The sequence below is a fragment of the Haliotis asinina genome, chromosome 12, assembly GCF_037392515.1.
Source record: "Haliotis asinina isolate JCU_RB_2024 chromosome 12, JCU_Hal_asi_v2, whole genome shotgun sequence".
In the NCBI taxonomy this organism is placed as follows: Eukaryota; Metazoa; Mollusca; class Gastropoda; order Lepetellida; family Haliotidae; genus Haliotis; species Haliotis asinina.
This window is the reverse complement of record NC_090291.1, coordinates 50,069,926-50,358,283: the sequence shown is the minus strand read 5'-3', so window position 1 is coordinate 50,358,283 and position 288,358 is coordinate 50,069,926. Positions and strand designations below refer to the sequence as shown.

The window sequence follows — 288,358 nt, the reverse complement described above, 5'->3', positions numbered from 1 at the left end:
GCGTTTTCTTCAGATCATCCAGGAAGCTTCGTTGATCTCTAAAATGGCTGAAAATGTACCAGATGTGACAATATGTTTCTTTCCATCGGGTGCTTCTGTGCGATTAATATTCCCTTATAATAGTAACAACAGCACAGCTTCTGTTGGACTCAACACACTAACTATGTTACGTGTGACTCCTTAACAAACAATTCTACTCAACAAACATGGACAACACTATCACACAGGATCTGTCATCGCCAACACTCGAAGTGAGTACAAAGGCTACACTACAACTGGGTATACTTTAAATGCAAACAATAACATGATATTATGAACAAAAAGTTTTATAGGACAGGGACTCACTGGTCACGTTTTCCAACACTAGACAGGAGAGCAGGAAGTGCGCTTTCGATCACTGTTGGTGCAAGGGCTGGAAAAGAAGTCAAAAGTATACAGCTATTTTGTCCAATGATGTGACTGAAATGAAGGGTATTCTGCAGCCGTGGACTATTGACGAAGAAGAGTGCAGAGGATATTATCAATGAAAACTCGCCTTTCTCTACGGTCATCAAACGACTGTTAATACTGGTTTAAACACGCTAGTTATATACTCACTCTCAACTGCCTTAAGCGCTTCTGTAAAAACAAATTGAAAGAAATAAGCTCATTGGTTCACATCTCATCAAGAGTCACCTTCATCAGCTGATGAGATATTTACCTCACTTGAGGGACAAATATGACAGGCCAGCAGTGGAAATATGTATTTGTCAATACATTGAACATATACTAGTATTAAAGAACAGTTGAATCACATTACTTTCTATTTGCGTTACTATCCGAGAAGCATCGTTTCAATTAAGCACTTGAGTATCGAGCTTACGTTGACCAAGAGTCTCCAGCGTTTTCTTCAGATCATCCAGGAAGCTTCGTTGATCTCTAAAATGGCTGAAAATGTACCAGATGTGACAATATGTTTCTTTCCATCGGGTGCTTCTGTGCGATTAATATTCCCTTATAATAGTAACAACAGCACAGCTTCTGTTGGACTCAACACACTAACTATGTTACGTGTGACTCCTTAACAAACAATTCTACTCAACAAACATGGACAACACTATCACACAGGATCTGTCATCGCCAACACTCGAAGTGAGTACAAAGGCTACACTACAACTGGGTATACTTTAAATGCAAACAATAACATGATATTATGAACAAAAAGTTTTATAGGACAGGGACTCACTGGTCACGTTTTCCAACACTAGACAGGAGAGCAGGAAGTGCGCTTTCGATCACTGTTGGTGCAAGGGCTGGAAAAGAAGTCAAAAGTATACAGCTATTTTGTCCAATGATGTGACTGAAATGAAGGGTATTCTGCAGTCGTGGACTATTGACGAAGAAGAGTGCAGAGGATATTATCAATGAAAACTCGCCTTTCTCTACAGTCATCAAACGACTGTTAATACTGGTTTAAACACTCTAGTTATATACTCACTCTCAACTGCCTTAAGCGCTTCTGTAAAAACAAATTGAAAGAAATAAGCTCATTGGTTCACATCTCATCAAGTGTCACCTTCATCAGCTGATGAGATATTTACCTCACTTGAGGGACAAATATGACAGGCCAGCAGTGGAAATATGTATTTGTCAATACATTGAACATATACTAGTATTAAAGAACAGTTGAATCACATTACTTTCTATTTGCGTTACTATCCGAGAAGCATCGTTTCAATTAAGCACTTGAGTATCGAGCTTACGTTGACCAAGAGTCTCCAGCGTTTTCTTCAGATCATCCAGGAAGCTTCGTTGATCTCTAAAATGGCTGAAAATGTACCAGATGTGACAATATGTTTCTTTCCATCGGATGCCTCTGTATGGTTAATTTCTAGAGAATAACCAACGAGGTACGAGTGAGTACGGGAAATATTCCCCACTTGAAATAATGTTCACAGTGCCAAGCCTTGGTGGATATTCTATTTACTATCCATAATGTAAATGAAAAAAAAACCACAAATTAAATGCCACTCGGAGACAGGACCTGAGATCTCAAATAGCTGATTCGTATTCATGCGCGTGTTAAGCCTAACTTCTCCAGTGGTAATGACATAACTACGCTATGGCAAATAGTACTTCGTGAAATCACTTTAAAATGTAGCAAAAATATATTTATGGAAATATATTCTCTTTAACCTTATTAAATGTAAACTTTTAAATGTGAACTTAATAACAACCAAGACGATATTTGATCAAGTCAGTGCAAATGAACATCGTCCACTCACGACTACATGACGTGTTTCAAGTGACTGCTGACGGTGTAATGTTGAAACACACTTTAGTTTCAACCTATCAAATTTGGGGGAAGTCAGCGATTAAATGCTGGGAAATATAAAAGACAACCATCCCACGAATATGTCTACAAAAAGTTTTCTGTCAAGAACCTCAAAAAGTTGGAAGATTAACCAACATCTCATTCTGTGGAAGGCGTGGTGGGGTAAAAACATTCCAAGGAGAATAACTCAAGTCGGAATCCGAGTGATTGGGAAGAATACGCCTCATCGAAGCAGGAGGTCGACTGACAGAGTCGTTCGAGATGTTCATATGGAATACACCATCATAAATATTGGACCTGAGAATGCTGAATCTACAGAAAGAAGATTTGGGGCTTGCGGATGTGACTTCATGGTGACAGTCTGAGACAGAATATGAGAGTGCCGAGTTGTGGAGTTACAAGGGTTTGACTATGATTTATTGATGGATTGATGTTGTTTCTCATTTATTGAAGAACAACTGTTTATTGCTTTATGCCCGGAAGTGATTTGATGCGGTACACCACTGTCTGGATGAGACGTTTACGGGATCAGAGTTAGCCTAATGGCGGCCATGTTTGTTTACAAACAACATGCAAACGATTGTTTTCGGGTTTTTCCTGTCTGCACTCGTTCACATCGAGTAAGGGTGCAGCAGTGAAGTGTCATCAACTGACCGTTTCAGTTGGTTCTTACGGTAGCATCTGGAGCTGCTCATTTATGACGTCATTCTGACGTCACGTCACAATATAATTTGAATGACGTCACCACTGTGGATGACACAACAAAACAATTGTTTACGATGTTTCTACGTTTCAGTACGCAGGGGATAGACTCTCCTACCCAGAGTTCCATGTTATGCCTAGTCATCGCTGCGCCGGAGTGTGCAGGGAATAGTCTTGCAGTTTCAAGGAATCGAATACCATTTGATCATGTTTTTTCAACCAATCAAATTACAGAACACAGTAACTTTTGGTTTACAATTATCAATGAAACGGATAAAAATCGTCATTGAACCACTCTCCTAGTCAGAGTCCCATGCGGCCAGCCAACATAGTACCTCTGCCACAGGTCAGAAAGATCTGACGATTACTCACATCTTACACAGTCCATTCAATATAGTTCCATTCAATAGTTAACCCTTTTATTTTAGACGAGGCTACACATCTTATTTCACATCGTTGTTAAGATGGTTTAGTTTCAAAGAGAAAATATCGTAAAACGTGCAACAGTTTTTCGATTTGCGATTTTACTTTACATAGCTTGTACGACTCCACGTGCTGTCACCGAAGACTAATGGAGAGCACACGATGCAGCCGGTTTGAGATGTAAACATGTATTGTCATAAACCTTACTGACGCCTTATTGTAGAAGACTGTCTACGTAACAGTGCAAAACAATAAGAAAACCGCCCCGCAGTGTGTGCGTTATGCCAGACTCTGCTTATTCATGAATATGCGGGCTTGTATACAAACAGGAGGAACAAGGGGAAAGTCCGGTAACATGATATGTAAATTAGCCTGTGACAGTGATGTTATGGTAAATCATCGCTGCGCCGGAGCGTGTCAACGAACGTACTTCATGGAAAGTAGTTCCGTCAACAATCACATTATCTGCATAACTGACCAATCAACATCCAGAATCACTATTGTGCAGATATCAAGGAGATATTACACGGGATCTGCTCGCCCCTGTGGGTAATAACCCCTTATAATAATAACTACTACAGTACAGCTTCTAGAAATTGAGAAAGTTGTTTTGGCGCATATTTAATACATGTATAGTACGAAGTGTTACTTAAAGGAATATGTTGAAATGTGATTTTTTACAGCTTAAGTGTTTTCTCAGTAGTTTGTGAGACCTCCTTGCGCTGCAATACACGACTAAATACTGATCTAGGTTTGTTTGGGGTTTTTTTATTATTCTACCCTTGATTGGTCCAACACATTCTGTTGTAACTTGGACTTTCCTGCCACAGTGATTGAGAGTTAGACTGCATACACATCTACTGTGGGGATTGCAACCACACGGTTGGCGAAGGACGTCGCCATGTTAGTTCCATCATGCATTCCGCAATATTTCCGGGGATTAATGAGTATTTGTTTACGTTATGATAAGGGTTAAGACCTGGACAGTAGCTGGGACAGTCTAAATCTTGAACATTTTCGTCCTACAACCAATGTTTTGTGTAGCAGGGGGTGTCTTTTAAGTCTTTACCATGTTGGAAAACCCAGTTATCCTCATGCAGTTTTCAAGCAGTTGGAATTTGAAACGAGAAACAAACATGTATGTAGGAGGTTTACCAGTTTCGTGTGGCTCGTACACTGATTATTGAACAATAGTAGATTTAATATGTAGAATCTTTTCATTCATTCTTTCATTGTAGTTCGTTTTGAAGTACAAGAATCCCAGAGATTACGTTTAAAATCAATTCAACAAATCCCAAATATCCATCCTTGAGTGAATGCAAGCTCATCAAGCAAAAGAAACGTTTAAGACACATCCATGTCAATTAGGAAAATTACAGAACTAGGAAAAGTGAACTTGCATCCTTTCCACGCTTCATGTTTTACTTACACATCTCGCTTTCCAACGAGAGCAGTCAGTCCAGCACTGATTAGGCTTGGGGCAACCTCTGAAAGTAAGTACACATATATACAGAGCCGTAACTTAAATTCGTGGATAACTTTGATTCGTGGATCGCGGAAAATCTAATGCTAGCTCATAAATCAAGTCTCAACTGACGTCATGAAGTGTTATTGTCGATGTATATGCAATACCACTCCTCGCTGACAAAAATAGTGCCGAATCTCTACATAACACGCAAGTACACTAAATATTATTTAGATTGATAGATAGATTGGATATTTATATAGCGCACATATCCACGCACTAGTGCATGCTCAAGGCGCTGGTATTTTTCCCTCGATCAGCGGATGTCAATCTCAACAGCACATCGTATTTCAACTCCCTGGGGAGTATACAACTCTTGCTGCCACTAGGCGCACCGAGTTTATTGTGGCTCTCTCATCCTAACGAGGTACCCAGCTGACAGCTGGGTGGACCGGGACACATAGTCACAGCACTTTGTCCAAGTTTACTGCACGTTGTTGTACCCGCATCTAGGTGTTTGCACGGGTTTGTGTGGCCACCATCTGGTCATCTACCAACGGATTCGTGGGTTATTTTAAGTGCAGAGGGTTGTGTACTGTACACTAGGGGTTGTGACAACACTGAAAGAGTCAGCACACAAAGTTGACTCCAAGGTTTTTTCACCCGGTCACAGGTGGGCTCGACCCCGACACCTCAACCTCGCTGGATCACTAGCCTGGCCTTAGCCAGCTCGCCCACCGTGCCCCATGCCCCACCATTTTCCAACACTGTGATAAATGGCCTAAGATTACGGAAGCGCATTAGGGTCACGGTGAAAATTTGTTTTGGTGTCACTATCTCCTACGTAGGACTTAATATCTCCTACGTAGGACTTATTATCACCTATGTAGGACTTAATATCTCTTACTTAGGACTTATTATCACCTACGTGGGTCTTAGAATTTACTACAAAATTCCACCAGACCTCTCTTACATCCACGAATCAAGGTTACGCACGTGTAGTGCAGGCTAGTTGGTGGTGGTGTTAGTAGTAGGAGATGGAGGAGTAGTAGTGGTAGTAGTCGTAATAGTAGTAGAGGTGGTAGTGATAGTCGTAGTTGTAGTAGCAGTAACAGTAGTGGTGGTAGTTGTGGTAGTGGTGGTGGTGGTAGTGGTGGTGGTGGTGGTAGTAGTAGTAGTAGTAGTAGTAGTAGTAGTAGTAGTAGTAGTAGCATGGGACTCGCTTTCATTGTAGTAGCAGTAGGAGGAGATGGGGGAGTAGTAGAGGTGGTAGTGGTGGTGGTGGTGATGGTGATAGTGGCAGTGGTAGTGGTGATGGTGATAGTGATAGTGATAGTGACAGTGGTAGTGGTGATGGTGATAGTGACAGTGGTAGTGGTAGTAGCAGTAGCTGTAGTGGTGGTGGTGGTATGAAGGAACAGATGTTTGCTGGTTTGTGACGTGAGGCATATGTAGCTGTCTGTGTGGGGCGAAAAGTATCGCAATCCCAATGATTTCTCATATTCATATATATATTAATGTTCATAACTGCTCGTGTCAAGATGCATGATGAGCCTCCGGATGCATCATATGATTTTGTGAAGAAAGGCATACAAAATTATCACCACACGTATGTAGAAAACTCACTTTCAGCAACTGGTAGCACCTCTGAAATAAAAGTATGTAAGTTATGTTTAATCTAGTTCACTTTGAACATAGAGATGATATTCTAAATTTGTATCAATATCCTCAATAGAACAATGTCCCCAGTTAAAACAGTTTGATTATATATTTCTCTTTTCTTTAATATGTCTACAAAAAATGGTCGGTTTAGCAACATGATCACATCTAGAGTAGGTAGAACATGATCACATTTAGATTATGTGGAGCATAATCACATTTACTGTACTTTGAAGATGATCACATTTAGAATAGATGGAACATGATCACATTTAGAGTATGTGGAACATGGTCACATTTAGAGTAGGTAGAACATAATCACATTTAGAATAGGTGGAACATGATGATATGTGGTTGGAGTATAATCACATTTAGGGTAAGTAGAGTATGATAATATTTAGAGAGGGTGGAGCATGATCACATTTAGAGTGGGTGGAATATGATCACTTTTAGTGTAGGTAGAGTGGGTGAAATATGTACTTTATGTCGCATGTCGTTTGTATTTTAGTACCTGAAAAACATTCTCCCTCTTAAGGAAATATAAATACACTTACGTTTTCCAATCTCTTCCACGACCGGTAGAGCGGCTAGACAATGTAATATGCATTTTGTTAAAAATTGTATGGCAGTGTATGATATTAATCAATGAAAAAACATACGAACTTATATTTTATGCATCTATGTACAGCGCAGCGTTAATGTGTGTATATGCAAGAATCGGTCCGTGTAGTTGCGTTCACCCAACATGGAATGTCAGACACCATGAAATGTCAGACACCATGGAATGTCACACAGTATGAAATGTCACACAACATGAAATGTCAGACACCATGAAATGTCAGACACCATGGAATGTCACACAGTATGAAATGTCACACAACATGAAATGTCAGACCCCATGAAATGTCAGACACCATGAAATGTCACACAACATGAAATGTCACACAACATGGAATGTCACAGAGCATGAAATGTCAGACACCATGAAATGTCACACAACATGGAATGTCAGACACCATGAAATGTCAGACACCATGAAATGTCACACAGCATGGAATGTCAGACAACATGAAATGTCAGACCCCATGAAATGTCAGACACCATGAAATGTCACACAACATGAAATGTCACACAACATGGAATGTCACAGAGCATGAAATGTCAGACACCATGAAATGTCACACAACATGGAATGTCAGACACCATGAAATGTCACACAACATGAAATGTCACACAACATGGAATGTCACACAACATGGAATGTCACAAAACATGAAATGGATTCTTGAGGCAGCTGCTGGAACGTGTCTCTGAAGCATCTGACCAACGTACACATTTACAGAAGGAAGAAAATGTGTGTAGGTCTACACTGAATCCGTTCTCTAATACAGGAAGCCAAAATGGCGTTACTCTGAGTAGACAACATCTAACCTTTGGCAGCAGTGGTGATGGCATTACCCACTGTCTCCAGGCCTTTCTTGATATCATCAAAGATATTCCTCCTATGCCTGTGAGAAGGAAAGCCAAGAACTGTACGATCTGAAGTTGAATCTCTACAGTGGGTCATGTAAATGTCCCTCTCAATGATCTATGACAGCTTGTGCGCATATCATTATTAATTACTTTCTGACAATTAAGTTCGCTGGAGAATGCTGACAATATATCTCAAATTGCGAACAATAAATGAATCGTATTCATGTAGTCTCTACCATACCCAGAGCATGTGTAATGTGACTGAGCATGGCTTTAAGCCGTTTTAGCAATATTTCAGCAATATCACGTTGGGGCTATCCCACCGTCCTCCCAAGTATGCCCCAGTTCAAATGATATTCACAGTGCCAAACCTTGGTGGTTACTCTATTTATTACCCAAAATGTGATTTTTATAGAAAAAAACACAAAATAAAAACCCCTCGGAGACAGGACCTGAGATCCCAAATAGCTGATTCGTATTCATGCGCGTATTAAGCCTAACTTTTCCAGTGGTAATAACATAACCACGCTATGGCAAATAGTACTTCGTGAAATCACTTTAAAATGTAGCAAAAATATATTTAAGGAATACTTTATTAAGTTTTGTTATTATAATCTTTTAAATGCAATATCACTGAACTTAATAACAATCAAAACGATATTTGATCAAGTCAGTGCGAATGAACATCGTCCACTCACGACTACATGACGTGTTTCAAGTGACTGCTGACGGTGTAGTGTTGACACACACTTTAGTTTCAACCTATCTAATTTGGGGGAAGTCAGCGATTAAATGCTGGGAAATATAAAAGACAACCATCCCACGAATATGTCTACAAAAAGTTTTCTGTCAAGAACCTCAAAAAGTTAGAAGATTAACCAACATCTCATTCTGTGGAAGGCGTGGTGGGGTAAAAGCATTCCAAGAAGGATAACTCAAGTCGGAATCCGAGTGATTGGGAAGAATACGCCTCATCGAAGCAGGAGGTCGACTGACAGAGTCGTTCGAGATGTTCATGTGGAATACACCATCATAAATATTGGACCTGAGAATGCTGAATCTACAGAATGAAGATTTGGGGCTTGCGGTTGTGACGTCATGGTGACAGTCTGAGACAGAATATGAATGTGCCGAGTTGTGGAGTTACAGGGGTTTGACAATGATTTATTGATAGATTGATGTTGTTTCTCATTAACTGAAAAACAACTGTTTATTGCTTTATAACCGGAAATGATTTGATGCGGTACACCATTGTCTGGATGAGACGTTTACGGGTTCAGAGTTAGCCTAGTGCGGTTTGTTTACAAACACTATGCAAACGATTGTTTTGGGGTTTTACTGTCTGCACTCGTTTACATCGAGTACGGGTGCAGCAGTGAAGTGTCATCAGCTGGCTGTTTCAGCTTGTTCTTATGGTAGCATCTGGAGCTGCTCATTTGTGACGTCATTCTGACGTCACGTCACAATATGATTTGAATGACGTCACCACTGTGGATGACACAACAAAACAATTGTTTACGATGTTACTACCTTTCAGTACCCAGCGAATAGTCTTGCAGTTTCCGGAAATCGAACACCATTTGACCATGTTTTTCAACCAATCGGACGCCTACGTTTCCAAATGTATTCTCGTGCTTCAAATACTCAATAACACCAGGAAATTGGCAAACACATGATGTTTATCTCCTAATTCAACAATGATAGATTTTAAATGTACGATATTTTTCTTTTGTTGTTTTTATGGGTGTGATTAAGTATTGTAGTTCGTTTTGAAGTACAAGAATCCCAAAGAGTACGTTTAAAAACAATTCAACAAATCCCAAATATCCATCCTTGAGTGAATGCTTCCTCGTCAAGCAAAAGAAACGTTTAAGACACATCCATGTCAATTAGGAAAATTACAGAACTAGAAAAAGTGAACTTGCATCCTTTCCACGCTTCATGTTTTACTTACACATCTCGCTTTCCAACGAGAGCAGTCAGTCCAGCACTGATTAGGCTTGGGGCAACCTCTGAAAGTAAGTACACATATATACAGAGCCGTAACTTAAATTCGTGGATAACTTTGATTCGTGGATCGCGGAAATTCTTATGCTGGCTCATAAATCAAGTCTCAACTGATGTCATGAAGTGTTATTGTCGATGTATATGCAATGCCACTCCTCGCTGACGAAAAAGTTCCGAATCTCTACATTATGAACACGCAAGTACACTAAATATTATTTTCCAACACTGTGATAAATAGCCTCAGCTGACTAATACCGCTATTGCCAAATTTGATTTCCACAAAACGTCAAGTGAAAAAGTTACCGTTAGCTCCAACCTTCTCTCATTTTCCTTACTGGCTTCCATGGTGTCAATTTTACTGCAGTGGGATGTCTTACACAAAGATATAAAGTAACGGACTACGTAATGCACGAAATAAAGTGACGTCACATTTTTGGGGCACACGAATGGGTGATGATTGCAAATGACTTCCGTAAACAAACGTTTCATTTACGAGTGGTAAATTAGGCATTATGATCTTGCTGTAGCAGTGAATAAAATAATCAGTGTGTTTACAAAATGAAATAGTGCATTTAATATATACATTCCGCCGCACCTCTCTTACATCCACGAATCAAGGTTACGCACGTGTAGTGTAGGCTAGTTGGTGGTGGTGTTAGTAGTAGGAGATGGAGGAGTAGTAGAGGTGGTAGTGGTGGTAGTAGTCGTAATAGTAGTGGAGGTGGTAGTGATAGTCGTAGTTGTAGTAGCAGTAACAGTAGTGGTGGTAGTTGTGGTAGTGGTGGTGGTGGTAGTAGTGGTGGTGGTGGTGGTGGTGGTAGTAGTAGTAGTAGTAGTAGTAGTAGTAGTAGTAGTAATAGTAGCATGGGATTCGCTTTCATTGGTACTTTTGTCACGATATGCACGTTCATTTTCATTTTTACGAATGTCATATTTTTTTAGAAGCATTTGGTGGATATGTGAGAACACCCCGATGATGGTTGTAACTGCCCATTTGGATGCAAAAACATGTTAACAAACGGTGCAATCATAATACAAACGGTACCTTGTCAGAACCAAATTTTACATTTGGTTTTGAAAGGTGACGGGGCTTTTTTGGCGGCGGCTCAGTGGATAATGTGTGTTAAGAGGCAGTGTTATTCATAACGGAACAATGTCCCCAGTGTAACACCTTTGCACCTGTTGCCAATCAGTATGGTAACGTGGGAGAAACTGCAATATTATTTTGTATGTACTTACTTTCCAAAGTGGGCAGCAAATCTATAATAAAACAAAGGCGATACTGTTAAAAACTGGTTATTACACAAGAAAACTGCATTTTCAGACTCTTGCAGAGGCTCTTGTCGTTAATACCACAATGCAGACTGAGGATCTAAACCTTGTGTGTCGAGAAGTACAGACTCTTGGTAATACCATAATGAGTCTGTGTGTCCAGAGGTACAGGCTCTTGGTAATACCATAATGTGTCTGTGTGTCCAGAGGTACAGACACTTGGTAATACCATAATGTGTCTGTGTGTCCAGAGGTACAGGCTCTTGGTAATACCATAATGTGTCTGTGTGTCCAGAGGTACAGACACTTGGTAATACCATAATGTGTCTGTGTGTCCAGAGGTACAGACACTTGGTAATACCATAATGTGTCTGTGTGTCCAGAGGTACAGGCTCTTGGTAATACCATAATGTGTCTGTGTGTCCAGAGGTACAGGCTCTTGGTAATACCATAATGTGATTGTGTGTCCAGAGGTACAGACACTTGGTAATACCATAATGTGTCTGTGTGTCCAGAGGTACAGACACTTGGTAATACCATAATGTGTCTGTGTGTCCAGAGGTACAGACACTTGGTAATACCATAATGTGTCTGTGTGTCCAGAGGTACAGACACTTGGTAATACCATAATGTGTCTGTGTGTCCAGAGGTACAGACACTTGGTAATACCATAATGTGTCTGTGTGTCCAGAGGTACAGACACTTGGTAATACCATAATGTGTCTGTGTGTCCAGAGGTACAGACACTTGGTAATACCATAATGTTTCTGTGTGTCCAGAGGTACAGACACTTGGTAATACCATAATGTGTCTGTGTGTCCAGAGGTACAGACACTTGGTAATACCATAATGTGTCTGTGTGTCCAGAGGTACAGACACTTGGTAATACCATAATGTGTCTGTGTGTCCAGAGGTACAGACACTTGGTAATACCATAATGTGTCTGTGTGTCCAGAGGTACAGACACTTGGTAATACCATAATGTGTCTATGTGTCATCATGGACATTATCATCATCTAGATCTTTTGAAACCAAAACGTTGACGCTGAGATAAGAGACTGACCGTTAACTGAAAGTTAATAAACATTAGCTGTTTAACCTTCGAGCACAGCATCCCTGTTACACCAGTCAATATGCCTTGTAAGCCAAGCGTCATGACAGAGGATGCACCACCAATGTCTCCACTATGTACACATCATGACTGCTTGTTCTCCTTCACTAGGAAAGTGTTTGTTCAATACTCACCTTTCCCGACCTGCTCCACCACGGGAAGTGCCTCTGCAAGGGAAGTGGTACTGTTCGTGAGTTCTGCTATTGTGTGTCTTGAAGTATACAACTCACAGCTATCACCCGGTTCTAATTATATTGTATCAGAAATACATTATAGCCAGAGATAAGCCACACTCTCCTGTTCGGTTATTAGCATGCAGTTTATGTACCACGGGACAAGAGCAGGTTCAAAACATGGCTGCGTGTGCTACTGGAAGCCTTTTACAATTTCGTTTTACGATTTTGACTGTTGGCTATGACTGTTTCACATCAGATTGATATCATCGCTAGTTTTGACGTAATCATGTAACCTTGAGAATGAATTACAAAAGGAAGGTTTTAGTGTGCTTTGGGAAAGTCCTAGCTGAATACCTAAATTTTTGTTTGTTTGTTTGTTTGTTTGTTTCTTGTGTTTTTTATATAAAATGCCGAAATTCGTTATAATTTGTTGACTGGGTTGAATAGGATGCGGCGAATCGTCACCCGGAGCCGTGCCCGGTATGTTGCCCGGAAGGCACCCTGGGAGGGAGGGACACAAGGTCCGTGCTTCAATCAGTCACAGAGTGTCAACAATTAAAAAAAAAACGGTCCATGTCAAACTATTTTACTTTCATTTGCTTATCTATCATGAGCCAAAGTGACCACTCACTGCACAATATACTAGCATTCTATCAACTTCAGCAACAATACACAATAACGATCCTCATCCAACTGCTGGGCAGTTGATTTTCGAAAAGTCATATTATGAATTCGATCCAGTCACGCTTACATATGGCTGAACGTTGAATCCGATTCGAACGCCGACAAACAAGGACGAAGTCCTATTTGGCGCAAACACCGGAAGTCGTACCTTCATATACCTTTGTACATTCACATTTGGATAATTACCGGTTTAACCTCTATATAAACCGAATTATGTTAGGATAAACATTGTTCATGGCGAAACCGTTTCCTCTTTAAGCTTTGCATTGGTGTAAGGTTATAATGCGTGAGGCGCATTCTCGGATCTTACATGAATTTCTTATGGTGCTCGTAACAGTGGCGGACAAGAAAGAAATGACTTACTTTGGGCGATGTTTGCGACTTCTGAAATGAGAAATAGTAAAAACATGATTCAAGCTGGTTTGTTCTCCTGTATGGAAGTTCATCTATAATCTATACTCGACATTATGGCAAAACATAAGGTCAGTTGATTGGGTTGTGTTATAAGCATTCAGTAAAACCAGATGTCATGTTTCAGAATATGTTTGATGACCGTAGCTCTTTCTAGAAAAAAAATTTGTTTTTCTATTTTTCCGTACCCTGGCCGAACTTTTCAAATCCATTTTTCAGCGTGTCCAGGAAACTCCTCTTGTGGATAGATTTGGCGATGTCCTCGATGTGATCCGATGTGACTAAAAGCAGATTTACGCTATGAGTTAGTGAGTAAAAATGGTTTCACGTCGCTTTTGTCGATATTCTAGCAATGTCATCTCGGCGGACACCGGAAATGGGTTTCAAATATTGTACCAGCGTAAGAAATCGACCCCTGGCCTTCAACATTAAGCCATGTGAAATGTACATATGGCAAGTGCTTCAAGTGTTACACCTTGACACACACGTGTTATCATATGTCAGGTTACGGATGTTACCATATGTCAGATGCACAGGTGTTACCATATGTCAGATGCACAGGTGTTACCATATGTCAGATGCACAGGTGTTACCATATGTCAGATGTACAGGTGTTACCATATGTCAGATGCACAGGTGTTACCATATGTCAGATGCACAGGTGTTACCACATGTCAGATGTACGGATATTACCTTATGTCATTTCTACGGATTTACCCTGTGTTACACACCTGCATGCCTCTGGAGGATGTCATGCAAGTGGTCAGCTCGACTCACAGCCAGGATGCAGAGAACAAGGAACACCCTCATGATGCTGGATAAACAGACAGACAAAGCTCACAAGTGGCCTCGCAACCTGTCAGAATGGTGTTGTATATAACACGTAAACAGATTATACCTGTATACATAATATATATTAACTCCAGACTAAAGTCATAACTCTTTATCAACCCATGCAGATAATGCTTTGAACACGTAATCCTTACCTGAACCACGTATACGAATTGTTAAATACATCAGCTCGCCATTACAAACCCATTATATCGATTTCCTCTCGACTTTGGGCAGATACTAAGTATTTCCTGTTTGAGGAATACCAACGTACATTATAATACCATTACTCCTAAACGTCCAACTTGGAACAATCATATCAGAACAAAACACCTAAACGTCCAACCTGGAAACAATCATATCAGAACAAAACACCTAAACGTCCAGCCTGGGAACAATCATATCAGAACAACATACCTAAACGTCCAACCTGGAAACAATCATATCAGAACAACATACCTAAACGTCCAACCTGGGAACAATCATATCAGAACAACATACCTAAACGTCCAACCTGGGAACAATCATATCAGAACAAAACACCTAAACGTCCAACCTGGAAACAATCATATCAGAACAAAACACCTAAACGTCCAACCTGGAAACAATCATATCAGAACAACATACCTAAACGTCCAACCTGGGAACAATCATATCAGAACAACATACCTAAACGTCCAACCTGGGAACAATCATATCAGAACAAAACACCTAAACGTCCAACCTGGAAACAATCATATCAGAACAAAACACCTAAACGTCCAACCTGGGAACAATCATATCAGAACAACATACCTAAACGTCCAACCTGGAAACAATCATAGCAGAACAAAACACCTAAACGTCCAGCCTGGAAACAATCATATCAGAACAAAACACCTAAACGTCCAACCTGGGAACAACCATCAGAAAATATTATGTAAACGGCTACCCAGAACACAACCAATGGAATGCGCAATGCTTTAAATTCTGTCAATGAGCACAACAGTTCTAAATAAAACTGCAAAGAAGACACAATGTCAAGTGAAGATGACAATGCACCGGCTACATTAACTGCACATTCTGGTGCCAGGTGCTAATCTACGTACCTGGTGCGGTGTTTTCGGTCAGTGCAGCCACTGCATGCAGGTGGGTCAAACTTTATATAGCTTCTGCACAGGGTGTGGAGGGACATGTGTGATCTTCACAACTGTTGTATTCCCAGGGTTCCTTGCCTTGACGTCGTCCTATCAAGAAAGCACCCATGACACTGATACGCTTCTTATTGGACTCCAGTAATACACATAATAATGAAGGCATTAGTACCGTCTGTAATGTAGAACTGTCTACAGCTAGCAGTCAGTATAACAAGAAATGACGAACTGAGATCAACAAATCCAGAATGTGGTATCACCCTACACACTGGATACAATACCGAGGTACACTGTGAATGTAATGCCATCCTGTTCTGTGAATGCAATGTCATCCTGTACTGTGAATGTGATACCATTCTGTACCATTGTGTACTATGAATGTAATACCATCCTTACACTGTGAATGCAATACCATCCTGTACTGTGAATGCAATACCATCCTGTACTGTGAATGTAATACCATCCTTACACTGTGAATGTAATACCATCCTGTACTGTGAATGTAATACCATCCTTACACTGTGAATGCAATACCATCCTGTACTGTGAATGTAATACCATCCTTACACTATGAATGCAATACCACCCTGTACTGTGAATGTAATACCATCCTTACACTGTGAATGCAATACCATCCTGTACTGTGAATGTAATACCATCCTTCAGCTGGAGTTACATCAGTACCACGACGTCCCTTTGTCGAGTGAAGGAACATACTGTGTGATGCAATACAGATATCTTTTCAACGGGTGATTCCAGGATTGTTACTGTTACCAAGCTGGCTAGTGCCGAGACCTCGGAAGCGAAGGTTTACTTGTTTAGCTGCTTGCCAGTTTCTGACAATACTCATAGACATTTTACACGATACAATGTGAGTATAATGCTCCATTGCCTAACTCTTATAGATTAACAGTATCTCTGAGAGACTAAAACTGGTCTAACATGTCACGCATACATGTGTGTGTGTGTGTCTGTGTGTCTGTGTGTGTGCGTGCGTGTGTGTTACAGTCAATGTGAATTGTTTACATAAAGCATGGTATGTAGGTAGCAGGCATGTACTCTGCTCTACTTAACCAATTAACATTTGTATGCCACATACTAACTGATCTCCACCTGAGACTTCGACAACAAGGGACATGCTGACAATGGCCTTGTAAAGCAGGTTGTCTCCTTTAATCACGTGACGCACTTCTGTTTTAGGTACTCGTGCTTGCATGATTTTCTTGACGGAGTGATTACATGACATACATTGTGTCACTTTCGCTGTGTTGAGAGTTGAAACGACCTTGAGACAATTAACCACTTGTACCTCATTGGACGTGCAGAAACTTCTGCAAATACTTACCACGTAAGCCTCGAGCTGACGTCGAGGCCACACAATCGCTGAACAAAGGTTCTTACGGCCTCAACCACATTTAACCTGTTAAACTTAACCTGATTTTATTGCCATTACAATCTAAGCTTTAAACAGCTAGATTAATTTACGTAGAAGTTGTTGAAAATGTAGGCCATGCGCCTGAGAGATGTTTTGATGTTATATGGACCAGTCTTCAAGGTTCACCAGACGTCGAGTTGAGCTCGGTACTCATTAATGGGGACGGTAGGGTGGCCTCGTGTTCATGCGTTCGTTCGTCACGCCGAAAATTCGCATTCGATTCCCAAGATGGGTACAATGTATGAAGCCCATTTCTGGGGTCCACAACTGTGATATTGTTTGGATATTGCTAAAAGCGTCGTTAAACGGAACTCACTAACTCACTACCTTCTCATGTATTTCCTCCACTCCAACAGCGCATCTAAGTAACACGCATTCCACGGAATTGTGATGGTGTTGCAATATGTACCTGTTCGTGGTACAGTACTGAGATAAATAGGATTCGTTTTAAAATTTAACCTAGATAACATGGTGGAGTAAAATTCGACCTTAGGGGTGCAAACAAACAAGAGAGTGTCAGACCGATAACTAGTATTTATATTAATTTCGGTACTAACATCTTTCGTGCGATTCTGAGGTGTTTTGAAAATTAGTTTCACTGGACAAGATGGTTTTCATGGATATGTGCCGTAGAGCAACAAACAATCGATTCATAAATACTTTTGAAAAGACGTTTCTGTCTGCACATTGAAGAAACTAGGGGCAGTAAATCATGAAACAAAAGCTTCGCCGGCCTTTCCAGCAGACCACAAAAACAGCCGGCCTCTGGTGGACCTGGTTTATTGGAAGGAACACAGGGAGGATCTGGCTTGTCAAGGACACACCAGTAATTACTTGCTGTTTTATTTACTGCCACCAAAACATTGTCCAATACCAGCATTTAAACCCCCCTTACTTCCTTCTATCTTTTTCTTCCACCCATCCTTTCATTCACCATTCCTTCCTTATTTCCATCCATTCTTCCTTCCTTCCAACCATCAATCCTTCCATCCACCCCTCTATCCACCGACAACTCATCCTCCATCCATATATCCATCCACCCGTCCATTCGTCCATCCATCCATCCACCACCTTTGTCTGTTGCGCACATCTAGCTTGCAATACTCATACCAAGACGATGACAAATAATACTGATTTTTTTTTCGGTTTTCTGGAAATTATGGGGACTCTACTTACCATATTCATCTTCCTGTTGAGTGTGCGTAATGCAGTCATTAAACCAGTTTTCATCGTCAATAGCCGCGGGACACACGGTGACTGTGTAAACAACGTGTAAATTAACGCCGATCACATCCTCATAGCTAACGAAACAAGACTCTTTGTAGAAGCTCTCCTTGTCTGATTCTTTGAAGTACAAACAGGATTTCTAGTGTAATGGTTGAAAGGCTCGTCCTCCTACCAAGAAATGTTGAAATTTTCAGGTGTTCATGTGATGAGTGTACATCAATAAATATTATGTTTCTTTACTTCTTTGTTTGTTTTCAGCGGGTTTGACTGACTGAATATTGAAAACGCAACATGAAGCTGCAATGTAAAATTGCAGATGATTACAAAGGAACCCCATATGAAAGTCTGTCCAATCAACACATTGTTTACAGTTTGGACGTTCGTAGGTTAAGTCATTTCACAAATACGTAGAACATGGTTACCAATATGTATGTTTCAAGTAGACGCGCGTCACCGGAGTGCCAACACCAAACGCTCCCATTTACATGAACCACATTTGGATTCCAGGTTACGATCGGTCAGCAGTAATCTGTGAAAAAAAATGAATAAGCGTGTCCGGATTGGTGACATGCAGTTCAACAGCTTTCTCATAATATCGATCACTGCTTTTCTCATAATGTCGATCACTGGTTCGCCTGGAAACTCTTTCGAGATAGCTGGAACATGACTGCGGTAAATAGATACATCGTCCGTGGATAATAAATTTTGGGAGGTGCATTACTGAACAAATTTTATGGATAAGAATTGGTACGTGAGGGTGATATTTATATAAAAGCGTTTAAAAACGTTTATAACTCAAGAAATATAAGAAGCTGTTATCCCTGCTAAAGCCTGTTCAATGTTGTATTTCCTGTCCTCTAGAATGCCAATCAAAGAAGTTCATGGAGGTGGGATGAACATACAGTACAGAAAGTTATTTCGTCCTGGCTGATATGCTCATCGTCTGGGGTTCATCAGCAAATGCTCATTGCGGAAAACAATTCTCACATGACAGCGGGGAACGTTTGCTGGTTTTTTTTAAACATTTCACAACAATGCTATATTTTCTTATTTTGTGTCCACTTCAGTGACCATGTCTATTGTACTGGAAGAGGACTTCAAATATAATTTACCATACTGGGTCAAGTGGAGTAAAACTCTGGAAGATACTTCACACATGCCGCCTTAAGAATGGGCATATAGAAGGATACTGGTATTATTCAAGAATATCACGCAAACTGCAAATGTGACATCTTCTCCCTGGCACAGGAATATTATGCCATCTGCAAACTTCCTTTTGTACACGGTGACAAGAAACCCTCAAAAAGTAGATTATACGGTGAATTCAAAGATTATTTGTTTTCTATTTTAATCTATTTATGAGGACATAATCAGCATATCCTTTTGATGTACTAGTATTTGAAACTTGCTTCCCGGTGATGCAGATTATAACGTGAAGTCTTTGTGAAATAGTGTTCCCAAGCCAGGTCATGGAAATGATATTCTATGTTTGCCACACATAGGACAATAGGGAATGATGCAGGGTGTGTTGTATACAACGGCAACTTATTAGTGGTTGAGTTAAGAGCTGTGTCTCAGTATAGAATTGAAAAGATGATATATGACAGCCCGGTACGTTTTCCAGAGATACTTTTCCCCCAGAAACGTATCAGGCTGTACCAGATTCGCAATAGCATGAACAAAGAGGTGATTGTATTTCATAGGGAGTGGCCTTCTTAGAAAAGATAAATGAATATTTTCTATTGCTTTTAGGTCTTGAAAACATAAATTTGAAAAGCCTTGAAAAATGAAAATGATTTAACCATTGTATCAAAGACACTCAGATAACAGCAAAAGCCACTAGAATTAGTAGAGAGTCTTTAACTGGGTTCATTAAGATGCACTGACGATCCCATACTGATTGAGTCGTGACTGCAAGAGGCTGACTATTGCGACACAAACCTGGAGACTATCAACAAACACATTACGTAGCCGATGTCTCTTGGCTACCTCCTGCCCATTGATAAACCATCTGAGGAAAGGGGTAAGAAGTATCCCAGAAACGTCCGGTTGTAAATAATTACGAAAGTCACAAGTGTGCCTGTAATTACTGGGTAAATAGAACGCAGAGGGATTTTGATTTGATTTCACCGTTCTACATAAAGTACGAGTGTAGTGTAGGATCATCTGTTACACGGTTGTTTGTTGACTGTTGTTTAACGCCGCACTGAGCAATATTCCAATTATACTGAGGCGGTCTGAAAATAATAGAGTCTGGTCCAAATAATCCAGTGATCAACAGCATGAACATTGGTTTACGCCGTTGGGATACGATGTATCAACCGAGTCAACGAGCCTTAACACCCAATATCTTTACTCGCCTCTTACAAACATCGATTGCCGACGATAAATTTGCTAACCTTGGTCTTCACAGGTCAGGGGGTATGTTGGTAGAAAGGTCTACTACATCACTCATGCGACCTGTAAGTTTAGCGTCTTTACATTTGTAGACAATGCATGTAGGATGTCCCTTCTTTACCCAGTAATGCTAGTAGTTGCTGCTGGACTATGTTGTAAGAAACTGGGCCACTGGGCCACACAAGTATTCTGACTTTGACAGGATCATTTTGTCTTTTAACAGTTGCTCATGAGGTTGGTGGGATTTTATAGGGTTCAGTTTTTAATGCATATATTATATTATATTATATTATATTATATTATATTATATTATATTATATTATATTATATTATATTATATTATATTATATTTACATATATATTCTGGTTCATAATTATTGAGAATTTTTCTTCTTACTTTAAGCTATCCTAACACCTCAACTGATTCACTGATACTTAAAACTAAGTAATGGTATAAGGGAGGTAACTCATCTTGGCCTACTGAGTATAGTACAATTAGAGTTACCTCCCCTGAATTTGTAGCAGACGTCATTTTCCTCAGCACTGTCAACAATGTCTGCTGAAGATAAAAGAAGGTTGATTTTTGAGTTGTGTAATCAAGGAATTGATGATGTAAATACATTGGCAGAGAGAACAGGAACTCCTCTTTCTACTGTGTATAGGATTAGGAAGAATTTTAAAGAGGGAAAGGATTTTGGGCCCCATAAAGGAGCAGGGGGACCCAGAAAATTGGACTTCTCAGATCGCGTCCGGCTGGGAATTTTAGCGTCTAAAAAGCAAAGGGCAAGCATCTCCAACATCAAGTATGAAATGATAGAAAGGGGATCAACAGTTGTATCAAAATCTACAGTTAGAAGAAATTTGATTGATCTTGGATGGGAGAAAAAGACTGGAATTCCTTCTCCTCTCATGAAACAAGAACATAAAGACAGGCGTGTTGAGTGGTGTTTGGCACATGAAAACTTTGACTGGGAAAATGTGATTTTTACTGATGAAAGCTCAATATGGGTATATCCCAATAATGTGAAAATATGGACAAAGTCTGCGTCAGCACCGTTGTATTGACGACCTAAATACAGCCCAAAGTTTCATGTATGGGGAGGGATATCCTTATTAGGAACGACCCCGCTGTGTGTGTTTGAGGGAAATCTGACAAGTCAACGCTACACTAACATATTAGATAATTTTCTCCTTCCAAGTGCACATGTGTTTTATGGAAATGACTGGATTTTGCAGCAAGATAATGATCCTAAACCCACCGCAAAACATGCCAAGCAGTGGTTTCAGGAGAAAAATGTGACTGCATTACCATTTCCTGCATATAGTCCTGACTTAAATCCCATTGAGAACATTTGGGGGATGATGAAGGAATGTGTGAATCAAAAGGGGTTGACAAAAATTGAAGACATGGAGAGAGAAGTGGTCCGATACTGGGACAGCATAACTCACGAGACACTAACCTCTCTGATAGGAAGTATGCCTACCCGTCTTAGACTGTGCCGTGAAGCTCAAGGAGACTTGATAAAATATTAAATTGTTACCTACACAACATGAAAAGGTCAGTTCACTTTTACAATACATTCAATTTTATCTGATTTGTTCTCGTTTAATAATATGAAATGCTTTAGCTAGTCTCAATAATTTTGAACCATACTGTGTACTTTCTCTGTTACTGTGAGGTACATTGAGACTTTTCTTTTTCTTTCACACTCTTTAAATTTTAGCTCTGGGGTCTTTTTTATTTTTGTAAGTGGTGGCGCCTTCCAGGAATCTTTGTCTAGCGGTATCAGTTCATTCACAATGAACAGCAGCTTACCCTTTGTGGATGTCCGTAATGATGCTGGTCTCATCGTGCCTGGGGTCTGCTGTGGCTCTAGTCTCTCATCTTGTGCCTGGCAGGTTTCTTCAGTTGAAGGATGATCTGTTGTCTGGGGTGGTCTATGCTGCCATCCTGGGGGTGGGGCCTGTGGGTGTTCTTGTTTCCCCTTGGGTCTAGGTATTGCTGCTCACGATGACAACACTTGTGGACGTAATATGGTAGATGTTTTAAACAGACTTCTGTGAAATAGCTATATACGCAGACTATTTTCAGTGAAAACGTATCGGTGAATTTCACTTTAAACAATACTGTAAATCAAATCTCATTCGTATAATGTATAAACCAATAATAACGATTTAAATCTGTGATCATGTGTTAAACAAAAGTTGAATACAGTTCTGAGATTTCATTGTATATACTTTAAGCTCTTGGGTACTTATAATGTATATAGACTAATATTATTGTAGAGAAAACATTTGTGACAAAATCATTTTGCCTGTCCAACTCCTTCACGAATATCAAAGGATCCTGTTCCTTTATAAAGATACGTAATCTTAATTTCACTTTGTTCGGTTTACATTTTTGTTTAAAGTGAAGTTCATCAGTACATATTCACTGCAAACATACTATGACTGCAAATTCATTCGTCCCAGTGTAAATCCGGGTCAGGGGTAGCGTTCTTCAAACATGTTGCTGTAAGACGAGTCTCAGTGGACGGGGTGGTCGGGCTCACTGCCGTGTCCGGTATACACGTCACCGTATCCCAACCGTATCTCCCCCTTGGTCCACCCTTCATTATTTCCATACGGACTGACTATTGCCGAGTACGTCAATAAACAGAATATACGACAGGAAATGTGTATTGGATCAGAGATACACTGATAAGCAGTTGTCACGGAAGTCAAACGCGCAAAAGCTTCATTTCTAATATTTCTACACAGCATTGTTGAAATGCAGACCAATTAAGGTGTGTATAATAGACCATGATATAATAGGCCACTGTCGGGTGTTGGCCTTTCAACTGTGCACACGTCTCTTTCACACTTCTATGCTTTAGAGTAAACAGTAACCCGGCGTCCATCTGAAGGAAGCGAAGATGCGTAATACGAAGCCTCACTAGTGGGTACCATGGAAACACGTGACAACATTTCATTATTCGTCCTCCATTCGGCATTATCAAATTTATGTTTTGATCTCTGGATTATTCATCAAAATGCGAATTCATCTGAAAACGAAGGCATTAATACAAATCATAAATTAAAAAAAAGTAAAAGAAAATGAATATTCGCATTCTTATTTAAAGAACAAGAAGCCTCTATTATCTGCCTAAACAGAATCATTTACAGATGCAGATCAAGAACTATCAGACAGTTTGGCCTGACGGATTGGACTGGATGGCATTTGGGTATATTGGACATTATGCGCACAGGTGGAGGTTGTATTGTCCCTGACCTTTTAGATGTCAACAGGTAGCTTACCTGAGCGTATAAATTACAGGTAAAAAATTTGAAATATCAGGTCACTCAGTTCAAATTAGTCTACGTATCTGGGTATGTGGACTTGTAGCCATGTGAACTGTCGGAATGTTTGACAGGCCTCAGGAATGACAAGGACTGTTTTGCCACCTGCAGGTAAACTAGGCGATTGATGTATATCCATCAGGTATTGTGATGTGAGGGATGCTGCACTGTGTCCATTCACTAACTGATAGTCTGTTGACGTTTTAATATCTGGACAACACTATCTGATCATACACGCCCACCTCATCTTTTGAGGGCTGGTAGGGTAGCTTGATGGTTTATGCGTCACGCCGAAGATTTGTGAAGTGAATGAGTTTTTTAAGCAACGTTTAGCAATATTCCAGCAATATCATGGCGGATGGCACCAGAAATGGGCTTCACATATTGTACCCATGTGGGCATCCGAACACGGGACTTCGGCGTGACGAGCGAACCACGTGGCTACCCCACCGCCCTAATGAGTGAAGATCATTCATGGCGTCATCTGCCGTGATATTGTTTGTGTATTACTAAAGGCGGCATAAATATATTGGCTCACTCACCTCATCTAATCAAGAGTTTTCAATACCTCGCTATAAAATATACCACAACAATGACAAAATCAATGTGAAAACGTTTGAAGACTGAGTCTATTTTGAATATATAAGTCGATATCAAATCGGTGACAAAAATCTCCCAAAGTGTTTCGAACACCGACTGTTTCTGAATACGTAAGTGTATTACACCGTATCAATGGTACAAGTCACAAGAAGAGTTCAGCAGATCGAGTTTGTTTTGAATATATTAGTGCTAATACACCACATCCATGACAAATGTACTACCCGTCAAAAATTTAGACTCATTTAAAGCACTCAGAATATAGCATAGAGTATGAATTGTTCCACTAACCTGACGGAACAAACTGAAAACGTTATGCAGATAGGTTGCACGTGAATCGAATAGCTGTAAAACATGTGCAAAATTCATGCATGTGAACAACTGCGTTTTGTGTAAAGGTGTATTAAGAATTCGCAATTGTCACTGAATTGCCTCATTTATTGAACTCGTGACAATACCCTTTTCGTTTTACAATAGATCAGTTCATGTGTAAACAGTGTCTTTAAACAGTATTGAATATTTTGCAAAATCTAGTTTAGAACAGCTGACTGAAGTAAGTGACTGCATTTACACGAGTTAGTCTAAACTTTTGATGGGTGGTACTCAATGAGTTCAGAATAATAATGACTACTTATAAGCGAACGTTTACACTCTCTGGTGCATGCTGAAAGTGTTAAATACACTAACGTCATTTCATGACCGCGTCCCAGGACAATCACGGATGTTTTTAATATTCAGTGGCAATAACTCTATTAATGCAACAACCTGTTGGCTGTCTACGTTATTAATGTTATTAATTATGTAAATTTCATATTTTTAAATACAATACTTGAATCATACTGCTTGTGTCATAAGAGTCTTGTATAAATACATTGAATCTCGCATAACATACCCTCCTGTTTCCACAACCATTTGATACACGCTTACCAACCATCATCGAAACGACTCCGTTGTTCGAGCCGACGAGCGGATCCTGGCATGACAAGGGGATACCACTCTTTAAAATTTCTGGTGAAAACGTACATATCTGATACAATTTCACGAGGTTAGTGAAGCGTTTGAAGGGCGTTTTCTGGGTCGCTACTATGGGACTTGTAATGCGGTTCAGGTCATTTACGAGGGCGTTTGTGAAAGATTTATGCCACAATATATGCTGTATTCAATATGCTTGATCCCTGATGACTGTGATGCTGTGCTATTTGATAGATTCCTGGTGTTTTGGGAATCGGGGAGTTTCTTTATTCACTTCCCTAGTGTGGTAATCTACCTTGAGTTGTTGGCTACCTTTATACACAGTGTTGTCTTTTGCACTTAAAATGTTTAAATGTTTATATCTGTGACAAACGATCTGTTGTACTGTCCTTCCTCGAATTTTTTTAACAATTTGACTTTATTCATTATTAACCTACAACTTGATGTAGTCACGACGTGAGTGAAATACTGCCAATGTGATCTTACTTTTTTAACTCACTAAGTAATTCTGTAGCCAACGGCAGTGACAAACATGATGTTACTTGTAAAGTGGCACACCACCTGCCCAATCACTTGTCCTCGCTGACCATATACTACTGGCACACTCTATCAACAATACATGTAACATATTAAATCATAGCTCAGTCGAACAGTAATATAGATACCACACACTATATGGACATACAGAAAGGGCAAGGAAAGTACACATTGGGTTGACTGGGTGCCGTCGTAATTTATTCACATACCAGTCTATTCACGTGTCTCTCGTCAGAGGTAAACCTTCAATACCTAACGTTACAAGGACAATGCACATCTCGTTTGCCGGTTAAATAAGAGTCTCTGTCCAAGGACATCATCTTCTGTGAGCCCGTGATAGAGGCAGTATCCTCTGCCCTTTCCCGCCGCAGACGACAGATCCCTGGCCTAACACACGACACTCTCTATATCAGGTACCGGTGTGTTTATGAGGAGTTTGCACCTGTATGGATTCCAATCACGTAGCTCGATTTTAACGAATTCGGCGACAATGCTCGTTGATGATCACAAATGGATTCTGTGGAGGTCACGCAAGCGATGCTCGGGTCACTCTTGTTTGCACTGTGACACGGACCAGACAACATGGATAAGCTCAAAATACACTGACTGGGAATTGAATCTGTTTGAGGTCAACACTAGACTGTCTCTTGTATTGCGGTGTGAAAATTATACTACGTAATAGGGTATTGACACCGAATCCTGACTGTAACTGTCCAGACTGAAACGTATGACGTTTACAAGTTTAAATAGTCATAATCCAACTGTCACTGTACAGTTAAAGTAACTGTTTATGATGGCAGCATCTGAGCTTGTATAGAGTAGTAAAGCCTGTATAAAGATAGATAGATAGATAGATAGACAGACAGACAGACAGACAGACAGACAGACAGACAGACAGACAGACAGATAGATAGATAGATAGATAGATAGATAGATAGATCAAGAATCAAGAATGACATTCTGAACATCCTTGAGTGTTATTCCTTGAGCACAACAATCCAGACAAAGAGATGACAATATTGAGAGCTGAAAAATATTCCACCATCACTTTACGTTGAACATGAATGGTACGTTGAATAAGGGGAGCACCTTGTCTATCACCATCTACTGCCGTCCAAAATCCAGGTTGATGTCCACAACCTTCGTTACTCCAACATAAAGTCTGTGACTCTACTGGGATTTACGCCACTATGTATTGACGTTTTACAGATTAGAATAAACATTTGCGACAAGATGTGTGATGCTGGAACTGCCTGACTGGTAGGGAAACTTTCCACCAAAGTGCTGTCTTCTGTATTACCCAGTGATATTACTGTGTTCCGACGATCATTGTACTATTCCAATGTCGGCGGACTGAATGGGAGGCACTACACTTTTGAAATGACAATAATGAGGACTGCTACAACATGCCATCTGTATTTCTGCCTAGTGTTCCTCAATCTTGTCGATAGCAGTGCTGTACAGATAACAATCACCACCACTACTACTCACGATCAAGTAATAAAGTAGTAGTAGTAGTAGTAGTAGTAGTAGTAGTAGTAGTAGTAGTAGTAGTGGTAGTAGTAGTGTGGTGCTGATGGTTGTGGTGGTAGTCTCATTGCATTCTATTACGACAAGCGTGGACTCTTGGTTACCATGTCCTTTCGGAATCCTCACAATACCGATTACACACTATAGTGACTAATACTATGACTAATATGTCGATTAACCTAGGGTATGTGTGTGTACAACTCCACACCCATAACAATCAGGATACTGTGAGAGCGGCCTTACAATCGGAATTCAGAAACCATGACACCTTGAGACTTCGGTCCCCAACGCCGACATAATCGTATTAGGAAACAGCAAACGGGTGGTGCTGGATATAAACAGGTGCATTCCCATTTTCTAGCTGATATGTTTCCAAGTCAAGAGGCGACTTGAGGGATCAGCCCCAATGATCTTTTAAATGGGCGTTCGCGTATCTCGAGAGCCAAAGATGTCGCAACATATTTCAGTGAACTTTGTTTAAAACGATTACGTTTATAACGAACAAATGGATATGGCGAACGGTTCTGGTTTTCTTGTCTCTTCCTAATGCTGTATAATTTAGTCGAAATGTATATATGACCTTCGGTTGTCACTAACTAAAATTTGTCGCTCTTTTTAAGTGCGTATCTTAACAGTATGTAATCGAATTGCTGTCTGGTCCATGCTTTAGTATAGGGGGTTCACTCCCAAGCATCAGACATTCCAATTGTCAGACGGCTCAATCATTAGACAAATCAGTCAAGTGTGACCAGTGTAACTGCCTGGCCTTACCTACTAATTAATGAAATGCTCCAAACTCAGGGCTGGGTGAGGAGGCTGATCCCAGCAACTCAAGTTTGTTAACTGAAACAGATTAAACTCTTATATTTTTGTTGTTGCTGCCGCTGCTTTTGATCAGTATGTGGAGAGGCATGTGGTTTTGTAGTAGTTTGTTCAACTGTATGGAATACAGGAAGTATGTAGAATGCAGTAAACACTATTACATAAGCTTTAACTGTTTTGCATATACTTGAGTAAGTGGTTTAAAGTTCTCCACAACTCAAGTTGAATCTCACATGTGATATACAACATGATCTCTAAAATCAGTACGGTATCGCTGCTACAGCTGGCATACGCAGAGTGGAATTTATTCAGTCTCAGAGAGGAACCCAGCAAGTATTTCTTGATGGGTTCACATACTCCAAGAATAAGACCAGAGGCCAGACCACACACTGGAGATGTATCGTCAACAAAGTTCCACTGTTGGAGACTTCCTGAGAGATTTCTTAGACCACTGCCACCCACCAAGAGATCCGACTTCAGTCAAATTTGTCAGAAACTTGCGGAAACGGGTCAGAAGAAGCTACACCTGTCCAGGCGATCTACAATGCCGACGTTGGTCTCCAGGCTCCCGCATCTGCCTTCCTTCCCCAGTTTGAAGATTTCCCTCTACCGACAAGTACAGAGATGGATTCAAAGAGCGGCCGGACGTCCCCTACTTCCTCTTCTTGATGTGCAGGATGCCTGGTTGGAGACGATGGACGCAACACTGAAGTAGCACGGTAGCACCTGGGGTAGCCCAGTGGTTAAAGAGTTCGCTATTTACGCCAAAGATCCTGTTTCTATTCTCCTTATGGCTAAAATGTGTAAAGTCCATTCCTGGTGTCCTCCTTTTTTATATTGCTGGAATATTGCTAAAAGCGACGTAAAACTAAACTCACTCACTTATTGAGAGGGTTGAGAGGGTTCCTGTGTGATAGGTCGAAGCTCTGTGATAGCTCTTTAGAACAGGGGGCATGTAACCGTCATATAGCACGAACGCTATTACTTAACTACAAACAAACCAGACAACCATAAGCCGAAAAGATATAACTGGATTACGTAAATAGTTTAGAACTGCTCTTCATATTTTTTCCGTGACTGTCTATGTGAAAATATCCGTATACTTCGTCTGCTGAATATCTTTTGTTAAAACATGGGATTTTTGTTGCCTAAATGTTGCAATCAGTGTTTACTTTCGACCAGCGGATCGCGACAATGACGCGAGCGTGCGTGACACATGTTCAATGTATCCCTACGCCACTGCCAACAAGTCGTCATACAGGTAGCAGCTGTTGACATTATGAATAATAGATATACGCTTACAATGCTGTCTACTTGAATTACTTCGTGATTTCCCACTTTCTTATCCTGTGGAATTATTAGTTGCTCACGCTTGTAAGATTGTCATTGAACACCCCAAGAAAAGTAAACACTTGCTGCTGTATGCAGTATTAGGAATGCATTGTGCGGTATTTCATGGATTATAGTCTCGTCACGATCTACGTGTTTTCTCGCCAAATCACGTCCGTAAATGTGTGTTTAGCATTGGACACAATGCAATCATTTCAGGTTACAAAATTCCGTGTCGCTCGCTTCGCTGTCGCAGGAAGACATGAGCTGGAGACTGGACGTGGAGCTCTTGGTTACAGGCCTTAATATATTCATAATAGTATGAATATTGCGAAGATGCCATCTTGTCGTAACAACACATGATATGAACTTACAACTACTTTATTATTTACAACACGACGTTTCTGTAGCACATGCATATTTAGGATTACAATTTCTAAATAAAGTACATTTGCTGGGTTGAGTCTCATCCGGGATTCGAACCCACACCGGCCGAGTGGTTTGATCGCCAGCACAAAGTCAACCGCCCAACTCGCGAGGTCGCGGTGGCTGATAGCAGATTAAGTGATATGTTTTGCAAGAGAAGTACAATTTTCAAAGAGATTAAATGTTATGTTTATGCAACAGATTGGTAATCAGATATCATAGATTGGTATGTACAAGGGCTTATACAACGAAAAGGATATTTTGTTTTTAAAAAGTCCCAGTAGGGTATTGATGGTGGTCCCAGAGCTACAATAGTAACCAGAAAAGGCAAAATATTATTTATCTACTCTACTATAAATGAAATTATTTTGAGTGCCTCCATTTCCTAAACTGTTCTCGAAGCATCTTTCTATAAATGTGCAACGTTTCATGCTTTTATCATTAAAAGAACTTTTATCTGCTTAGCCGCTCCACTATATGCCTTCATTGGATATGTACATTGATTGGCAGCCACTTGTGAAAATGTTGAAAACCCATGCCACACACGTTGTTTTGTTACTTTCCAACATATCCGCGTCTCATCAAGCATAAGATGCCTTCTCAAATCTCACAGGGCGTCATATATTTATCCATAACATCATGGCCCAAAATGACCGAAAATAATATGGAGAGAGACTACACGATTTGATGTGAATATTATCTAATTCTGTCACAGTAGATCCAAGTTGTACCTGGTCTTTCCGTTTCCGTAAAAAGCGACTAACGGTATTTTGTCGTCAGATTTGCTGGTTGATAATTGCCATGATCTCCAATTCCGTTCCATGGTGTCGGTCATTGAATTACTGAAGGCCAGTTCAAACCAGATTTTCAATGCTTGTCTGTCTCACAACATTGATCCTTAAACTGTATTAGTGTTCCTGCGTAGCCCTCTCTGTATTGTATGAGACAAAATATTATGATTTCAATTTCTTCTATGTTGTTGTCTCAACGTTTCTGGGCTATTCCTTGCCCCTTCGTCAGGTGAATACTAATTGGTTATATACACTAGTAATCTACATGAAGGCGGAGTGGTGACTGTAAGTATGTTTTTATAAAACAAACCCCCAGCAGATTAAAGAGAATGAAATATACAACAGCATATATGGTATTGTTACAACGGATTAAGTGGATGAGCGATAGAAGCCAGTGAGTGATAGTCTTTTATATACAAAAGCTGGGATAACATACAAGAGGTAGGAATGAATATGTTACAGAGGATTTAGAGGTTCTTGGCATTGGGTAGGTAAACCCCTTGATATTTTTCATCTCTGTTGCTAATCTTTTGATGCCGATAGACTCTGAAATCTTAAGTCGTGGCCAGCCATGGATGTTCGACGCTATTGTTGCTTGCCAGTCAATGTGTAATGAATTGTTCAAAATGTGTTCAGAAAGAACTGACTTTAAACCTGATTTCTGTACCGATGTTTTGTGTTCTTTAGGCCTAATGTCTATGGGGCGGGATGTCTCTCCTACATAGCTGCTGCCACAGACACACATTAGCTTGTAGATGCAACCCCTGGCTTTGTGAGTGGTGTTGTTTGATGCATATCTGCCATTGCCTTCAGAATGGTCTGTAGTGTTTTGTCAGAGCTGAAGGTCACATCTATACCGGTGGTTGTCTTGAGCAGTCGATGATGTGGTGGCTGATCTGACCTTTGTAGGGAATGAGGATGAAGACTTTTATGGATGGACAGCTTCTTTCTTGAAGATGATGCGACGTTTCGGTGTAGATTGTAACACCGTTATCAAGCAAAGGATGCAAAACATTTGCCCATATCTTCACCATATCAACTTCTAAAATGCCACTTATAGAAGCTTGGTGGGGAATGTTTATCCTAATCAAGCATAAGATGGCCCTATGCTACTCTGTTTTGTAGACCCGTGAAGGTCCCGGGGTAGAATAGGCCTTCAGCAACCCATGCTTGCCATAAAAGGCGACTCAGCTTGTCGTAAGAGACGACTAACGGGATCGGGTGGTCAGACTCGCTGACTTGGTTGACACATGTCATCGGTTCCCAATTACGCAGATCGATGCTCATGTTGTTGATCACTGGGTTGTCTGGTCTAGACTCGATTATTTACAGACCGCCGCCATATAGCTGGAATATTGCTGAGTGCGGCGTAAAACTAAAACTCACTAACTCACTCTATTTTGTACCACCATTGCAATGCCTGGCTGGTGACTTCTAACCTTATTGCTAATTTCTCATCATTTGTTCCTTGGTACGTTTCACACATTGTCAGACAATATATGTTTAATCCAATAATGTTTATGCATTAAATATCTAAGCCTTAATGTCTGTTACTCGCTGATTCCCAAGATGAAACTATGCGTTGACGGTAGCATTGAGTATGTAAAAGAACTGTAAGATCTCACCTATAAACGTACTATATACTGAACAGCAAAAGAGAAGCAATTTTCGAAAAAAGGGGAAACCTCATAAAAAATGCGTCCATGTTTATATCTTGTATATAAAAACTTGAAAATAAGAGTTGCGTTTCTTTTTCTCTTCAGTATACATGCGTCAGAAACGGATAGAGAACAACCGTGTCTGTGACGAGAACAGTCACCCTGCAGGTGCTTGGCAACGAATGTTTGATACATTTCAAATATAATCCAATGACTAATGAATACTTACGTCTGTCAATATTCGTTTGGCGATACCAAATTCACAGTTACCCATAATAAATTGCGTGTGTTAATATGGACGATTGTTCGATTTTGTGAATAGTTAAAGCTGTCGAATCGTTATTCTGATGACAAATGACATGCATATGGATACTACACGTGACAAGTGACAATTTAATTTTGTAAGGCTGTCACATAGCCAAATTCATATTTGGAGTACAAAGATATTGTGGACGGAGGTACAAGATAAGATCATTTTATAGTACTGTGAAAAATCTACATTTTTATCTTGGTAATGACAAGTGGTAAGTGATGGCGGCCACGTGGCGACATTTGGAGTGCAAAGATAATGTGCACAGAGGTACAAGATAAGCTCATGTTATAGTACTGTGGAAAATCTATGTTTCATCTTGGTAGATTTCATTTTCGGATAAATACTTATGGATAGTATATGTTTCTGACTAGTTCATGATAACGTTTGATAATACTTGACAAGTGATGGTTGTACGTGATATCAAGATGGAATAATCTTCCAAGGACTTTCTGCATAATAAGGACAAATAAGTAGAGAACGATACTCATCTTCAACTGACTGTGGCTGACACTTGGAACAGACGAATGCATTTATATCAACATTCTTATTAAAATTTGTTTAAATATATATGTGAATAACAGCGAAACATAGTGTAAGCAAGTGAATATATGTACATTTCTTTGGTCAACAAAGAATTAAACTCCATATGCACTGAGGTAATAGGAATTATTAATTTTATAATGTCAACCCTGAACCTTGAAATATTTACATCGTTGAAATTGTTGAATAAATATGTCCACAGTCCTGGGAGACCCAGACATATAGAAAACCAGTGTAAAATAGCAATAATGTAACCTTTGACACTCAGTTTACTTTTCCGCTATCATCACAGATTGTGAACACGTGACAGCATGCCCTAGGGTATCTACAGGGTTCCAAACATATCAACAGACACATGTTCTGGATACAGCCAGAAATATATCTGACACACAGTGGCTATCTGCCTGTCTCACCAAGGATGACATTTGACTGCTCTATTGACACCTATACATCTCTTACAAACATTTCCATGTGCAATTTCTATGACAGACAGACAGACAGATTTGTTCAGTAATGTGGGAATAACGGCCTATATTGCAATTGACAGATACAATATTAATGTTTTGCAATACCAAGTATTGTTATCTTGTATAATGTTTAAGAATAGAGCGACTGGTTTAATAACATCTTAGAGTTCAATGCATTTATCATGCTTTGTTCACATTGAGGTATGCCATTCAGCTGTTGCAAGTACTTTTGCCGAATTTTAGTATTTTTATACTCATGCTATTCATCTTCTATCGCTCCAAAATTTCAACTAAAACAGAGACAACTAATTATACTATTGTCTTTATTTCCCCTAAGTAACAATTTTGAAAATAAGTCTATGTATTGTAAATTTACGAACTACTCTTAGAAAAGACTTATCATTCAGTTGTACAAAGTAAACATTCAGGATCCACAACTGCTTTCAGGTTACTGTAGTTCATTATACAGAGCGAGGTACAAATAAGATCACGACAAGTTTTATTATACATGTCATGTAATCTTCCTCTAAACTTTCCTATTACACCCCTTTCTATTTCCTTCAATAACCACGAGGCCCTAGATTTGAGACCCATACAACAACACTGGAACACTTTTGAATGAATGATTATTGTTACACTATTAAACTAAATAGCTGGATATGTTTTTCAAAAAGTGCAGTTCTGGGAAAAAGACTTTGGTAACTGATAGATAGTCAACATGTCTCTGTGAAATAACCTGTAGATATTCTGCGTGTCTCTGTGGTAAACTGTAGCTATTCTGTCTGATCTGTAATATAAACTGTAGTGTGTGCCTCTGTAATATAAACACCAGGTATTCTGTATGCCTCTGTGATATAAACTGTAGTGTGTGCCTCTGTAATATAAACACCAGATATTCTGTATGCCTCTGTAATATTAACTGTAGTGTGTGCCTCTGTAATATAAACACCAGATATTCTGTATGCCTCTGTGATATAAACTACAGATATTCTGTGTGTCTCTATAGTCAACTGTAGTTGTTCGGTGTGCCTCGATAGTTAACTGTAGAGTGTCTCTGTGTTCTGTGCATATTCTGCGTGCCGTAGGAAACTGTAGACAATGTGTTTGCCTATATAGCTAGCTAACTGTAGATATTCTGTGTGCCTCTATAATAAACTCTAGAAATGCTGTGTGCCTCCATAGTCTTCTGAAGATGTTATTTGTGTCTGTGCAGTGACCTTTACGTCATCGGTACGTATTCTGTATGCATCCACAGTCAGCTAAACACACTCTGTATGCCACCTTTACACATATCCAGGTCTGTATGTTCAGATGACTGTTGACAACACTACAGGGACATATGCAGTATTTAATCTCCGTTGTAGCAGTTCTACTGCAAACACAGCAGTATTTGCAAGGCTGTAGAGAACCCCAATTTTTCAATAGCCCTGGATCAAACTAATTGTCATCTGAAGACGTTGCGGGCAAACAGAAGCCAATGCAACATTTCTATACAGCATCCGAGCCACCCTGCCATTTCTCATCACACTCCGAGTCAGTGGGTACAATGTTTTGGGACACTATAGAGCTCGAGCTTAAAAGAAGGTGAAACTAGTTACAGGGCGCAGTCGATGCGGGACTAGAGATGCGGACCGGACCACTCTTTTGCGGCGTACTATGTGCCTGTGTACATCTCGTCCTCGGCAGGACTTTACGTGCACAGCAGCAACAAAGTCAGGCCAATCATAAGCGACAACTCGATTTAACTGGACGGAGTTTATATTATCCGAGCTGGTATCAGTTACTCTTTCCTGATCTCCGTTTTCAGTCCTGTGAATTCGTCCAATCACAGGTCTCTGTTTCATGGCGGTTCCAAGAAAGATTCATGTTAAACAGCGGTAAGTTGTGTTTTATTTTGACCGTTCGTGTTAATGACTACTCTTAAGGTGAAAAGCGTTTAATGGTGTTGGAAATTTTGTTATGATACAAAATCTATTTTTAAAGAATCATTAATAAGAAGATTAATTTACGTTACACTTGTACAAATGAAAACCTGATGTCACTTATGTCGGATTATTTGCCGCTTATCTGGCGTTAACGTTACATAACGCAAAACTAGAAGAACAACGTAAAGTACAATTTATGAAAACAGCTTTCCATAATGAGAAGTATATCTGCACGTGTGTGTCATGTGGAAGTGCACGTGTCCCTCTGAAATAGTTTGGGATGGCTTCAAAAACATCAGTATACATGTACCCGTAAAGATCTGTATTGAAGCTGGTCTTTAGCAACCCAAGCTTGTCATAAGAGGCGACTAAATAGAAGGATCGTGTGTTCAGACTCACTGGTTTAGTTGAAGTATGTCATGGCATTCAAATTTGGTAGATCGATACTCAATTCAGTCACTGGGTTATCATAAACGCATGTTTACGTATGCTGATTATATGCTGAAAGAAAACATAAGGGATCGCATGAAAGCACATGTATTCCCTTATTTTTTCCGGTTTCTTCTCAAGCCTTGCGATGAAAAGCTTGTGAAGAAACCTAGGAAAATGAAGGTACACGTGTCCTTTCATGTAATACCTTAGTTCTTTCCATCAGTATATCTTGACTATTTCGGGGCTTGACATTAAACAAATATACAAACACTGGAACTGAACAGAGTGACTGATATTTTATAACTCAATATTGAACAGTATTTCAGAAATATCAGGAATTATGGTCTTGAAATGCAAACTCCTACAGGTATACAGGTTTTGGAAACAAGTAGGGGTACTTAATTTTATAGAAATTCTTTAAAATACAATGGAAGCTGTCATAACCGGCATCTGTCCAATCCGGCAAGTTGTCAACACTGGCATATATTCCCAGTCCCATCCGTGGCTTGTGCATGTATCATCAACTCCATAATCCGACACATTGTCTAAACCGGATTATTCCTTCAGTCCCAGTGAGGGTCGGTTTAGACAGCTTTCACTGTAATAGGGAGATATATAGGAGTCATTCAATGTTAATGTGATAATAATGAATGTTTTTAGAGTAAGCTAGATTCCCATCTGTACTTCCTTGTGGCCACAGCTGTCTGTACAGTAATCGCTCTGAAACGATGACTGGTGAATGCCGTGAAATTTGCATTTGTGCGATTTTCATTTTTAAAACAATAAAGAGACGACTAGAAACAAACATTGATAACATGATTGTCATAATAAATGGTCTACGGTGATGTATCGCCCTTCGTAAAACCTACAATGTTAAGAATGACACCCCATACACATGCATGAGGTTACTGCGTTGTGCACGTGCAGCCAATGCGTTGTGTTTGGGGGTGTTGATGAACAGGAGTTGTTGTGCGTGCATAAAATGTCTGTCTTAGAAAAGTTTGTTAAGTTGTTAACAGTTTGTTTGCTGTGCATCTTATCCACATTCGAAGTTCAAGGCCCCCTGCGTTTTTGAGGGTATTTAATACTCCGAGTGAAATTGGGATTCGAACCCGGGATCAGCAGGTCGACATATGAGTACAGTAGCCTCAAACCAACGTGTTTGTTAGAAACAAGGGGATGCAACCATCACAATACGATTGTTATTTTTTCCAGGATTGTGTCAGTTCTGTTTGCACAGACGATGTTGTTTGTCACAATACATGTCTTAACATCAAACGCTTGAACAAATTGAACAATTGAACAAATAGCTTTGATATCTGTTTCCAGTGTCAGATATGTTGCGATGTAGAGGACAAGTAAACGGGAGGATTGTCGAGGAATGTGTAGTTATTGAAAAGACACCTGCTTAGTATTCATTGTTCATCACAGTCCCGTAAATCCGTTAAGAATTCTCTACTCAAGGCTCTGTAACCAAACACCTGGTGTTTATTGTACTAACTATGATATGTGACTGGAATTTGTTGATATACCTGCTACCTCGTAGAATCTACCTTTGATACAAAATACTGTCAATGTTCAAAATCCGGTCTCTTTGGTTTGAAAAACAATTACATTTCTATTTTAGTAATGGAGCGAAGTGTTACTTTTACTACGATGAGATCCCCAAAATATTTGTTATCGATAATGTTTCACATGGTATTGAACAACCCTCGATGTAATCAAATGCTTAACTGTAAACAGTCGTCAACAATATTCTATGCACATTTGTACGGGATTCACCTTGAATAGCTGGACTGGTGCGGCCTAAAGCAATATTCAATCATTTTAAGAGACGAAGATCACAATTATTTTATGTGCTTTGATAAAAACTTGATACATATTGCATAAAAACATTATGTATATGAAAATATTTTCTAAATTAAATACACAATGTTCAGTTTTTCCTGGTTCCCATCCTCTATTCAGTCCGATTAATATCTTTGGCTTATCCGACTTAAAGGAGTTCTGTTTGGGTGCAAAGATATCCCACGATTAACGAAACGATTTTGTCCCTTTTATTTTGCATGTCTGAACTACCTTCCTGAGGTTTTCCTTCCCCTGCAAGTTGACGACCGGAAGATAACCATAGTATGGTTGCGTTAAACACCATCTCACCCCTCAGTACCAGCACGTATATGTACGTACCTAGATATGTCAGTCGTACAGATAAAATAGATTTCAGATCTGGTACCTAGTCTACATCTAAACGTTGTATTTAACAGAAAGTTAGGTTACCATTCAGTGAAGTTAAGATTGTGTTTGCTAGATCTACAAGATAATATTTGACTTAGAACACAAATATTTCTTTAGGGACAACAATCAAATTAGCTGAAGCTGTCATTTCGCTTACGTCTAGTCTGCCGTTAGCGCCGTTATATTAATTAATTAACGTTTACACAACGCTAATATTAATATCTCAACACGCGGCGTTGAGACAAAGATAGTGACCTTCATATCTTTCGGGTCAAGGTCCCCACAGCAATTGCATAATTTCTCGTACTTGTTTACTGTTTTTTTTTATGTGAAGACACTTGTATCAGGGTGTTAAAACAAAAACACCAACATTGTCATAATCCAGTTGTATGCTAACAATTATCAATTATCAATTATCAATTACTTCCACTGTCCACAAAGTTTCGAATATCGAAGTGAGATTAATGACAGCTGTGGTAATTTAATGGACTTTCTTCAGGCTCACAGTTGATAGGGATGTCCTAAAATCCCCAGTGTCTAACCTCCCATTAATGTACAAGGTAAGTAGTGCCACCCTCTCCCTTGCATGTCATGTACAGATTCAATTTTCAATCCCCTTTACATATTTCTAAGCATATTATTTTTAATTCCACCCACACCCCACATCCCACACACCCCAAGCCATAAATTATGAACGGTGTCTCATACTGAAGCATAAGACAGGCTCAGCTGATGTGGAACTATGTACCATACAGCGGTCTCTTTATATCAGCACTGCTCTTAAGGAACATGTATTTCTTGGTGTTCATGCTCAAATCCCCATAAACAGAGACAAGTAGGAATCCGGTTCACTACATCCGGGTTCTGTGTAGATGCATGAATGGTTTACAAGATAACATTATCAGCACGGTGCAACGTGACGAGTGGTCACGTTTGAATGTCACGAACATCATAAAAGTTCTTCCTCCTATCTTCATCCGTTCTATAACCCATTATTGTCTATACTGATAAGGGTAGTTCCACCCATGCCACCTACATATGTCAGAGTACCCCTAGTGTGAGACACGCTTCGAGTACTGATTCACTGTCCCGCTTTACTGGCTTCAATGGCGTTATTATTGTGGCAAATGTGAAGGGCTTCGCCTCAATATGTAGGCGTTTTGTTATTTTGTCATATATTTATTTCCACGTTTGCATTAAGGGCGTAATGATGTAGTCTTTTCACGCGGAATGGTGTGCGCCTGAAAGATGCAACGCAATGAAAGCTAATTTCAAATATGATAGGTAAGTGCTGTAAGTATTGGATGTTGAAAGAAAACATATCTGTGGATGCGAACATCTGGCGAGGCTGTCCGTACATTCATGATGGTGATGCTTCACTGTGACTGAATAAGTTACGCCTAATAATAATAACAATAATGCTTAATCTAGATGTTTGTTTGATATGGAAAAAAAGCCCGGAGTAACGTTATCACTTTGGTGAAACCCATGAGGACGTGATGGTCAAACCTCTAAATTTATATTCAGAATTTTCATCACAGAAATACGGTGCAACTTCACATATGCTCTTTAGAATAATAATAATAATAATCCCCCTAGGCAAAAAATAAAAGTTTGGATTGAAAGAAAGAAAAAATGGAAAAAGAAGAACAAATTCATCAAGCAAAATAGCTTTATAGGAATAAGGAAAAGCATTTCTACTGGTAGCATAAGACAAGTGGTGATGGTGAGCATGATAAACGGCTTCCGATGTATTAAAATGAAAGGTTCCAGAAACAGTCGTGGTTTGTATCCGGCGACTGTAACCTGGAGGCACCATGGGTCAGTGATTATGACCACGCAATACATGAGAAAGTAACTGGACGTTTGTCTTCTACATTTCAGCAGATTTCCCGAAGAATATTATCAAACAGTCCAAATCCAACACAGCTCAGGGGGCCTGATGGCATTCAATACTGGTACTGGAAACTGCTCAGTTGTGTCCAAACGTCGTTACTTCACTGTTTTGATACTCTTGTGGACACAGGTGATGTTCCTCCATGGTTCTGCAAAGGTCGCACAACACTCCTTCCAAAAAAAGGAAACTTGACTGATCCCAAAATCTTCCGCCCTATCTCATGTCTAAACACACAATATAAATTATTCACAGTGTGTGACAAACCTCGTGTCATCTTACTGCTCGTCCAATGACATAATTTACAGAGACGAGAAGGGGCAGGGAAGGGATGTTGGGGGTGCAAGGATCAACTTCTTGTACGTGATTTTGGAAGAGGCTAAAACATACCACTACATTCTCTCTGTGTGCTGTATTGACCATAAAAAAGCAAATGACACTGTTCCTCACGAATGGATTCTCTTCATTGTATTGACCTCCCTGAGCAACTACTTGATTTACTCAAGTCTTTAATGAGCTGCTGCTCAACTCAGCTTGAGATGTATATGCAAGGGCAGGTGCAGACTTCAGAATCTATTCCAACCAGAAGGTGAATATGTCAGGGGGACTTCTTCAGTCCTTTGCTTTTTTGTCTGTCTTTAAATCCTTTGAGTTTTCTGATCAATATGGAGGAGGTTACCATCTCCGGACCTCCTCAGCACAGATCCCCAACACCTCTCATTCATCTCCTCTACATGGATGACATCTAGCTCTTTGCTAAAGAAAAGCCAATTTGAAAGAACAGGTTCTCCCTGTCGAGTCCTTTTCCAGTGATATTGGCATGACACTTGGGCTCTTCATTTGAAAGCTCCAGAATGCCCAGATTCAAGATAAACTTTGGGCCGAGTATAATTCTCGTATGAAGTAAATCTGGAGTTCAGAGCTAAATGCTCGAAACAAAGTCAAAGCCTCCAATACTTTTGTTGTGCCAGTCCTTTTCTATTCCTTTGGAGTAGTTGATTGAGCTAAACAAGACATCCAGAGTCTGGATCGCCTGACCAGAAGGATCACGTCTGATACCAGAGCACACCACGCTCGTTCCTCCCTTAATCGTTCGTATGTGCCAATCATTTCTTGGGGTCGGGGTTTGATTAATGTGGAGGCTCTTCATAATAGAAAGTTATTGAGTACGTTTGCATGTATTAATTTATCGGATGATCCGCTGGTGATGCATATCAAGACTTCCGATGAAAGCAAGGAATTCATCAGTTATTTTAAGCGTGCCAAGGTTGTTGGACACAATCTGAAATTTGAGGCTGATTTTGTTGATGTTGATGTACTGCTGGATGCTACAAAGAAAGGAGTAAACCAAGTAAAGTCCTTCACCAACTCTGCCCAGAGTCGGTCCTTTGTGCAGAAGCTTTCTGAGAAGCCATTGCATTGTGTGTACATGCAATCTGCCAGGAACAGAACAGCAATCCAACCGATTCCTTCGCCTGGATAAAGTCAGCTGGTCTCAGATGTGAAACTGAGGGATTACATTTTGCAGCTCAGGACCAGTCACTTCCCACTCGCAATCGCCAGAATGTGATTCTAAAAGAAAACATTTCCATGAAATGTCGATTTTTCAATGAATGTACAGAGACTACACCTTGTCAGTGGTTGTCCTTTCCTTGGCACAAACAGCATATCTTAAAAGACATGATGGCATGGCTCGCTGCAGTTACTATCGTCTCCGCCATGCCTGTGGTTTGACCCCGAGGTGCATCCATGGTACGACCCTGCACATGTCCAAGACGTCATGGAATATGATGATTTCAAACTTCTCTGGAACAGAACCATATACAGCTTGAGACGAATTCCAGACAACAAACCTGATCTTGTCTTTTTCGATAAAACAATGGAATCTATGTATATCATTTAATTTTCTGTCCCTTTTGACAGCCATGTGATTGGTGATTCAGGACAAGCATGATAAATATGCGGACCTCGCCTTTGAAATGTCTCACTTGCATCCCAAGTACACTGTCGTTTCGTACCTCCTGATCTCTTGGCGCAGATCAGGAGAGTGCCCGGGTTCTCCACCGGGAGCACAGCCCTTCTGACAATTTGGGTAATGCAGAGGCCTGCAGTGTTAGGGAGCCTCCATATTCTCCGGAAGGTTCTTGGTGGGTTCGACTAGGTAGCTCTTTCTGGGGAAAGTCCCATTATTATTCGCCCTGAGCTGATGATGAGCCTTACCGGCCTGACTGTGCCAGGATCACCCGAACCCTCTCTGCTCCATTTCTCTCTTAATCTGTAAAATACCAGTGACAATTTCCACACACTCGTGCATGTTGTAGCGCTAGCACCTTATCAGCGTTGAAGAACCAAGCTGTCTGTGAAGCGCTAGAAAGTTATTAGTCAAATGACGTCTCCCATCGGATACCCCTATTCTGCTGTGTGAACAGAGGCAAATTTGAACAAACGCTACGCTTTTGTAGAAAAGCTGTAATACTCTAAATACTCCAAGTATATTGGAGTATTTCAGATTGGCAAGCACACTAAATATGAAGTTAGCGTGGAATTTTTTTCTTATGGGAAGAAAAGGCACATTGTTGCTGCAATGTATGTCAAACGATTTCTGGGCACCACCTGGTGTTCTATGTACAACCCCGTTATTACGGACGCTCCGCATTCCGGACAGCAGCCTCCAAGGACGTTAACATTGCTAACTGAACAGTTCCCTCTAGACAACAGTCTGCAGGGGCTCAAAAATCCAATCGCCCGACGCTCGGGACAAGTCACTTTTCATCTGGGGCAATATAATCATGGTGTCTTACTTGTCCACGGGCTACTAGATAATTTCGGCTTACGGTTTCAAACAGCAAATAAATCAGGATAATCACTTTATTTCACATCTGCTCAATATGTACCTATTAAATTTCACAATGATCATGAAACAGAGTTATCTTTCTTTGCTATTTATCGCCTCTCAGTAAATAGTCCACTAAACATTAACCATATACCACATTGACTTATTCTTTCATAATTACGGCAACATGATTATGTCATAAAAATCAGGTCAATAAAAAGCTACTCTCTTAAACTCATGGCTACAATGTAGGAAGCCAATTTCAAAATATCAGAACGTTAGTGAACGAAAAGAAATGTTTCGTAGTTTAAGATGACAGAATCAGGTATCCTTGGGAATAAGAACGCCTAGTTGTAAGCATGGTTATAAGATAGACAAACATATGACCAGTTTATGCTAACAAACCCGCTGTTGTTGAGAGCACATCACTGCGTGGGAATGGTTACTGGAGACGGTTCACTGGTTGTATTTCGTACACAGTACACACGGAGAGCTTGAGTACTCAAGAGAAGTACAATGCCAGGGCATATGCATGTTGTATTGTCAATACAACATTGACAAGCGCTGTACAACATGTAGTGAGCGTGTGTTTGCCAACATGCACTGATAACTTTACGAACATTTAAACACTATAAAAACACCCATTGCTGCTCACATGTTTAATGACCTCAAAGATATGACACGTTTGAATAAATATTTGGGTTTGGGTCTATTCGCTAAAATCTTTGCTGGAAGATCTACTCCATGCCCCTAAAGTGTCATGGGTGTTTCGCTTGTGTTGATGTTATTTTCGGTTGCCTTCTTGTTTTCTTTCGAGTCAGCAAAATGTCCACGAAGTCCTGTAAACAAACCAATCGGTATCATATAAACTAGCCGCCGACAATTTAAGTAACCTCCAACTTTGTTAGGATGGGTGGGTGAGTTTAGTTTTACACTGTTTGTAGCAATGTTCCAGCAATGTCACGTCAGGGGACACCAGAAATGGGCTTCACACCTCATACCCATGTGGGGAATTGAATCCGAGTCTGCATAGCGACAAGCGAATGCATTAACTGCTAGGCTACTCAATATATATATATATATATATATACTACAGATGCTTGTATTGACAATATGTTCCGGGACAGTTTTAAGAAGTCATGTGCACAGCCTTCACTGTCAAAACAGATCCCCCAAAATATTCATGAACCCTGACTTTTGTCTTCAGAGTGACTCTATTCGCATAGAGACAATAATGTTTTCGTGATTTTTTTGTTACTTCTGTCAGTAAATACTTTTACATTTCTAATCACAATAAAACTCTTTTTTATTTTTCGACAGTTCTTTTCTGTTCATCTCAGCACGACTTTAACAGAAATTATGGAAAAAGGCGTCTGCGTGTTGAGGACACCAGAAATACACGAAGCCTCACAGTCTGTACTAAAGCAGAACCAGATTCGTAAAACAGTAACCTTGAAGTATTGTAGTGTGTCATGAAATTAATGTCATGCTCTGTATAGCTGTACCATATCCAGTCAATGTAAACTCCTTCCAGGAGAGGCCTATGGACGCTTTCACAATCGTCTAGTTTTATACTTACCTGTCGTGAAGTACAGATACATACTCAGCACAGCATGCCTCTTCCTGACCTTACTGTTTGATTAATACATTAGAGCATATAGACCTTCCCCATTACCGTGTAGGGAGCCGCGCCCTCAGCAAACTGTCTGATTACTCATGCGATCACAACACAGTCTCTTAAAGCACCACCGCCACAATGTACATCAACTACTGGGAGTAAAGTATGAGCTGAAATGGACTTCACACTCAGTACACATGTGGGGAATCAAACCCGGGTCTTCGGTGTGACGAGCGAACGCTTAATCCACTTGGCTACACTACCGTCACTGGTCTGTACATGATGATTTGAGCTATTTTCATTGACGCAATATCCTTTCAAAAGCAGTCAGGTATATTCCTTGTTGCAATATTGCGGGTGAAAAGGTTTTTTTTCCCGTTTCAAAAAACAGCATTATATTTAAATCATGACGCGACAGCTAGTAGGAAAGCTGAAATTGTTGGGATATTAAATAGTTCCCCAGGTACACTCAAATATCAATCAAATATCTCTCTCAAATGTCGTCCAAATATAACCCTCCAATATAGATCAAATATAGCCCTCTAATTTGATCAAATATAGTTCTCAAGTATCGATAGAATATACCCTTCAAATATCGATAACATATAACCCTCGAATATCGATCAAATATAACTGTCTGCCATTACAGATGTAGTACCGGGATACAGTGTATCAGTGCAGATACAAACGCATGCTGATACAAACGTATTGGAAATATATTAGTAAAGGGTGAGTGAGTGAGTTTAATTTTACGCCGCACTTAGCAATATTCCACCTATATGGCGGCGGTTTGTAGATAATTGAGTCTAGACCAGACAACCCAGTGATCAACAACATGAGCATCGATCTGCGTAATTGGGAACCGATGACATGTGTCAGCCAAGTCAGCGAGCCTGACCACCCCATCCCGATAGTCGCCTCTTACGACAAGCATAGTCGCCTTTTATGGCAAGCATGGGTTGCTGAAGGCCTATTCTACCCCGGGACCTTCACGGATCTATTTGTAAACGTACCAAGAGATGTTTAAACGAAACATGTCAGTGACAGACTGGTCAACACTACCTACAGGATGGTATCTAATTAGGAGCACTGTGTGGGGTTCATGTGTTGATAAAGACTACCAATATTACAGTATCTCTTTTGTTTCAGTGTGTCCGATCCTAGAGCAACACTTTTGCGATGACATAGTACGTGACCAAACCGTCCCCGAGTGCCAGATCAACATAGTGGCTAACGCCGTTCTGGGCATCTGCAACTGTGCATCGACGCCAGGTACGTGCATTCTCTGAGACTCTCCTGTCTCTCTCAACATTGGTGCTGAGGGGTTGGTGTTGAGTGACGGAGAGTACGGGATGACAGAGTGTGTGGGGTGACGGTGAGTATTGCCGGACGGACGGTGGGTGTTGGGTGGCAGTGGGTGGGGTGACAGTGGGTTAGGTGACAGTGGGTGTTGGGTGGCAGTGGGTGTGGGGTGACAGTGGGTGTTGGGTGACAGTGGGTGTTGGGTGGCAGTGGGTGTGGGGTGACAGTGGGTGTTGGGTGGCAGTGGGTGTGGGGTGACAGCGGGTGGGGTGGCAGTGGGTGTGAGCTGACGTGAATGTTGGATGATGGTGGGTGATGGATGACGGTGGGTGTCACTTTACAGTGTTGGGTAGCGGTAAGCGTGGGGTGACATCAGTGGTGGATGACGGTGGGTGTGGGGTGACCGTCGTGTATGAAGTGTATAGCGATGGATATCAATGAGTAAACATTGTCTGATATGCTGTTTTTCATGCTTTGCGTCAACAGCCATGCGTCATGCTTTGCTTCAGGTGTCAGGCTTTGCGTCAAGTGACATGCTTTGTGTTATGGGTCATACTGGGCGCCAAATGTCACGGGCTTGTTCCTCATGAGTACGTCACACTTGCGTCCAGCGTTGCGTTAAATCAAACACAAATGCACCTCCCAACTTTTCGCCACTGCCGTGCAGTCAATGGTCATTTCCGAGTATTGCATACATCAACTAAGGAGGGTCAAGATACCCGTTCAAATGCAAGTTCAAGATCACACACGAAGATAACATATTGTTCATTCTCATGACCTCATGTTTCACCTGAAAAGAGAACTATTTTCACAACCTGTTTTGTTCCTAAGTCGTTTTAGTCTCCCTGAAGACACCCGAAGAGACGTTATCTGTCAACATAAATGGACATAATACCTTTCCCAAGCCAAATCATGGAAATTATATTCTGTAATCCTGAACAAAACTGCGCGCAAAACAGCGGTTCAAAGTACAGATGGTGAACTGAATTAAAGTCATATCGTCAGCAGTTGAGGCACAGTATATCATCAGTTGTTTTGGTCAGCATTGCATATATTAACAGCGATAAACTACACCACTGTGCGCAACATTACATAACTGTAAATGTAAATAATGGTCATAAAAATGCAGAATGCATAGAGATTTTTGGCTTAATATGTTGGTAAAGAGCATAATTTACAGTCAGTATACAAGCACGGTAACCCCTTCTTCAATGATGAAATCCAAGTGAATAAAATCCTTTACAAAATGGTCGGAAAAACCATTTAGCCCCTAATTCACAATGTAGGGATTTGCAATAACATTGTAGCCTGAAGGGCGTCAGTAGCGCACCGCACATGTCGCAGAACGCCGTTTGATAGCATAAATACACAAGATTTAAACCATTAAAAACATGTTTGTTTTAAGCATGTAGTGAAATATACAAACTCAGGCCGAGTGTGACAACTCAAGGATTCGGATCATGTTACCCCGGCGCAGTGAAGAGCCCTATTTCTATCACTGTGCGTAAGTTGTGACTGTTTGGGTTTTCAGCGGTGGTTGTCAATGGCAACTGGGGTGAATGGTCGGATGTTGTGTGGTATCCGTGCACTGTGTCTTGTGGAGTCGGCACAGAGACTTACACCCGTTCAAGGCTGTGCAACAACCCTGCCCCCCAAAATGGGGGCGCTACTTGTAATGGAGACAACGCTATAGGCCCATTTACTCGCGCCTGCTCTAGACCAGCATGTTCAAGTAAGATATAGTGTATCACCGCATTTACAAGTGAGATATAGTGTATAACCCACCCTCCTGTAATCCTGCATTGACAAGTGAGATATAGTGTATAACCCACCCTCTTGTAATCCTGCATTGACAAGTGATATATAGTGTATAACCCACCCTCTTGTAATCCTGCATTGACAAGTGAGATATAGTGCATAACCCACCCTCTTGTAATCCTGCATTGAGAAGTGATATATAGTGTATTACCCACCCTCTTGTAATGATGCATTTACAAGTGATATATAGTGTATAACCCACCCTCTTGTAATGATGCATTTACAAGTAAGATTTAGTGTATAACCCACACTCTTGTAATCCTGCATTGACAAGTGATACATAGTGCATAACCCACCCTCTTGTAATCCTGCATTTACAAGTAAGATTTTGTGTATAACACACCCTGGGGATGAAGATTTTGTGGATATCAACTTCTTTATATGAGAACACAACGTTTCGGAGTTAATGCTTACTCCTTCACCTGATGACCTGATGAAGGAGTAAGAATTAACTCCGAAACGCTATGTTCTCATAATAAAGAAGTTGATATCCATAAAATCTTCATCCCTATGTATTTCACTTCTAAATGCCCTTCAAGGACTTATAACCCACCCTCTTGTAGTCCTGCATCTACAAGTAAGATATAGTGTATAACCCACCCTCTTGTAATCCTGCATTTACAAGTCACCCTCTTGTAATCCTGCATTTACAAGTGATATATAGTGCTTAACCCGCCCGCTTGCAATCATCTACAAGTAAGGTATAGTGTACGACCCATCCTCTAGTAATCCTGCACGTATACGTAAGATATAGTGTTATAACCCACAGCTTGTCATGCTATTCGCTGTCACTGGTTGTGTTGTATGCGAGTATGTGATAATGATGTTGTAATCTTCTGTACGCCCACGTTTAGGGTAGAAATGTTAACTGACACGTGTACAAGCTGGATATATATCATAGAATTATCTAGTTAACCAACACGTGCACAAGCTGGATCTGTATCTCCTGATCCTTTAGTTAACCAACACGTAGCTACACGGGTTGGATATATATCTCAAGATCATTTAGTTAACCAACACGTAGCTACACAGGTTGGATATATATCTCAAGATCATTTAGTTAACCAACACGTAGCTACACAGGTTGGATATATATCTCAAGATCATTTAGTTAACCAACACGTAGCTACACAGGTTGGATATATTAGACTTGATCCTTTAGTTCTGTTTATTTTCACACAATGCTCTGGCGTGCTGTGACATGCAATAAAAGAATGTATTCAGAGATAACGATATTGCCATTACATTACGGTTAAAGATTTAGTAAGAAGTGAGTGAATCATCGACGTCGAGGATATTGGTTGAGGGTATTGGTTGAGGGTATTGGTTGAGGGTATTGGTTATACCATGAGATACGACACATCCTGGTCGAGGACATCTGAAATCCAAGCTGATTTAACCTAGACATCATTCACAGCAACCTTTAACTCGATCTACTTCATCGTCTTAAACACAGATATATTGATAATCAACGGATAATCAATGGTTACATATGAATCTTGTTGTGGGAAAAATATATGTGTGTCTGCCAATAGCACATTGGATGTTTGGGGTCCAGATAGCTACCAGATCTGCCCATTTGATTATCTCTGTATGATGTATACTTCAAGGCGAGCCAGTTAATGGCGGATGGAGTGCATGGAGCGAGACGCTGATTTCCGGGTGTACCGCCACGTGTGGTGGGGGTACGGAGGTCTTCTCGTTGAGCCGGGAATGTAACAACCCGAGCCCTGCTAACGGAGGATTGACTTGCGAGGGACAGGCAACCGGAACGAGGACCGACATTTGCAATACTCAAGCTTGTATTAGTAAGTTTATACTTGTTTGTGTACAGCTACATGTAGCAGTCACGGCGACCAGTAAATAGTCAAGTGTGATGTGGTAAAATAACTATTTGTCATTGAGTTTCTGTTGTTTCCTAGGTTTTGTTTCACACCGCACCCAGCAATTCTCCAGTCATGTGATACGGTCTGTTAATAATCTTTGGGCAACACAATCCAGTCGATTTACACAACTGGGAAACAATGACATGTGCCAACTGAGACCCACATAAGTTACTTGTCACCAGATCCGTGAAAATCCGGGTTAGAATATTGGCCTTCAATAATCCATGAATATCGTATAGCTGACTTGGTTCACACGTTATCGGTTCCCAGTTGCGCAGATCGATGTTCATGCTGTTGATCACTGGACAGTCTGGTCCAGACGCGATTATTTACAGACTGCTGCCATATAGCTGGAATATTACTAAATGCGACGTAAAACTAAACTCACTCACTACTCATCTACAGAGCAGAGTAACAGATGTTTAATTCTTACTCGAACGTAAAGAGTCAGCGAGTGCTGCTTTGTAAATACACCATTTAGATTAGGGCGGTGAACTTCATGCCGGAGGTGATGCAGGTCTCAAATAAACTATGTCAAGAGAGAAACGCAACCCCTGTCCTCAGATATTAAAAATTCGTTTGAATAAAGTTATTGCCTCCAAACACAAAGTGTATTTTATAGCTTATTTTGTCTCAACGCATGAATCGGTGAAGGTCCCGGGGTAGAATATGCCTTTAGCAACCCATGCTTGCCATAAACGGCAACTATGCTTGTCGTAAGAGGCGACTAACGGGATCGGGTGGTCAGGCTCGCTGACTTGGTTCACACATGTCATGGGTTCCCAATTGTGCAGATCGATGCTCATGTTGTTGAGCACTGAATTGTCTGGTGTAGACTCAGTTATTTACAGACCGCCGCCACATAGCTGTAATATTGCTAAGTGCGCCGTAAAACTAAACTCACTCACTCACTCAATGAAATGACCTTAGTGACTTCGCACCAAAAACACAAATGCAAGTACTAATCATCAAAATGGCAGTTAATGTAAAGGTGTATAAAAGTCCATGTGCTCTCGTATTTTATTCATTCATTTGTCGCCACGACTGAGTGCTGCCGACCGAAATCTCCCCATTGGTCGTCTTCAAGCCGGAGAAAGTTTTGGAACTGTTACACGGCACCTAAATGTTCACAAAACAACGATATCCCGACTTTGAAGCCGCTGCAACAACTTGAATTCGAACAACGATCGCCATCAACGAGAAGTGTAAGGCCAAGAATCACGACAGGGGCTTCAAGATCAGTGCAGCCGTGTCCATCACCTGCGTAATCGACATGCCCTACCAACCGTGACTGCCACACAAATACCAGGTTTGAAGAGTGTGTCAGCTCAAACGATTAGGAACTTTCTGAAAGAACGAGTTTACGTGCCTGCAGACCAGTTTTTGGACCTGTACTACGCCCTCTACATCGACACCTACGACTCAGGTGGTGCAACAGCGTAAGGGTGTGGACTTTACAAAACTGGAGGCTCACCTGGTTTTCTGATGAATCACGTTTCTTTTGCAACGTCACGACGGAAGACTATAGGAGACGTTATGAACGTTTTGCGCCCATCTGCGTCCGACACGTGGACAGATTTGACAGCCCAACGTTACATCAACGACGTGTTATAGCCTCACCTCCCGATTATGTCAATGTCTTGCCACGGCCCTCTAAATCACCAGACATCAACCCTACTGAACACTTGTGGAATACTCTGGAACGATACGTACGTCAGCCGCCGCCACAAACGCTGCAACAGCTAACCGCTGCACTGCAGGAGTGGAGAGCCATTCCCCAGGAGAGAATCCGGCGTCGTATCCGTTCTTGTCCGTGGAAATTCCGTGCAATGAATGCAGCTCGTAGTGCTCATTTGCGATACTGCGAAAGGCGCCCCCTGGTGACAAAGTGGTGTCTGTGAGATGACCTTTGAAATGCCAGTTTTAAACATGTCCATCTTGGTTATTACTCTGCCAAATTTCTGACTTCTGCCTTAAATAATAAAAATGTTGTGTCGTCCTAAAACTAAAGATTAAAATCTCTAAAATACAGAATTTTTTGTGAGAGTTTATTTATCACTATGGTTCCGACAATCGTAGATACATGATAGAAGTAAACCGGGAGTCGAACATCGAACTGCGACGCCTTAGACTACTTAGCCACCCGAGTTTAGTTTTAGGCCGCTATTAGTCATATATTCCTGGAACATCACGGTAGGGAACACCAGAAATTGGCTTCACACATTGTACCCATGCAGAAGATCGACCCCGAATCTTCGGCGTGACGAGCGGACGCTTTAACCACTAGGCTACCCCATCACCCCGGAATGTAGCAGAAGATTAGCCTGAGTGTGCATGTGACATTCTGACACTGACTGTGCGTGTGTTCCAGATGATGGTAACTGGGGACCTTGGGGAGCCGAGGTTGCCGTGACGACCTGCAATGCTACATGTGGGGGCGGACAGATGCTATACCGTAGGACACGTTCATGCAACAACCCCGCCCCGTCACCTGGGGGACAGGACTGTGTTGGATCGTCGACACTTGATGTCAGCAGGGCCTGCAATGAACAAGGATGTCCAAGTAGGTACAGGTAGTCAGCGACGCTGATGGGTGGGTCTGTCGTTGTTGGGTTGGGGTTAAGGTTGGTGACAGCTGATAACAGAGATCAGTTTCATATCGTTTGATGGGCTCTTGTTGATGATGGAGTTCATGTCAGTGGGGAGGATTTGGTTGATCACGGGCTGCATTGTGTCTATAGTTAACTGACTATGACATTAGATTTATTATTCAATGATATGTATCGGGCTGAAATTGAGTAAGGGTCAATAATAAGGGTTTCCAAGGATGTCCAAGTACGTACATTGTGTGTTATTAGTGAGGGCTGATGTCGACTGGCGAGTTGTTGAATATCTAAGGCCAGTGTTGAATGAGTTGTGTTATTTAGGGCTAATGTTGAGTGGAAGATTTAAGAGGCTAAGGTCAATGCTGAATCAGCTGTGTTGTCTAGGAGTAATGCTGGGTGGAAGTTGTTGAGGAGCTAACGTCAATAGTAAATGATTTGTATTGTTGGTGAGCGCTGATGTTGAGTATCGAGGTGGTGAGGAGCTAAAGTCAGTGTTAAATGAGTGTTATTTAGGGCTAGTGTTGGGTGGAGGTTTATAAGGAGCTACAGTCAATACTGAATGATTTGTTGTTGGTGAGGACTAATGTTAGCTGGAAGTTGTTAACAGGCTAATGTCAATGCTGAATGATTTGTATTGTTGGTGAGAACTAATGTTAGATGGAAGTTGTTAAGAGGCTAAGGTCAATGTTGAATGATTTGTATTGTTGGTGAGGACTAATGTTAGATGGAAGTTGTTAAGAGGCTAAGGTCAATGCTGAATGATTTGTATTGTTGGTGAGGACTAATGTTAGATGGAAGTTGTTAAGGGGCTAAAGTCAATGCTGAATGATTTGTATTGTTGGTGAGGACTTATGTTAGATGGAAGTTGTAAAGAGGCTAAGGTCAATGTTGAATGATTTGTATTGTTGGTGAGGACTTATGTTAGATGGAAGTTGTTAAGAGGCTAAGGTCAATGCTGAATGGTTTGTATTGTTGGTGAGCACTAATGTTAGATGGAAGTTGTTAAGAGGCTAAAGTCAATGCTGAATGGTTTGTATTGTTGGTGAGGACTAATGTTAGATGGAAGTTGTTAACAGGCTAAGGTCAATGCTGAATGGTTTGTATTGTTGGTGAGGACTAATGTTAGATGGAAGTTGTTAAGAGGCTAAAGTCAATGTTGAATGATTTGTATTGTTGGTGAGGACTAATGTTAGATGGAAGTTGTTAACAGGCTAAGGTCAATGCTGAATGGTTTGTATTGTTGGTGAGGACTAATGTTAGATGGAAGTTGTTAAGAGGCTAAAGTCAATGTTGAATGATTTGTATTGTTGGTGAGGACTAATGTTAGATGGAAGTTGTTAAGAGACTAAAGTCAATGTTGAATGATTTGTATTGTTGGTGAGGACTAATGTTAGATGGAAGTTGTTAAGAGGCTAAAGTCAATGCTGAATGATTTGTATTGTTGGTGAGGACTAATGTTTGATGGAAGTTGTTAAGAGGTTAATGTCAATGTTGAATGATTTGTATTGTTGATGAGGACTAATGTTAGATGGAAGTTGTTAACAGGCTAATGTCAATGCTGAATGATTTGTATTGTTGGTGAGGACTAATGTTAGATGGAAGTTGTTAAGAGGCTAAGGTCAATGTTGAATAATTTGTATTGTTGGTGAGGACTAATGTTAGATGGAAGTTGTTAAGAGGCTAAGGACAATGTTGAATAATTTGTATTGTTGGTGAGGACTAATGTTAGATGGAAGTTGTTAAGAGGCTAAAGTCAATGCTGAGTGATTTGTATTGTTGGTGAGGACTAATGTTAGATGGAAGTTGTTAAGAGGCTAAGGTCAATGTTGAATGATTTGTATTGTTGGTGAAGACTAATGTTAGATGGAAGTTGTTAAGAGGCTAAGGTCAATGCTGAATGGTTTGTATTGTTGGTGAGGACTAATGTTAGATGGAAGTTGTAAAGAGGCTAAGGTCAATGTTGAATGATTTGTATTGTTGGTGAGGACTAATGTTAGATGGAAGTTGTTAAGAGGCTAAGGTCAATGTTGAATGGCTAGGGCTAATGTTGTGTGGAGTGGTTGATATCGGGCTGAGGTCAATGTTTGTGGTGCTGTTGCTGGCTTGGCCGTGGTGGATATACGTTGTTGTCGGGAGAGTATCTTGTTGTAGATTCGAGCGCTAAATTGTCAAAATAGCATTACTTAGCAACACAATCGTGACGTCGAGCTTCCTTGATCTGTCAGATCGTTGAATGGGCTGACGTGTAGTAACGTGTAACTGTGACTGTGTGTGTGTTCCAGATGACGGTAATTGGGGACCTTGGGGAGCCGAGGTTGCCGTGACGACCTGCAATGCTACATGTGGGGGCGGACAGATGCTATACCGTAGGACACGTTCATGCAACAACCCCGCCCCGTCACCTGGGGGACAGGACTGTGTTGGATCGTCGACACTTGACGTCATTAGGACCTGCAATGAACAAGGATGTCCAAGTAGGTACAGGTAGACAGCGACGCTAATGGGTGGGTCTGTCGTTGTTGGGTTGGGGTTAAGGTTGGTGACAGCTGATAACAGAGATCAGTTTCATATCGTTTGATGGGCTCTTGTTGATGATGGAGTTCATGTCAGTGGGGAGGATTTGGTTGATCACGGGCTGCATTGTGTCTATAGTTAACTGACTATGACATTAGATTTATTATTCAATGATATGTATCGGGCTGAAATTGCGTAAGGGTCAATAATAAAGGTTTTGTGTTGTTAGTTATGGCCATTGGGTGGGGTGTTGATAAGGTCGATGGTGAGAGTTTTGTGTTGTTAGTTATGGCTATTGGGTGGGAAGTTGATAGGGTCGATGTTGAGGGTTTTGTGTTGTTAGTTATGGCTATTGGGTGGGAAGTTGATAGGGTCGATGTTGAGGGTTTTGTGTTGTTAGTTATGGCTATACGGTGGGGTGTTAATAGAGTCGATGTTGAGGGTTTTGTGTTGTTAGTTATGGCTATTGGGTGGGAAGTTGATGGGGTCGATGTTGAGGGTTTTGTGTTGCTAGTTATGGCTATTGGGTGGGAAGTTGATAGAGTCGATGTTGAGGGTTTTGTGCTGTTAGGTATGGCTATACGGTGGGGTGTTGATAGAGCCGATGTTGAGGGTTTTGTGTTGTTAGTTATGGCTATACGGTGGGGTGTTGATAGAGTCGATGTTGAGGGTTTTGTGTTGTTAGTTATGGCTGTGCGGTGGGGTGTTGATAGGGTCGATGTTGAGGGTTTTGTGTTGTTAGTTATGGCAAATATTGGGTGGGGTGTTGATAAGGTCGATGGTGAGAGTTTTGTGTTGTTGGTTATGGCTATTGGGTGGGAAGTTGATAGGGTCGATGTTGAGGGTTTTGTGTTGTTAGTTATGGCAAATATTAGGTGGGGTGTTGATAGGGTGGATGGTGAGAGTTTTGTGTTGTTATTTATGGCTATTGGGTGGGAAGTTGATAGGGTCGATGTTGAGGGGTTTGTGCTGTTAGTTATGGCAAATATTGGGTGGGGTGTTGATAGGGTGGATGGTGAGAGTTTTGTTTTGTTAGTTATGGCTATAGGGTGGGAATTCGATATGGTCGATCTTGAGGGTTTTGTGTTGTTGGCCGGAGCATGGTTATGTGGAGAATTCCTGGTTAAGGATGAGTGTTTTCAAGTCAATACATCATTACACTTAATAAAATCTACCATATTAACTTTGAGCTCCTAAATGACTGCAAGAGTAGTATGATCCCCTGAGAACTGATAAAATTGATAAAACGATGCGCCACTGAGATTGACATCCAGTGATCGAGGGAAAACAAAGCGCCTTTTATTATCATCTGTTGGTTTTGTTGTTTGTGTCAGTTGATGGGATGTGGAGTGAATGGAGTACGTCATCGACTAGCACTTGCTCGGTGTCTTGTGGCGGTGGTACCCAAATCAGGACTGACCGTAGGTCGTGTAACAGTCCACCCCCGTCTAACAATGGCGCTCTTTGCGACGGTGATGCCGAACGGAATACAACCTTGATCTGTAACACAGCAGAATGTAGTCGTGAGTATAAACAATACTGTTACTTTTTCCCATGTCCGGTATAAAGGTCGTTGTTCGATATATTTCTGTGCAATATCTGAAACGTATTGTAGATCGGTAGAGTGATAATATGTTGACATCATGTGAGAAAGAATCAGTTTTTGCAGAGATAACTGCATGGCATTGTAATGCACCTTGTAACATCTTTCTGTTTTGGGGTGGGGGGAGGGGGGTGGTATGTTTTCGTTTTGTTTTGGTTTTTTTTTATTATTTTTTTTGTAATAAACTTCCAATATTCTAGCTGATTCAAATTGCTGACGTTCCAATGAGATATGAACAAACTAACGTTTTCTTCATTTTCCGACAACGATCGGATTATTGGAATAAGTTTGATCAATGGTCGAAATTCTCAATATCAGATCAGATACCACTGGACTAAAAATAATAAAATAGCCACGATGATTACGTGAATGCACCACTGAAGAGCAAGGACGGCTCGAAATGTTCACGAAAATAATTTCCCAAAATGAAAAGGTTTTGGGGTTATATTCAAATTTCATAAAACAGTTGAGCATAGCTTCAACTTGCCGGGGCGGTGGGGTAGCTTGGGGATTAAGGCGTTCTGTCGGCGACGCCGGCGTTCTGGGTTCGATTCCCCACGCGGGCAAAATGTGTGGAACCCATGTCTGGTGTTCCCCGCTGTGATATTCTTTACACCTTAGTACCAGTGCTTTATAATGGCCGTTTGCATAATTCAGCAAGCGAGGAAGGTGGCAACTACTGACGACATCGTGAATATTTGAACAAATTTCAGCAACGAAAACGTTGAAGGGACTAAATACTTTCGAATAATCCAATGTTCGACACAACACGCTGTTGTATTCAGTATTGCCAAAAGCGGCGTTAAACACTACTCACTCACTCGACACTGTCACAAGATGATGGCTAAATACGAATATGCAGAGTCCAAAACTTAACTTCGGGACAACTGTAAGCTCGATACATCAGATTCAGTACCTGAGTACATTGATGTGAATGTATTCTACATATACAGGATTGCACTGCAGAAACAGAGATGGAGGGTGGGGGGGAGTACCTGGATACCGATGTGATGCTAACGAAATGTGATTGAGAATAAATGATTTAACCATCTTCAGAGGTTCAGAACGGTGGATGGTCACCTTGGGTGGATGTCGCTGTAACTGAGTGCACGACACCTTGTGGAGGGGGACGACAAAACGTCACGAGGACACGCACGTGCACTGAACCGCCACCAATCAACGGACTGCCGTGCGAGGGATCTGGCACTGGAGCAACCTTTGAAAAGGCTTGCAACGCTGAAGACTCACAGATCTGCCCACGTAAGTGATGGACGAACTGTTGAAGGGGTTGGACGAGGGTGGGGCATATGGCCCCACAAAAAGTGAAATAGTGAAGAAATGTAGCTGTAGATTGTAGAGGTTTGTAGATGTTTTTCCTCACCTGTGAAAAACATCTCGACATGCTTAAACTAATGGTTAAAAAACATGAACAGTAAATTCATAAAAGAAGACTGGGGGAGGGTGTTGTAGATGAGGTAGGAGCAGCAGCAGTAGTAGTAGTAGTAGTAGTAGTAGCAGCAGCAGCAGTAGCAGTAGTGGGAGGAGAGGAGGGCGAGCAGTAGTAGTAGTAGTAGTGTGGTGGTAACAGTAGTAGTAGTAATAGTAGTAGTAGTAGTAGCAGTAGTAGTAGTAGCAGTAGCAGCAGCAGCAGTAGTAGTAGTAGTAGTAGTAGTAGCAGCAGCAGCAGCAGCAGTAGTAGTAGTAGTAGTAGTAGTAGCAGCAGAAGCAGAAGCAGCAGTAGCAGTAGTGGGAGGAGAGGAGGGCGAGCAGTAGTAGTAGTAGTAGTAGTAGTAGTAGTAGTAGTAGTAGTGTGGTGATAACAGTAGTAGTAGTAATAGCAGTAGCAGTAGTAGTAGCAGTAGTAGTAGTAGCAGTAGCAGCAGCAGCAGCAGCAGCAGCAGCAGCAGTAGTAGTAGTAGTAGTAGCAGCAGCAGTAGCAGTAGTACAGACAAATGTGTATTCGGTGATTATGTTTGTTGTTCCTGTTCCAGAGGAGGCCTGTTTGACCAGTCGCATTGTGGGTGGAACGGACGTGGACCCACCCTGCAAGTACCCCTTTATTGTAGGTGTGCGTCGGTTCGGATCCGCCTCCTGCGGGGGAACTCTGATTGGAGACAACAAAGTGATTACCGCGGCACACTGTGTGGTGTAAGTAGAGCTTTCACTGAGGGACTGTACCCGTGGAGATCCGGGTTAGAATCGGTCTTCAGCGTAACGTGCATGTCTTACTGTGGTCAAGCTCGGTAACTTGGTAGACACACGGTATCCCATGCTTACGCTGTTGATCACTGGATTGTCTGGTCCAGACTTGATTATTTACAGACCGCCGCCATTTAGCTGGAAGAGTGCTGAGTGTGGCGTCAAACAACCACGTGTTCTGGCATTCTGCTGATCAGGGCGTGCCTCGACAACCAGTCCACAGGCCCTCGTGTCACTGCCAGGATTGAAGATTCACGGTACAAAATGACCCCGACTTTAGATGCGTCACAGTACAATATGATACACTGTATCACAGTTCTATCATACATTGTACTGTGAAGCGTTTCAAGTCGGGGGTCATCTCAAAGCTTTTATAGTTTTTCCAAAACAAATTCTTTAGTCCTCACAATGACACGAGGGCATGTGAACCAGTCGAGGACTACCAGAACAGAAATGCTTCATACATGAAAATAATTATGTTCTCAAACCGGCGTTAAGCCCAGTTCAGTCATTTAGAGCTGCTTTGTTTCAGGGGCCTTCAAGCTAGTTCTGTGCAGGTAGAGGTAGGCAAGCACTGTTCTAGTACTGTGGGCAGTGCCAGCTACAACTCTCGTAATCCCAACATGGAGGTGATGGAGGTAGAGGAATTTGTTACACATCCCAACTTCGTCTCTGGATCCTTACTTTGTGAGTAACGTTGCTGTTTCGCCCTGGGTGTCGGGGGAAAATACGATATGTTGCTGCACGCCAATCCACAAAGGCTAAAAAAAACACCATATTATCGTGGATGTTGTTAAAATCGCTATTAGCTTGATTAGGAATCTGCTCTTCGAGTGAGTAAGTGAGTTCAGTTCGCTAACCAATATTCCAGCTAAAAGGCGGTGGTCTATAAATAATGTCTGAACCACACAATCCACTGATAAACAACCCGAGCATAGTAATACGCAACTGGGTTACGATAACAAGTGTCAGTCAAGTCTGCAAGATTGACCATTCGATCCCCTGGCATGGGTTACTGAAGATCAGTCCTAACATGGATTTTCACGGACCCCTTGCTCTTCGAGCAAACAGTATTTTTGTGCAAGGGCCGAGTAAAACACCGTGTGGTGCACTTTGGGTCGTTTTCATAAACATTTTACAGCTTTCCCAGACTACCTTATACTTGCTGAAACAAATCTTATCTGAGATTGAGGAAACTACATATAGAAATAGTTCTGTGAGTGTTAAGTGGTATTTCTGCGAATTTTCTCAGACATAGGATTTGGGAGGAACTCTTGATACCAGGGCCACGTTTCACAAAACTCTCGTAAGCCTAAAATTTCGTAACTTTTCTCGTGACATTCGTAATTACTATTCTGTAACATGGGAAATGTTATGAGAACAGATCTTGGGCTTGCGAGAGCTTTGTGAAACGAAGCGGCTTCGGGGTTCAAAAATCACATCGCCCGACGCCCAGGACAAGTCAGTTTTCATATCGGGCAATCAAATAATGGTATCTTACTTGTCCGTGGGCTACAAGGCTTACGGTTTCAAACTACATATACACTTGAATTTCATTTCATATCTGCTCAAAATGTCGCTATTAAATGTCACAATGATAATAAAGTAGAGTTATCTTTCTTATTTCTCAATAAATAGTCCACTAAACATTAACATCAAATATCATGTCGATGGTAATACATTTACGTCATAATTACGTCATCATGATTAGGTCATAACTCTGAGAGCAAGTGGAAAGTCAGGACAAATTTCTTTCTCAAAGTCACTTGCCCAGGGGCTCTTAAAATGGAAATTTAACCCCTTAATACGTTTATGAAACTGTTTCCCAAAAGAAATATACTTGGTGTTAAGAAAGAGATTATATTTTCAGTACGCGCCTCTAAATAAGTTTAAAGAGTACCCTCGCTAAGAGAAAGGGATGCGATCTTAATTAAGATATGCTATGTCTCTGTTGTAGTTTTCGATGTCGCCGTCTTGAAACTAAAGAAAAGTGTCATCACAACAAAATGTCGTCAACCTGTTCAAATGGCGCCCTCGTCCCAGGTGACGGTGACAGGGAGAACGTGCACTGTGATCGGATGGGGATCCCTTGTCTGTAAGTGTCCACGACGGCATTGTTGACATCGCCTTTCACATTGGTTCATCGGGAAGCCAGGGGTACATACCTCCAGTTGCATAGTACATATGTACCAGCTGAGGCCTTCATTGGAGGTGTCCATATCTGTATGTCTGTCTGAGCTAATATAGTTCAATTTATGACACAAAATAATACAGGATGAATGGTATATGACGTTTTTCATAAAATATGTTACGTACGCAAACGTACATCTCATTTGCATGCAATACTTTGTACCAGAAACGTACATTTTGACTTTGATAAATTTTCAAGGGGTAAACATCACAGGATTTACTCGCCAGTAAACTCGTCTATTTCGACATTTTCTTTTCACAGATGTTACGCAGAAGAATGCTCTTTCGGATCATTTTTCAAAAAGTGAAAAATGACAGTCACAGAATATTTAGCAATCACAGTATTCAAAACTACGAAATAAACGCCCCAAATCACTGTATTTCTATCTCCGTGAGCGCTAATTCCGTTAGCTTCATATTTGGTAGCAGTTGTGCAGAGAAACAGCACTGAAGTCGGCCGCAGAAAGCCAATTTCGAACCCGCACAACACGATGTCCCGTTTGAATGATAGAAATTGGACAAAATAATTTGACATCGAGCAACATTTACACATTGCCCAAACAAGATGACAGTCACGTGATGTGGAGGAACTAGAAAATCCAGTTTAATACCAATTCTGTTGGAGATTCCTTATTTCATGGCACATCAGTGACAAATGTCTGAAAAACCATGCAGGACATTGTCCTTTGACACTTACAAATCTAGAATTCGAACCGACGAATCTATGGCGCCTTAGAACAGATGATGGTGATACTAAAACATGTATGAATATATTTCTGATATTTTCCTGTTATATTTCATGTTATACCTACGGCGGCGTGTGTTTTGGTTTCATATATTGTCCTCTTTAGCCACGTGAGGAATATGTATGATGTTGCGTTGTATTGCAGACAATGGAGTTTCTGCCAGCGTTCTTCAGGAGGTAGACCTTGAGGTGTATGACTCTGAAGATTGTCGTAACACCTTTACCTCCACCGCATCAGCAGTTGACAACAACATCATTTGTGCTGCTAATGGCATTAGAGGCGGAGAGGATGCTTGTCGGGTAGGACAGATTGAACATAATGTTTCAGAGCAGGTTGTCTCTGTTGGCTACACTTTCAAAAGAACAATAGTGAAAACATACAGACAGGCAGTACAAGCACGCACGCACACACATACATATGAGAGAAAGGGAAACAGGATCAGAGGAAAATTCAAGTTTTCCTTTAATATTTTCCAGTTTTCATCACCAGCTATGAATAGCGCAAGTACAAATATATACAGAGAGGAAGGAATACAAGATCATAGGGACATTCAAGCTTTCCTTTCATATTTTCCACTTTTCATCACCAGCTATGAATAGCGCAAGCACACATATATACTGAGAGCAAGGAATGCAAGATAACAGGGACGTTCAAGCTTTCCTTTCATAGTTTCCACTTTTCATCACCAGCTATGAATAGCGCTGTGGTTATGAAACTGGACAGTGATAAAGGCACTCTGGCTTTTACCTCTGGTCCTTCATTTCTTTCTCTCAGTATATTTGATTAGTTTAGTATATACTGAGGAAAACACATGGTATCTCATTGAAGCACAAGTTTCTGTATTTTTGCAAGGTTTATTCACAAGCTGTGTAACGTGCGTGCTATCATGTGAAGCCTTATTTTTTTCCCTTAGTATATATCACAACCCTCTTGCAATGAGTAATAACCCGTGAAGATCCGGGTTACAATGGCCCCTGAATGCATGCCATAAGAGGCGACAAGGGACCGTTCAGAATTTATGTCTAAGGTGATGATGATTTTATGGAGAAGCATGTACAATGTGAATGACACCAACACCCCCGTTAAATAGTGAACGGTCCCTAGCGGTCACCGCCTCACTGACATTGGTTACATGCGCATCAATATTCCCCTAGTTCGTTGTTAAAATCGGTGCTCGCAACGTCAATCACTGGATTAACCGGTCAGGACTCGATTACCCTCTGGACGCCACCTTGCAACTAGAAATTGTTGAGTGTGGCAAAAGACAAAACAAACCTGCAAACATTCGGCAGTCGATTTCGTGTACATAGCACCTCCTCATAGCTTGTGCATCTTCCGTTGTTTCAGGGCGACTCCGGCAGCCCTTTAATCTGTCGGGACAACAACGAGTGGGTCGTGTACGGGATCGTCTCTAGTGGGTTTGAATGCGCCAGGCCCAATCAGGCTGGGCTCTACACAGAGGTGGCCGCCTTCCGGACGTGGATCGACAGCCAGTTTGTCTAGATTGCTTCTTTCGGAACACACTAGTCACACCATTTCAAATGAAAGCAGACGATGCGTTCCGATTGACAAGGAAGACATCGTTACTCCTGCCCAGCATCCGCTTACATGACATGGATATGAATCAGTAATACTGCACTAGACATTTGGTGTAAACCTTGTGTGGAGAACAAATATGAAGAAATAGTTACTATGATATGAATTTGAACATGTAAGTGATCTGTATAAATTCCACTTCGCAATATATCACACATCGAGACTTTCACTGATTAATGAAGTTTTTCAACGCTTCTCAACATCATTCGCGTCCTTCGTAACTACTCGTGTCACGGCAAGAGGCAAGTAGTTCCGAATGAATCCCGTTAGCATCACGACCATGCTCTCCGACATCTTTCTGTTTGTGAAGTTTCGACTGTCTCTCAAACGAATTTCGTCATGAGCACTTTCAAATCAGATAATATGCATCTATGTTTGAAATTCTCGTTTCGAGTGAGCAAAACATACCATCTTCACGCATCCCGAATGTGAATTTAAGCAGCCATAATCAATAAACAGTAATAATGTTTCCGTCATTATATTTTAGAATCAGGTCGTTTCTGAGCACCATCTGCACAGAAAACAAAACCACACATAAGCATCCTTTCATTTGGTTTGGGCTACCAAACTTCGCTCCCAGTCCTCCAGACATGACCTTTTATCTGGGGATTTGTTTCTGTTTGTACGTATCTCACTTATTGAGGTAAAAACGGAGTCCAGAAAAAGATGCGAATTTATTATTGTCTCAACACATAACTGGTTATCGCCAAATGTCTGTGCTCTAGAACCAAGTCTTTCAACATTTTTTGATTACTTCGTCGTCGGGAGAATTATTTTGTTAAAATGTTTATTTTTGTACAACGTAATATGTATACTTTGTCACATGATGTGATGACTTAGGTCACATGACATGCTTGCGCCTAATCAGTCATCAACATTTATGGATACAAATTAAAATACTGAACTGTAATGGGTGTCGCTTCTATGAGAAAGAACATGAGTATAGGTGACCGGCACTTGGGTGATTGGAACTGATTTTGTTGAGAAAGGCATTTTCAAGACGACTTATGTATATTATATTTTAAACGATAAATGCACTATACATGTGATCAGGTTTTTTTTAAAATAAATGTATTACCTAAAGGTGAATTATTGTGATTTAATCATTCTCACAGCTGACGAATTACTGTCTTCAACTCTAATAAATGTGGTAGTGTGCATGCATATACTCTCCTGTTGATTTTCGTAGCGATGAGAGAATTGAAAATAGGTCGTCGAGTACAGTTTGCGAACTGATTGACACAGTACATGAAGTTTCTTCGATTGGCAGGTCACAGATATGAGGACACACTTGGCAGTATTTTACGAATGCTTAACACACTTAAGGTGACTGCTATGAGGGGTTGTTGTCACAGGGGCCAAGCTAATTTGAAGTATAGGAGAAAACACGCCTCCGCGGTTTGGTAGACAATGTAAAACCATCGGGGTCGAGAAATCCGATCCCTTCGGTTTTACATTGTCTACCAAAACCGAGGAGGCGTGTTTTCTCTAACATGTATACTGTCAATGGTGGGTAATTACAATGTAGATGATCATTTAATGAAGCTACGTAACAATGACTGTTCATATAAAGCTAGGAAAAGTAAAACCTAGGAAGCGGTCTTACTAACGAAAAGTAAAACCTGTCCCTCCAAAACAAAAACCTCTAACGCGGTTGTTCTGGGAAAACAAGAGATGACTTAATATATAGTGAGAAAAACACTTTAGGTTTATATTTGTGATTCTACTGTTCGTCTTACACAGCATTCTGAGTCATGATACCATTCACAACTTATTAAAACATTCATCTTGATTAGATTACTAACTAATGTAATTGTCGCAAGTGACATAGTTAAAACCTCGTGTAATCATTAAATAAACAGTTGTATTGTTTAACTTATGTCATATTTGGGATAACACTTAGGAAAGTACAAAGCACTGTTGATTATGGGCATAAAATAAACACTTAATCACTCTGAGATGTTTAAATAAACAACACGGCGACTCTCTGTAATGTATGGGATTGGATCATGAGCTACTGCAAAAACATGCATTGTAAACACGAACAATATCGTTTAAATATTAACATTTCACGAATGCACATGTCCTAATGGTGATATATAGAAAGTTTCAAGTTTCTAGGTTAAACATGAAGAATGCAATCGTCGATTATCGGCAGATCATATCTTTTCAAGTAGACAAATACTGATTTTATGTCAAATATATTTCCATTTTTCCTATGTATGACAAACAGAGTTCATAGGTATCACCAGTAGTAGCCACTGTGAAAAGAGGAAGTCATTCAGATGAAAACTGAAGAAGTTGTACTAAAAGTAAACCTGATATTCAGTGAAGTGATCGCAGGAGTACAATGAACACATAATTCAGTGATCGGAAATTTGGAATATGCAGTGATCGGAAATTTCTGTACACTTATTCTCAAAAATTATAGAAAATATGAAATAACTAGGTTTTTCGATGTATATTTTCAGTCAGTTTCAGACCGAGCAACATGAATGACGGGGTTAGGTGTGGATATTGCCCTTCTATGGATGACCTTTCTGCAGTTGTCAATCACTGTGTGCAGAAACACGGAGATTTGAAAATAGAGACAATGACCATAACACTTAATAAAAACAAAGGCAGTAATTCATATTTACCAAGCGTACACGTATGACAATGTATATCAAGCCACCCCGAGGGTACTAAAAAGACATTACACATTTGCAAAAACAAAAAAATATCTAGGCATAGTACCTTAAGCCACAGCTAGTTCCCTAAGCAAGAAAGCGAAACAGAGACACATATCCAGGATGTATCGCCACAGTGTGAAAATCAATGATGTCATTTGGCGGAAATATGCTTCATACTCCGACTTTCCATTAACATACTCACAACTACTCACAGAGATTTGTTGTTGACCAACTGATCAGTGGTCACGACACAAACATGTAGACACAAAAGGTTTCCTCAATGTGGAATACATACAATCAATCCGTGTATCATGTGAGACGTAGAAAGAGAACAATTCGTAGTTTTTGTACTATTTTATATTCTCTGAATAATTTTCAAAAGACGTATTCAGGGATATTTGTAGTTCCAAATATATTAATGGAATTACAAGCCATTGCCGGTGTTGTGAATTTAGCAGTCTAAGTAAACTTAGTCTCCGTGTATTCCGTAACACTCAACAATACAGTAGGCGAAACTCCATTCGTATTACTGGCATATCAGAGTCCCCATACGAGGAAATCGACAAAGTGGTGATGGATGTGTTAAATACCATTGATGATAGTTTACCTATCTCAGCTATAGACAGATGCCACAGAGTTGGTGAAAAAAAAAAACAGGGAGAACACGACAGATCATAGTGAAATTCATGAGTCACTACAACAAGTACTACATGATCAAACACCGTCGACGCCTATCACAGAAATACAAGAACGTGTATATAAATGAGGACCTAACCAAGACTAGAAGTGTACTGTTCAGGAAGTCGAGAGATATGTGGAAGAACAAGTGTTTCTCTGGCACTTGGACAAAAGACGGTAGAATGTTTGTGGCAGAACAGCCAGAGGGTACGATCCGTGAGTTCCAAAGTGATTGTCACTTGGATAGGTATCGCAGATAAGTTTGTGATATTCGTTGACTTATCATACGGATTATTTGGGATTTCATGCACTGACTAAATAAGTATATATTTTGGACAATCCTGACATTTTATATAACCTCCACTATGTTCATTGAAGCTAAAGAGTATCAGTATTTAGTAGACTAAGCTGTATTTACCACCAGTCGGTTTTGATGATAAGGAACTATCGTTCTGTATAACCACCTCCCCGCTGCATAACCACTGTGAATTAGAGTATCCCACTTGTATTGTGAATATTCTTGTTGTATTGTATATATGTTGTAGATTAACTACATTGTATCATACCTTGTCATAGTTCCTCTCTTTTCGTTGCTTTACCAGCTGTGTATATCCATCTTCTGCATTGTTTGCTATTAAGAATTAATATCCTAATTGTCCTATATCTGACAGTTACATAGCCTATTATACCAAACGTACTACTCTTTTAATATTTGTACTACGAAGTGCTGCATTGCCTAATCCCATCACCTTCAGCCCAACCCCCAAACTAACCTATACATCAAGTTTAGTTAAGCTATTGCAACGTCAGTGAATAGTTACTAGTATCGTACAATGTTTCATTAGAATGGGTAATGATATAACCCAACATAGAATTGTTATCGGAATTTTTCATGGACTCATACAACGAGCCAGCCCAAAAGTTACAAATCACGTATTAAGCTATTATCTTATTGTACAAGCCTTTTCAGGTCATCATTGTGTATCTTTAGCCTAGAGTGTAAGGCGTGGGTTCTATTATGTGCTCTATGTTTTGTCACAGCGTCGTTAGGTAACATCAACGTGCTGGTTGTATTTCTATTGTTGCTTATGCTTTCTGGTGACATTGAGTTGAATCCTGGCCCTGTGCATGATGTAACTCAATCATTAGACAAGACTTTACAAATCGTTCACCTCAATACGAGAAGCGTGCGTCACAAGCTAGGTCACTTGAACGAATGCCTATCTGAAAACCAAATTGTTTGTTTCACTGAGACGCACTTAGATACCTCGATCATTAACACAAATTTAGCATGGGACAATTTTCACGAACCATTACGTAAAGACCGAAATGCTTTTGGTGGAGGCGTCATGATCTATGTGAAAACTCACCTGAGTTTTAAAAGACGTTTTGATTTGGAAAACAGCATTGATGAAACAATTTGGTTAGAAATACATTTACCACAGAAATCAATCATGCTCTGTGCAGTCTATAGACCCCCGGGCACGAACGCGACCTTTTGGGAGAGGCTAGAGAACTCAATAGAACGTTCATTTGACTTTACTTCAAAACTTGTAGTTATTGGTGATCTGAATGAAGACCTTTTATCGAACAAAGTTTCATATTTGAGAGATATTATGAACAGAAAGGCACTGTATAATGTTACTGAGGACCCTACTCGTGTGACAAGAAGAAGCAGAACTTTATTAGATCCCGTATTAATCAGTAACGATGTTGACGTGTTTGACAGTGGTGTGATAGATTTCAGTAGTGACATAAGCGATCATAGGGGCACATGGGTTGCCATCAACACTGCTACCTCTATGTCGTTATGTTATACCAGAGAGGTATGGTGTTATAACAAAGGTGACTATGAGTTATTGAATAGACGCATAACTAATACCGACTGGAATTGTGTGATAACAAACAATACAGATATAGATGAAGCAACATATGCATTTTATGATCATCTAGGAAAGTTTATTAAGGAACGTGTTCCGTCTAAAAAAGTGACGATTAGACCAAATGACAAACCCTGGTACAATTCGGAAATACGACGTGAGTCAAGAAAACGTAATAGGTTGAGGAAAAAAGCAAGAAGAACTGATAGATGCGAGGATAAATTGGCATACCGTAAACAACGAAATAAAGTTAACAACATGAAGTGTTACGCAAAGACACAGTATTTTTCGAACCTTGATGAATTCATATCTGAAATGAGTAGAGAAAACAATCCTTCATATTGGAAAGTATTAAGAAGGTTAATTAAAGAATCAGGATCTATCAGCCTTATTCCGCCATTACGATCTAATGATACCGACGAGAGTCCAGATATATTTTCAGACTTTGATAAAGCGGAAGCACTACACTCATACTTTGCATCTATTTGCAAATTCGATGAAAAAGACAAACCACTTCTCTTACTTGAATTGCGTACAACTAGTAGATTGGGTCATATTGTGGTAGATGAACGTGAAATTGCTGATATTATTAAATGCTTACGTGTTAACAAAGCGAGCGGACCTGATCGTATAAGTCATAAACTATTGAAATGTATTGCAGACTCTATTAGTAAACCATTGTGCCTTTTATTTAATAAATCGTTATGTTCTGGTACCTATCCCAGTAGATGGAAGGAAGCCCATGTCATGTCGCTTTATAAAAAGGGAGATAAATCTAGTTGTAGTAATTACAGACCCATTTCATTAATCAGTTGTTTAGGAAAAATCTTAGAAAGAATTGTCATGAAGCATATGTCTAATTATTTTCTGGACAACAGATTGTTATATAAATATCAATCAGGATTCCAAGTAGGCCATTCTACGACTCATCAGCTAATAGAACTATACAACAATATTTGCTCAGCTCTAGATAGACGTGAAGACTATTGCATGTTTTTTTGTGATGTTTCAAAGGCCTTTGACAGAGTATGGCACAGAGGATTACTGCATAAATTAATTAGCTACGGCATATGTGAAGAATTACTTAAGTGGATTCAGTGTTACATCAGTGGTAGAACTCAAAAGGTGTTTTTAAATGGTTCATTATCAAACCCCAAATCTCTTGCAGCGGGGGTACCCCAGGGATCAGTCCTCGGCCCCTTTCTGTTTATAGTATACGTTAATGATATTGCCGATGAACTAGACTGTGCTGCACGCTTGTTTGCCGATGATACATCAATGGGATTTTCATCTATCAATCACAGGCTTATGCAAGATACTCTCAATAGGAATCTAGAAATTGTATCGTGTTGGGCAAAACGTTGGCTTGTGACATACAATCCCAACAAAACAGAAGCTTTACTTTTCAGTCTTAAGAATAACAAAGCAGTTCTGAATTTTGAATTTCAAAATCAATGTGTTCGATTCGAAAACTCTCACAAACATCTCGGAGTAATACTTTCTTCTGATTGTAAATGGAATGCTCATATTGAAAATATTGTGAGGAAAACGTCCTTGATGGTTTCATCAATGAGAAAAATAGAGTTCACGTTAAACAGAGACACTCTTAATAAAAATTATGTTGTATTTATAAGACCACATCTTGAATATGCTTGTGAATTGTGGGATGGTTGTTCGGTAGATTTAACTGATAAAATTGAAAAAGTTCAGTTTGAGGCCGCGAGGATAGGTACTGGTTTACCAAAGGATGCCACTAGAGAATCTCTGTTACGTGAAACAGGTTGGCAATTGTTCAAAGAGAGAAGAACATTTCGAAAACTGTCTTTATTCTATAACATCTACAACAAGAAGGCTTCAGCCTACCTTTATGATCTTTTGCCTCAAACTGTTGAATCTAAGACAAATTATAATCTTAGAAACATTCGTGATCTTTCCCTGTCTTATTCCCGCACAAGTCTCTACAGTCAATCGTTTTTTCCATCATCTTCACAAACTTGGAATAATCTCCCCTTATATGTTAGAGAATCAGACTCACTTAAAAGTTTTAAATCGCATATAAGCTCACATATGTCAAAAGCACCAGGATATTTCTCATTTGGTAACAGGAAACTCAACGTAATTCAGACCCAGCTAAGATGCTCAAAAAGTAGATTAAATGATGATCTTTGCAGAAATGGTCTTACAAAGAGCTCTGAATGTAAGTGTAAATTTACCTGTGAAAACCCTCATCATTATTTTATGAAATGTACTTTATATTCTAATATCAGACAACAACTGTTTCAAAACATTAACAGAATTTGTAGCAATAGAGTACCAGCAAACCTACACTTATTATTAAATGGCAGTGCAGATCTTCCGTACCGTGATAGTATCCAGATTTTTAAAGTTCAAAAATATATATTAAAATCTAAAAGGTTCAGTGATTGGATATAATATTACTCATGAAAGGAAATGATGTATTCCCTATAATTATTTGTTTTATATGTTTATTCTCCTTTTGTATATATATCTATTCCTGTACATAGTTTGTTTCACTTCATGCATGTCAGCATTGTACAATGTATATAGGAGAGGGTTTCACTAAGTTGGGATAACTTGTACCCAATCCATTCTCTGGAATAAATATGTTTATAAGAAAAAACACTCCACCATTGAGTCTAACGAAACCTAGTAGAAGGTCGCGTCAGGTAACCTTTGAGCGACAAACGGCCGTCCTATCAAACGCGAGACGGTTAAACAGATTTAACCAATCAGACAATGGCTACTATTTAGGGATCGGTGGGACTTTCAAAATATTCAGGTCACTGACACAGATCTCTCCACAAACAAAAACCCGCATATAACACAGTTATTTGACTTGCAGTATGTACGCGTTGGGGTTTCTATTGGCATGGTTACCATTAGCTAATATTTCCGCAAGATAACATCCTTGAATACACTATTTTCAGCGACTGTTTACTCTCATTACTCTTACTTTTCATGGCTGTACGTACGTCGTGTGCATCACCCGGAAGAGAGAGTACGCGAAATAGCATTCGGAATCGTTCGGCTACAAACCATTTCGAGATAAAAAGTTCAAAAGGTATGTGCGAGTGTCCACTTTCGCGATTTGGTAAGCTGTGTTCTGATTGGTCAGTCTCAAAGGTTACCTGACGCGACCTCCCATAAGGTTTTGTTCGACTCAGTAGTGGAGTGTAACGAAAAGTACTGAGGGTAAGTTTACTCAGACTGGTGAGTTTAGTTTTACGCCGCCCTTAGCGATATTCCAGCAATTTCCTGTCGGGGGACACCAGAAATGGGCTTCACACCTTCTTCCCATATGGGAAATTGAACCCGGGTGCTCGGTGTGAAGAGCGAACGCTTTAACTTCTAGCATACCCAACCGCCACAGTTGGGTAAATTCACCCCTAAGCTATTAGTAACAACAATTTCTAAAAGTTGTAAAATCTTCGTTTTTATCTCCCCGGCATGCAATGCGGTGGGATATAGTCAACGCCTCGTCTCTGTCCGTAATCATTCTGTTTCCGGAGCATAACTCAAAAACCATTGAATATTTTGATACCACAACTGATAGATACAATAATCCCAACCTATACATGTGGTCTTTACTATTTACAGATTTTGGGCATTTTTATGTTTGTTGTTTTTTCCATAGAACGTTTTGGTCTTAGTCCAATGGTGGCGTGGGTTTGTTTCCGGATCATAACTCAAAAACCGTTGAATATTTTTCCTGCAAAACTTGGTAGATACATCAGTCAGGACCTAAAGTGTTTTTGTGATTTCTTATTTTCTCGGTTTCCCATGGAAACGTTTGGACTTTGTCTCAAAGGTAGAGGTGTGTTTCGTTTCAGGAGCACAACTCGAAAACGTCTTAATATCTTTCAGCAAAACTTGGTAGATATGTGTGGCAGACCCCAAAGTGGTGCCTTTTGCTATTTGCAGGTCTTTGTGATTTATCATTTTCTAGGTTTCCATGGAAACAATTCGGACTGCGTCTCAAAATAGAGGAAAGGACCTCGTTTTCCGGAGCACAACTCGAAAACTATTTAATATCTTTCAGCAAAACGTGGCAGATATTAGAGGCAGACCACAAAGTGGTGGCTTTTGCTATTTACAAGGTTTTGGCATTTTTATCTTTTCCGCATTCCATGGAAACAATTCGGACTTAGTCTCAACATGGAGGGATGGGCTTCATTTCCAGAGCACAATTCCAAAACCATTTGATATCTTTCAATAGATCTTGGCAGATATATGAGACAGGTCTTGAAGTGGTGCCTTTTGCTGTTTACAGATATATGGCATTTATTTTTTTCATGATTTCCATGGAAATAATTCAGATTTAGTCTAAAAGAACATAAAGTAACTGTCAGATGATTTGTCCTTTCAAATGTATGGGGGCCGGGTGGATACTAGTATGTCATCTTCTGATGACTCTTGTTGTTTCAAACAAATACAACTGGGTTTTTACAAATCTTCTTAACAGTATGGAAAAACACATTTAGTTTTTTAATGTGGGATGCATTCTGTTTCAAATGACTCACATTGTCGACATGGAAATCCATTTGTTGACACTTGTTGAAACGTGTCAGACCTAGACTAATGTTTAGATAATCATAATTTTGATAGCAATCAACAAACCTATCATAAATTGAAAAGGAGCCACGACGAGACCAGGGATTCTGAACCAGTGGAAATCTAGACTTGATTCATTTGGGACTTTAGCATTGCTGGGAGGCTGGGATGTATGGAAAATAATGTGGTTCAGGGACTGTGAGAGTGTCAGACCATAGGCCCGATCAAATTCAGCAGTAGGTTGCTATCCGCTTTTATGCGAATCAGGATGCTGTTGATAGACTGTGGTAGAGATTTTAAGAATTCAAACTAGTCCGCAGTCTTAGATGATAGGAACATGATTAACGCTGCGTTATTACACCGATTCCTTAACGCAACAGATCTTCCAACAAAACACTTCAATGTTAACAATGTAAGGATATCCAGGAGCACCGGTCGTCGACGTTTAAAGGCAGCCGGACTCTGCTGTAGGCGACATGCATTTCGTCCACCACTAACACCACTAACACCACGTCACAGGCAAGGGCATTTGAGATGGAGTAGACATCACGGCCAGTGGTCTCGTGTGCTCTTCAGGGATGAAAGCTGATTCAATTTGCTCGTCCATGGTGGTCGGCAGAGGACAGACTGACAAGGCCTTGACACTCTTAGTTCTATCATTTCTAAGAACCGTTTCTAGGCTATACATCGTTTGACTCTTTATTAATGACTACTATAATCCGTTTGGCAGTGTTTGTTACGAGGGAGGACTGCACAGAAACGGAAAGCCAGGTGTTCGTGAAGTACGTGTAATGTTTTCATTAACTTGTATTGCGCCGTTATTTTTTCATTAACTTGTGCTGTGCCGTCTGAATCCTTTCTCGCACAATAGCTGAGACTTTAATTTCTGATTCAATGCTAAGATCCAAACAATGTATTTCAGTCATCTTCACTTCTGCATGGTCCATGCGCATGTTTGAAAAGACTTTACGATACCGATCACTACAAGTAAAAAGTACGATCACTGCAAGCATGCACAGTGGGTGTACAGTCACTGGACCCCGATCACTTCACGATCACATTTAGATATATAAAATGAATATTATGCATTCAATAGGGCAAAGACATCACATATATGTGGACAAATGTATCATTAACAATATCGGCTCATAGAAATGCTGCAAAATCAAACCATTAGGAAATAAACTTAGTATTTGTCAACGTGAAAAGATATCTTCTGCCGATAATCGACAATTGCTTCTTTCATGTTTAACCTAGCAACTTGACACTTTCTATGTATAACCACCACATCCAGTGCATTCGTGAAATGTTAATATTTCAACCATACTGTTCATGTTTCACAAATGTTGACTACATCTTTAACACCGATCACACATTCACTACCAAAACAAACACGTGATCACTGCAAACGCAGGCGGACAGTCACCCCATCACTGCACTCTGCACGACAGTGGTTCCAGGGAGGCGTTTATGCAGCACACAGCATTATTCCAGCTGTATGGCGGTGGTCTGTAAATAATCGAGCCATGACCAGACAATCCAGTGATCAACAGCACGAGCATCGATCAGCGTAGTTGGGATGCAATCACACGTTAACCAAGTTGACGAGCCTGACCACCTAGTCCTGTTAGTCGTCCCACCAGCACTGAAGACCAATTCTAATCTTCATACGAACTCTCTGAAGTACAGTGAGTGTATATTACTTGGAGCCACAGCACGGGTTATTCAAGCTATATGACGACTGCCTGTAACTTATCTTATCTCGCTCACACAAACAAACCAGTTACGGTAGCTTGCGTTGAGCAAACCCACCTTCAAGCATATAACCTTAGTGAGTACCCATGTACGCAGCTTTTAACAATATTCGAGGAACATCTTGATAGGAGACACCAGAAATGGATTCACACACTGTACGATGTCGGAAATCAAATCAGACAGACGAGCGAACGCTTTAACGTCTGGGCTACCCCGCTTTAGCTCTGGGCTAACATTTGACATATGAGGTCACGGACCGAACCAGACATTGCTACATGTGCCAAGACTCGCAAGTTGTCATGTATCTTGAATGTCGTGAGGTACATCTTGAAACAAGCACACATTATACACATATAACCACAAAACCTAACGAATTCAGCTAAGGTGCAGTAAACTTACCAATCAATCTGGCCAACTACACCCTGGTTCCCTGGGTCTGATGCGCCTGCGCTCACTGTCGGGGCGTTAGCGCAGGCGCATCAGACCCACGGGAACCAGGCTGGGCCAACTACAGCGTGACTGTTCGTTTGCCGTCTGACTTCCTCAGGCATACTTGTAACAATGCCAGTCACTTTCCGTCTAGTTATGTTTTTTTTCGTGTACGAGGGACTGGTCACTTTTGAGAAACGTAGCCCAGTGTTAGGTGTCCTTACCTACTGAATATGACCCCCTAATGTATGACCCTACCCTAATACCTGTTAGGTATGACCCTCCACTTATGCCCGTCATAGTTTCATGTGACCCTCCCCTAATACCTGTCATGGTTTGGTATGACCCTCCCCTAATGCCTGTTTTGGTTTGGTATGACCCTCCCCTAATGCCTGTCATGGTTTGGTATGACTCTCCCCTAATGCCTGTCATGGTTAGGTATGACCCTCCCCTAATGCCTGTCATGGTTTGGTATGACTCTCCCCTAATGCCTGTCATGGTTCTGTATGACACTCCCCTAATGCCTTTCATAGTTTGGTATGACCCACCCCTAATGCCTGTCAAAGTTTCATATCACACTCCTTTTGTGTCCCTGCCTTTAGACCTATAGGAAGCCTTTGGAGTCTTCATCTCATGGTAAGACTTAAGGCTTTCCCTCAGTATCAAGACACTAAGAAGTATATCTGACTCCGACTCCTACATCTGACTGTCCTTATGTTATTGTGGGATTTGATGCTTTCCTTCAGTATCAAGACACTAAGAAGTATATCTGAGTATCTGGCTCATAGATCTGACGGCCCTTATATCATGGTAAGACTTGATGCTTTCCTTCGGTATCAAGATGACATGTAGAAGAATATCTGACTCTCCGACTCATAGATCTGACTGCCCTGGTCCTGACATGTAGAAATATATATGACTCTCCGACTCACTCCCTTTTGGCAATGTGCAAGAGTGTCTTCTAAGGCAGGGATGGGTACCCTACCTCCCACTACTCTCCCCTACCCTGAAACATGTTAATTCCTGACATCAAATTTGTGAGAATTGGCAACATATTCTTCAGCCCAGCAGCTAAATTTCACATTTTTCAATCAGTGTTTGTCCTGAAACAGAAAACCTGTGCATTTGCTGCACAAATTATCTCAAGTACATGGTGAATTTTTAACTATGCATCATTGTTGACCAATGCTATTTAGCCAACAGTGCAGATAATCTGAACTTCCACAACTAAATGTTTGCCAGTTAACTGCTGATTAAATACCTGACCTGACCTACTCTTGTTGCTTTTAAAATTATTAGACAATGTCTTGATGATCACAGTTGATGTCTTGATGAAAGTTGCAAACTGAAGTTGGCTCCCAAACGCATGTGCATGACTCCCTCTCATGACACCAGATTTCTACAAGGGCAAACGCTGTCAATATCTTAACCAGATACTATATCCAAAACAGGAGACCACAAATGGTGTCAAAATCTTCAAAGACAATACAACCGATTAATCATGAAAGATTGACACATCAAATTGTTTTTTTCTCACATGATCATAATGGGTCCAACTCGGGTCCAACTCACTACCCACCCATATCGGGTATCTGGGTTACCTGTCTCGGCCGTTGGATTGAATACACATAATGTCCCAACCTACATCATTGTTCAATTTGGAAAAAGAGAATTTATTTTATTGTGATTTTTGTTTTTCGCAAATATCAGTAGTGATTTCACCCTGCATTCAATGCAATAACATAAATTTAGAGCGAATTGGTGAATACTGCTGGACACACATCAGCAATTTTGCACCTTTTTGACAGCTCACCCTCAATACTAAACCTATTATCAGTGATATTCATGCAACCACTAAGCTGGAACAGTATTATGATGCATGCATGATCATATAAACATGAATAAGGAATTTTTCCTTCCTATTTCTGAGTTTTTACAGACATCTGTTTCAGACAAATGCTGGTCAGTATCCATGTCTTGATACATGCCTGGTTCTCTTGAAATTCTCTCTATGAAAATCATGGTGTGAATCATAAAAGAGATTTGGAACATTCTTTTGCTTCACTGTAGAAAAACTCAAACAATATCTCGGGTGTACATAAATCTGAGGACATCAGTTTCTTTAGATCAAGAAATATTCTTTTGAAAGGCTCATACATGTTAAAGCTGGTTGGTTGCGACAAATCCATCATTAATGTTGCTGATTCAGCAGTTATTTTGTTGTACCACATGATAGGCATCCTTAGCCTCCAGCGACCCGTCCTTGTTGTAGTGAGGTGAGGTGAAATGGGGTTTAATGTCGTACTTTTTAAGAATGTTTAACTCATATGAAAATATGCATGCATGTGTATGTGTGGCTGCTTGTCCTAGCCCAGACCACAGGCAAACTGTAGTGCAAACAGGTTGCACAGCATAGAGAAAACGTCCAGTCTTCTTACATGTGAGCGAACCGACAAAGTTTGGAACGTAGGCAGCGAGGGAAGTATGTTGCCAACCTTTACTTGCTTCGCTGGCACGTAAGAAGACTGGTCATTGTCTCTATGCTGCACAACCCATTTGCGCTACAATTTGCCTGTGCCCAGACTTAAGCTAGTTTTGTTGCGCAAGCTCTCTGACATACCATACAGCAGTAAAGCATGAATACCCCACTCAGACACTTTAACATTTCTCCAAGCCAATAAGTCCTTGTTCATGTTGTTGTACCCATTAATACTGACAGCCAATCTGGGACAAACGTGTATCATATTCTAATGGCTTTTGATATGACGCGACCAGGGATCAAAACCATGACTGACCTTCTGTTCTCCTTACCACTACACATGGAGGCTGTCTCCATGCTTGTTGTAAGAGGCAACAAACAGGATCGAGTGACCAGATATGCTAACATGGTTGTCAATGAAATCCCAATCATGTACATCAAGCATCATTTAAGTCAATCACTGGATTGTCTGATACAGATCTACAGATTTTTAAATCTCTGTTAACTGTAGAGAAATACTTTTTAAGAAGTGAGCTTCATCAACATATAAAAATGATATTTGCTATATTCAGGTGTTGCAATTTTAGACTAGCAGTTGAAAGGGGCAGATATTCTGATATTAACTATACTGAAAGATACTGTCTATAATGTAAATCTAATGGTATTTTACTAATTGAAGATCAATGGCATGTATTTCATGCATGTGATGCATACTCTAGTATCAGGAATATTTATATCTAGAAATATTTTAAGTTTTACTAACGTCCCCACAATTAAAAATTGTATATCTTTTCTACAGAGTGAAAATATGGATATGATGAGAAATGTATGTATATTCTTACAACACAAGAGACACAAACTGTACATACTGTAAAATGCGCTCATGTGTTACATATTGTCATGATTGTATTCTGGACAGAATAAAAAAGTCTGTCTGTCTGTCTGTCTGTCTGTCTGTCTGTCTGTCTGTCTTATTGTTTACGTATTCACATCATCTACCAGGAATATTACCGAGTGAAAACGAAAAAAATAGGACTTCAAATTTACATAGAAATCTGAAAATATATATTATTTACATAATACCTTCTACAATATCACTTGTATACATGACAGGGGACCATCTTGCATACACACTACATCCTCTTGTGTTTAGTCCCACCAGAAACTAACTGGTATGACGTGACCAGGGATCAAACCTACGACCTTCTGCAGCCACTCTAACCACTGCACCACGGAGGCAGTCTGAATACTTGTTGTAAAAGGCAACAAACAGGATCAAGTGACCAGATATGCACACATGGTTGTCGCTGAAATCCCAGTCATGTACATCAATCACTGGATCATCAAATACAGATCTAATTATTTACATACTTAAATCATCAGCCAGGAATATTACCAAGTCAAAATAGAACTTTAAATTTTCATACAAATCTGAGAATATATTCTTACTGTTAGTGAACACTTTCTCCGGTAGTCACTTGTATGCATAACTGGGGACCATTTTATTCCCACCAGAAACTAACAGAGAAGCTGACAGACAGTGACTTGACAAAATGCCAGTGTTTTGGAGGAATATACAACATTTCCCCCGGCCCCAACACACACTCCACATAGGGAGCCTTGGCAAACAATGGAAACTTGACATGATCAGGCTCCTCCAAATCTACCTGGGATGTATTCACCAGAAGTCGGTCGGGGTGAGGATACAGCTGGTCTGTCACCTTGTCCGAGTACAGCCTTATGTACTTATACCCTACTACTTGAGCCAGAAGGTTATGTTTTGGGTCGTAGTGCAAAGGTGACACAGTACCTGCAGGCCCAAACCATGCATTGGTATCAACTTCATCCTTGTGCCCCAGACAGCAGTAGGTTGGAACACTGATGTCTTTCTGCAACTCAGGAATCTGATCAAAGAGTTGATGCTGGGCTAGATAGCCCTTAGTCTCCTGTGTAGGGTTCTCAATGTAGTGCTCAATGAACTCTGTTATTGTCATTAAACTCTGTGACCAAGACTCTTCAGTGTATTTAGACCCTAGCTCAATAGGTACAGTTCTGTAGCCAGCCTTCTGTTTGATGTAGGCCAGATCCCACTTTCTGAAACTCAAAGCCGGCCAGAAATCCATTGCATCAGTAACGATCACAGCTTGCTGTTTGTCCATATAACTTTCTTTAAATGTTTGTAAGGATGGACAGGAACACTGAGACACACATCTATCTTTATTGATCCTCACATCTGCAATTTTCATCCTCTTAGGTTCAGGCACAGTATCTACACAGTGTTGTTTCCCTGGAGGGTTGAAGATGGACTGAATCAAGGAAGACACACGTGCCAGGATGTTGTCCAGCATAGGAGCTCCCATAAGCAAACCCATGTCACATGACTTCATGATATCAGCCAATGAAACATCTCCTTTTTGTTCATTTAGGAGTAAACACTGACAGTACACCTTCATCAGTGAGCTGACAGTATAGGCATACCTCCAGTTGACGTCCACATCCTTCCAATAGCCAGTGTTCAGCTTCTCCCAAGCCATGTCCAGCAACACCTCACAGTGCTGTAGGACACTGGCTCCATGTGGTCCATAAAAGCACTCACATGTCCTCTTCAGTAGGTCAACATAGTCTTCTCCCAGAATGGCAGTACTGTTTATCACACCAAGCAGCTCATCTGGTGTCGTTGGAAGCACTGACCTCAGAGGTGCAAGGTCAGGCATCCTGGAAAAAGACACATGAACACGGGTCAGTGAATAAATATTTTAGCTGTCCTCCAGTTTAGAACAGTCATTAAATATTTTTCTAGACAATGTGTTTGGCAATAATTGCATAGATATGTCACACCTTAATAATTACTCAACACATAAGACACTACATCACATGACAGGCAAGAAAATACATTACATCACACAACAGTCATGACATCTTAACATTGTATGTAATCAGAGACCATATAATAGCTATTATATGGTCTCTGATATAATTCAAGACTTCAGCTGATATCACGTGAAAGTCTAAGGCTATAAAATGTAACAGTGCCAGCAAATACTACACCACATGACAATCAGGACACCCACTCCTGCTGTACAGAGTACTTTCATTGTGTTCCCTACTATAAAAGACAGGCTGATGTAAGTAATTTGTTGGGAGGAGGCAGATGATGACTTTTCTGGAGATGAGAAATCATGCCCGCACCTTGACGAGTCTAATGACGGGCTTACCTGCGAAACGATGTACTTCTGATTAATAGGTAGTATCATCAATACTGGTAATGGTGAATAAATATTTGAACAAAAGTTTGCGTGTTTGTCATTAGATCTTGATGACTTAGTTCCGTTGTAAACAGGTTGGTGGTTTTGTGTACACAAAACATGTGCTTTCCCTGCTTCCTGTCAGGCGCATTAGAAATTCTGTTATTTTTAAACCAATGGGCTCATTTCTCTACAGGGTAAATGCGACTCCATTTATATTACATTGTAGGTTGGAGGACAGTGTCTAGAGTTCATCAGGAAAGACCCGGATGAGAATACTCCCCCGCCCATTTATGTAAGCATGTCAACAACTGTCAAGGCATAGACACTCTCAGTCATTTCAAAAGGTATGCAATCGGTTTTGATAATAATTTTGTAGTTATACCCAAGTCGCGAATTTCTAAGCATTGCTATTTTTTTTGCTCAAATGACGCGGATTCGCTGTATTGGTCCTAAAACTGCTGTTTACTGATCAATGGACGTGTGAAATAACATTTACGAGTATTCAGTATGAATCACGTGCTTGGGAACGTGCGGTCTGCATTCGGATACTTAAGTCATTGTCATCTGATAACCCTTACTGTCAGTGAGATTCATGACATCATTTGCGGAATTATTTTTATAACAATAAACTAGAGACAACTTGACGAAGTGCTAATGTATCGCGATATAATATCAAACGCACAAACCCGTGCAGTATGTCACATATTAGTACTTACCAGTTTATGATAATTATGAGCCTGCAGATATAACGCACGGGCGTTTATGTGTGTTTACACGAAAAGGTAAGGTACTCCCACCCAAATCAAAAAACAAAATTACAAAGTGACATGCATACCTCACCCTAAATATACATTCAGTTAACTAGAACATGTATGAAAAAAAACAGTCAGTAAATTTATGTCGATGTTGAAGTATTACATCGGGAAAGGAGCAAATTTACTGTCTAAAAATTCTGGGAGGGGTGGGCGGGTAGGGGGTGGGGGTTACGGGCAGAACTCTTTCCTATGAAAACACGTCAGTATAACGCATAATTGGATAACAACTAGTAGTGGGACATACCCGCTGTGTGAGGAGGTTCATGTATCTCCCACCCTGCTTGACTTAGCAATCCACACCTGTCTGTGACTGTAGGTAAGTTTATAAGCACCAGACCCCTACTAAATTGACCTAAAACGTATAGAACTTTCATTTATTTTTTTGTGTATGCAGCAAAATAGAAGGGGTATATATAACTACCTATATATGATAATATCTTACACCATGAATTTGAAGTAAACTTATTCACTATATTTCCAAAACAGACAACTATAATTTGTTATGTATGGTTGTAAAGAGTGACTATGTTATCGAGGCATGTCTGACAGTATATATGTATAATTTGTTTAGTGTATCACTAGTAGGCCTTGAGGTCAGTGTGAGGTCAGTGCATGGTCACAAGTGCTGAAAAGGTGTTATTTCAAAGTCATATGCGTCTGGGTCACATTATTAAACTGACCATAACAAAGTTATAAAGTTATGACTGGCCCAATATGTCATGAGCTGTTGATTCAAATCTGAGTGTGGGTGCACCCATGTGCCTGACCCACTTTAATAGAAGAAAGCTTACCTAAGTTTGTCATGTGAGTGAGGCCTCTATATGTCACAGTTACATAAGCCGATTCCATATATAAGAGGATTTGCAAACATGTTATCACATTAGTGGAGTGTACCCGACTTCTGACAGGTAAGTATGCTATTATTAACACCTGGCCTGTTCTGTTCTTCTGCCACCTGAAAGAGGAAAGTCATTACTTTTTGCATTTAGTTGTTTTGTCTGTTTGAAAACATTAATACAGTGTATGAAAATCATAGCACAGAAATCTCAGACCGGTGAAGATCGGGTTAGAATTGATCTTCAGTAACCCATGCTTCTCTTAAATTGCAACTAATGGGATCATATGGTCAGACTCGCTGACTTGGTTGACTGACGATTGTTGTCGTATCCCAGTTGGGTTGATCATTGGATTATCTGATGAGGATGCAATTATTCATAGACCCAATGCCATATTGTTGTAATATTGCTAAGTGCAGCCTTGTACAACCAACCAACCAACCAACCAACCAACCAAAGTACAGAAATCTAAACCATATTAAAAGTTTGGTTCAAACTAATAACATTGTTACTGTCAAACTCAACTCTGTATTCATGCTTGGAGAGACAATTGTTTGGTGACCCGTGATTTCAGTATTTAATCAGACCTTCATATTTCTGTGGTAGAATAATCAGGTGAAAATTGAATTGATTGATATCGCAACTGAGGCAATTTTCAATGATGTTATGAAACAGATATCTTAAAAGATTATTTGAGAGTTTAAAGGTAGGTACTGTGTATGCTGCACTGCTGTTCTTCAGTTTTTGTGGATGGGGCATGGAAATTAACCCTGATTTTGTAGCTTGCTGCAGGCTGACTGCATTATCATTATTATGAATGAAAGTGTTTTGCCATTTTCAGATTTGACATGCTGTGGATTTAGTGTAGGTGTTACAATGATTGAAAATTGATCAAAAAAAAAGGATTACAAATAATTTTATTGCTTATAAAAAACATATTTTTGATTAAAATTGGTGATTACTTTCATAACATATATATTTCTAATATAATCAATAATAGCTAACCACAAGTCCTTCGATAGTTGATAGTGGATTTGGTTTCCGATTCATTGTATGTACAGTTAGTGCGAACCAAACAATGGAAAACTTTAAAAATGAAAGAGTGGACAACAGAAGTAGTATTTTAACTTTTTGAATGTATCACTCTTGTTTGTTTTGATTATTTTAATGAAAGCCTTCTGATTTTTTTCAGGATTCACCAGGTTTTTAGAGAATGTGGATACTGGACGAGAACAACCTGGCAATATGTGCCATAGTTACTGTTGCTATGCAGTTCAGCTTCTTCCTCATCGCTTGTACATGTAAATTTGACAAAGTGACAGACTTTGCTGGTGGCACCAACTTTGTGGTTTTAGCAGTTCTGACATTTTTTCTTGCTGAGGTATGTGAAACACATAAAACATGTTGCATGAGACATCTTGACACAACGTTTTGGAGCATATTTTTGTTCCTTCATCACCTGATACGCTCCGAAAAGTCTTTCACAATAAAGAAGTTGACATCCAGAAATCTTGCTTGTCTTATACATTCCACTTCTAAGTGCCCTTCAAAGATTTCAAACAAGTTGCAGTGGCCCAAACTAAACTATTTTAATGTTCAGTGATTACTGGGATGAAATGGTCAAAGGGATTAGGATGAAAACTACACTGAGATGGACATGATAAAGTTGAGGAGAGTGAGTGAGTGAGATTTATGCTGCTTTAGCAATATTTCAGCAATATCATGGAGGGGGGCATCCAAAAGAGGAGTCATTTTAGAACTCTGTCAGATAAGGGAGCTACACATGATCATGTCGATAAAGGGATCTTATGTATTTGACAGAGTTTTCATCCCAAATGATCCAATATACTTATAATGTGTCACATTTTAAAGACAAGTCAAGACACAAGGTGCCACAAAACACGAGACTAAGCCAAGGTAATAGCAAGTGCTTGTCCCTCTGTGATGACATATTTTAACAAACGGAATGTTGCCTGACATCATTTTGTACTGTCAGTATCTTGCAGTCCCCTTTGAATCCACCTCCAAGTATCTTTAACAACAATACTGCTGTTTGGATCAGTGAGGATTAAAAGTATTTGTGTGTTAAACCCAGTACATAAAGATAGTGAGTGACTGGGTTTGCAACATGTCATCAACGATCCCAACAATAGCAGTATTAGAGTTATTCTTATGTAAATGAGGTGGTCATCTTAATTCCTAGGGGTGAAACGGTATGCTTTTTACACGGTATGGTTCCTATTGCAATACAAGACCTTCTGTTCGGTCTGTTTCATTTTTGTATATATTAAAACTTAATAAATAGAAAATAGTACTAGTCTAGCAAAGAAATGCATAGATTTTGACAAAATCATTTGATTCTAGACAATAAAAAGGTTAATGAAATGACAGTAGAGAACAAAAAATACCAAATTTTTTAAATTGCATTACGGTATGCCAAACCGAAGGCTAAATACTGCAGTTCTACTAATCCTGGAGTGTGTCGTTTCACACCTATTAATTCCTAATCAGTCATAAGCAAAAATATTTGCTTGCATTTTAAGTATCCCTATATGCTGTTTTCTCCTATGTTGTAATCATTTTGTCTTCTTTGACAAAGAATAAATACTTGACAACTAGTTCATGTCTCCATTCCAGCCTGAATCACAACCTAATGCTGTAGTCATAGCAGTGATCCTGTCAAAACTCTTGCTGATGTCTTGCCTGTTTTTCGTGTTTCAGACGTACAGTACTCGGCAGATTATCATCACTGTGTTTGTAGTAGTTTGGGGTCTTCGGCTCTCAGGATATTTGCTGTATCGTATCATCAAGATTGGAGAAGACAATCGCTTTGATGACAAGAGAGAAAACTGTCTGAAATTTGCTGGATTCTGGGTATTTCAGGTAAACATTAATCATCAAATCTAAAAAAAATATTCGGTAAATGCGTGTTTTGTTAAACGGATTTGGTGTGATACATTTGTTAATTTTTGAAATTTTTCTGAGGATATGAAAACAGATTTGTTGATTTTCTTAAATGTTGCCTTACTAAGGGATTGCAGAAAGAAATACCTTCTTGTTTTGTCAGTGAATATGTATATCAATATTTCTGTTGAGTTATTTGCATTTTATGCCTATGTCAGTATGATGTAGGCCTTGAGATATCCAGCACATTTTTTAACAAGGTGATTGTAATGTATGGTGTTCACATTACCCAGGTGATAGGTAGGGTAGAATAATTGTTAAAGATTTTTTTTGTGTGATTTCCCACGTAGGTGCAATGTGTGAACACCGTTTCTGGTGTTCCCCGCGTGATATTTCTGGAAAGTTGCTAAAGTGCCATCAAATTAAGCTCACTCACTCACTCAACATTTCCTCCTAATTATTATGTTTTTCTATTGCTCCAGGCTGTGTGGGTGTTTACCGTGAGCCTACCTGTGATATTTATAAATGCACCAGCCAGTGCAGTCAAGAGCATCTACCTCACCCCTCAGGATATTGTCGGCATTGTGTTCTTTGCAATAGGACTTCTCTCAGAAACATTTGCCGATTTCCAGAAATTTGGTTTCAGGAATGACCCCATCAACAAAGGAAAATGGTGTGATAAGGGTATGTGTTGTCGCTCTGTTTCTGTTGTTATGTTGTTTAGTTAAGATGCTGACTGCCTAAAATGAGTATACTTGTATCAAGTCTGACCTAATTTGACACTACAAGTTACCTTTTAGCCATATCAGTGGTATTTTAAAACAAGTTTCACATGTCAGCAAACAGGCACAAGAAACAATTGTCTTCAAGGGGTTACATGCCAGGAGGCATTTTTTTTTTATCTGTCCACATGCTGAAAGATGACATTTTATCTGTAGCTGCCCTGTTAATGAATTAATATTGAGAAATATCAATTATCATGATGTTTGAGCATAGCAGGCAAATGTCCTCTAAAACAAATGTATAAGGGGAGACAATTCTTGTAATGTATCGGGATGATCCTGTGGCTTGATGTGGTACTGTATGACACCATGATGTTAAATGATTTTTCTTCCAGGATTATGGAAAGTGTCACGACACCCAAACTATTTTGGTGAGATCACCCTATGGATCGGAGTGTTCCTCATCAGTACAAGTATTCTGGTAGATGGTCAGTGGGTGGCCGTCCTCAGTCCTGTGTTCACCATGGCCATTCTACTCTTCCTCAGTGGGATACCTCTCCTGGAACAGAAGTCTGATGAGAGATATCGGAAGTAAGACACTACAGGGTCACCTGGTACAGACTCCTAACATACTCACTATCTGTCCATGTATAGAGTGGAGGAGTAGCTGAGTGGTAAAGCACTCACTCGTCATGCCATGTCGCTTTCATTATCCATATGGGTACAATGTGTGAAGCCCATTTCTGGTGTCCTCCATTGGTAATATTGCTGGAATATTGCAAGTGGTGACATAAAACCTACCTCACTCACTTACTCACTCACTCACTCACTCACTCACTGATTCTGATTAAAGTTCAAACCTCAGTTAAACTCCAGTGTCTCTTAATAATTTTTTTTCCATACTACAAGATATCTCTTTATAGTTATTGAGACGAATCATTTTAACTACTACTCTGAAATCGGCAGGTAAATCATCCTGATATGGTTAGCCCAAGTTACTTGGTTAGTACGTTGTCTCATACCACAAGCAGCAATGTTCCAGCTGTATGGCCAGGGGTCCTTCCCCCCGTTCTGACGCCTTCAGTATATACTATATAACAGTCATTATCACAGTTTGGGGAGTAGTTGAATGTAGGACTCTTGGAAAATCACTGTTATGCTCATTAAAACATTGGTTTTCAAACATTGTTTGATCATGACTGTTTAAATGTTTTCTATTTTAGGCTATAGTGTCAAACTTTACCAGTCTATCATGTTCCTTTGAATGCTTTTGTTTTGTCCCATTATATAGCAGCAGCCTGTAAATAATCAAGTCTGGACCAGATAATCCAGTGAGCAACATCATGAGCATACATCCTTCACATCTGTCATTGCAAACAAGATCTATGTTTTATTATGATTGTGCGAATTACTTTTTCAGGAATGAAGACTATAAAATCTACAAGAAGCGGACAAGCCCCCTGATACCCTTCCCTCCGCCAGTGTATGGCGTGTTCCCAACCTTCCTCAAGTGTCTGTGTTGCTGTGAGTTCCCCCTCTATAACCATCTCAACGAGGAGGAGGAGGTCATCAGGACAGACCACCCTCAGACTCTGGCTTGATCGATCACCTCCTTGTGACCTGACTGTGTTTGTCTCTGCTTCTTCTCATCCATGTCAGACCATTCTGGTTTTTTCTTGATTTTATGGAAGTGATGGTCATGAGAATCTATCACCCAGAGACACTGGCTTGACCACATCGCAGCCCTATTGTTGCCCCAATCCAGATCAGTCTCACCTTAACTAGGCGAAATCAGTTCAGACCAGAAATGATCAGCCTTATTGTGACGTGACTACATCACCTCATCAAACAGCCTGTTTTTATGAAGGGAGCCAGATCAATTTATTTTCTTATTTTATTTTTCTATGTGAGGGGAGTCAAACAATCCCTCACGGGGTAGCTCCTCTCGACAAGCCTTGATCAATGTGTATTTAAATGAACCACCATACAAAGTGGCATTTACCCCACTCTCTCATATTGTATTTAATAATGTTATCATCTTTCCATACAAAGCAATAGCAGGAAGCATATCTTCAAAATGAATGACTCTTAACTTGATATCTGAATTACCACTGACATGAATAGGTGGATGTTTTGCCTGTGGCACTTCTGCCCAAACCACACTACCTCCACAAATGTTCCTTCAGATGATGTCTTCAGTGTGAAGTCATTCGTTAGTGTGCCTGAAATTTGTTTCATTTTCTACCTCAGCCAAATAACAAAAAGAGGCTTGGTGAGGTAAATGTAATGATTGTGATTGTAATGTTAAGGGCACACTTTTTCTGATCTCTCGTATACTTTTACTACAAATTTGAGAAGAGATTAGACCAACCATAGCCACTCAGTCTTAAGGAACAACCTGTCCGCTATTCGGCTGGAGCAGTCTTTAAAGACGAACTACAACGCTTTTGATGCTTGAGGCACCAGTTAGTCAGCAGCTGGGGCAGGGTTGTTGCAGCCAGTTGTCGAAACTGGCTGAGATTGTATTCATGCTTTCAAACAAAATGTAATCTTACTGCCCAGTCTTAGTAAACTTAGTCCCAGTACTATTCGTTACACTCCTACACTGAGTCTAGCAAGACCTAGTGGGAGGTCACGTCAGGTAACCTTTGAGCAACCTATGACAGTCCAATCAAACATGAGATAGTTTTAACCAATCTGACAACAGCTACTGTTCAGGATTTAGGGACTTATGAAATTCCCCAGTCACTGACACTGATCCCTCAACAAATGAAAATCTGCATAAAACACAGATATTTGACCTGCAGTATATGCTTAGGGCTTCCTGATGGCATGGTTACCATTGGCTACCATTCACCAATATTTCCACAAACTGACATCCTTTAATATTGACAACGCTATTTTCAATGACTGTCTACTCACTGTTGTCCCATGCTCTATGTGCATCAACTGAAAGCATCAGGTGGAAAAAATCATTCAGAATCATTCGGGTACTAAACCTTTTTAGTGAATAGTTCAAAAGGTATGTGCAAATGTCCACTTCAGCGATTTGGTAAGCTGTGTTCTGATTGGTCAGTCTCAAATCTGACACAACCTCCTACTAGGGTTTGCTAGTCTTAGTTGAGGAGTGTAACAGATAATACTCAGGCTCTTTACCTAGACTGTATTACTGCCAAAACATTCCCTTGATGCATACATATGCAGAAGAAGTCCATGATCTTGTAATCTCTCTTGCTGAGTGGATATGATGGAAACTTGGATTATGATTATTGTCTGGTGTGCTGGTGGTGGGTCACTTAAAGGGGAACTGTTCTTAATGTGGTCAGCTGTTTGTGGGATGCCTGTTTTTCTCCCAAACTAAGTCCCCCTTTAGGTGATCTTCTTCACCACCCTCTGCCATGAGTTGTAGTTTGAATTCTGCTGGAAGCAGATCAAATGTCACTCGAGTGATTATGTATTCACAGTTTTATGAATGTGTGGGTGACACATTGTACACTCCAGAATTATAGTTTGAAGATGTCACTGATTTGACAAAAATTTGATGGAAAGAGCACTAAACAAAGGCTGATTTAACCAAGTTAGATCTAGTAGAGATGTGTGGTGTCATCAGCTTGAAAGTGCATATATTCTAGACGTTGCTGTAAATATTGGTTTTAATGCACTAAAGAAACAATATATGATTTGAACCACATGTTGCTTTACATATTGATGGAGAAATGTCATTCAATGAAACCACAAGAAATGTCTTGAAATAGAGAATTTTCTGTCTTGTGTAGTGATGGGTTGTTTGCCTTGAGAGTGTAATTAGGTGAGTTGAATGGAACAGTGACTTGGAATCTGTTGTCAGAATCTTTTACTCGACTCATTGCTTGTCATCTGGCCACCATCATATGGAACCCATCTTGTGCTCTCAGCCATTAATTCTCTATTCAAGAATCTATTTACAGGCATCCATTGTATACTGAATAGCAAAAGAAACACAATTTTAGATCAAAATAAAATCTCATAAAAGTAAACGTTCATGTACATGTCTTCTATTTTATAAACCTGACAAAAAGCCAGAGTTGCGTTTCTTTTGCTGTTCAGTATAAAACTGGAATATTGCTGACTTTGTTGTGGATAGGCAATAAACAAAGTGCCTCATGCTTGTACAAACTGCAGATTGTCTAGCCATTGTGGCTTGGATGATATCTTGTCATCATTTCCCAACAGCAGGGAGACTGACTCAGTTTTGCAGCCAGAGGTTTAGCTGGAATAGTGGAACACTATTTACTCACTCACTGCATGTAGGTGTGATTCCACTTATTGTCAAAGATGATATATGCTTCTCTCAGGAAAGTTTTGTTAGATTTACAGATAACCACTTTTCAGGTCAGACCTTCATTCTTACTAGAAGCAGATCTGAACGAAGATTAGCATGACTTGTAGTTATTGATCTTTTTACAGTATGAAATATTACAGATTTTATTTATGTGTGTTTAGTGTTGTGAGCCTTTAACATTCCTTCAGCTGGAGAACCTGTTACTTCTTGTAAGCAGTACAGACAAAATCTATTATCTCTGTTTGGTGCTTGAAGTCATGTATATTAAAGATTCAGCAACTAGCATGTAACTCAGATGGGGGAAGTATTAGTGGCAAGTTCTGAGGCCACAAATAATCAGTGTTTTGGACTTCCACCCTTCTTCAAATCTCATTTGTTGTTATCTATAGAAAGATGAGGAAGCACAGGAAAGGTATTTTCAATGTTGATTATCAGGCTATATACACTGATGAAAGTGAGGGGAGAGTTCTACATAATTGTACATTATTTACTTGAATCTTTTTTGGTTTGATATAGATACTTATGTTTAAGACAAATTATGGAAAATTGATAGAAATCCATCGAACATATATTTTGAGAATTCATAAGAAAAAATTGGTACTAGTTAACAAGTTTCTTTTGTGTTTGTGGCCTCATCTTGATTGCTAGATTTAATTATATCATCCAATTTGAATTGCCAGATGAAATAACGTCCTGTTTACATGAGCAAGGCGCCGTAAGACACATCATTTTGTCTTGATCTAGGTTAAGCATAGATTTGCTTGTGTAGGTAGGCAAGTCTTCTAGTAGAGTACTTAAATCCTAGTATACAACTTACAGTTTAGAATTATCAAAGACTGTTCAGAATCAAGAATGAATTCCTGGGTTATCTTCTGACATTGGTTGAAGATCTTGAGGGTTCTCTGGATTCAAATAGAAAAGGAGCACACCACAAGAGTAACAGGTCCTTTCTTGTGTATGGCTTCTGTCTATCTACCTTGCCAGTTGTTTGTTGATATGAACAGACTGAAAACATGTCCAAATATTGTTAGAAGATTTTATTGTTGAATATTATTCATATTGTTTCATAATAAATATATTTCAAACCAGACATGTTCTGTGTTTACTGTGACTTACCATATGCTCTAAATCAGTCTAGTATGACCTGCAAACTGAGATCACTTATACATGCAGTTACCCAATATCAGACAAATGTCATAAATGAAGACTATCAATGTATAGACTTTTAGAGTGCTTCAGGAAAGAGATTGGGGACAAAATCGTTTGCATCCTACATGTGGAGTAATACGTAAATGATCACACCCTTTAGGCAACTCACTTTTGTACCACAACAAGCAGAATAGGATTTGCCAAGTGAACCAAATCCGACTGGCACAAGAGGGGAAGGTTAGAAGACGTCACTCTGCCTCTAACACTCCAAACAATCCTGATCGACCTTGAGTACATGTCACAACCGCCTCCCGTTACTACTAACGCGTTAGGAACTATACTACCTATACTTGTAAGAGACGAGTAAAAATAATGTATGGCCAACCTGTCAGGCGTGATTCTCAATGTCAGACCGTATCCCAATCACAGGATCGTCTTGTCCAGTCAATCACTGACCGCTGTTATATAGAAGTGAATAATACGGTGTTAAACTACAACAAATGCCAGTACCGTAAAAAACTGAAATTCATACTGAAATGTGTTTGGTTAGCGAGTTAAGACGTATCCCCCATTTAGCTGCAGGCAAGAGATAACAACAGTGCTTATCGAAAGAGGCGCCCAGTGGTAATTAAGACTCGCTGACTTGGATGACACGTCATAGTATCCAATCTGATCTGAAGATCGGTGCTCATGCTGTTGATCACTCAACTGTCTGGTCCAGAGTCGATTATTTACGGACCGATGTCATACAGCTGGAATATTGTTGAGTGCGGTGTCAACGACGAACAAACAAATCGAAAGATAACGACTGACCTTGGACAAGTCTCATACTGGATCGTCTTGTTCCGTCTTGCTTTTATCACACGCGCATGTACTTGAGAGAGTATTGTTCATAGATGTGGCTGTTATCTGCACTATGCCTATAGATGCTATACAGTTCAGATCCGATAACTGATGTCCCGTGTACATCTTACACCAAGACGGCGTTACGAGGGCTACAGAATCAGCATGCCACTAAACACTCAACGTAAGTATTATTCTTCGTAACTCCGCCTCTTAGGGAATGCCTGTTAAGAAATGGACCTCAACAGCCAATGCCTGTAACAAAGATCGTAACCAGATTCGATTATATACGATATGGTTGAAAAAACAATATGAGTGCGACAACAAACAAATGTTCTGCACAGTTTACTAGACCAGCACGGTATTACCGGTAAAATAATTTTCTGAGAACTGGTTTATTAAATAATGAACATATTTTGTGTTATGATGATGTTTTGTGGGGTTTTTTTTGTATTCTGTTTTATGTTGTTTTGTTTTTCTTTTCTTTTTTTTTTTTTTTTTTTGGTGTGTTGTGTTTGTCTTTGCTTATTTGTTTGATTTTTATCATTATAGTGGTTTAAATTGCAAGCTACACATACTGTCATTCTAAGCAAATTTTCCTTCGTTTTTCAATGACAAAACGGCATACTGTAATATGACTGCATTCTAATTATCTGAACCAAAACATAAACGTGTATGTCTAGGGACTTATGATGTGAAAAAGCAGCATTGATGTATACACTTAGTGCCACCAAATTATAGTTGTATCGCAATACCGATACCCGAATAATGTATTTATTTGCCAATACAACCCCCACAATTTACTTTATACATAAGGGGCTGTGGGGTAGCCTAGTAATTAAAGCGCTTGCTCCTCAAGTCAAAGATCCGGGTTCATTTCCCTACATGGGTAAAATGTGTGAAGCCCATTTCTGGTGTCCCCCGCCGTGATATTGCTGGAATACTGCTAAAGTGACGTAAAGCTAAACTAACTCACTCATTCTGCAGTACCAGAAACTTGCTGTTTCGTCGTCATTACTATCTTGACAGTATATATTGCAATGACATATAACTGTGTCAGTTCGTTATGTTTCCTTAACGTCGTGAAATTTACAATATGTTGTTGACGGCAGCGCTAAATACACTTACTTGTGTCTTTCGTTATAGACCTCATCTGCGTGATTGTATTAATAACTGCAAACGAGGGCCTCAATCGCACTGTTTCCACTGGTAAGTATAGTAAGTGATTGAAGTTAGTTTTACGCCGCACCCAGCAATATTCCAGCTATACGGCGGCGTTCTGTAAATAATCAGGTCTGACCAGAAAATCCAGTGATCAACAGCATGAGCATCGATCTACGCAAATGGAATACGATGACGTGTGTTAAGCAAGTCAGCGTTCCCGATCACCACACCCCGTTAGTCACCTCTTACGATGATGGTAAGTATAGACGTATATACGTACATGACGCCAGGTACGTACTATGAAAGGAATATGTTGACTGGTGTTTTTCATGTGCTAATGCTTCACATGCATAATTAAGTCATTAAGTATCTTAAGTTTATTTTACATCCAACACGTATCAACAGATTAGACGTTTCCAGACGTATCCAAAGCCCTACATTAATCATATCAAGAGTGTTGCACTCCAGCTAAAATTTTAATATATATGCGACGGAATAGTTGAGACTGGTAAAACAATATTCCAGCTATATGACGGCGGTCTGTAAATAATCGAGTCTGGACCAGACAATCCAGTGCTCAGCAACACGAGCATCGACATGTGCAGTTGGGAACTGATGACATGTGTCAACCAAGTCAGTTAGCCTAACCACCCGATCCCGTTAGTCGCCTGTTAAGGCATGCATGGGTTGCTGAAGATCTGTTCTACCCCGGATCTTCACGGGTCGGTACAATAGTGACTACGTTATGAGTGAGTGAATTAACTTTTACTCCGCTCACACGTGACTCGTTCACTTACTTAATTTCATTGGCAGCAGCAAGATAGTTGTACTACCTTCAAGACGCAAGTATTGTCATGTGCTTAATCCATTTGCAGGAGTCACACCATGTCTGCGAAGAAATTACTACATAGGAAGTGAGACTAAGCGTATTGATGTGCAGGAAGTGACGTCAACGGAAAGCACGTTCTGTGTCCTAGAATTAAACTCTGACCCTGGAACGCAGATTTCTTTAAATATTCTTTACGTGCCACGCGTTGATAAGACACCAAATAGTGGCCATGACTACGTACACATTGGAAACGACTACAAAAGAATCAACGTGGCGTCGATGACGTCATACCGGTTTTCTGATGGGTCTTTCGAGGAGGAAATAGTGTCTCGCCAGAATTATTTGTGGATTGTTTTCAAAATGTCATCTCTACCTCAAGTCTTCAATATCACTGTTTCCTCTAGTGTTGGAGGTAAGAAAGTTTTGTTGACAATTCGGAGTGTGTCAGGACTGTGAAATGTAGAATGGTGAGAATCCCAGAAGGTGTCAGAAATAATGAACTGGTTGGCAAGAGCCTCTTTTCCTGATGGATTGATCTGAACTTTAGGTCTTGTTTTAACTCTCCAGAGACAAATGAGACGTTTGTGAAGAATAAAATTTGTTTTAGAAAATACTTCAGAATTATTTTTGCAATTTCGCTAAAAGCAATTTATCAGTAGAATATTTTTGTGCTGAAGTTTTACTCGAGTTCCCCGAAAAATTATCTGTCTCTTCCGTCGAACGAAAGAAATTGTTAAGCATTCCAAATGTGTTCATTTCAGTGTCGTGTAACAGCAGCATGTTCGAGTGCTCTCCCTTGCAGTGTGTCAGCAAACACGTCATCTGTGACGGCAAACCTGACTGTGCTAACGATAGAGACGAGTATTGTCACAAAAGTATGCTACATCATTTTTTCTTTTCGTATTTGTATGTTCGTTGTTGGTTGGTTGGTTGACACCGCATTCAGCAGTATTCCAGCTATATGGCGAACATGTTCGTTCTAATGTTTGTTGCGAGATGATATCTAATTTGAAGGAGTAGGTTAACGCAAACGGTGTAAATCTGAACGTTTAAGAGAAATATACATAATGTTATGAAATAATTGCATGGTAAAGCACCGTTCATAATTTATGACTAAGGAGGAGGGTATAACTTGAATGACCCCTACACCTCACCCCCTTCCCCCAAACAAAAAAAACACACCAACAAACAAACAAAAAAATAACAACAAAAACAACACACATGTGTAAAGTGACACTCCCCACCCCATGCCATATACAAAATCAAATTCAGGTTAATCATGTGGTCTAGATATTCGGGGCTGTGGGGTAGCGCGGTGGTAAAAACGTGCGCTCGTCACGCCGATCACACGGGTTCGATTCCCCACATGGATACATTGAGTCCATTTCTGGTGTCACACGCCGTGATATTACAGGGATATTGCTAAAAGCGGTGTAAATGCTCACTCACCACGTTTTCTTTTACAGTACCCCCTCGGGACTCGCCATGCTTCTTGTGCTCGGATGGGGTGTGCATCAGACCACAAATCCCCCGGTACAGTCTGGACTACGGCAAGATACTGTGGTATCTCTGTGACGGCGTCCGACACTGCTCAGACGGCACCGACGAGAGGAAGGGTAAATCTGATTCTTTACTTCATTGGGTGTTGTTTAAAGTCACCAACTCCCTTACCCCTACCCCCACCAACACCAGTTTAGAATTCATCAAACATGGTGTCTTCCTTTTAAAGGACAATCAATCTAAACCTACATCAGTAAAAGTATTCTTCGTATACATACATCGGCCGATCACAGTATTTTACTGTTATGACATTTTTATATCTTCAGATATTTGCTACCGTATAAGAGGAAAAAAACTGGGTACAATTTCATGTATACCCAATGACGTCACATATCACCATAGCAACGCTGTGCTGATGTGGAACAACGTCGTGTGTAATGGCGAACGGAACTGCTACCATGGTGAAGACGAGGCTGAGGACTTATGTCCAACTAGTAATCGATCATTCTATTCTGTTCTATTCTATTCTGTTGCATTGTATAATATTGTATTGTATTGCATATCGTTTAACGAATAGTGGATGAATAGTCGAGATATAGTCGAGACTGTACCTGACTATCCGGTGATTGACATCAAGAACATTTATAAATGCAGTTGGGAGACGAAGATACGGGCCAGTTAGGCCCGTGAGCCATGCGTGATATTCTTAATTGGGGCGCTGTTTGGAAGGAAGGCTAGGCCAACAGAATGGATCTCTACGGTTTTTAAAAGCACAGATCCTTCCTTGACTATATTATTCGTTGAACTGTTAAAATGCTTCTGAGGCCTTTATACACCACATGGTATTTCCTACCCGTCCGTTTTATTTTAGGTTCAAAATGTAAAGCCCATTTCTGGTGTCCCCTGCCGTGATATTGTTGGAATATTGCTAAAACCGGCGTAAAACTAAATTCACTCACTTCATTTGTCTTTAATGTCACCTTGACCGGCACAGTTGTCGTGTTTGCCTCGGGAACTGAAACTCCTACCCCTCACTGTCTCAGATGAGATCCTCTTATGAAACTAAAACAGAATTCGAAGCAGGGTTATCTGTTACCATAATCATCAAGATGCATCGTTCTTGTGTTTACATGTTTGTTCATTTAGGCTAACTCTTTCTTCAGATGTTGACGATGATGATTTCCAAATCAACGCTGGCGCCGTCGTCTTTGCTACAGTCTTCTTAGTTGTGGTGGCAGTCGCAATGTTCCTCTGTAAGGCATGTTTTTCTTTGAACTAATCTGCTCCTCGAGATCGTCTCTTTTTAAAATATCCCAACATTAAATGTTTTGAAGTGTGTGTGGTGGTGGTGGTGTGTGTGTGAGTTTTACCCAGTTTTTACGCCTTTCCAACGAAATAGCGACTATGTTCTTATTACACGTCTCAAAAGCCTTGTCTGCACATTATGTTTGTGTTCTTTTATCATAACCTTCAAATGACGCTACAAATATTACAGAACCCTATTTATGCTCTATTTGACTACCAAGCTTTGACGTATCATGGGCATTATGGGGATATTGTTTTACTAAACAATGTCTTCCAAAACTATCTATTTCAGTACACAAACTATTTCGTAGTATTTTGTATACATTTCACTTTTTTAAATGTTAAAATGATATCAGGTATAATGTTTAATGTATACAAAAATCTTACGTAATTTTACAGACGGACGACGGAACGGAACACGCGGTGACCTTGACCCTTCTGAAGTTTATCCGAAGTTGAACCCAGATTCCAGCCAATCAGAACCGGAGGAGATGGTCCCCGACCAAAGTGAAATCGCGACAATGGCGTTTGCTACTGTTGGCTTACGTCAGACGACCTTGTGATGATAAACCAGAACTCCATGGACTCTATACAAGTGTTACCGTCACTTTCCTAGAATGCGAATATATATATATTAGGGATGGTACCTTTCTATTGGTCGCGACATACGATGTTCTTCTCAGGCGGAAAGGATGAGAAATTGGTTACTCTCATTGAGATAGTGTGTCTCACCATGTTACGTGGCCTTGAACTCGATTCGTGATAACCCCAGGCAATTGCTGATAGGCAGATTCAAGCAATCTCACGGACTGCCACACTAGAATCTACTTGGAAGTCGAACTCGATGTGACCATCGAAAACTTCCGCGCCACCCAGTCGCCCTATTCGGTCTAAGTAAAGAAAATGGAATATCCATTTCTTGGTGAAATATACTAGGCACATAAAAACTGTGCATACAAAAACTGTGTAGACACATAAGGATTTAAACTCAGAGATTAGTGACATGTATCCACCATGCATGCACGTACCGCGTTCCGTCAGTGGTTTCGTCCTTGAGACGTGCAATACGTTGTTGCACGTGCTTTCCGGGAAAGAGAAACAGCAAATGAATTCCAGACAATACTGTCACTTTGGAAAGCTCAACCCCTACCCTTGCGAAATAAATAAATAAATAAATAAATAAATAAATAAATAAATAAATAAATAAATAAATAAATAAATAAATAAATAAATAAATAAATAAATAACGTTTGCACAACGTCATGAGGCCATTGGGATTGTCCGTGGGGGAATATCTCAACGACAAGCACATTTCCACTGCGAAGGGAACACCATTTCTGAACTGGTGAGACGCTACCAGAACACAAATGACGTCGTCTATCGGCCACGTTCTGGATGTCCACGTGTAACTACGCCAAAACAGGACAGATGGATAAAGGTGGAGCATCTTCGCCACAGGTTGCAGACTGCAGTGATGACTGCCCCAAATATCCGAAGACTTCGCAGTATTCACCACAACACAGTTCAACAACGTTTACGTCATCGCTGGATCAGACCACGACGTCCCACCATACGACCTATTCTGACACAACGTCATCAACCAGCTCACCGAATGTGGTGCCGAAATCATGTCCACAGACCCTTGCTTTGGTGGAGAAATGTTGTTTTAACAGATGATTCCAGGTTTAACATTTCCAGTAGTGATGGACGTCAACGTGTCTATAGACGCGCCGGAGAACGTGGCACAGGTCTGTGTCTCGGAGAGGAATCACTTTGGTGCTGGTTCCGTGCTGATTTGGTGGGAAGTAACGGCAGCCAAAGAACTCCTTTGGTGATTGTTCAGGCAACTTGACTGGTGTGGGATACAGGGATCAGATTCTTCAACCTTTGGCAATTCCTTTTCTGCAAAGTCATGGCCCTGGATTAAGATTCCAACAGGACAATGCCCGCCCTCATACGACAAGGTTTCGCCATGGATTTCTTGCAACACCACACCATCGACATACTGCCTTGGCCTGCAAACTCACCGGATATCCCCCCGATAAGGCATGATTGGGACGAGATGTATCGACGTCTACACCGTCTTCCTCATCCGCCAGATAGCGTCCTTGACCTTGCAACAGAACTTGAGAGAATCTGGCGTGACACCCCACAAGCCTCTCATGCATTTTTGATAGGCTGTATGCGTCGTCGATGCACTGCCGTTTTCAGTGCCGATGGTGGGCATACCGGTTATTGAGGTTGTGACATGGTCGTTTGACCCCGGTCCCGTTTGTGGACCCTGGACGCCATTATGATTGACGTTTCAGTTGAACTTCTTCCGACTTGTTATGGTCTCATGATCCCTACATTAAAGTTTATATGTACCTTTGACATTGTTTTCGTACTTATCAACTGGGATAGTATTTTAACAATGCACGTTTTGCACGCGTGGCTAGTATACATATACTGCCCAACAACGTTGTGACGATGTTGAAGTGACCTACGTAAATACTTCGAGTTATGCGAGGTTCGACTAAACTGTAAAATTACCCCTTGAATATACTCATGGTCCATGGATTTTACTTCAAGAGAACTAAATTTATAAGTTACCTGACTGAAACAGCCTTGAACAGTGTTTCAAAATAAAACATGTTCACAAATATGTGATTACTGTTTTACTTTAAGCCTAGCCTGAAAATACTTTCCAAATAACGCTCCTTTGTAAAGACCGTCTTTTCCCCCATCATTTTACAACTCCTTACACTGTCATCGACGACCACGTTAACGCTGGGTTCGTTACAGAGTAGCAACACCCACAGGAGTAGGTCAACTAACTCCTAGCCTCTGCGATGAACATATTTTTACAACAGAAAAATGTTCCGAAGTTATGATTATTCAAATATGCACAGGGATGACATTCCACACTTAAATGGTCTTTCTGTGATATGTGTTTCAGGGTCTCTATGACCCTAGGTATCGTTCAGGGTTTCTTCCCCATTTAATCAGACCCACTGCACGTTACGTAACTACAATGGATTGTGTTTACCTGCAGCTTGCCACATTAAACAATGCTATACTGACAGCAAAAGAAACGCAATTCTGGCTTGTAGTCAAGCTTTAAATAGAATAAAGACATAAACGACATTACTTTTACGTGATTCCATTTCTTCGAAACTTGCGGTTTTTGCTGTACATTTTCACCTATTGCTATTTTATGACTATTTCATATACAGATTCGATTGAATGCTTTATCCTGTACACCTGTCCTGTTCATGGTTGTGTTTAAAGTTACACCACATACACACGTTGACCCTGTATTTAAAGACGGCATCTTTTCACGATGGCGATAAGCCACATCCCTTGCGTCCCGGTGAGAGTACGAGGGCTTGATCACACAGCTGGTCGAGTTTTACATATTTGATTATTATTTTAAAGACAAAAACGTCCTGTGAAACTCTCATTGTTTTTTTTTCTATCTATGATACTTTCAAGCAGCAAACACTCACAGCGCAGGCTCTTGCCAGCGTGTTGTACAGTTTGAAGTTCGACATGTCCGGGTCCACAACAGCGGTCTACAGTAACTAACGTTTCACCATAGCGACAGCAAGGATTAACGCAAAGGCGTGACGCTCTAGCTACGATAATCTTACAACGCATAACACCGTCGATGAAGTTGGAGTGATGGTCGCAGACAATGTCTCCCCTTGTCAGATTGTTTGGGTCCCTGATTCTGTCCTTGTACGATTTTGCCTCACATTATGGTCAAGGGAATTTCCACACACTCACCAGGACGGGAGATATGAGCCGTCTCTCAGACTTGTAAGTGGGAGATTTTCATTTGTAAACAACACGTAAACAAATATGTGTATACATTTCTAAATTCACTAGTCTCACTGATATGTCCTTCAAGACTATTGAAGCTAATCTTGTAGATGAATTGTCGATATCACTTTCATTTACATATTGTTACATGAAGCTTGTGTTATTGATATATATATATAAACAAATATGATACATTCTATTGTTCTTAATCAAAGGTTTCTGAGAAACGTGCACAGTATAACGCTTGATTTGTACCTGCAGCATATACTTATATAAACATGACTGCATTTTGTCAAACCAATCGGCGAGTATTTAAAGTATGTTTGTGGCGTAAATATTAGGATCCTTCTTGTATTTCGATCAAACACACGATTAATATAAACATTTTGACGTTGACATTGGTCATTTGAATCAAGGAATACATTGCCATGAGTAAAACGGATATGTTGCTGCACAACAATTTCTATTGATAATAGTTATGCCATGCTAAGGTGTGTCAGTTTACCATACTGATCATAGCATTAGGTTGTAAACGTCAGTTTTATGGCAAGGCATATGCAGGTTCCTATCCGACATCGGCCTTATTGTTGAGGGCGATGGGGGTAGCCTAGTGGCTCGTCACGCCCTGTGTTTTTCACTCTTCTCGTAGCGGCAGAATTCTGAACGGCGAGTACAGTGATAAGTGGATAGTGACAACTGCAAACGCTGCTCCCAACGACAACGTCAAGTTTCTTGCCCAGATACCGGGGTGGAAGGTCGTAGTCGTCGGCGACAGAAAGTCTCCGTCTCAGTGGTCGTAAGTATATGTTGTGTAGTCGCCATTTTGTGTACCGGTGTACACAGCTGAATTTTACGCTTTTGTACATGCACTTAACACAGAATGGAAATACATATGCCATACTTTGGATACTCCAGGATCAGTTGTTTTTCAGGATCGCGTGTTTCACGTGGGACTTGCAATCGCTAGGACTTGCAAACTCACCCTAGTCACGATTCCTCCTGCTGTGTCAGCACAATATCGTGCTCATCAATGTGGTGAACACATAACCCGTACACTGCTTCTTCTTCTGAAACATGGTGCACGAGTTGTTTGACATGACAAAAATACTCTAACATACTCTACACTCACTGAAGCCAACTCAACTAGTTCGGTGTGCTTACTATACATTGCACTAAATTATAGACCTGTCCCGTCATTCTCGGAACGTTCGTAGCCCCAAAAATTCCAAACTTTGATCGTAGACAATGTGTTAACTATGGGCTAAATATGTTCATATGGGTAAGAACGTTTCGAGAATAGCTAGCCTGACTGATAAGTGTATGTTCCAGACACAAGGGCTGTGTTTACCTGGGTCCCAAGGACCAGACCCTCCTCGGTTTCAGCACGGCACCACATCTGCCCAGGGACAGCTACGCCAGGAAGAACATCGGCTATCTGTACGCCATCGCTCACGGTGCCAAGGTCATTTACGAGACAGACGACAACCACCGGCCAACCGGCAATCTGACTGAGTTTATCCTCCAGCCAAACACGACCGGCTTGCGTTATGCTGGCATTAACATGTTCAACCCTTACAATCACTTTGGACAGCCTACTGTTTGGCCCCGTGGGTACCCCCTCAGTTCGGTCGGGGACAACGCCTCTCTTAACTACGTCCTCGACGACTGGAAGACTCCATCTATACAGCAAGGGCTCGTTAAGGGGAGTCCGGAGGTTGACGCCATCGTCCAGCTCACGAGAACAAGGAAGCATTTAGCGCCGAACATAACATTCGATGCCGTAGCGCCACCTGCGTTTGTTCAAAGTGGTGTGTTTTCAACGCTCAATTCCTATAACACTCTATTTACCTATGACGCTTTCTGGGCTCTTCTGATACCCACAACCATTCCGAGCTTCGTCGGTGACATCTGGCGGGGATATTGGGCACAGAGACTCCTTTGGGAGATGGGAGGCAGCACTGGCTTTTTTCCACCGAACAGCTTCCAGAAACACAACAACGAAACGAACTTCGCCGATGCTAACTTGGAGCATGGGATGTACTTCAAATCTGAGAAACTGCTGGAATTTCTCGGAAATTGGAACTGTAATCCCCGTAACTCTTTCTTCGACTGTGTGATAGCGTTGTCTGACGACATGGCAAGACAGAAATTCTGGAGAAAGGCAGATGCAGAAATCATTCGTCATTGGCTGCAAGATCTGAGAACAATGGGTTATGAGGAGCCTAAGCGGGTCCCATATTCCAGACGAAAGCACCACACACATACACGGCATAGGAAACGGCGAAAGTCTTCCCCGACCAATGTCCAGTTTGTGCCGGAAGTCCAAGTCCCTCCCGGAGTGGACGTCACCGCGTCCAGTGAGCTGCTGCATCACCACTTGGCAAATGTTAACCAAATATGCCCCAGACTGGACATCAGACCACCCCGTGGAACCCATAAAACATTCAGTAGCATCGTACTGATTATCGTCCTAAAACCACCGGGCCACTATAGCAATATCAGAACATACGAAGCTCTGTACGGGTACCAGTTCACGCACATTGCATACTGTGGCGCCCAGTTTAATAAGATCTCCCAAACAACGATGGAAAAGGTCACGATTGTAGAAGTTGACGTCCACAAAGGAACATTTGCCCAAAATTGTTTAATCAAAACGATGGAGATGAACTACGGAGCCGACGGGTACCTGCTGGTATCCGAGGACACTCTACTCCACGTGTGGACGCTCGGTGTACTGCCTCAAGACAGGATCTGGTTCATTCAAACGGTGTCTCAAAATACAAGCAGACCACGGTACAAGTATCAGTCTAGGTATGTATTGTTGCTTCTTGTGTAAACCCGAAATCCGTACGTGGTTAGTGACTATTGATTTAAATCACCTTAAGCAGTACTACAGCTGTGTCGCAAACGGCACATAAATGGTTAGACCTTTGGTAAGGTCAAACTCCGCCGGAAGTTAATGGCACACATTCGCCCAATTCAGGTTTGGCAACCACCTGACCAGAAATATTTTTCATTTAAACTGACAAGAGAACGATACACTGGAACAGCTATTCAGCTATGTTGGTTAACGTGGTTAGTCAGTCTAAGTAAACTTATTCTCAGTGTATTTCATTACAGTCCACCAATGAGTCTAACAAAACCTAGAAGAAGGTCGCGTCAGGTAACCTTTGAGCGACCAATGACCATCCAATCAAACGCGAGAGGGTTAAATAGATTTAACCAACCAAACAACGGCTATTATTTAGGGATCGGAGGGACTTCCAAAATGTTCAGGTCACCTACACAGATCTCTCCACAAACAAATCTGCATGTAACACAACTATTTCGACTGCAGTATACACGCTTCGGGATTTCTGTTGACATGGTTACCATTAGCTAATATTTCCGCAAGATGACATTGTTGAATATTGCCAAAAACACAATTTTCAGCGACTGTTTACGCACCGTTGTCATGGCAGTAGGTAAGCCGTGTGCATCACCTGGAAGCGAGCGTAAGCTAAATAGCATTCGGAATCGTTCGGGTATGAACCTTTTCGAGATAAAAAGTTCAAACGGTATGTGCAAATGTCCACTTTCGGTATTTGGTAAGCTGTGTCCTGATTGGTCAAACTCAAAGTTACCTGACGCGACCTCCCATAAGGTTTTGGTAGGCTCAGTGGAGGAGTGTAACAAAAAGTACTGAGACTAAGTTTACTTAGACTGCGTTGTTGGTCCACCTGACATCCTAAAGTTGTCCCATTATATTGTAACACTGAACTGACCAATCAAACAGTAACATATTGCATGGTGTTGTTTTAATATTCGGATAAAAATGTGATTATGGTGAATCACTCCAATACATTTCGTTCCTGTGCGTGTTACAGGATTAACGCAAGGTCATTCATGAAGGCCATGATAGAACTAGAACAGGCCAACAAGACGATGTACACCACTTTCAACAGAAGACTCGGTGACAACCGCAACCACGCCCGGGAGGACAGCTACATCTCCCAAGTATCCGACATCGTCTACGTGCCACAGAAATACAAACACGAGTTCCTGTTCCTTGCGGATCTTCTGACAAGAAACGGCCTGCCTGTCGAGATAACGATCCCAACGGTCATCAACGGGATTGAGGACCAGCGGAACGTTTACCACCTAGACGGTCGCCATGTGACCCGTTCTGAAGGCAGTGCGCTACAACAACAGTTCCACAAGAACTTTAATTACATTCATCCAGTTCAAATTGGTCAGGTCCTGAAAACAGCCCAGGGGGTTGAGTTCTTTTGTAAGACGTTCATCCCCTTGGCTCTTGGGAGTTGAGTTGTTGGTTGTGTAACAGGATATTTGTAGTAGGAAGTGGTTGGCATAAACTTGGACATGTATCAGATACAACGTATTGCATGGACGGAAGATAACGTCCACCCTGGTGGCTTTATGTGATTAAGTTGTTGCAAATGGCTGCCCACTAGTTCATGAAACGATGTGTTTAGTCATGTGAATCTGAATTTACCAGATAAAATTTGGAAGCAAAATTTTGCATAAATACATAATCCCGTTTACAAAGTGGTCAAATGCAACATATATTTGGGGTTGCACTTTCTCCATGAAGAACCGATTCAAGAACTTTTGTTAGGTTAAGCATCATCTGGGATTCGAGCATGCCAACATTATTAGATTTAGGCACCTTAGGCACCAGAAGTCAAAGTCAGCCACCTAACCCAATCATCCACCATGAACAACTGGCATATATAATTATTCTGCAGTGGGTCTGCAACATACGCATTTCTAAACAATATTCTTTTTCTTATTATTTTCAATCTGTCCTCCTCTGAAGTAGGATCAGAATAGTTGATATGGAAATGGATAGAATCATTCTCATAATGTAATTACGATACAGCGTACATATACTCATGGAAACAAATACAGGGACATATGTAAGTGCAAATGTACCTGTATTTATTTCTAAAGTTTCACCAACAGAGCAATACATGCCTTGTGAAGAAATGAATGAAGGAACTAGGGCTATGTATTGGCAAATAAATTGTATTGCAATAATAGTATATAGCGATTCAGGCACCCGTATTGCGATATGTATTGCTATATATACTGCGATATATCGGGAGCTTGACAGTAAGTACCACTAATTGTACATGTCAATCCTATTTTCTACATTAATCCCTAAAAACATATCTAATGGTTCTGATAACAGCAATCTCAGAATTTTGTTGCATAGTCAGGAATTCTACTTTCCATTTTTAATACACTTGATAGCATTATACTAAGCCATCTTGCCATTGAATAACAAAGGCAAAAAGTTGTGAATGAAATTATAATTCCAAACATCACAAAAAAAATGTTGTATGTTCTCTACCCAATATACTGGTTCTCAGAAATAATATTACAATACCTAGTGTTATATACCAGTAATACAGTGCAGGCCTAAAAGAACACTTGTTATTTCATAGGTTCCCTTACTTGTTTCCATGAGTGTATTTCATTACCACTTGTTAGTTCACATCAGTTTCACCAATTGTTTCTTCAGATTTCTATGCATAATTATGAAATGCTGCAGGCCTAATAAGGAAACACATACCAGAGTATTATCACATTTGACACATCATATGACCTCAAGTCCAGAGTGGCTGTCAAGAGGAGCACGAGCAGACATGTATATTTTACTGTGTAAAAAGGAATATACCTATTGTTTACAGACACAGCACATATTCTTCTTTTACTGTGTTTACCATCTACTTTCCTGGTCTGGTATATTAGGGTGACCTACAGAAAAACTAGGAGATAGGTTTATTCATTTCCATTTTTTAATACTGGCGTTACTTTTCTGGAATGTGATCCTCTATTGGTGTTTGACTTTACTGACAGAAATACACTGACACTTTTCACTTATCCATTGTTGGGTTCAAACACCATGTAATTATGTTCAAGATTAGTGAATGAATGAAATCAGATAACACCTGACCTCTGACTGCATGGGGTTGCTTGCAGTAATCAGGTCATGTTGGACTGGATATAAATGCGGGAGTTTAACATGAATATGTAAGCCTATATATTCTTAAACTTAGACCTAAATATATATAATTTCCTTCTTGGAGATCCCAAGAACAATATCTTTAGAAACCATCTGTTTATAATAGTCAAATGTTATATAAAAAATTGTGATTACACGAAGACCATTCCCATATTTTCACAATTATTACCTCTAATGAAACAATCACAACATAGAAAAATTCATTTCAGGAGACAATACCAAATTTGCAGAACATTCACCATGTTTCTATGTATTACAGTGCTTTAGATTTTCCCCACTTATCCACTAAATGTTCTTCACAGACATTTTAACCAGCTTAGTGGTGCAAGATGTTCAAGACTTCATTCTCATGTGTTGACATTACCATGATGCACGGTCTGGTGGTCAGTGTCTGATGAGTTTGACACATGTCATCATATCACACATGTGTAAACTGATGCTCATGATATCAACCACTAGACTGTGCATCCAGATTTGATTATTTGCAAATGGCAGCATCAAAGCAGGAAAATCGCTAGATCCGCTGCATCCGATGGTCAGAACAAAATAACTAACATCACAAAACAACAAAATATTGTTTGAGTCAGATATTAATTATTTACAAAAATGTGACAGACATTTATGATACAGTGTCAAGTCTCCCAGCCAAGTGATGTGACTGTGGTACTAACATGTTCCCGGACAGCAGTGTTGATCACCTGGTAGATGTCTTTACAACCCTTCATGGCCTGGTCAAGGACTTTGTTCAGGTTGTCCTCATGTAGCCTAGAGTTCATCTCCAAAAACACAATCTGTTCTGACTGAGGCAAGGTGGCTACAATCAGTTCCGGCCCACCTGAAGACTCTTCCAGGTAACAGATATCCACCAGAGGAGAGTCGTTAACAAAACCTGCTGAGCAAGCACAAACATAGTCCTTCATTGGAATGCCAGCGTCTATTAGTGCAAGCGTTGATGCATTCACGCTAGCACAGTAGTTTCCCCCGTCAGACTGAAGAACCTGCCAACAGTGTAGAACAATTGTGATGTCACATGTTTAACAAGACTTGTGTTAATTGCTCTTGAGTAGGTGGTAATAATAAACAGGAAAATGCACATAATAGTTCTATTTTGTTCTTTGAAAAGCATTATCAGTCTCTGCTGTGATAGTTACGAATGTCCTGTAACTACCCAGCTGTAACCTCTTTGATTGGGTTTTCAAAATTGTCATTTCTTTTTCACATATGTTGGATTCTCTGCACACAATTTCTTTTGAAAAGTCTCAAAGGAAGTCTTTCAGTCTGTCGCCATGACACTCTCGGAATGTTATTAAGTACCAGTCTGAAAAATACCCCACATCATTAATGCTTTCTACACGGAAGGTCATAGGTCATTAAATTTGTAACAGTACACTTTCATGTTTTTAGCAAACTAAGATTGTTTTTACCAGATTTTGTGGCTTATTCTGCCTGTAGATGACAAATGTAAACTGCATTATGTGACTGTAAACTGTGACAGGTTACTCAAACCAAAGAACAGTGTTGTCTTACCTCCACAAATATATCAATCTGTGATCGAGGATAGAGGCTGGTCATAATGGCTGCATCAAAAGTCTGTCTGAGATGCATGGTCATCTCTTGGGACTTACGGTCACCGCGAGGACGTGTCTTCCTCTCCCCTGTGCTGAATGTTGCCATGCTGTACTGACAGTTAACCAGAACCTTGTCATGTAAGGCTCGTCCCCTGCTACCTCTAATCTGCAATAAAACATGATACCGTTTCTGTTTCTTGTTATAATCACATCATACATAGGCGGGTCCAGAGGAGGGGTTGCAGGGATGGGCACCCCTCTCCCATAGTCCTGAAAGTTTATGAAATGACTTATGAAACTCGTGTAAAGTAAGGTGTTCTCAATAAAGTTGTATCTGCCTCTGTCATACAAATTACAAGACTACATTATTCATGCACATTTTAAGACTTCTGCTTATATGTGCAATCTAACATAAATTTCTCACATCTCATTGTAACTATTTACAAAAGTATTCAAGTGGAATTTGAAAAAAGGCATTCGTTGGACAACTAAATGCCACTATTTCATAGCACTGTGAAATGGGTGATGTATAGATTGTAGGGTTAACACGGATTGGGAATGGCAGGATCCATTTGCAATTTTGCACATTAGAATATAAAATGGTCCATTCTAAATGGTAAAGTATGGGTATGCAAGCAAGACTTGACAACACTTCACCTATCTCAACATTGTTTGTGTAAGAACTGCAATAACGACTGGCCCGCTGAGAAAAGAAGCTTTGCGATGTTAATGTACGAGTCTACGACGGCATGTTTGTCACAGTGTTCGTTGATTCTGAACTTGCGTATACCTCATGTGGTCCGTATACTGTAGCAAGAACCTTCGTGTTTCCCTGCTCAATATACGCAGAACCATCCGCTTGCTTGAAAACCCCTAGCCGACACTGGATCTTCCGCAGTTCATGGGGTCTACGCCCATCAATTCGAAATCCTTGGTCTGACAAAAGTTCTAAGCCCGCCATGTTGTTATGAACATGTGCGAGTTCATTCGTTTAGAGTGACCTCCCCTTCATTAGATTAATGATTGTAGATGCGCTTCAGTTACTTTTTAGGGAAGTGTGCACGAGAAACTTACGTTTTTTCTTATGTGAACCAAAATGGAAGTTGTAAATTACTAACATCTACTTTTGAAAAAAACACTCATTCTTCTTCATTGACTGTACATGACCCGCACTACAGGTGTTGAAATGTTATGTCATCATGAGACCTGTGTTTTCCGAGCTAAACAGGTCAGAGTTACCGCCCTTCGATTATGACGTATTTAGTCAAATACTGATTTGGTCTCCTGTCTAGTCACAAAGTCAAAATTCTGACATTAATCACGTGATGACACATGTAAAAACACGAAAGAAGCAACAGAACAGGTGGCCAAGAGGCAGGCGGATTTTAACAGTAGCCTGCACACCGAGACACAATTAAAGAACCACACCAATACCTACGCCACGCGAATGGGTTTAATAAGATGTAACGACGTCATTCGTTTATTATTTGGGCGCCAATGGCGTCGTTTCCAAAGGGCGTGAACCATGGTGTTTTAACTGTGGGCACAGAACTCTCGGTTAATGTGGAAACTTTGAATCGATATGACACCAAAAAAATAAATAAATTAGTTAGTTCTGACATCTGTATTGTTTTGGCTGAGAAACTACTTGACAAACATTTCTTCTGATGAAAAATGTTAATCTGCGTGTAAATCATCCTTTTCCCACAGTGGTTACTTGTCACATCTTCCTCGTAGGAAGATATGACAAGTAACCTCGGTGGGAAAAGAATGCGTGTAAATGTGCCCATTAGCATATTCCGATATCCATTCTCACATTCGAACCATGTCTCACGCCTGTCCGTACATATGCCTGGTCAATGCTTCATTTGGGAGATTTTCAATATAATTCAGTTCCAGGTCCGTTTCAGTCGAGTCCTAAGATTTCTTTTCGATATTCTGATTGGTTATCTTTAAAATATGAATGCTATTAACATGTCATCCTCGATATCTCCAGGGTATACGTTCCGATAAGTCTCCACTATATATACCCTGGATGCATCTATAATTTTATTACCCCACTTTGCTGGCTCAGCATTCTCACAGTATCCAATCAGCTAAACCGACGCTACAACCGTGCTTGCCAGTGTCAACAAAGATAGCGGTCGGAGCTGCGAAGGTATGTTCGCAGCGCGATTCAGATTTTGGCTAAATCATACAGACAAATTGATAGGCCCGAATTATAAACAAGAACACCTTCTGCCTCCTTAAGAGAAACGCTGCATGTTTTGTGTTGTCAAGTTTAATCGCTTCAATGATTTAAAAGGCGACAGTGAGTTGTGATTGGTCCGCTCAACTTCCTAGTGCAGACACCTGACTGGATATTGAGCCGTAGATGCATCCAGGTATAGTGGAGATTCATCGTACCCAGGAGATATCGCGGGTGGCAACATGTCAGTCAAGTTGGTAATTACCGAAAACAACTTAGGCTGCATAAAAATTAAATGCACGTGTTATTGAGTTGTAGATCCAGTCACACTAGTTCTTACAGACACTCATTCTTATAGTGGACAAATGGATGATCGGGACGCAGCCGATTCAAAATTATTTTTACAATGGCAATAACAACTGTTACCTGCACAAATAAAAGTGACCCGCCGATACACGAGAACCATTTTACTTTTTTGTTTAGCCTTAGTATTAAACAGAAGGTATCGAAGATATGCTTTCGTCTTCCTTACTGTAGTGGGAATATTCGGGTGATAAAAACACAAATAACTATCATGAATATGAAAAAAGAGTTGCATTCAAGATATATAAGGGGCACTTATCTTTTCGGCCAAGGAAAATATCCGTGTAAATTCAGAGTACATCCTTTCGTTTGTGTGATGTTCACTATATACAAATGTTTAAAGACAAGAACATTTTAGAAGATAACACTTAAACTTTAATCTACGAAGTTATTTCAAAATGAAGCATTCAAATGTGTTCGTTTCTTAAAGGGATTCCACGAACAAAAATACATGAAATGTAACGTACATTACTGCCTTTTATCACAGTTCTGAAATTATGAGTTCTCAGACAAGTATTACATTTTTCACTTCAACAGACAGAAGAAATTTAGATGATGTTAAGGCGACATAAATCGTTCCAAACAACTTTAATAATATTTTCAGATCGGTGAATTCGTAGGCCTACTTCTCTCACATCCAACTTTGACACTACATTGTCCTACCATATGACTCTATTTCCCACCGGGCATTTTAAAATATGACTATGGCTTTATGAACTGTTATACTCTATACGATCGGTAAGGTTTGACTGAAAAACAACCAAACACTCTTTCGGTTATTTAAAATATGTAACTACAAACAAACCTAACACTTTCTGCTATTAAATGCATGGACACATCTGCTTAATCCAATCGACATATATATTACTTAAACGTCAAAAGCATTTCATAGTAATACAGATAATGGAAATGACTTTTTCTTGAAACGTCCACGAATAACTGGACGATCCAGTTGATTGTCAATTTAAGTAAATTAACAATCAGCTGGATACATTTTATTTATACCCGACATGTGTCAGACATCTGATGTTTAAATACTTAGTAGGGGTGGTGACATGTTGGAAAATGTAGAAGAATCCACTAAAAAGGAAAGGGGAGTGATCATCCTCTAGAATGCCAGTCAAACAATGACATGTATATCCCTTATCCCTTTCCTAAATGTTATATACATTCACACAAGACACAAGCACGCACGCACGCGCCACGCTTTATTTTGTAATGGATACTGCATGTGAGCACAATATTTGTGCAGTCATTATTGTTATTTGCCTCTCACATTATATTACGCCTTACTTACAAGTGTTGAACATAATTCATCAGACGACTTTGGCGACTAAAACGCATATTTGAACGCGTGACTTGTGTTTCAATATCAACTACGTGCACCTGATGTGAATCAGGGGAGATAACTGCAACATACCTGACAAAATGGCTGACAAAGTGTCAATGTTGTCACGGTTCCAATTTGCCATCGATCGTGGGGGCACCTTCACCGACGTCTGGGCTCGATGTCCGAATAATGAGATTCGGGTGTTGAAGTTGCTGTCGGAGGACCCCGCCAATTACGATGACGCACCCAGGGAAGGCATCAGGCGCATTCTGGAAGAGGTGACTATCCTGCAAAAACTTGTTGAGGCACGATTAGGGATATATCACGGAATGTTAAATTATCTCGATATAAGCGTTAAGCCCATTTGGTTAAGAGAAATTAGCGTATGGTATTTGTATGGATGACTTGAAAGGTTGGAGGACATCGCGTAATGTCCAAATGTAAGAGCTGTCTTCTTTGAGCTTGAGTCTGAATGCGTTGCTGAAAGTGCATGAAGCTTCAGGGGCCCATTTAAGGTTTTAATGTTGTCTTTGAATAATATATGTTCTTTATTTTCAGTCGAGACACAAAACGTCAACTTTGTAAGTCCACGAACTGTGACAAAAAACCACAGTTGTTAAGCTTAACAGGAAAGACATATCTGTTTTTCCTCCTCTATTTATACTTTATTGTATTTACACAGTTATTTTATTTTAATAAACCAGCTGTCACTTCCACAATTCCCAAACTAGCAGTGACTTATGTGATGGAATGTGAAACATTGTTAAGTTAATTTACAATGTAATTGGATGCATAAATGCAGGGTCTACAACTGTCCGGTGTTGTGATGTGGAAGTATCGATAATATTGTCATATCATTTTGCAACATCTGGTCAGAGACCAAACCTTGCGGTGTTTGTTTTGTATGAAAATTTGCAGGAATAGATGGAAGGAAATTGTAGCACTCATTCCAAATGATTTCATTAAGAAAATGTGTTTTATGTAAATCCAGACATATATTCAGATAAATTTATGATTTTGGAAAGTATTGAATATAAATTAGAAAATATGCTAAAAATGGATTTAGAAATTTTCATTTTAAAGGAGGACTATAGTGTTAGGACCATAAATGTCCAGGAGTTTTTAAGATAAATTTTATCATGGCTTGGAACAGGTTTCCAGTGCTTATGATATGTAAAAGACAAGCCCAGCCTTGTGAAAAATGTTCTTCATGCATACAAGTGTTCCAAAATTGTTTCCTTTATGAGAAAATATTATCATCTGCTTGGTCGTTTAGTCATTGCAACCAGTTTTCAAATATTTCAATTATTCGGTCAGCCACAATCTGATTCCAGAGCAGAGCTCCTACTTCACTGAATGTTTCTCTTGAAACTTGCTACACGAATGGTGAAGTTGTGCCTCTTTATATAATTAGAGGTGATAATTTTTTGGAAGTTGTTTGCTTTAATGATGACAAGTGGAAGTTAATGAAACTGAGGTTTGAGGTCTTATTTTGAACCAAAATTTTGAAACCATTGCTGCAGGTATCTAAAATCAGAGATAAATACCTTTACATATGCGTGTCTACATACTTCAGAGGCTGGTACCTAAAAATCAGAGATAAATCGCTTCATTATCTCGGAGGGTGAACATGTCAGGTTCATATTTTTCATAAAATGCCCTAGGGCAAAATATCACTTTGTCATGGTAACATGATGTCATGAAATGTGCCATGACGTCACAGTTCTTCTATAACATTGCATTCTACATGCGGGTAGCCATCCCATGTTTGAAAGTAGATTTGGGTTTATTTTCCTCAAGTTAAAGACTTCAGTAATAAAAGGGATATTATGTTCTATGTTTATGAGATTCATGCCTAAATAATGGTATATCCTTCGCTCTCGCTTGTGAAATACCGACATCTGGGTACTCATGTGGTAAGCATAGTATGACATGGGTGATCATATTATGTCCTCTATTTAGATACAGGTGTCTACATATTTCAGCGAAGGTGTCTAAAATCAGAAACAATTACCTTTAGATATGCATGTCTTCATACTTTTGCTGCAGGTGTTTTAAGCCAGAGATGAATACCTTTGAATGCAGGAGTCTTCATACTTTTGCTGCAGGTGTCTTAAGCCAGAGATGAATACCTTTGAATGCAGGTGTCTTTATACTTTTGCTGCAGGTGTCTTAAGCCAGAGATGAATACCTTTGAATGCAGGTGTCTTTATACTTTTGCTGCAGGTGTCTTAAGCCAGAGATGAATACCTTTGAATGCAGGTGTCTTTATACTTTTGCTGCAGGTGTCATAAGCCAGAGATAAATACCTGTAAATGCAGGTGTCTTTATACTTTTGCTGCAGGTGTCTTAAGCCAGAGATGAATACCTTTAAATGCAGGTGTCTTTTGTGTCTTAAGCCAGAGATGAATACCTTTAAATGCAGGTATCTTTATACTTTTGCTGCAGGTGTTTTAAGCTGGAGATAAATACTTTTAAATGCTAGCATCTACATACTTCAGCTGCAGGTGTCTAAATCAGAGATTAATACCTCCAGCTGAAGGTGTCTTCCTACTTTAGTTCCAGGTGCCCAAAGTCAGATAAATACTCACAACAGCCAGTGCAGGATGAAAACTGCAGTGTAGTATTACAGATTTCTTTTCACTAAAAAGTAGCGATATTGTTTACCATTATAAACATATGTTCCAGTATACAGGAAAGCCATGCCAAGCAGATTCCCTGATAGACACATCTCTGATAGACTGGATACGGATGGGCACAACAGTGGCCACCAATGCCCTGCTGGAGAGGAAGGGAGAGAGGATGGCCCTCGTCATCACCAAGGGTTTCAGGGATCTACTCCATATCGGCAACCAGTCCAGGCCACACATATTTGATCTGGTAAATAATAATATATTACCCAGCAGATAAATGATCAAATTGTGCACATAGTGCTATGAGCATGAAATTTGGCACAATTGTAGCTTTTGCCCTTCTTATTAAAAAAAGAAGATAAAAAAATTTAATGCTTGTAACACAAAGAGCTCAATTCAGTGAAAAAACTGCCCTTATCCTCAGGACTATATTGCCTGTGGTTATGTGTAAAAGTTGAAGTAATATCTGCAGAATATAATATACAGTTCAGTCTCGAATTAATGAATCAAAATTATCTGTCATTCAGCGTATAGAATAGTTTAAACACCCCCTTAACTTGTAAATATAGGTAAACACAATCTCAAGTGGACATGTGTTTTTTGTAGTATTCAATTTTGTTTCCTATGAAAGCATAGAAAAATAATAATATGTGCATTTATACTGAGCCAAACTCCATTCACGAGTGAATGCTCATAGCGCTAACAGTCAAAGCAGGCATTTTATTACCCCAGATAACCCAAGCTGCCTTTTGGGCGCTAGAAGGTTATAGTCACATGACTTATCCTACCGGGTACCCATTTTCTGCAGGGTGAACAGAGGCAGTTTTGAACAAACTCACTTGCCTAAGGTGAGATGACATGTGTCATGTGTTTCATAGTGGGGCAGGACTGAAGTCCTAGTAACCCTCAGGAGTCAAGCTTTGTGTCACCCATCTGAGCACTGTCTGTACCGGTCACTGTCTGTACCGGTCAGCATTTTGTGTATCAGAACCATTTTAAACTGTGCTGTGTGTTTTTTAACTCTGCAGAGCAGTGAAGTATGGTTGATGAATATGATGATATAGTCATTTTAGTGATACAGTCTAATGCATGTATTTGACAAGACAAAACAAAAAGTATCATGTCATGACAAACAAATTTGATAGATCTTCCAAATGACTCCATTTATTGAGTACTTTCTTTTCTTTCCTAACTGAGTAATGTGTACCAGAAAATGGGTAAATTGTGAATTTCTCAGGTGGCCATCTTTGTCAAGATAGTGGGACATCATTTGATGTGTCCTGTCATTTCACTAAATTGCATATCATTCATATGGTTACCTATATGTAATGCATGCTTTCTAACAATTCCGGTAAAATTATAAACTGAATGTTTCCAAACATGGATAAGTTTCAACAGGTGGTTAAATCAATTTATGAAGCCCTTGCATGTAACGCCACCAATCTCACAGTCTCATGTGGAAGTCCGGCTAGATCTCGCACTGTAGAGATCATTCTTTCTCCAACTTGTCCCGAGGCTTGTCCCTCTGTATATAGTCTGTGTTTCATAGGTAACTCATGTGACAACAGACTTTTTGTCGGTGTATGCAAAATTGTAATCTTGGATTTTTAATTTGAAGATGACTATGGACAAGGGTATTTGATCGGCTTTTTGCTTGTTTTCCGGAATCATCATACACTGAAGTCAGTGAAAGTTGAAAGTTTGGTTGTGGTGATAAGTTACTTTGATGTCAAGAGTGAAGGTGAGATGGATTTGTCTTCAGAAAATCGTGATGCCTGACAAGCTGTACGAGGAGGTGGTTGAGGTGGAAGAAAGGCTGGTTCTGCAGCAGGACATGTGTCAGATCAACAAGTCATGTCAGAAGGTCATGGGAACAACAGGTGAACAGGTCAGTAGAGAGTAGTTAAGTTGAAATAACTGAATTTTGTCTATCATTTCCTAAGCTGACATAGATATTAATATTACTTTCTGCTATGTTGTTTTGCTGTTTACTCCATGGTGGTGAGGAAGGCAAGTGGATGAAATTTTTTCTCTTCTGATCAAAACCTGTGTCCAATTTCATACATGGGCATCAAGATGGAACATGTACCTTATTGTAATGTAGACTAATAGTATTAATAAAATGTGTCCATGTATTTAGGGCTAAGCTCCACACTAGGTATGCTCATAGCACTAACAATCAACAGCACAGCACATTATTACCCCATATAACCCAAGCTGCCTCTTGGGTGCTAGAAGGTTACAGTCAAATGACTGATCCCAGTGGGTACCCATTTTTCTGCTGGGTGAACAGAGACAGTTTTGAACAAACTCACATGCCTGAGGTGGGACCTGACATGACTGAAGTCCTAGAAACTCATAGGAGTCAAGCTGCCAAACACGGTCACCCATCCAAGGTCTCTCTGTGCTTGATGTTTCTTAACTTCAGCTGATTTGTGACTTGTGCTCTCTTTGTTTGTTACATACAGATTTTGAACTGATTTCAAATGGTCAAACAAAGATAATATCATTGTCACTTGCCCTTGACTTAGCTGGAGGTCTGGCAGGAGGTGAATGTGGACAAACTTAAGGCTGATCTCCAGGAACTCCAGAGGAAGGGTATCAACAGTTTGGCTGTTGTGTTCATGCATTCCTACACGTGAGTAGTTGCAGTGGATCAGTGAGTGGATGGATGGATGTGTGATTCAGTGGGCAAGAAAATAAATTGATATTTATTAATACTTATTTATTGATATAATCAACCTTGTCAACAAAATATGACCATGAAATGAAAGCATGTGTCTATTGTGTCTAATTGTCAACATTTCCATGGGTGCTTCTGTTTGACATGTAGTTTGTTATCCTCATAATTTGTTATACCCATGAAGATCAGTGTTAAAATTGGTCTTCAGCAGGTCATGTTTTCGTAAGAGGCGACTACTGTGATCAGGTGTTCAGGCTTACTGACTTGGTTGACACACATCGTATCCCAGTTGCATAGATCAGTGCTCATGCTGTTGATCACTGGATAGTCTGATTATTTACAGACAACCACCATAGAGCTGGAATATTGATGAGTGCAGTATTAAACAACAAACCAGCCACCCAAATCCTAATTAGAGCCAGTTGGGACATATATTTCCCAGTTGTTCAGGTTGCCACTATTTGCTGTACATTATTGCCTCTAGATCTAGGTTCTAGAACTTTGATCCTGCCCCAAAACACAGCAAATGTGACCTAAACAAATGAGTTTGGTCAAATTGCCTCTGTTCACCCAGCAGAATGGGGGTAACCAGTGGGACAAGTCATGTGACTAATAACCTTCTAGCAGCTTGGGTTGTCCAGAGTAATAATGTGTTAGGGCTTTGAGCATGCATGAGTGTGTGGAAAAGGCTCAGTGTACATGGCCACTATTTTGTCAGGAACATGATTGAGCCACAGCAGCTTTACCTCAGACTCTCAAACATGTTTCTCTCAAGTCCATGTCTTTGGGACACTTACATTATTACTTGCATTGTGTGTATTTTTCAGCTGTGACATCCATGAGAGACGGGTCGGTCAGCTGGCCAAAGAAATGGGTTTCACCCATGTGTCTCTCTCCTCGGATGTCATGCCAATGGTTAGGATGGTGCCACGGGGATTTACCGGTAAATATATTAATCCATCTCAGACAGAACAACATTAAAAAGTCAGGGAATAGCAAGCTGCACAATATTGCACATTATAACATTCAGATAATAGTGAGGAGTCAGGGCTATAAATGTCTATAACTGCCAGTGGAGGTGACCAGATTGGTTGGTTCACAGCAGGCTACTGATTCTGATAGAGAGGTGTGAAGTATTCCTTGTGTACTCAGATTGAATTATTATGACATCATATTGGTAGAGTACATAGTTAAACAACAAACAAATGTGGCTCAATCTTGAACATAAACTTATGGTGGATTATGATCATGGATTTTTAACCTTGGCTGTTTCACCCCTGGCTGTTCATCTCAGTGTATGTATCACGTACAGTGGTTCCAGGGAACTATACTTAGTGATGATCCCTAGGACTTTGTTTAACTGAGTGGCAGTGGGATGGCATGGCGGTTATAGCATTTGAGGGTCATGCCGAGACACAGGTTCGATTCCCGACATGGGTACAATGTGTGAAGCCCATTCTTGGTGTTCTCTGATGTGATATTCCTGGAATATTGCTAAAAGCAGCATAAAACTGTAGTCACTCATTCAATTATTGTAAGTGTTCTTATCTGTACTTCCTGGTGGGATATGTTTTACTGGTATTTCCTTAGACCCTCTTAACACATGTTTATGCATGATACAGAACTATAGTAAAAACCAATGTTTCAAGGATAAGTTGCTGACTTACCAATAAAAGTTTTTGGCAGCAGTGACCTGACCAGTAAAATCTCCAGGCAGCAGTGACCTGCCCAATGAAACATGAAGTCAGCTTTAACCTGACCTGTAAAACCTTCAGGCAGCAGTGACCTGCCCAGTGAAACATGAAGTCAGCTTTAACCTGACCTGTAAAACCTTCAGGCAGCAGTGGCCTGACCAGTAAAATGTTCAGACAGGAGTGACTTGACCAGTAAAACATTGAGACAGCAGTGACGTGACCAGTAAAACATTGAGACAGCAATGACCTGACTTGTAAGACTTCAAGGTAAAACTTCCAGCTTTACAAACTTGATCACTGCTTCACTCAGGCTTTACCCAAATGTTTTATCCATAGTAAAATATCCATAATATGTTCGTAGGTAAGGAATACACCTGAAAGTTCACAAACCATAAGCTTGTTCTGATTATGTGACCAATAAATATTTTGCTGCTAATGCCATATCACACAGCAGCAATCTGATATCACATAAGCTAGCACCATTTATTGTCTGGGGAAAGATGATCTGTAGTTGCCCGTAGTTAGACCCTCCAGATGTACAGCTGTGAGCAGTATCGGATGTCACATTGTGTAGACTTGATGCGGAATCTGGATGCTGCTTATGTCTCTCTACAGCCTGTGCCGATGCCTACCTAACACCCTGCATCATGAGATATGTTGCTGGATTCTCATCAGGTTTCACTGGGGGCTGTCAGGTAGGATATATTCATGATCACCTGATACGTCATATTCATGTCATATTTATACTCCTTATGCTTTCTGGTAAAGAACTGTTTGTGGTTTTATGGCATTGTTAGCAATTTTCTCTCTTTATAACAGCAGAGTACATCAGAGTGGATGTGAACATTCACTATTGGCTTGGGATATTAAAATTATAATGAATTAATCTTGTAAGGTTTTATCTTGTATAATCCAAATTATTTATATATTGCTATTTATATATTGTGTTGGGATCTACACTGAATGTCACATCCATTGCAATAAAGAAGTTGTCTATCCTTATATATCCATACTATCCATGGTATATAGCTACAAACCAACCACTAGAGCAGACAGTGTGTAAGGTTTATGACAGGAATATACAATGGAGGTTGTTTTGGGAGTTTGTTATTCTTCCATAAACCACAGTTGATTCCAGTCCCCCAAAACATTTTGCAACATCAACAACTAAACAAAAACTCTGACGTGCAAACAAGCCACTATAGATACTTGATTTTAAAATGATCAACTACTTTTTATGAATTGACAATGTATATTTTAATTTTGTTTCAGAACACCAAAGTCCTTTTCATGCAGTCTGATGGAGGTTTAACACCAGTTCAAAAGTATTTTAAAAGTGTTGTTTGTTCTTTTCCCTGTAACAGCAAAAATATTCAAGTACTGTCTATGATAATGTTATTAACACTGCAAGATATGTCCTGTTGAAGTCTCATCATTTTGAAGGCACAAACACACTTTCACACACTTTCAACAATGTTTTGGCCTCTATGCATGGTGATGTTGTCAGTGTTTGCCGAACAGATTTCAATCACAAGTTTCACTCATGTGTATATAAGTTATTTGTAAAGAACACGCCAAGGGACATAATTCGATGGAGATTTTGTGAATCTTTTTTCCTCTGGAAGAGGGTGCAAGGGTTGATTTAATGCAATGTTGCATTAATTCATTTGAAGATATTGCTTTAATATTGTAATCTAAATACTAAATAATTTTTTAATATATGATATGATAACTTCCCCGGGTGCTAATAGTTAACAGCATTGAGAGAAATGCATAATATATATTTAGAGAAGTATGGTTTGAAATAATGCCTTTAAGCTTGTATCTCTTCTAAATATTGTTGTCAAACTTAAAATTGACACCTTGCTTAATGCATGAATTTGTTTCATTATATTTTGTATAACTTGTATTAGACTTTGACCTCAAACAGAAAGGTTTCTGGTCAGTCCGTCTATACACCTGTGTTTGTGATACATTGTGTCAGGTTTAACGGGTCTCGTGCCATCTTGTCGGGTCCAGCTGGAGGAGTGGTAGGCTACGCTGTCACCTCCTACAGTGCAGAGACAGGCAGGGCCATCATAGGATTTGACATGGGAGGTAACACTGTCATACAAACTATAATCGAATGGAGTTTATCATGATATCAATACCGGTTCGTGTACTGGTCAGCCTGCTGTCTGTATATTACAAGATGATGTTAATGGGGATTTGATGTTATGATGATTGCTTGATATGAATAAATCTCTAATAGTAGTATAGGGAATAGGGGTTTTGGCTCACTTTCAAGAAATGTCTCTACAAAGCCTTATTTAATAAATAAGGCTTTGGTTGGGACCTTAGATCTTGCTACTATTACCCCTACTACAAAAAGGTTGGGTGTCTATGAAACAGTTTACCGTGTATTGGTTGGAGGTAACACTGTGCCGTACGGTACGATCAATAATTCTTCCCTTACAAACCCCCTACCCGGCCCACCCCTCAAGTAGTACAAGTTAGGTTCGTCGGCTTTCATATCCACTTTATCTATGTTGTAAGTTTTGACTGACCATATAGGATCGGTGGCCCGCTTACGGCTATCACCCTCGTGTTCCCCCGGCTGGTATAGATACCTCACTAGGGCCCTATCTGGTATCTGTTTCTCCTTCCCACGCAATGGAGCGGCCGACTCTGCAACTATTGATTTTAGTTTGATAGCGTCTGCCGGTTTCTTACCGGTGAGACGGGTGACTTCATGGTTGATTGCCGACACCACCTTGGGTAACCTCGTGACCCATTCAGTCGATCGTTTTCCAGGGGTGGTCATCTCCCTAGCATACTGATAGCCGAACAAGCGCTCAGCCAAAGTCCTATTAAATCTCTCAACTATGGCTTGGCTGCGATGGGCTCCGGCCGTGCCACGCCTGACCTTTGTATCGTGTTTGGCTAGCAGTTGTGACACGGCACCCATGAACTCCCGTCCGGGGTCAACTTGCAGCTCTGTTGGCCACGTCAGTGGGCTGCGTTTGTATATACGTTCAAATCCTGTGGCTACCTGGGCCGAATCTTTCGTGGTCAAGGGTTCGGCTTCCTTGTAACGACTGGCTACATCCACTACGGTTAAGGCATACTTGTACCTCTTATCGTGGGGTAGGAACAGTAGGTCTGCCTGGTGAATGCTATTAGGTATGTTAATACCGAACCTCCTTCTAGGCACGTAGCGTGGTGCCGGTAAATAGATCTGCCACAGGGCTTGTTTTTCAAGCCACGCTTTGGCTTCCTCCGGGGGTACTCGCGCTAGTTTAGCTAGCTTATCTACTGCGTTAGCTCCTTTCCAGTACCCACGCGGGCTGTAGTAAATAGCCTCAAATTTTTTCATGTCCATACGCGTATGTGTTTATCCCATCAATAGCTATCCAACGTTTCGTGTCCATAGGCGACAGGGACGTCTTGTTTATAGTCAGTCCGTATATCTTATGTCCATCACTTCTAAGTGTGTTCATTTTATGTCTAAAGGTACGGGTCTTGAACAGGGCTTCCTTGAATCTGGCGTGTTTGATGTGTTGTTTCACCACATACTTCTTAACCCCCTTAGCCTTCCGGATCTCACTATTGTCGGCTTTCAGTATGGAGTACATCTTAGGTCTCAAACCTATGTACTCGGCTATGGGCGTGCCAGCACACTCGTCCTTCATCTTACCTAGGACCTTTTTATTTACCGTACTGTGTAGGGCATGGGTCTTAGGGTAGTCGCTGGTGTCGTATAAATCGAGGTGTTTTTTCATGTCCTCGTACACGTCCTCGGTTCGAATCTCCATCAGCAGGGAATCCGTGTCAGTGTACAGTACTTCACACCTGTCGCCGTACTGTTTCTTGAGCTCGTTGTAGTAAAAGTCGTACATCAGGTGTTTGGATAAATCGAGGATGCTCATCCCCACGTAAACAGGCCGGTTGAATTTTATGTGGCTTTTCTTCATGTGTATGGCAACCAGGTTGTCTGTAAATATTTTATTACGGTTGAATGCCAGACTGGCTATCAATTTCCTGAGCTTGTCTTCCTCACTAGATCTAACCAGCTTCACGGTCACGCGTTTCCTCAGGTTCTCCATAGTCTTACCAAACACCGAGTTGTTCATGAGCTTGTAGAGATTTTTCTCAAAATCACTGGTGGCTTTTTTTCGTAGGTCTGTGTTCATTCTGATGTAGGGCTCCATCCATGGGGTCTGGTCGAACATGAGCACCCTGTGTATTTTGGTCAGCCTCATACCCAACGACAGGTACAGCTGTAGGTTGCGATAGTGAACGATGTACTTGGTCTTATTCATTAAGTTAGGAACGAGTTTTTCAACGTCTGTCACACGCCCACCTGACAAGTTATGTTGGTACTCAGACATCCAGTCTGGGTTAACCTTCATACGTTCGGGGGCCAGGGGGTAGCTGTTGTGCGATGTGTGTAATTCCTTGGGATACTCTAAGTCAACCTCGAGGATATACCCTTTGTTCGAATCTGGTGCGACCCCCATAACATCAACGTGGGGTACCCATTCGAATCCCCCTGTAGGTAGATACTGACTCATGGCCCAGCCGTACAGGTTGTTTGCGTCGAGGTAGAGAATGTGATTGGTTGGTTTGTTAGGATCGTAACCTTTCACGTATTGATTATTTGCTTTAGCGTATCGTTTGGATGCCATGGAAATCCCACCTCGCAAGCCTTTCTCAATGAATAGGTGCATGTCGTAATCTGTGAGCAATTCCAAATTAACTCCGGTCTTTTTAAGCAAGGCGTCCCACGACAGACCTGGGCTGGTGTAATACCATGCGGGGTCGAGTTTATACTGCTTGAAACATGTCTGCCTAAACGTCTCAAACACGTCGGCTAACAGCAGTACATCTGTCCTCAAGTACAGGTCGTGATAATCACCCAGGTTCTTACAACCCAGTATATTCCATACGTTAGTCGCGTGCGAGTAATCATCTCGTGAGATGGACGCCTCATTCAGCTTGCTATAAAAACAGTCAATAGGGGGTAGTCTGGTCTCGGTGAACTTGGCCCAACTATCCATGTACTCATAGGGGTACACACCCTTCCTCATAAGCAGGGGTCTAGTCTCGGCGTCTGTGTATCGATCGGTGATAGGGAAGGTATTGTTGGCCTTGACCAGACTGTCGAGTGATGATAGGAGGAACTGAAACGAGTCAATGAACCTAAGTCCGTTTAAGCTGAAGGAGATGTATCTCTCCATATTGTTGGGGATGCACGTTGTATTACCATCGATTTTCGCGATGGCCTGCATGATCAAGTGTGAGTCGTACCCTCTCAAGTTGTGAAAGACAACGGGATGTTTATTGTCTTAGGGTTGATTTTAAGCTTGAGGTTGCACGCGCTGTGAGCGGCGCCTCTATACTTACCAGTTATGTGGCAGTGATCTCTCACCGAATCACCGTTAAGTGGTGAGTCGCACACGTGACAGTTAGTGCTACTAGCGTGAGCTAACCTGTCGGCTGGGGTCATACGCATGGGAGCGATTCTATACAATGCATTCCTAATAATTTTTTCTTCCTCCTGCAAACACTTTAGAAACCTTTCAGCCGCGTCAGGGCCCCTATACACTACCGGAGCTTTAGTTTCCCCGTCACAACGGACGACAATGTATCCAAACGAACAGGCTTTATGCTCTTGTGTCTTGTGGGTGAAGGCACCACTGGGGGAATCCCCACCCACAACTAAGGCTTCGAAGTCGGCGTATATGATATAAGGCACAGACATTTGGTTCTTGTGGTTACTGAATTTTAGGATATTATCACCTTCCTTAGGCATGTCGACTCGTATGGCCGTCTGCCCCACACCTTGACAATCATCCCGGTGGGATTCTAATAAATCAGCTCGGGTGAAGCCATGTAGACATCGTTCACAGAAGTGGGTCTTTCCTTTGTATGCTGATTGGTCATACAACAGCCTGCTAAAGTGTTTTATCCATGTGTAGTGATACTTGTCACCTCGCTGGATCATGAATATATTGATAACTTGGCGATCCTTCACCGGGCTGACCCTGTGTACTATTGTTGTGTTACCTTCGTGCCCAAAGACATTTATAGCCAGATTATTCTGTTTTTCTACTTTAGTGATCTGGGATATGGGGGTGGGTTCATCTATACCATCCCAATTAAGCCCATCATCTTGGGGATAGCTAGAAAGCCTATCTGAATTAGCGCCAGCTGGAAATAAGGCTGACCTGATAGCTAACCTCAGGCAATCGTTTCCTCTATTCTTAACGTTTACTATGGCATGTTTGTTCCTATAGTAGGGAGGCAAGGCTAGGTATGACCCGCCTCTGAACGGCACGTAGTTAGCTATGTCTAGATAGACATTATCGATTTTATCTACAACCCACCCGGACCCCAAGTGTGTGTAGCGTTCTAGGTATTCTCGTATCTGCTGAAAACTGGTATCGATTGATGCGTCAATGGTCTCTGTATGTGTGGCGACCTCTTGTTGACCTCGGAAGTAAGGCTGAACATACTCAGTGGCCCCTGTGGAGACCTGCTTATCGAGCGACATTTTCACTGTGATCTGAAACTTGATACTTCCTAGGTTATTTAGTTCCTGGTTGATCTTATCAGCTATCAGAGGCTTGATATCTGTAATGTCTATGTTTCTATCAACGCGCATGCGCCAACCTCTCAAATAATTGCCTACGGCGTGCTCAGTGCGCACGAACTGTAGGTCAATAGCTCTATTCTGTCGTAATAATTCTACAAGCTGTGGTTTTCTCATACGAGAATACCCGCCTAAACCCAAATCGTGTGCCTCGGTTTTCAGTTGTTTTACAGTGGGACGTGCTACGGGAGCATGTGATAACAATGCGGTTAACCCGGCTCTCCCCAGGTTTGAATAACCCGTGTGTCCAAGCTGTTTTGCTTGAGCTTTTAATTGTTTTACCGTAGGAGGGGCTTCTAAACCTAGTAATCTCAACAATGCTGACTTCCGCATTCGAGAATACCCGATGACACCTCTCTGTTTTGCGACCTTCTTCAGCTCGCGTACAGTAGTCATTGTGTTTACACCTAAGAGAACTAATGTCTAATTGGTTCACAGTAACCTTATTAAAAAATATATTTCAATCCTGTATACTTGTAAAATATTTTATTTGACATGTCTATCACTTCTAAGAGAGCCACTAGGTGAGACCAATTCTCGGAAGTCTTCTATCAGCGAGGTATCATGTGATAACAATCCGACTAACCAGTCTCTCCCCATGTTTGAATAACCCGTGTATCCAAGCTGTTTCGCTTGAGTTTTTAATTGTTTTACCGTAGGAGGGGCTTCTAAACCTAGTAATCTCAACAATGCTGACTTCCGCATTCGAGAATACCCGATCACACCTCTCTGTTTTGCGACCCGCTTTAGCTCGCGCACAGTATACATAGTGTTTACACCTAAGAGAACCAATTAGACATTGGTTCACAGTAAGGGGAGGTAACCCTTTCACGCACTGGAGTCTATTTTGAGCAGTCGCCTACGTTCTTTTATGTAGCCTTTTTTATTCTCGTAGATGAGTTGATGTCTGACTACGTTCGCTCCGTGAGCTTTACATAGACAGTAGTGTCCTTTAACCCCGATACCACACACAGAACACGTGTAGTTAGGACTTCCCATATGGAAACAACAGAACCCCTGATTCCTGCATTTCCTACCACAGGCCTCGGTCTTCCCCATAAGTATGTATTCGCATCGGTATGGAGCGGGTCTCATGTTTACTTATATAGGTATTTTAGTTTAATTGCTTCGCAACCAACGCAGTAGCTGCTATACCCAACACTATGAAGCCCAGTTCACGATTCATTTGTCCCTTGGATGGTGTGTAGTACTGAGCGAGTGTGGGTTTATTGAGCGGTTCCAATTGTTTACCAGTTAGTAGGTAGTATTCTTTCATTGCTTCATCGACATCGTTGAATGTTTGAACGGCATGGTTTTCACGCGTGAGTTGTTCGTTAATAAAATCGATCCTCTGGAGGCGTTTTTTAGCGTACTCGGCCTGTGCTCTTTGTAATTTCTCAGTAGCGAGATCGTGCCGCTTCCTTTCTTCCTGTATTTCAGCCGCGTGATCATCTCGTAGTTTCGAGAAGAGGAAATTACTCCCGGAAAATGCCAGGGCATTCACTAACGCCCCACCGACCATCATAGCTATCGTGGCCATCCCTATATTTATTTCATTATATTATCAGGTATTATTCCTTGTTTTACTAGGATGTCTTTTGTGGCCATCGCCATACCAAGGTTCATTATGAGCATACCCATATCCTGCAGGTTGAAATCTAGCTTGATAGTTGGTTGTTTAAGCACCATTTTAGTCAACCGAGCGTACCCTACGGCTAGACTGGCGACCACTGTGGCGTGGTATGCGTCGTTGACGAACGTTTTCCCCTCAGACATTATGTATATGATATAAAATATTAAAATTATAACATGATATGCGGATCTACAGTGGGGCCTGCCGGCGGCGTGGGGGGTACCCCCACACCCCCAGGGTTTCCCTCACGTGTATATAACCATGTTATAACCACGGCAGCAGTTACACCTACAGCCAACAACAGTCGGGTTGGGTTGGTCACTTTATGTTGGTTACACCACCGTTTTACCGGCAGCTACTCTCTTAGGATTCTTCTGCCTGGTTACTGTTGAAGTGGTCTCCACCGTCACTGGTTCCTGTGAAGGGGTCTCCTCCACTGTTGGGGGTGGGGTTTCCTGTGCAGCATCCATCTATACTATTATTATTATTCTTTCTCTCAAATTGACAATGTTTTGCCGTGATAATCGCCGCCGTCACTGGAGCCAACAACATGCCATATTTGTGGTACAGCCCGCAGCTGATAGAGCTCACGGCGTGTTCGATAAAAGGGTCTTTCTCGAGGTCCTCCCACAGGTAAAGTCGGCGCTCTGGTGGAATGGGAAGGAAATGTGACACAATACCGGTGATATCTGGGTCATAGCCGATCCTATTGTCTTTGTCATTTCTGCTCCGAGCCGGGACTCGTATCTAGCGTACAGCTTATCGATTTCTTCGGCTGACATTTTGTGAATTTTATCCGGAGTGTAGTCTCCAAAGTAATGTTTGGCTTTGCCACCAACAGCCAACGCCACCAGTTTCTCTCGCTTGGGGGAATCCCCCACACCCCCACTAGGGGAGACCCCCAACTGTTCGAGCAATTCCTCACACTCCATCTTATAATATAACAAGTAAGATTTAGTTTTAACTATATAATACCCGATGCAGACAAAACACAGAGAAATGAAGGTTAAGTTGCACACGACAAACACTTCGAATATCATAGCTATATGCTTAGCTTTGCTTAGCTTTAGCTTAGCTTTGCTTAGCATACTATATATGCTACTGGTTGGTCGGTCTTGAGCACGAGCTTAGCGTGTTTAGTTTCAGCGAGCTGTTTCTTCACCCGTTCCCGTTCTAATTTGCTCATCACATCGTTCTCTCTCAAACACTCCTCGAACGAATCCCTGTCCTTGCAGTGAAATAAGGCCACCCATCGCGTCTGCTCCCTGAGGTCTTTCAACACCGAGTTGAACTTCTGCGTTAGCACCCAGACGCTGTGATTTGCATGCCGGCCGGAGAAGGCCAGGTACGATAGCATGTCTCTCTTTTTTGTTATCTCGCGATTAGCGCTGCAGTCGTCCAGTATGAACAGCGTCGGTTCCCCTTTAAATCTCTCGTGAAGAGCTTTCAACCAGTCCTGCAGGCGTGTTCCAGGGTCGATTTTGTGTACGTCCGGGTCCGTCATCACCCAAGGTCGCGCGTACGTTTTATTCATGCTCAGAGTAGGGCACATGATAACGATGTTATCGAAAACATCCTTGTAGTAACCCTCCAACATATCCAACACGAAAACGGTCTTCCCACAGCCAGTCTGCCCGCATATGATAGCGCAGTGTGGGTCAGTGGGTAACCCCAGGGGGGTGTGGGTGTCTCCCCCACTAGTAGATGGCTTGCACGAATCTCCCATTGTCTATATTAAGTTGCGCGTCCATAATAACGTACAGATATAATTTCAACTTACCAGCGGTTTGAGCCTTCTTAGTAATCTGGATGGTTATCCCTTCGCTGCCGTTATCTATACGGCGTCCGCTACCGTGCAGTTTATCATCATCCGTGGATCGCATGTCCAACCATAGGGCGTACTTGGTGGTCAGGTATTCACCGATCTGCACGGAGCTTAGGTCCAGGTCCTTTGTTATGTAATCCCCCACTGGTAGCTTTTTTATCTCATCCCACTGCTGGTGTGGTCTCATACCATGACTGAACAGCTGGTTGGGCACGCCCTCGATGGTCACTTCCACCTTTTCAATCTCGGGGTTGAAAAACTTCTCGCTGTCCCTCTGGAATGGCTCGTAATCCTCCACGGGGACGACCAGGATACCTTTCATCGATCGCGCCGGCACGTTCAGGTTGATATTCCACACAGTGTCGCTCTTATCTCGCACGACTGATCTATGCCTCAGTACGCGATCGTATAGGATAGCCATCTTCCCAGAGTACTGACTTCGAACCTGCCTGGCCAGCTCCGGGCTAGTGACCATGTCGAACTCCAGAGAGATGTTGTCTATGGCATAACTGGCCTCATCACCGTTCGGCGTACGCACTACTTTGCTATAGTCGTTAAACGTGAGCTCGTATTCGAGCCTGTCACCCAGCGCGGCCTGGTAAAACGGCGCGTGTCCCGTGAGCAACTCGAAGTCGAGCGGTACGCAGAATCGATTTCCGTATGCTCGAGCGATGGCCTTTTCACCGTCCGATAGCTTGTCTTGCTGGTCTTGCGTGAAGACATACCCTATGCGCGCCCGGGTTGATTTGCTGATGCCCTGGTACACATCATTGACTCGTTCTCCATCGCTTTTCCAGAGATCCTTGTAGCAGTGAAACACGTCGCTGTCATCGATGCTCAGCACCTCGTTACCGCTGATCTTGACGGTCGTTTTCTTGATGATAGCTCGCCCCACGTTCCGCACTAGCTCGCGTTTATCGTTGCCGGAGGTCAACGTGATATTGAACGCCAGTCGAACAGTGCCTGGTACAATGAGGTCATTCTCACCAAGGTTTGGAAATCTAACCAGCAGAGTTTGATTCTGGTCTATCTTGCTGGGATTGTTGGTGATGGTCACCGACTGTCGCACGGCTCTGGCGCCTAATGGCTCTCTCAATCTTCTGAAAGGATCTAATTTTCTACCGTACGTTGTTATATAAATGAAATATATTTTTAATACTAATGGATGAAGACATACCTATGGATGAGATGCCGGGCGCTAGTGCCCAGGCATTCGATGATGACCAGGAGACCTCATTCTTGCAAAGTGACGAGCTCCTTAAGGGCGCCGTCGACGATTATTACAACGCAGTTGAAAATAAATCCAAACTCAAACCGTTGGGAACGAACTATTCCGATTTTACCCTCAGCAATGGCACGCTGCGTTTGAAGTCTCGCCCGGAGATCGATCTCATGAATAAACGCACTAGAGAACCGCTTGCTTTATCAACATTGGCCGGTAAACATGGAAGTCAGTTGGTCCAAGATGAACTAGGCTTCACAGATTACGGTGGCGCGCGACCTAAGCAGTATCCTCCGAAGTTAGTTCAAGGTCTGGAAGGCATCAGGGACGCCACATCAGATCAAAACATGACTTATGATATTAAAAAGGTGTTGGCCGACTACGAGAACAAACCCTTCCCGGGGCTCGAATTTACCGTTCGGGAACTGCGGGGGTTGGATCTGACGATGCAAACCATTCGCGGACATCTCGCGAAAAGCACGGCCAAAATGAGTGAGATAGACGACCACATCGCCTATGAACAGAAAAAACTCGGTGAAACTGAGGACGAGTCTATGAAAGCCACCATCGAGGAACGAATACGTAATTTGGAAGATGAAAAGCAGACCTGGCTGGAGACAGCATCCTCCTTCAAAGAAAAGCTTCGATCCCAGGTCAACCGTATAGGGGAAACCATCAATCAAGTCCTCTACCGAGACACCACATTAGCAGACAGGATTCGGATATTGTTCCGGGAGCAAGGGATCACCATCGCCAGCATTCTGACTGCATTGGGTTTAATCATATCAACCCTGGTGGTGTCACTGGTGGGAGGAACCCCTGTGGGGCCTGCCGGTGGGGGAGTTACCCCCACACCCCCCGGCGGAGGTGGTGTTAAAGACTGGATAAAAAAACTCGGGGAAGGCCTAGCTAAACTGGCTGGTAAAGCCGCCGAAGCCCTTCCCGGCATCCTGGGTAGCATCGTCTCATGGTTGTTGAGCGCTCTGTCTAAAACTGCCATGTGGCTCAGTCAAAACCTGTGGGCAGCCATCGTCGCCGTGGCTGGTCTGGTGTACGTAGCGGCTAAGAAATCTTTAACCAAATAAGTCCCAAAGTTACCCCACCAACCACTAAGGCTGTTTTATTATCAATATGCTGCTGATAGGGGGGTACCCCCACATGTATATGGGGGTGTGTGGGGGGCACATGAACTTTAGACTCCGGGGGTGGCGCCACTATACCCTTTTCACGTGGTGGGATGTGTGGGATATAGGGGGTGTTAATATCGGGGTTGATACCCAACTTTTGGTCCGCCGTGGCTATGACTATTTTGTTGTTATAACCCACCACTTTTTTTATTCTCAGTTGCATATCACTCGGAGCCATGTACAACCCCACGCCGAACACGTAATTGACTTTCGATCTGGCGTATTCTAACACGTTTTGGTAACGGTCGATGGCCCTCGGGAGATCAACTGGAGAATTGATAGCATCCTCAACGTTGGAAACGAATTGTGTCTGAGCGTCGTAAGCAGTTCCCTTACCGAGGATGTTGGAACGCGTCATCGACTGCGCACCCAACAGCGCCCACACGTACGTTCGAATCGAGTCGTTCAAGCGTATTGTACCAGCACGAGTGAATCCTTTCGATGTTTTTGAGATCATTTTAGTCCAGGCTGTGGCTGCATCAGGACTGGTTTGCTTTATACAGCTGACATGGATCTTTTCATTCGTTGTGGGGCCTGTAAATGTATGCCGGTTTGGGTTGTATGAACCATCTTTAGAACCGGCATAATATGTTCCGGACCTGTAGAAGTACACGAGAACTATACCGAGACCATGGTTCACACCAGGAAGGCGAAAGTCTTTATTCGTTGGAATCTCAAACTCCCCACAAACACGTTCATAAGCGCGCCTATCATAGGGGTTATTCGTCATACTCCACGCTTTATCTTGAGGAAGAGGAGCACTTATTTCCTTCAATATTCGTCTCGTTTGATAATAAATATGAAACAAAACAACCGCCTTACTCAGTTCGTCTATACCGTAGTCTGGTGTCACACCCGACCCTGTCGTCGCACACCACACAGCAAAGTTGAGTTGGTTCTGCCAAAACTGCATTGGGTTTTGATTCCAGTTTACCACCGCCTGCGCGTTATTAACGTACACGACATACTTTTCAAAGATATTAATAAAGGTTGTTTTAAACCCCGTACCATCTGCATTCACCACGATTTTCAAGTGTGCTAAATCCATATTATAATATATAATTCATATATTATAATATGTACATAACACTTCCAGGAATAACGAGCGGTGAGGCCGTTCAGCTGACGCACGCGATCGATAACACGTCAGGTCAACTCGAAGTCGCACTCTGCGATATCACCTACCTACCGCAATGGACTAACATTAATATCAGCAACAATAAGCTGTTCGTCAGTGGAACTCGCAGCCAGATAACTGACGGCTACTACAGCGTGTGCTCTCTACACGACGAGGTCTTCAAACCCCTGGGAGCCGAACTCAAGATGAACGACTCAAACGGTACAGTGGTGTTAATCAACAACGGAATAAACCCTTTGAGGCTCGGCCGACCATTAGCAAGGATGCTCGGTATGTCTCCTGACGAGATAAAACCAACAACAACCGTCACAGGCACGAAGTTACCCGACCTAGTACCGTACCGAGAGCTGTACATTCATCTCGATCAGGTGAGCACAACGTACAACATTCAAGGAGGTCACCCTTCCACTATACTGAGAGCAGTGCCGGTGAAAACTGAGAAATACAACGACGGTAGAACCGAGTCGTTTTCACCACGGCAGTATAAGAAATTAACCCAGGGCAACATACCTGAGCTGACAATATCGGTGTTAGATATACATCATAATCCTGTAAATATAGGATACCTCAGCTTAACGCTTCATGTAAAATGACCAGCGCACAAGGGCCCGGAGTGAAAAAATGCGTCAATATCGGGATCTCCGACCTCGGAGACACGCGCGGTTTCGACGCTCCCGGAGTAGATGGTACATCGTACGCCTTGCAACTGAAAAACAACATTTACAAACGCGTTGAAATCCCCTCCGGTGGAGCCCTAAGTGATATGATAGATACCACAAGAGCAACAGTAAACACTAAGTACTCCCTTGTCAACACCGGTGATAATAACTGGATAATATACCCATCGTTCGGGGGTAAACTGTTCGACTTAGACGATGTTGAGAGCACTACCGTCGCCCGAAACAAACCATATATGCTCGTCTTCACCGAAGATGACAAGTGGGTGTTGTTACCCGATAACGACGACTGGTTTCTCAATATTAGGCTCGTCTCTCCCTACGTGTTCACGGATAACAAAGACAACCACCTAAACAAAATCGTGAACAATGGAACCATACTCGTGGCTTACGTCCCAACTCAGAGACGTAGCATAGTCGTCAGCCCACTCGACACGATGGCAGCTCACATGCTATCGAGTAAACCGAACATACAAAACGTGAAATTGCAGTTGGTGTCTGAATTCGAAGGCGTGGTCAGTATACTAGAGAGTCTGCCGGCAAACTCAACACTGATCATCAAAGTCTACCTAGGGGAACCATCGGGGAATGATGTCGAGATCGTGAAGGGGATCAAACTCGGGTGGGTGAAACGACACCAGTATCAAGTTTGCAACGTTTACGTGCGGGTGGGTATCGGCTCCAACACCAGTCTGCAGGGGGTCAACGTGATCGTGGAAAACAAGATATCACTAACCAATATCTTCCTGCCTGCCAACATACACTTCATGGGTATGAAGTTCACCCCTGAATTATTATCAGAAAACCAGTTGGAAATTATATCGTAATAGTATAATAATGACCAGTCATCGTCCCAACACTACGCTTAACGACCTAGGAGATACGGAGGGATTCGATCAGCCTGGTGAGGAAGATGAATTATACATCCTGCACTTCAAAGACAACGTGTACAGACGTGTGTCGTTATCAGATTTAAAAGAGCCCAAATGGCTGATCAACTTAACACTCGCCTCACCTTATATCACATTAAAAGAAGAAAAGTGGGGGTACATCTCTAAGATTAGGAATAACGGTATCTGGCCCGGGGATTTCATTACGGAGAATAACGCAACAGTCTCGATAGATTCTCATATTGGAGAAAAAAGTGGGTTAAGTTCTGGCACAGAAAGTAAATTAACATTTAGCAGTAAGTTTTTTTTACCCAAGGAGCATCTTGATCAAATAAACTACCTCTACACAATCATCATAGAAGTCGTCTTTACGTATTTTAACCAGGAAAACTCCTCGAAAGGACGCCAAATTTTACCCGGGTTGACAATACACTGGTATAACGAACACGCAGGTCAATATTGCCGTATTGTTATACAACGGGATACCACGGGTCCTATAAACCGCTTAATAAGCCTCCCTGGGGTTTTTATTACAACAGAAAAGTCTATTGGCCTCTCACCTATTATCATTAATCATAATCTATCCCTTGTAGGCTTCAAATTCATTCGTGAAATATTAACTGAAACCCAATTAAAATATTTTTCAAAATATATATTATAGATGGGTCTGTACCCAGTCGTAGAGGAAGTAGCGAAGACGCTGGAAACCGTAGATGGGTTCCGCTTGAGGCAGTTATGTGATGTGAAACGTCAACTAGAACAAGACCGTGACACGCGGAAAGCACTATGTAAAAAATATAATAGAGCTTTCAATATCGTGGACGGGGCTGACACTACCCTTATGGCAACCAGCATGGGACTAGGGGCGGCAGGTGTTGGATTATTAGCTACCATCGTGGCCGCACCTATAGTGCTAGGTATTGAAATAACGGCAGGGGTGGCAGGATTGGCGCTTAAGTTAGTATCACGCAGACTTAATCGTAAGGCATTGAAACACGACGAGATCAGGGTTCTGGCCGAAGCAAAGCTGAACACAGTGAGTGAGTGTATTTCCACGGCACTCTCTGACAGTAAGATCTCAGAAGAGGAGTTTCGTTCAATCCTCTCTGAACTCAAAAAATATAACGGAATGAAACAAGATATTCGATCCAAGTCTCGTAAGTCTGCTATCAGCGAGGACGAGAAAAAAAAGTACATAGAACAGGGGATACAAAAAGCCCAGCAAGCCTTTATTATGAACACCAAAGAGATCGTAGGCGGTTCACGTTAAACTGTTTCATCGATATAAACATAACATAGGCCGCCAAAGTGAGGTATCTATACCAGCCGGGGGAACACGAGGGTGATAGCCGTAAGCGGGCCACCGATCCTATATGGTCAGTCAAAACTTACAACATAGATAAAGTGGATATGAAAGCCGACGAACCTAACTTGTACTACTTGAGGGGTGGGCCGGGTAGGGGGTTTGTAAGGGAAGAATTATTGATCGTACCGTACGGCACAGTGTTACCTCCAACCAATACACAGTAAACTGTTTCATAGACACCCAACCTTTTTGTAGTAGGGGTAATAGTAGCAAGATCTAAGGTCCCAACCAAAGCCTTATTTATTAAATAAGGCTTTGTAGAGACATTTCTTGAAAGTGAGCCAAAACCCCTATTCCCTATACTACTCTAATTTATGAATAAATCTCTAATTTATGATTATCTGGAAAGACAAAATATGACGTAGATTTCATGGGGAGTTCTGAAGTAGAGCTGCAAAGGCTCATCTGACACCTTATTTCTGATTTTCAGTATTCGTTATCACTATTTTGATTTGATATTTGAATACCTATTTAAATTCGAGTGGAAGCCCTCTAAACCGGCATCCCTTCAATCTGGCGTGCTCGAAATATCAGCACTAGAATTTGGTTACAGCATATTTTGCCTGTCCCAATGCATGCCAGTTTAGAGGGTTTCCACTATATTTCCACTCAGCCGGAACATACTTTGACTCAAACTTTAGCAGGCAAGTGGTGAAATAAGGCGAAACAGATTGACTGACTCCGGGTAAATTATCCAGTGAGAACTATTACTAGAAGACATTGCCAAGTTGACGATGGATTTCATACTGAAAAAGCTGACTCTGTGAGTTAAATGAAATCTGATGTACTTACTTGTATGAAAAATCAAATTGAAAATTGAATGGAATCAAGGTCTGGGTGAATCAGTATAACCCTATACTTGAGATATTTTGTATTTGTAGGAACATCCACCGATGTGAGTCGCTATGCAGGTCAGTTTGAACATGTGTTTGAAACCACCACTGCTGGCGTCACCATCCAAGCTCCTCAAGTATGTTGTTCTGAACATCTATTGGGAAACATCTGAAAATTAATTTAGTTACAAACATCCAAAGTGTTTTCTCTCTGGGTAATTTCATTGGATGTTTGTTTATAGGGTGTAATGTATAACAATCAATCATATTCTTTCATCATGATTACTTCTGAGTCAAGTCATGATTTCATGCTTTTAATACAAAATGGTGTTGGTTTATGTTAAAAAAAAAATAAATTAAGATAAAATGAATCCTTGTCTTGATGATGGAACAATGGTTTTGAGCAGTAAAAGTGTCAAGGTCAAGACTGAAATTAATGTACATTTCCTCCCTAACACTGTCCCACTCTCTCACATCATTATTTATATAGACATAGTTGTATAAGTGTCTCAGCATGGCAAAATACTCCTTGGTTTTAAGTGGATCCAAAATTTTGGCGAATGGAGCGGAGTTTGGTACATAAATCATGAAGTCCAAAGGTTCACAGGCTACTTACTCACTCACCCAGTGTGACACAATTTCTGGTGTCCATGCCTTGATATTGCTGGAATATTGGTAAACGTGGTGTAAAACTAAACTCGCTGACTGACTCACTCACTCAACTATTGTCTCCACTATTTTCTCCAGCTGGACATCAACACTGTGGCGGCTGGTGGAGGTTCTATGTTGTTTTTCCGATCCGGGATGTTTGTGGTGGGACCTGAGTCTGCAGGAGCTCATCCGGGACCTGTGTGCTACAAGAAAGGTCAGACTTAGATCACAATGAATGGTTGTAGGATCAGCCTTCTTGTCATCAGGTTTTCGTACTTACAGAGCCCACTATGTTTAACACTACCAACTGAACTCTAAAACTCTGTTTTGTTTTACCCTGTATTGTTCAAACTCATGACCCATCTATCTTATTAGTGCTTATAATGATGTTTTCGAGTATGATATCTCAAAAACTTTACCACATTCCCAAAAAGTATATTTTGAATGAATCTGCCTAACATTACAAAATGCAATATAGTACTGTACATCCTGGCTATTCCAATAACTGCCCCTGATAGTCACCTCAGCAATTCCAGTAACAGGCCATGTGGGGATATCTGCATTACCAATGTATGCCTATTTAGCATTGCCTGTTTGGGTTGTTCTGTAACAAGTACCTAAACATTACAGGGGGTCCTTTGACTATCACTGATGCCAACCTGTGTCTAGGGCGGATCCTGCCCAAGTTTTTTCCAAGTATTTTCGGTGAGAAAGAAGATCAGCCTCTTGACAAGCATTCCACTTTACAAGCCTTCACCAAGCTGACACAGGAGGTAGAGTTCACTGCATGTTTCAGGTGCCTTGAGGATTTGGGTTTGAATAAGGAACCTTAGATGGTAATACGAGGTGATGGATAGGGTGACCAGGCTCTGTGACATGGTCACACCTGCTTTTTAGTGTATGTCATTTTATCACAGAATTTTCTGACCCAGACTCAGTTATTCAGATGCCCTACTGGCAAACAAGGATAAGTTGAGAACCGACCTGACAACTGACCAGTATTAGAATGTATAAGTGCCATCCTATGGTGCTTGCCATTGTGAGCGAAGGTGCCCCAGGTTGCCCGTGATCAAGTGCAGAGCAATGTTTAAAGCATGTGAGAGTCTTATGAGCGAGACATGTGCAGCTGTACGTGGAATCCATTTCATCGTCATGCACTGCACATGCACTAGCCTACATCTGAAGATGAATTTCCAGATGAATTTCCAGATTAATGAATGATGTTGTTGTACGTATTACTGGAAGTTTTATGTACATCAGATGTTGACATTAAGAAATTCTGTATTTATCCTGTATCTGACTGGCAGGTGAATGACTTCCTGTCGTCCCAGCCAGGAGATGCCAAGAAAAAGTCAATGACAGTGGAGGAGGTTGCTATGGGATTTATCCGTGTTGCTAATGAAACTATGTGTCGACCTATCAGAGCACTTACTGAGGTGAGATATCCATGAAAAATTTACAAAGTTTTATCATTCTTGATATTATGGAGTTTCCAAGTCCCATGCTAAGTTTGAACTAGGAGCCTTGTAAATTGAAATGGGATGCCTGGGATGTCTACCTGACCAAAGTGGTTAACTCTGTCAGCAAGCTATAAGGTTAGGATGTCATCTGTTGGATGAGTCCACAGTGGGCTGCATTAACATAGTGTTAAGTGAAACATGTATTATGCAAAAAGTACAGTGAAGTTACATTAGCAGTAGGTTTTTGGTTAAAAATCAATAAAAGCATGAGAATTAGGAGATAAACATCATGTGTTGGCCAATTATCGACATTGTAAACAAAAAAGTAAACCAAAGGGTTTTACTCTCTGCACTTGTTTACATCGAGTATGGGTGCAGCAGTGAAGTGTCATCAGCTGGCTGTTTCAGCTGGTCCCCATGGTAGCATCTGGAGCTGCTCATTTGTGACGTTATCTGACTTCACGTCACAATATGAATTGAACGACGTCACCACTGTTGATGACACAACAAAACAATTGTTTGCAATGTGTCTACGTGTCAATATGCAGAGAATAGTCTTGCATTTTTCAGGAATCAAATACCATTTGATTATGTTTTTCAACCAATCAGATTACAGAGACAGTGACTTTTGGTTTACAATTCATATGAGAAGAAGGGTATAAGTATGGATGGCAAACCATGCTTGTATGTGAATATTTCCTATGCAAGAGATCCCTTGGGGGCCTTGGTTAGAAAAGGATGATTAGGAAAATCAAATAAAGATCAGGTGACATGCATCAGAGGGGTCAGTTTAGGTGACTTGTCGATTGTGTGTCCTCATACACTGAGACTCAAAATATCAATGACTGGTTTATCTGGTCCAGATTTGATTGTCTACTTTTGGTGATACATATGGGTTATTTCATTCTAATCATAAGTTGTCCCAGTATCACATCATTTCGCATTCACCATGTACAAATGTTAAAACATAGCCAGAAGAGCTTGGAAAATGCTTTTTGGCAATTATTTAATAATGGTTGAGATTTCATATTCAGATTCATATATATATGATCATTCATACCACCTCTACTTAATGTGGCATATGAGTAATTACGATGTACCATTCAATAATCATAATATTTGATTAGTTGAGGCAGAGACCATATAATAGATTATATGGTCTCTGGTTGAGGCTATATTAATAATTATAGTCCCTATTTCAAAACTACAGTTTGTACTTAAAATGTTTACAAATGTTGTTAAAACGTCAAAAATTTCCTCCTGTGAAGTCCCCCCTCAAGTGCATTTTTTCATCTGTGCCTTAATATCCACTACGTAGAGGCGTACATGTATCATATATGTGTTTTATCTTGTGTCTAATTCATCATGTTGATACTGAAGGCAAGGAGCATTTCCCAACCTTTCCAACATAGCTTTAGTCCTCACAACACCTGTAGAGTGCATGTGTCATGGAGAGAATTGACAAAAGTAGATTGCAGTGTGTAACTATCAGTCATGTCATGCACATTGCAGGCCAAAGGTCATGACACATCGCGCCACCTACTGGCATGTTTTGGCGGAGCAGGAGGTCAACATGCATGTGCCATTGCACGGTCACTAGGGATGACCCGCGTGTTTATACACAAGTGAGTACAGACTTGAAACACACACAGTCACCTAATTCCAGCTTAGAAATGGCCTCCACCTGAGGAAAGGAATTCACAGTAATAATTGTGTACAGTAGGGGTGATGTTATCATACACTTTGTGATCCACATCACATTGCATTGAAATTTCTTAACTACAAATATTTCAGAGCAGTTCCAAAGGAAATGGTAGCTGTAGCCAAATGTTTGTAGCACCTTGTTGTGATAACAAAACTTGAAACACTCAGTCCATTTCATAAAGCAATGTTTTCCTGAGACAAATGTTGAGGATGTGGGTATCGTTAGACTAGTTTTTGAAATGGAGCAAGTTTATTGATGAAGGAAAAGAACACATGAACCACATCATTGCATTAAAACTAATTCTTCACTGGTGTATTACCCTTAAGATAAATATGTCGAATCACTTCTGTTCATTCACTACCTTCATCTACATCAGATATGCCAGTATCCTGTCTGCCTATGGTATGGCCCTGGCAGATGTTGTACATGAAGCTCAGGAACCTTGTGCCAAGGAGTACACATCAGGTAGGAGATGTCTGTATTTGTTCGCTTGAGTTTGATGATGAGAAATAGTAAGGGAGATAATGCAGTGGTATTGTTACCTCCCTTGAATATAATTTGATATTTCATTATAAAATGTTTGCAGCATCTTTCAAGTATGTTGATGACCGGATCAAAGCCCTGTCCAATGAATGTAGAGAGGAACTGAAGAGCCAAGGTTTTCAGAAGTAGGTTATCTTAGCGATACTTGATTGGTGTTTAAACCTAACCTAACCTTGCTACACAAGCAACTGTGTTCGTTGTAATATATGTACAGTACACAGACATGGTGTGGAAAAGGACTTAAGATTCCTGTATACTCATCTTTGGGAAAAAATTTAAACTTGTTCTGGTGCCAAGGGAAGATTATGAACAAAGTCAAACACTTATTTCATGAAACCAGTCAGTATGGTATAAAGCATTCAGTTATCTAGGGTTTGGGTCTTGTTAAATCGACTGGAAATAGCAAATGGTACAGCTGGGATATTGCTCTTAGATGGGAAAACCTTTGACAAGGGATCTTGTCATGAACATTTCTCTGCCCCAGATTACATTTCTTGGACTGTTAGTGCCATATCCTTGCTGATGACTATGCTTGTCAGAGGACGCGACTAATGGGATCGATGGCCATGATTACTGACTTGGTTGACATTTCATCTGTTCCCAATTGCACAGATCAATGCTCATGCAGTTGATCACTGGATTGTCTGGTCCAGACTCAATTATTTACAGATTGCCGCCATTTAGATGGAATATTGCCAAGTGCAGTGTAAATCTAAACTCACTCACCCACTCCATATTTCTGCTAAGTCATCAGATTGAAACCCAGCCGTTCCTGCATCTCCGTTACCAGAAGACCGACTGTGCCCTAATGTGTTCAGCCGAGGCCTTCCCCGCCATGTCAAACTCCAGCAGCTACGGAGACTTCAAGGCAGCTTTCCTTAACAGGTAGGTGTTGATATGTACAGAGTTATATCCCTTGCCTCACAGGATCTGCTGATAGTGTTAATGTCACACATAGTATGAACCTAGATCTGTCAGCCTATTTCGAACATTGGTCTGCCATGTAGGTGGAATATTGATGAGTGTGGCATTAAGCAACAAGCCAAACAAACACATTCACTGGTTGGTACAGACAGGAGACGAAGAGTTCTGGCCCTTAGCAGGAACAACTGATTAAGTGTCCAGATTCTCTATAATTTGTTCCTTGATCTGTCACACATGCTTCAGATTGTCTTCCGTATTTGTTATGAACCTTCATCAACTCACCATGATCAATATTATTAAGTCTTTCTAAATTTCATTCATTTTCTTTTACAAAATGTTGAGTATATAAATACAAATAGTGATGGCTAATAGTGAAATCTACTGGTTATCGCACTTAGTAACTTATTTGAAGGAATTGTCTTTTTATCCATCTCTTAAGATTGTGGAATATTGTTGTCCATGATATTGCAGGTACAACACAGAGTTTGGGTTCACACTGAAGGATCGGGCTGTCATCATCGATGACATCCGTGTGCGAGGTGTCGGCAGGTCACATGCTGCATCTGATGTCTCCACCAAGGTTGCTACTGGTGATGCCAAGCCCAGAATGGTGAGAGACCACACGCAGTTCAGATATGAAAGGTTTACAATGCACTTGCATTTGTAAGTACTTGAGCAAAAATATTGCTATGATGTTTGATGGATATTAAATAGTGCACTACAGAATATTCCAGGTATAGTAATCTGTAAGTATTCATGTGTGGACAGTCGAGTGATTATCCTCACCAATCCACACAACCAAGATATGATGATCAGCAGTCATACACATCACTGAGCCCAACTGTCCTATCCATTCAGTCACCTTGTTAGAGATTGTTAAAGGTCACATGCAACGTGAAATACACTTGAGTGCACATCCACCCGCTACGCCTGGGTTCGGTCTCCCAAGGACTTCGTTTCGAGAGAAGTAAGGTCAAGTAAAAAATATTGCACTTTTGAATCGTGATTGTACGCTTATAATTTTGTTTATTTGAATTTTTACAAGCAGCAATGTATATTATATGTCATGAATAAGTCATAATTGTGTTTTAATTATGTTTGATTTTTTGGTTGCATGTGACCTTTAATTTTTCCCAAATTCAAATGAGTCTGTGATGCTATGAGGTGTCAGTCTAGCACTAAATTATACCATAGATGTCAAACCATGAAAAACACATTATTATATATCAACATGCTTGAATGCAGATTGTCTGATGCTCACAATATAAGTAAGTGAGTGAGTGAGTGAGTGAGTGAGTTTTATGCTGCTTTTAGCAATATTCCTGCAATATCACGGAGAGGACACCAGAAATAGGCTTCACACATTGTACCATGTGGGCACAATATAAATGAATTTGAGTAGTATCTCAGTTTTCTGTAAACTAGAATCATTTGCAGACTACGTATACACTTTGACCATATAAGATGCCAGCAACAAACCCAAGATGAACAGTTTTACTTCCAGTATCATATCTGTTCTGGAAGATTTGACAGCCTGTCTACTTTTGAGGATATTTTATAATTCTTTCAGTGATTTAGTGTCTTCACAGACAACGTCTAAAAGTGAAAGGAATGTTTGTATAATGTGTAAGTTTGTTTTTGTTAAGATAGAAATTGTCACTGGTTATTATTGTTTGAGTTGGTCAAGACTTGAACAACTTCATTGAAAGGTGTTGTCACTGGATTCAGAAGCAATGCAATCTTTTCCTAAACTTTCAGGTTTGTTCAGGGTTCACTGACCTTCTTTGGAGTATTTCTTCTTGCAGAGAGTTTCTATGACCTTGTGGTGTGGTCATGTTTACAATACATTCAAGAGTTATATGTAGATTCAGATTACATGATCTTGTGGACAGTAAGCCATCCTAATTATAATTGGCAACTTAATGCATTGGATGGTCTAGCTTTGTGACTTGGTAGATAGTAGTCACTGCTAATGATATCATTTACAAGACTGTCTGGTTCAGGCTAGAGAATCTCCAATCCATGTAACTGGAATATAGCTGAATGTGGAATTACATACACAACAACTCTGTGTTTTATTTTCCAACCCCATTGCGTATCTTCCTCTTTCAAAGTTAAATGTTTCCTTCAGGTGACCAAGTGTTTCTTTGAAGACGGCTTCCATGACACCTCAGTATACCACATGGATGATATCACCTCTGGTCATGTGATCAAGGGACCAGCAATTATCACAGATGTCAACAGGTACACACAGGAGCCATTAAACCTTCAGTAAAACCTAAGGGCTGTGTCAGTCCAACAACTGTTTAATACATTGTCCTTATGTTTAAGACATTGTTCTACTGTTTAAGACATTGTCCAAGTGTTTAAGACATTGTCCTACTGTTAAACACATTGTGCTGCTGTTCAACACATTGTCCTACTGTTTGAAACATTGTCCTACTGTTCAGCATACTGACCTACATATCATCTCATTATTCTTCTGTGCAGCACATTCTGCCATTGTTCTGTACAGTGTCGTATTCTTCCAGCACTGTGCTGATCGAGCCCACCTGTACAGCTTCCATCACAAGGCAGGGGGACATTGAGATAGTGGTAGGTCTCCCTCCATGTACCAGCTTGTAAACATCTCATTAATCTTGGGTTGGTGCTGAATGTAAGCTAGGTTAACTACCTACCAAATCAAAGCATTGGGATGGCATGTGGATTACATTGTTGGTGCACTAATCCTCTTTTTTCATTTTATGACATAAACAAACATCGTACACACTCACACACATGCCAACACATACAGTAATACACATGCACACACACACACACATGCACCCACCCACACATGCACACACACACACTGTTGAGCTTCAGATAAAACGTCTAAAGGAAAACTCCAGAAAACTAATCCATAATCCATTAACTAACTGGAATAGATGAAAGTAATGGAGTAAGTGAGTATGGTTTTACGTCACTTTTGGCAATATCACAGCAGCGGAAACCGGTAACCAGTGCTTCACACATTATATCTAAGTGGGGAATTGAACCCGGGTCTTTGGTGTGACGAGGAAACGCTTAACCACTAGGCTGCCACACTAGAAATTGATGGAAGAAAGAGATTTCATTGATTTTCATAGTTCAATGATTTACCTTGACATACTACAGGTTCAGAAAGTCCCAAATACTTATTTCAAGGGTCTTTACAGGTGAGGGTCATATGAAGCAATAAAATCTGTAATGTCCTGTGGGATAAGATTTGTCATTTTCTCAGGGATGTTTTTGTCAAGAATTTGGTACGAAGAAAATTATCGTGCATCCATTGAGACACAATATAGATGTAATTTCTCTTTAATTTCTATCATTTTTAATTTCTGTTTTCTTCCTATCAGTTCTTGTATACTGGATGCTTTGCATAAAATCTAACAGCGGTTCAAAATAAGATTCCGTGAAATTTCTTCAATTACGAATGGAGTCTTTGGAAATCTCCGTAAGGTATCCAAAGATACATGTTATGTTTGTTTCAGATAGGAGAAGGCCTTCACAAGTCTGTGGGAACTGAGCTGGATGCGATACAATTGTCCATCTTTTCACACAGATTCATGAGTATTGCTGAACAGATGGGCAGGTAGTACCACTTTTAACTCCTTGTAACAGTAGTTAGGAATCAGGTCACACCTTTCTTAAAATATGTTTGATTATTAAACTTTAGGTATGTAGACAAGTAAGTTTTAGTTGCTGTGTTAAGCCTTGTTTTGTCAATCAGTTCAGAACCAGTCACCTTAACATTAACAGGATGCATTAACTCCTTGTAACAGTAGTTAGAAATAAGTTCATACTTTTCTTAAAATATGTTTAGTTATTAAACTTTCACAGCAAAAATAACTTGGTTTCCGTTCTTGCGGAAACCTGATGGATACTGGGTAATGTAGGTTTCCGCTAGGTTTCAGTTTCAGGAAACGCGCAATGAGAGTTTCCGCATAGTTTCCACAACTGAAACTAACAAGTCTTAGTTTCCGTCATGTTTCCGTCAACTGAAACTGTAGTTGGAAGTTTCCATTTAGTTTCAGTTTACTGAAACCTTTATAGCTGGAGTGAGTAAGTTTCTGGTCTTGCGGAAACCTTGTGGATCTTGGGTAATGTAGGTTTCCGCTAGGTTTCTGTACAAGGAAGATGACAATGAGAGTTCGCTTAGTTTAGAAAGCTGAAATATGTTGTATTATCTTGTTATATTTATTACATATTTATTTGAACAAAAAACAAACGCTGGAAATATTATGATCCAACTGTTTCATTTCTTAGAAAAGCTCACATTTTAATGCAACAGGGCAGTTGCAGTAGTACACAATTCGCTGTATTAAGAAACTGGGGCGCTCAGAGAAGAGTAACAGAATTCTCTGCACACAAGCATTGCTCAGGAAGTTGGCACACTGAATGAAGACGAGCTAGTCACTACACAAAGTGCTTTGTTCTTCTGTAGATGTTTGTTGCTGTATGCGAGTCCTGGTTAATATCTGGCGAAACATCTGAATCCGAATCAATCAGGCTCTCACATTGTGGTGGTAATAGCTCGCAAACCTTGAATGTGCTGTTAATATCTTGGTCACTGTCAGTGTCTGGAAAGGAAAAGGACATTCAGTTTGAATCATCAATTCAACTGAGAGACAATTCAATGAATGAAACACAGCAATATATATGATAATGCAGATAACATGTATTACAAATATTAAATACGTATTACCATTTGCTCACTTTCAGTTATTACAGTTACATGTATGATACATACATTAAATATATTAAACATGGATAGCAAAGTGACAGTGCAAACTCGATTTTTAGTGAAATCTAAAAATTCTTTGATGACTAACCTGATGAAACATTTGTCATTCACCCGAAAAATCTTTACAAACTAACAAACATCTTGTTACGGAGATGGAGATAACGTGTTTTTTTTTAAACAGACGTCTGGCAGTGAGGACAGAAAAGCCGTATTTCTCCTGGAATTTTAAATATATATGTATATATTATGCTTGAATCCATGTACAGTTACACTTTGAGTGAGGTCAAAAAGGTTTGTTGTATGTATTAACATAGTGTCAGCTTCATTATAAAGCTGTATGAATAATATTGTTATAAAAGAGATTCCCTTACCGGGCATCATTCTCCGAGTTTGTTGGTCCACAATCCATATCTGTAAATCAAATAACTGACACAACGATTCTTTCAGAAATATGAAACTTGAGGTGTGATGATAATGTCAATGCATTGTAGGGCTAACACATGCAACATGTACTGATGGACAAGGTTTTAATGCTTATAAAACAAATATCAAACCATGAAACTGATTAACTGGTACAACTGCATACACAGAACTGACACAGAACATAAGATACTAGATAATTTGATGAACTAATAAATGTATGATGTGACTTGGTTGAAATATTTCTGGAGTACAGATTATATGAATAGATATAACGAAGACATATATGCGGAATATCTCTGGGTACCCATGTTAAAACAAATATTGTAGAAACCAACCATATTTCAGAAACGTATTTCTCGTGATTTTAGGCTGTTTTTCTTGACAATTACTTGTCGCAATGTCCACAAAGAACTGTGTCCCTGCAGCAGAAAGTGCCACGAATAGTCTACAGAAATTATGCATGTACAAATCATAGCCAAAGGGTCAGTGGGATTGTGCTTCATTCTTCATTCACATTGACAAATGAATTAAGGTTTCAAAGAAATCGTGACACATCACCAAATTATATTAGTAATAGTAGTAAAGTTAACTTAAAGGGTAGATAGGGATAGTACATCTGGGTGTATAACTGAAAAGAACAAACAATTTTGTGAGCACAGTGCGTAAATTACTTACATGGTACGTGGGGGGGGGGGGGGGGGGGGGTCCATCCAGCAGAAATATATCCGGATACTACCTTCTCCTGACAGGATTTTAGAAAATAACTTATTTGCCACAATAAAGTTTCCCATGAGTGCTAAATCAGTAGGACTCATGACGCTCGGGCATGTTAAAGTAAGGTGAACATGTTTTCACAATTAATCACTGTTAATAATCACAAGGTCTACATATTGATGTTTGACACTGAGAAAAAGCAATCAGTGACGCTAATGCGATGAAAAGACTGCTAAAACCATAACTGCTCACTGATGTCACTTTGAGTACTTACATTCAATCCGCTGAATTCCACTTTTCACACTCCCCTTTGATGTCGGCAATGTAAACAAATAAACGAATGGCGACAGGATCACGTCCACGCGAGACTATCTAATTGTTAACAAAACAACTCACAACAGGGTATACCTTCCTCTTTTGTTGTAGAACGAGGAAATCTACTGTCAAATGGTCACATTAGATTTATTTAAAAAAACACAATGACAAAACTGTCTATTTCCCGTGAGTGCTAGCGAGACGCCATCTTGTTTGGCGGGTAGGAACAAATTTGTTTTCCTAGCAATTATTTTTCAAAACTTTAAGCATAAGATGGCTGCGTCGTGTAAACTTTGCCATGGCCACCTCATTTTCCCCCAAAAGCACTCGACGAAAGAATTCGCGACTTGGAGAAGAAAGCAGAGAACGGATGCGAGCAACTCGGAGTACCTCGGATGTGTCAGGTAAGACCGAGGGTATTTTATTGTAAATAACGTTTAAAGAAATATTGCGTTAATGACAGAAATCCGGATAGATTATAAAGTTTATCCCGCGAATGTATATTTTCGCTGGTATTATTTTTAAATGTTATCGTTAAATCTAAGTAAAATAGGCCTGAAAAATAAGTTTGTTTATATTCCATTTCAATAGATCGACATGGTATAGAATACACCAAGCTTGTATTTGTAAGTAACTATCTTAGTACTAACCACAAGTATTTATTTAAGTTTAAAGGGGCAGACTTTTGATTTTAGTGCTCCTGTTAATAGTTTGCAAATTTTAGCGTTGCAACTCGGTTAACACTTGTACAAAAGGTGTGTGTGTGGGGATGAATTACGATCTGCATCAAAAAGATCCGCCATGTGTAGTGGTTCACTCATGGGTTTACTGGGTATTGCAAGATGTATTTCACCAATTCAGATATATTTTAAAGAATGATAAAAATTATGGGCTTTTACAATGGCAACATTTCGGTGTAATTTATTAAATGCAATCCTGGATCATTAGTGAAATGAAATTGTTTACCCCCAAATTCGCTCAGAGGGGTCAGATGTGTTTCTGAACTATTTGAGGCAAACACTAAATTCATATAAGAAACTGTTAGCTCTGCGTAGGATACATTTAAAATTTCATGTAATTTTTCAATAATTTAATACATACGTGTTGAGCATAATCATATATATATACCTGTTATATTTAACGTATTTGATTTAATCTTTTAGGCTGTTGTGAGAAAAATCTGGACACGACTGCTCCTGGAGGATCACCCTTGTCTATCGAAGGTATGTGCTCATGTTACTAGGTAATTTCACTTTGAATATTTCATTAATTCACTTCCCTACGTACGTTTTCTCAAAATGAAAAATACATGAAAGTATCATTTGCAAATGGATTTGAATAGCCGGTAAACTAAATCAGTTTAACATTACACCTGTGTGAAATTGCCATCAAACTGACCCCTTGATTTTACAATGCTTAATTGCTGCAAGGTTATGTCATGTGATATAACTTCTTTTATCATGATCTTTATGTCAGTTGTTCACTTACCGGTTGCATAACTTTGGCAAACAGGATGTACATAGAATTTGCACGAAATAACACAAAGGATGGTTAGCCTTTTTGGAAGTTATTTTAAATCATTTAACTACAAAATGGTAAACTTTCAGAACAATATATGTATTCAAAGTTATAAATCTGCAGTTTACTTGGTTGTATAATTTTCACTGACGATCGTTAATTTTAATAGACATTGTATTGAATGCATGATTGAATGAAGTGCAAGAAAAATGACATTTGTTTTTATTTCAGTAAAGCCGATGACGAGGACTCTATGAATATAGTAGTCAAAGAAACAAGTGACTATATCACGACCAAGGATGGTCAATAGGATCTTGTGAAGGTAATTTTCACTCACCTGCCTGTCATTATAAATAGTTAATGATTTAAATAATAGTGTAAAGACAGATTTATGGATGTTAACTTCAGTAACCAAGCCAGCATGGCATATATAAATACCTTTGCCTAACAGATGAACTAAAATGTGTGAAACATGCTGTATAGTACTTTAAACATTTATTTTCAGAAGCGCTTTGTAGAGTGTGTAGAGTGGCGGAACAGGCTTGATGATCTCAGTAGACAAGAAACCGGAAAGAAAGTGTCACACAGAACAGCAGCAAACAAAAACAAAAAAACCAAAAAGAATGAAATCCGTAAGTATATCTATTCGAATAATAACATGTAACAATTCTTCTCATTACAATGTGTGACAGATTCTAAGTTCCGGAAATATACATTTAAACTGTTTACGGATTATTGCTTTTTACATTCTTAAGATATGTAACACATGATTCAGATCATAATTTCATAAATCATAACATAAGAATCAAGTCAGTTAATGGTGATATATAAACATGTTATTACACTTCAGTGACTTCATGTCACTTCAGAGCAACAGATTGTGTGTCCATAAGAAAATGGGATATGTCATTAAATGTGATGAACTGCTTAACTTGTGTTGGGGTGATTAATGAAGTAAATAATTTTTCACGACACTTCCTTTTTAATAATTTGCAATCCATCTTGGCATTATGGTTTATCTGTTGATTGATTTTTGTTTAATTTTCAGAAAATTGCACTGCGCATGAAAAGCCTGAAAACTATTGACTGGCCAGATCGACGAAAGGAAAGGGTTTCAACTATACTTACCTTGGAAATGACTTCACCAGTTGTGAGTGATGAAGAAGATGCCAATTCATTGCTCTCTTACCCCTTTACCTGGGAATCTAAACTCAAGATGTCTGCACTGGACTCAGCCACAATTTTCAACGCCACCACCAAAGCTAAGGCCAACATGAAGACCAGGATGCGGCATCCAACTACAATGACAGAGATATCCGCTCAAGGATGCCCAAGTGGGCTAGTAAATAGCTAATCGATCACATGAACGTAATTTTATCTGTGATCAACTAAATTTGAATTATTCTCAATGTAAAACTTTAATAGTTTTGATATTCTGATTGTATTTCAATTAATACAATTTTATTCAATCTTAATTTTTATCTATTTTCCAAGAGACCTTTATTTACTTTAAATACATTTTTTGTACTTTCAATGTAACCTAAGTTCTTTATTGCATTTTATTTCATTGTTGTATTGTATTGCATGGTGTGTGTTATTATATGTTTAGCATTGACTGACTGGGGTGTGTTTTTCTGTGTCAGCGTGAGGAGGTGCAGGAGGAGTCAAGGGATGCAACTGTTATAGCATGTTTTTAGAAATATTTTTGTCATAAGTGACAAATATTGATCTGTTTTCTAGTGCTATATCTTTTTATTATTTATTAGATAAATGTTTGATCCATATTTGTCTGAAAATAAAACAGTGAATCTTATTGTATCTTTTGTTTTTCTTTATGTATACGTGATGATTGTACACAAACTCCTTATATTGTCTTTGCCAACTAGGAGTAACAAGAATGTTATATGCAATGACACACATTGAATGACTCCTGTGAACCCGAGTAAATGAAATGCTGTGGAAAGTTTTCTGGCAACAGAAACTCTGCGGAAACCTGATGGAGTCTTGGTGACTGAAACCCTGCGGAAACCTGATGGATCTCTAACTTAACTGAAACTCAACGGAAACTTGTTGGAGCATGGGTAACGGATACCGTGCGGAAACCCTTAGAAAGTGGGTAATTGACAGTTTCCGTCATTGCGGAAACTCAGTGTAAAAGAACGGAAACTCACTGGATTCTTGGTGGAAACTTAAGTTTCAGTCCACTTTCCATCAGGTTTCCGCACTGCGGAAACCAGGTTATTTTTGCTGTGTTTAGGTATGTAGACAAGTAAGTTTTAGTTGCTGTGTTAAGCCTTGTTTTTGTCATTCAGTTCAGAACCAATCTCATAAACATTAACAGGATCCATTACATTACTGATGTATGTGTACTGCAGTGTCACACAGGGTTGGTCAGTCACTACTGTGTTTGGTTTCAGAGTTTTACAGAGAACATCCATCTCCACTAACATAAAGGTCAGTAGCTATGGGCCTATACTCAGCTGCATCACATCAGATAGTTGTACAAGACTCATTCAAAGAGGCATTAGATACTGAAGTTCCATTGGACTGATCTTTTCAGTTAGAGTTTCCGTTTACTGCTGACTTATAAATATTTCTGCTGTCATTGTTCCAACAGAAACAGTTTTGTTTTTGAAAATGACGATTTGGTAACATTATATTTCATGTCATTTCTTGACTTTGTTGAATGTGCAAGTGTGATTACAGGAAAGACTGGATTTCTCCTGTGCAATGTTTGGTCCTGATGGTGGGCTGGTGGCTAATGCCCCTCACATCCCTGTACATCTGGGGGCCATGCAGGAGACAGTTCAGTATCAGGTGAGTCAGTGTGCAGTATTAGGTGAGTCAATGTACAGAATCAGGTAAGTCAGTGCACACCTGGGAGCCATACAGGAGACTGTACAGTATCATGTGAGTCAGTGTACCATTTCAGGTGTGTCAGTGTACAGTATCAGATGAGTCAATGTACAGTATCAGGTAAATCAGTGCACTCCTGGGAGCCATGCAGGAGACTGTACAGTATCATGTGAGTCAGTGTACCATTTCAGGTGAGTCAGTGTACAGTATCAGATGACTCACCATATCTCTAACATGCTTATTCAGAAATTCAGAAATTTGATTCTTTATTATCATTTTTAATTCAAAAACATACCGAAATATAATGATCCCCTTTGGATATTTCTGCTTCTGGCCCTTCTGTAGCCATTGGATACTAAGTATTCATCCAATTTTTTATATTGAAACGTGTGTTTGCCATCTAGGTGTCTGATGTTTTCAGATGAGACAGTTAGGTGACAACTTCAGGAAGGGAGATGTGATCCTGAGCAACCACCCTTCAGCTGGAGGCAGCCATCTTCCTGACCTCACTGTCATCACTCCGGTAAGGAACACCAGGTTGTGTCTCATGGCTTCAACATGATTCAGTTCTCAAGTTGTCATTAGCTATGTTCAGATTATTTCATGAGAAACCCTGAAGTCTTATTGGGGCTGAAAAATGTGTGTTCCTAAGTGAACGAATCGTAGTTCATCAGAGTAATGTCCCTTTGTGTATATGTGAAAGTTTCATCAAGGTAGCTTCTTCTAGATTAAGAGTTTGGATGAACAGGGTCCAGGCTATTGAGGTGTTAGTGTACATGCAAATGAGTTTTGTTGTATTGAACAGGTATTTTATGAAGGCGAGAAGAGGCCAGTGTTCTTTGTAGCAAGTCGAGGCCACCATGCTGATATAGGGGGGATTACTCCGGGCTCCATGCCTGCCAACTCCAAGTCAATTGAGGAGGAAGGTGCAGTGTTCATGTCTTTCAAAGTGGTAGAGGAGGGAGTTTTCATGGAAGAAGGTGAGTCACATGTGTCCGATAATTCAAGGGGTAGCCAAATGGCTAAAGTGTTGGCTCATCGTAACGTAGATTCAGAATGGTTTTAATATGTTATGTGATTATTTTTTTGATACCCATGCAAATCTTACTTAACTTAATCTTGTGAAATGACACACTGTGATACTGAAATATTGAACACAAAACTGTTAATCTTGACTCACTCACTTTTCCCTAAACACTCAACAGCTCTGATCGAGAAGTTTATGGACCCTGGGAAAATTCCTGGAAGCAGTGGCTCTCGCAACCTAGCTGACAACCTCAGTGATCTACATGCCCAGATTGCTGCCAATCAAAGGGTAGGAGAGTGACATATTATGTTGAATGCTGTCACTGTCACTGTGCATATGATCTGTTCCTATGTTTGATGACTAAAAACCTAATTTTTAAACTTATCCTATCTCACGATTTGCACTTCTCTCTCTTGCTTCGACGCTGAGTGGAGCGAATTAGAACTTTCCTGTAGGCCTCTCTTGTCCATATGCCCATGTTCCCTAGGCTGCTCTCCTTACAGGACGGGTCCCTTAGCCCATGCAGAGCATGCAGCATGCTCCCCTATCTACCCACGTGACTACCTCAGAGAGATCATTCTTCTTCTTGTCGCACGACAGAGTGGACGTATCTTAGTTCTTGTATAGAGTTTGAGTTGTTTTGTATTATGAGGAAAACAGATCCTCCGAACAAGAAGCGTAAGTTTTGCGCTCAGTGTAAAACTATTTTTTCTACTTTGGACCCACACATATCGTGTGTTGATTGTGTGGGTCAATGTTCTTGGGAGAAAGTGTGCAGGTTTATCAATTGAAGATTTCAAGGCTTATAAGCGGGTTTGTGCTTGTAGGATTGCAGATAGAGCTAGGAATGCATCTGCTGACCAAGGCCCCACTCCTACCAAGAAACCACGCCTGGATCGTCGTACCCTCACCCCTCGTCGTTTGAAATCCCTGCTCTCCGAGGCGGAGGATTTTTTGGACGCTTCTTCAGATTCTTACCTTTCGGAAGATGTTCGGAAGCTTTTGGGGACGCATTCTTCACCTGGCTCAACGTCTCAGGTCGGCTCTAGGGTAGTTGTTATGGATAAACCTTTAGTATCTACTGTCTCCCCTGATCTGCGGTCTACTCTCTTGGTTTCTAGGGCCTCTGGTTCGTCTCAAAACGTGACAACAGTCGCTTCGGTTCACCGATCTGCATCACCTGCATTACAAAATAATTCCGTTTCTCCAAGTCATTCAAGGCGATCACGCTCGATTCATCGATCTGTTTCGTCGGAACGTTCAAGTTCTAGTAGGTCTAGATCGCCTGACAGGTTTGTCGCGAATCCACCTCGTAGATCGACTGAGCGGTCATGTTCACCCCAGCAGAGTGGCGTTGGTCGTCAGTCTGTTTCTATTGATCATACTAAAACACGTATTGATTCAAATGGTGGTATAGGCACTTCCTCCCGTTTGGATTCACGTCGCCAAACTGATTCACCAGGCCGAATCAATTCACCAGATCGAATCAATTCACCAGGCCGAATCAATTCACCACATCGAATCAGTTCACATGGTCGAATCAATTCACCAGATAGAATCAATTCACATGGCCGTTTCAATTCACCATGTACAGGTTTGGGTGAACGGGTTGGGTCACCTTTCCGTGATGTTTCATATCGCCGAACCAGTTCAGTACACCGTTCGGCTTCACTTAATCATAGTGAGGCAGTGTCTCGAACCACGGCTTCTAGACAAAGTGAGTCATGGAATCGAATTGATTCAAGTACACGAACTGGTTTGCCTCATCAATTTGATTCGTCAGCTCATCCCGATTCACGCCACTTATGTGATTCGCATCAGCGTTCTGGGGGTGTTTCCCGGACTGGATCACTTCAGCGTTCAGGTTCACCTGCTCGCTCAAGATCATCCCATCGGCATGGTAAGTCAGGCTCTACTAATCGATCCAGATCGCCAGATCGAGTTAGGTCATCCCATCCTTCTGTCTCCCCGACTAGTCAACATGCTATGGTTCGTTTGATTTCACCAGTTCGCTCCCCATCCAGACGCCGGTATAGTTCCAGGGACCGTCGCTCTCCTTCACGTCAAACTGATTCGGATCATATGACGGGGGCGACAATTCTGCCTGAATCATGGAATCCTAATCAGGATTCCTCTCAAGGGCCAGATTTAAATACAATGCTTCGGGCTATTACAGTAGCTTGGAATCAATGTCATCATGGTTTGTCTTCACCCAAGTTTATGCCATCCATTGCTCACGGCCATGGGTTTTCTGTGTTGGCTTCGTCTCCATCAGTTGACGAGGATATTTCTACACTATGTGGCAAACGCGCTGCTTCACCTTTCTTTGTGGAAGATAGGGAATTGGCACATATGGATATGATTATTCGTCGCACACTACCCTTTATCAGTTGTGCTATTTCGGCAGTGGATGCTTTTGCTGTAGCTGTTGATCACGCATATACTGACCAAGATGCTTATATCAGGGGATGCATGGCATTGGTCTTAGACCAGTTTCAGGTCATTCTAGACCAATTATCCCATTTTTTCGGGTACGTACTTGCAGTGCGCAGGAGAGGCCCCCTCAACATTTCATCTTGGGATGAACGCTTCAAGGCTGAATTGTTTAGACAGCCTTTTTCCTCAGATATGCTGTTTGGTGGTAACATTGGAGAAGTTTCAAACAAGGTGCATCAGGACACTCATTTTCAGGTCTCTGTTGAATTACTGAAAATGCAGAAATCTCAGCTGCAAAGTTCATTGAAACGACGCAGAACGCCTCGTTTCTCTCCAACCAACCCAGATTTGAAACACTGCTTTCGTGACAGACCCTTTATCCAAACACGGAACAGGAGTAGAAAACCTTCCCGGGGGGGGCGCCTCTCGTCGTCCCACCAAGACAGGTCCCGACACTGGAAGTGGCACCTCTAAGCAGTGACTCACAGAGATTGCTGCCCGACTTGGTCCTACCGTCCCCAATCGTCCCGATCTTCGACTCACCGGTGGGTTAGGAAAGTTTGCACCCAACTGGGAGATTCTCAGAGATCCATATGTTTCGGCGATTCTCACTCACGGATATCAGATGCCGCTTGTCGGGAATCCCCCTCTCACAGTCATTCCTCTTCAACGCACTTATCCTCCGGATCAAAGTTTGCTCTTCAGGCCACCATAGAGACACTTCTGGACAAGCATGCTGTAGAACAGCTCGACCCACTCATTGTTACTCCAGGGTTCTACTCCCCAATATTTCTGGTGCCAAAAAAGAATTCAAATAAACTTCGTTTGATATTCAACATGAAACAGTTCAATGCCCGGTTTCTGTCACCACCACCCCACTTTCGGATGGTGTCAGTCAACCTGCTACGCACCATTTTGAAGAAAGGGAACTATCTGATTTCCCTCGACCTGCAAGATGCCTATTTTCACATACCAATACATCCAGATCACCGGAAGTATCTTCGGTTCACGTTCCAAGGACGTCATTACCAGTGGATGGTACTACCATTTGGAATATCTACGGCCCCATGGCTTTTTACTCGGGTAACCAAACCAATAACAAGCTACCTGCATTGTCGGGGAATCACTTTCGAGAGCTACATCGACGACTGTGTTCAAGCTCAGCAGGATCCATTTGTCCTTCATCTCCACAGGCAGTTCACCATCAAGTTGCTAACGCAATTAGGGTGGCTCCTGAATTACGAGAAGTCGGAATTAATACCGACTCGGAGATTACGATTCATAGGGGCGATATTCGACACGCATCAGGGCATGTTATTTGTACCTCAGGACAGATGGGACAAGATTCAGTGCATTCTACCCCTAGCATTGAATTCACCCAGAACCCTCCGCCAATGGCAAGAGTTACTAGGGTTGTTAACGTCGGCACAAGCACTGACTTACAGGGGCCAACTACAACTTCGCCCTCTCCAAATGTTTTTGTGTCCATTCATCCGGAACGACAACCCCAGGGAGATGATTCGTCTTCCAGAGCAGCTACGGCCAGTTCTTCGTTGGTGGCTCAACGAACAGAATGTTTGCGCCGGAGTCTCTATGGCGCCATTCACACCGACTCTTCACCTGTTCGTCGACGCATCCCTCGATGGTTGGGGTGCCCACTTTCTGCATCATCGAGTGGCCGGGCAGTGGTCATCCGCAGAAAAAACCCTTCACATCAACGAGTTGGAATTCAGTGCGGTCATTCTAGCCATTCAACATTGGGCAACAGAACTCCAGTCGTCCCATCTACTGATTCAATCGGACAATTCAACAGTGGTATGGTACATCAACCATCAAGGCTCGACAGGGTCAGCAGCTCTGCTTCGGTGGACGTTTCGGTTTTACCACCTAATCGATTCTCTTCACATTGTGGCAAGAGCCCGACACATTCCCGGAGTGAGGAATGTCATAGCCGACGCCTTGTCTCGTCCCAAACGGCCGTCACCAACAGAGTGGATGTTACTGCCTCTGATATTTCAGTCAATGATCTACCCCATATCTCAACCAGAAGTAGATCTATTCGCCACTCGGTACAACCATCAGCTTCCAAGGTTCGTATCACCTATTCCGGATCCTCAGGCGTGGGACCACGATGCGATAGCAATATCTTGGGAGGGACTGAATGCCTACGCGTTTCCTCCCCCGGCTCTACTTCCCAAGGTTGTTCAGAAGTTACTTACAACCAGCAAGATTCGTCTGGTCTTGGTTGCACCCTTTTGGCCAGCAAGAAGTTGGTTCGTCGATCTAAAGCAATTAGCAGAACCGAATCCAGTACCGCTACCCGCCCGCAACGACTTACTTCGTCATCCTCATTCAGACGTGTACCACGGGTCACCACAGACCCTGAATCTGCACGTATGGCGCATTTACAGAAATCTCTGAGAGCCAAGGGTTACTCTCAGAGAGTAGCTGCAGCTATAACTTCTGCACACAGGACTTCAACTCGATCATTGTATGACAATAAATGGAAGAAATTTGAACATTATTGTGGTATTAGGGGAATTATGTCTCCCATCACTGCATCACCTCAAGTCGTTGCAGAATTTCTACAGCATTTACGAACTACGAGGAAGCTTAAAGGTACTACATTGTCAACCTATTTGGCTGCCATTAATTCGGTTCTTGCTACAACTACTGGAACAAAGGTGTCTACTACTCCCGAGCTCCAGTCTCTGCTTCGCTCGTTCAGGCTTGCTGACCAGTCCAGGAAGTTCAGACCTCCTGCATGGGATTTGTCAGTTGTCCTCCGTCATTTAGTGTCCACTGACTATGAACCATTACATGATAAGGAGTTTGAACAGATAACGTTCAAAACTTTCTTTTTAGTAGCTTTGGCTACTGCGGCTCGTATTTCAGAGTTGCATGCACTTGATGTGAATCGCGTGCAGTTTGAACGAAAACGGCATGGCAGAGTATTTCTGGGATTGCGTTGGGACTTTGTCGCAAAAAACCAGTTACCAGGACAACCAGATAGACGTTTTACTATCCCTCCTTTGTCAACGATTCTTGGGCCTGATGATGTGGAAGATTAATCTCTCTGCCCTGTCAGAGCTCTATGGATCTTCCTAGCTGCCTCCCTAGATCGCCGTCGTCTTCGTAAGAGGCTATTCATCCCGCTGTCATCTACATCCAAGGCTGAGGTTTCACGAACAACCTTATCTTTTTGGATGCGTGCAACTATACTGAGGGCGTATGCTTTTGCTGGACTGCCACCCCCAGCAGCATCCAATCCTCATGAGACCCGTGCGTTAGCGTCTACGATGGCTCTACACAGCAACTGTTCCTTGACGTCCATCATGGAGGGTTGTTTTTGGCGCTCTGATACAGTGTTTTCTTCACATTATCTGAGGGATTTGTCGGTCACTGATGTCCAAGGTCTTCACCAGTTCGGACCCCTTGTCTTGGCCCAGCAGCTGTCATCGGCCCGTCAACGCAGATGAGGAAGAGTGTGTTTATGCTTTCTTTCTCGTGTACATACTGAATAAAATTTTGAACTTTGTTTCTGAGTTTGTTCTGAATTCTTCTGGGAATTGAACTCTTTACTCAATTTATTGGGTGATTGCTATTAGTCTCTATACGGATCTACAGTAGCTAGATCCTGTTTTTTCGATGTAGAAGAGTTCAACAATCTCGCTTGCTGACCTCTACTCCTCGGAGCAATCACGTCAGTGTAGTGAGTCCTTCCCGATTTCCTTTACGGATTTCGTAGCGTTCATAGCTCCTAAGTTCCTTAGCACACCTTTGTGGTCTTACTGTGGTAAGTAGTGGAAGCCATGTGGTGTTGTTTTGGTACTGAACGTTAAACTTGTGAGCTTCCCGATTCAGTTTCCTTTTCCCCTCTTTGTGATGGGGTCTGGGGGGCTGTCTCGAAGCAGGTACGGGCCCGATTACTAGTCATAAGACTTTAATTAAGGGGGTACTCTGATAAATCGCAACGAAGTGACATGACTCGCCTAGTTGCGTCTCCTTGCATTTGCGAGGGTTGCGGCCGAACACCACATTGCTCAGGAGTACCCACTCCTTGGGAGCGATGGCGTCTAGTAAGCTAAGGGGTTCAGGAGAACCCACCACTAGTATAGGTTCTATGCTAGTTGGATGCGACCTCTCTTGTTCATTGCTACCTACGGTTGTCTTTAGCCTATACAGTAATACTGTCAGTGCTTTGAGACATAGTTTACTCTGTTACCCGCCGTCCAACCGTGGGATAAGTGCAAATCGTGAGATAGGATAAGTTTAAAAATTTGGAAATTTTAACTATAAATTGTATATTTATATACTTATCTCACGCGATGTATGCCCACCCAGCCTCCCCACTACACAGATTTAGACGTGGGCTCCAAGAAAGAATGATCTCTCTGAGGTAGTCACGTGGGTAGATAGGGGAGCATGCTGCATTCAAGATGTCATGCTGAGTGGTTGATCAATAAAGCACTGGTTAGCTCAGTCGGTATTTTTTGTCTGAGTGAGTGTCTCAGTTGCCCAGCTTTATAACAATTGCTAAAAGAAGCGTAAACTAAACTCACCCACTCCCCAAAGCCGATCTTACCTCACCCCTGCCCAGCATACCTCATCTCATCTGGCATCACCTCACCTGGTATCACCTCATCTCATGTGGCCTCACCTGGGATTATCTCACATCACCTCATCTCACCTGGCATCTCCTCCCCACACCTGGGATTACCTTACATCACCTCATCTCACCTGGCATCATCTCACCTCGTGTCACCTCATCTCACCTAGCATCACCTCTTCTCATCTAGCATCACCACATCTCACCTACCATCAACTCACCTGGCATCACGTCATCTCATCTAGCATCACCACATCTCACCTACCATCAACTCACCTGGCATCACGTTATCTCATCTAGCATCACCGCATCTCACCTGGCATCACCTCAACTCAACTAGAATCACTTCACCTCATCTCACCACGTGTCACCTCATCTCGTCTAGCATCACCACATCTCACCTACCATCAACTCACCTGGCATCACGTTATCTCATCTAGCAACATCGCATCTCACCTACCATCAACTCACCTGGCATCATGTTATCTCATCTAGCATCACCACATCTCACCTACCATCAACTCACCTGGGCATCACATTCTCTCATCTAGCATCACCGCATCTCACCTTCCTTCCATGTTTCAGGGCATCAAACTGATATCAGAGCTGATAGATGAATATGGACTGAATGTTGTCCAGGCCTACATGGCTCATATACAGGTGAACTTACTTGACAACTAATTACAGTCAGATCTTGTTAAACAGAACAAAAATAACATATAAAATAACATATATACTTTTTGGATTCCTTAGTGACTTCTGTAGTATCAGTCATCATTTAAACATGATAACTAGAATCATATAAGATGGGGAAAACTGTGTTAAACTCGGAGAACTTTCATTTGAAAACCAATAGTACTTTCTGAAATTGGATAAATTGTAAAACAGTTGTATGTAGTCAGTGCTTTTGTTTGTAGAACAATGCAGAAGTTGCTGTGGGTGACATGCTGAGACAGATTGCGAAGGACACAAGGGAGAGGACAGGCACAACAAAGCTTCATGCATTCGACTTCATGGACGATGGTAGCAAGATAGCTTTGACAGTCGACATAGATGAACAGAAGGTAGGGGAGATAACTGTGGACACTACTGCTAAGCCTCACTATCTGACACAGTAAGGACTTGCCATTTGTCAACAAAGTCTAGGACACTGCTCTCTTGAGGCATTCCTCAAGCCTTAGGCAGGAATGAGATAACACTGAAATATCTATCAAAGAAAATTAGAAAACTGGGTAAGATGTGTCCCAAGACAATATTGATGCATATTCAAACAATGTGGAGATTTTGTTGGTCTTCCTGTCCCTGATCAATATTTGGGATTCTTACATAAACAGTCTTTTACTGATTCAAGCATTTATAGGCAGCTTTGATAATATTGACAAAGACATACGGGTATTATTTATGTATGGATGGGATATAACTGAGTTATATGGAGATAGTTCTGGTTTAAGTGGTTCAACATTTAACATTTCTACTTGGTGGATGTTATATAGTACATATGCCATTCATTTGTCTTCCATCCAGGGTACAGCGGTGTTTGATTTCTCGGGAACAGCTTTCGAAGTGCATGGAAACTGCAATGCACCAAGGGCAGTAACTCTGTCTGGACTCATCTACTGTCTACGATGTATGGTCGGACATGACGTGCCTTTAAATCAGGTACACAATATTAGGTTTTTAATACATGTATTGTGATAATGAATTTAGATGGCGACCTTTATATCATTTTGACATTTCTTTGGAACACGCTGCTATCCCTAACAAGTAAGGATTGATCTGATTACAGTTATTTGTGTAGCCATGTCAACACAGTGAGTTACTATGGTTACTTACATAAATGCTGCTCTGAGAATACTGTTGCTAGGGTTTCATAATATTTGAACATTGTTTGCTGATAGGATTAGCTGCATTTATATGATTCCCTAAATTCATTTGTTATGTGAACACCGTAACTAAGAATTTCCTCCATTGAGTTTACTATCTGAACATTGACTGTTGCCAGGGTTGCCTGAAACCAGTGCATGCCATCATTCCTAAGGGCAGCATCCTGGACCCGTCTGAACATGCTGCAGTTGTTGGAGGTAACGTCCTCACTTCACAGAGAATTGTAGACGTAGTGCTGAGGGCCTTCAGTGTTTGTGCAGCCTCACAGGTGAGTGGTCCTGGTACATCTGTCCATACAGGTGGGGCACCCCAGTGATTAAGATTTTTGCTAGTCACACCAAAGACCCAAAGTTTGGCCTGTTACAGTGGGTTCAGTCCTCTCATGGGTTCAGTGTGACACAATTTCTGGTGTCCATGCCTTGATATTGCTGGAATATTGCTAAAAGTGGTGTAAAACTAACCTCACTCACACACTCACTCACTCACTCACTCGTACTCACAAACTCACTCACTCACTGCTCCTTGTGTATCTCCCAGTTATATCTATACACTGGTAACTTGTCCATGTGGCTCACCACACAGATCAGTGGTCTGTTCCTGAGTGGACAGTCATGAGCACTGCAGGAATTACATGAAAAAGAACACTGCATTTGTAATATATTCTTTCATAATCGTCAGTCTGTGTGTTTGCAGAAATGATACATTGTGAGTGTTTCACACTAAATGTCTATCACAATACCCCTGAGAGTTCTTGGCAGAACACCTAGTAGCTCATCTTGATGATAATGTATTCCAGGGCTGCATGAACAACATCACATTTGGAGACTCCAACGTTGGCTACTACGAGACCGTAGCAGGTGGAGCGGGGGCGGTAGGTTGTCTTTTTGTATTACTGCAGTGAAGACCTATATTTGTTTTGGTGGTGCATGATGTTTCATCTCATTACCTCATTGGTGGCTTGATGGGCAAACAATCTAAGGTGCCAGGCTAGTGCAAGCACCTAGCTGCGAGTACAGTAACGTGCAGTAAACATGGACATGACTTTGTCCCAGTCCACCCAGCTATAAATGGGTGTGCCTAAATGGTTGTATGGTCCCAAAGGAGTTGAGATTGAAAAATATGCTCTGTCACTGAGATTAATGCTCAGTGATCAAGGGAAAAACAAAGCAATACAAGCTGGATATTGATGTAATAAAATATTAATATGCCTGTATTACCCACAAGGGAAAGGATCTTCAACTAATTTTGTTGAGAATGATGCAAAATTTACCCTGTGCTAAAGTCGGATATAAAATAATGTGACAATGATGTCTCTGTGACTTGATAATATTAAGGCAATATCATCATCGCCATTGTCGCTATTATATCTGCAGGGCCCAACATGGAATGGTCACAGCGGTATTCACAGTCATATGACAAATACCAGGATCACAGACCCTGAGATTGTAGAAAGGAGGTAAGCTTGAGTCAGTCAGTGTGTAAGTTTCATGCCTCTTCACCAGAAATGGGCTATACACATGTGCACAATCAAGCCTGATCCCTTTGCATGTCAAGTGAACACTTTATCCTCTAGACTAGCTTATCACTGCCTACAGCTTGGGGGTGTTTGTTTCCCCATGGATGTAAATGTTTCCTGTGTTTGTTTCCCTGAGGGAGTAAACTTTTCCTGTATTTGTTTCCCTGAGGGAGTAAACATTTCCTGTGTTAGATAAAGTGCTTGTATTGCTGCTGACAGAATTAACTGACAGGGATGGATATTAAATATACTGCATCTTTGGAAAGTGATGACATGAACTAGCTGTCATTTCTACCAGATACCCCATCGTTGTCCGCTGCTTTCATCTGAACCCTGGCACAGGTGGTAGGGGACGCCACCCGGGAGGTGACGGGGTTGTGCGGGAATTCCTGTTCCGCAAGGATTTGACACTTTCTGTTCTGACAGAGAGAAGAGTATTTAGGCCTTATGGCTTATACGGTTGGTATATATTGTTACTACCTATAAGGGTGAAAATTTCAGGGTTCGCATTTCTCATACAATGCCCTAGGGCAAAATATCACTTTGTCATGGTGACATGACTTCATGAAGAATGATATAACATCAAGTCTCCTTTGCAACACTGCATTCTACATCCGGTGACGACAGGCAGTCAGCCTTATGTAGGAAAGCAGATTTGGGTTTATTTTCCTCAATTTGACGACTTTGGTAGCAAACAGAATATTTTTTTGTGCCCATATCAACAGGTTTATGACATATCGGTATATCCCTCGCTCTCGCTCATTAAATATCAACATTTACACACTTGTTTCATAAACATAGTATGACATGGACACTGATATAATATCCTCTATGAAATATTGTAAAGTTGATTTGGGGGGCAGGTGATCAGATTAGTGATCAGATCAGTCACAGTTCCTGGTTCTCTTCACTTTGGTGCATTGTTGCCGTGTTATTCCTGATAGCAGCAAAACCCACATTCATTCCGTTTCTCTGCCACAATACCTGTCAGTGTACTTAGCAACTGTACGTCACAACAGATGAATGTGCAGTAAAGTTTCACCATCTATTCAAAATGAAGTATGTGTGTATATGTGAGCCAATCAGTTTGTAGTGTTCTGGAGCATTTCTTTAACATATTATCACCCTTTGATTTAGAAATCTTAGTTTTGCCAAAAACAACTCACTGGACTAATGTTCTGTCACTGTCATGGCACTCACAGTGAGCAAAATACCCACAACAACTCAAGCATTACTTTTATTGTTTTCTGTTTTGAACTGCCGATGCACATGTGTTTTCAAAATCAGATATGCTTCTTTGAATGATTTGGTAACTTGGGGTGTTTTTAGCTTCTATATTTTCATAACCTCTTGCATCTGTGTCTGTGCAACTGCTACAATCAGATTTCAATCTGAAAATACCTGGCAGATAAATAAAACTGTGTTTCCTGCAGGTGGTGAAGATGGGAGGTCTGGGCTGAACCTGCTGTTGTATGCAGATGGTCGGGTGGTAAGCCTTGGAGGCAAGAACTCAGTGGATGTCGGCCCGGGGGTGAGTGTTAGGGTACTGTGTGTGGATGTCGGCCCGGGGGTAAGTGTTGGGGTACTATGTTTCATTGCTTGTGTGTCCTGAATGTTTCACTCACAGGTATACACTATACTCATGGGCCTTGATTTCCAAAGCTCTCTTAGTGCTAAAATAGTCATGTTAACGTTAGTGTGGATGTCTTAGCGCTTTGAAAATCTAGGCCCAGGGTCATCTATAAACACATCAATAACTATTAGGCCAGTGTATTGGCAAATAAATTGTATTGCACTGTGTTGCGATTCAGGCACCCCTATTGCGATACTTACTGCAATGTTTTGGGATTCAGGCACCCTATTGCAATACTTATTGCAATGTATTGTGAGTCAGGCACCCCTATTGCAATACTTATTGCAATGTATTGTGAGTCAGGCACCCCTATTGCGATACTTATTGCAATGTATTGTGAGTCAGGCACCCCTATTGCGATACTTATTGCAATGTATTGTGATTCAGGCACCCCTATTGCAATACTTATTGCAATGTAATGTGATTCAGGCACCCCTATTGTGATACTTATTGCGACATATTTGGAACTTAAGTTCCATTTTATGTTTTTTATACATACAATCGATAGTATTACAGTATGCTGTCTTGCCATTGAAAAAGGAAGGAAAAATTTGTGAATGAAATTTTAATTCAGAACATGAAGATATTCACAAGAAAATTATGTATTCTTTACACAATACAGTGAAGTCTCTTTAATCCGGATGGTTGTGTTTTTCAGCAAATTCGTACAGATTGAGAATCATCCTGACTACTGAATCAAAACCCATGTTTCAGCAACAGTTGCTTCCCTTTCCTGTTACAGAATTTGTTCTTTACAGATGAGTCAATGTCTTTTAGACAATCGTCATTATCACCTTGCTTGATAGTGGTAGCCATTTGCCTGCGAAATGCCGTTTACCACAGACGCAAAGCTACGGCAATTCACTCCTTATACATTATCACTAGAATAGGTTACTGATTGTGCCATATGCTAAGAACTAGGTTTCAGTAACTCAACACGTCACGTCAGGTTTCGCTGGTTCTCTCTCTGCGTTAGAAATATAAAGTCTACACACAGTTAGCAAACACTTCCATTGTTTCTTGAATGGTGCTTCCCTTTCAACATTACTCCCCCTCACCCCCCTTCAAATTTTTGTTGCAAATTTACATCAGTCTCAGAAATGGTCAAAATGAAACCAGAAACACGGAAATCTGCAGATTTGCGGAAAATTCTCATGTCTGATATCACCAGATGTTCCAAGTATGTACATGTGCAAAGTCACAGTCACAGGAAAAAGTGTTCATTGTTCCCATTGACTGAGGCCAATTACGTAAACATCGCCGAGAGGCGTTGTTAAGGTTGGTGAACATGATTTACTGTATCCAGACAGTGAAGCAATTTACTGTTTATTTTACTGATTGGTGACAGCAATTCAGCGTCCGGTTCCAGAAACTGAATTTCCGTCGAGACTAACGAGGCTTCACTGTATGCCGTTTCTCAGAAATAATATTGCAATACCTATCATTTGAAAAGCGTATTTCAATATACTGGTATACCGTTAATACTGCGCAGTCGCAGCTCAAGTCACTATACAGTGTTATAGGAAGACATGTAATAAGGAAGCAAGTTAATGAAATGATGGTATGAGTAAACCATGAGTTTAGCTGAGCCCTCCTTCATGTCAATGTGCAACCAAAGCTGAGGGGGCGATTCTGAGGAAGGGGAGGATAGGGGTGGAGTCAAGAGCATTTGTCGATAACCTTTTGACTTCATTACTCATGTGCTGTCCCTTCTCCAAAATCCTGGATCCCGCCCCCAACCACCTTGCACATCCACATTCATAAGCTTATTGTTTTGAAAGTAGTGTTAAACTGAACCAACACATCTTCCTACTCCTCTCCATCTTGTATAATTGCTGCCACATGTATGTGTCCTATTTTCAGGATGTGTTTCACCTGGAGACACCTGGAGGAGGAGGGTACGGCACATCTGATGAGGGTGAGGGATCACACACAAAGGAGAACACAGTTGATACTGGGCCTCCCCGCAAGAAGGCCTTCCTCAAAGGGAGTGTACACGAGTATAGGATGGCCCAAGAGTCGTCATAACTTAGATACTCAAATACCTGAAATCCTTCCTCTTTTCTGTTTTCATGGAGATGACATTTCTAGCTTTATACTCAGAACATCTCAATATTTGACTGAAATAACTGCCCAGTGTTAATCTATATCAGTTACACCGTAACGGTCGATATACGTCCCACCTAAGTGCCTCTGGTCAATGTTCTTGTGTGTGACTACTGCTGATAATAGGGGACCTAGTGTTAATTAATCTAAAATAGATCAGAAGCTGATGCTTGTTCCCCCAAGTCCTCGTACACAAGCAAACACTCACACATGCCACACACACACTGGTGTTACTGGTCAACAGGGAGGTGGGGTAGCTTAGTGGTCAAATGTTTGCTCTTCATGCCAAAGACTGGGGTTTGATTCCCCACTTAGGCACAATATTGCCCAGATATTGCTGGAATATTGCTGAAAGCAACATAAAACTATACCCTCACTCTTGCTGCAAATTGTGTCTATAGCCTACTGTGAAATCCTGATTTCTGTACCGTAGGAGTTAATGAGTATGGTTTTATGCCACTTTTAGCAGTATACCAGGAATGTCATAGTTAGGGACACCAGAAATGGGCTTCTCACAATGTAGTCATGTGAGTAATCAAAACTAGGTCCTCTGTGTCTTTACTAAGGAATGACTTGTGTTAGAGTTTGAGATTGTGTCAAGGAAGTGGGGCGGTTAAGGCAAAAGTTCTGTACTTTAAGTTAAAAGCACCACTTATATATTGAACCATTCTGAACATTTCTGGATATGGATCCCCCTCAACAGTGCCAAGTGGTGGCAGAAAATGCAAGATGATCACCAATTAGACTGAAATCTCTTATGATGTCAGTCTGTGCTCAAGATATAAATTATCTTGTCACATTCACTATTTTCTTTCAGGATTATGTTTAGCAGTACTCTATATATTCCTAAGTGGCACTGCACATTAGCTTAGGAATATATATTAAATATTAGGAATAGTTCAGTATGTAAGTGTGCCAAATTTGGTGCTTTTAACCCAAACTGCAGAATTATGGTATTGTGAGCAAACGAGCAGGATGAAAGAAAGAATATACCCAGGTTCGAGTGTAGCTGGGACTGAAACCCAAAAAGTAATTGTTTATTGTTATCGGGATCTATATGATGATTGTGGTTGTGTTTCTGAATGTCAGTCTGAACGGTTTTTATGACTGTTTTCTGAACTGTATTTTTGTCCCCTGCCGCAACAGGACGACTATGCATTCTGCAGCGTCTGTACATACGTTCATACATACGTCCTGATTCATGAAACTTTGACGACTTTTCAAACTGTGGTTAACTCGACATCTAATTAACTCCTGTACCCAATGCCTTCAGATTTGTTGACAGTTTAGATAAGGGGATTATGCAGACACCAGTTGATTTGGGTGACCTTGAACTTATTTTCAAGGTCACAACAACATGTTGACCACTTTTTCAAACTTATGTAAACAAAATATATCATATAACATTGCACTCAATGTCTTCAGTATTTTGACACCCTACATCGGGTGATTATGCAGACAGAGGTCATGTCAGGCATCTTGTATGTGATCCAAAAATGAAAAGTAGTAAATATATTATAAATATTTCATTCTTCTTTAGCGGCAGGGGACATTGCCATATTAATGGCAAACACTTGTTCATGTTTGGTATGTTTTTTCACATCCATTTTTCTATGTGCATTTTAATCCATTTTGATAAGGAATATACTGGCAAATTAGCTGGAACAAAAAAAAAAAAGATTTAAATTAAATTTTGCAAATAAGACTCATGTTTCACTGTTTCATGGATCTGTTTGTTTGGAAATTTGTATTTTTAACACTTTTCTTCCTTTGGAAAAAATATATATTTACTAACAACTTTTACTTTATGTATGTATTATAAAGTAAATGAGAGATAAATATTTCTCCATCACATTCTCAGAACTTCTGTCTGTCCGCATGTATTGGTTTGCAAGAATTTTCAAAAATTATGACTCATGGCAGCTGAATAGTTTTCTTGTAATTTTTAGCAACTGTCACTGTTCAAGACAAAATTCCCATTATCAATGCATAATACAGACATGAGAATGGCAAGTTATTAAAAACAACTGAAAATTTACCGAGGGGTCTTGGGGATCTTTTATTGCAGATTTGCATCACCACAAAAATGTTCAAAATGTAATCAAAATCCCTCAGATCCGTGGGAAATTTCTCTTGTGTGAACATAAAATTTACAAATTTACATAGTGCATAATGTTTACCACCTTATAAAGGTGTTCATTGATAAGCTGATCGTGCAACAACCAGTTGTTTATCTATATGTTGTGGAGTTTGTAGAGAGTGAGAGCAGTCAATTTCTTTAAGCCAGCGTATGATACGATTGATGCAACTTCAGTGCATGTCCAGTCATTTCTTCCTGTGGTTACCATCTCTGGTTTGCTTGTAAAATGAATGTCAACTAAACATATGTTGTGATTGGTTTGTATACTGGAGTCATGCCTCGTTTCTTGTTAACGGCTGCAGAAACTGAACTCGAGCTTTCAGTTTGTTTTTGTTATGTATTTTTCTTGTCCTGGCAAGTTGTTTTTTCTAGATCTGGTGGATGTGTATGATGTCCTGTGTTATATATTCATCATATTCTGATTGGTATATTTTGCGCAATATTTCAGCACTAAGGATTGGGACTTTGTTTCATAGGGTAAGGGGATGGGTGTGTTTTTCTACACTGGGTCAGGAGGGCATCGAGATTGGTCTTGTTACTGTTTTATGTTTTGGTTATCTCCACTATTATGTAACTGCAATGCCCCATTTACCTCACATCTAACTCTGTCTTTGGATGTTCTCTAGCATTCCATCTCAAAACATAATCAAACCTGTTAGGTAAAATAGTGACTTGTTTTTCTGAGATAATTCATCTCTCTTTATATTGATATTGACCTCACTCAGTTGATGAGACCTCATCTTAGTAACAATGGCTACTGTATGGCTGCAGTCTTGCTGATGTGATGTGCCATAAAAGGCGACTATGCTTGTTGAAAGAGGCGACCAACAGGATCGTGTGGTTAGGCTTGCTGACTTGCTTGACACATGTCATTGGTTCCCAGTTGCGCAGATCGATGCTCATGCTGTTGATCACTGGATTGTTTGGTCCAGACTTGATTATTTACAGACTGCCGCTATATGGCTGTAATATTGCTGAGTGCAGCGTAAAACTATATTCACTCACTCACTGATGGGATGTGAATCATAACATATCACACTGTTCTAAAATTTTCATACTCCCCAGTTTTGAAATTTTTGGGACTCCCCATGTTTGGGTAACATTCCAAAATTGTGAAAATAAAATATGTGCCAAATATTGCAGGAAGCACTCCTATAATATTAGGAAGGCATTTAATGTTGACATTTATGTTTTTGAGATAAATGGTTCAATTTGTATGTAAATATATCTAATATGTGCTTGAATGGATGATGTAATATTTTCAAATTATTTTAAAAAATATCTTTGTTCAGTTAAATTTGTTCAATAGAGATTTAAGTGGACATATCATCCTTTGTATTCCACTGTACTTTCAATAATTGATTATTGGAGGCAAATGCTAGAGACACGGGCAGCTGTTCATGTTTCCCACCAGTTATATGGATGCCTTGGCACATGCTCCCAAGTTATCACCTATTCTGGATAACAGCGGACTGACACTTTGAAACTGACCACAATGTTGTAACAAGCTATGTGCAATTTTATATTTTTATATTTATTTATTTTTTTACTTTATTTTCTTCATTTATTTTATTATTTTATTAGGTTATTATTATTTTTATTTTTTATTTTTCTTATTTTTTTTGGTTTTTGCTTCAAACAGACATACTTATATTGGTCCTTCTGGAATGTTTTGCAGTGTGAATTATTGGACTCCATATTTTACTTGGGGAATACCCCACAGTTCATCTAAAATTTGGTTGGAACTTAGTCATTTTACTGTTTCTGTGTATTTTTTGGACTCTCTTATACTTATTTAAATTAATGTTTATAATTCATCAAACATCTGCCAAGATCTGATGTATCTAACTGAGGAACTAAAGAAAGATACTTTGTATTTTCACATAGGTACTGGTAATTGAAAACTGACAAGAACTTTTGATTACATGAACCATCCTTCATTCCTACAACAGGAAAAGTAGTCCATGGTTAGCTACGTTAATTATTTGTAAAAACAGACCAATTCAACAAAGACTCAGGTACATGTAAATGAATATGCAATCACATCATTGAAGTGAATTACTAAATTTAGGTTTCAAAGAGGATATGTGTATGACAGTTTTGTATTGTGCAAATGTTTAAAGCTTAAAAATTCTAATTATGTGTTTAAAAAAGAACAGGAAGAAGTATTCCTTTAAGTGGTGACCAAATTGACTTAGTTGACTACGAAACATGATATCAAATATTAACATGAGAGTGTTGAAGCTTCTGATGAAGTAGATACTGAAGAAAGCTCTCAAATATCCTCAAACTATTTGCTTCATGTTACAGATATTTGATTGTGGTATATTTTTTTGCATTTACTGTATTCACTGCTTCTAGCACCTTTCTATAATTGGTTGTACTGGGTGTATTATGGGTATTAGTTTTGTATATTATCCCCTGTTGCAACGTGGAGCTGGGGCCTAAGTATTCAGCAGCACCTGTACGTATGTATGTCCGTCCATACATATGTATATGGGTTAATAGGTTATATAGGTTTAGTAGGTTATATGTGTTAAGGTTAATCAGTGCCATCCATCCTTTTCAATCTCGACTTTTTACATTCTCAACATACGTAGATGCTTGCTTGCATTTTATTTCATGTTTGAAACCCTGCATACACAGGTGGGCGATTCTAACAATGCATTTTGTTGTAATCATGGCAATTTCTCAGTGACCATTATAGTTAAAACAAACATTGTTTCATCAAGGCTTCATCAAATGCTAAGCCATGTATTTGGATGGCCATGGCCAGATTTATATGCCTTCGGCACTCACAGCAGTCAGTTTCTTGGAAGAAGTATCCTGAATGTAATCAGAAATAATGTGTTACTCAGATTCTATTGGATGTGTCAGGTGTTGTGCTTGGTACCTATGAACCTGTCATCTCAGGAAATATAATTAATGTATGTTTGTGTATGTTTCTATTAATGATAGTGAATCAGAATGTATACCTGCTAGTATACATCAAACAGAGCAATGTATCAAGTTAATCCACCACTTTGTTCATGTTATAGGGATCACAAAAGACTATTCAAGGTTTCATTTGAAGAGAAAAAAGCATTTATCTAATCCCAGTCTTTGTTGTTTTTACGAGGTGTAATAATTCTACCTGTACTCCCTGGGAGAGATGAGCGCACATGAAGAATAGCATGGAGGTAGAGGTCTGCAACCCATGCTTGTGGTACCTAGAGTGATGCTACCCCTCAGGATCCGCCTAGGGTCTGCATCGTTGGGTTGGTGTCAGGCTATCCCAGCAGCCCGAATCAACACAGATGCCAATTCCTGGGTTGTCTTGTCCAGATAACTTACAGTCTGCCCTCAGCTATATTAGTATGCTCATGTGAAACAGCAGGTTGATGCCTTGATGAAATCTGTATGTCTCTAGCCTTTGTTTTTTCATTCAGGTGTAGATGAAGACAAAAGTTATTGTGCAGAAAAAGAACCATGTTCCACTGTGTTCGTTTATGATTATATATGGACGAGAATATGTTTCTAGTAGAGTTGTGACGATTGATTAATCGATACGCAAGTTATCGCGATTCAAGAGCTGCACGATACGATACATCGATACGATTGTCGTGTATCGATTCAACACGATATTTACATACTTAGCAGTCCACGAAAACACCGTCTCCCCTTCTATTTAGATTTTCGTGGAAAATATTGCCATGGACATGCTCCAACTGAGATAATTTTCACAAATTTATTTTGTTATCTGTGCAAAAAAGCCAGTTGTGACAATGTTGATCCCTGCTGTTCCATATTTGGGGAAAACACTACTTTACTGACACATTGCTAAACATTTTAAATAAAATGTCTTTCATGATGACGTGTTTTATTTTTCTTGGGAGAAGAATACCTCCCCTGAAATGATAACATAACAACACATTATTTCCAGTACTTTTTTCTGTATATAAGGACAAAATATCGTCATATGTATCGTATCGTATGTATCAGACTACCAATATCGTACGTGATATCGTGGCATGGGTGTATCGTCACAACTCCTGTTTCTAGTGCACAGTCATGACGGGGGTGGCAGCGGCAACACTAAAGGTTCAGTGATTTAATACCTATTTGCTGTATATGTCCTCTGAACTAGGCTAGTGAATATAACTTATCATAACCCTAAAAATGTTATCATGTTTAGTTAGTAGTTATTTTCAAGTACATGGACAATGAAATGTGTGTGTATTAGTTCATTCTGCCACACGATCGATCATAGAAAGAGCACCCACACTAAGGATCTATGGTATCCGGTTTGTGTGTCCACATCAAAAGTGTCCAATATCCAGCGTCACTTGATATTCACTGACTTTGAGTGGCATTTTAGAAGGTGGGAAGTGCAATACGGAACAGACTTACAACATGCTTGCAACTTCTTTTAGTCGTGAGTGCGACGGTTCCATACAGATTCTTGTACCGTTGTGAAGCAGAGATTACCAGGTTGAAACCATCCTCGATATCTCCAGGGTATACGTTCCGATAAGTCTCCACTATACCCTGGATGCATCTACGGCCCGTTTCACAAAACTCTCGTAAGCCTAAGGTCTCGTAACTTTTCTCGTAGCATTTGTACCTTGCATACTGTAACATAGGAGGTGCAAAGGCTACGAGAAAAGTTACGAGACCTTAGGCTTACGAGAGTTTTGTGAAACGGGGCCCTGCCCCGATAAATTTATTACCTCCCTTTGCTGGCTCCGCCTCCTCACTGTAGCCAATCAGCTAGGCCGCCGTTATAACCGAGCTTGCCAGACTCAACAAAGGCAGTGGTCGCAACTGCGAAGGTTTGCTCGCAGTGCGTCCCAGATTTTAGGGAAATCATACAAACAAATTGACAGGTCCGAAACTTTAAAACAACATATGCAAAAACGCCTTCTACCTCTTCCAGAGAACCTCTAAATGGCTTCTGTTGCCAAGTATAATCGGTTAGATAATTCAAAAAACGAAAGTGAGTTGTGATTGGTTCGCTCAACTTCCCAGCGTAGACACCTGACTGGATCAAAGGACAGTCAAGGGAGGTAATAAATTTGTCTGGCAGAGACGTAGATGCGTCCAGGGTATAGTGGAGACTTATCGGAATGTATACCCTGGAGATATCGAGGATGGGTTGACACTCGCACATCCCATACTCATGGGGGAGAGGAAGGAATGGCAGTAGTCCTGTGACTGTGACGATGATAGTAAATCTTTCCAGGTTTGAAGATGTAAATGAACTCGTGGTCAGAGACCATATTGGTATATGGTCTTATCTTTGGTAGAGACCCGTGAAGGCCCCGGGGTTTAATAGGCCTTCAGCAACCCATGCTTGCCATGAAAGGCGACTATACGTGTCGTAAGAGGCGACTAACGGGATCGGGTTGTCAAACTCGCTGACTTTGTTGACGCATGTCATCGGTTCCCAATTGCGCAGATCGATGCTCATGCTGTTGGTCACTGGATTGTCTGATCCAGACTCGATTAGTTACAGACTGCCACCATATAGCTGGAACATTGCTGAATGCAGCGTGAAACTAAACTCACTATCTCTGGTAGGAAAATATATGCATAAAAGAGCCTCTTCTCTCAGATTGTTTCGAGGTCATAATTGAATATGGTCATCATCAAGCATGGAGAAGGGAACAACGATGATATCCTGTTTCTCGCTCTATGTACGTTTGTCAGAGGAACGGAATGTGGTTTTATGTTCTAATTCGCTTCGCTCAAACGAACATAAATTATTTGCCAAGTACAACATACTCGTAATATAGGGTGCTGTCTACCGCGCCTCGAGAGCGAGTAGGTTTATTTCAAAATTTACAATGTAAAAGCACATCAAACCGTATCGGAGACGACGGCATACGACAAACGCGAAAGTCTGCAGGCATCTTCCATATGCGATCCAACTTGATTGCCTTCAGTAGTAAACAAAACAGCTGTAAAGCCAGGTCTCCACGCAATATATATCCTGGAATCTGCTGAAGATGAACGCACGTTATGATACAGTCCTTGAGAATAGCGAAGAAGCATTATCATCTCCACCTGGTAAACGTATCAGCTTAAAGCACGGCCTTCTTCACATCCAAGATGAATCAACCCAGATCTGAACTGCTTCTGAAATAAGGTGCACCAATTATACTTGAAACCTCATCGATAACGATATTAGCTTTAAAGATGACAGACACATCCAAGTGAAAAAAAAAATAAATAAACCTCTGATTTACTAAGTATTCGGTAAAATAAACAATCATCACCTTAAACTTTTGCAAGTACCAACAAACGTTACGACACGTTCGAGCCTACACAAGAATTGCCTGCCTGAACATGAAGCATACTTAACTTAAAACAGTGATCGTTCCGCTCCATAAGATTCATCGCTGTTGGGTCCATGACTCTATGCATGTCAGCAGTCCCTGTGTATATACGGCATTTCCTTCTTTTAACCTCTGCTTATCCTCAATGAAACAGCACCATACTTCATACACACTGTCCATGGTCGTAAATGTATAATGCGACCCAGTGGCCTGCATCACCAACGCATCCCAGTGGCTTAACACGGCCCAGTGGCCTGCATCACCAACGCATCCCAGTGGCTTAACACGGCCCAGTGGCCTGCATCACCAACGCATCCCAGTGGCTTAACACGGCCCAGTGGCCTACATTTGCAAAAGCCCAGTGGCTTAACACGGCCCAGTGGCCTACATTTGCAACAGCCCAGTGGCTTACCACGGCCCAATGACCTACATTACCAATACAGCCCATTGGCTTAACACGGCCCAGTGGCCTACATTTGCAACAGTCCAGTGGCTTACCACGGCCCAATGACCTACATTACCAATACAGCACATTGGCTTAACACGGCCCAGTGGCCTACATTTGCAACACAGCCCAGTGGCCTTTCCCCCCAATAAAACATGAAAACCAAGGCAAAGCTACTCGTCTGAGCAACGCGTAGACCTCGAGTGACGAAATAATGTCTTCGTCCCACCTTGTAACCTTCTGTCACGTGACTAAACAAGCACAACTTCTCGTGCAAAGTCTGCATCCACGGTGATCGGCTTTAACTACCGTATTTACCCTAGATAAATTTATTTATTGTGTCTTTGATCGGGCAAAATTTCCGACCTGTGCGAATTAGATCGTACTCATATTATGAATTTTGTAGATGTAAATTTTAAAACTATTCTACGTTTAAAGATGTGCTCATATAATCGTGTATACCATGTCTTATACTGGATACTGCAGTGTTCAATTTCATTGTTTTCTATCATTGTATGCAGAATGTCTAAAATATGACCAACGTCTTGAAATGCACAATTTAGCTTGCATGCGTGTTGCATACTGCAGTGTAAACAATTCTCAACACACTGTGGGTCTGATGGTTTGTTTGTAAAGCAATTTGTGTCGATCAAAAGTTCCGGACGTAGCTCGTTTTTAAAACGAGCTTGACAAAGTAACGAGATCGGGTCGTCATGCAGGCTGACTTGGTTGACAAGTGTCATCGTATCCCATTTTCGTAGATCGTATATAGACATCAGATCATCTGACAGCCACGTGATCTACCCACTGTTTATCCCTGTGTGACTATTGATGCTGTCAAATGTAATAAATAGAAAAAAGATGAAGACGTCCTCCTTTAAAAAGGTTGTGTCAAGCGTTGGCCTTGCAGTGCCAAGGGAAAATATTTAACAGATGTCGAGCTTTCATGTCGACTTGATCAGTGCCACTACACAGTAAGTACGAGCAGTGTCGTTTTGTAGGGTAGGCAATAAAAGTATAGAATTTCAGACAAGGGACAGGCAGTGAACCTTGCCTGTCGTACTAGAGGACAGTGACGTGACAAAATTAGACTTCTCTATTGCTCTAGTCTTTATCTGGGTTATCGCAACAACTTTGGTGGTTTGGCCATGTGTAGACATCTTGTTACTGTTCAGCCGTGCGTGACGTTCGTATTACGATTTTTATTAATACTTTTCACAGCTAAGTTGTTTTTTTTATATATAACCTGTTCTGAAGACCATCAACTCTGTTAAATCTGTAGGAAATTTGGAATTTGTTTTCCATGAAAGTTAATTTCAAGTGTGAGAGTGATTAATATGAATTCGGGGTTAAGCAGTTAGGAAATTTACATGAAAATCAAATCAAACTGACACTTGCCTCTCTTTTTAAACAGACAGACTAAGGGCATGCTTCTTCTTCAGTTTTGCCATACCGTACAAAACGAGTCTTGTGATAATCAACCGTGCAGTTGGCTTGTGTCTCAACAGTGGTTTACAACACGGACCTATTTTTATACACAAAATGTCCTTTTTAGTCAAGGATTTACAACCAGCTGTAATGATAATATCATATTCCTAATTATAAATTCTAACAAGCCTTTGGTATGACAACCCCACAGAGAGTGAATGAGTGGAAGTGTAAGGCCACTGTGGATGAACGGTATTCCATCCACACATATCCCGGCGGGTTTGCTTAAAGGGGGACAAAAGTCCGAAGTAATGGAGGTCTGAGACGTAAACTGTTGTTGAATAACCAGTAATCTGAGATGGTTATCGGTTATCGGATCATACTATGGTAAGTTACTGCAATGTATTTGATTGTACTTACTATTTCTTATGATGGTTATAATGAATATGTGAGCAACGCTCCTGTATGTACTCACAGACGGTATGGCATTATATACAGTGTGTTACATAGACAGGAAATCATTTTTGGCAAAAATATGGCATTCTCCCCCAGGGTGGAATTACAAACAGGGTATTACGCAGACAGGAAATCATTTTTGGCAAAAAAAATGGCATTACCCCAGGGTGGTATTATAAACAGGGTATTACATAGGCAGGAAATCAGTTTGGGCAAAAACATGGCATTGCATCCAGGGTGGTATTACAAACAGGGTATTTCATAGGCAGGAAATCAGTTTGGGCAAAAACATGGCATTATAACCTGGGTGCACTGTATGCGTACCAACATTTACAGATTGGAGAATTTCTCTGGAACAAAGTTTTAAGGGATTTCACTGTAAATTTTAAACAAGATTTATCATTTGAACCAAACCTTTTTGTGCCAAAAGTGATTCAATTTCCTATTCTTAAATTTAGAACTAGTAACCATTATCTACTTGTTTTGACTTGCCGATGGACAAACACTCCCAGAAATGATCTTTTATGTGAATTATGTAAATCACCCTTTTTGATGATGAATTTCAATACCTGTTCAACTGTCCACCTGACCAACAATGGAAACTGTACATACCTTAGTATGTCAATACCTGGCACAACCTTTTTGCAACTTGAAAGACTACTGTGTCCAAAGAAAGCTGTAAATGACACAGATTTGTCTAAGTCTACTACATGCATCAATAGAAGTATAGATATGAGTATATGGTATCTTTGTGTATGTAAATGTGTATGTATATTGTGTCGTACATAATGCATGCACACACACACACACACACGATGGTGTGTATATGTATGTATGATTTTTCACTTCACTCATGTACCACCGTCGGTGGAAGTTGAGGAAAATAAAACATTTGAACCTTCGCTTCGTACACATGCAGAAATTCTGCGGCCTATACGTTAAATGAAACGTGAAAGAAAAACAGCCAATTTTGCACTGTCATAGCACAAGCAAGACACATTCCAATGTATAATATTCTTATTCCTATTCCTGTAATAAAGATCCCAAAGAAACGATACGTGAATCAGAGCGTGTAAGGTTAGGTTCACACGAATTAAGCTGGTGAGCGTGTTCTTGACCTCTGTCTTAACTGCATAGATGGATCAAGTGGGGTTGGGGGAGGGGGAATCTGTGTCAAGGGGTGCGCACCCCCTACCCATACCTCCACCCCCGCCCTTTTCTAAAAAAAACTGTATCTGCCCCTGCGCTGTATCCCTCCTCGTGTTAAAAGAATGTGTTGCTTGAATCAGTGAATATAAGTTTCGTGAGAAGTGCGATAAAATAGCTACATGAATGTGTAGATTAACGATGGCTGATTGTCTATGGTGAACGTGTTATGATGGACCCACTTCTTGGGTTGTTGATGTTGGTCGGGCCGTCACTGGTATGTCGAATCGAGACATGAATAGTTCTCAGAGTTTTGAGTCAATCTCGTATATTGTCTTATGGTTATGATATTATTACTTTGAATGAAGTGATCACTTGAAATGAGCATGAGCGGCCAGGTTTCTGATGCCGTCATTCCCTGGTAGAGTTGTGTCCGTTGGCTATTTCTGAACCTTATTCCTGCATTTGTATCTTAGATTCTTAGATTCGAGCTTTTAGCAAACTTTTTGGCTTCACACATTGTACCCATATGGGGGAATCGAACCCGGGTCTTCCCCGTGACGAGCGAACGCTTTAACCACTGGGCTACCCCATCGTCCTTACACAGTTTCGAAAGTGTCATGCTTTCTCCTCTTTGTTATTTTCCGTGCTGGTGGGTGTCAACATCGTGAGAGACATCTAGCCCATACTCACCTTGAAAAAGTATCGCAGCGACACATTTTTTCATGCGGATTTGAATATCAAGAGTGTGGATTTGAATATAACGTGCGAAAATGGGCAAGAATTGTCATGTTACCAAAAAAGGTGGTAATGCCAGTTTCAGTCTAGAAACCAATCCAGGACGAACGACTGAAGACGTCTACTCTTCAGACCCACCACCGGCTGCAGTACCTGTCTAATATAGACGGTCTGTTCCAGTCCTAGTTCCAAGCCGGCATGATTTTGTGTCGGGGAACTCTATGACATACTCGTTAGGTCTCTAGGTTTGTTGTTAGCACCGTCTCATGGGTCTCATCAAAGTGTTGAACGTATGAGACCTCCATTACTTCGACGTTTCCTCCCACACAGGGCAGACCCGTGAGAGTTAAACGGACTTCACCCACTAAAGACATTTACATGAGAAGATATTTAAAAAGGTGTAATTTTGTAACAGGTACGTTCACAATGATTTAGCAATATCAACCACCATATTCCTAGTTAACTTTCAGATATATTAACGATTTTGGAAGGAAAACACCTGAAATAAAACCACATGTAATGATACAAACTAAAAAATACAAAACACAGTTTGCAAGTACTATTTGTAATTTTGAAAAGATATACTGAACAGCAAAAGAAATACAGCTCTTTTTCTTGTCAAGTAGAAGGCATGACCGCGAGATTTCATTTTTCGAAACTTGCGTTTTTTGGGCTGTGCAGTATTTGTTCGTGCCATGAAAGGAGCCCAGTCAGCCGGGACTGGGTGCGTTAACATGATGCTGTTCATAGCTCAGGTAGCAAGTCAATTCAGGTAGTTGATTCACGCGTAACGCCAAAAGTGACTTGGATGGAGACACGGAGAACACACCTGATCATAAAGTACCAGTGTGTGACTAGGAGGGTACCATCCAGCATGGGCTTTGCCGTCGTTGCTTGTCTGGCTATTGTCGTAGTTGTTGCTGTGGAATCTTATGATGTCAAGTTGACGAAACGATCAACTTTGTACATACCTGATCATTACAACCCTAACGCTACCGTCCATTATGCACTTTTCGGTGGGTCGACCGAGCAAGGCAGTTATGACCACTCCACCAAAATTGCGTACGTCGTGGGTGAGTTAATTATAATATTGAGAAATGCTTCACAAAACCTGCAATGTATTTAATATTTCTAAACGTTGATCCTGGTTGTATTTCCATAACGATTCCGCGGTGTTTGTTTATGTTTTCAGTGTTCATAAAATGTCACATTTTCACACTTTGTCCTCTCCCATATTAATGAACCAAACGAAATGTATAAAACTTAACCAACGGTGAAATTGCACAGAGGCAGGTAATGGTGATAAATATTTTTAGGAATGTAAATTTACTGAATGTGGATTATAAAATTTGCCCAAACTTATAGTCAACCGTGAGACTGAACAAACTGTTTAGACCCATGCATCTCAAAGGGTATATTTAAAACACATTTGCCTCGTCATGCCTGGGCGCCTCTGTGACGATTAAGGCGTGAATGAGTGAGTGAGTTTAGTTTTACGCCGCTCTTAGCAATATTCCACCTATATGGCGGCGGTCTGTAAATAATCGAGTCTGGATCAGACAATCCAGTGATCAACAGCATGAGCACCGATCTGGGCAATTGGGAACCGATGACATGTGTCAAGTCTGACCACCCGATCCCGTTAGTCGCCTCTTACGACAAACATAGTCGCCTTTCATGGCAAGCATGGGTTGCTGAAGGCCTATTCTACCCTGGGACATTCACGGGTGATTAAGGCGTGTCTGAGTTACAGTAGCATGTGGGAGTTACTGACACTTCAGCAGAGCAAGGGTACCCATGTGTACCACTGAAAGGTAAGCGTATTCGCTTGTGTCATCTGTCCGCATTTCTTCATGAGTAAGGAGTGATTTTTTATACAGCATGTACGAGTCCTTTCGTCACCACTCGGCTATTTCCGTAACCTCCAAGAAGACACATGCCCTCCCTTGAGGCATGTTAAGAGCGAATATACTACTGACCAATCAGAACGCGCGTGATGACCCCCAGTACTTACATCGGTTATGTCATTAAATGTGTTTGCTTATAAAATCATGATAAATAGAAATCGTCACATTGAAAGTAAGAAGAACTGTGTTGCCTCGTGTTGATATTATTAAGGATAGCACCATGGACGGGGAGAGATTCAAATACACGCACGTACGTTGGTTTACATAACGGCTCTCATGCGTCCCACTGAGTGTATTTCTAACGACCTTGCGACCTTAAGGAAAAGTCATCATACACCGTTACAAGTTTCAAACAAAAATGGTATATCCATATGTAACTAACCAACATGAATTTTTAACAATGAGCTAATATTTCATATATCTGGGGATATTATAGTCTGTTTATTTGGGCGTCGTTCATATTTCGTTTCAGAGAATTTTACAATTCCATGGGGGTATGAGTACAGGGTTTTCTTTGTTTTTCGAGCTCACATTCAATGTGCATGTTTAGTTTGATGCTAGATGCAACGAATGACCTCACGAATTTGCTTTTTACACGCGCATTTCGTTTTTCATCTCTTTTGGGCAAAGTCAAGGTTACACTTTCTCGAAATTGAATTCTGATTATATTTGGAAACATAAGGTGGAGAGCTGATAATACTAACACTAGAATATGTCTTTAATAAATATGTTTCTCTCCTGCTTTTAGTTGTATCTAAGATGTTTCAGTATTAAACGTTAATAAATCGAAACGAAAACAGAAATACAATTTATGAGTACTTCGGTGATATTGCTCACCATTAGAATTAAACAGGAATGGAGTTATCGTTCTTGTTCTCATGTTCCTGCGCCAGTATGAATCCCTCCAGAGCAGTCTAACTAAACTTCGTCTCAGTGTATTTCGTTACACTCCACCACTGAGTCTAACAAAACCCCGTAGAAGGTCGCGTCAGGTAACCTTTGAGCGACCAGTGACGGTCCAATGCGGTTAAATAGATTTAACCAATCAGACAACGATTACTATTTAGGGATTGGAAGGACTTTCAAAATATTCAGGTCACCAACACAGATCTCTCCACAAACAAAAATCAGCATATAACACAGTTATTTGACCTGTAGTATATACGCTTGGGGGTTTCTGTTGACATGGTTACCATTAGCTAATATTTCCGCAAGACAACATCCTTGAATATTGTCAAAAACACTATTTTCAGTGACTGTTTACTCACCGTTGTCATGGCTGTACGTACGCCATGTGCATCACCCGAAAGCGATCGTACGCTACATTCGGAATCATTCGGGTATGAACCTTTTTGAAATAAAAAGTTCAAAAGGTATGTGTGAATATGCACTTTCGCGATTTGGTAAGCTGTGTTCTGATTGGTCAATCTCAAAGGTTACCTGACGCGACCTCCCATAAGGTTTTGTTCGACTCAGTGGTGCAGTGTAACGAAAAGTACTGAGGATAGGTTTACTTCGACTGCCTTCCAGAGGGGCTGTTCGGCTTGTTCCGAATAACACGAGTTAGTCACGGATGGTACAGTTTTGGCATTTCGACTATGACCTCTTGTATGACCGATCTCAGAACAAACTTTAAGAAATTCCTTACCTTCTTGCAGACGAGGTTCCAGGATTAATGAAACACTAAAAATCGGATTAACTGAATACAAAGAACACCCGTCATAACAACTGAGGATTTTCCCTGCTGGCAGGATGGTTATCAAAGTCCTCTGAGTTAGATTCAGGGATTAGATTTCGATGTGACCTCCACACAATGGAGCGGGGCTGCACAGCCTCGGTGTAAAAGATTTGATGTTTACGTGACTGCTATTTCTGCATGTATCATCATGCAAAAAAAGTTATTTACAATATGTGGGTGATATACGGTGTAATATAAAGAAGTTTTATTGCACTTTCGCAGATCTGCAAACATGGCCGTCATTACAGCCTCAAGATTAACTGCCGAACCTTTGTTTATTGTCTGACACTAGGTTGGCAGTTAAGTACGAAAGCCCAGTGTTGTCACTTCAGTGTTGACATTTTAGTTTTTGAAAGATACTTGAAACGAAACAATACCCGAAGTACCGACAAACGGAATGAAAGGCGACTATATGTGTCGTAAGAGGCGACTAACGGGATCGGGTTGTCAAACTCCCTGACTTTGTTGACGCATGTCATCGGTTCCCAATTGCGCAGATCGATGCTCATGCTGTTGGTCACTGGATTGTCTGATCCAGACTCGATTAGTTACAGACTGCCACCATATAGCTGGAACATTGCTGAGTGCAGCGTGAAACTAAACTCACTATCTCTGGTAGGAAAATATATGCATAAAAGAGCCTCTTCTCTCAGATTGTTTCGAGGTCATAATTGAATATGGCGATCATCAAGCATGGAGAAGGGAACAACGACAATATCTTGTTTCTCGCTCTATGTATGTTTGTCAGAGGAACGGAATGTGGTTTTATTGTGTCTTTGATCGGGCAAAATTTCCGACCTGTGCGAATTAGATCGTACTCATATTATGAATTTTGTAGATGTAAATTTTAAAACTATTCTACGTTTAAAGATGTGCTCATATAATCGTGTATACCATGTCTTATACTGGATGCTGCAGTGTTCAGTTTCATTGTTTTCTATCATTGTATGCAGAATGTCTAAAATATGACCAACGTCTTGAAATGCACAATTTAGCTTGCATGCGTGTTGCACACTGCAGTGTAAACAATTCTCAACACACTGTGGGTCTGATGATTGGTTTGTAAAGCAATTTGTGTCGATCAAAAGTTCCGGACGTAGCTCGTTTTTAAAACGAGCTTGACAAAGTAACGAGATCGGGTCGTCATGCTGGCTGACTTGGTTGACAAGTGTCATCGTATCCCATTTTCGTAGATCGTATATAGACATCAGATCATCTGACAGCCACGTGATCTACCCACTGTTTATCCCTGTGTGACTATTGATGCTGTCAAATGTAATAAATAGAAAAAAGATGAAGACGTCCTCCTTTAAAAAGGTTGTGTCAAGCGTTGGCCTTGCAGTGCCAAGGGAAAATATTTAACAGATGTCGAGCTTTCATGTCGACTTGATCAGTGCCACTACACAGTAAGTACGAGCAGTGTCGTTTTGTAGGGTAGGCAATAAAAGTATAGAATTTCAGACAAGGGACAGGCAGTGAAGTTGTCTGTCGTATTAGAGGACAGTGACGTGACAAAATTAGATTTCTCTGTTGCTCCAGTCTTTATCTGGGTTATCGCAACAGCTTTGGTGGTTTGGCCATGTGTAGACATCTTGTTACTGTTCAGCCGTGCGTGACGTTCGTATTACGATTTTTATTAATACTTTTCACAGCTAAGTTGTTTTTTTATATATAACCTGTTCTGAAGACCATCAACTCTGTTAAATCTGTAGGAAATTTGGAATTTGTTTTCCATGAAAGTTAATTTCAAGTGTGAGAGTGATTAATATGAATTCGGGGTTAAGCAGTTAGGAAATTTACATGAAAATCAAATCAAACTGACACTTGCCTCTCTTTTTAAACAGACAGACTAAGGGCATGCTTCTTCTTCAGTTTTGCCATACCGTACAAAACGAGTCTTGTGATAATCAACCGTGCAGTTGGCTTGTGTCTCAACAGTGGTATACAACACGGACCTATTTTTATACACAAAATGTCCTTTTTAGTCAAGGATTTACAACCAGCTGTAATGATAATATCATATTCCTAATTATAAATTCTAACAAACCTTTGGTATGACAACCCCACAGAGAGTGAATGAGTGGAAGTGTAAGGCCACTGTGGATGAACGGTATTCCATCCACACATATCCCGGCGGGTTTGCTTAAAGGGGGACAAAAGTCCGAAGTAATGGAGGTCTGAGACGTAAACTGTTGTTGAATAACCAGTAATCTGAGATGGTTATCGGTTATCGGATCATACTATGGTAAGTTACTGCAATGTATTTGATTGTACTTACTATTTCTTATGATGGTTATAATGAATATGTGAGCAACGCTCCTGTATGTACTCACAGACGGTATGGCATTATATACAGTGTGTTACATAGACAGGAAATCATTTTTGGCAAAAATATGGCATTCTCCCCCAGGGTGGAATTACAAACAGGGTATTACGCAGACAGGAAATCATTTTTGGCAAAAAAAATGGCATTACCCCAGGGTGGTATTATAAACAGGGTATTACATAGGCAGGAAATCAGTTTGGGCAAAAACATGGCATTGCATCCAGGGTGGAATTACAAACAGGGTATTACGCAGACAGGAAATCATTTTTGGCAAAAAAAATGGCATTACCCCAGGGTGGTATTATAAACAGGGTATTACATAGGCAGGAAATCAGTTTGGGCAAAAACATGGCATTGCATCCAGGGTGGTATTACAAACAGGGTATTTCATAGGCAGGAAATCAGTTTGGGCAAAAACATGGCATTATAACCTGGGTGCACTGTATGCGTACCAACATTTACAGATTGGAGAATTTCTCTGGAACAAAGTTTTAAGGGATTTCACTGTAAATTTTAAACAAGATTTATCATTTGAACCAAACCTTTTTGTGCCAAAAGTGATTCAATTTCCTATTCTTAAATTTAGAACTAGTAACCATTATCTACCTGTTTCGACTTGCCGATGGACAAACACTCCCAGAAATGATCTTTTATGTGAATTATGTAAATCACCCTTTTTGATGATGAGTTTCAATACCTGTTCAACTGTCCACCTGACCAACAATGGAAACTGTACATACCTTAGTATGTCAATACCTGGCACAACCTTTTTGCAACTTGAAAGACTACTGTGTCCAAAGAAAGCTGTAAATGACACAGATTTGTCTAAGTCTACTACATGCATCAATAGAAGTATAGATATGAGTATATGGTATCTTTGTGTATGTAAATGTGTATGTATATTGTGTCGTACATAATGCATGCACACACACACACACACACGATGGTGTGTATATGTATGTATGATTTTTCACTTCACTCATGTACCACCGTCGGTGGAAGTTGAGGAAAATAAAACATTTGAACCTTCGCTTCGTACACATGCAGAAATTCTGCGGCCTATACGTTAAATGAAACGTGAAAGAAAAACAGCCAATTTTGCACTGTCATAGCACAAGCAAGACACATTCCAATGTATAACATTCTTATTCGTATTCCTGCAATAAAGATCCCAAAGAAACGATACGTGAATCAGAGCGTGTAAGGTTAGGTTCACACGAATTAAGCTGGTGAGCGTGTTCTTGACCTACTGTCTTAACTGCATAGATGGATCAAGTGGGGTTGGGGGAGGGGGAATCTGTGTCAAGGGGTGCGCACCCCCTACCCATACCTCCACCCCCGCCCCTTTATAAAAAAACTGTATCTGCCCCTGTGCTGTATCCCTCCTCGTGTTAAAAGAATGTGTTGCTTGAATCAGTGAATATAAGTTTCGTGAGAAGTGCGATAAAATAGCTACATGAATGTGTAGATTAACGATGGCTGATTGTCTATGGTGAACGTGTTATGATGGACCCACTTCTTGGGTTGTTGATGTTGGTCGGGCCGTCACTGGTATGTCGAATCGAGACATGAATAGTTCTCAGAGTTTTGAGTCAATCTCGTATATTGTCTTATGGTTATGATATTATTACTTTGAATGAAGTGATCACTTGAAATGAGCATGAGCGGCCAGGTTTCTGATGCCGTCATTCCCTGGTAGAGTTGTGTCCGTTGGCTATTTCTGAACCTTATTCCTGCATTTGTATCTTAGATTCTTAGATTCGAGTTTTTAGCAAACTGTTTGGCTTCACACATTGTACCCATATGGGGGAATCGAACCCGGGTCTTCCCCGTGACGAGCGAACGCTTTAACCACTGGGCTACCCCATCGTCCTTACACAGTTTCGAAAGTGTCATGCTTTCTCCTCTTTGTTATTTTCCGTGCTGGTGGGTGTCAACATCGTGAGAGACATCTAGCCCATACTCACCTTGAAAAAGTATCGCAGCGACACATTTTTTCATGCGGATTTGAATATCAAGAGTGTGGATTTGAATATAACGTGCGAAAATGGGCAAGAATTGTCATGTTACCAAAAAAGGTGGTAATGCCAGTTTCAGTCTAGAAACCAATCCAGGACGAACGACTGAAGACGTCTACTCTTCAGACCCACCACCGGCTGCAGTACCTGTCTAATATAGACGGTCTGTTCCAGTCCTAGTTCCAAGCCGGCATGATTGTGTGTCGGGGAACTCTATGACATACTCGTTAGGTCTCTAGGTTTGTTGTTAGCACCGTCTCATGGGTCTCATCAAAGTGTTGAACGTATGAGACCTCCATTACTTCGACGTTTCCTCCCACACAGGGCAGACCCGTGAGAGTTAAACGGACTTCACCCACTAAAGACATTTACATGAGAAGATATTTAAAAAGGTGTAATTTTGTAACAGGTACGTTCACAATGATTTAGCAATATCAACCACCATATTCCTAGTTAACTTTCAGATATATTAACGATTTTGAAAGGAAAACACCTGAAATAAAACCACATGTAATGATACAAAATAAAAAAAATAAAAAACACAGTTTGCAAACACTATTTGTCATTTTGAAAAGATATACTGAACGCAAAAGAAATACAGCTCTTTTTTGTCAAGTAGAAGGCATGACCGCGAGATTTCATTTTTCGAAACATGCGTTTTTCGGGCTGTGCAGTATTTGTTCGTGCCATGAAAGGAGCCCAGTCAGCCGGGACTGGGTGCGTTAACATGATCCTGTTCATAGCTCAGGTAGCAAGTCAATTCAGGTAGTTGATTCACGCGTAACACCAAAAGTGACTTGGCTGGAGACACGGAGAACACACCTGATCATAAAGTACAGTGTGTGGCTAGGATGGTTCCATCCAGCATAGGCTTTGCCGTCGCTGCTTGTCTGGCTATTGTCGTAGTTGTTGCTGTGGAATCTTATGATGTCAAGTTGACGAAACGATCAACTTTGTACATACCTGATCATTACAACCCTAACGCTACCGCCCATTATGCACTTTTCGGTGGGTCGGCGGGGCAAGACAGTTATGACGACTCCACCAAAATTGCGTACGTCGTAGGTGAGTTAATTATAATATTGAGATGATGATGGTGGTGGTGGTGGTGGTGGTAGAAAATGCTTCACAAAACCTGCAATGTATTTAATATTTCTAAACGTTGATCCTGGTTGTATTTCCATAACGATTCCACTGTGTTTGTTTATGTTTTCAGTGTTCACAAAATGTCCTAAGCTAAACTGTCACAATTTCTCACTTTGTCCTCTCCCATATTGATGAACCAAACGAAATGTATAAAACTTAACCAACGATGAAATTGCATAGAGGCAGGTAATGGTGATACATATTTTTAGGAATGTAAATTTACTGAATGTGGATTTTAAAATTTGCCCAAACTAGTCAACCGTGAGACTGCACAAACTGTTTAGACCCATGCATCTCAAACGGCATATTTAGAACACATTTGCCTCGTCATGCCTGGATGCCTCTGTGACGATTAAGGCGTGAATGAGTGAGTGAGTTTAGTTTTACGCCGCACTTAGCAATATTCCACCTGTATGGCGGCGGTCTGTAAATAATCGAGTCTGGATCTTACAATCCAGTGATCAACAGCATGAGCACCGATCTGGGCAATTGGGAACCGATGACATGTGTCAAGCCTGACCACCCGATCCCATCAGTCGCCTCTTAGTACAAGCACAGTCGCCTTTTATGACAAGCATGGGTTGCTGAAGGCCTATTCTACCCTGGGACATTCACGGGTGATTAAGGCGTGTCTGAGTTACAGTAGCATGTGGGAGTTACTGACACTTCAGCAGAGCAAGGGTACCCATGTGTACCACTGAAAGGTAAGCGTATTCGCTTGTGTCATCTGTCCGCATTTCTTCGTGAGTAAGGACTGACCGTTGTCATGGCAGTACGTACGCCGTGTGCATCACCCGGAAGCGATCGTGCGCTAAATAACATTCGGAATCGTTCGGGTATGAACCTTTTCGAGATAAAAAGTTCAAAAGGTATGTGCGAATGTCCACTTTCGCGATTTGGTAAGCTGTGTTCTGATTGGTCAAACTCAAAGGTTACCTGACGCGACCTCCCATAAGGTTTTGTTAGACTCAGTGGTGCAGTGTAACAAAAAGTACTGAGGAAAGACTGTCTTCCAGAGGGGCTGTTCGGCTTGTTTCCGGAAAAACACGAGTTGGTCACGGATGGTACAGTTTTGGCATATGATAATTTTTCGACTATGACCTCTTGTATGACCGATCTCAGAACAAACTTTAAGAATTTCCTTACCTTCTTGCAGCCGAGGTTCCAGGATTGATGAGCTTTTCGAAACACTAAAAATCGGATTAACTGAATACAAAGAACGCCCGTCATAACAACTGAGGATTTTCCCTGCTGGCAGGATGGTTATCAAAGTCCTCTGAGTTAGATTCAGGGATTAGATTTCGATGTGACCTCCACACAATGGAGCGGGGCTGCACAGCCTCGGTGTAAAAGATTTGATGTTTACGTGACTGCTATTTCTGCATGTATCATCATGAAAAAAAGTTATTTACAATATGTGGGTGATATACGGTGTAATATAAAGAAGTTTTATTGCACTTTCGCAGATCTGCAAACATGGCCGTCATTACAGCCTCAAGATTAACTGCCGAACCTTTGTTTATTGTCTGACACTAGGTTGGTAGTTAAGTACGAAAGCCCAGTGTTGCCACTTTGAAAGGGACATTTTAGTTTTTGAAAGATACTTGAAACGAAACAATACCCGAAGTACCGACAAACGGAATTATAATTGACGTAACAAGAAAATACGAGTATATCAAGAGTATATACTTCAAATTTCAAGTTTTTGACAGAAACTGAATGTAACGAGAAAATACTTAAAAGTTCCAAACTTTGACAGAAACCTGAAGGGAAACCAGAAACGAGGGACTACAGCAAATTACGGAATCACGGAGCGTCATAAGTCATGACCCCGGATGCTTCCGATGTTCAGACGTAAACAACCTCCGGGGGCATGACTTATGACGCTCTTTTCCTTAAAAATTAGTCTATAGCTCCGACAACACCTCATACCTAAACGCATTCAACACGGATGGTCAAAGATAGATAATTATAAAAATGAAAACGGTAGAAACTAAAAACAAAACTCACGGGTGCTACTTCCTGTGACGCCATGTTTTGATGTGTGAGTTTCAAGACGCGTCGGAACGGAGCCGACAAATCTCCGAAGATGGCCGAGTGTGTTTCAAGCATTACCGACATTGTTTCCGATAAGGGCGTTGTGTTTATGTTGTTTCCACTAAACTACCGATATCGCTGCAACTGATTCGCGAATGGGCTGCGTTTCTTTACATTTGAGATGCAATTCCCTCAAATTTTCCGTAATTCCTTCCATTACTTAGGGGGCGGGGTGTGTGGAATCAACAGAAAAAATAGTTGAAACAGCGAAATAACATTCAAAGCAAGGAGAACTTAAGAAAAATGTTAAGCCGCAAAAGTGGCACCGATAGGCAATCGTAGTTAAGTCCCTATACATTTCCTCACACCGACCACTTAACTTTATTGCGTTGTTGTGTCCACAGCAGAGCTTACGCAGTGTGGTATTCCTTTGTAGCGTGATATTTGATAACAAGTCGCAGTTTTACGCACAGTTATTTGTACCCCAATATGTACCCGATAAACATTTGGGTAAACAGTTATTGCAATACATTCGTCAACTAATATCGGTAACAGACTGAGCAAATCGTACTATGCTGAAATCACTTTTATTAGAACAAGGGTTTGAAATAACGTCCACAAATCATGTAAAACGAATCGAAGGAATGCTATAGACATAGCACCTCAGTTTAAAAAATTCCATTTAAAACGATTTTGCTCGATACAACTGTAACTACAAGTTCATGATTAGAAAGTGAGCACGGGTTTTCAGTGTTTCTCACAGTCCCCGAACCTGTCATTTTCCTTTCGACCCAACTGTCAAGCAAAATCCCCAAATGAAGCGAGACCAGATGTTCGGGGGAATCTCCCAGCTCCTCGTTCCTTCCTTGCATTAGACTTCCACATATGTAATGATATGCATAAAACGGCAGGTCACGAACTCTTATGAACTCTAATGTTACGCATCGCGCATCTTTGTGCGCAGTAGAGCTGACGACCATCAGGTCCGCCTTTACTGTAAGTCCCGTTAAAGAGTAAACTTCGTGGTGTTGATTAACTCCACGAAGCGGCTGTTATCAGTGGAAAGCTGTTTATAATGCAGACCCTGAAACAAATACGTCCAAGAAAATCAGGCATAGAATATGTGGTAAGTCTATACCTGAAATGAAAAGACAAACCGTTTCTTTTTCAGTATATTTTATGATTATAATTTTATTAACATTTCTTTTCTGTAACGTATATTCATTTCACAGACTAGATATTAGTCTATCTGTCTGTTTGAATTATATATTTCCAAGGTGTGGGCATTAGTCTAATAGGGGGGTGGTGGGGTAGCCCAGTGGTTAAAGCGTTCGCTCGTCACGCCGAAGACCCGGGTTCGATTCCCCACATGGGCACAATGCGTGAAGCCCATTTTCTGGTGTCCCCCGCCGTGATATTGCTGGAATATTGCTAAAAACGGCCTAAAACTAAACTCACTCACTAGTCTAATAGGAGTAGAAACATTCATCATAGAAGCATTATTCTCAACAACATGTAACTTGCTGTTAGTGTGACTGAAAACTGACAATATGACGTTGTTATATCTGTCATTAGAAGTAACGCACGATCGTCCCGTGTAACAAGTGTTAGGATTAGCTTATTCTATGACTACAGACGCAATATGGATGTCAGTATATTTAATGAATAACGAAGAATTACGGACTATTGTGATCTAAATGAAAATATCATGAACCGTATAATTTGTACGAGAAACATTCATCCACAAAGGGCAGATAATCCAAACATCTGATACTAGTATTCCAGTAGTTGTTCTGAGCATTGCTCATTATCCTTGTTAGAAAGAGCATAAGACTGGGTACACAATCAGGATAAATTATGGTAATACTGTTTCGTAAACGAACAAGGTTGTCTGCAGGTTAAACAACGCTACATTTAACCGTAAACATCAACAATGCAGCGAGGATGGTTACGATAACTACACCAATTATCTGACTGTCACACTGTTCCAAAAATGTTGTTGTGGTTGTACTGGTGCGTACTGACCTCTTCAGTGGTCTTTCCTCGCACGAATATCCTATGCCATTGTCTTCCTCATATACTGACAATCGCCGACATTTCAGCATTGGAATAATCTGCCTTTCTACATGGAGTGCCTGCTTCAGCCACCGAATTCTTGATTTTGAACAGGAGGAACTATATCTCGAACATCGCCTCCAAGATAGTCCAAAAGATGTTCATGTTCGACGGGGATTATATACGGGCTCCTTGCGGCCATGTCGTTGGTGTTTCTCTGCAAATAGGTGCAGGCTTTAAAACCTACAGTCCCTGAATTAAATCTGAAGGCCCATTGTGTTAAAATCAAATAAGACTACACTGGTCACTGTATAGCGCAGAGAGACGTCGTCGACATTCCTATGCGCAAAACGCTGAAATACCAAGAAGTGAAAGTATGTTATCGTAACATGATAACTGACGATTCCCAAACGTTAAGAGGGCAAAAAACAAGGGGAAGATTCCAGTTGTGAAAAAAAACCAGATAATATACTGAAGGCCACAAGCAGATATTTGAAACTGCCGGCCCGATGCAGTAATAACAGGCACTGGGCCTCTCGCCAACGATTATTTCGAAAGATGCCCTGTGTCATACATGCCAGTGGACTGCCATCGGGTATTTTATGACAATCTGCATGCGTCTTGCCATGCCGTGAAAAGTTTATTCCTGGTACTAAGGTCTTCTAGATCAGCTCAGAAAATTGTTTGAGCACATACCGCAATTATGAAATACATACATGAATGAACTTGGCACCTTCACACTACGTAAACATGCAACCCCTAGAGTTTGAAATAACACGTGAAGCAATGCTCTTTAATACAGTAGGTGCACATATTCTCAATGATGTAACAATATAAACGCATTATACTAACCAATCATTGTTCGGATTTACTAAATTGGCACATTATTTAGAAACGCAAGTCAAGTGTTTAGAAAATTTCTTTTTTTTAGGGTGTGTGAAGTACAGAACAGAATAATATGCGAAGAAACTCTCATATGTGGATTACGAAATCACTCATGATCCCCCGTTGTCTAATTCTCACCTTGGGCCTCCTTTCACAGAGCACTAAGGTGATCGTAAGTTACTAAGGTGGCCTTAGTGCAATGTTAAATTATGGGGTTAAATGTTAACTTTAGTAAAGGTTACTTCGTGAGATAAGCCCCGGGTGTCCTAACTGCTTTTCACTAATCAATTTAGATAGTTTTCACAGTTTGTATTCTTTTGAGTATGGTTTGTAGTTAAAGGGTGACTACTCAAAAGGAAAAGGCGAAGAATTTGAAAAATGACACCAAACAAGTTTCGACTAGCTGAATGTCTCGCGAAAAAATTAATGTTTCTCTCTAAAATTACAACGAAGGGGTAAGGTCAGCAACCTTGCACACTCTGAGACCCTCTGATTTCTTACCTGTTACACAACCAGTCACTAGTGATCCCTGACCGATCACTTGTGCACCCACAGGGCGGCAGAATGACACTCTCTCCACCACAGAAGTGCAAGACAATAAATCAATGTATCTAAACCACACATCTAAACCCAGTACTCCACTTTAGGCCCGATATTGGACAACTGGGGTTAAATTTCAGCTTCACTCGTGCACAAACAAAATAGTCAACCTTAAGACCAATGCTTGGGGTGTACACCGGTGTTTAGAAACCCTGGCTCGAGTCCCCACGTGCATGCAGTGTGTGAAGCCCACGTGAAGCCCATGTCTGGTGACCCGCGCCGAGACAGCTTGAATGATGCTAAACGCGATAAAAACTAAACCATTCACATTTAAGACCAATCTTGATAGTAGAAACAGTAGCTACCAACCTTTACAAGGGCTAACAGCGTTAAGATGGGCAATCATTATATATGGGGACACGTGTGTCCGTAAAATGTTTTGAACATGAAAATCTGTCTTTTATAGGTCACCATTTTGCGCCGGCATATCCAGGGAGAAAGTGTTATCTCCAACCAGCAGCTTGGCTGCATAAAAGCATAGATGACAAAGGAGTGCAGTTACCTCTCGTATAGTCATGAAAATCTTTATTATGTTGTGGAAGTTTTTTAAAAAATCCTCTGGATCCTAAATATAGCAATTGGCACATCCCTGTACGCCACTAAATCACAGCCGAAAGGATGCAATACAACTTCAGTATTTTATAATGCTTATTACAGCTTGACTTGATCGAGTGAATACTAATGCATTGCGTGACCGTGTCACAACTGGTTGGGTCTATTTTGAATGCATATGCGTATTATGTAGAGTAGCTCAGGTGGAGCTGAACAAGTTGTACAATGCCGTGTATGAATACAGTGTTACAAGGTGTAGTCTGGTGTTACTTACAGTAAGATTCCCGTTCAGAAAAATAAATAAAAATAAAAATGAAATTTCCATTGGCGCACAGAACCGTTTCTATTACATGCTGCATGCTGGTACATATTTATCATATGAAGTGGAGCTTTCAGTTGGCACTGAAGGCGAAGGTTACTCAATGTGTCAGCCATGCTTTAATAACTTTGAGTACGCGATATCTCGCGTGTTTGCGCATGATTACCACAAACCGCTACCTACACACTAGAGTCATGTGTTATAAATTATTTTAAATCACATGACAAACATTCAGTAAAACTTAATTTTGTCAGTTGTAATTTATAGCATGTCCCCTACACCAAACACTCCAAGTAGCATTAAATCAGCACTACACGTATCCATAATGATCATTTAATGTTAAAGATAGCTGTGTGTCTCGGAATGGCAGTTGTGAACATGTGTGTTTGTGATTCCGTCACAATTTGGTCAATAAATTATCAAAACACGAAAGAAACACAACCTCTAGAGACTGGGGTCTAGATTGTGTTGAATGTAAAGGCATATCAAAGTAACACGAAGTTCAGTTTTTTTCCGTTATACTGTACAGAGAACTTACGGACCAAGCTTGAGACAATGTCTAAACCAGAAGTCTTATCGGGATGACCCTGTTGTCTATAGCAACGCAGGTCGTTTAACTGTCAGTGAGTTGCCTCCCTTACACGTACAGGATACGTACAAAATGCCTACTTTGCCAGAATAGGCTGTTTTGCCCTTGTTATGTAAAGGAAAGTTTTCAAATTAAGGTGACACTTTGTTGGTCGAGTTAGACTTTGGTCCCCATAACAATGAATATTATCGCATTCTCCTTGAGCTTGTCGTTCATGTCAAGCATTGTCCGTGCACATAAACTTAAGTCAGCGCCTAACATTAAATGAAAACAGAATGAGTCATATTCGATAATCCTGCTACAGCAAACAAATCTGCACTTGTGTCGTATAGGGTTTCAGGTACGTTTATTTGAAAGTCCAGTATGAAATCTACAGTAGCAGTGTGTCAGTACACCTATTCATAAGTGAATCCGCTTTCCTACCTATTTTAAAGGACTAGTTACATACACACCTGTGTCTACCTTTGTCACCGCACAAACGTACCTGTCACGTCCGTAACACAACAGTCTTGCAAACAGCCTGAGGGTAACCATGAGACATCACCCTAGTCATAAGACACGAGGTACATCTCCCACCATGACCCGTGGACGATGCGTGTTAAGCAAAACCAGTTGTGTTGGAAATATGTGGGATACCCTAAAACTGCTGTATCTGGTGAGCCTGGTAGGGGTGGGTGGTTACAAGGTATCCCTGATCAAACAGTCCACTCTATACCTGCCATCTTCCTACGGAACAGATGGAGATATGCGTTACAAACTTTTCCCTGGTCTGGAACAAATGGCGTTTGACTCTGGCAACAAGCTTATCTACATGGTGGGTAAGTTTCAGCTCAGCTCAATGTCTTCGAGGACTAACAGTATAACAGAATCCTCCCATGACGCCATTCGTTTAGTAATGAAATTGCCGGTTTCCAGCATCACGACTGCATAATTTTTGCATGTTATCCTGGCAGATGCATTTTACATGTCAATAACACCTTATAGGAACTTTCGAGCGTCGTGAAAGCTGAAAATATGAATCTTAGGTTTCCTTATTCTTTGCCTATTCTTCAGATTGTCTGTGCAATATCTAACGCACCAACCTAAAGACAAATTGGCTTTGGACTGGTATTCTGACGTACTTGTTTAAGGAAAATGTAGGCTAATCTGTTTGGTAATGCTTGCGGGCAAAGCCACCGGTATACTTATGCATGGTCACGTATCTGGGTACATAGCCTGATGACAATAAACAAATAAGTAGCATATTGGAAGTATTGCTTCTCAGATGTCCTGTTTGCATTTTTTTCGGACCTTGAGCATATATATTAGTGAGGTAATTATAGTAAATATTAAATATGAGTAAATGTTATTGTTTCTGACTATTTTCTATGCTGACGACCGACACACACAGCTAATTATGACTGTGAAGGCGGTGTAATTTCAAGCTCATCAAACTGGATTCTAGTGCATCAGTCACTGGATTGTCTAGTTTGTTTACAGTCTGCGTCTCATGTCATGGACACTGATGTGCGGCGTTAGGTAAAAGGCAGTGTAATATCTTGGCACATGCCCATTCCACGAGTATTTGTTGTCACACCTGGGGTTTCCACGCAAGCCAGTGTTATTGTTGTTTCCGTTCGTGAAGTGTTATACAGATCACGTCATCAGATACTTGGGGTCAGATATGGAAAAGTGAGATAGCCTTTATTGTGACTCCCAACTAGACCCCGTAAACGTTTACAATAATGTGATGACACAAGTCCATCCAAAGAATATGTATCCATGAAATGTCACCATGACACCTATTCAGCCTGGTTTCTTCAACGACGTTTTACCTGCCATATTTTCTCAAAGATAGTTACCCTGCATGTTGGCATTAAGGATACTTTACGTGCTTGGTAGGCTCAGCGACACAACCTCTTTCTTGCGCTCAATGATAAATTGTACCTGATTGTGACTGTGACTACGGGCCATCTCTTTCTGAGGAACTCCTACCAGGGCCAAGTACGGACAGTTTGGAGATCACTTTTCATGCTCGACCAGGGGATCATCATCGACTTCCCAGTTCTTGAGAATGATGCCACATCGAAAACACTTGCAAGCATCTTCTCTGAGCAAGTACACAATGTCATTTGACTAGGACTCTGTTTCATCTGCACAGGCCAAGACTGAAAGGAATTCAGCCGTTCTTGGAACTGTGTTTGAGGTTTGAGAGGGATGTTGTCCGTACATAGGTAACGACCATCATCATATTCGGTCTTGTCTGTCTCTAGTCCCAGCAATGTCATGGCTTCTGTGTCTCCGCATTCCTCCGGGGCTTTGCAGAACAGGGTGTATGCTTGGGCTCCTCGTCGAGGTAGCATGTTGAGTAACTCTCTGACCCGCCAAAGGAGGCTTGTGGTTTCTCAATAGTGTCAGTTTTCATGAGGCAAGTAAGGACATTAAACTGCACTTGCTTGTCGACCACTTCTTCTACACGCTGTATGGCCTGCACGAGGCCAGAATAATTCTTCCTTAGGATCTCCCGGTGAACCGCTTCCATTTTCTGTCTTCAAGGTAAACATGTACCAGAACCAGTAGAGTTAAGAACGTAGACTGGAGAGGATACGTTCTCTCTGGCAAGTGAAGTCGGAATGATCTGGAGGGCTGTTTGGGTGCTTTATATGATCCAGCTGAGTCTAAGAATAATTTGTGGGGAATTCTATGTGACTCATGGTCTAAATATAGACATACCGGTGTTGACACCATAGATCTAAATATACCCCGTTGCCAAGGGACTGTTCTAATCTGGGTCAAATGTGGGGAACTGGGTCAAATGTGACTCTTTAAAGATCCCTATACTACTCATGCGTATACCGAATCCTCTGTGACTGAGGTGACACATACATCGTCGAAACCCTTAGGCCCTCAACACCAGACTGAAAGAACATCAGGCATCCGTCAACATAAGTGACCTTAAATCTGCTGTCTCTGAGCACATCAGGAAGAACCAGGACCACACCATCATATATGTCTTCCTGTAGACACTACCAATAAGGTCCACTTGTTACATGCCATCACTGTTACCACATCAACCACGCCTGGATTAACGCTCCCTGGCTTCCGTTTGTCTATTGCAACCCCCTCCCCAGCCCTCCGGTTCCTGGAACATTCCTGGAAGACTAAAGTAGTAGGATAGCCTCATGGTTAAAGCGTTCGCTCGTCACTCCGAAGACACAGGGTGGTTTCCCAACATGGATAGGATGCATGTCTGGTGTCCCTTGCTGTGCTATTGCTGGAATACTGGTAAAGGGGCGTAAAACTAAACTCGAATCATAAGTGGCGGCTCAGCGTGCTTAATATTTAGAAGAGGTGTGTGTTTATATGGCCGTACTCACAATTTTTACAATGTGTTGGAGTCAATTTTGCTTACAAACGTGAGGTGATAGACAGAGCAGTTATGAAGAAATTTATTGCCCCTCCCGAGATGTACACTTCAAGAGCACGTCCATTCACTGAGAACTGGGGTCACTTGTGTGCGCGACCTGACACATGACCATGTCACAAGACATTCCTGCCCACTAAATCAACGTAACATCAAGGTTGACTTGGAAGCAGGTTAAGAGAAGCCATGATACTTGTTGTCTTAATTTCATAGTGTATCGAACTGCATCATGCATGTGTACATAGTAAACAAATGGCGACATTGCATATGAAACACTTACTGTATATAAAAAAAACATCGATTTCTGATTTTTAGTTGCCATCAGTGAAGTAGTGTTTGCTTACAGGAATCATTAGTGACAAGGTACTGACGTTGAAATGGCAGCTAACGATATTTTCCTACAATGTTCCCTAAGTCTGTAATATTTTTCATTAGTACCTACGAATTTCACTTTAAAAAAAATATGACAAAATTAAATTAAGTTTGCGAATCAACATAATATTACCATGTTAACTGAACACTTAAATCTCAGAATTTTATTCAACCTAGTATAAAAGTTAAACAGCGATCATAGATTCGATTCACTATTATTGGTTTGTATTACAAGGGGCAAAGCGCAGTAACTGGAAAAGTGAAACAACTGAACGTACGGTGCAACTGATGAGCGTTATCTTAGACCAACCCTTCTTGTGTTCAATGTTCCATCTAATGTGCATACACCACGATCATACAAACTAATAATAGCCATGCAGACTTTACCTGTCTGCTATTTCATCATAGCACACATGTCTGCTTTCAACAACAACACTTCTGTCTTTACATGTTACCTGTCTGCAGACCTCAAATATACTTTAGCTGTATGCTATAATTTGCAATTACCTGTCTGCTGGCCTCTACAACACTTTACCTGTCTGCTTGCCTCTGCAAACCGGTACCTGTCTGCTGGTCTCTGCAACACTTTACCCCTCTGCTGGCCTCTACAACACTTTACCTCTCTGCTGGCCTCTACAACACTTTACCTCTCTGCTGGCCTCTACAACATTTGACCTGTCTGCTCGCCTATACAACACGTTACCTATCTGCTGGTCACTACAACACGTTACTCGTCTGCTGGCCTCTTCAACACGTTACCCGTCTGCTGGCCTCTACAACACGTTACCTGTCTGCTGGCTTCTCCAACACGTCACCTGTCTGATGACCTTTACGACACGTTACCTCTCTGCTGGCCTCTCAAACACTTTACTTCTCTGCTGTCCTCTGCAACATTTTACCAGTCCGCTGGCATCTACAACAGGTTACCTGTCTGCTGGTCTCTACAACACGCTATCTGTCTGCTGGTCTCTGCGATACTTTATTTTTTATTCCCCTGTCCGCCAAACTCAAAGGCACAATAAAACCTTCCAATGTTATATGGTAGACATAGCCATCTACCACCCCGTGGATGAACAACTCATTTGCCTCTGCATGTATTTGTGACGAGAGTAGTCGGTGTACGCTTAGTGGATGCTCATTTATACTGGTGTCATAAGTATTTTTGATAGTGATTCATTAATGTATGCTTAACATATGAACGTCGCTTGCAAATCGAAAGAGTCGATATTATGTTACAGAACAGGCTTTGTCGTTTTATTGCATAAACGATTAATTTTAAATCGTTAAAACTTCATCATAAATCAAAGGAATTGCCTACGCAATAGTACAGTATCCCAGATACGGGTTTGTCCGCGAGGACATGGGCACACTGAAATCGAAAACGGTGTAACCAATGGCAGTCTTTGCAGGGTGACTATAAAACATTAGGGTCTAGAGCTGCTATCAATAACCAGACAAACAGGGGAAGGATCTGGGTTGTAAAATCATCTTCCGTCGGTACCCTGCTCTCAACCACCTAGTATGAAGTTATTATTACTATCGTTGTTCTGTGTTTTGTCACATCTGTATGTCGATGGGTTCGATGCCAAATTAAGGAAACAGTCAACAATATATATACCTTACGCTTACGTGAACGGCACTGCTTTGTATGGACTTTCTACACCACCGGCAGAACAAACGACTTACGACCACAACCACAAAATAGTGTATATAGTTGGTAAGTATAATTGCATTCAGTTAATCATAAATATATATACGTTTCCTTCAACATCGATGCTAATTTTTTAAAATAATTGTTTCCACATTCTTAGAACGTTCAATTTCTGCTGCAAGTGATTGTCGTCTTGTGTATATTGTGGCTGATTATATGTCGAAATCTGATTTTATATGGATAAGTGACTATTATGGAAAGGGTTGTTTTATTATATCAGCGTGTGAACTGAACGGTTTAAGAAGTTTTCTTTATTATGATAGTTGAATACTGGTCTCAGGGTGAAATGTGATCTCGAGAAATATAAACAAAAAATAACAAAACAGTGTGAATAATGAAATGAACATTCAGAACCTGAGGCTGTACTCATAAGTTCAAATAAAAATATTGGACCCATATGAGGCCACTTAAATCATCCAAAATGTCACAGATGAAATCATTCAAACCCACAAAACCCAAAGCATTTGCTGGAATATATACACACAGACGGACAGTTTTTATTTTGTAATGTCGGCTTAATGACCCATAATATAGCTACAAATTATCCGGTGTGATAATATCAGATAATATTAGATGGACAGTGGTCATTCACAGTACCTAGCTTTATGCCTGAAAGAGAGTATTTGGGGTCTGAATAAGCTAGTGGGAGCCACAAATTGTAAAATGTTACATTAAATCAACAGAAATAAAAGTATATTTGGCACTTTGCTGTTTAATGATATCCAGAATCCAGAATCTTGAAAAGTAAAAACATTTTGTAAGATTTACTATTTAAACCTAAGGCTGCCACAGTGTAATTATTTCTCACCTTTATCCAATTACGGTGAATCGCACCTATTACCACAAAATAAATGATTAAACTAAATACTTTGTAAAAGTAAGGTTTCTCAAACATGTTTTCGTCCATGTTTTCCTTCAGAGGAATGCCATGATTTTCAGTGAGTGAGTTTAGCTTTACGCCGCAGTCTACAGTATTCGAGATTGATGGCGGCGGTCTGTAATTAATCGAGTCTAGACCAGACAATCCAGTGATCAACAGCATAAACATCGATCTGCGCAAATGGGAACCGATGACATGTGTCAACCAAGCCTGACCACCCGATCCCGTTAGTTGCTTCTTACCACAAGTGGTCACTGAAGACCAGTATTCTAACCCGGACCATCACGGGTCGTCAAGATTTTCAGGTTTTCGTAAACTTCTATTGGGCTTATAATGTGTCCAGCAATATAACGCAGAATCTGAAGCAAACCGCGAAAAGCATAACGCCAGATACTGTACAGGAATATACCGGTTCAACGGTAATCTTGCACAGCCCTACTAAAATATAATTAGTAGCATTAAATGTTTGAAAATTTATTTCATTTCTTTCCATTTGGACTTATTTTTCATATTTCATTTATTTGATGGTTTCAGCAGGGTTGTGTCGAATCTTGAATAAATAAGGCTACACAAACGATTAAAATATTTGTAATTCATGGAACACTAGTATGATGTTGATAAGTATTTATTGTACAGCATAAGTGACAAGGTAGAGTTTCTTTAAGTTATTTTTCGTATTCTTTTTGTTGCTGTTTTCAGCCTTTAGCAGGCATAAAGAGTTGAGATTTAAGCCTTAAGCTGAACTTTAAGTCTCAAGTCCAAAGTCTAAAATTGAGCTTTATATCGCAAGTAATATGTCTTGGAGTCTTAAGAGAATAACGCAGGTAATCAATTAAAGAGTGTTTAATTAAAAAAAAAATAGTGTGATCGTATTTATTTTGTATAATAACTGTGCGATGTCTGTTTATATAGTATCAAGTTTTCCTTTCTCCAACATAGTGTGTCAACAACGATACGATATAAGCGTCAACCTTAAGATTACACCCTGTGCAAACTGAAGTCAAGCATGAAGTAGCACATGCTGTCACTTGTTCCTCACACATGCTGTCACTCGTGGCGCGCGGTCACTGTGCGCCAATGGCTAGCTAGGTTATTAAGCGAGTTATGTTCATCGGGGCATAAATCACCATCCCCATGAAGTCTTTGAGTGGTGGGGCCCGGAAAGTCACGACTGAGGCCGACCTTTACGCTGCAGTGTTGGATAAGCATTATGGTCCGATGAATTATTGTGGATTTCAAATGCTTATCTCTTTTATTTGACGGAGGTTACACAATAGGATTGGACAGCATGATTTACTGTCAGAGTAACGTCGATAATTGGTTTTGTTATCTTGAGTTCAGACACCGTGGTGTATATAGGGGTAAAAAACCCATTTTCTTAATCGTTATAAATTATCATACCAAATGTGGCACTGACTTTACCATGGGAGTGTGTTTATTAAGCAATATGAAGCACTTCAGGTGTTCGGAGAAAGGAGAAATGTACCTGCTCAACAGACAGGTCAATTGCTCACCTGGAAAAGAACACAATCAAATTGGGAAAATCGCATCGGACTCTTTCACTTACGCTTCAGATTTGAAATATTGTCCACTTCTTCGTCATAAACGTAATTGTAAATTCTTTTTTGATGCATGGTATGCTGAAACAGCCATAAGCAACGGTGTCCGTGCATGAGTCCGCTTTGTTTCATATCACACCGACCCATGACGATCCGGGCTAGAACTCATCTTCAGTAACAAAGGCATGTCGTAGGATGCGACTATCGGGATCAGGTTGTCAATCTCCCTGTCTTGTTTGACGCATGTTATTGTATCCCAGTTGCGCAGATACATGCTCATGCTGTTGATCAGTGGATAGTGTGGTCCAGACTTGATTATTCACAGACGGCCGCCATATAGCTGTAACATTGCCGGCAGCGACAACTGGTTCATAATTGACAAATGGGTCACAAGCAAAGTCACTACCAAGGAGAACCTGAGCCCACTTGCACAAAGCGGTCTTAGCGCGACAGTGATTGTAATTCCCACTCTCCAACATAGGCTAAGGATAGTTGTTGCGTTAAGATCGCTATGTGCATGTAGGCCCTGGTCGATTTCTGTGGAGTGTACCTACCTGTTCGTTAACAGACCAGTTTACGGCGTGGACATTCTATTTCTAGCAAGTTCAAGCAGTATCAAAGGTATTATCTGACTCGACAAGTAGAAGGACATGCGACAGACATAACACACGACGACGAGACACCAGTGACTCTACACCGATCCACAGAATTCAAAACTAAAGTTCAGCTGTAATGAGAGCTGTACTCTTATAGTCCGTTAATGCACTTGCCGAGGGTACATGATCTCAACATCATATAGTAATGTCATCGTGACCCTGCTTGTAACGTACTCATCTGTTAGGATGATATCCGGTTTACCCAACTCTCAACATACGTTTGACACAAGAGGTGGTGGTGTAGCTAAGTGGTTCAAGCGTTAGCTCGCCACGCCGAAGGGCCTGGTTCGATTTCCCACTTGGGTATTGTGTGTGAAACCCATTTCTGGTGTCCCACGTGTTGATATGGCTGGAGTGTTACTAAACGCGTCGTAAAACTAATTCGGTCACTGAGTTTTTGTCATGGGTGTTTGCTTTGTCTTCGCGTAATTCCATAACCACCCGGCAGATTTAAATGTTATTCCTTTATTAAGTACATAATCTATTAATAATTTATTTATAAAATAGGTGAAAAAATGATTCTTCTTTAACCAGATTCATATCAGTTTGCATATATTAGCGTCTTTGGTCGACTGGCAGGTAGGTGAGTTTGGCAGCTATATTGCTGATAAACGTACCTACATCCATCTGTGTTTGTATGATGACATAAACGGTTCTTTTATCTGCACCGGTGTGTGCGTTATCACAGCAAGGTTATGTGATCAGCCTCCAAATCCCGCTCGATTCGCAACGTAATCCTCTTCAGCCATCCGTAGATACTCAATATCTTCACATGCTGAATTGACGATTCATTAAAAAGTTTTGCAAGGAATGCTAAGCATGGAAACAGCTTTGTATGTCGACTCCATCTGCACTACCCCAATGTCTTCTCTCCCCTCAGATGTTAATCGTGGCATAATTCATGTACTTGTGGATCCTATCATGCATTCTAGTGTGTCTTTGTACCCTGTTGAATCATTCTGCACGTGCAGTTTATGCAAATACTCCCTGAATATCAGTGATTGATATTGCTATGTGCAAAATGAACAAAAGTGTTACTTTGCAAGCCAAAATGTGAACAAAGATAATTTAAGATGATCCTGGACAGTTTTTCACAATATATAAGACACCTTCTTCTTTTCACTAAAGCAAATCAGCAAAAAAAATGTTTTTAGAGACTGTGGTCAAAATGGTGACTTTAAAAATGGTTTATCTTTGTCTCAAAGCAGAATCTTATTTTGACCTTTCTTCTGGACATTTACAGCACTGTTACTGGTGTATTTCGGTCGAAATTCGGACAATTTAATTCTCCTGACAATATGAATGCATCTGAGAAGTTTGTTTTGTGATTTACATAAATCTGTTTTTCAGCTATATTGTAAACCTGCCTTCAAACATATCTTTGACAGTTTTTCAGTAATTCATGAAGGTAGGACGTAACGTTTATTTTGGCGGTTAGTGTAGGTGCTCACCATATCGATCACTTGATTGTCTGACACAGTGGTGAAACATGCATAACATAGTCTCTGTGTATTCGGAAATGGTCGGTGTACACAAAACCTGGATCCTAATTATAAGCCTGTGGCGGCGGATCGTAGTATGGGTTGACGCCGATCTTAGCAACTTTTTTAGCATAATTACCACGGCGGGGGACAACATGAAATGGTTTCACACATTGTGCCAGTGTGAGGTGTCGAACCCGGGACTTTGGTGTCATGAGAGAACGTTCTGGGGCACTCACCCACTCATTAACTCAAATTATTATGCATGTTTCAATGCCTCGGCTCACCCTCTTCTTCTCGACAGGGGGGACCGTCATCCATGCCATCGATGTGTCGAACCCAGACAACATGACAATAGTGGCCCACGTCGAGATGGCAAACGTGGATTTCACGGACGTCGAGTTCTGCGGCGATTACGTCTTCACGGCCGTTGACGACCAGGCGGAGAGAGCCAATGGCAGGGTCATTATCTACTCGGCCTACAATGCCACTTCAATGTCGATGTCAGAGGTCGTCCAGATTCCGGGTAAGAAGCTTCGTTTACTCGATATATCATTTGTCGCGAACTACGGGTATCTCGACATTGTCTCGATGAATTTGAAGTTTCCGTTCTTGTATATGACTTAAAACAGTTATAAATAAACAGGTCTGTCGGCATGGCCCTTTATTGTACTCTTGATAGATATTTGTCTCACTTCATACGTCTGTCTTTGCTAAAACTTTGCAGCTTCAGGATACATTTCGTTTATCTCAGGAGGGCTCATTCCATGATTTGTTTGTTGACTGTTTAGCGCCGCACTGAGCAATATTCCAGTTATATTGCGGCGAGGTGTAAATACTCTAGCCTGGACCAGATAATCCAGTGATCAACAACATCAGCATCGATCTATGTGTCTGGGATAGGATGACATGTGTCAGCCAAGTCAGTGAACCTGAACACAGATCCCGTTAGTCACCTCTTACCCTTCAAAGAAGTGAGACCGCCGTGACTGACCTACATAAGTACCAAGTACTACAGCACGCTGGTCTATTCCCATGTTTACAGTGGGGGCTGTCCCCGACATGTTGAAGCCTACCCACGACTGCTCCAAGGTGATCGTCGCCGTTGAGGGCGAGGCGTATCAGAACCCTCCCAACCAGATCACCGACCCCGAGGGACTCGTCGTCATCATCAGTTTCCACGACACCATCAGCAACTACACAAAGACATCACTGAACTTCACAAAATATAATGACAGGTAAGATCTGGGCATCTTCTGTTTTTAAATATATGTGTATATTTGACGATGTTTGATTGATCAGAAGACTTCTCTATCCAGATCGTGTCATCCGGATAAACGAGTCTGCCTTTGTACATTAAATACATAGTATATTTTGTGATGCTCCAGGGTGGCAGACCTCCGATCGTCCGGTGTCCGTCACGTGTATCAGGAGAACAACAACCCCTTCTCCAACGACGTGGAACCTGAATACGTGGCCCTTAACGCTGACGGCACCATGGCATACGTCGTTCTGCAGGTACACGCGCACAGACTGATTTGGTAGATTCTGAATGTGGAAAGGGAAATGTCATCACTATGTTTACTGAAAATGCGATATGGCGCGATACACTGTTCATCTCATGAGTAATCCAGACTGACAAAATAATTTCTGTCATAAATTCCTATCTTCAGTTTGATCTCTTCATGGTCATGAAATAAGGATTCCGGACCAGAAGGGTCAACGGGTTTTTTTTAAGAACCGGCCGTGATGGTGATCAGGTCACCAGTCCGATGACATAAATTATCGATGCCCAGGATATTAACCACTCCGTCTGTCTGGTGACCCGGATGTAAAACTACATCCATACAGGTACAACGGAGTGCTGAAAATGTGTCGTCGAGAGTCAGTGGCAACGAACGCCGACCATCCTGGTCTTGAAGGTTATCTTCATCTACCGTGCTGATTATTAAACCTGGAAATTGAATTGATGGAAGGTCATATTCATCATGATCAGAGTGACTGAGTAAATTTGGTTTTACGACGGTTTGGCAATATTCCTGCAATATCATGGCGGGGGACAGGAGGAAAAGGCTTCATACAGGATGCTAAGAACAAAACCACCGGCCCAATGTGCCGTTTTAATATTGTCTCCTGCTTCAGGAAAACAATGCAGTGGCCACGGTGGACCTCGTCAGTCAGAACATCACCGGAGTACATGGACTGGGATACAAGGACTGGAGCAAGCTTAAGCTTGACCCTTCGGACGAAGATCGAGGTAGGAGTGAGTGAACGAGATGGGTCAGTGATGCACAAAGCCACTTAGAAGGTGGTCAGATGTTATTATTGGGATTATACGTTCTTGGTAAAGAACAGCGGTGGCTGATTAGGTGCTGGCGATTAGGTTTCTGACTCTGGGGGTGTGGGTTCGAATCCTGGATGGGACTCAGCCCCCAAGAGTACTAGAATCTGTACTTTACTAAGAAAGACTAATCCATAATACAACATATGTTGGGTGACTGAGTTGGGTTTACATAGTTCTGAGTGAGTTTAGTTTTACGCCGCACTCAACAATATCCCAGCTATATGGCGGCGGTCTGTAAATAGTAGAATCTGGACCAGACAATCCAGTGATCAGAGAATCGATCTGCGCAACTGGGAACCGATGACATGTGTCAACCAAGTCAGCTAGTCTGACGATCCGATCCCGTTAGTCGCCTCTTCCGACAAGCATAGTCGCCTGTTTATGGCAAGCATGGGTTGCTGAAGGCCTATTCTACCCCGGGACCTTCACGGGTCATACATAGGTTTGAGAAATATGCCAACAGAATCCACCATCTTTTTATCATAAGGTGGCAAAGGTTTTCGTTTTCTTTCCCTTTATCGAGTTTATGTCGATTAACACAACCAGGGAATGTATATTCCACGCACTGGTTACACAGAGCCTAGATATAACTTTGAAACATACCTTCATTTGTTTGCTTTTGTCCCATCTCCGGATACAGCAGGTGTGTATTGCAGGTGCCTTACTCTACACCTACTCTGTAATAGTTATGTCTTAGGCAGGTTTGTCCCACCTGAGGTCACTGCAGGTGTTTGTTGCAGGTGCGTTCCTCTATCCCTACTCTGTACTGGGCATGTACCAGAGCGACTCTGCAGTCTTCTTCCGGTTCAAGGGCGTGGATTATCTCTTGATGGCAAATGAAGGGGATGCGAAGGACTATAGTTTCGGTACCTACAAATGGAGCGAGGAAGTGAAAGCGGGCAAAATCGATGCTAGTAGTAAGTTACTGAAACTTCCTCTGCCACAGAATAAACGACCAGAGATTAATCAGTTTCCAAAAAGCACCTAGATGGATTTCATTGAAGGTGAATGTAAAATAGTGGCGAAACGTTTCTGAATGGACCATGGAAATCAGGGATGACACCAGGTGTTTCGTGGCATTCTGTGTACCTAATAGTAAACTAAAATGGATCGGGTAACTGGTGTCTAATAATTCATCCATGTAGTCGTTGAAAAGGAAGAAACGCCATTCTTGTGTGTCTCGACGACAGACTCACATGTCAAATGTTGTCACAAAGGAGCCAATACTGACAATATCTTGTCATATTCAATTAGTACTCCACACTAAAATATACCGATTATTTCTTTTAGTACTGCCTGCCCTAGATGCTACCACAAGGGATCAGCTGACACGTGACACCCTGCTTGGTAAGAACCCCTTGGGGATTTCTGTCTCTGTGAGTGAGTACAGATTTAGGCGGTTTTTAGCAATATTCCAGCAACATGGCGGCGGGGGACCCCAGAAATGGGCTTTGTGCATTATGCCCATGTAGGGAATCGAACCCCGGTCTTCAGCATAACGAATTAGGGCTAGCCTGCCGGTTTCGTCTGTTATGGGGACCCCAGAAATGGGCAGTAATGTCTCAAACGTTTACCACTTCCGGTAGCCCAAACTGCAATTAGAATCCCCGATGGTTGTACCTCTAGTCAATGAATTATGAAATCTTTGACGACCGGAATGGGCAATATTCCAGCAATATCCCGGCAGGGTACACCGGAAATGGACTCCACACATTGTAAAATGGTGGGAATCGAACCAGGGAACCAACATGACAAGCGAACGATTTAACCACTATATTGACAGAATCGGGGATTGTGTTGCTTTTGTCACTGATCAAGTTAAGCAGGCTTCCACTTGTTTCAACTCGCTGTGTTGGTCTGAAACTGACTGCGGCATAAAACAATATGGAATAAAACACAAATTAGGTCACCGCATGGTAGAACCGTACTTACACGAATCTGTTTCTTATTCTATATGCATACTCCCATATTTGAGTAGGGGCTTTGATAAGTGTTAATCTTGTTTAAACAGGTCGTTTGACGGTATCGGTGTCTCCAGCCGGTAAAAACTCGTCCGGGAATCTCGAAGCTCTCTACACCTTTGGTGGGAGGAGCTTCTCAATTCGGCAAACAAATGACATGTCGTTGGTGTATGACAGCGGCGATGACCTATCGAAGAGACTTTATGCCCATAACATGGACCTGTTCAATGGTCACGTGGGTAAAGCATCTCACAGACCCTTTGAAGATTACGACCTACGGTCCAGAAGCAAAGTAAGTTCTGATAACCTGACACCAACAGTGAACCCAACCTCCGACCCCGACCTCTTACCTCTGATTTCAGCCCATTGTACGCATGCAGTGTTAAACGCTTTTCAGTTATTTTGTATGATGTATTTACTGTCATTACAATCGCCGAACACGTATATATTTGCTATGATTCATATATTTTTTTTCGGGATCCCTGTCATGCATGCCCTGCATATATGCCACTACGACAAAGGCAAACCCAACATGGCCATCAGCTAAAAATACATTTGTAAGACACAAAACACAAACCAATCCAGTCAGCACCTTACATTCTATTAGTGAGCTGTCACTTAATCCACAGGATTGCACCGATAGCGTTTCATCCATCAATACAAAGAAGATCATCCCGAGTCATAACTTTCCCCGAATCCTTGAACCTGACCTTTAACCTGATCCTGAACCTAAACTAGCCTTGACCCTCATCTTAAACTTGAGTCCAGATGATGACCTTGCCTGAGCTCCGTCCCTGACCTTAGCTTACACCGTCCCTGATTTTCGCCTTGTCGTTGCAGGGCTTAGAGACAGAGGCAGTCGCGACAGGGGAGATTGAGGGACGGACGCTACTGTTTGTGGCGAACGAGCGTCCCGGCACCATCTTTGTATACTCATTAGATTCCGACGTTACGAAACCTGAGTTTCACTACATCTACTCCGGCATCCCAGAGACGAGGACTAAGTCCTGGCAGGAACTGTACGATGATCGCCAACTCTCGGAAATTGACTGCGAAGATATTAAGTAGGTCCCAGATTGTAACAAAGGACTGGGCCAGTACCTGGTCTGAATACATTCTAATCCTCAGTTTGACACGGGAGTGAGTGAGTGAGTTTAGTTTTCTTCCGCATCCAGCAATATTCCAGCTATATGACGGCGGTCTGTAAATAATCGCGTCTAGACCAGACAATCCAGTGATCAACAACATGAGAATCGATCTGCGCAACTGGGAACCGATGACATGTGTCAACGAAGTCAGCTAGTCTGACCACCCGATCCCGTTAGTCGCTTCTTACGACAAGCATAGTCACCTTTTTATGGAAAGCATGGGTTGCTGAAGACCTATTCTACCCCGGGACCTTCACGGGTCAGTTTGACACGGGGTTGAATCGATTGGAAGTATTAAATACTAGTAACATGATCACTTCTCCTTGTTTTTTGGGTCTTCGATAAAATTTATTGACTGTAACCTGCATGTGACTATTGAACATCAACTCATTCATTTGTAAATAACCAGTATCATTTGTAAATAAAATAGAAACGTGAATTTAATACTGACAGTTGCGCACTGATAGAATACGAATGACATACACATATGAGTTGAATTAATCGATGACTATCTAAAATTAATCAATGACAACCTTAAATTCGATGGAAATAATTATTGTACCCTTGAAAACGATACGTCATTTAATTTAACATGACTACTGTATATCAATGCATTACCGTTGTACCGTACTTGATGATTGTTAATGACCTGTTCAGGTTTGTGAGTGGTGACAAGAGTCCAACAGGCAAGCCTGTTCTGCTCGTCACCGGATCCGTCAGTGGAACTCTCTCTATCATCAACGTTGAAGGTAGGTGACCCGCATGAGTAAGATATGAACCCATATGTACTCATTACAGGCGGCCGGTTGTCCTAGGCATCGTAATTAGCTAACAGAGTTGCGCCCCCTTGATGTTAAAGAACACTGCGACCGTTAGCTCAAGTATCTCTTATTTCCTAATATATCTAGATTGCTATTAGAGTGGCATCAAATCAGCTCACTCACCCACTTGCTGAAACAAACTAAGCCACATAACAATGTGTTGATCCAAGTTACATTGTAACGTTTTAAGCGTACATGTTCGTCATCTAGAAACCCTAAGCAGATCAACCGGAGCTGCCCCCATTGTTGACCCAAAGTTTGATCCTAGATCATGATTTGTGAACCATTTCGAAAAGATGCCGTTAGATGTATCACGTTGATCTATCTGTGTCTTTCTTTAATAGTTACGAAGTCACCGCCCCAAACAGAGAAGCCGACATCCTCTGCTGGCGGCCTAACAAGCGAATGTACGTACACCCTGTTATGTTGGGTTCTGCGTATGTTTCAACATAGGTGTATGTAATATAATTATCGGGGACTTTCGGGGGTTTTTTTGTTTCGTTAGGGTGATGTGGAATTTTTTAATAGACTTTTACTCTCTTTTTTAAGCAGTTACCAAATGCATCCTACTTATTTTTGTCTGGCATCGTATTCTATAGTTCTACACGTTGTACAGAGGTAAATTAACCCAAGAACCTCATCTCTTTGCTTCTCGTTAGATCTAAACTCCCTAGATGTGCCAGGAGAGGTTATCCTTGTCAGATGTTCACCATGATAACCTGAAATGTAAAATGTATTACCAATCGACATACATCACCTCGTTTAACCTACTGCTTTGACCTTCAAAGCTCATTAAACATTTTTAATATTTCTTTCAGTAACGCTTGCTGTAATTACAACCGCAGTTGTCTACCTTTGTGGAAGGATGTGGCCTTGAACTGAAGACTATTTGAATCCTCCATGAACAAAGATTAATTTGTAGTTACAAATATGCAACTCGATTCATCACTTGGTATTAAGAATGAGATCTGTGATGTTTTATGATACGGTTAAAGTTTGAAGTATTATTTTGTTGATTTTGAAGAGAGTTGAAATTGTAAAATGTATGCCTGTACTTTGATGTCTATATGTAATGCCAATCATGGTTATGCATGATGTAATCAACGTGATATTCTTGTGATAAACGTGTGTGTACATTGTGTTCCGCACAAAATGTTCAAAACAAATATCTTCAGGTAGCTACGTGACAATATACCGCAGACGGGACGTGACAATATACCACACACGATACATAACAATATTGTCTACCAAGGCTGCATAGGGTACAGAGGCCGTGTGCAACAGAGCCATTACACTAGGGTAAAACTACCAGCAGTTATATAGTCCAAGTGGTAAAACAGGTGTAGTCATATGAAATCCGATACGATATTCATATTTCGTATTTCATTATTCATTTTTCATTCCCTTGCCGCCACCGGTTTTGGAAGACTGGGATTCACAAGCGGAAGCCATTATAACCATGTTCCGCAGTTTGCTGCCCCAACGCTTCAAAATGAAACGTTAGCGCAGCAGACCCCTCGAACCAAGCCGAAGTCATTGAAGGTTCATTTCGTTAAGAGCAGCAGAGTGTAAAAAGCACAAATTTACCGTATTTACTGGTATAAATAATGGTTTGGCTTGCTTCTCACAGAAAAAAACAGTTCCTAGCCTAATGTGGCTGGTTAGCCTGGTTTTACCTAGGAGCATTCGTAACTACTCGCCTCTTTCCGTAACGTGCATCCGGCCTGAATCCGGAATGACACGAGTAGTTAGGAATGCCCGAGAGGTATCATCGGTGGAGCGGGACATACCCGCCTTTCCGCGAACACATCGTGTTATCAGTATTTTATAGGAATTGATAAACACGTCTCCAAAACAAAAACGCGCATCATTCCAGTGGCGATCCTACCTGTTTGTTGTTGCTGTAGACACGGGTGTTTGAGACAATAATGGTCTGGAGTGATGTTAAAATATAAATCACTGGGTGTGTGGATTGAACAGCTGATACTGTGACAACTCATACGAATATTTGTTATATACCAGTGCTTTTTGACTGTCAGTGTAATTCGAAATAAACTCCTCGAAAACCTCTACCTGTGATTCTTTGTCAAATGGTGATAGCAACATGTCCGTTATCAAAGGCTGGTTGGCTAGCTGTTTGTTTAACGCTTCACAATATGGCGGCAGTCTGTAAACAATCGAATCTGGACCAGACAATCCGATGATCAACAGTATGGACATAGATGTAAACATATGGGATACGAAAGCACATGTCAGTCTGACCACCCGAACCCGTTAGTCGCCTTTAGCATGGGTTCCGATGAGGGTGGAGGAGGCAATGTGCTACAATGTGTGAAGTCCATTTCCGGTGTGATATTGCTGGTGTCTCCGGTGTGATATTGCTGGTGTGTCCCGTGTGATATTGCTGGTATCTGCGGTGTGATATTGCTGGTGTGTCCCGTGTGATATTGCTGAAATATTGCTGAAAGAGGCGTTAAGCTAAACTCACTCCGTTATCTCAAGAGAATCTGGAATGTTTATGAAGGAGAAAAACGTAAAAGAGCGAGAGGCGACCAAATGGACCCAGTGCTGATCAGGTTCACTCACTTCTTGACGGCTTCTCATCGTAGCCCGGAGGAAACTGGAATAAGGATTAATAGAGTAAGATCTGAGTGAGCATTGAGCGGGTACCATATTATGCCACTTTGAACAGTATTTCAGCTTGTCAGCTTCATGTTATAAAGACTAAAGTCTAAAGTGATGCATTATAAGTGCCATCATCAACCAGGTCAGCAGGCGTGACCATCCGCCCTTTACAACAAGCACATGCTTCTAAAGACTTGCTCCAACCTGGAACACCACGGCTATATGCTCCCGTTATGAAGGACAATCTGCCCACAGGCACACCAAATGCTCTTCCATATCATACGTTTATCCCAAAAAACACAGCACCACCGGTTTTATAAATACATCGTCTTAATGAGGTTAACGAGTTAAAATGCCCAGATGGGGACCCTTATGGAAACCAAGAGCAAGAAACAGATGGACAACATTATCTTATATGGTGTACCTCGCAGAAGGTGAAGCAAGGTTCTTGGTGATCTCAGCAGTGATAACAGTTACTAAGCTACGAAACATCTCACTGTACCCATGTGTAAGGAACAGAACCCATAACCTTCGCGTGAGGGGCGAATTCTTTATCTACTACACTGCCCCTTCACACTATGGGATCTACGTATCTTACCACGTGTGTAATCCAAAATTGGTACTCCTATTCTCCAAGAAAAATATTGTGGAATTCACATTTCACTTTAATTACTTAAATCTCAAAACGTTTATCTGTTGCCGAAACCGTCAACATGTTCGTTTGCGATGTAAACAAAAAGTGATCCCTGGGGATTTTACATCTATAGGTGCAAACAGTATGATTATGTGACTGCTTCTTTCGGTTGTTTTATCAGTGATTTTACCAAACTGTCACGTAACAAATCCAATCATATTCATCTTGAACTGCAGTTAAGCACACTTCATATTTGCCAGCCTACAAAGAATAATAGTTCTGTTAAATCCCGGAGATTGTGTGGGAAAACGACAATACTAAGCAGTACCTAGAAACCGTTTGTCAGATAGTGTTCAGGATTTAATCAAACAAGCGTGTGCCTTTTGTGGCAGAAGCATTGTTATATTGCAGAGCCCCTACACGCTTCTCTTACAGATGTAATAATTTAACGAATAACATGCAGTTTCAAGAATGAATGTGATATTGTTTAACGAAGTGGTTAGAAGTGAGTAAATGGGATTTGGAATCAGAAAGTCATAACACTTCAATTTAATTTAAAAGAAAATATTATGACATTCATTCTCCAAAACAATACAATTAAATAATAATTCATTTGTGCAACACCAACAAAAACAAGTAAAGTAGACTTTTATTATTTTTCTTTTGGCACATATATATGAGGATATACATTGGGGGCTAGCTCGGCTATACTGTGTTAAAAACCTGTGGAGTGTAGCTGGTGTCCTGGTTGTTAAACCTGGACACGATAGTAAAGCTGCCTTGGGGGCTTAGCCGGTTCCTAAGGGGAATGGCTGAATACCCGAGCTAGCCCAAAGTTGGACGGAAACGTGGATTAGTGGAGGTACCGTTATCTGTATGGACTTTGGTATAGACCAATCCAAGGTATGGCAATATAATAGATACTATGCTGGATAAGTATGTTAACTGAATAGGCACTAGGCGCTGGTATGGAGCCAGCATGGACTGATGGAGAACCATTGGCGTTGTGAGAACCTGTATGTCAGGTATGCAAGGATCGTGGGTAGGCAGTGATACATATGCCAACTGGTAGAAAGCCAGCGCACTGGTATGTTTGACCTGTATGGCAGCTGGTGTAAAGTCAGCGCGTAGGTGGTATGTATGACCTGTATGGCAGCTGGTGTAATGCCAGCGCATAGGTATGTTTGACCTGTATGGCAGCTGGTCTAAAGCCAGCGCGTAGGTGGTATGTATGACCTGTATGGCAGCTGGTGTAATGCCAGCGCGTAGGTGGTATGACCCGTATGGCAGCTGAGGCGAGGTCAGCGCGTAGGTATTTATGACCTGCACGTACAGGTAGGTATTACAAGAATGGGATTGGTGGAAAGGCAGTACTGTATGAGTACTACCTATGACTAAAGGAGGCGGAGGGGCCGGATGGTGGGATGATAAAAACAAAGGCGAGACGGAGTAAGAGGGTGATCACGTGGTAAACTGGTGTATATATAGGTGTAGTGACGTATTTCCGGTACCGGTGAGTACAAAACTAACGACGAAACATAGATGAACATGGAATGAATTATAGTAGAACTGCATCTGGTTGTTGCACAACTACAACAAGAATACATGGACAAAGACGCAAATAGAATGCATTATAATGGACATAAGTTCTAGTTGCTGCACAAACTAAAATATAAAATTTTCATTTTGTGCAACACCAACAAAAAACAAGTAAAGTAGACTTTTATTATTTTTCTTTTGGCACATATATATGAGGATATACATTGGGGGCTAGCTCGGCTATACTGTGTTAAAAACCTGTGGAGTGTAGCTGGTGTCCTGGTTGTTAAACCTGGACACGATAGTGAAGCTGCCTTGGGGGCTTAGCCGGTTCCTAAGGGGAATGGCTGAATACCCAAAACGAGGTTATACCGAGAGCCCCCAAGAAGGTGGAAGTGAAAGGGGGTGGACTATAGTAGAGCACCGGAGGTAAGCCTACTGAAGTTACACATGAAAATGCTACAAGTATGTATGCACTAATGGACAACTAACAGGTTGTACATCACTGAATGTACACACTAGGAACCATGTAAACCAAGGATGAGTAAAGTGGACGGAGACAACTATATGCCGGACGGGCAGGTTGAGGGTCAACTGCCTTGCATGATTGGAAAGCCCACCGAAGGTTAGGCATAAGAACAAATGTGGAACATGAGTAAATTACGTAGAATGTAAAGGAGTGATAATATAAATTGTGGTAAACGCAGTGATGCTAACACAGGAGCACTACACAAACTAATGATATAAGTGATGGGTACTAATATAGAACACACCACATGTAGGGACGGCAATGTTAGAAAGTACACAAGGCTTGTTGTGCATGTCGCAGCACAATTTCTGGGGTACGAATGTATCTAGTAAAGCAATCAGATTGCCATCGTCCCAGCGTCTTGATGATGTGGTCTTCGAGCCGTGCCTTCGCTGCAGTTGTAGCCGCACCGATCCGAAAAGAATGACCTGAGTACATGGCAGGATTCAGACCAATAAGTCTGAGCACAATACGCAGGTGACACAAGAACATATCTCTACTAAATGGAATCTTGGCCGCACTGACGAACAGGGGATCTAAAGGTAGTGCCCCGCATAATTGTCTGGTGGCGACGAGTCTACGTAAAGACACAAGAGGACATGCTTCCTGATGTGAAGCAAACAGGGACACAGTTACGCCTTGGCGCAATGGATCTGTTTTAGAAGCTTTTAGCTTGATAGCACACCGTTGTCGGAGGAAATCAAATGTCACATCTTGCATACACAAGTTATAATCTGGGTTGAACGTATCACAGGTAATTTCACCACACCTGAGAAATCCAAAAAAGCCACAATACACATACACTCTAACACCAGATCAGTAGACGGACTAAACACACCAAGTCGTAGTTTTCTCACAATATTGCAAAGAATACTGTAAGTAATCGGGAGTCGAGTTTTGTTATTTGGAGTCATCAACCTTTTATAGCCACGCAACAAGGCTTGTAGCCTGTTCAGCGATCCCGAGTGTGTCTCGTCAAATAAAGAGTGTATCCCGGCCTGTAGATAGCTGAATCTGATGCCAGCCAAATAAGTTTTCACTGTGTCATGTTGCAGCTTAAGTGTTCCAAAGCAGTAGGTTATAAAGTATTGGAGATTGGGTTCACTAACTGGAGGCATGCCATTTGGGTTGTTAAATGTGGAAAATAGATTAAACTGCAGCATGAACCTTAAATATCGCTGGAAACCGGTAGCGTAAGTGACTCTTGTCCTAGGATTTATGGCTGCTGACCACAATAGCTGGAGATTAGAATTTAGGTCCACATCACACTTGAGCTGGCTGGGCACAGATGAGGGATAAGGTCCGCCGTCGGTAACAGTTCTCGGAAGCGGTCCATTTGAAACCGGGATAAAGAGTCAGCAATGTTATTAGACTTCCCTGGCACATGTTTACCTCTAAGTATGAAATTACCTGTGTCCGAGTGCCAAGTGAGTGTGCGCATGAGTGCCATTATGATGCTTTGACATTTAGATCGGCCCTTATTCATGATATCCACTGTAGCCTGGTTGTCGCACAAAAAGGTCACTCTCTTGCATTTCCAATGTTTACCCCATAATATGGTGGCGACGACGATGGGGTACAGTTCCAAGAAGGCAATAGAAAGGCGTGGTGGAAATGGAGGCTCAACATCAGTCCATCGCTGTGCGAACCAGGCATTATGGTAACATCCTCCATACCCTATAGTAGCCGAGGCATCAGTGAACAATTGAATATGAGGAGCGAGGATGAGTTCGTCATCGTGAAAAAAGGACATGCCATTCCATTGTTGTAAGAATAGGGCCCACATGGACAGATCGGTACGACACGCTTGTGAGATAGTAACATGATGATGGAGTTCGGCCACTCTAGTAGACAGCTGAATAAGGTAAGACACGAAAGAGCGCCCTGGTAAGACCACTCGCGCAGCTTAGTTTAGGTGTCCTAGGAGTGACAGCAGTTCTTTTTTGGTACATTTCTTCCTGTGGCTGAATGATGCTATGAATTCCTGGATGCGACGTACCTTGTCTCCGGGGAGGAAGGCAGTCAGACTGTGGGAGTTCAGGATAATGCCTAAATACTCTATTTCTGTGACAGGGCCTACGCATTTCTGTAGCGAGAGGGGAATTTGGAGCGGACTGAATAATTCAAGGATGGAATGCATCGTCACTGTAGCTGGATATTCTGGGGCGTCAATGGTGAGGAAATCATCCAGCAAATGCAGCACAAACTGCACCTGATATTTGTTGAGTAAAATCCAGCAGATAGCTTGTGAGAGAGGGTCGAAGATAACTGGGCCAGATCTACAACGTCTGCACAACTTCTGGAAAACTGAACAGTCATGCAGCTTTCTTATATTTGCACTGTCGAATTCCATGTGTAGTGTCTTTACACTGTAGGCATATATGAGCATAAACGCAGTTGGCACGCCTACATCCCACATCATTGAAATTGTTACAGATTTCAGTATTATCGAATAGCACCCTCTCCCTTCCTTAGGTATCTGTAGGTTTTCTTCTATGTAGTGCTATGTCATATTGCAAACCTCTAGCAATACCAGTTTCAGTAGGTTGGGAGCATATTTCTGTAGAATGTGTGACGCTTTGAAACTTGTCACAGGACCTTGCCCTTTTCCCAGACGTGACGAGAGTCCAAAACTTAGAGACTCGGATTCCCCAGTTAATGGGCACGCCCTTCTCAGCGTATGCTGCCACTCTCGCTGCGAAGAGTTTGTGGTAATCATAATGAGCTGATCCCCCATAGTATTTGGCCAGAGTGATGCAAGTCTGTTGATGCAGGTCCATTTAGCGCATTGTTACAACATCGTCACCACAGAAAATCCTTTTGTATATATCAAAGGCTTCTAGGAATTCGTATATTTTTAAAGAACGGCTGGTGCGAACGTCGTCTTTCTGGAGTACTGAGCTGCCATTTAGATCCACGGGACGGGGTTCACCTTGCTCTGGGTTGGGCAGGAGCAGGACGGCTAGATTGACATATTTCCCTTCCTTGATTTTTTCTATGATGTGAGGGGGAACTGTATCAATATGGGGTAAATGATCGGAAGCAACACCTTCGATAGGGATCCCTGTGTAGGGATTCTCCTAGGTTCGGCCGTGTCGTAAACAACGCGTTGTAACTCCGCCAGTTGTCGTCTCAGGTCAGCCACGGTAGTTTCTGGTTGAGCTCATGCGCCGGATGTCCTCCATAGGTGACGATTCGTACTGTCTCTAGCGCGTGGCCATCATGCCTCACTCTGCAGGCCACTTCGTCCGGGTTGATGTCGTGGTGTGTAGTGACAGGCTGCCCAACGGACCTACGGTCCCCAGCTTAGGGGTGGGGCGTTCCGGACGGATGGCTGTTGTCCGCTGACATCACCGTACATGATGGGATAGTTGCCCTTCGGTTCTGTCTACTTCGACTGGAAATAGTGCTGGTCTCAGATGTTGGAACGGCATTCTCCTGGCATAACTGAAGCATGGTCCGTCGATTCCACGATTGTGGAATTTTGAATCCCATGTTCTGTAGCCTTTGTTTCAAATCTGTGCCTGTAAGGAGAGCAGAGCAGATAGGACTTAACTGTGGCTAATGTCGCTTCCTCGCTCTATTGCTCTATCGCTTCCTCGGTTTCTCGCTTTATGGCTATCTCCCTCTATTGCTCTATCGCTTTCTCGCTCTGTTGCGCTGTCGCTTTCGTGCTTTATCGTTTTCTCGCTCGATTGCTTTATTGCTCTATTGCTCTATCGCTTTGTCGCTCTATTGCTCTGTCGCTTTCTCGCTTTCTGGCTCTATTAGTTTCGCGTGCTATTATATCGTATTCTCGTCTCGTGTTATCGCTTTCTGGTCTCGTGATATCGCTTTCTCTAAATTTTAAGGCGAGAAAGCGATGGCCCTAATCAGCCAGCTTCCACGCTCAAAAGCATGAACGGAAAAAAATACGTTCAAAGAAAAGAAGACTGTTGCGTGTATCTGCGTCTTAAAGTTGATATATTTTTAAATTAGGTGGTTATAATTCTACCAAATGCCTAATTTTATGTTTATAATTCCCACATCTTTGCTCCTGACAAAGTGGAATCCGAACATTGAACTTTTCCTATCATTAAGGATTTGTTTTGGTTGCTTGCAATGTTTATATAGTGAAAGACTTGAGTTTTAAACTACACTTACGCTCAACTTAGCTAATCTGAACGAGTTAACGTGCTGCATCAGACAGAGCAAGGTTTATTTCGTCAAAACGAAAAGAAAGCCACTTCTAGCTGACGTCAGTTAAAATCAAACTTCTCAATTTGTATGTAGATTGTCAAAGTCTTCAAATGGTTTCTTTTTTGTCGTATCAACTCTTCGACTCCTTATTTCATCTATTGCTGTTGTTACTCCACTGTTGAATGATTCCAAAATTTGATACCAACATACTCAAGAACTATCGACCTGAAGAAGCGCATCAACCTCATGCTGGATGACTGTTATTCTGTTTATCGTCCGCAGAATTAAACACAGACGTTACTCCTGAAAGCTGTTATTGGTCTCGAGTGTCCAGTGGATTCTGGTGGCATCATTTTGATACGGTTGATCATTCCACACTTCTGGATATTTTCCAGCTTCAGGTTGGTATCAGTGGGATAGCACTAAATGCCAGTCAAGCATCTGAGCGTTCTCTTGGTTTGCATCTTTTCTCCATATCAGGTGGCAGTCTGTATATGTCTAGGAACAGTTTTCTGGGAGGACAGTGGAGTAGAACAAGGGTCAGTGTTAGGACCATTCGTAAACTGTCTCAAAACCATAACTGACAAGTTTGGGACTTCTCATTTCTCATATGCAGATGATGTTCAGCTGATGAATAGATTTAACACCGAATCAGTGTCTGACACCTGATAACAAGTTTAAAACTTCTGAAATAATGTCATGGAAGACCAAAAGAAAACTAAAGTTATATGACGTCAAAACTGAAGTATTGTAGTCGGAAGACAACAGCACATGGACAAGGGAGATACTGAACAAGTGAAGGTTGCTTCTGTCTGTATCTCCCCATCACAAGTTAAATACCATGGAGCACAGCTCCGTTCTGACCTTTTCATGTCTGCACAAGTGCATCATCTGTTAGGCATGGTACTTCAGATTCGTTCCATTGGTACCATTTGAAAGTATATCACTAAAGACAGTGCACATACCCTGGTCAGATGTCTTGTGTCTTACCACCTACACTTTTGCAATGGCCTTCTGAATGGAATATCCAAATTCCACATTATACCAAACACAGATAATACAGAATAGAGTTGCTAGAATTATATCTTTAACTTCGAAATATACCCCCTGGGATAATACATTTGCTCTGGTTTCAGGTACAGTACCAAGTAGACTTCTGTGCACAGTCTTTAAGTGTCACAACAACCTTGCCCCTCCATATCTGTCATCTCTCCTAACACAGTATGTGCCTTCCAGGACTCTACGTTCCCAGGATCAACAGCTCCTCAAACTACGTCAAGCTCGCCTCTGCTGTTTTAGAAAGAGCTTCTAGCATGTTGCGCCTCTCTTATGGAACTCTCTACCGATTCAAATCAAACTCGCCGCTACCCTGGACTCTTTCAGATTATGAGCATATATGTGTGGGTCGACACTGGCGTTTTACAAACATCCACTGTTATATAATTATTGGTTGTTGTTGCAATTGTATGTAATTCTAAGATGCTTCGATGAAAGAACAATACTTTGTCAGACGATAATGTGCACTTTTTGCATTACGTCACAATGTTTTGACGTCACTGCGCCATTCCAGTCTGTCCCCTCGTATTCAAACCTTTTGTTAACATTACGTCACAATGTAACTGACGTCACGAATGATGTCAGCTGCCATAGCTTCGTACAGCCTCCCTACAGTAAACTGCTTCGCCGCACCCCGTTTCTTGGTTTGCAGTTGCATCACACAGCTAACATCACTGTGGAAACATTACACTTATGTTGTCCGACGGATAAAATGTCTCACAGTTCGACTCAGAATTTTACAGAGACACAGTAATGTTTGCAAGTTTTACATTCCCACAATGCAATCGTAGAATGACTAGTCAGCTTCAGCTGAATGTACTGATCTAAGCTTTTGTTGGTAGTAGAAATGAGACGGTCATATTGCCCTGTATGGTTTAAGAGAATCACAGATGTAATTAAAATGGTCGACAAAAGATATTTAGCCCGAACATAAACCGTCACCAAACTGTTCATCAGTTGTTTTTCTAGTAACGTTTGTCTTAACGTAGGGGGCTGACACGTCAAAGGAACAGCGCGTCAGTTAGCTCTGTGCGAGGATTCTTAATTTAGGTCACAGACACCGTCGTTTGTTTTCTGTCATAGATTATACGAAATTAGACTTAGAAATTATTACAAACGGCATCTTAGAAAATAAACACAGTTCGCTCTACTTTCGTCCTGAACTATTGTAACGTAAAAGGACGACGTCTGATTGCTTTTTTTTTTGCAATAAAACATTTGATGTTACCATATTTTGCTGAAGTTATGCTTTAGACCAGAAACACAATTGGTGGCGTTTGTTTTGGACGCTTTTTTACCATGCTCTGATCTCACCTATCGTTCGACTCTGAGAAGTAAAGGGATGACTTCGTGCAGCTGCTGCCAGTGTCGAAGACGCTGATAATGAAAACAAGACCCGGATGTCAGTGATCTGATTTTAGGAGTTCTAATCCACCCCTCAACCCCCACGATCACCTTGGAGTAGTTAGGCGTAGGCGTTAACATGACAGTATCAGCTGCAACGATTCACTCAAACCTGGATTCGATTCTTCACACAAGTGAAAACATCAAAATTCATCAGACTCTGTGAAAGTGAAAGGTGAAATCCATAATCAGCTTGGGTATGTCTACCAACTGCAATTTTCATTCGATGATAAGCCCGTCGTCAAGCCAATCACGTTTCGACTTAAGTCAATGCTTGAATCAAATGAATCTATGGTGCCAGATTCAACCTTCGATGAGTCGAACCGAATCGTTGCAGCCCTAATCAGCAGCCACTGCAAGTAGAATCAACAAAACTATGTCCGCGGATACGCGGAGGTTCAGTCCTGGAGTTGCAGCTGTCATGTCAGTCACTACCTTTGAAGTCTTATAACATCATTATTGTATTTGAAATAATACTTAAGAACATTTTGTCAAATGATGAATATGATAACTATCAGAAATAACAAAATCAGTAAAGATTTATGTTCGAGTGCCTCAAAATGGACACGTCTTTTTGTTTTTTTTCTGCAACGTGAAAACAACCAAACGAGCAAAAAATGGCAGTTGAGTATAATGGCAACAATGGGTTACTGACCCTGACATTGGCCCTGTCCACTCTACCCTGCAGCTGAGAAATCCCACAGAACCCGCTTGCCAACTCACTGTGGGTAAAAATTGTCATGTTATCTGGGTAGGTCACACCGATGACACATTCAAGCATTACAATCCCTTTAGGAAAGGCTGAACATGAGAAATGGTATAATTCAGATGCGAACCATGGAAATCCTTTTAGAATTGCACTCAGCAATTTTCTAGTTATACAAATGCAGTCTGAAAATAATCTGGACCAGATACTCCCGTGACTAACATCATTATCTTTGATCTACGAATTTTGAATAAGATCGATAACGTGACTCAACCACGTCAGCGAGACTGACCACCTGACCCTTCTTACGACAAGCATGAGTTGCTGAAGATCAATTCCTACCCGGATCTGGCGGGACGGTTGACACTAAGTAACTTGGACTTGAATCCATTCTGATTTCGGGCCTGAAGCATGTCTAACTTACAGTGAAGTCAGTAATACCTTCTCTTGTATTATGATTCTTTCCCAAGACATGATGACACGATTCCTGGGGTTAAAGTAATACTTGACGATGTCTAATGTCTATACTCATCTAATCAGTAAATTAAATATATTACTAATATTACCTCTCCGACGGCCAGTTTGTCTCTTCAAAATATATGACTCGCCTGATGGTTACTATACGAGCATATCAGTCGTCTGTAGGTATCCTATCCATTCGTGTCAAGAACGTGTTCATGAGTCAGTCTGGAGCAATAAATATGACAATTGTCCAGAACTGGAACCCTTGGTATGCAGCATGTGTTTATATAAGTGATTTATTAACAACTGCTTGTGAAAGTCACCCAGTCGTGCAGTGATTGCACGAGTGATTAGACTTCAGGTCACCACCAACTGGTTGTGTAACAGGTGCGATGTCAGAGCGGTTTACGACATACTTGTGACACACATTTGTAACTTATCTCTAGAATATGTCATTACGTAGAGAATATATGGAACCACAAAGAAAAGGAAATGCTTGTGTCAAGGCTTTGATTTGCATTGAACTCATGATGTTTCTCCTTCAAAAGTATATTAAAAAAGAAAAACCAAACGAATCTTGACATGCTGTTTTTGAGTTTACTTACGTAATTCATATAACTGATTCAAACGTGACATTGCTGTTTATTTACAGTAAAATCTTAACTTTACACATTTCCAAAACCTTATTTCCCAGAAACTATTTGGGAAAACCACAAAGGGCTATTAAACCCACTAGGTCGGAGTAAAATGTATTGTGTGAACACCATGAGCATTTTGTCTGGTAGGAGATTCGACATAGGCCAGGGAATTGGATTGTTCTGGATGACGGTCGTAGTGCGCGAACGACGATGCCTAAGCCGGTATCCCTTAATCGACCTGACTTGACTCTGACATCAACACTCCAAGTATTGTTGCATCGGCTCCATAGGTTTGAGATGGTCTGTCTGGATAGGCCAAAGTGCCGTGCCGCCGCATGTTGCGATGCCCCACCCTGTTAAGCGCCGATGGCATGCCGTTTAGCATCTGTCAGTCTTGGCATTCTTGTGTCGTCAAAGCTATGGAGTACCGCTTTTCAAAGCCTACAGTCACAGGCTTCAGCTCTGGGTGATAAACAATTTCATCATGTACGTTCTGTACATGCAGCATGCGTGTTGGTGATATTCCGTTGCGTTTTGGTGCCAAATGTCAAATTTGATAATATAAGAAACAACATGGTTGTGACAGAGACCTATGGCGGTAAACCCTGCGGAGTTATACCCGTATATATACCCATATATATTCTTAGTTCATAAAGCCATGCTCTCCAAACGCCGAATGCTGTATAAGAGTTACGCCCAAATGGCGAAATATATGCCCATTTCCTTGGTATTTTCATTATTATTTCATTATTATTTGCATGTTGCTTAACCCCCGGATGCCGTTTTGTTTTGTTTTTTTATTTTAAAGTGAACTTTGTCCGAGATTTGCGCTTTCATGGATCTGCTTACGGCTATAAAATTACACAGAAATGTAGAATATGTAATTTTCTATCTGTTGGTATAAATATAACTGCGACTACCTCATCGGTTTGGGAAATAGACACTGCTAGATGTTGTCCAAAACGTTTCTGTGCGTTAAAAGACGTTCTACCATGACTCAAGAAAATACCGGATTCTGAGTGGTTGTTCAGAAAAATCAGACGGCATCAATTCTGGATTGACGCCATCTGATTCTAGGCCGTTTCACCGCGAATGAACAAGTCTTATTGTGAGAACTGCTTCCATTTGACCACAATGATGGGGGGTCATAACAACAACAACTCCATGGATTTAGACGCTGACTCGGGAATTTGCCTCATAGATCTATGCAGTTCGAATTTCTGGGATTGAACATGCGTCTGATTTCACGGCGCTTCACAACGCATGTATATACAAGATTGCCGCACTACTTCAGCTTGACCACCAACATGACTGATGTGAACACAACAGACGTGGTGGAAATGCTGATAAAAAACATTTATTTAAACTCAAAAAATACAATTTTATGATATTTCCTCCACAGTTCTATGGGAATTTCACTATCATATTACCCTCTATTATAAAAAACATTCAATTACAATACGCAGCCCCTAACATAAACAATATCTTACCCATGAATCAGAATGCTTTGCCAAAATACACCCCTATCTATACAAAATTAAGCAGCAAAACGTTAGTAAACATTTACCTACCTGGAATATGGTATATTTGTTTCCATTTAGAATGGGAAATTCGCAAGATAACGGTTCTGGCGAAACACCAGATTTATGCTACTCATAAATGACCTAATGCAAAGCATTACGTTCGCGTTCGGTTCCAATTGAAATTTAGTCGCCATCAATTCCGTACAACAGGTCTCTGATTTTCAAACACAGTAGGTTTATCTCCTAAGTAAATTTCTCCGGTTTTTTTATCGTGCACCAACAAAGGCACTCTGCTACGATTTTTTAATTCATCATCTTTACGGAAGAAAAAAAATACAGCTTGATATCTGAGCGACATACGTGTAGATGAAGTGGATGTATGTGCTAATGCATAACGTCATACTCACAAAATCAAAAATGACCCACAATAAATGTCAAAAATCGATTTTCTTCCATGACGTCAAACGTCGACAGAGAGGTCATGCATTTATAAAGATAAGGGGGCATAACTCTGCTATGTTTTACATTAGGTCAATGTAACTCAGATCACATGGCGAGAATTGGCTGTGGATACGGACAGTATATTTTCGTGATGTTTTGTTCACAGTGAACCAAACTATTCCAATACAAAGTTCGCCAGTGTGAGAGGATGCCTTTTGGTAGTTTCACAATTTGTAAGAAAAGATGCCAATGTACTACATCAGAAAGCAGATAATAGCAATTTGGATGGCCCAGGCCGATACATAATTTAGTTTTTAGATTTCGATATTCTCCTGTTTGTGTAGATGTATTTTTATTAATTTTGCATCATTATTAACAGAGTAACAGACACATCTTCAAATGTAATGAAATAACTGAAAATAATGCGACATTTTAGTTGACGTCATGGCATGTTTTGTGCATTTTGTGACATCGGAAAAAGACGACACGTTTGCTGATTAGTATATATGTAACCTAATTTCTACTCAGTGTGTACAAGATCTCGGCTTCTATTCTTCAAAATTGAACGCTTTTAGACAAAACATAAAATGAATGGTTTTACCACTGGAATAGTGCCCTGAATATATCAACAAATTAGACAATTTAACGAAGTCGCACCTGGTCAATCAATATTCTTGATTATTCTATCTATAAAAACGACACAAACCAATGCAATGAACAAGACAATTCCTTTCAATATGTGTGTCTCTACATTTCATAAAATGTACAAATCATTTTCATTAATATTATCAGTTTTACTTATAAGTTGGAATTAATATAATGAAACTGCAATATTTATCCCAACGTATTGAAAATTGTACATCAAAGTTAACTAAAGCACATGTAGCAGTAATGACTACGTGTGACCTTCCAACACTTGTGTACAGGCTTAAAACTTTTCTTTGTTTACATTTCAAACAAGCCCTGTCTTTCGAACACAGCGTTCGTTTTCACATCAAGTATATTTCGTTTCGGTTCGTCTAGACAGTCGGTATTCTTGACAAAGACCATTTGTAATTTGATTCTAAGATGTTTGAGGAATTCAATGATGCATTTGTCACAGCTGACTATGGAATATACATGATGTAATAGGCGTCTCAATATCGGCCTTCTCAAAACGTGATTTTGTAAAGTTTCAGAGTTATACAATATACATGACAATGTGTGCTTTCGTTGTGTGTTTTCCTATCTTCTTGCGTCATACGCATTGGAATTTTGTTGTATAATTTTTTCGTAATCTTTTTCTCTTCTTGTTGTAAACATTTCAGAAATTCTTCAGCTGCACCTGGGCGTCTATAAATAACGGGAGGGTTAGTTTGACCATCTCAACGAACGACCACATAACCGAATCCACATGCTCCGTGCACCTGTACTCTTTGTTTAACACTTCGATTAAGGGATTGGGCCACCGTATCAATTGGTTTAATGATAGCTTCGAAGTCAATGTAAATAATATATGGTACTGGCATTTTATTTTTATTGCTAGTAAATTCTAAAATATTATTATTTTCCTTTGGAATATCTATTAATTCGTACGGCTTTCTCCCCTACACCTAGGCAATCATCCCTAAGTGATTCGAGTAGATCTGACCTAGAAAACCCGTGAAGGCACCTTTCAAAGTGTTTCTTTCCCCAGTGTTTCGATTGATTTTACAACAGTCGGCTAAAATTCTTTATCCATGTATAGTGATATTTTTCACCTTGTTCTACCATAAATATATTAATTATTTTCCAGTGATCCTTATACATTAAAGGACTTATCCTGTGTACTACTACGTTTTTACCTTCATGTCCGAATACGTTTATAGCTAAGTCTGGATTTTGTTTTTCTACTTTTGGGACCTGAGAGATACGGGTGGGTTCATCCATACCTTCCCAATTGATACCATCATCTTCTGGATAACTAGAAAGTCTGTCCGAGTTTTTTTAGCTGGAAATTTAGCAGATCTTATCGCTATCCTCACACAATTATCACCAGGGTTTTTAACGTTAACCATAGCATGTTTTTTTCTTAAAATACTCCGGCAATGGTAAGTACTTTCCACCTCTCAGTGGTACATAGTTTGCTATATCCAGATAAACCATGTTAATTTTATCAACAACCTAACCAGACCCCCTGTTAGTGTAACGTTCTAAGGTTTCTCGATTTGTTTCAAATGACCTGTCTATAGAAGAGTTGATAGTGTCAGGTTGTGTTGTAACTTCTTGATTACCTCTGAAGTAAATATTGGTGTATTCAGTTACTTCATTTGCCTGTTGTTTTTCTAGTGCCATCTTTAATGTGAGTTGAAACTTAATACCTCTTAAATCTTTCATTTCTTACTTTATCAAATACCAATTGTTTTATATCTTCAACGTCTATGTTTCGTTGAATTTCCATCTTCCACCCTCTCAAATTCGTTCCTACATCATGCTCAACAGGCGTGAATTGTAATTTTATATATAGGTTTTTGTTCCTGTAGTAATTCAATGAGCTCAGATTTCCTCATACGAGAACAACCCCGCATTTCTAGTTCACGATCTTGGTTCACGAGCTCTTTCACAGTGGATGTTTTTTTTACACTTTAAACCTAACACATCTAGTAACTCGTGTTTCCTCGTGCGAGAATAATGTTCACGTGCTTGTTTTTTTCAATTCATTCACTGTAAACATGTTACATGCACAGTTGATTGTGTAATCTGATACTAAAAAGTTGTAGGTCTCAGCGGGCACAGTTCAGCTGGGTATTGTTCGTAACCTATAAATTCACATTTAGACTTTTATGTTTTCAATTAGTACACCATGACAACACACATAGACGATTTTATTACCGCTTGTGAAAAATCAATTGAAAATCATACTTTATCTGACTTGTTAACGTTTGATTGGGATAGGACAATAACAAGGAGAACACAAGTTATGTAAAACTTTATTTCAAGAAGTAACTATTCAGACTTAGGTTCAATAATGAAATTCAAGCGAACAGAATTTTACCGAAAAATGACAGGCCTTATAGTTTGACTATATCAATAACAAAAGCACACACAATTCCAGATTCAGATGAAAATCCACAAGAGTCTTCATTGTTTAAAGCTATTTCATGTATTTCTAGGGTAATCCAAAAAGAAATTACAAAAAAGTCATTGATAAAACTTTATATTTTCCACACAAAGAAAAATATACTGATTTACCACGGAATGGAATAAATATTTATAATTTACAACTTTTCACACAAATTCAAACAAATGCTAAAAATAGCACCCCTTTAGATAATCCTATTTTAAGAATTAAAATACATGAATTACCTAATTAAACTCAGTTTGCTAATTGGGTAAAATTATACGATAAAAGTAAACCAATAATTATAAATGGTAAAATATCTGGTTATTATCCATTAAGGGAAACTGATAAAGAACCTGATTAGAATAATATTCGTAGACCTCTTGTTAAAGGGTCAAAATATTCAGGGGTGGTTGATGTTAGTTCTTTAAGTACTAATAGTACTGGTACTTCACTTGGTGTTAAGTTACAAACTGCGGTTGTAGAAAAGGGTGAAGATAAACCTGAAGATACTTTAGATGAATTACTAAATGATGAAACAGAAGAGAAGGTCACTGGTAATGAATATTTGAACTGATCTTATATATATTATGAGATATTTAGGGCGATCCAGAACCATTCATAGTGCCTTTTTATCACTAGTCATAAATATTTACATGGAAAATGAAAAGTGGTCCTGTTATGGGGTTTATAAATCAAAATGAGTGAGGGAAGGATAGGTTATTATATTATGGATTATATGGGTTGAGCCAGAACCACCATTGTGTACACTACTAGCTGTATAGTCGTCGGAGGAGATAGACGATGACCAAGGTTCTGTGCGGCTTCCTCAATGTACTCAAACATACGTATCTATGTATGTTTGTTCTGTCCTATTTGGCAACAAGCAAAACACCAGTGGGAACATGTGTCCTTGAACTGTTGCATGCAAAGTACATATTTGGTCAAATATCCTGGATGCTGAGGAAAATGTACCATCTCTAAAGACTGTGTCAACATCACACAAACGATCAAGGTTCTTGTCATTTGTGAAGATAAGTATTTGGTCTCCGTCACCGGTAGAGTGTAGGAACTGGTCACCAGCATCAGTCAAAGCCCACTGTCCTTCGAGTCTGATGTCTTGTCTTGGGAAGACCAGGCAGGGTTTTCTGGCGTTGACGGTACAGGATTGTCTTCAATGATGTAAACGCTGGAATCCCTCGAAGAAGACCGTCAGGCCCTGTATCATGGTGCTTTCGTAAGCTGGCTAACTCATCGTCGTAAATCTTAGGGATCGGCGTTGTCTCAGTCTTCGCTCTGTGAATCAGCGTGGATTTGAATGCACCAACTTCAAAGATGAATACAGGATCCGCATGGTTGTGGGCGTTTTCTGCTGTCTGGAGTCGATCTTGACATGTCACGATGTAAGATGAACAGGTTGATTCTAGACATTCCCAGTAGGTCTTCTCTCCCCTCCGACGATTAAGGCGAAACTTGCTCTTGTTGAAATATAGATGTCTTCCCCAACGGACGCTCTTTACGAACTTAACTCTAAACATTTGCCATTTTTCATGCAAGGGTGAAGAAACTTTAATGACACCATACTTATATACCCAATGCACAAAAACAACGAATTGGTCTACTCCTACAGTGTTTTCATAGTAAAAGAGTAGATAATAATATAACAATACCATTCTCAGCGTACATAGCGGCGATTTCTTTCTGTATACGTGTGCTTTTATAATGTAATTAAGTTCAAATTAAATTGAGCAATGATAAGTAAATCTTATCAACTCATGACTTATCTCATCCGAGAGTTGAGATTAAGATCACCTTTTATCGTAAAATGTCTTTAATTGTTAGGAATCTGTTTTTCTCGGTGTTTGATTTAATGAATGTGTGTACTTCGCGGCATATACTCCATTTTAGAAGCGTCTACATTGCAGCACCCTGTTCATATCGTCGTTATCTACTTCGCGGTACTGGGGAAATCTGATTGATCTACTTCCTGGTACGACACCCCTCATAACCTCAAAATATTTACATGTTTATGTACGATTTATTTAGCAAAGCCAGGAGAATCCCCGACAAACACGTCCACTTCTCCTCCATCTGTGCGTTTGTGAGAGTGAGGTTACTCTCTACAAGGCTCATTCCCTTTAGTTATTAGGGTGTCCTCCCATTTTATGTATTTTTAACTCGATAGGTACGGATAATTAATTAGGCGATGTGGGTATGTCATGACTGATTGATTTCTCAGGTTTAGGTGAATTTGGTATTGGAGAGTCCACATACTATGATCAGAGGGGATTTAGCAACCATGTTGGAGTGAAAGAATAACAAAACTCAGTAATAGAGTAATGAGTATCCTTTTTATGCATTATGAAAATGGGAATGGTGAATTAACACAAAATGCCCAATACCTGTCCTGCATGTCATACATATATGTATCATAAAATGATAATGTATCAACTGAATAATACATAAAAACACTTTTATGATATGTACAGCATCACATTTTAGTTAAAAGTTGCATGCGTTGAGCTTGTTAGATGTTTTGAAGATTAATGGGAGAGGTAGAGAAGGACACCCCCACTTGGGAACTTGGGAACAGTGAGACGCCACTGTTCAGTGGTTACAGATATACGGCCTTCTGTGCTTTGTGCTTATTATAGTAAGGATGGTGATGTAGATGAAACTTTCGCAGGAAAATTAGGTGATGTGGGTATAATACGTCAACAGGCAGCTGTGCAGTCAAACAAACAGTTTGTTGTTTTAACCTGTCTGACAGTTGTTATATCTGACCAGGGCGACTATGACAAGCTGATGTTATCACATGTGGGATAGCCGTGGTGTATCATTTATTCTTTCATTCATTCTGATACGTACTTATTCTTTTATTTCTTTCATTCATTGATGTATACAACCTCCAAGACAATGAAAAAAACTATGCATTTTGAGTGGAAGTGCAGATTCTTGTACCTGTTAGAAATTAGCGGAATGAAGTCAAAATGAGTTGAATTTTGTGCCATGATACTTATAAATATATCTTCATTCATATACAACCTCAAAAACACAGGAAGAGATGTATTTTGAAGTAAAAGTAATTATTGTGGCATATTTTTTAAAAATCGCGCTGAATTCGCAAAATTAAGTCAAAATCACTTCAATTTTGTGTCATGATACGCATAGAGGCAGTTTCATATTCTCCCTCATTGGCCAAATGTTTTTCGCCCATGGGAGATATTTTTTTAAAAATCGCTCTAAATTAGCAGAATTAAGTGAAAATAAGCTGAATTTCGTATTGCGACACTAATAAATATACTTTCATTTATTTAAAAACAGCAAAACATGGAAAAATATGTATTTTCAGTAAAAGTAAATATTCTCGTCCATGGGCCACTACTTTTTTCACCCATGGGCGAGATTTTTTAAACTCACTCTCAGTTAGCAGAGTCAAGTCACAACGAGCTGAAACTTGTGTCATGATACTTATTAACATCTTTTCATTCATTTACAACCTCCAAAGCATTTATTCTGGACGAAATGAAACATTCTCTCCCATTGGCGAGCGAGTTTAAATTTTGAGTTTTCGAAAAAAGGTTTTTACACTTTTTCATCCTTAGCACCTATAGATAACAGCTGCATGTTTAGTTTTGCCAAATCCCTTGTGAGAGAGTGGCCACAGTGCGGAGAGTTTCTGGACTTTTGTGAGTCCAGAATTAAACTGTGACGTGTTAAACACTATCCAATATGCCGGGAAGCGGATTTTGGCATTCGTGTAAGTGTATTTTCGAAAACATCCCAACTGATTCTGGGTTCATCGGCGACGTTTCAGAATTGTCATTACTGGTGGGATGAAAACTTGATATCAGTGATCAATAATATGCTATTTTTGAAATTCAATAATCCCAGCAATTATCCGATTTTCACATTTCAAAACATACAGCAAATAATGCTCTGAATCGCAGTTTTGTATAGTGTGAAAAATGGCGACATTTACGATGAAGCCTATTTTGAAAGGCAATTTTAAGCATTTTAGCTGGGTCTGAGATAATAGTGGGTGGTATCAGGGAACGGGGAATTCAAAACTGTGAAGTATCTATATGTGCGTGGTATATTTAGAATTTTATTGGACTTCAAAGTGAGGGGTGAAGAGGAAGGACATATATGTCCCTGTGGCAGGGGGTTAACACAATATTTAGCAATATTCCAGTTACGGCCTGTAAGGAATCGAGTCTGGGACATATAAACCAGTGAGTGATGTCATGAACGTCCCCGTCATGAACGTCCCCGTCGCACTTACCACCAGCGGGAGGTGAAGTCTTACGAAGATACTCCACGGAGTTCATCGAGCGGTTTGAGGCTCACCAGCCATACTCCCTTGCGGATTTGAAATAGAGGATGTAAGAACTGATTGGTACCTCCGTCAAACAAGTGTCACGAGAATCAACTTAATGTCATTCTCGATCACCTTTTTTTACCACCCATTGAGTCTAGATCTATACAAATCAAACCAACGTCCGCTTGTGTAAGAGACTATCTGTTATCAGAAGGAAAGTTAAAAAATCATCGTCATCACTCGTGGTTAGTGAGAATGTAACTCGTGCTTGCCTCCTTTATAAAGCCCTGCAAATGCCACATCCGACAGTCACATCCGTACCGTCTATCGACACACAAGAACTGCACGATGGTCTTCAGGCTTTTGATTAGTCTGGCGGTTGTCATGGCAGCTGTGGCTGACATAGACGTGGAGCTGAGGAAGCGTTCGTCGATATTCCTGCCGTACAGCTACCAGAATGGCCCACAATACTCACTTTCGGAAGTTGCTGTGGAACAACTAACGTACGATCCGGACAACAAAATCCTTTACACAGTTGGTGAGTTGAGATAGGTGTATGCTTAAAGGACCTCAAGAAACTTGCTATTAATCGTCAGTAAAGGTGCATATTGTGTTAATTATTAAATGGTTGGCTGGCTAGACTTGTAGAGACCATGTTGCCCCGATACCTAGTAGAGATCGACCTCCAACATAATACAATGCGTGAAATGTGCCATTTGCAGGGATAGTGCCAGAAAACCATAACCCTTTCCATATTCATATATTCCATAAGGTATCTCAGACTACATAATGAACATGTGTTTGAGTCCCTAACAAATAAGTTAAGACACCAGGTGTTCACGAAAAGGTGAAAGTATCCAGGTCGTGCCGATGATATCCATCACCAACACCACAAGAAGAGGAGTCGTGGAGCAACTCAATATTGTCATCAGTGTAGCATGGATAAAATAATATAACTCAAATATAACGACGAAGGTTCCTTGTTGACCTTGTGCGATATGCAGATAAAAATCGCCAAATACTGAATTTCAAACAGACTAGGTTAGTATGTTAGCATGTTATAACATCATTCTCGGGTGTGCCTAAAACAGACTCCATTGCATACAAATAGACTATACTCCTGAGTATGGCGTTAAACATTATCACAGAAAAATGTCGACGCAATTTTTTAAATTAAAACAAATAAAATTGTTTTTCCTCCTTGAACTTTGATCAGGTGATCTCAGTCCTACAGAAGATCGGCTGACAAGCGGGGACGATAGTCTATATTTAACTGCTTAACATCATATTCACCAACTGAAAGCATTACGTCATTCTGATATGCTAGTTAGAGGGCAACAACCTGACTCACTGCCAAACATAACCGTTCTCGTGATTACCGATGCTTACCATTTATTTGACGCTCTGAAGGCGGCCCCATAACCTTTGAATCGTGTTAGTACCATCTTCCAGCCCTCTCTGAAATATTGTTTATGGATTATGTCTATTTTTATTTATACTAACCAGGGATGCACGGGGTTGTTTCTGTCTATCAAAATACTGTGTTTTCAAAAACTTGGTTTTAGTATTTTGCCCGGTGTGCAATCCTCACTATCAGCTTAACTCATGCATTTATATCCATGCATGTAACATGACTCCAACAAAAGGTTTAAGTTTGGGAATGTGTTATAACACTGTAACGTCTTTGTAAAGACGCATTACGTTACTTCCTGTTGCTAGGCGACACGGTCGTGCACGTTATCGACGTGTCTAACCCAAACCACATGATTATCCTGGCTTATGTGGAATATCCGGGGATGGAGTTTACGGACGTGGAGTTCTGCGGGGGTTACATCTTCACGGCCTTGGACAACAGAACGGACAGAGCCAATGGCAAGATGATTGTCTTTGAATACAAACAGGCAACCAAACAGATCAATGAAGTTCGGCAAGTTAAAGGTACGAATATACACTTACTCTCGCATCAAACCACTCACTCACTCACTCACTCACTCACTCACCCACACACTCACTCACTCACACGCTCACTCGCTCGCTCACACATTCAGACACTCACTCAGACACTCATTCACTCAGACACTCACTCACACACTCAGACACTCACTCACACACTCAGACACTCACTCACTCACACACACACACTCACTCACTCACCCACTCACTCACTCAGACACTCACTCACTCACTCAGACACTCACTCACACACTCACACACTCACACACACACTCGCTCCCTCATTCACTCACGCACTCACTCACACACTCACACACTCACTCACTCACTCACTCACTCTGTCCACAGTGGGCGCTATTCCCGACATGGTCAAGCCGACGAAGGACTGTAAAAAGATTATCGTGGCCGTGGAGGGTGAGGCGTACGAGTACCCCCCAAACCACATCATTGACCCCCCGGGACTCGTCGTCATCGTCAACTTCCCCTTGGGAGTCGGCTTCAACCCGATGGTATCCACGCTGGATTTTGAACGTTTTAACAACAGGTATACAGCCAAAGGTGCTTGCCGCCCATAGGTTTTGGTCATGGCTGGCAAGTTTTACATCTAACCAGCCCTTTGGTCAGGTTGGATTTACCTTCTATAAAGTATCGAACGTGACGTTAGCACTGTTGTCAAATGTTTGAGCTCACATTAGTCAACCAGACTCAGAAAACACGGGTGTGAATTCGAAATATTTAGGCATTTATATGAAAATAATGATGTTTATCATGTAAAGAACACAAAGAATAACACGTTAAAGCAACATAGTGTCATTCCTGTCATTCAGTGGTTCTTGTGTTAACCGGAATGTAACCGGAACACTGAACATGTTCTTGTCTGTTCATGTTCTCTGTCCGTTCGCAGAGTACCAACCCTGGAAGAGTCCGGCGTCCGACACGTGTACAGGGAGAACAACAATCCCTTCTCCAACGACGTGGAACCTGAATACATCGCCATCAATGCTGACGACACGAAGGCATACATAATGTTACAGGTGATGGTTGTAATAAGCTTCCCTTCAGATGTTGCTAAGAAACCAGAACAATAAGGTCGTCGTGGTAGTAGTAGTAGTAGTAGTAGAAGTAGTAGTAGTAGTAGTAGTAGTAGTAGTAGTAGTAGTAGTAGTAGTAGTAGTAGTAGTAGTAGTAGTAGTAGTAGTAGTAGTAGTAGTATCAGTAGTAGTAGTAGTGGTGGTGGTGGTAGAAGCAGCAGCTGTAGCAGCAGTAGTAGTAGCGGTAGTAGTAGTAGTAGTAATTTTGTCCCGTAAAACATTTAAATGAAGTTAAATAAAAATGCAGCCTATGTATTTAGCAATTTTCACTTTTGGATTTCCAGCCACATCAAGGCGCTAACCACAAGTCACTTACGTAAATTATATTTCCGCTAAGGATGTAAATATTGTTTACAGGAGAACAATGCTGTGGCGACAGTTGACCTCGAGACTCAGACAATATCCGAGGTGTATGGACTGGGATACAAGAACTGGACCTCATTTATTCTGGACCCAAGTGATCGGGACGGTGGTAAGCTTTCGTACACGTTGGTGTAACTCAGTGTTTTACAGCATCCCAGTTTATCGTTTTCAAACAATTTCAGTTGGCGGACTCATGAAAGCGGAGTGCATCATTCTCTATGCTTCCATTCACTGCTTGTCCCACTTCTCTCACGATTAACTTCAGCAGCCGAGACGTTGTATGTTGAGGCCTTAAACACCATTCACTTCACTTGCACTGACTCGTTCCTTCACGATATTCCCCAGGTGCTCACAGGAAGTCCTATACGATCTACGGGATGTACCAACCAGACACGTTCGTCCACTTCCAATTCAAGGGAGGTAACTACCTGGTGATGGCGAACGAGGGGGATGCCAAGGTGTACGACTATGGCTCGTATCAGTGGTCCGAGGAAGCTCGTGGCTCCAAAATTGCATCTCAAGGTCAGACATCGGCGTTATCGTTGTAAGGTTGTCTTTGATAATCAGATGAAAATAATTCAATATTTCCTTAAATTTAAAACGTATATGATGAGTATCCATTTTACAGCAATATGGCATTGGGTTCCTGGGATTACAAACCATAACGCACAGGAGTGATGTGATGTATGACAGGTATGCATCTATATCCCATCCTCGGTATCAGGGTATACGTTACGCTAAATCTCCTTTATTACCTGCCTTGGCGTGTCAACGCTGAAGAGGTAGAGTGAGTACTTGCATATATTTTTTGGACCTGTCCATTTGCCTTATGATTTCCTTCAAAATCTGAGTCGTATTGCGAAGAAACCTTCGCGGTTGCGATCGCTATCTTTGTTAACACTCGGTTGTAACGGCTGATTGTGTACTGAGGGAATGCGGAGCCAGCAAAGGGAGGTGATGGAATTTTTCGGCCATATATGTATCCAGGGTTTAGTGGAGATTTATCGGATCGTATACCCTGGAGATTATCGTGGATGTGTTTATCCTAACCATCCAATGTATGTTGATGAATGCTCTTGGTGTTTATTATTCTCTCTTAACCGCACGTTTATGTTTACTTTTTGCTGCTGCAGATCTCCAACACATTGACTTCGCCACTCAGGAACTTTTGTCGGACAACAGTAAACTGGGTGAGTTTCACGTTTGCACTGACTGAATTGCATTTTGTGCAGAGTAACCGACAGCAATTTTATCCAGTAAAGAGCTGTATCCCTTGTGCATATCAGTAATCAAGATGAGTGACGCTATAAGACACAATGACATTCGCTGGTACCTTGCAACGTATCGAGACCAACGCGCTCATTCACAGAGAGAGAGAGTGATATGCATTCCAGGGATATGTATGACATTTTGAAATATTATCTATACAGCTATCCCATTTGCCTCTTGTTTTATGCATTCGACCTCGAGACCGTCAGAAAGCACTTCATGCAAGGTAATTCTTTGCAGGGCGGCTTAAATTTGGTGTGTCACCCTCGGAAAGGAACAGTGGGGGTTTCTTAAAGGCGATGTTCACTTATGGAGGAAGAGGCTGGTCTATCAGACGAGCGGAAGACATGTCTCTCATCTACGACAGCGGCGACGACATCGTAGACAGAACTCTTCAAAAGCAACATGATCTGTTTAATTGTGAAATTGACGACGAACATGATCAGCCGTACGAGAGTTTCGACATGAGATCGGATAACAAGGTAACTTGTGTCTGTTCAGTAACATTCAGCATTATTTCAGATGATCTGTGAATTACCTAGTCTGTATCAGGGTATCGATCTACCCATTGGTTTATTGTTAATGGCCGAACTAAGTGATTGTCCAGGTATATGGTCACGGTCTGTAACAAATCTAGTATGGACCAGATAATCCTGTATTCTTAGTTCTATAAAAAGATATGTAAAGCTGAAGTTCTAACGTGGATCTTCACGGGTCTTCAAGCATATGAGACACGACGACACGTTTCAACCTAGTGAGTTAACCGATCCCTTTAGTCGCCAAATTCAGTGGAAGCTAAAGTCAAGATTTCATGACCAGGATCTCATGTACAGTCAGGATCTCATGTACAGTCAGGATCTCATGTACAGTCAGGATCTCATGTACAGTCAGGATCTCATGTACAGTCAGTATCTAATGTACAATCAGTATCTCATGTACAGTCAGGATCTCATGTACAGTCAGGATCTCACATACAGTCCTGTTATAACTGATTCTTCAACTGTCCCACACGAGAAACTTCAATTTTAAACAATCTGTCACGTTTACTTGTGTGTCGAGTAGCTCCAGACTACCTGAGGCCTATATACCATCACTTTAACAATCGAGCTTGGCCCTTCATGAGGTCTTAAGAGAGCTGTCAGAATGTTTTCTGATAGGCACCATGAAGGAATTTCGATAGCTTGCAGGATGTTTCTTGATAGTCAGGTCAAGGACGCGGGCAAATTAAAGGTATCGGTGACACAGTTTTTGTCGGAAAGCTGTCGTTATTTTGAATTCTGCTTTTTTGTTTCTGTTTTCTAAGGCTGATAATCGCGTTTTCGTTAAATGGCTACTATTTTGATTCCTTAAAACATGACTATGGTACCGCCAGGACCATTAAGTGGACTCGCGTTCATGAGAAAATATATTCAGAGGGGCCAATGTATGGACAGTACCAGAAGAGACTCAGTATAATCACCGTGTACCTTTATCCCCAGGGCGTGGAGACGGAGGATGTGACAGTCGGGGAGGTAGACGGCTACACGCTCTTCTTTGTCGCCAACGAGAGACCAGGAACCATTGTAACCTACTCTGTGAAGAACGACTTGAGTCATCCAAAGTTCCAGCATTTCTACTCTGGCATCCCCGAAACTCGAGGAAGAACGTGGCAACAGATGTATGAAGACTCGGATATAACAGAGCTCGATTGTGAAGATAACAAGTACGTTATATGAATACGTCATCGTAGATTAAATACGTCCGGGGATCAATGACAGGATAGTCATAAAGGAACAGTTTCTACCAATCCCTGTCTGTAACTTAAGGTCAACGTAATGCACTCCGCGGCTTTCTTGGTTAGGGTCTCGTTATTTAATGGGTTTGTGGCACTCACCCGCTGACAGGTGAACAGCTGTTAATATTTTCTTTCATACTTCCAAACTCCTTCACGTCCAAAGCCCCTCAGAAGAGCACTCTGTTCAAAAAGAGAGGACGTTACACTTAATCTCCCTCTAGCTCAAAACAGTAAGCTCATCTCCTAAATCACTCACTCTGATTTTTTTCTGTTACCAGGTTTGTCCCTGCGTCGCAGAGTCCCACCGGAAAACCCATCCTATTTGCCGGCGGTTCCGTGTCAGGAACAGTCTCCATTTTGGATGTGATAGTTGACGACTAATAACCCTAGACTCTGTTGGCTCATCACTTACCACTGAATTACCTAGATTTATGAATGACTGAGGCTTTATATAATATTCCAGCAGTATGGCAACTACAGGGGAGGATACAAAAGGTTACCCCATGTAGAATGGAACCCTGGTTTTCGGAGACCAAGGGAACAATGTGACCACTGGGTTATCTTCCGTTAAGATGAGTCTCAACCCATTGCAGTTGCTACTATACTGAACATCAAAAGAAACGTAACATTTTGTGGTCAAGTTTTTAAATAGAAGACATATTCAGGAAAGCTCACTTTAATGAAATCTCTTTTTTCGAAACATTTGTTCCTTTTGCTGTTAACAAACGCAGGTGTAATCAAATTCATTCACATTTCTTTGCACCCTCCCCATTTCTGACATTTCCGTATATGCCGTTCATAATGATTTCAAACGAACGTCAGCACAGAAGAAAAGCTTCCAAAGCTTGCTTGTATGGTAACAAATGCATTTTGTTTGTGTCAGTCAATCATGACGCTTATCATGTACTGAGAATATCTGTGTGTGCTATTCTCCAAATGTAAACCGTTCTCACAAGTGCCTAATATTTTAAATCAGACACGAGGATATAATCTGAACAGTAAAGGGCACGCAACTCTAGCTTTATGCCGAGGTTTGAAATAGACGAACATACTACTTTTACTTTTACTAGATGTCAGTTTTTCGAAACTTGGGTTTCTATTGGTGTTCAGTATATTACCAGCAAGCAATATAAAGAAGGAAGTTGAAACCAAGTTCAAGCGCGTACTGAAATTGCTCAAGTGTGTAGTTTCCTTATTCTTTTTAGAAAATCTAGCACTTGTCCACCACCTGTATCAAACCATTTACAACAAAAAACATCTGGTGATGTCTTTGTTATAATATCATGAAATGATTCAGGCTCAAGCCTCTGAAGATTTGTCAAAGTCAAAGATAGTATGCAACCAATACAATATTGATTTTTAATGCTTTAACTGGGAAATACGGCTAGAGTTTGACAGTGAGAAGAAGAAACCAATAATACTGAAACCAATATCTCAGATATAGATTCAACTGTCATGTTCATCAGCTGTCTTATCAAAGACAGCTTCAATGACTTTACCTAGGACAAATCTTCAGGTTTTTCAACACCACCTTCCTACACAGTTATACGCACAACCTTTATCTTTGTACTGTGAACTTGCGAATATAGATATGTCGATTTTTGGCTCTCAGCGAATTTTTGGTTTTATATATTTGCTTTGAAATGTCCAGTTTAAATATTTGTGTATGTCTGTGATCGAGTGTACACGTCAGTGTTAAATTTCAATATTTTTTAATTATTTTAAAATAATACATCCATAATAGCATTCCTACGTCTAATATGAGCCTCGCGAACAGAACTGATATGCATATCAAAAGCTTTTCCAACTCAGGTATGTGCATCATCCTGCCTGTGTCCACCGTTGTCCTACTTTCACTCATCTATCTTGGGCCAAGCACTGCCCTGGGTGTTTGGTTTTGTTTGTAACAGGGACTCAGAAAATAAAATATGAATTACCACAAAACATAAGTTCTATTTACTTTTAGTGCCTTTGAATATACACGTATGTTGCGATCTTGTAGAGGATAGTTTATGATGCATCCATCTGTTGACCATGGTTACCCTGGAAGAGCTAGAGAGATTACTAATTTGGCTGGAGTCATCTGAACAAATGGAGTTTTAATGTATATAAGAATACACGTCAGATACTCTGTGTTTTAGAATGATTGTTCTGGTCACACGTTGATCAGTATGCTTGTGAAGCATGCTTTTTCTCCATACTTCGCATAAACCACATTTATCATTGATTTGTAGTGATCTGTTTTTCTACACAACAATCAGCAATATTCAAGTAATCTGTAACTAACTGAGTCTTGACCAGGAGTATTTTTTGTCACACCGACGACTCAGTTTAGATTCCCAGTGTGTGTTACTGGAATACGTAACACTATACTCACTTGATCAAGCAGTTCAATAACATCGATCTACGGTACTGGGATTCGATGACAAGTATGATGCTTTAAGAGGTAAAAATAACTGGACCTCTAGTGTCAAAAAGATACTTCAGTCTTGATTGGAATGATTACATCCGGAGATGTATTTAATGTAACAAAATGTAACAGCACGAAAGTATTATATGATTTAACTCAGAGGTAATAATATATGTATTTTGAAAAATGCTACTCTTCACTATGTTTACACAATAAGTTAATTCATTTTTCCTGTTTTTAATCATTCATTCTTACAGGACAATATCCTCTCGACATTATTGTTCCGTTCATTGTATGCGAATACCAGAAAAGAATAAATAAGGAAAGATTTTTTTAACTCCCGAACAGACAAATTCTATACCCTCATGTCACAAAGTACCTTCCAGTGAATATATACTAGTATATACCAATACCTTTACAATGAATAACAGACCTCCTGCATTACATATGTGATATTATTTACTATGTACTCATCTCCACTGCACCTTCTGCTACGGTATGTTAAAATGTTTAGTAGGCCTACGGCCTTTCGGTACTGTGAATTAAGATTGACTGACATGTATCAAACAAGTCAATGAGCCTGACCATCTGATCATGTCAGTCACACCTTACAACAGGTATAGGTGACATAGGTGGCTGATCCTTCAGGGGATTAAGATGTGAATACTGAAAATAAGCTGTTGAGCACAAGAAATGTACAGACTGCTGGGTGTGTTCTTTTGGCATTGTCCTGTAAAACGATTGTTTATGAACTGGTGAATAATGTGACAAGACATTCTGCAATTATTCCACGTAATTTCAACTCAAAACATTACACATCAGCCTCGTATCCTGCTGAACTTAACAATAACTCGGTTATTTACAGACCACCGCCATATAGCTGGACTATTGCTGAGTTCAATATTAGAATCGTAAATACTATTTCAGAATTAACGATAAGATAGGTACCCTTGAAAGACCAGTCAAAACCATTTACTTTATATGCATCAGACACATTAAATCACAACCATAGACAAAATAAGTGTTTTATGACATGCTTTAAATGCACCGCATATAGTCCTCATCATTAAGTTGTAAATATCCAAGGGAACCACTCATGGAGGAGTCATTAGTGAAACATCATGACATGTTGTATAATCAATGATGTTCACTGCACTGTGTATAGGGGGTTTCATATTGGTTACACTTGTGATTACCATTGAGTGCAACGGGGCGAACTTTCCAGTATTTGGGGCTGATCGTATATTACTCTCCTCGAACGGTATGCTATCTGTCAATACCTACTCAAACTAAATATGATATGCTTTAGTTATTCTATTCGTTTTTAAAGCGAAAACGACCTTGAAAAAATCACAAGCTAGCGTCAATGCTCCTACCCGATTCGTTTATATACTTGAAAAAAAATAATCAAAACGGTTTCTGCAACATCAAACTGTCGTCTTTACCTTTCACTGGTTTTGTAAGAAAATGTAATGTTGTTCAAAAGTCATATTTGACTTTTAGAATGCTGCTTGTTATACACGACTAGAGACGGGAAAGCAATGGTTGATAGCATGAACAAAGATACATGCAGTTGGGGCATGATGACACCCAACAATTAAGTCACGAAGAGTCACTACCACATACAATCAGTTCTGACATTTCAATCCATACAGCAGCATTCCAGCAGGATATTTCAACAGAATTCTCCACAGACTTCCGCTACAGACCTGACATTTACATGCCGTATTTTCATACGAATTTTAAAAAGAACGCTTTACATCAACATAGCAGCTTTCAGGCATCGTGGAAACACAACAGTGTCATGCTCGATCAACCTATCTACAACTACATCAATTATACAGGAAGAAAACAGTATGGTGTACGATTGTAATTAACTGTTTGCTATAAAAGTGTATATGAACCCCGAACGGGCTAGAATATTGGAAAGCATAAGAGGAAATGTTCATCGTCATCACTCGTGGTTAGTGAGAATGTAACTCGTGCTTGCCTTCTTTATATAGCCCTCCAAATACCACATCCGACAGTCACACCTGGACCGTCCATCGACACACGAGAACTGCACGATGGTCTTCAGACTTCTGATTTGTCTGGTGGTTGTGACGGCAGCTCTAGGGGAGACTGTGCAGTTGAGGAAAATCTCATCGATATTCCTGCCTCACAGCTACCAAAATGGTCCACAATACTCGCTGTCTGAAGTTGCTGTAGAACAACTTACGTATGATTGGGAAAACAGAATTCTTTACACAGTTGGTGAGTTGACATCAAGATATTAGAATATGCGTTTCTCATGGTGGTATCCACTCAACGTTTTTGTCTTTTGCCTTATATTACCATTGAAATATGTTTTAGGGAATAACTGGTTAAAACGATTTTTGTCGTTCTTTGAACTGAATTGTTTTAATTGATTTCAGGTAAACAAAGATTTATCTTGCGATGATTCTTATAGAATTTCTGCATACACACAGCGTTCATAAGTCATGTAGGTAGTACGTGTATTAGTTTCGAAATGACAAATAAATGCTCTATCGTAACACTGCATTTTCTGGTCCATCGATGACTTGATTATATGGTGTGTTGGTGATGTTGGTACAGTATTATGCTGAGAGGGGCCAAGCACATATTACTTTTTCCATCCAGAGTAGCCTAGAAGTGGTAGATCGTCACGCTGAACGTCTTCCATCGGTTTGGCTAAACTGTGTGGAGCCCTCCGTGATATTGCAGGAATATGCAAAAGCGACGTAAAATCATATTCACTCACTTACTTTTGTGATTGGTAGGCGTTTTCTGTAGGGTTGAACATGCAAACACCCGGTGTCATTGCTCAGTTTCAGTTCTCCATTCATATTGCAGTCATAGCTATTTCTCTTTAGAGTCACAGGAATTTCTAGGGATAAACAGTTTATTCACTTACACGAACGACTTATCAAATGCAGGAGATCTGTCTCAAACCATCGTGCAACGTGAGAAGAGTTTCTTTGTATCATTTGCAGTATTATTGTTAGATCTTTGTTGACAGTGACGAAACCAATACCAAATCGATCCCTGAAATGTCCATGTGTAAAATAGTAGTACCCGTGGTGTAGTTAGAATCACAATACCTTCCCAACCACAACAGCTGAGGATGTTTAAGTCATACACATATTCTTTGCAAGGTCAAGGAGTATCAGATGTCCAAAGCGGAACTGGTGTCAGCTGAAAGCAGAGATCACATTCTCTGATATATGCCAAATGTTTGACGTTTCCTGTGAATATTTCAAACTTGTATTGCCTGATAACTGGATATCAGTGTTTATCTAACAGAGTCATCGTTTAGTTATGCAACTTTGGAGGTACTTATATGGATAGGCTCTTCCAAAACAAAGACCAAAAACCACCATGTTGCACAAAATTATTTAAACAGGATAACACCGTTAAATGTTGTTTTGTAGAGGAGTAGGTGGTGTTTTGAATATTTCCGCTTCAAAGGCATGTGTCTAATGTCCACTCCATGTGTTTATGACAGTTGTAAAATTTGGACTCGCAGTCAGATTTTGTAGGTACTGAATCGCCAAAGCTCCTCCGTAGCATTTGTCATGAAACATGTTGTGTTTGGATGAACAGTATCACTGCAACAGGTCGTTAAGCACGAAAGCACGACAATCTCGCGAACGGATTATATGACGCACGTGTATCTTTGGGGTATGAGAACGCACACAAACCTTTGCTACAGGCACACAGGGCGGACATTAGACAGGTCCACAAGTGGGAAACCTCGTGTCATCACCCCCAACCAGAATCACTACTTACGTGTCTTGCACTTTAGAATTCGTTCCCTACTTGTGATGTCGTCAACAGCGACTGGACTTGACAAACAGCAGCACGACGACTTGGACAATATTGTAACCTCGCCTACAGACTCATGGTCTTCAACAACGACGTCAACGTCTTCGACAGCCTCGCTTCGCTGGTCGCAAAACAGACAGTGATTGAGAGTTATGTGAGTGAGTGAGTGAGTTTGATTTACGCCGCTTTTAGCAATATTCCAGCAATATCACGGCGTGTGACACCAGAAAATGTTCCTCACACATTGTACCCATGTGGGGAATCGAATCCGGGTCTTCGGCGTGACGAGCGAACGCTTTAACCACTAGGCTACCCCACTGCCCCATGAAAGTTATGTTCTCAGATGAAAGTAGGTTCCAGATGTTCAGGAATGATGGCAGGTCTCGTGTCTGCAGACGTTGTGGAGAACGTGTACAGCGTTGCTGTGCACAGGAAATGGAACCGCTTGGTGGCAGTGGTGTCATGGTTTGGGGCAGCATATGTGACGATCTTCGTGTTGTGGATGGTAGTAGCACTGCTGTACGATACATTGATCAAGTTCTGCGTCCGTTTGTGCTACCATTCCTAACTCAACGCCGTAACCGGGTCATATTCCAGCAGGAGAACGCCCGTCCTCGTACAGCACCTATTGTCCTGGATTTTCTGCAGAGATACAACGCCAATGTGCTTTTTTGGCCCTCCAGGTCATCTGATATGCTCCCAACTGAACACATGTGGGACTATTTGGATCGTCAGATTCTTGCGAAAGCCGTTGTTCCTGGAAAGCGACGTCAGCGTGTCCAAGTTCTTTACGAGGAATGGCGAAGGAACTCTGGCCAAGATAGACGACGGTTGACGTTCTGAGCACATGAAAGAGCTAGGACCTGCATTGAAGACCACGGTAGACATGTCAGATACCAACCACGTGTGTTGTTGTGTATACATCTGTGATCAAATACCGGACACTTCATCCTACATTTAGACAGCGATTCAAAGGTCTTGTTACTCCAATGAAATCACTGAGCATGTGTTGCCAATATATATATTCACTCTCTTTTTCACACAATGTTTTGTGATATCGATGTTATGGTATCGTTTCTTTTGTCCGTTAGTTTATAACCCATCATCACTCTTTGGAAGTCACTCAGGAACATATTCTTATGATATAGTCGAAATGTCACAATGTTTTCTACTGTTGGTATATTTTTCTTATTGTGTTACTGTTCTTACTTTCTGTATATAAACTGAGACATGATCACCTTAACACGACACGTGGGAATGTGGGAATTATCTTATTTAGAGTATTTTTTATCAGACCGAACCAAAGCCCTATCGTGACTAAAATCATCACTTTATCGGATATTTCACTCATGCTCGGTGTATGATTATCTAAAGGTTAGCGTAGGTCATGTTATGACATCAATATCCAGTTGCCCTGGATTAGTTTATAAAGCACTTTAGGACTTGACAATGTAGTATAAGCGTTGATAGCAGTAGTAACAAAGAGAGAGTGAGAGAGAGAGAGAGAGAGAGAAAGAGAGAGAGAGATAGCGCCTGCGGGTGTGTCTGTGTGTGTGTCTGTCTGTCTGTGTGTATGTGTGTGGTGGTGGGGAGTCGAAGCATTTTGCAGTATCTCCTGTGGTGGGTTCGAATCCCATATCATATGCAACCATAACGTCTAAAAAATGCTAAGGTTAACTGATTCTAAGACTGACACACTGCAATTACAATCAGGTCTCATCAAGATCTGGGGTTCAGAGACATAATAATGACGCCAGGTGTTATCGAAACGGTTAGCGTATCCTGTAGAAGCGTCCGTTACAAACACATGCAGCGGAAAGTCAATTGCTGGCAGGATCAAAATCGATGAAGCACGAATCATCATGAATCCTGGGGGAATGTCTTCCAAGCATCTACTACAAATCTTTGTGAACGGTTTACTGTGACCTTCGATACTGTAACCATACACTGTCACACTCTTTGAAGCATTTTAGAAAGAGTAATCTCCTTCATACCTCAAATGTAAAGTAGAAACACCCAGGCTGCAGCTGCATGACTAATGCTTGACCTACAAGGAATGTTTATTATTGTGCGTTGAAGTCATTCCTCAAAGTTTCGTCTTGTGGTGAGAGTTTTGTGTCTGATCTAAACATGAAACGGGTGAGACGGTCTCACTTTTCTCCCATATGCCTGGCAGTTTGACAGAAGGAATCTGGCTACATGGGTGTTAAACGATACCAGATTATCGATACATTACAAGTGGTAGTTTATGGCCAGGTTCCCAGCTTTTTAATTTGTCAATCAAAGAAGAAATTCCAAATTGTGTGGGAATAAAGAACAAGAGCAGAGTTGATCTCCTTGGTGATACCTACTTTGTGACTAAATGGTCTAACACAGATAACAGATGATTTTTAAATGACGAGATAGTTTTATTGAAACAATTATTTGGTTATGTTAAAATGACTGTTGCATGTGATATAAAGAGCGCAGAAAACCGCAAGATAAATTGTCTGTTTATGCTGAATCTTGGCGGATACACTTACATATTTTGTTCGGAAACAGTTTAGACCTAGAAGGCTGAGTAAACATCTCAAACTTAAATAAAAATGAAGTGATTATGTCTTCTAACGTATAACTCCTTGTTGCTAGGCGACACGGTCGTGCACGTTATCGACGTGTCTAATCCAGAGCACATGATTATCCTGGCTTATACGGAATATCCGGGTATGGAGTTTACGGACGTGGAGTTCTGCGGGGGTTACATCTTCACGGCCATGGACAATAGAACAGACAGAGCCAATGGCAAGATGATTGTCTTCAGATACAACCCCACCACAAAACGGATCAATGAAGTTCGGCAAGTTCAAGGTACGAATTCACTCTCAATCTCGCTCTAAACCACTCACTCACTCAATCATCCACCAACCTACCCACTCACTCACTCACTCACTCACTCACTCACACACTCACTCACTCACTCACTCACTCACCCACCCACCCACCCACTCACTCACTCACTCACACACTCACTCACACTCACACTCACACTCACTCACTCACTCACTCACTCACTCACTCACTCACTCACTCACTCACTCTGTCCACAGTGGGCGCTATTCCCGACATGGTCAAGCCGACGAAGGACTGTAAAAAGATTATCGTGGCCGTGGAGGGCGAGGCGTACGAGTACCCCCCAAACCACATCATTGACCCCCCGGGACTCGTCGTCATCGTCAACTTCCCCCTGGGAGTCGGCTTCAACCCGATGGTGTCCACGCTGGATTTTGAAAGATTCAATGAAAGGTATTAATTACTCATGACATGGATACTCTTACAAAAAAGAAAATTATGGGTGTATTTTCAAAGAAAGATAACAGGGTAACTCGCGTAATTCTGAATCAGCTTTAACAGTATAGAAGATGAAATGTCACTTGGCATGTGTGTTTCATAAAACGTTCGATCTCCATTGTGACTCTTTCCAGCTGATGGTTGCTTCCAATCTAATCCTAACTCTAACCCTGCCCATAACCCTAACCCTGACCCGGGCTAACCCTAACCCTTGATAGTGTCACCCTAACCCTGACCCGGGCTAACTCTAACCCTTGATAGTGTCACCCTAACCCTAACCTCGACTAACCCTAACCCTTGATAGTGTCACCCTAACCCTGACCCGAGCTAACCCTAACCCTTGATAGTGTCACCCTAACCCTGACCCAAGCTAACACTAACCCTTGATAGTGTCACCCTAACCCTGACCCGGGCTAACCCTAACCCTTGATAGTGTCACCCTAACCCTGACCCGGGCTAACCCTAACCCTTGATAGTGTCACCCTAACCCTGACCTCGACTAACCCTAACCCTTGATAGTGTCACCCTAACCCTGACCCGGGCTAACCCTAACCCTTGATAGTGTCACCCTAACCCTGACCCGGGCTAACCCTAACCCTTGATAGTGTCACCCTAACCCTGACCCGGGCTAACCCTGACCCGGGGTAACCCTAACCCTTGATAGTGTCACCCTAACCCTGACCCAGGCTAACCCTAACCCTTGATAGTGTCACCCTAACCCTGACCTTGGCTAACCCTAACCCTTGATAGTGTCACCCTAACCCTGACCTCGACTAACCCTAACCCTTGATAGTGTCACCCTAACCCTGACCCAGGCAAACCCTAACCCTTGATAACCCTTGTCGTAAGATTGCGATGAACAGTGTCGGATAGTCAGACTCGTTGATTTGGTTGACACATAACATCGTATCCCAGTTGCGTAGATTAATTTCAGACCGACGCTATATTGCTGGAATAGTGCTAAGTACTAAACTCACTCACTCGCTGATGCTGCTTTAAAGGGTCACAGATTTTGATATGTCATCACGACCTGTGCACACACACACATCACAACGAGTAGGTTGTTACCCATGTTGTCAACCACATGGTCTCTCGTTAACCGGAATGTGCATCGTGAAGTACTAAGCCTTGAGATAACATGTTCACGTCTGGGTTCGCAGAGTGCCATTCCTGGAAGAGTCCGGCGTCCGGCACGTGTACAGGGAGAACAACAACCCCTTCTCCAACGACGTGGAACCAGAATATATCGCCATCAACGCTGACGACACGAAGGCATACATAATGTTGCAGGTATGGGAGGTTTCAGCGTCCCTGGTATCACTTAAACATCATTCCCAATGCCTCAGTACACTTGACACCGAGGTGTCCTGTGGAATGGGACAAAATGATAAAAAAGATCACAGCAGGATTGATCCCACAGACGCAGTTACTGGTGTTAAAGCCACGGGGGCGGAGTGGGTGAGATGGCTGGGTTTGTAAGCTGGCGATTAGGTGCCTGAGTCTGAGGATGTGTGTTCGAATCCCAACTGGGACTAAACCCAACAAAAGCAGTAGAATCTGCACTTTACTGAGAAAGTGTAATCTAAAATATGGCATATGCTGCATTGCAACATTTTCCAAAGGGCATTGTGTATTCATATCTGTAATTCAGTCTAAGATTCTGTTGGGGAAACGGTGATCAGTGACAAGACAGACGGAAAGGTTCGGTTCCACACGATACAGCCAATCATATTTCTCGCAGCATCGTCACATCAACCCACCCTCATGCTGCCGACATTCTGGCATGTCACAATTCGCTCACTTTAATTATAAATATATTTCCGGTAACGATGAAACTATTGTTGACAGGAGAACAATGCTGTGGCGACAGTTGACCTCGAGTCTGAGACAATCTTGCAGGTGTACGGACTTGGATACAAGAACTGGAGCTCATTAAAACTGGATCCAAGTGATCGGGACGGCGGTAAGATTACTGCACACTGTCAATGTAAATCATTAGTCCAGGGACAGCATTTTGCCTCAGTACAAAGGTATTCCTTCGAATCAAGCTTTTCTCAAGGGATACTAGCAGACATGGAATGTGGCTTGAAGATTTGAAAGACAGTGCTCTTCATTGCAATGTTGAGAGAAACGATGGTACATGTATTTTTCCTGGACGCCCTCTGTTCGTTAAGCTATAAGAACATTCCTCCAGTGCAGTTTGATATAGATCGAAAATTCACCGTTGAACAATTTCGTATACGTGGCAATGGTTGGCGCAGTATCATAGCTTGCGACAGTCGATAGTCCTCTTTCTTCAAATCAAAGGATCCATACTTAAATGTAGACCATATCGTGTTGTGCGAATAGCTTGGTATATGGTGTCTGACTGAAATATATATCTGAAATTTAACATCTTTAAACCAGAACATTTTGTCTCAGATATATCCCAGAATTATCGAATCACCGACACGGCAATAGGTAACCTCACTGCAGTAGGTCAGAGTCATTTCGAAAGAAGATCGTCTCAACACAATAGTTGTCTAGATCTATTTTTACGGAAAGTAGAGCTTGAGTACTGTTTCTGCAAATGTCACTCATTATACCATCGCTTACTCGGTGGTTCCAAATTACTTTTCAACTCGCTGTGGGCATGCACAGAGCGTGTAAAAATGTCCACTTGCCAATGTTTTTCAATAATTGATGTCCTCTTTTGGTTGCAGCTGCATGAAAATCTCTTGTTTTTTAGTGTGTGTTTTTTTTTAATTGTGAGAAGGGGGTGCGCTGGAAGGACGGTGGCGTGGAGATGTGCTCATGCAAAAGCTTGTTCACATAAATTTACCTTTATTCATCTCATTCCGGTCTTTGTGTCATAAATGGACTGAGATAGCTTGTCATTTACGTCGTTTTGCCACGTTAAACAAAAGTCGCTTTATTTCCTATTTTCACCAGGTGCCAATATGAACTCCTATACTGTCTACGGTATGTACCAACCGGACTCCTTCGTGCACTTCCGGTTCAAGGGAGGTAACTACCTAGTGATGGCGAACGAGGGAGACGCCAAGGTGTACGACTATGGCGCGTATCAGTGGTCCGAGGAAGCTCGTGGCTCCAAAATTGCATCTCAAGGTCAGACATTCGCGTTCTCACTGTAAACTTTATTTCAGTTGTTAACTTTAGATGAAAAATTATTCAAATTCACTTACAGTTGTATCCAAAATTATGATTCTCAGCATTTCTTTGATAAACATCAGTAACGTATGGTTTTACGATGTTCCAGACTGTGCGATTCCTGTCGCTGACATCACTAACCTGTTCTCATGTGGTTCCTCACGATAGCTCATTGGTTGAACATGGTTTCCAGTGATAATACATTGACTTAACATGGTCCCCCGCGATAGCACATAGTTTTACCATTGTTTTCAGCGTTAGCACATTGTTTCCCAGTGACAGCACATTCTTTTACCATTGTTCCAAGTGGCAGCACATTGTTTTACCCTTATTCGTAGTGATAGCACATTGTTTTAGCATTGTTCCCAGTGTTAATATATTGTTTTCCCGTTGTTCCCAATGATAGCACATTATTTTAGCATCGTTCCCAAGGATAGCACATTGTTTCACCATTGTTCTCAGTGTGAACGGATTACCCAACATTCTCAGTGAATACACATTGTTTCACTATTTTTTGCAGCGATAGCACATTGTTTTAGCATTGTTCCCATTGTCAGGACATTGTTTTACCATTATTCCCAGTGATAGCACATTGTTTCACTATTGTTCCCATTGTCAGGACATTGTTTTACCATTATTCCCAGTGATAGCACATTGTTTCACTATTGTTCCCATTGTCAGGACATTGTTTTACCATTATTCCCAGTGATAGCACATTGTTTCACTATCGTTCCCATTGTCAGGACATTGTTTTACCATTATTTCCAGTGATAGCACATTGTTTTACCATGACTACTGCGATGGCACATTGTTTATGATTGTTCCCTGTGATAGCACATGACTATGGTTCCTTATGTTAGCGCAGTGTGGTACGTTTCCATGAAATCCCACACAATCGCCACTCGTCATCATCAACAAACATCTAAGTGCTAAGAATGACGTAGGGAATCCATCGTTACCAGATATGTACATGTGAAGCATCGCGTTTCAGATCTCTATAACATAGACTTCACAACCCTACAACAACTTGCGGACAACAGTAAACTAGGTGAGTTCCACAATGCCAGTCAAATTATAATATGCCCAAAATCCCATACAAGACATATCCACTAAAATCACAAATATTAAGTGATAGGGTAAGGGCATGCTCGGTGAGACCATAATCATAATCATTAATTCATAATCATAATAAGCTGATTTGGTTTTCTTTTACCCGAATTGCAATTGCACACCCAAACCATCTTTGCGTACATACGTACTTCGACCTCATAAGAAAAATTGCTTGGCGTGTACACAATGCAATCATTTACAGGGCGACTTAAATTCGGCGTATCACCGTCTGAAAGGGACAGTGGGGGTTTCTTAAAGGCGATGTTCACTTACGGTGGAAGAGGCTGGTCTATCAGAAGGGCGGAAGACATGTCTCTCATCTACGACAGCGGCAACGACGTCGCTGATAGAACTCTCCAACATCACTATGACCTGTTTAATTGCGAACTGGATGACGAGAACGATAGACCGTACAACAGTTTCGACATGAGATCTGATAACAAGGTAACTCGTGCTGCTGTGGGCGTAATTCCAAGCCTGTGTGCGTGTTAGTTGTTTGTCATCGCTGTCAGGAATATTCCAACTATACGATGTCGGTCAGTAAATACTGGACCAGAGAAACCAGTGACTGACATCATGACCGTCTATTGAAAAGGAACGACAAGGAATGGAGCATACATCCCGGCAGTCGCCGTTCAATACAGGGTCAGGGGCACGTTTGTGACAAACTAGAGGGGAAACTTCATTCTTTAGAACATAGCGCAGTTTTATTAAACATGGAACAGATAGATTCAGGAATGTAGGTGTCCACTGACATAAGAATAGGACCGTCTTATTTATGATATCATAGTGTAATGTATTGGTAAGACGTAGGCAAGAAGCAGGGAACTTCCTTGTCATCAACTATTACTTTTCTTTTTCTTGAGCTTGCCTTGCTTATCTAACGGACTTTCGGGTCGTATTTGCAAAATGTACAGAGCTAAATGTGGTCAAGACGTATCGGTGTATTGATGACCTGATCTTGTTCAAAACTGATGAAATAGTCAAGTCCCTTCCTCTGATTTAGGGGCGGTGGGGTCACCTAGTGGTTAAGGCGCTCGCTTGTCACGCTGAAGACCCGGGTGCTATTCCCCACATTGGCACAATATGTGAAGCCCATTTCAGGTGATTTTGTTGGAATATTTTGTTTTGCTAAGTGCGGCGTAAAACCAAACTCACTCAGCTATCCATGCTTGTCATATGAAACATCTAACGGGATCGGGTGGTCAAGCTCACTGACATCATGTCCCAGTTGCGTAGATCGATGCTCATGATAAATTGTCTGGTCCAGATTTGATTATTTACAGACTCTTTCGATAGCAATGTAAGTCTATACGTGGAGCACTGATCCCAGGTGTCAAACCTCTTGAGGCAGAATTGAGCATGATCTGGAATATTGCAGAGTGCGGCGTAAAAGTAAACTCACTCACTACAGGGCCTCCGGGAGGTTTCATGATAGATATAGGGATGTCATTTACATCTGTGAGACATCCCATAGCAATGATATCAGAGGGTATAATGCATTAACGGTTTACTGACTGTTTTACTGTTGCACGTGTCTGTTATCTGGTATTCGATGGTGTGCCCCAAACCACCTATTTCAGTAAGTCCTCTTAACGTCAGAACCTAATATAAAATATCAGAAATACTTGCTGGAACGATTCAAACATTAGGTTCTGTCAAGGGTCTCCGTGTCCAGTAAACATTACCAGAAGCGACTCTCTAGACTTGCGTTTTACTCTCTCCCCCCCAGGGTGTGGAGACGGAGGATGTGACAGTGGGGGAGGTGGATGGCTACACGCTCTTCTTCGTTGCCAACGAGAGACCTGGAACCATTGTAACATACTCTGTCAAAGATGACCTGAGTCATCCAAAGTTCCAGCACATCTATCACGGCATCCCCGAGACTCGGGGAAGAACCTGGCAACAGATGTACGATGATTGGGATCTCACGGAGATCGACTGTGAAGATAACAAGTAAGTTATCAGGAGATAATAGTCCTCAGTAGATTAAACCCGTACACGACTCGAAGGAGGCATAGAAGACAACGGTACCAGCATCAGTATCGAGGCGTCACGTATGAAATAGAAGAAGCTGTTGTCCATGATGTCTGACTATAATGAAAGGCTGGTGAAAGTGGAAGCGGTGTTCCTATCTCTGACTGCACAGTCAGTGTACGGTACATGGCGACCTGTGGTAGTATTCTGACTCTTTACAAAAATGCTTTGGTATTCAAATTCTTAAAAAGTGGTCCCTGTTTTCAGAGGACAAAATCAATTATAAATATATATATAATGTAAATAACAATATGAAAAATCATATCCAATGTATCTATCACAGATGAAATCCAGTGCCGTCAAATATCCGCCTCTTTTACGTAAATTGTCCCATCTGTTTGTGTTGTGTTGAGTGTCCTTTCTCATCCCATAAATGCAGAATATACTAAATTATGTTTCCTACAGATCATATTAATCGGATTTGTTAGTATGTGTAGAATACTCTGGCAACTCACACACACTGATTTATTCTGTTTCCAGGTTTGTCCCGGCGTCCGAGAGTCCAACGGGAAAACCCATCCTATTTGCCGGTGGTTCAGTATCAGGAACAGTGTCTATATTGGAAGTGGAACTCACCGTCTAACATACCTTAGGTTTCGTAATGTCGTCTTACATGACCAATGTTTTGGAAATGTTTACCTCTTTCGCGAACACCCGGTGTCATCACTGATTTTCAGTGATTCATTCATTCATTCATTTCCAAAGCTTTTTCCCCTTTACAATAAACGAAGTTTATTTCTGAGGATAGTGAGGACTAGGTCTACGTTTAAAGTGACTTTACCATAGTTCTAAAGCAATTTGTTGCGCATATAAAACATGATAGATGCATGAAAGAAGCTGTATTGAAACATCAGCATATCAACAAGATCGTCCCGTCTCCCTTTTGCTGGTAAAATGCTGTGTTACGTCAGACACTCAGTGAAGACGACCCTCTGTCAGTCACGTCTGTGTCCGCGGCAATGATGCTCTGGCAATGATGCTGCGCTGTCAGTAACTGCCCTCTGTAAGATCTGTAAGCCCTGCTTCTTTCAGCCTCGAGTCGCCTGACCACCGTCTGTCGCCTAACCAAACTCCCTATGGTATATCTGATAACCTCAGTATCCGGTACCGATTCCGGTGATGCAAAACGGGCCAGATGAAATCACGTGCTAAGGACTTGTGTCACTGTTGAGTTTTGCGTTGACTTAGTCTGAACGAGACTCTTGGACAATTGTTTGATTTAATGATGAACAACCTGTCTCTTAAATAAATGGACATCAGTCGTACACTGTGCGTTTCCCTCATTTTTAGACCGGTTTTCCAAGAACACAGTGTGCAGTAGGAGCGCTATACCACCAGATCTGTCACACTGAAACATGCTCTGTTATATCACTGGCGAAAAGAGGCACTTCAGCAGCCAGAATAATGATGTACTTCACTAATCTGACTTCTTCCCCAGACATTTGAGGTGAACTGTTGACTTGTACTTATACATGAGTGAGTTCCGTTTAACTCCGTTACACAATATTCCAGTAATATCACGGCAGGGAACACCAAAATGGACTTTTTATTTGTTCGTGAACTACTGTTGGTATTATTTATATACCTGATAGTGATGTATTGCCAGGTACTCGTGGTGTGGTCGGAACCATCGATTCTACAAGTTAATATGTCACCTCTACCATACATAAGCAATGTGATATTTACTGCAGCAATAATGCAGTGAGTTCAGAATCAGAGTCCCAGAACGTACACTTAAATGACACCACTTATAGGAGCAATGTTTTACGGTGTAGTAATTACCATGACAAAAGTTTTGTGAGTCGCCTGTAAATCAGCAAAATAGAACACATACATGTATATAACGTTCAACAATATACTGCATAACTAATATACAAGGTTACAAGTTTACAGATTCCCAATACAATACAACTGAGTTACAAATCTAAAATATTGGGCCACAAATCTAAAATGTTACCTCACCATTTCTTCATATCCCCGGTAAAGCAGATGCACTGACTGAAATTTGTTAACAGCTGTTGTAAGTTCAATGTAGACGAGTGGAAGGTCTCTTGAGTGGTAAAGGATAGCGTTAGCAGACAAATGAACGTCCATTCAAAGAGGCAGTCCATCACCTCATCAGCCATGCCTAATGTACATATGATGCAGTTCTGGAGAATCAAAAACAAAAACAACACAATCGTTTAGAAATTTTCACAGCTCCCACAGTATTCGCTGAAGCAAACCAACAACAAACGTGAGGTAACTCCCGAGGTCACGCTTATCATGTGAAATTACACAGCCCAAGATGCCAGTTCAAATTCAAACTCAGCACTTTAAACTTTTGTGACCCATAATATCTAAACGTTAATCGGTTCGTCAGAATGAACAATAACACATCCTCACAACAAAACTACACAAAATAGTGAACGTTTGGAGGTTGCCTTCACACTTTACCTGAACTGGATTCAATTCCCACATGACCAGTTTCCGTTGCTGCGATATTGCTGGAATGTTGCTAATATCAACGAAACACCATACTCACTCACTCGAGGTCTACCTTGAATATGAGATTTGATAAACCATTGCCAGTAACACAACAAAATGGAAGAGAATATTCTATCAACACTATTTAATTCGGACATCCCTTACACATAATTTCTGGACAACTTTGCCTTAACGGATTGTGGAATATGTTTCTGCAATAAACTAATTTTTTCTCGATGATTTATAAATGATAAATTCTCTGGGATGCATTTATATTACATTTTAAACATACTTTTGAAGATTTATAATTATCAGTTAAGCAGTGTTTTATTTTTTCATTAAACAAACTTCAAGTCTGCGTGTTGCTCTTTCACGTGGAGCAGAAAAATAATTAGCTTGATCATACGAGTATTATCGTTATGTATAAAATATAAACAATAGAGTCTTTTTCAAATTCATAAACAAATATGTCAAAAGCAAAATACATCTGTGCAAAATATGTACTATTTACAAAAGGTACTACTTTGACTTATTGATTGTCCATTTGGTGGACAATGCAGGCTCTGGTCAATGTGTTACGATTAAATTAAGGCCAATGTACATTTTTATATTATTTTGCATCGCCTTTAAATCCAGATCGTTAACTTAGACCATTCAGACCGCAAGTATCTGATTGTACTTGTTCAGTAGAAAACTTACAAATGTTTCACCGACTAAACCTTATCAAGAAGAATAGGTGTAAGGTTGCTCCATTTGAGAGCCAACATTGAATTATCAGTAATACCACTCGTGCTTTCTGACAGTGTAACTCGTGATACTTTCGTCCATATATAGGCTTACACGCATCAAACCAAACCATCCTGTCCAGAACGTCATAAGCAAGACATCGAGAGATGTCCACGATGCTGAAACTGTTCATTTGTCTGGTCATTGGAACGGCAGTTGAGAGTGATGTTGACGTACGATTACGGCGGCGATCGACGATATATCTGCCGTACACCTACCAGAATGGGGCAAAGTATGATCTCTCTGAAGTGTCTGTGGAGCAGGTGTCATATGATTCTGAGAACAAGATTCTTTACACAGTTGGTGAGTATGGTACATGTGAATGCTGATGGGAAATTTGGATTATTGCCGTTTAAGTTTAATGTTTAAGTCGACAGAGTACATAACTGATGGCACAGACAACATAAATGACATTTACAGAAGGTCGTTTCTATGAGAAGACACAGACTGTAAGCATTTGTTTAACATCGTGATGATGGCAATTGCAAGTACATGGCTATAGTTTTGCGACTGTGTCTGTGTGTGTCTCTCTGTGTGTGTCGTAAGATATAATGGATACATTTCCCAGACACACTAAACAGATACCATTTATGTCAGAGCAATAACAGGTACCGTTTTTAAACATTCGTTATTTTTTCGGAACTCTATCACAATATCTTGGTGTACAAAATGTTCATGAGCGTTCTTTAAATATAGTCTGTAGAACGGCACCCAATACTTACTATCTTCAAAAAACCCATTACTTACTATCTTCACAAAATCAAATTTGGAGGGTTAAGGGGAAAATACTGTGAAAATTATATGACTTCATCACTAGAAATAAGAGATGATTCCAGGTGTCCTGTCCAAACGGTATATTTATAATGTGAGTTGTTTGTTGTTTAAACGTTGTGAGTGAGTGAGTGAGTGAGTTTAGTTTTACGCCGCATTGGGTTGCAAGCTTGGGTTGCTGAAGGTCTGTTCTACCCCTGATCTTCACAGGTCGTGAATTTGTTAGGTCAGTTTAATAATATAATAATATAAAATGTACCCTTTCTCTTGTTTAGACAGAAATGATTAAAACGCGAAAGCGGGTGTTTCCATAATTATGGCAAATATTTTGAAAACATTAATTAGTCAGTTTGCATGCACTGTATATACTGTATACACGTATTTTCAGGCTGCATAAACTGGGCGGTCTGTGGCGTTTGTTGACCTCATCACCATTGTTAAAATATATTTAAAACGAGATTAAACACCAAAACATATTTCGTTACATTACTTGTGTTTCGAAAAAAGAAAAAAAAATGCAAAACGTGTCGGTTATTGTCTGCAACCGGACAGTTGGAATGCAAAACAGTTATCATAATCTGTTTGGCTCATTCCAAGATTAGAATTTAGAAAAGATTTACTAAACACACTCAATAAATTTCAGTGCCAGGGAATACTCTTTCTAAAACAAACGTTTTCATGTTTACATACACAGACCCAAGTTGCAAATCTTTGTCCTTGATGGCACTATCGTAATCTTGCCAGTATCAGGAAAAACACTCGTGATTTAGAAGGTTATGGTCTGTGTGCCAGTAGAGTTGTGTACTTTTTGACCTCTTAGTCTTGAAGTGAATAGAGTGATTAGGTTTAGTTTTACGCCGCACTCAGCAACATTCCACCTATATGGCACCGGTCTGGAAATAATCGAGTCTCGATCAGATCAACAGCACGAGCAGAGATCTACACAATTGGGAACCGATGACATGCGTGAACCAAGTCAGCGAGTCTGACCATCCGATCCCTTCAGTCGCTTCTTACGTGGAATGAACAGAGAAAAATATACCCGACTCAAACAGTGAATACGTGGATGGGCGAGTGAGAGACTGATACGATGTGTCAGTGAGTGAGTAGGGTTTTACACCAGTTTTACCAATAATCTAGACATTCCACGATATGTGACACCTGGCTTTGTTTCACACATCGCAGGGAACCCTGACCTTAGGTGCAACAAACCAAACTTTTAACCTCATCCATTTAGCTTACACTTGTGAGAGCTTTAACCTATCATGAGCATGATAAGAACAGATCAGTGATTATAGTGTCCTTTGCCTTATCAAATACAACAGACGAAAAGCAGTTTTAATCATGTCAATAACTTTATTCTTTTATTTCCTTGTTGTTGCTAGGAGACACGGTCGTTCACGTTATCGACGTGTCTGACCCGGACAATATGAAGGTCGCCGCCTATTTGGAATATCCGGGTATGGAATTTACGGACGTGGAGTACTGTGGGGGTCACTTCTTCACGTCCATGGACAACAGAACAGACAGGGCCAATGGCAAGATGATAGTCTTCAGATACAACCCCACCACAAAACAGATCAATGAAGTTCTTCAAGTTAAAGGTCAGAGAAACATTAATGAGATGGAACGCTCAATAATCAGGAATTAGTTTTGTCATTTATCATCCAGTGTGTGTATGTACTTACAACAGACATGCGTAACGTTACCGATGACTATTTGTATGTTCCCATGTACAGGGTTTTCCTCTGCGGGGCTCTGTAGAAAGTGGTTTTTGTTATGGTCTTACAAATATACTACCGACAAGAAATAAGGGAACTAATGAAATAATAGCGAATTTGAAACCGCTTTAAATATCCACTAAATCAATTTTAAGCGTCAAGTTCAATATCTGGTGTGTCCACCATGTTGGGCAACACATTCACGGCACCTTGATGGCATGCTGTTAATCAATTTCCGGATGGTTGCCCGTGGTATTGCCCGCCATTCCTCTTGGAGAGCTGCACCAAGCTGGGCCAGGTTGGCGGGTACTGGGTCCCTGGCGTACACCCGTCGACCAAGAACATCCCAGAGATGTTCAATTGGGGACAGGTCTGGGGACTTAGAGGGCCAGTCCAATGTCTGGATACCTTCTTGTCGGAGATAAGCGGACAGAATTCGGGCCCGATTTGGTCTGGCATTATCATCTTAGAATACAAAATTTCGGCCGATAACTCTAGCCAATGGAGCCACAACAGGACGCAATATTTGGTCAACGTATCGCTGACCAGTCATGGCTCCGTTAATGATGACCAAATCTGATCGTCTGTCATGTGTAATCCCACCCCACACCATGACACTAACACCTCCATATCGATCATGGTCAAGAATTGCTGCTCTGGCATATCGCTCCCCGTTCCGACGCCAACAACGTTTTCTGCCATCTGTGAATCGTAGGCAAAACCTTGACTCATCAGAGAACATGGTGTAACGCCAGTGGCGCATAGCCCGTCCCTGATGCTGCCTAGCCCATGCTAATCTTTGGCGCTTATGGCGAGCTGAAAGGGTGACACCCTTAAAAGGCCGTCTTGCTTTTAGACGAGCTTGATAGAGTCGGTTTTTAACGATTGAGGTTGAAATGCGTCTTCCAGTGAGTGTGCGGAATTCTCTATTGATGGCAGGAGCCGATTTAAACCTATCACGTTGAGCAATTAACGTAATGAGACGATCCTGTCGTGGTGTCGTTGATTTTGGTCTAACACGCCCAGGTCTCGTAGCAACCCCACCCGTTTGACGGTACTTATCCCACAGACGTGAAATTACACTTTTTGATTTACCCATCTGCCGGGCAACTTCACATAATGATCCCCCCCCCCCTCTATCATCCCCCCCCCCCCCTCTATCATCCCCCCCCCCCCCCCCCCCCCCCCTATCATCCCCACAATTCTCCATTTTGTTGCTTCACCGAGATACTGCCTCGGAGGCATTTCTGTCAGTAAGTGTCAATCTCTATTGCATTAGTGATTGCGACTTCTGTATGCACGTGTATTGGATGTTGCGTTTGGGAGATACGCCACGATAACGGAAACTGTCACAGTCAAAGTCATCTACATTCAATTTCTTGGTTCCCTTATTTTCTGTCGGTAGTATATAACTGTGATAAAAGGCTTGTGAGTCCCCTTTAAACGAACAAAATGAAACAAAAAAGAATGCATAATATTCAACAATACTGAATAAAAGTACAATGAATGAGTGTACGTATTTATGATACAATACGGTTATGTCTATAATATTCGCTAACTGTTCAAAGTCACCGAAGTCTTTATCCTTGTGGATATACAATGTGGATAGATATTGTTGACAGCTGTTGAAACTTCAGTGTAGGCGAGCCCTCTTGAGTGGTCAGTCTTGAAACGTCTCTGAACTAAAACGTATAAAGATCATGGTGCAATGACGACGACGAAGTCTTAAATATACCACAACAGTAGCAAAGTGTCGTTGCTGGCGTAGCTCGTCAAGGACATCATGGTGATTTAAAATTGGCTTTAGAATTTGATGAGTAATGACAATTTGAGGATTCTAGACTATTCATGTCAGTACATAGTACTAACGGTATATAGCCTTCGGGTCAAATTTACTTCAGACAAAGCGTCTCAAATAAGTCGTTATGAGACAGGTTCTCTTAGGTACCTCACTCACTCAGATTGTGGTTCTCTGTCCACAGTGGGCGCTATTCCAGACATGGTCAAGCCGACGAAGGATTGTAAAAAGATCGTCGTGGCCGTGGAGGGCGAGGCATACGAGTACCCCCCAAACCACATAACTGACCCCCCTGGACTCGTCGTCATCGTCAACTTCCCCTGGGGAGTCGGGGCCAACATGATTATATCCACGCTGGACTTTGAACGATTTAACAACAGGTATACACTCATGTATGTATGTATGTATGTATGTATGTATGTATGTATGTATGTATGTATGTATGTATGTATGTATGTATGTATGTATGTATGTATGTATGTATGTATGTAAGGATTTATTTATTTATTTATTTATTTATTTATTTATTTATTTATTTATTTATTTATTTATTTATTTATTTATTTATTTATTTATTTATTTATTTATTTATTTGAATGTGTACGGTATGAAACGACTCTCCGACACAGTTCAGGCCAGCATCGTGAACCATGACGAGCACCCTGCTACACATTCACAGGCCGGGTAATGCATGTTTTGGTTCGCAGAGTACCATTCATGGAAGGGTCCGGCGTGCGACACGCGCACCGAACGAACAACAACCCCTTCTCCAACGACGTAGAACCCGAATACATCGCCATCAACGCTGACGACACCACGGCGTACATAATGCTACAGGTGAGGTGTTACGCTAGAGAGTTTACATCACTGACAACACTGTACGGTTCATTGAATAGCTTTGCCCTGTAATCTGGCTGAACAAGGTACAAACATACTGGAAATATGGATGCATTACAATAATTAATGAAAATATTTCTCTCAGGCCATGCCTACCACTTTAAATCTGAGGAATGTTTTAAGAGTATTTAACACTTTATATGATAACGTTGCCCATCCAATCATATTGTATGCACTGTAATCCGGGTTATACAGAATATAGATGCTTAATGCATGTAAGATAGACCCTGTCGAGACCCAGAGGAATGGCGGTTAGTTCTGTCCGAAAACCCACGTTCCTATCCGTATCTGCAAACTACCTGGTTCTCAAAATGTTAAGACTCAAATTAATGGGTAAGACTGGACATTACTGCCACGACTGGGTTTCGTCCTCTATTAGTGTAAGTAAACACCTAAGACCATCGTTTGGCGTTTCAGACCTGAACATCCTGTCAGGTTCTGTGCTGCGCTAACCACAATTCACTTACGTAAATTATATTTCCGCTAAGGATGTAAATATTGTTGACAGGAGAACAATGCTGTGGCGACAGTTGACCTCGAGACTCAGACAATATCCGAGGTGTATGGGCTGGGATACAAGAACTGGACCTCATTAATTCTGGACCCAAGTGATAAGGACGGTGGTAAGCGTTCATACATCATTAACACAGACATCATAGAGGGGAAACAGGGCGGTTTCCAACTGACAAAAAAACAACTTGGAATACAGAAAGTTGTCAATGTTGTCATTATTACATTTAACCCACACGCTACCTGGGGCGGTGGGGTAGCCTAATGGTTAAAGCGTTCGCTCGTCACGCCGAAGACCCGGGTTCGAATCCCGACATGGGTACAATGTGTGAAGCCCATTTTCTGGTGTCCCCCGCCGTGATATTCCTGGAATATTGCTAAAAGCGGCGTAAAACTAAACTCACCCACACGCTACCTTCACTATTGTTGCCACGGTGGCATTAAACCCACATTCTCTCCTGCTACAGGTGCCCACATGAAAGGCTACCATGTCTATGGCATGTACCAGCCGGACACCTTCGTGCACTTCCGGTTCAAAGGCGGCAACTATCTTGCGCTCGCCAACGAGGGAGACTCAAAGGATTATTCGTTTGGCGACTACAGATGGACGGAGGAGTCCCGTGGATCGGATATACCACCACACGGTACGCAGTAATGCAGACTGAATATCTTCCTGTGGTAGCACATTATGGATACAAGTTATGCATTTGATTCACTGGTTTCAAGCTTCTTTCGTCAATGGAAAATTAATTCCGCTAATGGCATTCCTATATTTTGTTTAACAGTATATATAATTTCATCCAACGCCATGACGTGAAAGGCGAGCATTCGGTTGTATTTGAATGGAAAAGAGGAACAGATGACCACGGACTCGTGGCTCTGGTATCCATGTTTGTGACATTACCCATGTGCCATTCAAAAATAAGTAAAGATGTTCAATTTACAAGACTGATAGAAGATTGCAAATGATGAAACCAAGGAGGAAACTGATGAGGAAGAGAAATGGATAATGTGACAATTTATTTAATTCTTTTGGAAATATTTCATCCGCAGGGATGTATTAACTTTTTGCTCATATGCATTGGCATTGGCTAGTGGTAAACTAGCAAAATGGAATATTTTTTAATGGTTTATTTAACGTTTCTGTTGAAGATGTGTGGAGGAATATCGACTTCACAACTAAGGCTCAGCTGGGGGACAATACTGTGCTGGGTGAGTGAATATTAAACTCAGCTGTCTTTGGTCATGAGTGAGTGAGTGAGTGAGTGAGTTTAGTTTTACTCAGCAATATTGCAGCTATATGGCGGTCATGATATGATTAACTGCTCGGGACAGAATTTTTAGGTGATTTATTCACAACAGGGAGAATGAATACAACATTACACGAATGAAGAGTCCTTTTTCAAACAATTGCTCCAATGCAACATGTTATCATGGGATTACGCTTTCTTAGTCGTCCCACCCGCGATTCGAAGCCGGACTCACGAAACAATGCTAAACACTGTACTTCATTGAGGAGGTGCTATCCCAATATAACGTATGTTGCATTCTAAAATGCATTGTGTGTTCATATTTTCTGTCATGGTGTCTGTGACAATGAAGTTAAACGCCATTAAACCACTATCTTTCAAATTTCAGTCACAGACTCGTTGTACATTTCAACTGATAACAAATATCCAACTATACTTGGTCCTCCGATATGTATGGTGGTCAGTTCGGGTAGATATGACAAGTGAACCATTTAATCCCTTGCTAAACCTTCACCTGTGAGGATCTGGGTTAGAACTGTCTTCAGTTGTCTTAAGCGGCTACTAACAGTATCAGGTGGTCAGACTCGCTGACATGGTTGACACATGTCATCGTATCCCAGTTGGGTAGATCGATACTCGTGATGTTGATCACTGGATTGTTTGGTCCACACTCGATGTGTTACAGACATCCGCCATATAAGTGGGATATTGCTGGGCGCAGCGTTAAACAAAAAAACAACACCAAAACTAATTATAAACCCCAACTGTCTACGAAAAAAGTGAGGTTCAAATGTACAGATGACTGTTGTATTGCACAGGACGCCTCAAATTTGGTGTTAGTCCAGCGGAAAAAGACAGTCAGGGATTCTTGAAGGAGATGTATGTGTTTGGAGGAAGAGGCTGGTCCATCAGACGAGCTGAAGATATGTCTCTCATATACGACAGCGGCAACGACGTCGCAGAAAGAACACTGAAAACAGAACGTGACCTCTTTAATTGTGAAATCGATGATGTAAATAATCGACCTGTCGATGATTTTGACACTAGATCTGATGACAAGGTAGGTTGTCCTTAAAACTCACACGTTCGTGACTTTTCAATTATGCTATGATGTAGAATTGAAACCTGTATATTTTGTGTGGCCGTTCAAACTGTATCGTAGGCCGTCTATCTTCGCTCAAGTGTTTGAATTGTGCATCAACACTACAGCAAGGAACACCGGAAATGGGTTTTACACACTGGACACCTGTGCCGTAATTACCTTAAACGGGCTTACTGCACGATCCGCTGATTATGATTGGATGAGTCTGATTAGGACTCAAAAGGGAAATGCCCAAGCAACTCTTTTTCTGAAAGTATGTTCAAATCTGTGTGACATTCACTCACAGGTAGGGTAGGATGATGGCCAAAGCTGAGAACCTGGTTTGATTCCTGATGTGGGTACAAAGTGTCAAGCCCATTTCTGGTGTCCGATATTTCTGGAGCTTTGCTAAATGCGGCGTAAACCCATACTCACTCACCCCTCTTTATAACTATCCACTACTTTACCCCCAGGGCCCGGAGACGGAGTCGGTTGCAGTAGGGGAGGTAGACGGCTACACGCTCTTCTTCGCCGCCAACGAGAGACCTGGCACCATCTTCACGTACTCTGTCAAGGATGACCTCAGTCATCCAAAGTTCCAGCACATCTATCACGGCATCCCCGAGACTCGGGGAAGAACCTGGAAACAGATGTATGATGACCGCGATCTCACAGAGATCGACTGCGAGGACATGAAGTAAGTTCCCAACCTGTACGAGCAGCACGTCGGAATAATCTCTGCCACCCTAGTCGACTGAAAAAAGAATACAGTGATCATGTCATCTGACCTATCTTACTTTATACCATGCAGCTTGAGCATGGATCTATAGAATGGTTTGCTGGAGCCAGTCTCAAACTCTTACGGGGCGTTGTGGTATGGGTGGTGTGTTGCTAGTTGTGGCTTAAAACACATTACTCAAGATAATGGGGTTTAGTTAAGTGATGGATGATAACGATTGTTGATGTTTCATATGCTCAACAATTCACTTAGTCTATATAATGAAGACGTTCAGTGCCACTATGTGACATTATGTTGGTAGTTGGTGGACTGTGGGGTAGCCTAGTGGTTAAAGCGTCTGCTTGTCACGCCGAAGATCCAGATTCGATTCCCCACGTGAGTGCAATGTGGCGTCCCCCGCCGTAATATTGCTGGAATATTGCTAAAAGCGACGTAAACCATACTCACTCACTCACTCACTCACTATGTTGGCAATCCTTTCGAAAAGTTTACATAATCAGCCGCTTACCCGAGGCGTGCGTGCATGTATGTACTGCACGTGCATGTGTTTGTGAGTGTGACTCACTCAGTCCCACTCCACCCACCAACTCACTCACTTGGGTTTCTTCTGTTCCAGGTTTGTCCATGCATCTCAGAGTCCCACAGGCAAACCCATCCTATTTGTCGGGGGCTCCGTGTCAGGAACAGTGTCCATTTTGGACGTGGAAGTTCACGAGTAACTTGTCAGCCGTTAGTTCATGTTTGACTAAGCTTGAGTGCGCTTTAATGCTAGTTGTAAATATGTACATATATATCTTTGAGATACCTTTGAGAACGTGTAAACGATTCCATGGTTTAGAGTAAAGTCATGGTTTAAATAATTGTTTCGTTTACCTTACCTCACTCACTACTTCGCTCACTAACTGATGTATATGTAGTCATGACTACCAGAAACATCCTCCATCCTTAGTGGTTGCCTCCGATACTCTGATACAGATGCCTGGAGCCCATGTTCGCTCAATGTTCACATTTTATCAAAACATAGAAACACAAGAAAATATATCGTGTTTGTTTTCATGTAATTGAAAATTGAAAGAAATTTGGATAAATTTGGTTATGTGTGTTTACGCAAGTAATTGATCCCTGCAACAGTTTTTACTTGGTGTTAACTGTTAGCCAGTATTTGTACATTTGAACGATGCAACATTATTTTTATTCAATGAACCACTTTATAGCGAAAGACCTGATTCCAAGGCATGTTATTCATTCGGTGGTCATTAATTGCAATCTTTTACTGACAAGTAGGATGGAGGCATCCCCTTCATCACTCCTCTCCTCTATGTCTCCTGTCTTCTTGTACATGATAATTTATAAAATTGTTTACGAAAGAATTAAGACCTAGTGTCTCGAATGTGTACAACACTTATTGCCGGTGAATGTCAGTTACATTGTCTCTCAACATGCTTAGGAGGACCACCCATCCCCACCCACCCCTTATTCTCAGTAGTGTGTGCACCCCCACCCCAAACCACCCCTTCTCATAAGGCTGTGTCCGGTTAAGACGCCCACTTAAAGGGAACGAAGGAGATTTTACGACCGCTTTAGTGGTCGTGTACCTCTTTTTTCTTTGAAGAAATGAAATTTCTTAGTGTAATTTGTTGTACGTCTTGGAAGTTCTGTGGGGGTATATGGTATATATGGAAGTATATAGAGTGAATCTTGGATATGTTCATGTTGGATGTTTGTGTGCTTGTGCGTTCGCGCGTACGTGTGTGTGTGTGTGTGTGTGTGTGTGTGTCCGTGTGTCTGTGTCTGTGTACTTACCGTACCTTGTATACAGATACAATGTAGATGCTATACATAAGTTGTAACATATGTATTTCCTCGCGATGTGTTAGATTAAAACCAGTGAAAACTATTTAAAACTGTGTTGCGTTGTTCACTTAGATCTTCATGAAACAACCTGTCAATCAAACTACCTTAGTGATTGACAGGACTTGCGTCACAGACAAACACGTAGTCCATGATCCCCTCGGCATTACTGAGGGGTATCTCATTACACAGAAACGTATCTCCCTCACAGAAGGATACAAAACATTTCAGTTTTAAATTTCACAGATACATATGGATAGAGAAAATGTCTTCTTCACAGTATTAGAAACCTTTGTATAGAATGCATGAAGTCCACACAAGGAACACACGTAACCTGTAAAAGTATAGATTGTTAATATCTGCTGTATTTCACAACCAGCATATGGATACCGTTGTCTCGTAACCGTTCTCCATCCCCTGATCTCATTGTTGAAACTGGCCGTTATACAAACATCAATCGAGATGAAAGAATTTGCAAACTATGTAGCTTAGAACTGATTGAGGATGAATACCACTTTTCACTTGTTTGTCCATTATCCTTATCACGTTGAGAAAAATATATCCCAGCATATTATTATAACTACCCAAACTCCACTAAATCTTCGCTTTTGCTAACACACCCAAATGTAAGTACTGAAGGATTTACTAGTGTTTGATATATTGTGCCTTTTCTTGCAGGAATATTTGGATAAATAAAACACACCAAATAATTACACAGGGATAAATATATGAATGTATATGTCCCATGAAGGTTTACTTTGTATTGATACTGTACTGTACTGTACTGTACTGTACTGTACTCACGTGGCCTTGTGGGTACTGAAACAGAGAACCAAGAGCTAGCAAGCAAAAGAAACGGCAGATTGGATTTTTTGCCGAAAAACGACTTGAATATTGAGAAGTGTTTTGACTTACAAGTAAACTTACTACTAAACTTTTAACTGTGTTTTCACAACATGAATGCCTTGATGAAGTTGAAAAAGGGAAACCGTGTTACAGTTTGTCAACAATGGCTCGTGTCGTGCGTGTCTTGACTTAGTGCATTGTGTGCCCTACGGGGACAGATTTTCTCAGAAGCCGTCATCGATAGGGCAACTTTGGTGTGTATTTTTAGGACGCGAATGCGTTGATGGAGTTTTAAAAAGGAACCAAATAGGAACAGAACACTATCACAGGGGATATCGATGACCGTGTCTTCATGTTGACCATGTCACGTTCTCACGGCAAAACTGACAACTCTCACTCCAAACTGGGTTCATATGACAAATATCATTCAAACTACGAAGAAATACTGATGTTGTTTAATTATAAAACTTTATGTTAAGAAGGGATGTGCACATTTTGACCCTTAAAATGTCACTAATAGGTCTACAGACGTCGCTTTCGGTGACACTTCTCCGCAGAGAATCTGCAAGTAAACGTTGACTTCAAAGGAGCTTCAAGACACAGTCCTTCGGACTCGGCATCTAAGGGTATATATCTCTCCTAGGGTTGTAAGTTCTCGTGTCTTTGAGAGGATTAGCAAAAGAAATTTAAACAATCGTGTTTTTGAGATGAACCTCGAATCAGAATACTTTATAGTACAATACATCATAATGTATTACAATAATACGTCATAATGTATTACAACAATACGTCATAATGTATTACAACAATACGTCATAATGTATTACAGCAATACGTCATAATGTATAACGACAATACGTCATAATGTATTACAACAATACGTCATAATGTATTACGACAATACGTCATAATGTTTTATAGCATTACGTCATAATGTATTACGACAATACGTCATAATGTATTACAACAACACATCATAATGTATAACGACAATACGTCATAATGTATTACAACAATACATCAGAATGTATTACAACACATCGTAATGTATTACGACAATACGTCATAATGTATAACGACAATACGTCATAATGTATTACAACAATACGTCATAATGTATTACGACAATACGTCATAATGTTTTACAGCAATACGTCATAATGTATTACGACAATACGTCATAATGTATTACAACAACACATCAGAATGTATTACGACAATACGTCATAATGTATTACAACAATACGTCATAATGTATTACAACAATACGTCATAATGTATTACAACAACACATCATAATGTATTACGACAATACAATAATGTATTGTACTGTGAAGCATTTCGAGTCGGATGTCATCTCCATTTTTTAGATAATTTTCAAACAGAAAGCAATTTTCGCAAAGACTCGAGGGCCTGGGGATGTAAGCTCAACGTGGTGGCAGTGCGTGTGTTGATGGAGAGACTACAATGGGCGCAAACGCTAAGACATACGCAGAAAAACAAGTACATGTATTAGACGTCTGTCACCTAACAATAGGTAGATCATAACTGGGATCACAAAATATCGTTATTATACATGGATATACATGTATTACTTGGTTAAATTAACTTAGATTTATTCTGCAATACAAATGGAAAACAAAGACATGCCTTCATTCATTCATTCATTCATTCAAAGTTGGTGACATTTATGTCAAATACCACACCAATACCTATTTTAGATATGCACACAGGCATATACAGATCCTACCTGGAACAAATGCATACTAAACTCAATGTAAAATCAGTAAACATAAACAAGATAAGTCTCGGCTAATATGGTCCATATGGGTCCGAACCCACTAAGTCGTCACAACGAGTGAACACGGTTTTACGCCGCGTTTAGCAATATGCCAGCAACATCACGGTGGGGGACAGTAGGAATGGGCTTCACACAGTGTGCGCATGTGGTGAATCGTACCCGGGCCTTAGGCGTGACGAGCGAACGCTCTAACCACTAGGCTACCCCGCCGCGCTAGTAATCACAGGGTTCACATCTGTTCACTGATATGAACATATTTTGCAGATTATGCTCATACCATAATAATTAAAGGCGCACAGAGAGTTTCTTCTTCAGAAACTGTGGTAATCTAGACTTGAATAAGATGCACTGGGTATATTTGTTTCGCGGCCTCTAAGACAGATTATGCCACCGCAGGTGTCAAGATATTTGTATTCAGGAACTATTTGCATTGAAATGCCGTTATAGAACCATTTTTCGCCACAAGCGATATGCCCTCCCCTTCTAAATACAACAATATTTGACTTGTCTAGATTGACATCTAATTTCCCTGCTTTCGAGTAGTTCTCCAAAATGTCTAGTTGGTTCTGTAAACATACCACTGTGTCCGATACTAACTTCACATCGTCGGCAAACTGCAGCATTAAAATCTCCAACATATCAGGGTATAGTTGTACACCATGTTTCCCTTTATGGATTATTTCATTTTCTAATTCGCTAATGAAGAAGGAAAAAAGAATTGGACTTAACAAACATCCTTGCTTCACACCCAGTGGGCACTCAAAACAGTAAGTGAGTCCCACATTGCTGCGCACACAAGCCTTTACGCTGGCTTGTAATACTTGTAAATACCTTGTAACATTAATAACAATTTTCCGTCTAATCCCACCCGCCGTAAACAAGAACACAATTTTTGTCGATTTACCGAGTCCAATGCTTTCCTAAAGTCGATAAATGCTACATACAATTTACGTTTTCTTCTTATTAAGTACTTTTGCACAATTGCATACAATGAGAAAATATGGTCAGATGTGGAATAGCCTTTCCTGTAACCAGTCTGTGTTTCAGGGATTTTATCTCTAATATTTGCCCACATTTAGTCTTTTGTTGAGGATAGATATAAACAATTTACCAGTACTACCCGTCAAGGATATGCCTCTGTAATTATCAGGGTTATTGATATCACCCTTCTTGTGTAAAGTTACTACAATAGACTGTGTCCAGTCTTAAAAACATAGTTAAAATATTTATCATTGCGAAAATGGCAATAGTATGGCTTGGGAGGCTTTTAGCATCTCAACTAAAAAAATTACTACACTCACCTGTACGTCATGTACAAACTTCCTTCCCATATATTTTGTAAACTTTTTACGTACAAACTTGCTTAACACACCCAACCCCGCAGTGCCACCACCACCCCAGAACAATATGGCTGACACCTCACCTCACCTCACCGAGAGCTGGTCACCGTGGCTCTTGACCTTGTTGTCACCACGTCCCATCTCCAAGGTTATTACTCCCAGCAACAATAGCGGTTTAACAACGTGTAGCGAGCTGACGAGGCTCCGTCTTACACAGGATATGTTGACAGGACGTAGGACAAATATGGAATCGTTGATGTGGCGGTGTCAACAAGTATTTCTTAGAAACCCATCCTGGCCACGCTTCGCTGGAATTGTTTTCCAAGTGGATGGAAGAGGGGAAGTTTTTGTTGATTTGAAATGTTATAGGAAATTAACCGAATCAACATAAACCACGTGTGCGTCACATACAATAACAAGATGTTTGTGGTTTTGTGTAGTCGTTGTTGGTGTATGAATTAATGTTTTTTTGTGCTTTACGTGTGTGTGAAATATGGAAAGTGACTATATTACTAATAGAAACGGTTGTAAGATTCTGACTCTATCATGTACATGTTCGCGGGCAGTCTCCAGGCAAGAGGACATTTTAGGGGAATATGTTGATGTTATTATGTAATAGTGTGAGAGTATATAAATGTCTGTGGGTTTGACAGTGTATAAATGTGGATGAGTGTGGGTGTTTTTTCTTCATGCGTTTGAGTGTACTTGCATGGGTCTCTGTAGGTGGTTTAGTCAATGATATTACCCCGTTACGCATGGGTCTTTTTCTGTGAACTCTTATAGTTTGTTATGAAATAACATGTTCTGCAATAGAAGTGGACACCGAACCGAGTTACCCGGATGATTTGACAGATAGCAAATTATCTGAAATACGTGTCCGTTGACCGGTGATTTGTAATTCATACAGGACCCATATATTCCCAAAGGCATTATACACCAAAACTATGTTTCTCAAAAATAGTATATTTGGAAGTGTTGTTGGACTGCTAAATGAAATAAAGTATCGTCATTTCCATTGAGCGAGACGCGTTTTAAAGGGGGATAACTCGTGCAGCCTTATCGAGAACCGGCGGGCCGTCCCAAACAAGCCGCGCAGTTCCAAAGTTCACGTGAGATTGTTTAATGGCGGGCGAGGTAGTCATATTGCAACGTCGACATAACCCGAAACGAAGTTTTAGAATAAACGTGTTGGTGACATCAGTAGTTACGATAATTGATTAATGACAAAATACATATGGTTTTGAGTAACCTGAATAGATGTAAGAATGGTGAGTTAATTTCGTCAGTAACAGCTGAAATCTGAGACCGCTGAAATAGATGAAGGCTAAATCTAGGTCACAAGAAAGTAGTCCCGTTGTTATTGAAGGGAATCCTGAGGACAGTGAGTTGTCAAATTTTTGTATGTCAAGGCTTCATTGGTCAGGGTTGAAGATTTGTGACCTGCCAATACTACTAAACTATTCGTTTTCCGTTTCCATAACACCATATATTTATATACAAGACGTAGACATCGGGTTGTTTTTCATCAAACCTTAGCCAGCTGGGCTGATGAAATATTTCGGTTTTCTTTGGCATGCCTTCTGAGGTCAACCTGACCTATTGCATTTTAGTAGATGATGATGATGATGATGATGATGGAATGTGTTGTAGTACCTCTGTATTGCGTCTGTCTGCCTCTTCCCCAGTATATAATAAACATATAATTATCAGGCAATAAATTAATAGGCCAGTACCACTTTAAACAGTTGTAAATTTCTGACAAATGGCTATGACTGCCTATGAAAGTTCGTTTCGTTCGTATTTATGCTTTTTAAAACAGTAAGATACATGCGCAATCACCATTATTTAACATGTACATTTATATATTATATACCAGTTTCCATTAGCTAAAAGACCCGTGAAGGTCTCGGTGTAGAATAGGCCTTCAGCAACCCATGCTTTGCCATAAAAAGGCGACTATGCTTGTCCTAAGAGTTGACTGACGGGATCGGGTGGTCAGCCTCACTGACTTGGTTGACACATGTCATCAGTTCCGATATTGCGCAGATCGATGCTCATGTTGTTGGTCACTGGATTATCTGGTCTAGACTCGATTATTTACAGACCGCCGCCTTATAACTGGAATATTGCTGAGTGTGGCGTAAAACTAAACCCACTCACTCATTAACTAAAAGTTGGTATATTTTCCTTGAAGTGGGGAATCGAACTTACGGGTTCCATAGGCGAACATTTTCCCCTTTCAACTATGCTCATATGCCCCTACTTCAGCAAAGGTGGTTACAACGTTCTCTCGTCCCACTGAAGACCTGAGTTCGATTCCCCACATGGGTACAATGTGTAACCCCATTTCTAATGTCCCCTACAGTGACATTCCTGGAATACTGTTAAATGCGGCGTAACACCAAACACACTCACTCACACTATTTTACCAGAATGTATTAACAGTAGGAATAAATTTACTTTTATGTTGCGTTTGTTGACTTTGGTTAGTTGATTGATTAGTATGGAATTTCAGATTTATACTGCTTTCCATCCTTTCTTTTTTCAGCCTGTCAGGGGCGGTAGGGTAGTCAAGTGGTTCAAGCGTTCTCTCGTCACGCCGTACACCCGGGTTCGATTCCCCACATATGTACAATGAGTGAAGCCCATTTCTGGTATCCCAGGTGGTGATATTGCTGGCATATTGACAAGTGCGGCGTAAAACTAATCTCACTCTTCAGCCTGTCAGGATATCTGAAAGAGGTACACACACGCACACAAGGCATGAAAAACCTGGAAGCGTGCATGATTACCCGTGAAAAAGATGAAAGATAATCACACTGAGTTGATTATACCATGCACCTTGGATGTGATGATAAAAGTTCGAGTGTCAAGTGAAATATGCAAAAATTACTTTCTTTTGTTTTTGTTTGTGATTGCAAGCGTCGTCAATCCACGTGGAACGACATATGAACCTGCCCGCGTTACAAGTAGTTGTCTATATAATGATGTGCGTAGAAAATACACAATCTTGCATCAGACCTGACAAAATCACTTCGTATTAGGTCACAACACGGCTCTTCTAAGAATAGTTTTTATAAATCTCAGAAATAATTTGCATGGAAATTTATTCAATTCAATTGCGGAACTCAGTCATGCTCTGATATTACCCCAGGGGGGGATATGTTACTGACAAGGGGTTTATGGTCTGCAGAGCGGAACCATTCACAGCCAGAAGCGAACGCCATCAAACATGTGAAAAGTAAGAACACCTGGTGAAAATAAAGTTTATGTTCAAATGCATAGCAAAATATACATGTTTAGTGATTATGACTGTTCGCGGGTTTGATGTAAACTGAAAGGGAAAACGTTCACATAACTTTGAAAAATATATTATAACAGCCAAAAACTAATTCTGTGTAATATGTATTCGTACATTTTATGATACGTCAATGCAAAACCATTTATATATACTCGAGGACTGACAGCAAAAAAAAACCGAGGGTCTTTTTATTGACCGCATACTGTCAAATCATTTTAGTAAAACAAGGTCAGCAGCTCAGTTATCGATATACATAATAAACCTGTCATATCATGTGAAGTACTTTGTTGTTGATCATACACATCGGTAAATACAAATGTAGAGACTTTAGAAAATTACACTGCCGTGTAAATATTTCGTATTTGTCGTTCGGCATTGTTCTTAAATCTTATGTTATGTTGCGGTTAACAATAACAATGAACTCAAAACAATGAAGATGATTTAGAATCAATTTTGAAATGAACACGATTATTATTATATTAAAATGTATGTATGTGGCAAAAAGGGTTCGGGTGATCCTTGCACAGACTGATTACGCCGATCATCGCTTCAGAGTCCTTGCCCCATCAGACGCATCCCCTACAGCGAACGGGGTTTCTCCTGCTGACTAGTCGATCCATTACTACTATTGTTATTTTTATCATTATCTTTAAACACCCTAATAATGCAATGAACATCAAGTTAATGAAATGAAACAACGTGTGAATCATCTGTATGACGTCGAAACGCGTTATGTTTCATCATGACCTCATTAAACGTTTTGTAATCGTTACGTTGCGATAACGCTTTGTTCAGCTGTTGCATAGAGCATGGTGCAGAGGAAGAACCCTAGAGTGGTAAATGACATTAGAAATATACTGAACAGCAAAGGAAACGCGACTCCGGTTATAGTCTGTAGTAAATAGAAGACATGCGAGTACACAAGAACGCTTAGTTTTATGAGATTTCGTGTTTCCGAAATTTGCGTTTCTGTTGTCGTTCAGTATATGAAGGCGTGTGAGATTCAGACTGAAGCACAAATTGGCATTTTTCAACACCGTTTCACACAGTTTAACCAAAGTGCTGCTAAACAACCTCTGACTATTAGGGGAACAAACTTCTCTGTCTCAAAGTCCCTGAAACACATTATATATTTTTCACTTCATCCCACCCCTTTTAGCAATTCAAAAGAACTAAATGAAGCAAGTCTAGATTCTCCCAGATTCAGAATCTCACATCTCACTGGAGCTCCTTTTCAATTTAAATGGAACCATTTTTTACTGTCAAACTTTTAGATGTTCAACGAATATGGTCTTGATGTAAAAACCAAGTGTTGGATAAAATGCATTCCAAGAGCCTTTAAAAATTCTAACAATCAAACTAAAACTTTTACAATGGTGTCTACTGTTGACTGCTTGTTAATATCACCAACGTCCAAAGTTATACACAGATATAAATGGGAATTCTCATAAAAACAACTATAAAAAGAATTTCAAAAATAAAAAAATATATGCATACATTTTCTACATATGAAAATTAAAGCTACTTTCCATAAGATTGATCTGTTTATGATTATTCGGGTCAGAGTTCATTATGAAAAATGTCTAAAGTACGTGGGACGTTCCGGATTGTCGTTGTCCCCTCTAACGAGGTCTGCCGTAGTTTTATTGGAACCGCGCTAACTGTTACGGGTTTCAACATCGTATCGGCAAGTATAGATTCTGCCCTTACTTGCGCAGACCCGCTTCCACTCATATCCCGAGTACATATCCCGACCTATCTTTATCTTGAAAACAGATCACTTTCGTCATCGTAGACTACATCTATCGACAACGCAGGTACGCCAGCAGCTGATCATTATACGTAAATTAGCATCTGGTATCAGATAAAGGTGGAAATATGATCTATGTAAACACCGATTCACCTTTAGTTCTTATTATAGTCCGACTACGCTATCTTATCTCTAGCCTACAAACGTAGGTGGACTTGTGCATAACGTCGACATCCCAGTCAAAATGTAAGCCGATATCTACGAGACATTCATCTCGATTAATGTATTCACCCGGGAAATTCATTATGTTTTAGCAATAACCAGAACCAAGATTTACACAAATGTTTGAACCAGGCCAAATTTGTCATCGGTTTTAGTTCATTTAACATAATTTTCGTAATGAGTGAGTGAGTGAGTTTGGTTTTACGCCACACTCAGCAATATTCCAGCTATATGGCGGCGATCTGTAAATAATCGAGTCTAGACCAGACAATCCAGTGACCAACAACATGAGCATCGATCTGCGCAATATCGGAACCGATGACATGTGTCAACCAAGTCAGTGAGGCTGACCACCCGATCCCGTTAGGCGCCTTTTAGGACAAGCATAGTCGCCTTTTATGGCAAGCATGGGTTACTGGAGACCTATTCTACCCCGGAACCTTCACGGGTCATTTTCATAATGACAATTGAACACTAAATAGCTTAATATCCATGTCTAAAACGTGACCAAAACACAAAATATACATGACTAAAACGTGACCAAAACACAAAATATACATGACTAAAACGTTTCATATTTTTAATGCTTCTGTCAAATGTATATCTGTCTGAAAAACAGCAATGGTAACAAACATATTCTTACCCTCCCCTCTCCCCGACTGCCCCCACCCAGATCTCTTCCCAATCCACCACACCCCAAACCCGAAACACTTGTGAGTATCAACACATACGTAATTCAGTGTGCAAATCAGCTTGTGGTACTCACCGTCAGAACAAGTAAATGAGTCACACACGTGACGTCATGTGAGAAAAAAATAGTCTGTAATGCCAGTTACGGCTCAGAACAGCTAAAAAATGTCACATTAGAAGTATTTTAGGCGTGTTTTCACGCAAAAGGTGCAATATCCGGGTTTACCAGTTCGTCCAGCGAAATGCGTTAGAAACGGTGTCGCTCTGTGTAAATGATGTTTCAGTCTTACAAAAACATATCTACAATATACTTTTTCGAAATAGTATTGAGAAAATGAAGAACGTCATTACGAAAATTATGCAATGTATTATTTGTTTCTATTATTTTCGTTCAAAACACTGAACTGTTCTATAAGGCTAATAGGTGAGCCTCTCACTGTTCACTGACATCCAATTAAGCCAACTGTTAAACTGTGGATCCTATTCAGTCAGTCGACGACTAGTCGAGATTGGCTGTTTTAATGAGTTGACTTTATACAGTTATGATCAAACGAGACGAAATGTTTTTCATCGTCATGAGGAGTATCTGTTAAAAGTTGGCTCAGTGTTACGATTCCGACTGTATCATGACCATTCGCGTTATATTATGCATCATGATTGTACATCTGTGAGGATTTCAGAACTCAATAAAATATTTTGTGTCTATTTATGTGGTTAATGTATATTAATCTATAAATGAACGTGGTAAACGCGGTCTTAGAAACTGTACGTCATGCATGTACGTGTTCCTTGTCACACATGTGAACTATACGTCATGCATGTACATATTCCTCACCACAGATGTGAACTATACGTCATGCATGTACATATTCCTCACCACAGATGTGAACTATACGTCATGCATGTACATATTCCTCACCACAGATGTGAACTATACGTCATGCATGTAAATGTCTTTCGTGACAGATGTGAACTATGCATTCACCATGTGCATGTTCCTCGCCACAGATGTGAACCATACGTCATGCATGTGCATATTCCTCACCACAGATGTGAACTATACGTCATGCATGTAAATGTCTTTCGTGACAGATGTGAACTATGCATTCACCATGTGCATGTTCCTCGCCACAGATGTGAACCATACGTCATGCATGTGCATATTCCTCACCACAGATGTGAACTATACGTCATGCATGTAAATGTCTTTCGTGACAGATGTGAACTATGCATTCACCATGTGCATGTTCCTCGCCACAGATGTGAACCATACGTCATGCATGTACAGGTTCCTAGTCACACTGTGGCGATGTGAACTATACGTAATGCATGTACGTGTTCCTTGTCACACATGTGAACTATACGTCATGCATGTACATATTCCTCACCACAGATGTGAACTATACGTCATGCATGTACATATTCCTCACCACAGATGTGAACTTTACGTCATGCATGTACATATTCCTCACCACAGATGTGAACTTTACGTCATGCATGTACATATTCCTCACCACAGATGTGAACTATACGTCATGCATGTACATATTCCTCACCACAGATGTGAACTTTACGTCATGCATGTACATATTCCTCACCACAGATGTGAACTATACGTCATGCATGTACATATTCCTCACCACAGATGTGAACTTTACGTCATGCATGTACATATTCCTCACCACAGATGTGAACTATACGTCATGCATGTAAATGTCTTTCGTGACAGATGTGAACTATGCATTCACCATGTGCATGTTCCTTGACACAGTTGTGAACTATACGTCATGCATGTGCATATTCCTCACCACAGATGTGAACTATACGTCATGTTCCTTGACACAGTTGTGAACTATACGTCATGCATGTGCATATTCCTCACCACAGATGTGAACTATACGTCATGCATGTAAATGTCTCTCGTGACAGATGTGAACTATGCATTCACCATGTGCATGTTCCTCGCCACAGATGTGAACCATACGTCATGCATGTAAAAATTCCTAGCCACAGATGCGAACTGAATATGTGCATGTTCCTCGTCATGCGGTTTATTTGTCATGAAGATCGGACATTTTTTCTGGTGTTAATGATTGATGTTGGTCTATAAATGAAGTCTTACAACCTATATGTCATGCATGTTCCTATTCACAGATGCGAACTAAACATCATCCATCTGCATGTTCCTCGTCACAGATCCGAACTGAACATCATGCCTGTGCATGTTCCTCGTCTAGCGGTTTATTTGTCATGGCGGGAGGGCATTATATCAGTACAGTTTTAGACAATCAACAATCCGAGGGATAACCGGATGGGGATCGTCATGGTCTATAAACTTCCGAGAGTGTGAGAGAGAGTCGCGATAGCTGAAACATACAGTAATCTGTCCGCTCTGGTGGCTCTGTACATGCGCCTGGGCTATAATTTTGTGTAAAGGGGAACTGGATGCATGTGTTTCTTAATCCGCAGATAGAAATTACTTCATTGTTTATGACTATGTTTTTTTAAATCTCCATGATACTAGTAAATCTGTCGTTTTTTATATATAAGGATGCTTTTCTGTCTTCCTGTGTCTGTATTATGATTGTGTCTGTGTGTGCTTGCCTTTGCCTGTGCAGATCTGTGCCTGTGTCTCTGTCTGTTCCTGTGCCTATCTGTGCCTGTATCTCTGTGCCTATCTGTGTCTGGGTCTTGGTCTCTGCCTGTCGGTATCTGTCTGTGTCTGTGACTGTGAGCGTACCCGTGTCTGTATCTCATCCTGTGTCCCTGCCTGGGTCTGGGTCTGTGTCTGTACCCGTGAAAATGCTTGTGCGTGTGTCCGTACCTGTGCCTGTGTCGGTGCCTGCGTCTGTATCTGTGCCTGTGCCTGTCTATGTCTGTTCCAGTGTCTGTGCCTGTGTCTATGTTTATATCCGTGTCATGTGTATCTGTCTGTCTATCTCTGTTCATGTTTGTGCCTGTCTGTGTCTGTGTATTTCTGTCTGTGTCCATGTTTGTGCCTGTGTCTGTGTTCATGCCTCTCTGTCCATTTGCCTGTGTCTTTCTGTGCCAGTGTCTGTGTTTGTGTCTGTGCCTGTGTCTGTGCCTCTACCTGTGCTTGTGCCTTTGCCCGTGTCTGTACTTGTGTATATGTCTGTGCCTGTGCCCCTGTCTGAGCCAGTGCTTGTGCCTGTGCATGTGCCCGTGTCTGCATCTGTGTCTATCTCTGTTTATGTTTGTGCCTGTTTATGTCTGTGTCTGTCTGTGTTCATGTTTGTACCTGTGCCTATGTTTATCTATGTTCATGCTTGTGTCTGCCTGTGTGTCCATTTAAGGTAGTGTTTGTACCTGTGCCTGTGACTATCTGTGTTCGTGTTTGTGTCTGTGTTTGTCTATCTCTGTTTGCGACAGTACTTGTGACCATTTGTGTTCATGTTTCTGTTTGTCTGTCTGTGTTTGTCTACCTCTGGTCATGTTTGTGCCTTTGACTAACTGTGTTCATGTTTGTGTCTATCTGTGTTCAGATCTATATCTGGGTCTGTGTCTGTGTTCAATTCTGTGGCTGCTTCTGCCTGTTGTGTTTGTTTATCTGTGTTCATGCTTGTGTCTCCATCCGTCTGCCTTTGGTTATCTATCTGTGTTCATGTCTGTGTCTGAGTGTGTGTCTGTCTCTGCGTCTGCGTCTATCTGTCCGTGGTTGTCGATCTGTGTTCATGTCGGAGCCTGTGTCTGTCTGTGTCTGCCGACCTGTGTTCATGTCTGTGTTTGGTTTTGTGTCTGTTTGTATCTGTGTTTGTGTGTGTCTGTGCTTCCAGTTATATATCCCCGAATCCCATGAAGCAGATATCAGCGGACACCTCAGAGAGAAGATAATTCCGTCACAATAGTCATAAATTGATAAAACCCAGGTTGTAAGTTTCATTAAAACTAGTCCCCTGTTTGTTCAGTCGTCAGTATTTACGAACGTCAGAACATATTGAAGGGTTAATTCTAGTAATGGGCAGAGGCATGGTAACTAGGCGACACATGACAAAGTGCCACATATCAAATAACTAATATTACACAGTAAACAATACCGTGCAAAGCTGAAAAACACGTGCAGCCACAGAAATCAATAATGGCCATGACGATGGGTCGACTTTCAGAATCGTTTACTTTACGCTTTCGGTAACTCTTTACTGTAAAACAAATGTGCAGTAATCAGTCACATATGACACTAAGAAGTTGTCAAATTTAACTGTTGCAATTTGTCAAAAAAAATAATTACATAAATGAGTATCGGTATCGGTTGGCACTACTCAGAAGCGTATGCAGGCAGTATACTGAAGGAAAAATGTAAGGGATCACATGAAAACACAAGTGTCCCCTTTTTAGTTTCCATGTTTCTTCACAAGATTTGTGATATACAGCTTGTGAAGAAAACTTGGAACAAAATAAAGGAACAATTGTCCTTTCATGTGATTCCTTATTTTTTCCCACTCATACAAGCACCATATGCTGGCGATATAACCGCGTTATACCCGTGAAAGTGTGTTGGGTAACATGGAGAAGGGTTTACTCAATCCGTAATATGCAGGCAATATACCGCTATGTGAGTGTAGGATATAACATGGAGAGGTGTTTACGTTACTCACAGTGTGTTAGTTTGGAGTTTGGAAAGCATGAAATGGTGCATGTTTTAGACATATTAAAGTAGTGGCACTCCTTAATTACGGCATGTTGGTGTTGAATAATAGCAGTGACTTCATGACTGTGTTTATTTGTAGGCAATGTTCCAGTGGTAGCCAAAGATGTTGGACGCACATTACTACATGACACGTTTTTGTGGGGTGAATGAGTGAGAATGGTTTTACGCCGGTTTAGCAATGTTCCAGCAATATCACGGCGGAGGACACAGAAATGGGTTTCACACAGTGTATCCATATGGGGATTCGAACCAGGATCTTTGGCTTGACGAACACTTTAACCACTAGGTTATCCCACCGCCCTCCCAAATAAAAATATAAAGCTTGTCTTAAGGGTCATTTATAACGGGGAGGGCACCCGGTGTTAGGAATTTGAGGGAGGTTCACCAACAAATATGTCAGTTTCTAGCGGAGGCTGATAAAACACAATTCTCATTTTTGCTGACTGAAATATACATGTAATGATAAATACAAAGTGGTTTTACATGTCATCCTTTCAGGAAGAAGCATGACAAAATGCCCAAAGACATGGAGGGTGTCATGGAAACATGTGACAACCATTAGGGTAGGGTGATATATTAAGGATAATAATAATAATAATAATGATAATAATAATAATAGCATTGGTCATTTTTGTAAAGCGCTTGTATCTACTCACTTGTGCATGCTCAGATCGCTAAAACATTATTACCCCACTTAACCCAAGCTGCTTGTGGGGCGCTGGAAACTTAACATTATCCTATGGCATGAAAAATCTGAAAAAAGTGTAATAAATGACCGGCCTTTAATCTCCACGTTCAGAAAGGGAATGTTTTGGTTTTCATCACTAAATTGTGCTATCGCGCATGCCTGTCTACTCATTTGCATTAGACAGTGGCTGTTTATGTTAGCGATGCTGTCAGTTGTAGCCTCTCCGATATTTCCA

The 288,358-nt window shown here is 40.9% G+C and overlaps 13 protein-coding genes and 1 long non-coding RNA gene across 19 annotated transcripts in view; 9 read left to right on the top strand and 5 right to left on the bottom strand.

The window, feature by feature from the left end:
- LOC137258068 (uncharacterized) overlaps positions 1-17,092 on the bottom strand; it is a 22,923-nt gene extending 5,831 nt beyond the window's left edge. The window contains exons 1-19 of one of the 3 annotated variants that reach the window (XM_067795617.1): positions 17,007-17,092; positions 15,617-15,754; positions 14,429-14,511; positions 13,886-13,978; positions 13,650-13,670; positions 12,561-12,593; positions 11,283-11,303; positions 9,991-10,048; positions 7,995-8,071; positions 7,118-7,150; positions 6,531-6,551; positions 4,869-4,926; positions 1,743-1,807; positions 1,478-1,498; positions 1,226-1,292; positions 863-927; positions 598-618; positions 346-412; positions 1-47 (exon numbers count right to left, since the gene is read on the bottom strand). The exon at positions 1-47 is cut by the window's left edge and continues 18 nt beyond it. In XM_067795617.1, the coding sequence (XP_067651718.1) occupies positions 1-47; positions 346-412; positions 598-618; positions 863-927; positions 1,226-1,292; positions 1,478-1,498; positions 1,743-1,807; positions 4,869-4,926; positions 6,531-6,551; positions 7,118-7,150; positions 7,995-8,071; positions 9,991-10,048; positions 11,283-11,303; positions 12,561-12,593; positions 13,650-13,670; positions 13,886-13,978; positions 14,429-14,511; positions 15,617-15,702 (937 nt within the window). In that variant the 5' untranslated portion in view covers positions 15,703-15,754; positions 17,007-17,092. Of the gene's footprint in view, positions 48-345; positions 413-597; positions 619-862; positions 928-1,225; positions 1,293-1,477; positions 1,499-1,742; positions 1,808-4,868; positions 4,927-6,530; positions 6,552-7,117; positions 7,151-7,994; positions 8,072-9,990; positions 10,049-11,282; positions 11,304-12,560; positions 12,594-13,649; positions 13,671-13,885; positions 13,979-14,428; positions 14,512-15,616; positions 15,784-16,277; positions 16,380-17,006 lie in introns of those variants that run through there. The other 2 variants (XM_067795619.1, XM_067795618.1) reach the window with 2 other exon arrangements.
- LOC137258069 (hemicentin-1-like) lies at positions 15,829-64,602 on the top strand. Of its 2 annotated transcripts, none has more exons than XM_067795620.1 (12): positions 15,829-15,946; positions 46,128-46,250; positions 49,709-49,906; positions 52,356-52,547; positions 54,873-55,064; positions 56,439-56,627; positions 57,764-57,967; positions 58,699-58,855; positions 59,439-59,593; positions 60,864-61,001; positions 61,987-62,141; positions 63,190-64,527. In XM_067795620.1, exons 1-12 carry the CDS (start codon positions 15,910-15,912, stop codon positions 63,343-63,345), a joined length of 1,896 nt encoding a protein of 631 aa, XP_067651721.1. In that variant the 5' UTR covers positions 15,829-15,909; the 3' UTR covers positions 63,346-64,527. The 2 variants fall into 2 exon arrangements, with proteins under 2 accessions (XP_067651721.1, XP_067651722.1); XM_067795621.1 differs by lacking the exon at positions 15,829-15,946 and adding an exon at positions 35,427-35,918 and having other exon boundaries at positions 63,190-64,602.
- Positions 64,603-78,945: 14,343 nt separating this feature from the next.
- Positions 78,946-81,300, bottom strand: LOC137258050 (bifunctional peptidase and arginyl-hydroxylase JMJD5-like). Its single transcript, XM_067795595.1, has 2 exons — positions 81,119-81,300; positions 78,946-80,618 (listed from the first exon to the last, which is right to left on the bottom strand). Exon 2 carries the CDS (start codon positions 80,615-80,617, stop codon positions 79,406-79,408), a length of 1,212 nt encoding a protein of 403 aa, XP_067651696.1. The 5' UTR covers position 80,618; positions 81,119-81,300; the 3' UTR covers positions 78,946-79,405.
- Positions 81,301-81,422: 122 nt separating this feature from the next.
- On the top strand, positions 81,423-91,839 carry LOC137258819 (uncharacterized). Its single transcript, XM_067796515.1, has 6 exons — positions 81,423-81,495; positions 83,995-84,183; positions 85,524-85,685; positions 86,189-86,390; positions 86,824-87,019; positions 87,849-91,839. The coding sequence occupies exons 2-6, from the start codon at positions 84,016-84,018 to the stop codon at positions 88,027-88,029; spliced, it is 909 nt and encodes a 302-aa protein (XP_067652616.1). The 5' UTR covers positions 81,423-81,495; positions 83,995-84,015; the 3' UTR covers positions 88,030-91,839.
- A 1,026-nt stretch (positions 91,840-92,865) lies between these two features.
- LOC137258389 (uncharacterized) lies at positions 92,866-98,747 on the top strand. Its single transcript, XM_067796052.1, has 8 exons — positions 92,866-92,925; positions 93,888-93,950; positions 94,781-95,146; positions 95,496-95,609; positions 96,201-96,350; positions 96,561-96,728; positions 97,398-97,487; positions 97,939-98,747. Exons 1-8 carry the CDS (start codon positions 92,907-92,909, stop codon positions 98,100-98,102), a joined length of 1,134 nt encoding a protein of 377 aa, XP_067652153.1. The 5' UTR covers positions 92,866-92,906; the 3' UTR covers positions 98,103-98,747.
- Positions 98,748-101,215: 2,468 nt separating this feature from the next.
- LOC137259036 (uncharacterized) lies at positions 101,216-105,878 on the top strand. The gene is made up of 4 exons (XM_067796744.1): positions 101,216-101,340; positions 101,993-102,139; positions 102,673-104,154; positions 105,210-105,878. Exons 1-4 carry the CDS (start codon positions 101,216-101,218, stop codon positions 105,646-105,648), a joined length of 2,193 nt encoding a protein of 730 aa, XP_067652845.1. The 3' UTR covers positions 105,649-105,878.
- Positions 105,879-107,951: 2,073 nt separating this feature from the next.
- LOC137258067 (exosome complex component RRP41-like) lies at positions 107,952-109,940 on the bottom strand. Its single transcript, XM_067795616.1, has 3 exons — positions 109,733-109,940; positions 108,902-109,108; positions 107,952-108,372 (listed from the first exon to the last, which is right to left on the bottom strand). The coding sequence occupies exons 1-3, from the start codon at positions 109,901-109,903 to the stop codon at positions 108,007-108,009; spliced, it is 744 nt and encodes a 247-aa protein (XP_067651717.1). The 5' UTR covers positions 109,904-109,940; the 3' UTR covers positions 107,952-108,006.
- A 2,966-nt stretch (positions 109,941-112,906) lies between these two features.
- LOC137257829 (5-oxoprolinase-like) lies at positions 112,907-170,004 on the top strand. Its single transcript, XM_067795299.1, has 34 exons — positions 112,907-113,101; positions 115,512-115,703; positions 117,219-117,344; positions 117,988-118,094; positions 118,967-119,082; positions 120,449-120,528; positions 121,106-121,158; positions 121,818-121,930; positions 137,287-137,375; positions 137,986-138,103; positions 138,520-138,662; positions 139,197-139,325; positions 140,862-140,974; positions 141,431-141,519; positions 141,641-141,722; positions 142,345-142,482; positions 142,993-143,131; positions 144,653-144,765; positions 145,053-145,116; positions 146,037-146,137; positions 152,677-152,713; positions 152,966-153,076; positions 153,537-153,638; positions 153,921-154,095; positions 154,321-154,430; positions 161,773-161,847; positions 162,105-162,251; positions 162,712-162,846; positions 163,190-163,339; positions 163,868-163,942; positions 164,445-164,527; positions 164,886-165,046; positions 166,021-166,118; positions 168,084-170,004. Exons 1-34 carry the CDS (start codon positions 112,922-112,924, stop codon positions 168,246-168,248), a joined length of 3,909 nt encoding a protein of 1,302 aa, XP_067651400.1. The 5' UTR covers positions 112,907-112,921; the 3' UTR covers positions 168,249-170,004.
- On the bottom strand, positions 146,785-147,686 carry LOC137258926 (uncharacterized). Its single transcript, XR_010954671.1, has 3 exons — positions 147,661-147,686; positions 147,378-147,506; positions 146,785-147,125 (listed from the first exon to the last, which is right to left on the bottom strand). It is a non-coding gene; the product is annotated as an uncharacterized lncRNA (long non-coding RNA).
- Positions 170,005-181,840: 11,836 nt separating the features above from the next.
- On the top strand, positions 181,841-215,574 carry LOC137257944 (mesenchyme-specific cell surface glycoprotein-like). 3 transcript variants are annotated; one of them, XM_067795457.1, is made up of 12 exons: positions 181,841-182,069; positions 207,535-207,756; positions 208,276-208,468; positions 208,619-208,748; positions 209,373-209,487; positions 210,315-210,491; positions 210,865-210,921; positions 211,586-211,827; positions 212,376-212,599; positions 213,341-213,432; positions 213,849-213,911; positions 214,323-215,574. In XM_067795457.1, exons 1-12 carry the CDS (start codon positions 181,871-181,873, stop codon positions 214,379-214,381), a joined length of 1,773 nt encoding a protein of 590 aa, XP_067651558.1. In that variant the 5' UTR covers positions 181,841-181,870; the 3' UTR covers positions 214,382-215,574. The 3 variants fall into 3 exon arrangements, with proteins under 3 accessions (XP_067651558.1, XP_067651557.1, XP_067651559.1); XM_067795456.1 differs by lacking the exon at positions 181,841-182,069 and adding an exon at positions 189,744-190,050; XM_067795458.1 differs by lacking the exon at positions 181,841-182,069 and adding an exon at positions 202,367-202,660.
- A 3,964-nt stretch (positions 215,575-219,538) lies between these two features.
- On the bottom strand, positions 219,539-221,611 carry LOC137257553 (uncharacterized). Its single transcript, XM_067794878.1, has 2 exons — positions 221,430-221,611; positions 219,539-220,151 (listed from the first exon to the last, which is right to left on the bottom strand). Exons 1-2 carry the CDS (start codon positions 221,609-221,611, stop codon positions 219,539-219,541), a joined length of 795 nt encoding a protein of 264 aa, XP_067650979.1.
- A 15,377-nt stretch (positions 221,612-236,988) lies between these two features.
- On the top strand, positions 236,989-245,034 carry LOC137257552 (mesenchyme-specific cell surface glycoprotein-like). The gene is made up of 10 exons (XM_067794876.1): positions 236,989-237,178; positions 238,360-238,578; positions 238,942-239,137; positions 239,498-239,627; positions 240,042-240,156; positions 240,393-240,569; positions 241,181-241,237; positions 241,557-241,798; positions 242,795-243,018; positions 243,369-245,034. Exons 1-10 carry the CDS (start codon positions 236,989-236,991, stop codon positions 243,469-243,471), a joined length of 1,653 nt encoding a protein of 550 aa, XP_067650977.1. The 3' UTR covers positions 243,472-245,034.
- Positions 245,035-247,533: 2,499 nt separating this feature from the next.
- Positions 247,534-260,214, top strand: LOC137258388 (mesenchyme-specific cell surface glycoprotein-like). Its single transcript, XM_067796051.1, has 10 exons — positions 247,534-247,753; positions 251,954-252,172; positions 252,412-252,607; positions 253,813-253,942; positions 254,501-254,615; positions 255,584-255,760; positions 256,794-256,850; positions 257,115-257,356; positions 258,645-258,868; positions 259,430-260,214. Exons 1-10 carry the CDS (start codon positions 247,567-247,569, stop codon positions 259,530-259,532), a joined length of 1,650 nt encoding a protein of 549 aa, XP_067652152.1. The 5' UTR covers positions 247,534-247,566; the 3' UTR covers positions 259,533-260,214.
- A 2,103-nt stretch (positions 260,215-262,317) lies between these two features.
- Positions 262,318-272,872, top strand: LOC137257655 (mesenchyme-specific cell surface glycoprotein-like). Its single transcript, XM_067795014.1, has 10 exons — positions 262,318-262,504; positions 264,358-264,576; positions 266,676-266,871; positions 267,199-267,328; positions 267,897-268,011; positions 268,366-268,542; positions 269,051-269,110; positions 269,967-270,208; positions 270,703-270,926; positions 271,585-272,872. Exons 1-10 carry the CDS (start codon positions 262,318-262,320, stop codon positions 271,685-271,687), a joined length of 1,653 nt encoding a protein of 550 aa, XP_067651115.1. The 3' UTR covers positions 271,688-272,872.
- The last annotated feature ends 15,486 nt before the right edge of the window (positions 272,873-288,358 follow it).

What these genes read in the sequence shown, in the direction of transcription:
- LOC137258069 (XM_067795621.1), top strand. Translation starts at nt 35,666, where the DNA reads ATGCGGACCGGACCACTCTTTTGCGGCGTACTATGTGCCTGTGTACAT. An exon ending in CAACTGTGCATCGACGCCAG is followed by an intron (nt 46,251 to 49,708) that starts GTACGTGCATTC and finishes GTATACTTCAAG; the next exon opens with GCGAGCCAGTTAATGGCGGA. An exon ending in GCGGAGAGGATGCTTGTCGG is followed by an intron (nt 62,142 to 63,189) that starts GTAGGACAGATT and finishes CCGTTGTTTCAG; the next exon opens with GGCGACTCCGGCAGCCCTTT.
- LOC137258050 (XM_067795595.1), bottom strand. Translation starts at nt 80,617, where the DNA reads ATGCCTGACCTTGCACCTCTGAGGTCAGTGCTTCCAACGACACCAGAT.
- LOC137258819 (XM_067796515.1), top strand. Translation starts at nt 84,016, where the DNA reads ATGTGGATACTGGACGAGAACAACCTGGCAATATGTGCCATAGTTACT. An exon ending in TGACATTTTTTCTTGCTGAG is followed by an intron (nt 84,184 to 85,523) that starts GTATGTGAAACA and finishes TTCGTGTTTCAG; the next exon opens with ACGTACAGTACTCGGCAGAT. An exon ending in TCTGATGAGAGATATCGGAA is followed by an intron (nt 87,020 to 87,848) that starts GTAAGACACTAC and finishes TTACTTTTTCAG; the next exon opens with GAATGAAGACTATAAAATCT.
- LOC137258389 (XM_067796052.1), top strand. An exon ending in CGGCACCGACGAGAGGAAGG is followed by an intron (nt 96,351 to 96,560) that starts GTAAATCTGATT and finishes TTATATCTTCAG; the next exon opens with ATATTTGCTACCGTATAAGA. An exon ending in TGAGGACTTATGTCCAACTA is followed by an intron (nt 96,729 to 97,397) that starts GTAATCGATCAT and finishes CTCTTTCTTCAG; the next exon opens with ATGTTGACGATGATGATTTC.
- LOC137259036 (XM_067796744.1), top strand. Translation starts at nt 101,216, where the DNA reads ATGTCTCCCCTTGTCAGATTGTTTGGGTCCCTGATTCTGTCCTTGTAC. An exon ending in AAGTCTCCGTCTCAGTGGTC is followed by an intron (nt 102,140 to 102,672) that starts GTAAGTATATGT and finishes TGTATGTTCCAG; the next exon opens with ACACAAGGGCTGTGTTTACC. An exon ending in CGGTACAAGTATCAGTCTAG is followed by an intron (nt 104,155 to 105,209) that starts GTATGTATTGTT and finishes TGCGTGTTACAG; the next exon opens with GATTAACGCAAGGTCATTCA.
- LOC137258067 (XM_067795616.1), bottom strand. Translation starts at nt 109,903, where the DNA reads ATGGCGGGCTTAGAACTTTTGTCAGACCAAGGATTTCGAATTGATGGG. An exon ending in CAGTATACGGACCACATGAG is followed by an intron (nt 109,109 to 109,732) that starts GTATACGCAAGT and finishes GTTTTATTGCAG; the next exon opens with ATTAGAGGTAGCAGGGGACG. An exon ending in AGATTGATATATTTGTGGAG is followed by an intron (nt 108,373 to 108,901) that starts GTAAGACAACAC and finishes CACTGTTGGCAG; the next exon opens with GTTCTTCAGTCTGACGGGGG.
- LOC137257829 (XM_067795299.1), top strand. Translation starts at nt 112,922, where the DNA reads ATGGCTGACAAAGTGTCAATGTTGTCACGGTTCCAATTTGCCATCGAT. An exon ending in GGTTTAACACCAGTTCAAAA is followed by an intron (nt 121,159 to 121,817) that starts GTATTTTAAAAG and finishes ACATTGTGTCAG; the next exon opens with GTTTAACGGGTCTCGTGCCA. An exon ending in AGGAGACAGTTCAGTATCAG is followed by an intron (nt 153,077 to 153,536) that starts GTGAGTCAGTGT and finishes TGATGTTTTCAG; the next exon opens with ATGAGACAGTTAGGTGACAA.
- LOC137257944 (XM_067795456.1), top strand. Translation starts at nt 189,837, where the DNA reads ATGGTTCCATCCAGCATAGGCTTTGCCGTCGCTGCTTGTCTGGCTATT. An exon ending in CAAAATTGCGTACGTCGTAG is followed by an intron (nt 190,051 to 207,534) that starts GTGAGTTAATTA and finishes TCTTCTCGACAG; the next exon opens with GGGGGACCGTCATCCATGCC. An exon ending in CTCTATCATCAACGTTGAAG is followed by an intron (nt 213,433 to 213,848) that starts GTAGGTGACCCG and finishes TTTCTTTAATAG; the next exon opens with TTACGAAGTCACCGCCCCAA.
- LOC137257553 (XM_067794878.1), bottom strand. Translation starts at nt 221,611, where the DNA reads ATGGACCTGCATCAACAGACTTGCATCACTCTGGCCAAATACTATGGG. An exon ending in ACGTCTGGGAAAAGGGCAAG is followed by an intron (nt 220,152 to 221,429) that starts GTCCTGTGACAA and finishes ACCGCTTCCGAG; the next exon opens with AACTGTTACCGACGGCGGAC.
- LOC137257552 (XM_067794876.1), top strand. Translation starts at nt 236,989, where the DNA reads ATGGTCTTCAGGCTTTTGATTAGTCTGGCGGTTGTCATGGCAGCTGTG. An exon ending in TGAAGTTCGGCAAGTTAAAG is followed by an intron (nt 238,579 to 238,941) that starts GTACGAATATAC and finishes CTCTGTCCACAG; the next exon opens with TGGGCGCTATTCCCGACATG. An exon ending in TTTGAACGTTTTAACAACAG is followed by an intron (nt 239,138 to 239,497) that starts GTATACAGCCAA and finishes GTCCGTTCGCAG; the next exon opens with AGTACCAACCCTGGAAGAGT.
- LOC137258388 (XM_067796051.1), top strand. Translation starts at nt 247,567, where the DNA reads ATGGTCTTCAGACTTCTGATTTGTCTGGTGGTTGTGACGGCAGCTCTA. An exon ending in AGGCATACATAATGTTGCAG is followed by an intron (nt 253,943 to 254,500) that starts GTATGGGAGGTT and finishes TATTGTTGACAG; the next exon opens with GAGAACAATGCTGTGGCGAC. An exon ending in TCCAAGTGATCGGGACGGCG is followed by an intron (nt 254,616 to 255,583) that starts GTAAGATTACTG and finishes TATTTTCACCAG; the next exon opens with GTGCCAATATGAACTCCTAT.
- LOC137257655 (XM_067795014.1), top strand. Translation starts at nt 262,318, where the DNA reads ATGCTGAAACTGTTCATTTGTCTGGTCATTGGAACGGCAGTTGAGAGT. An exon ending in TGAAGTTCTTCAAGTTAAAG is followed by an intron (nt 264,577 to 266,675) that starts GTCAGAGAAACA and finishes CTCTGTCCACAG; the next exon opens with TGGGCGCTATTCCAGACATG. An exon ending in CCCAAGTGATAAGGACGGTG is followed by an intron (nt 268,012 to 268,365) that starts GTAAGCGTTCAT and finishes CTCCTGCTACAG; the next exon opens with GTGCCCACATGAAAGGCTAC.